Source organism: Cyprinodon tularosa, unplaced genomic scaffold (assembly GCF_016077235.1).
Source record: "Cyprinodon tularosa strain WSP-4 unplaced genomic scaffold, ASM1607723v1 ctg551, whole genome shotgun sequence".
NCBI classification, from domain to species: domain Eukaryota; kingdom Metazoa; phylum Chordata; class Actinopteri; order Cyprinodontiformes; family Cyprinodontidae; genus Cyprinodon; species Cyprinodon tularosa.
The window spans coordinates 580,343-802,348 of NW_024039287.1; the positions used below are offsets into that span (position 1 = coordinate 580,343).

The 222,006-nt window shown below is 37.9% G+C and overlaps 2 protein-coding genes across 2 annotated transcripts; one reads left to right on the forward strand and one right to left on the reverse strand.

The window, feature by feature from the left end:
• Positions 1 to 1,762: 1,762 nt before the first annotated feature.
• hdac4 (histone deacetylase 4) lies at positions 1,763 to 166,169 on the reverse strand. The gene is made up of 27 exons (XM_038305117.1): positions 166,031 to 166,169; positions 151,090 to 151,250; positions 68,834 to 69,040; positions 68,597 to 68,742; positions 68,004 to 68,154; positions 65,339 to 65,459; positions 61,663 to 61,781; positions 51,017 to 51,145; positions 49,231 to 49,337; positions 47,835 to 47,954; positions 47,299 to 47,512; positions 45,823 to 46,043; positions 41,107 to 41,382; positions 39,403 to 39,589; positions 35,684 to 35,817; positions 34,280 to 34,382; positions 31,751 to 31,797; positions 27,996 to 28,103; positions 26,634 to 26,689; positions 26,460 to 26,547; positions 24,563 to 24,682; positions 24,393 to 24,490; positions 16,398 to 16,516; positions 15,664 to 15,797; positions 5,771 to 5,855; positions 4,095 to 4,236; positions 1,763 to 3,427 (listed from the first exon to the last, which is right to left on the reverse strand). The coding sequence occupies exons 2-27, from the start codon at positions 151,109 to 151,111 to the stop codon at positions 3,388 to 3,390; spliced, it is 3,294 nt and encodes a 1,097-aa protein (XP_038161045.1). The 5' UTR covers positions 151,112 to 151,250; positions 166,031 to 166,169; the 3' UTR covers positions 1,763 to 3,387.
• Positions 166,170 to 207,455: 41,286 nt separating this feature from the next.
• Positions 207,456 to 218,239, forward strand: LOC119796544 (lactase-phlorizin hydrolase-like). Its single transcript, XM_038305146.1, has 17 exons — positions 207,456 to 208,109; positions 208,253 to 208,323; positions 208,923 to 209,000; positions 209,155 to 209,248; positions 209,918 to 210,002; positions 210,093 to 210,768; positions 210,863 to 211,511; positions 211,608 to 213,167; positions 213,270 to 213,535; positions 215,015 to 215,305; positions 215,386 to 215,584; positions 215,767 to 215,969; positions 216,046 to 216,152; positions 216,286 to 216,417; positions 216,580 to 216,803; positions 216,947 to 217,213; positions 217,429 to 218,239. Exons 1-17 carry the CDS (start codon positions 207,488 to 207,490, stop codon positions 217,593 to 217,595), a joined length of 5,691 nt encoding a protein of 1,896 aa, XP_038161074.1. The 5' UTR covers positions 207,456 to 207,487; the 3' UTR covers positions 217,596 to 218,239.
• Positions 218,240 to 222,006: the final 3,767 nt, after the last annotated feature.

Here is a 222,006-nt window from a genome sequence, read left to right on the forward strand (position 1 = left end):
CATAGACTGCAGTTACCTCTGTATACATTCGTTATGCACTATATATATATATATATATATATATATATATATATATATATATATATATAGTAAAAAGGGAATAGAAATACAAAAGTGGATGTCTACCAACTCCCTACAGCATGTTTTCACAGTTCTGCTCTTAGTTTATAACAACTATTTACATCTAAAACTGTGAATTACTTGCACTCTTTGTAATAAAATTACCCATTTAATAGGTTTAGGTAAAGTTTCTTAATCTGAGGTTAGATTAAAAAACAAAAACTTGCTTTCTTCTTTTCAGGGCATGCAACTTATTTTCCAGATTTTTTTTTATCCAGTGGAGATAAAATATTTTCAGTCCAAATGCAAACATATGTGCTGAAATTTTGTTAAGGTTAAACCAATCAGCAGGTAACTTAGATATTGAATTTTTTTTTTTTTTTTTTTTTTTTTTTTTTGACAGTTTTTTGATAGTGAGATGAAAAAATATCTGCTTTGGTATTTTGAATTGGTAAAAAAAAAAAAAAAAAACTAAAACGGGGAATAATGTCTGGAAATGTGGAAAACTTGATTTAATTGCAAAGAAAAACTGAGGAGCAGATAACTGATTACACCTTATTATTTTAAGGAACTAATGAGGATGATCTTATTAACCTTAAAAGGTCAGCCTTAGATTCTTTTAATTGGGGTTATGTAAAGAGAACATGAGCAGTTAGTATCTATCCTGCAGGTGGAACTCCCTGAATGACTTCCGTTTGGAAAAGAGGTTAAAAAAAAGGCTTAAACTGAAGAGGAATTCATTTGAATATGTTAATTTAAATAGGTGACATTTTTGCAACTGTGTATATTATAGTTATTATGGTTATTAACAAATAACTGCATCATCAATTTCTCAGTTTTAGAGTCTGCAGCAACAACTTACTGCCTATACCTGTCTAAAGAGCAATGGTTCAAAGATTGAGAAACGGGAAAATAAGGAAAGTCAGATTTCTCACTAATGGTCCACCCCCCCACCCCCCCAGGCAGATTGCTGTTCTAAAACTAAGAGAAACACAGCATCCAGCACATTGAATGGTACAGATATGTGCACAAATATGTGGGGCTTACTGTAACAGTGTTTGTGGTACAGATAAATAAGTGACAGAAAATGCTATAAACATTGATAGGACAGTCAAGGTGCCTTCCGTAACAGTATTAAAAAGGGCCGACAGCACATAAGACCGATAGAAACCATCAGTGTTGTTTTGTAAAGATCAAAGTATTCAATATGTGTATATATATATATATATATATATATATATATAATATAGTTTCTCTTATATATAAATCTACTATAAACAGACACTAAATACACAATTATCCATCATTTTACAAAGTAGAAACGTTTTCATCAACCTGACTGCCCTCCCCCCAAAAATAATCCACAAACCCAAAAATGTTGGCATATAATGTCCATTATGAAACAGTCTGAACGCTCACCTCTTCTGAAGTGGGTCGGCTTTACAAAGTAACAGAGAAAAAGTTTGAATGGTTTCCACAAAAAGTCATAAAATGTCACTAAACAGCACAGGAATTAATGATATTATGGTTTGTGGTAAGACTCCTCAGATCAGTGCTTTATGCTCACAAAACCACAATTGTGTGAATTGCAGAGAGGAAAAAGTCAGAAGGTAGTTTTCCCATACTTGAGGAAAATAATAGATAAATGGTTGAAACGTTGAAAAAAAAAAGATGTTGCATCAAGCATGTTTTTTATATTCAGTTTTTAAATTAAAATGTGGTTAAAGTATAACAATTTAAACATATCCCCGTGTCCATAATGCACAAACTAAACATAATCCTGGATTTAGAAAGATATAAGCACTAGTTGACTGTTCTATTGCCATCTAGTGGTAAACTTGCAGACTGCAATCAACTGTACAAATTAAACAGCGCTTTTTTCCGTTATGCATAAACCAGAAATGGTTTCGGCTTATATCTCAGAGTGGCATTGAGTCTGAAGCTTCTCGCTTTCAAAATAAAATCCTGAGGCCACTTAAGGCAGTTTGCCCCCTAGTGGATAATGTAGCCTTACAAACAACCCTCTGCTCTTTAAAGACACGAAAAATGGAGGACAGGAAACATAAAATCTGATCCAATAAATCTTAAATTGGTTATAAATGTACAATCATAGTTGGTGTGTGCACTGCTTCATATTGATGAAGAACAGCTTGCATTTCATTATACATGACCAGTCGGGGATGTTCGGCTACCTGCTCCACAGCACCTGACATTTGGGTAACAGATGTGTTTCTAACGAGTACTTAAAGATGCTTAACCAGCTGTGAGAGCTACAACAGCTCCAGAAAACCCCTCTGGAGAATCCCAGGTGGGACGGTTAAAACAAATTGGCCCAGATGAGGCTAATTACACTCTTTAATAATCCTAGAAATGCGGCAGAAATTCTACTGTATCAACCCATTCCTTTACCACTCTTTATGTTGATAATGGCAAAAAGTAGATAGTTTTATCCACAAAACATAATAGCCTCTTCTTTTTAGCATTCATAAACTTATCTCCTACTTTTGTCTGAGAACTACCTTCCATGATCTTACAAAAAGGAAAGAATACTTAAGGAAATGGAGGGAGAGATAGTAGACTGCTTGCAGAATAATACAGGTAAACATGCCAATGCCTTCGAGTCTATGTGCCGGAAACATGCAGGCAGCTCATGTCTTGCCAGGATAGAAACTTCTAAGTAGATGCTGAGAAGATTTCTTGATCCAAAATCCATACTTAAGGCAAAGCTCTATAAGTGGAGCTCAACAGAAAATCCATTCATTTCAAAATGAAACAAAAAAAAGGACACTCGGAAACTGTCTGAATCCTTGGAAAAAGTGTAACTTTACCTCGGAAAATATGAAGGGTATTCAACGTGTTTTTCCCTCTCAGCTGGATGCCTTAAAAAAGCTGGAATCCATCCTTTAGTGCAGAGTTAATAACAGCTCAGGTGCTTTCGATAATTCACAAAAAAAACATAAGTAGAAGACTGCTGTATGTATCAGTTTGGTTCAGACATGCAGTCAAAATGTACAAGTTTAGTGTTTAAATTTTTTTAAAAATCACCGGTGCTGGAGGGTGACTCTGTGGGATGGATAACTGGCGCTTGTGTCCAACGAATAGAATGTGAACCGTGTGCAACTAACTGGCGTGAGCTCATCTTTTACTGTCTGCTTCCACTTCAAAGGCCACTTATTTCAGCTCCTGGTGTCATCTGAGAGGTACGACCAGGTCCAACAGTAGTGACACAAAGAAACATACTAGGAATCCAGACTGACTGACGGATGAGGAGCCTTTCAATGCTGAACACAGCTCTTGGTGGTCGAAGAATAACCATGTTTGTTTCTTTTACATCGGAGCTTCTTCCTCCATTGGCTCCTCTTCAGTTCTACAAAACAAAACATTTTCCAAAACACAATACTGATATTTAAAATCTGAAGCTTATGTCAGAATAGATTTAATGTAATGTGTATATATATATATATATATATATATATATATATATACACATATACACACATATACACATTTGATAATCTTAATTAGAGATCTAACGCTAGTCATGAAGAGTTTTCCGATCCAAATATATCATGTCGGTCATGTTTTACAGCTTTAATCATTTATTAGCTCTCAGCCTGCATATAACAAAATCTGCAGCTCATGTCTCAGTAAGAATCTTAACGTTTCATTAAGATATAGTAAGACATAATAAGATACTTAATTAGGCTGAGCCTGTTTTGTTGGACTAACAGTTTCATTAGCTACTTGTCTTAAGCTGAGTTTAAATATGTTTAAAATGCAATTATATCAAGATACAAAATTAAAATTTTACTTTTGTTCATGGGAAACTAGAAGTCCTTAAGTTTGTTTAAAGCACTTAAGATTTCATCATCCACAAATGTCTTTTAGCACCACATAACAAAAATATCAATGGATTGTTTTCCATAGAGCTATATTTGTTTGAATAATAAATAGTTTTACTATAATGTATTGATTTAAATGTACCAATTACATTCTTTATTCTTAAAGAGTCATACAGAGACTATGTTACAGACCTCTTTCCGATGTGCTTGTTGGCGACAGACAATGATGCCATGGCTGAGACAGTTTCAGCTTCCTCCGCATCGTGCTGCAGCACTTCGCTCAAAGAACAGCCGAGTGTGGAAGCAGAGCGCTGCAGGGAACGCCAATATTTACCTGGAGAACAAAAATCAAAAATACATAATGCAGAGGGTGTTTCTCTGGCGTTTTTTCAGTGGTAAAACATGTTCTATTTGTCCATTAAAGCTAAGCAATGTTACTAAAGTTCAACTTCAATGCTCTGAGATGTTTAAGACATTTTTCAGGCTTTTATGAATTTCATTTCTGCCAAATATTAATATGCCTTCATGTTTTAGTGGTTTGACTCACAGGGGGGGGGACCTGTGTTTGAATCCCGGTTGGGTCAGGAAGGGCATCTAGTATAAAAACTCTTCCAGCAAATGGTAACGACTTCCTGTGACAACCCCTGAATACTCACCATTGCAATGGTGAGAAAAGATTCAAGTTAAACACAATTTGGCCAGGTTGTTTATTTTGATTATTTCAAATTTTTCTTATATTTTTGTTCTTTGTGTCTTTAAAATGCCTTTTCCTAAACCATTGACTACTATTTAAACAGTTTTTCCCCCCCCTAAATAATGGGCAGTTAAAATTTTAATATATATTATTTAATGCCCAATGTTCCTTTTTCAGTTTTTTTTTTTTTTTTTTACACATAGTACCAAATCTAATCAAATCTAATAAAACTGGCATGTGAAAAAAGAAATATTTAGGAAATATGTAAATATTTTGTATACATGATGAGGACCGAAGTTAATTATCACAACTTTCATAAACCAAAATTGGAAAAACATATCTTTGTTTAATCTGTAATAAGATTTACAAGACAATGTAAAAAGACAGCGGTGAAGTTTAAAAGCAAAACAAATAATGAATATTTTTTTGCTTTATGACACAGTTGGAATATTACATAGTATATTTATTAGGTAAGACACATTGCTAAAACTAGAAGTCATGACATGGATCAAGCAAGATTCCAATTTAAACTCTTAATTAAATAAATGAGCATTCATAAAGGTAGAGGTATGTTTTTTTTTTTGAATCAGGATTCAGTTTTTCTATACTTTCATTTTCAAATTAAAAGCATTTAAAGATAAAAACTCAGTAAACTTCCAGTTTCTTTGTAAAAAATTCCATGCACAAGGAGCTGCATAGCTAAAGGCTTTCTTCCCTAGTTCTGTCCAGGCAAAAGGAACAGTGAGCAGCAGCTGATTGTTGGATCTCAGGGCAGAAGAAGCCATGCTTTTCTGTGTAAGTAATGTACAAATGTAAGAGGGCAGCAATCCAAAAGTGGCCTTGTAAATAAAAGAGTACCAATGACGCTGCCTTCACGTAGAGAGGGAAGGCCATCCCACCTGAGAGTACAGGTCACAGCACAGTGATGTGGCATTGCTCTACATCTTCTACCATTAATTGTTATACTGCTTTGTTGTCTTATCTGTGATTTTTTAAATTAAAACTATTTACAGAGGATCTTTTTGAACAGTTGTGACTCAATAGTTTTTACCAGAAATTACAAAAGCAGCATATTTTTAAATTTTTTTAGACAAGCTGGTTTAAAAAATTGTCATACATACATATGTGTATAAGCTGCCAGCTGCAAGCGTGATTCTTTTAGTGGAATACTCACTTTGAACTTCGATTACTTTCTCCATGGAGCGCACAGCGTTGGCGTTTGGTTTCTGCTGCAGCACCTCAAAAGGAATGGGGTCCAACTGAAAGAGACAGAAAATCAGATTAGAAACATGTCTGTTTTTGTTATTTCGCTACTGGATCTACAGGACAACTCTGACATTAAAGTGTTTCTATTACAATGTCCCTTTTGCATGTTGGAGAAGATAATAAAATTCTACAGCAAATCTCAGTGTACATGCTCTGCATAAGTTTTATAAATACTCCAGTGATTTCCACAGGTGTTCAGAAAGTTCTCTCCAAAACCCTATTTGACCCGACACGTCCCCTCGAGGTTTAACAGGATCCTTTTTGAAATGCTGACCACAACCCACTGTTGAGTCAGTCCAAGAGTTTGGGAACAATCTCAAGCTGCTGACACAATAAAAACAACAATCCTGCCTGCAGATGGATGCTTCTTCCCACTCCTCAACAGCTTTGCTACTCTTTGACACAAACTACACTGTACGCTTTGTTCTGAGTCCCTCCAAGGAAGCATAAGGGTGTATGCAGATGCATTAACTTGGAAACAACCAGTTCACACATACACCTCAGCAAGTACGGTGAAATCTGTGGAACTCTCCAAGCCACAATTCAGAGCAAACAGAGCTATTCCCTAAAGCTTATTCCTAACCCGGAATGATTTAATTTCCCCTTTGGCCGACTGCTCGTTCAACACTTTTTCATCCCTTTTCGTTACACAGGCTCATTCAGCTCCACATTCCACCACAGACGACACACATCCCTCTTCTGCTTTGTCATAATCCCCGAGGAATAGCACGCCAACATGGCAACATGGAAAGTAAGACATGCCGAGTTAGAAAGAAGGGGAGGAGGGGGAAGTTTGGCTTGACATTTGGAGAGTCGGATGCCAAAGAGAGAAAGGGAAAAAAAGTCATTGATGGTTGGTGTGGACGGGCCAAGAGTGAGAGTTTTATTTTAATTAAAACAAATAGCGTATAGGAGGGGTCCTTGGGGCCGAGGGAATGAGGCACTTCAGGAAGAGATGGATACTTTAATCCTGCTGTGGCACGACAGGCTACATCATGCACTCAGGATAAGATCGAGATGTATGCATTCATCCACTTTTGAGCAACTCCTTTGAGTTATTTCTATCACAACTGACTCTTATCCAGAGAGCTGTATTACAATAATGATGTACTATGCACACACTCTGTAAGTATTAGTCATAGTATGTTCCAGAAACACAGGTTTATAAAATCAAGCATGTGGCCACACAGACTACTTTAACAAAAATTTATTTTTAAATCAGTTTCCCTAAGATGTTTAAATAATATGATTTCTATTAGAAAGCCTAAAGTCTGTCAACAGCATTTCAAGAAAAATCCCAGAGTTTGAAATCAAACGGACGTTGTCTGGCTAAACCCACCTGTAACAGAGACAGCAGATCTTATTCTTCATCAAAACATCCTAATGTTTCCACAAAGTTCACTTCTCCAAGGTTTCAGCCCATGCCGGTCCAGCTTTCCCCGGCTCTGTCAGAGCGAGGTCAGGGGTTCTCCAGGGTTTGCTGGAGTTCAGCACACAGCAGAGCTGGACAGGGGCAGCTTGTCAGTTTGATTGACAGCCAGGTCCCACACTTTTAAACTTTAATGATGCTTGTCTTGGTGCTCCAGGGGCCCAGACTCGGCAGGTATGGTAAAGAAACATGCACGTGTGAAAAAACATGCATGAAGGAATATTATAAACAAGCCTACTTTGGTCTATGACATCACCCATAGCAACATTATATTTGGCTGCTTTTATCTGTGCCTGATATGTATAGCCATCTTTAACAAGTTCAGACAGGGATGTTGGGTTTAAATGATCTCTGAGGACATCCACGTCCCAGCCAACAAAACCGAGACACCGTGCAAAGGCAATGAGCTGAGTTTGAGGAATGTGCTCCGGTAAAAACATTCCTAAGGGAGGCTCAAAGCAAAACAGTGGAAAAGCAGAGGAATTCCACTTGTTCAGCAAAATAAAAAGAGCACAAGCCATCTATTGTTTACTGTTTTGTCCATGTGTGCATGTTAACAGCTGCAAAAATCGTCTGATTATGTTATGCTAACTGAACAAGGTAATCATGTGCATTGTGCAGGGCGGGCGACCTTTCCAGATAAGGGTTGAAGGATTTTCCTTGGACTTCTTTAGAGGAAACAGTCAAGCCCAAAGGGGGACAAGTGAAGGCAAACAATTTCACTGTAACCGAAGAGCAAACACGCTTAATGACATCATGCACGGCTGGCAGCAATTAGCATATTAGCTTGTTGGTTATCAAATAATTGCAAAGGGCCATAGTTTTGACTTGGCAGACATCTGCACTCGAGCAATTTTCAATTAGTCCTGAATTCAGAGCTCACTAGCATCATTACAAATAAATCATTCATGATCTTTTTAACAAAAGAGAAAAGGTGATTAAACATGACAAAGGAAAAGGTGGTTAAAAACAGTTTTTAAGCTGGAATGTGAACTCATTGCTGTGAATATATATATATATATATATATATATATATATATATATATATATATATATATATATATATATATATTTGTGAATATATATATATATATATATATATTTTTTTTTATCAAAGCACAGATATGAAGAATCTGTCACACACATAAACCTATAAAACAGCTTTTAGGTGAAGTCGCTCAACTTGCAAAAAACATGGAAAAAAATCACTAGATTTGTCTGCTGTCCATAAAAAAAAAGTTACTAGAGTGTCTGAAAAGTCCCCAGATATAATGTTAAGGTAGATTGGTTGGCAGCACTATACTGGTGTCTCCAGTTTTCTTTTACTACCCAGAGCAACGCAGTGTTGCCAACAGCAGGCCTCATCTCCAGCCAGCTTAGCTGCAAAACATGACAGAAGCCGGTGGTCCTGCCTTCTCAGAACAAAGTAAACTTTAACACCTTTTGATATTTAAAAAGAAGTGGCAGCCTTTACTTTGCTGTAGTCAATGACATGTCAGATTTTAAATATCTTTACGATCAGGGAGATGTTTGAAATTAATTCAAAGAGGAAAAAAGCTGCCATTTACCAGGAGATTTTTCTTCTAGAAATTTCAAGACATGTCAATGTTTCATTTAGCTGTGAGAGGGCAAGAGTGAGTGACAGGATAACAGGAAGGATAAATCATTTATCACTCATCTGCTCTGTTTATCCCTTTGAACTTTCAACCTCCATCTGTCACCTCTGAGGTCGTAAATGCAAAAATACGCTATAAATGTGCAAAAAGCCACCAAAACTGACTGCTCAAAAACTTGCAATGAAAGAAAAGGAAGTTCAGCAGATATATTTGGATCAGAGTTTTTTTTTTTATTATGGTATTGTTCCACGTCGAGCAACGCAGAACCAAAGACGGTTTTATGCAACAAATAAAATCACAGCTGACCAGTCCGACCAACTGTGGATCGTTCCTGGACCCACTCATCATTACCACAAACACAAAAACAAATAGACAACAAATGAATCCTATTCTGGAGGAAAAGCTCACGTAGGGGACATGCTTAAAAACCGTTGTTCGTAAACCCAGAAAGGCATAGTCATCTTAATTACTTTAAGTTGACCTTAAAGTTGCTATTTGAAGCTAATTTACAACTTTAGACAATAAATCAAACTTAAAAATACAGGAGTGGGCGTTTATTCTTGTTTTTTCTGTTGGTACTCCACTGACACTTCCCAGCAACATTCCAAAGTCATTACAAGGAGTTTAGTGGAGTGCATAAAAATGCTTTCTTCCTGCGGTTTTGATCTGATTTAGACATTTAAGTAGTTTTCTTTCTGTCGCCCTTAGCAATCAAGGATCCCAACAACAAAAAGATCTGCTTTTGTTCAATCAGGTGACGTCATTGCTCCCAGCTGGACGAGTCAGAAAAACTTTGACTCATAAACCAGTATATTGCGCTATTTACTAATCAAAGCAAACTTAAACATCCTCCTATTCCACTGAAATTTCCTAGAAATCTTTGTCTGAGTTTATTCACAGGTTTTAATGACGGTTGGCAAAAATATTTACTCTTTTTCCCCATGATGATACTTTTATGGTAAAAGATCTATTTGCTGAGAATTCATTATCAGTTACCCTTTTTTGTTTCCCTGGAAAAAGAAAAGTTCAAATCAGTCAAAACAACAGATTCCTTACAAATAAACCTCAGTAAAATGTAATGTAAGTAATAAAAACCTGCTTTGGGTTACATCTGATTTCAAAGCTTTTCAGACTTGCACAGGTACAATGACCTATAGAGCTGCTGAATTACAATAGTTTCCTCCTCCTCTACTTCAAATAATTACTGTTTCCTTGAACTATCTGATCCCTGGAACCGGGCTGACCCTGCAGAAAGAGGTGTGAGGGTAAGCGTTTTCAGATGTGTTTGAGAGCACTGCCCTGCAGGGAAGGGGGGACGGATGCCCCCTGTTGCCTCTTGCCCATTCTCAAATTCTCAGCTCAATATGGCAACACCCAGGGAACTCCTTCAAACCCCTGTTGGCAGAAGTGCCCAGCAGGATGCTGGAACATTAGAAGCGAAACCTCTGGCACACTTCATTATGTGGTGGGTGGATGTCCATAGATACTCGCCAGGGTGGTGCAGGGAGCAAAGAATCCAGTGTCTCAACCTGGACGTCCAGGGAGCAGAGCTATGTGACAGCAAAAGGAAACCACCCCTCTGAAGTGTCCTTGAGCTTCTGAAACCTTTCCAGATGTCATCATGCAGTTATGAACTAAAGAAGTATGCAGAAGCAGTCTAAAGTACAATGAAACATATTTTATAGGCAACCCTGGTGAGTATGAGCAAAAATATCACTGAATAATCCGTCAATTAGGACACAAAGAACTTATTAACTTTGGCAACATTACCCATGGATTAAAACTTCCCTTCGCCTGTTGAATGACATATTATCTGTAACATGTTAAAAGGGTGGAGGACAGAGAAATGGAAAGCTTTGAATAACAACATTTGCAAAACGTCTCCCTATTGGTTATCTCCTGACTTCAGTTAACAAAGGCTGGTTTCTAAGACATTTTATGCACGACTTTGCACCAACACAGGTTATTCATAAATAACCATAATATCTGTTAGATGTCTTGAACCAGGAGAAATCTAAAAGATGCAAGATAGGGGTCCCTGAGGACCAATAATGGGAACCACTGCTTTAGATCAATCATAGCCTTAGGTCTGTCCTAATCCTCTCTTCTCTTCAACTCTCAAAATAGATTTTCTTTTGGTTTTAGACTGAGATGGTTGCGTCATGTTTAGTCTTTTTTGGGGGCATGTTGTAGATCATGTTTTAGTCTCCCCTGGGCCTCCTTCCAGTGGAACATGCCTGGAACACCTAACAAAGCAGACGTCCAGGAGGCATCCTAACCAGATGCCCGAGCCTCCTCAACTGGCTCCTCTCGATGTGGAGGAGCAGCGGTTCTACTCTGAGTCCTCCCTGGATGACTGATCGCCTCACCCTATCTCTAAAGGGAGAGCCCAGACAATTCCTCCTGGACGTCTCCCTGGTGAGGTGTTCCAGGCAAGTACCACAGGGAGGAGAACCAGGGGGAGACCCAGGACACACTGGAGGGACTATGTTTCTCAGTTGGCCTGGGAGCGCCTTGGGGTTCCCCTGAAGGAGCTGGCCCAGGTGGCTGGGTAGAGGGACATCAGGGCCTCCCTGCTGAAGCTGCTACCCCGGCGACCCGACCCCGGATAAGCAGAAGAAAATGGATGCATGGATGTTTTAGATCATTATCCTACTTAAAAACTTATTTTAATTAAATATCCAAGCATTTTAAAACCTTTTTGATGCCATGCACTTTAAGAAGGTTTACCATAGCCTTCATAGGAAAAAACAAACCTACAGCATCAAAAATGCTCGACCATTCTAAACAGTGGGCATAACGGATTGTTCACGGATTATCTTCAGGACTTAGTTGGTTTAGGCTTAGAAAACTGTTGAAGGAAGACAAGGCGACACATGCAGAAAAACTGCATTAGACAATGTGGAGGGAGGCACCATGATGGGCTGCAGTCGTTCTTAGATCCTATATATTGTATGCCTTATTATAAATCCTTATGTCACCATTTGGTTCCCTTTCTCTCGTTTGCTGAATAGTCTGCTTACATTTTTAGTTAAAGCAAACCAGACCAGGGTTCACTTGCAAGCAAAGGAGCATTCACACCTGCCCAAACTAAGTGACCCACCAAGAAAACTTAAACCTCTATTTCAAGTGGACAAAGCAAAGCATTCCCTTGTAAAAGCACCATTACTATACTTCTATCTAATCCAGGTAAAGTCTTCTGGGTTCTGCATACTCTACATACTCTTCATGTTCTGGATTTGTTCAAATATTCAGCACTAAAAGCATTTTTATATAATAAAACAAAAGACAACAAAGTCAAGCGTAACTTTATGATCTAAATGTTTTTTGTTTCAATGCTTTATAAAGTTTTTTCTTTTTCTTTGTTCTTGTTGCCTCAACTGCCAGATCCGCATGGGACCTTACTGATCTGATAATGCCAAAAAGTTCAAAAGATCTGCAGGAAGGGAACATGTTGTCCTAAAATGCAAATTTGATTGAAACCTATAAAAAAGATATCAATAGGTCTTGTGCAATTGACTTCTTTCATTCATATAAACACAGTCTGGTTCAGAATAATAACTGGAGAACATATCTGGGCTGTGTTTTTGTTAGACAGCCATTATAAAGGCTGAGGTTAGGCTATTTAAAAGTGTCAGAAGAGTTGTAAATGTTTATGCCTTTTTTATGAACCATAATTGACTCTGAACAAAGGAAAATGACTTTAGAAATTACAGAGGGTTCCTTTGAAATTGACAATATTTACATATTTCAGCCTTCAGCAATGTATCAGAGCAGTCATTTTCTGAACATCAATTTGATGTTGGTCTGATTATCGTCTCTTTATCTACTGCTTATGCTGCTTAACATGAGTTCATTAGGGTTGACCTGCTGGTGTACACATAATTAAATTGTCTATTTAATGTACAGTTATAGAAACTGCAGTCTTATTTGCATTTTATGCTTGTAAAATCTTCGATAGTCACAGAAAGATACATTTCTGTAGATTAAATTCCTTCAGCAAAATATAATTTGAATAAGCGAGTTTAAAGTGAGCTTAAACTGTCCTGTTCTGCGTCACAAAACACCAGTGTTTGTTGAGCACCACAGATCAGCCCACACGCTCCCTCAATTACTGTTCTCTTGTGCCTGGAAACCGTCGCCCTCTGACGTGTTTGTGAGCAGAGCGTGTGCGTTGTTGTCCTGTTTAAATGCTGGTGAAGAAAGACAAAGATGACACGAGGCGGAGAGGCAGAGACTGTTCATTCTGTAAAAAGGAGAATTCTTCTGGGTCTTCTGTTTCTTTGTATCTATGCAACATCATCACCTAAAATCCATTGTTCATCTTTCTGTTGTGTTTTAGCAAAAAAAAATCTTTATTATACAACAGGAATTACGTTTCATGTATTATGTTCTTTTGACTATGTAGTCTTTCCCAGCTGTTTTAGGAACTCCTCAACTACCCATTCAACTACCCTCTCCCTCCTCACACCTACCTCCATTTGTTATTCTATTATTTACAAGACTTTAATGTTCACCTGCACTCCTGACTGTTACTATTGTAACAACAGTTAAAGTGCATCTTGCACTACTAACCTTGACTCAAAATTGATTTGCACTGCAGACTGCTTATTCACAGTATCAGTTGTTTACATATACATTTGCAATACCGTACTTTAACTGTAATATGCAATTACCTTCCACTGCACTTTCTGTCCAAACTTTATTTATTCATTTTATAGTAAAATCCATCTGTATATATGCTATTGTACATAACTGTAAAACCCCTTTTTATAGTAATATCCACCTGTATATTATATTTGTTACATATCCAGTTGTAAATTTAGTTCATAACACTAATTATCTATATATTATATTCATCGGACAAATCTATTAGTAAAATTCTGTTTATAATGGTAATCATCTCTATATTTATTCAGTAGGAACCCATGTCCTGTATTTATGGAACCATTATTTATCCTGCACTTGCTGCTGTTGCACTTCTGGTTAGACCTAAAGTGCATTTCGTTGCCTTGTACCTCTACCTGTGTAATGTCAATAAAGTTGAATCTAATCTAATCTAATCTAATCTAATCTAATCTAATTCCCTTTGGACCACTTTAAAATGTATACATTTTATATGTTTCTATTTACAAAAAATAACATTTAACACTGATATATTATGTAACAGACTGACACAATATGTTGTAAAACTGTCCAGTAGAAGGAAACTAATTTGAGCTTATAATACTTCATTATTGGTACAAATATATCTTTCAAATCCCCTTAGTAGTAAACCTGGATCTACTTATGTTTGATTTATTTTAAGCATAAATCCAGCTGTCTGCAAAATCCTGAGAGGTTTGTTAGAGATCATTAGAGGAGAAGTATGATCATGAAGACCAAGGAACACTGCAGGCATGTCAGGAGAGGTTTCAAGCTGAGGAAGATTATAAAACAATATCTCAAGGGGTGTTAAACACATTAAATGAAAACGGCAAAATTACTTTAAGTCTTGAAATGAGAAAAGCTTGGCCATCTACTAAAACTGAGAGACTGCCCGGTGGAGAAATCAATGATTGGAGAAGAAGCCACAGACTTGGAGTAAATCTGTTCAGTTGAAAGGACAGCAGGATGAGAGAGGTAACCCGTCTTAGTTTGCAGAGGGAACTGAGATCAAATAAAACCAAAGCTTATGCTATGTGTAGCAGAAAATAACCCCAGAAAATAGGCCTGGACAAAACATTGTTTCAATGAATTAATTCGAAAAAAAGAAAGAAAAAAAAAAGAATTTTCTATAATGGCGTATTTTTGGCTCCCTGGACTTTCTGTACGTGCAGTTTTACTCTCAGGTTGCAGATTTGCAAGTGAAAGCGTCACATGGAATAGAAAATGACATCAAAACTTCAGGTGAGAAAGTTTGTTCTCGAAAAAGAAATAATATCATCTGTTGGTTGAACTACAGGGCCTTAAGTTTTCCAGCATAGTAGAATTGAGGCGGTGGGAACTATCAGCTCCTTGCATGCTTGGATACACTCTATACTTGGTACAAATTCTGGCGGGGATAACTACCTTGGCACGACACCGGTGGGGGAGGGGGGGCGGCGAGTTTTTATTTAGATGCGGTTGAATAAGAAGAAATGGAGTTGTGTATTGAAATGCATATTTCAAAATGTTCCAGATAGCTAACAAGTTAGATGTTAACAGAAGCACGGCTGCCAAATAGTGCGGCGCATTAGTGATGTGCCCCTCGTATAGCCAAAGACATGGTGATTAGTTTGTACTTATTGCTTTCCTTAATAATTAGGGGGGGAAAAAAAAACTTAACTCGCCATATCATCCAGCCCTATCAGAAACTAGAGATGTCCCGAACTGACATTAGCCAAAAAACAGAATTAAATTATATTGGCCTGCATTTAAAATCTGGTTGATAATTAAAAAGGGTGAGATGTTCTCTGTTGATCATTGTTCTCCGTTTCTAGTTACATCACATGATCAATCACTTTCAAACATTCTGCACTACAAAATTTAATAACAGTATGTATGATTCCAGCTGATACTGAATAAGGAACACCTGTGCCACTTTTACGTCTTAAAACCATGTTAAAATTGAAAATCTGTACATTTCATTCCACTTTAAAAAGATTCCCCAATCTGTGTTGGTCTGCTAACTATTGCATGACACATGAGGAATGATATATATATAAAAGAGATGATCACATGACAACATCTTCAGAGTAAATATTTCCTCAGCAAAAGCCAATCAACAATTCTTACCTCATTGCCAAGCAGAGCAGAAATGCAGGCTTCAGAGGCATCACATATAGCTGTGAGGTCATGACCCCCTTCCAGGGCGAGCACCAAGCGACCGCCGGCCAGGCCCATCAGCTGCCTGGTCAGGTAGCTGAAGCCTGGAGACAAAGGAAATCACAGCAGAGAAAAGGAGGGGAAAATGAAAATGAGTGAGACTCGCAGCTGAGCTTCCAGCTTCCTTTTGGGATTTTGATAAAAGCAAAACGCTAAAACAAAATGGATAAAGGAGGGAGTGACTGCACGAGAGAGAGGAAGAAGCAAGGAAAGAGAGAGCTCTGTGGATTACTGGAGGCCAAGAACCAACCCTAATATGAGCCAGGTTTAATTTTAATAAACACGACTTAGAGTTTAGTCGTGGTCACAGCCTTTGATGTTGTTCCTCTCAGAAGGAACGGGGATGAATGAATCCATACAACGGCACTTTATTGAGCTCAAATTCGACCCAATCTCCTCTTTCTGCAATCCCCTCAAAATCAGGCATTGCAGCCTGTCTGACAACCAGAACCCCAGCTCTTCTTTAGGATATCTGGTGCTAAAACAGAAAAGCTTTTTCTCAGTACAGTCAACATCTGCAGGAAATGTTAAGACTATACATCAGGATTGTCTCTTTGCAGAATGGAAGAATGTTATGATGATCAAAACAACTTTATTTTAGTTGATTAAGAGCTTTAGTGAAATAATTAATGAACGATAGTTACATTTGGCAGTAAGTTTGTATCCTCCCAGAGGAGGGGCATGTCCATCCACTGCATCAAAGCCAGAGGACACCAGAACCACGTCTGGGGCAAACTCATTGGCGATGGGCATTACCACCGCTCTGCAGAAAGAAAAACAAACAAAGACAAGAAAAACTGTTTGATAGAGATAGGCATTCTGTAAAGTTACTGTACATCATTTGGCTTTGCAAGACAAGAGAACTCAGACAAATGAGCAACAACTTTATCAGGTTTTTCAGAAAATCAAAAAGAAATCTTCCTGGTAAATAAAACAAAAAGTTATGCCTCCTCCAATGATTCAGTTTAAGCATTTCTTTTATTTACACGCTTCCCAGACCAAACATCCATTGAGTCTGTTTGCATGTACAGTAATGTGACACGAATAATTACCACACGTCCTATTTGAAGTGGAAAGTCTGGAAATTTGGTGGCAGGGATAAACCCCACGGTCAAGTCAAAATCAGGAACAGAGAGACAGATGTAATTATATGTTGACTAATTATGTATGATGCCTCTAACACTGCATGGGTGTGGTGATTGACGGCTGTTTTTACATAAACTTAATTTGGTAAACAACTGGTTAGCAGAGTGCCCATGTAGAGCATGCATAATACACATGAATAAGATCAACAGCGGGGCAAACGAGCAATGATTCACTGCAAACTGTGGCTGGAAAATCCAATCACGTTTCAATGGTGGTCCTGTATGGAAGAAAAGGGGATGCAGTTTGGGTGAAGTCATTTTATGCAAAAGAAGAGAAGACTCATTTCAGTTCAGTTTTTGAACACACACTTAGCAGCAGCAATGAGCTCCTGGGTTTGATCCACTGCATACAGTCTTTCTACATGTCCTCCCATGCTTGGCTTCTCTGCAGTTAATTTCTCGCGCTGTCCCAAACTATGTTTATTAGGTTAACCGATGTCTTTAAATTGCCGGTCAGTGTGTGTGCATGGTTAGATGTGGGACGACCTGTCCAGGGTGTACGCCACCCATCTCCCCTAGACCAGCTTCCTGTGATTCAGAAAAAAATCATTTTTTGGCCCTTAAACTGCTATTTAAATGGATGTTTTTCTTTAAATAAGCTGTTGCCCAGAAAAAAATGTGTAAATGACATATTCATTAATTGAAAACATTTTAAAGTGGCTCGTTTAAGAAGCCAGGAATCTAGTGTTGTGCTGGATGAACCTCCAGATTACTGTTAGAGCGCTAGATTGCAATGTAGTATTGCTGCACCAACATAAACCCAACTAATGAAACGAAGTCATGAATTGCAACAACAGCATCGCTCATTAATTTGCAGCAATGTTTACATCTATTGCCAAAAAATTTTTAAATATTAACTGTCAACCATTCTCTAGCACAGATAAGGACAATGCCACATATACTGACCAAAAACAGGTGGAATTCAAAGAAAAAAAGAGTTAAAGAGAGAGAGAGAGAGGTGGAAATGAAGCGGGTCCCAATCAGGAGTCAGTTTCCGTCGTTCCTCCAACTGCTCTCAGATCTGTTTCAGTCACAAACAACCAACCACTAATTTGAAGGTGGTTATTCAATAGAAATCTATTAAAGTTTTTCACAGTGCTTACAGTTAATGGTGTGCAGAAAGGCAGTGGAAGATGCTTAATTTAAACTGAATGGCTGGTGTATGGAACCAGCATTTGCTCAGTCGTCTCTTGAATATCCAAGGTCGGGATTATTGAGGTTTTTTCCAATATAAACCAAAAACAAATAGATCCGGAAAAAAAATCTCTATGTGTCAAAATATGCATAATACTCAAGATAAAGAAAAGTTATCAAAAGAGGAGATATACATTTATGTTTTTATTGCATTTGTATAAACTAGAAATTAAGAGATTATTAGAAGAGATTATGTAAATTCTCATTTCATGCATGCCTTCATCATTTACTGTACGAGGAAAACCTATCAAAGAGATGATTTATCTGCACTTCAACAACAGTCTGTTCTCTCTCTTTTCTGGTAAACAAACTTAATTTATGATAGAAACTAATAAAAATGTATTAACAAGAAAAAATTCTGCTCATACATGTCTTTAGCCTTACTTTAGATATTTTCTTACATTTTGATGTTGTTATTGTAAATTATGATGACCATGACTACAAGAAATAGATATTATGCATCAATTGGAAACATGGGTTTAGAGTAATTTAAGAGGTATCATTTGTCTCATAAACAGCTGGGATTTCCAGATGGCAAAACAAGTGTTTCTCCCAAATTCCTTTGGGATTGGTGCCCATTTTTCATTTTTTTAGGTTTCTGTGATATTTGGGCAAGTAGTATTTTGATGAGGTCTGTGACTGATGGAGTACCACAGGGTTCTGTTGTAGGTCCCCTGCACTTTGCTGACCTCAGGAACATGGTGCCGGTTAGCAAGCTGTGGGCAGGCAGCTCGCCTGAGCTCCATAGGCCACAGGTTTTTCCATCTCTTGCTCACCACCAAATTACAGCCCTGAGACTTTGCTTACCCCCCCACCACCTCCACAACACAACACTGTAGAGCACACACAGCTGTCTGAAGGAGAGGCGGGAGGTAGCATTACAAGATTTCTGGGGCTGCCAGACAGGAGAGATACATGCAGCATGTGCGTCACTACGCTTCAACGAGTATGTGGCAACTTTTTTAGGGTTAGACGTCATGTTTAGGGGATGAACAAGCTTCATTGAGAAAGACTATCTGGAAAGAGAACACAGAAACCGATGAGAGTTCAGAAAGTATGAGAAAAAAATCAGTCCACAAAAACCTACAGCCTTGGTCTATCAGGATTAGAGCCATAAACGACCCCACTCTTAATGAAGGCAGTGAGCCATAGACTTTGTTGAGGAAAAATCTTCTACCAAGGACTGCTAAACCATAGGCTTCCTCACCTCCTACTTGTTCAGTGTTGAGCAAAGACACAAACAGGTCTGGTTCTGAAGGAAAATAGGAATACAGCCGAAGTCATCCGTCACTTCCCCCCAAACTCTTCAAGTAATAGCATGACATTTAAAGGAATAAAAAAAGAATCAATTAAAAGACCAGGAAAGAAGGAAGACGGTGGTTTCTGAGGAGTACTAATTGGGCGTGAATCAGAGACCATGTATGCAGAGATGAAAAAAAAAAGATGGTTAATTAAGGGGAGGGGGGGTTTACGACTCAGCCGTAAGCTACAGGACATCCTGAGAAACGTGGTTAAAACATTTAGAGCTGTCGGCTCTTTTCCAATCCGACTTTACTGCAATTAGAGTCACTTGACAGTTATGCAGAGTGATCTGTTGTTTAGCATTGTTTGATTTACCTAGCAACAGGTGGACAGTACTTATTTGTGATGGGTGTGTTTTTGCACATGGATATAAAGATAATGTGTGATGAGAATTTGATATTAGAAAAAAATGTGTTTAGCAGGTTTTCTTTAGGTTATTAAAACAGTCAAACGTGAGATAAAAATACTGATCTTATTAGAAATAATCAGCCTCCTTTACTTTTTTAATTGTCTTCTACAAGAAATGTCCAATAGATGCAGCAGTTTGCATCAAACCAGCAAATACAAGGTTAAACTGCAGACATTGAAGGCTTTCCTGACTCGTTCATAAAAAAAAAATAATAAAAAAAAAAGCAGAAGAGAAAGAATGAAGAGAGTGAAAAACTCATACACGCACGCTTACACTTCAAAGCCTTGTCATCTGCTGCTGCGGAGAGCTGGTCTGAATTAAATTTAATTCTCCCTCTCTCTCTTCTCTCCAAGTTCATGGTAAAGAGGGGGACCAGGGTCGAGGAGGAGTAGGGGGAGAGAAAGAGAAAGAGAGACGGTGCTTCTGGTTTTCATTAGGGCCAATTTTCTTATCTTTTTTTTCCTCTGTGCTTTCTAGAGGCTCACACTTGATCCCCTGTAAATGCAACGTGGCGCAGGCCAGCAGAGGAATGGAAAGGTGGCTGCTGCAGGGCACGCACCCCCATCCGGGAGATATAGGGGGAAGGAAAATCAAGATACACAGATAAACAACGGATTCAAAGTATCCTGTGTTCTGTTTGAGCTTCTACAAGGCATCATTAGAGTTCAAACCTCTTTAGTGTAATTTCACGAGGGCATATAAACCTTGGCATGCTTCTATATTCAGCTCCTCCGTAGCAAAGACCTTGCAGAAACAATATTTTTTTTTAATTTTAAGGTTAAAAATAGTTTTTATCATCAATAAAAAGACTTTTTAAACCCTAAAACACCAAGGTTAGGGTCCATTGAAATAGTTTTTCCTACCCATAGTACATTGGAATACATTTTATTTAATCTCCTACAGGAGTGAAATAACTTAACAAAGACATTCCTTTTGTCGGGATAAAATAATCATGTTTTATTGGAAGTCACGCGGATAGAATGGGATAATACTGTAGTTACTCTTTCAAAGGGATACGTTTCTAAAAGGGACGTATATTCATGTTCTTAACGCCAGCGACAACTTGTGCTGTAATTCTGTACTCTTTCTCTGCTAAGCTTATATTACATGTGGTGGAGTGGGGCGGGGGGATGGACCATGGTTCAAAGTCGTTTGCCGGTTTTGCAAAAGTTACGCCTTTTTGTCATGTGGTAAAACTGAAAACATTCAGGGCTTTACAGGTGATGAATGTAAACAGAACATCTCGTGACCTTTTTTTTTCTTCCAACAATGGCTACGTTCACACCGCAGCCTGAAGTGACCAAAATCCGATTTTTTTTTGCCCACATGCTACCTCAATCTGATCTCTTCATGACAGTCTGAACAACACAGAATTGATTTTTTTCCAATGCGACCCAGGCCACTTGGCTATGTGGTCCTGAATCCGATACGAATCGGATCTTTTCAAATGCGACCTGTGTCTAAACGGCCAGGTCGTTTTCATCCGACCAGAACGTCATTAATACTCAACTAAAGTCACTATTCTGCATCTTGGTGTGCAGAAGCAGGACGAAAAACAACAACATGGCAGACGATAATGCGGAGAGCAGTCTTTATTTTCAACCCTCCTATAAAGATTGAGATTTTATGGTTGGGAACGATCACTAGATGCGCTCCAGCACTACATCCACCTTCTGTAAACACAGAGCACACTTGCATGTGACATCATGGCGTCCTCTACTGCGCATGAGGTACACTTTCGTTGTATAAATGCAGTTCACACAGGAGATCACATACAAGTCGCATATATTTGTTAAATAAAAAAATAAAAAAATCAGAATTGAGCATTAAGGCCTGCACTGTGAATGTCTTTTTTGCCACTTAATTATAAAGGCCAGATTTCTGCAGTTATAGTTATGATGTCTATATATACCTGAGGTCTAAATCTATGCAGGTCTTCTAAAGCATCTCTAGACTCTCTTACAGTAAGTGATTCCCTGATTAATGATCATTGCCATGTCTGGTGTTCATTGGTATTTCATTGAAGCTGTTTGTTTACTGATGGTCTTTAACAAACTACTGAGGCTTTCACAAAACTGCTGCATCTATACCTACATTAAATCAAACCCTGGAGGACATTAGTTATCAATTAAGTGATTTCTAAAGACAATTGCTGTCCTAGATTAAATCTATCAAAGGGCTATGAATACTCTTTGTATGTGATCATACTGCTACCAAAGATTTAAACCCAAATCTTTAGTGAAGATTTATATTTATCTAAATGTATTGAATTGCCCAGCTTTTCTATAAACATAATGTTTAGTACCTGAATAGCTTTCTGCTTTAGCTTTCCAAATATGCAAGCAGTATAAATAATATATCACTTGTCATGAGTTGATATGCAGACAACAGGGTTGAAAGGGCAGGATCAGACAGAAAGGAAAGAATAAAAAGACAAGTCGGTGACTGAGGGCAAACAGAGCTCTGATGTGCATTAGTAGGCTGAGGTGTGCTTCCTGGAGATTGCGTGCCGAGGGCTGTGATAAGACGGTCAAACCGGTCAGTTTGATGCTTCGGCTTCAGACCAGATGGACGCACAGCTGAGAGCATGGACCCATCTTCAAAGAGAGCTGGAAGGAATCCAGTCCTGCCGCTTTCAAGATGCATGAATCAAAAATGGCTAAGCGATATGCACAGTTTGCATGTGTGGATGTGTTAGGGGGAAGTAGGAGAAGTTTTATATTTAGCAGGCAGTAAGGGGTCCAAATAGAAGAAATCAGGCTTGGCATGATGACAAGCCCCCCTGCCTACTTAATGGCTCCCAGTAGATCATTTACAGGTGCTGGTCATAAAATTAGAATATCATGAAAAAGTAGATTGATTTCAGTAATTCTATTTAAAAAGTGAAACTTGTATATTATATTCATACATTACATACAAACTCATATATTTCAGATGTTTATTTTGTTTAATTTTGATGATTACAAATGACAACAAATGAAAATCTCAAATTCATCATATCAGAAAATTAGAATATTACGGAAGACCAATAAAAACAAAGGATTTATAGAAATGTTGGCCAACTGAAAAGTATGAACATGAAAAGTATGAGCATGTACAGCACTCAGTATTTAGTTGGGCCTCCTTTGGCCTGTATTACTGCAGCAATGCGGCGTGGCATGGAGTCGATCAGTCTGTGGCACTGCTCAGGTGTTATGATAGCCCAGGTTGCTCTAATAGTGGCTTTTAGCTCTTCTGAATTGTTGGGTCTGGTGTATTGCATCTTCTTCTTCACAATACCCCATAGATTTTCTATGGGGTTAAGGTCAGGAGAGTTTGCTGGCCAATTAAGAACAGGGATACCATGGTCCTTCAACCAGGTACTGGTAGCTTTGGCACTGTGTGCAGGTGCCAAGTCCTGTTGGAAAATGAAATCTGCATCTCCAAAAAGTTGGTCAGCTGCAGGAAGCATGAAGTGCTCTAAAACTTCCTGGTATGTGGCTGCGTTGACCCTGGACCTCAGAAAACACAATGGACCAACACCAGCAGATGACATGGCACCCCAAACCATCACTGACTGTGGAAACTTTACACTGGACTTCAAGCAACGTGGATGAAGTGCCTCTCTTCTTTTCCTCCAGACTCTGGGACCTTGATTTCCAAAGGAAATGCAAAATTTACTTTCATCAGAGAACATGACTTTGGACCACTCACCAGCAGTCCAGTCCTGTTTCTCTTTAGCCCAGGCAAGACGCTTCTGACGCTGTCTGTGGTTCAAGAGTGGCTTGACACAAGGAATGCGACAGCAGAAACCCATGTCTTTCATACGTCTGTGTGTGGTGGTTCTTGAAGCACTCACTCCAGCTGCAGTCCACTCTTTGTGAATCTCCCCCACATTTTTGAATGGGTTTTGTTTCACAATCCTCTCCAGGGTGCGGTTATCTCTCTTGCTTGTACACTTTTTTCGACCACATCTTTTCCTTCCCTTCGCCTCTCTATTAATGTGCTTGGACACTGAGCTCTGTGAACAGCCAGCCTCTTTAGCGATGACCTTTTGTGTCTTGCCCTCCTTGTGCAAGGTGTCGATGGTTGTCTTTTGGACAACTGTCAAGTCAGCAGTCTTCCCCATGATTGTGTAGCCTATAGAACTAGACTGAAAGACCATTTAAAGGCTTTTGCAGGTGGTTTGAGTTAATTAGCTGATTAGAGTGTGGCACCAGGGGCCATCAATTTTGAACCTTTTCACAATATTCTAATTTTCTGATATGATGAATTTGAGATTTTCATTTGTTGTCATTTGTAATCATCAAAATTAAACAAAATAAACATCTGAAATATATGAGTTTGTATGTAATGTATGAATATAATATACAAGTTTCACTTTTTAAATGGAATTACTGAAATCAATCTACTTTTTCATGATATTCTAATTTTATGACCAGCACCTGTATTTATATCTTGTGGTAGATTTTTTTATAGTCATTGCCAAAAATACCAAACTCTATGACTGATAATTCTTTCTTTTTCTCAGAAACAGATCCAGAGAAAAAAAAAAAAAAAAGACAAAAAAAAAATGTTTCGTAAAGTTCAGGGAAATATAAATGATTTACCTGAAGGCAGCTAGATATTCTGCATCTCCCATGGGAGGTTCAAGCCCTCCAGTAAATGCCATGTTCACGTTGAAGCCCAAACCCGCACCGCTGCCCACCTGTGGTGCATCAACATGTTTTAATAGGAAGTTATTGAAAAGAAAACTGGACGGCGAAGCAAAGAGACGAACCTCGTCTGGGGCTCCACTGCCTGGGAAGAAGTTCCCATCATCATAGCGGTGCAGGGATAGATAAAGCACGCTGGGGTCTGCGTAGAAGGCCTGCTGGGTGCCATTACCGTGGTGCACATCCTAGAGTGATTAGAAAGGAGTGGAGGTTAAAGCAATCTCAAGCACATTTTTTGACATTATTAGTTTTGACTCCAATGGGGCCAACAATCGTTTGAAATAACTGCTCCAATGGGATCTGCTTTGCAGACACTGTTGCATAACGTTTTTGATTTTACTAAAAAAGAAAAATTAAATCAATGAAACTTCCATCTAAAACCTTTACTTTATTCTGAAATTAGATAAACTGCAGAAATCTTTACAATCCTACACATTAACTAAAGCTCATATTTAAGCTGTAACAAAAGACCATCTTTGATTACAGTACCATTATCTCATAATGAGAATTATAAAATATCATTGGAAATAAGCCTGGATTCATTTGTCTAAATCGGACATAATGATCATAATAAAACAAAAACAAAAAATCAAAATGTGCAGAAAAGTAAGTACATAACACAATACCCAACCATATAAATATTAATAAGACATGCTCAATGCTAAGCATGGTGGAGGACATGTAATTCTGTGGGCCTGTTTAGCTTCTAACAAGCCTGGGAAACTTCTGTTTATATAAAACCACTTGCTTTACTTTTTTTTTTACATTTCTATTTCTTCATTATGGATTTACTGTAGGTTTACACCTCTGAATTATTGTGACACTTTTGACATCTTTACTGTAGATGAATGTGAGGGTTACTAAAGCAAAACATTCAACAAAATGTAAAATTAACAACATAAGCTTAAAATGATAAAATATTCTTTTATCCATACTTATTAGTAAAACCGCATTAAATCATTTTCTGACAGTTTTTAGTGAAGATTTAAAGCTTAAATGGAATGGGGGTAAACTGAAAGTTTGTCTGCAGCCTAAATTGTTTGTGTTGATTTCAAATAAAGGCCAATGAGAGTCACTCAGAGGGAAGGAAGACAATACATCAGCTTCTTGAATTATTTCTGTCAAACTAAAGGATTTTTTTGTAACGAGTAAATTATTAAATCTAAATCAGTGGTCAAGTTATTGTTACACAGACACTTGAACAAACTGAATAGCAGAGATAAACTGCGCTGTGGTTTGTTGAAATGTTTCCAGAAGCATTTGGAAAAACACAGCCTGTGTCTAAATGTCCGTAAAGTAGTGATCGTCTGTCTGAACGGTCAGTTAACTGAACCCACTATAAAGTCCGCTATATTTTCCCCGCTCTATATAGTGATTGAGGGATTTGGGGGTTAGGGCACAGCCATTTAAATAAAATAGCTTTTTTTATTGTTGTTTCCAAGATAATATTCATTAAATCATATCATTTTAACAGGAGGGAACCACAAAACCAAAAACGTCTTTCTTACTGGACAAATCCTCACATAAATCTTTGCCTTTTTAACAAACATTTAAGCTGAAGCTCTAATCTTTGGTTTCCAATGTTTTGCCAAAGGATGCCTCACTTTTCATGTCCTGTCATCAACTCAGCACCTTAGGCTGCAACTTTTATTTACATATTTCAAAAGATCTGACATAAAACTGAACGTATCCACTGTAGGCTACCAGCATGAATGCAACAGCAAAGTAAAAAGCATAAAATTCTGAAATATCACATGTTAAGTGTAAAAATGCATGACGAAAGGAGAAATATGGGGAGAAAGAAAACTAAATCCTCTCCTCCAAAGACAAGGAAGACAGAGGATGCAGTGAATCCCCAAGCAGGTGAAAGCGTGAAAATAAAAACTGAAGATGCAAAGACTGGTTTGATATTTGTAAAAAATCAAATCACTGTTTTTCACTGCTTTTATATGTTAAACTCACCCAGTCAACGATGAGGATTTTGCTGACATTAAGCCTCTGCTGCAGGAGCTTGGCTGCAATGGCGACAGAATTGAAATAACAGAAGCCCCTACAAAAAAATAAATGTTTTATCATTCTCAATATCTGGAAACAATTATTATTATTTTTTTTTATTTAAGCATAAAAACTACTTACATAGGTGTGCTCTCTTCAGCATGGTGTCCAGGTGGTCGTACTACAGCAAAACCATTCTGGAAGCAAAACAAGGTTTTCAGAAAATAACAGGTATGATCCTCATATTTAGAGAAATGACTTTGACGCTCTCTGATGGAAAAATTTAATGTATGTGCATAGAAATACTGCAACACAGGCTGATTTGGATCAGATTTAGGAGGCAGCTGTAAGATCAGCTGTCCAAGGAGTCTCACGTTGCTTTCTGTGGGCAGTAGATAGACATTTGGGCTGAGGCAGAGTGAGGCAAGTTGCACTAATGATGTTGAGTCAGCTGCTGCGTCTTAGCAGCCAGTTACTGCGGTGACACGGGCCATGGCTGGTTTCAGGACATCAACATATTACTGTTGTATGAAGGTGAGAATAAACGTGAGCATTAGGAGCAAGAGGGGTTCTTCTAAGTGCATTTCAACACCTAAAAGAGAGAATATACATGGGAAGCAAAAGACGTGTGTATTTTTGCTTTTTGAGAAGTTCTCGGTGCAGGTGGAATTCGGAGGTAGGGGATCCTCTCAGGACCATCTGCACCACTGGAAACTTAACTGGGAACATAAGTTTTCCTGTATTCCTACTCCATACCCAGATACTTGGAATGTAGTTTTTTTTCTCCCTTTTTAAAAAAAAAAACACAACTTTTGCTTTGATTTCAATGTAATATCACCAAGTGTTGAGCAGAGTAACAGATCAGACCCACAAAGCGATGCCTGAATGATCTCAGTCCCAGGGAAAGAACTATATGGTATCCGTATGGCGTGCTACTGTCTCACACTTAGGAATGTCATTAGTCTGCGGCGAGGTGGTGCTAACCTAACACTCTGTGCATTGGCTGCTCTGCAGGTGGCCTTGGTGTAATACTAATAAAGGCGGCCTGTTAGTGGGGCCCGCTGGCATTTGCAGAGCCTGTGCGGGTCCTCCTGCTGGGTTCAAAAAGGGAGCAGCCCCTCCGACAGACACATGAAGCCTGGCTGGGAGGGGGGTGCAGCCTCACAGGGTGGGGATGTCTGCCTGAAAGGTGCTAATGATGGAGCAGAGGTGTGACTGCATGCAGCAAAGATTCTTAAAAAGATGCTGCAATCATGCAAGCAAAAATATTAAGCATTTAAGCTCTCAACACAACTGAGAAAGTGATATTTTAAGGTCAAATAACAAAGAAAAAAGTTTAACTGCTACTGCTTCTGAAAAGAAAAACAAAATCAAAAACAAAGGTGTTTAACTCCTACTAAAAAACTACTAAGAATTCTTCTTATCGTAAAACCACTCTATAAAAGAATTTCTGTGATGTCCAGCACCAGCAACTAGTCAGACCAAACTTCACTCCAAACACACCTTCAGCTCCCCCGTTGCTACTTTGAAAACCAGCTCCACCACAGATCCGACGGCCAGACGAGCAGCTGTGGATGAATGGATCTCATTCCATATTGTGTCGCTGTCCACCTGCAAAACAAACACGCATACAAATATGATTCATTTAAATTTAAATTCTAAATGAAAAAAATTAAAGCAATAAAACAAGTAATAAAATAATATTTCAGTTAGAAAATTAACTTTGTTCCGAAATCCAGATTTCCCACTCTATTAGTTAGTTCAAAAGCAAAGCATGTGGATTAACTGTTCATATTTCCACAGAGACCAGACTTTACAGACCGTTACATGCAAAAACTACAATGAATCCAGACAGACAGACAGACAGACAGACAGACAGACAGACAGACAGACAGACAGACAGACAGACAGACAGACAGACAGACAGACAGATAGATAGATAGATAGATACTTGCAGCCATAAGTAAAAATAAAATCAATTCTTGGAGATCATCCTTCTAAATTTAACATTTATAAAACCTTCAAGAAGAAACTTAAAAACAAACAACTAAAATTACTCATTTATTTGTTTAGCTTTTCAGGCTTGATTTTTTTCATGTGGGGAGTTTTTATGCTGATGTTGGAAGATGCTAGACATTAGGTTCACGATTAAGAGGCCTAACCTAATTAATGCAGAGGCATGCCTAGCCCCCCCCCATATGAACGCATGTACATGCACACTTTTCAAACCAAGTAGAGCCAAATGCACTCTGTGATTGATTGTACACAGGGCTGCACAGGGGATAATATACACTTCCTCCATCAGTCATGGCAGATACTACAGGCAGATGGAGCATGTGATAAACAGAGCAAAGATGTTGGCAGAGGAAAAGAGGAAACCAGAAAGTCTTTCTCTCACACATGTGCAGAATGACTGAAGGAGGAGATCTGGGAAGACCATTCAATGTAAGATCTTCTAGTTAAAGCATGCTAGTTTTAATCTGTTCAGTCAGTCAACAGTGATGGATCCCATGGAGTGTGGATGATTGCTGCAAAATAACGTCCACAAAGAAGAAAGACAGGTCTTTCTGGCTGCTCCAAGAAAGACTGTCATGAAATGAAACTGTGAGCCTTGGACCCAGCTCTGACAAAACAAATTAGAGGAGGGAGAGAGAGCGTGGAGCTGCTGGGGAAAATCTAATCAGTGTGGAAGCCGCATCATTGCACAGGATACAGATTGTTGTTTGCCAGCATTTTGTTTAAGAAGCATCAATGTTAGTTTTGTCTCTTTGTTATTTTATGGACAAATGAAATATTTTCACTTTAGTGATTAAAGCTGAAACTTTTCCAGCCTACAGGGCAACACAGCAGCAGTATTTGATGCCTGTAGAAAAGTAGACATATATTCCTTTCTTCTAAATGACCCACACCGATAATAATTTACCATTTCCAGGCTCTTCGACTAGGAATATTTATCAAATATTTTCTATTCAGATGTTTTAATTGCTTCTGCTAAATCTGTCCAAAGCTGAAGTGATTTGTCAGCAGCACATTTCCATAATATGGTGCTGCCATTTTCATTTTGGAGAAGTTTTCCTCATCTCGAAATAGAGTGATATACTTATTAATTCTAGTTATTTTTTGAAATGTTGATATTTAACATGCTGGCTGAAGAAAACTTTAAACACAAATAGGTTCGCAACTGACTCAATAATTGTTAAGCTGCAAAACATGACAGAACCATCCTGCCTCCATCACCTGTTTTTATCTGTGATTGTTCCCAAACTCTTCTAGTTCCTTCAGGTGCCACTTTACCAGTCAAAAAGGCAATAGACATGCTCAAAATCTGTTCTGATATTGTTGTATTGAAGGTATAGTGAAGGATTTTCATGAATTTTAAAACAGACCTGTCGTCTCAACTTTATAAAAAAAAAATGCACATGCACAACCCTGTACCCGCTCCTGAGAGGGAACTTCTATTAAACGCATGCAAGAGTGTGCATAAGCCATTTCTCCTCGTGCACGCTCTGTTTAAAAGTTGCTGTTTGCAACGCTCATGCAAGCTTACTTTCCGAAAAAAGATTTGCAATTTTTCCACCATGTCAGACTTCACATCTCTAAGTGAAAATGGTGATACTAAACATATCACCAGAATGATTGACAATTAGGAGGACCACTTATTTGGATGATCAACCCAGTAAAAGAACATCCTCCACTACACCTTTAATGTTTGATCATGGGCCGATGTGCCAGGATTTTCCTTCAACTCTGCTCTGTCCAGATGAATTAACGGTTCTGATAAACGATGCATGACTGGAATTTAACTATACGTTTTGTTTCAGCATTCTCTGAATGCAGGTTTCTCCTGATTCCGTCTACCATATTACCTTAGATAAAGAGACTTTCCCCTTGAAACCCTTGCAAAGAGAGCAGCCATTTTATTTTATTTTATTTGTCCTTTCATTGACATCAACATGTGCAGACGGAGGGTATTGTTTTGCTTTGTTTATTTTTCTCTCAGCACTTTATAGTGGAGGCTAAAATAAAGGACAGTTTGAGTGAACATCCTTCCGTTCATTCATCCATCCATCCATCCATCCATCCATCCATCCATCCATCCATCCATCCATCCATCCATCCATCCATCCATCAGCAATATGTGTCAGACCAAAGGTAAACAGCAGCACCTGGCTACAACTTCCAATCTTCAAGCCTACAGAAGCAACATTTCTCTCTATGTTATTAGTCCAGACAATGACTAAGTGAGAAACCAAGTGAGTGAGAAGGGAAGGGATGTGAAAACACCAATCAGAGTAATGATGCTGTTCCGAAGACGAATGAAGCGGACAATTTATTGTTTCCCGTGTTGATGTTACATTCAGCAGGGAATTAAGACAATAACTGTGCAGGAAAAAAAAAATGAAATGGGAAGTTGTGTCAGAGCTTTAGAGGAGAGGGAATGTGCTGGTATAATGAAACGATGGGTCTCCACAGGCTGACAGGCTAATTTCAAACACCAACTCCCCCCCTTTCCTCTGTGTGTTAGTGTGTATAACTTGTATGTGAGTATATTACAGGAAGACAACAATTTGGTCCCATTGGCCATTATAGAGAGCAGAGAAGTGTGGTACTCCAGCTCCCTTTGCCCTCCTAAACGACAGAGGAAGCGAAATTTAGAAAGAGATAACCAGGAGGTTCAATCATCTTAAAATGATCAACCGTGTGAAAAAATGCCAGCAAACATACAGGTGTGATTATGTTGGGCTCTCAGAGATGTAAAAGTGCACCAAACTCACCAGGAGAGCAGACAAACATCCACAAAAACACAATCATAGGCTCCACCAGAACACACACACAAATGCTCACAGAGTTCCAAGCATCTGGTTATAATTTCAAGCACAGCGGAAAGGCAAGCAACAGCTTTTGTTTGCCTCTAGCCCTTAAGGGGCGGTGGTTTTATGTGTGTGTGCGCGCGAGACGAAGAGCAATGGGAGCATTTTTGAATCCGTGGGCAGATACAGAGAATAGCGTGGGCGAAGGCCGCTCAGTTGTTTCACTAATATCTGAAACTGTTCACTGAACTCCTGAGCGAAGAACTTCATGAATGCTAATGAGATGATCATACTTCTGTAAAGACATGACAGCTTTTCCACTAAATCAAGTGGCACGACTTGAAATTGATGCAGTTTACAAAGAAAATCCCCCGCATGGGTTAAAAACATTTTAATTAGACACTGAATGTTTTGTAAAGAGAAGACAAGGAAAGATGAGTCACTCACCCCGATGCCTCCGCATGGTAACCTCACAAACATGGGGTTCACAGAACCTGCAGGGGAGAAGACACAGATTTAAGAAAGCAGACAGGGGTAAGCAAAGAAAAGGGTCAGCAGGTGAAAAGGGAAGTTTTGGGGCCTCAAAGGTCCAAATGAGAACATGACCTACTGAGACGTCACATTTGACTTTCTGACCTTATCTAACGGCAATAATACATGGGGAAGGGGGAGTTCCTTTAATTAGAACAGGACAAGAAAAAAGTTCTCATTGACCTCCTAATCAAGGGTGTCCTCAGGGAGAAGCCCAGAGAGGGTTCTGTTCGCTCACTGAAGGTCAATAAACAAAGATTAGCTGGCTAATTTACTTGGACGTCCAATTTATGGGACAATGACAAATCTTTCAACAAGCTGGATTCAGTATGTAATTATTGCTGGGACACCAAACTCTCCACACCTGCTGGCATTCATGGTAAGGATATGCATTGAAAGAAATGCATTTTGAAATAAGCGGCATAAACTCATATTGAAAACCAAACTTTAATTGAAAAACAGCAGTAAAATGAATCCCCCAGCACGCTCAATCAGCCAGGATCATGGGTCATTATTGGCTTAGTGTTAGTGAAGCTTTTCGGGTAATAAATGTTGGATCATTATCCTACTGAAAGACCCAGTTAAAACCAATCCATGAGTATTTTAAGGTGAACATTTCAAAGCCACTTTTAGGGGCTTAGGAAGAGAAACAAGGCCCAAAGAATCACAGATCCACTACCATACTTAACAACCAGCATTTGATGCTTTTCCACCTTAACATGCTTCATGGTAAACCTGACCTGTTTGTTGTAGAAAAACGCACTCCTATTTAATTGTGAATTAAAGCGCTTCAGTCCACTGCATACTCCATATAGACTAGAGGTGGGTATTGGCATGAGTGTTGCGATTCGATACATGTTGCGATACTTGGGTCACGATACGATATTATCACGATATTGCAGTATCACTATATATTGCCATATTTTCCCCAGCTATCAAAATCAAATGAGATAAAACAGCAAGTGCTGTATATTTTAATCAGAAAATATTGATTAGGTATTATTATCCATCTTGTTTGGGGTTTTCTTCCACTGTGACTGCCTTAAATAAAGATTTGGTGCTGCACGCACAGTTAAAGGGCTCCACAGCGCTTTCTGTCAGAGTGGTGGTGAAGAGGTAGCCCATTTTCCCATCAATGTTTTATGTAACCATTTTTTTTTTTGAAAATCGATACTAAGAAGTGAAAGATCGATATTATATTGGGCAGCCGAATATCACGATATATCGCCAAAACGATTATTTCCCACACCCCTAATATAGACCGTATACGGCAAATAGAAATTAACACATCAAAACATTTTATACTAACAATAAATGATCAACGAATGATTAAAAGAGCAGAACACATCCAAAAAAAAAGGAAAAGAAAGGAAATAGCAAAAACTTGGGTCTTGTTTTGTCACAGCCCCACGTCTGCAACTTAATTGCTGCCCTGACTGTAGATTAAGATAAGTTTACAAGGGTTATTATTTTTTAATGTTTTCTTATCTTTACTCTTTTGAAGACTAGCTAAGAGAAACGGACCTCTGAGTGGTGTTTGCATTACGGATTTGCCCCAGAGAAGCAGAAAATCACGTATGAATAATTAAGCTTTATTGATACCCTTGACTTAAGAAAGTAAAGTACGGTATATATTTCAGCTACTTTTGGTGCCAGTAAGTGTTGCAAAAACATATGGGATAAAATCTTAAAGTTCCCACTGAATGAATGCACTCAAATAATAGTTTATATTTTGCAGGCTGAGATTATGCTTTTGCAACAACAAACATTCCTCAGGTTTTCTGTTTTTAAAATAACAACAGGAAGCCATTTTCACACTTGTCCTTGTTTCACTTCAAATAAAAGCATGCTGTCCCCTCATTTTTTTGTTTTAATCAAAGTTTGCATTTTACATGCACAGCTTTTACTAGTTCATATTAAGCCTTCCTTTAGTCAGTCTCAGAGTACCTGGTAATGTGGCTTTGTGAGACCATCTGAGCTCCTCTTTGGTATGAAAGCTAAGATCACCTCTGGGATCTGCTGCATCAGTGTGTGAGTTGTAAATGCATATAACACTAACTTTTCTGGCTCCATCTACTCTTTGAGCCAAGACCTAAGTGACACAGCAGCTCATGTGACTTTTTAATTTAACAGCTTCAGAGGGTTCGGACTTTATTGTTACACCTCCACTACTTTATTAGATCAGGCCTTTTGTTTCAGAGCGGTTTAAGCATTAAAACAGATTCCTTTAGCAGATGGTGTGGATAAATAAGATTTACAAGATGTGGTGGAGGTATAAGAACAATGATCAAACAAAGTTACAACTTGCATTTAATTCATTGGATTTAACTAGAGTTAAATCTTTTCTGATATATTACCCATTCAGATGGGATTTTTCTATTCCGTGCAAAAAAATGAGCAACACAAACATCTGTTTGGATGGAATAGTGAAGATGCAGTTCTTACAGTCTAGTTTCTGTCGCAGCGGGTTGGTCCCATACAGCTGGCCGTGGGCCTCAGAGTGCACCGTCTGGAGCTCCTCCTGTGAGGCCTTTCTACCACGGATATACTGAAAAAAGGAGAAACTGGATTTGAAACACATTTTTGATTTTTGACAGAAAGAAGACTATTGCTGCATTAATTTCTGTGGTTAATCTCCAAAATATGTGTGCAAATATTCATAGGAAGACAAAAATGTATAAGAATTGCAGAAGAACATGCTTCAAACCTTATTTTTAGATTGAAGCAAATGCCAGATAAAGAGAGTACTACTGCCCTCTTCTGGTTTAAACTTGCAACAGCACATAATTTAAAAAGCACAAGATAAACATAAAAGCCGCAGAAATAATTTTGAAGTTTAGCTTTGAACTCTCTGACTCTTTTGAGCGATAAACACAACTTTGAAAAAAAATATTTTAATATTACTAAATTGGACAATTCTAACCCTTTATACAGTAATATTAGAAAAGCATCCTCACTTTAATACAACCATCCTTGTTAATTTATTTTAAAGTTGAAAAAACTATCTAAATGTATAATCAAAAGATTCAATATACATTTTAAGTTATTGGAAAACTACCAAACCAAAACTTGAAAAACTTAATTGGAGACAAGTTAATAATTAGACACATGCAAGTACATTTTAAAACATCTACTGACTTTTTTCTGGTTCTTCAGAACAAAACTGGAGCATTTTTTTAAAAGTTGGATCAGTTTTAATTCACACTCTTAATTGTAATCTGGATTTAATGAAGAAATAAAAATAACAAACACATTCCCTTCCCTTTAAGTATTACTTTTGCAGTGTGCTAGTACTGAAAGAAACAATTTAATCTCTTCTTTAGACACCAGTTGCAGTTTTTCCCCCCTGATATATCATCCCTCATTCAACTGATTTGAATCAGTTACCCATAACCCACTGAGATAAGATGACACTCATGTTACTAACGCTGTTTTAATATAGGTATAGTCTTATGATGAGGGTCTCAAATCTGGTTTGTCAACAATTTTAGTGAAAAGGATATCTCTCTTTATATCAATGAGGATCTTAAATGAACTCTTAAAGACTTTCAAAGTAAGTAGTTCTATAATCTAATCCAATCCCAAGAACATTCAGACTCAAAAAGATCAATGTAATATAAAAATTTAATTCAAGATATAAGTGGCTTCAAAAAAGCCTAAACTAGGGGTTCAGATACAGAGTTTTACTTGAAAAGCATAAAGAAAATAAATATGTCAATTTACCATTCAATTAATGATTAGTTTTATCTTTTATTATCTCAAACAGATTTTGATCAAACTGGATTATTTTGAACTGAATCTGTTAATTCAATTTAATTTAATTGGTGAATGTGTTTTATATGGTCTCACCTCACACTGAGCCCTGAGGCCCGTTTCTTGCAGCCGGGACCAGATACTCTGAATTCGGCCGGCATGCTCAGGATGAATGGTGGCGTTGCCGCAGATGCACTGATGTTTCTGCATCAAGGAGTCATACACTAGACCTGGAACAGGAAAAAAGCAATCAAAGACCAACGACATTATCAAATTAATAGATGTGAGGAGTTTATGCATCAAAACACCAAGCTAATCTTTACAAAGTTCTAAAAAAATATCTAATAAGTCTTAAGTTTACAAAACAGATTAAACAGAAAAAGTATTTATCAGCCATATGTCTATTATTAATGATCTCTATTACTTTTTCAGTTCCTCCAACACCAGTGAGGAGGAACAGTTTTATTTCTTCTTTACAACACTGCTGCAGTGTTTTTGACACCCTATTCCCATCTCACCCCAGCTATCAACACAGGATTTAAAATAACTTCTACTCTCCAATGGTATACAGAGTTGATGACTGCAAGGATTGCAGGTCATGTGACTGCAAAGACCCAAATCACCACAGATTCACCACCATGCATGTTAGTTTCCCCAAACATGGGGCTGTGCATTATAGCTGCATAACTTCATTCTTTCTCTTCTATAACTTGGTCCTCCATATCAAAAAACGATGGCTCCTTCTGTGTTATGGTTTAATTCAAATGCAACTCGTCAAAACTAATTTAATCTGTCATGTTAGAGTGAAGAGCCTTTCATGTAATGAAGCAGTTTAAGCTTTTTCTAATTGTACTTGCCTGAAATAAATAAAAATATAACTGAGGCGTTTAGAGTCATAGATGGAGCTTTTGGGTTAATTTTTTTTTCCAGATATTACATTTACTGAACCTGTTGGTTATATATATATTTTTTTATCTTCAAAAAGAGGTTGTAATGCTGATAATCAATTTATTTATACATTTAAATGGACATTGTGTAATATTTCTCTGTTTCATTTCCTGAAATCAATGACTGAATTCACTTTCATTATAGAAATTGAACTTTATTGATCTCACAATGGAGAAATGAACTCTCTGCATTTAACCCATCCCCTTTGGGGAGCAGTGGGCTGCCACTGTGCAGTGCCGGGAGCAATCAAAGGTTGAGGTTCTTGCTCAGAGACCCAGAGAGGCAGTCTGTGGGAGTGGGTTTCAAACTCACAACCTCAGGATTCCAATCCCTATGCCCTAACCACTAGGCCACCACTCCCCCAAATAATTTTATATTAGTTTATACAAAAGGCTGGTCACCTGTAGCCATAACAGATAATCTCCAGAGTACAGATGACAGTGAGAAATAAATTAGTACTATAGTACTGCATTGTTATGCATTAATAGATTGTTATTTTGTGTGTTATAACGCACGAAATAACAATGCATTTCCCTTTGCATCTTCCATTAGAGATGCTCATCCAACAACTGAAAGTCTGCACTCCTGCAACACAACGCATAACCATGCATATGCAGCAGCAGCACAAGAAATAGTTTCACCGTCCCATAGAAAAGGTTAAAAAAAATAACTAAAAAGACAAAGAACCCAAAGACATTAGAATGAAAATAAAATGAGAATAAACATCAGGCAAGCCTTCTGCAGGTGGAAGGAGCTAATGAAGAAGACTTTAAAAGGGAAGCTGAGGTTACCGCATTTCTCCTTGACAAGTACAGGTGCTGGTCATAAAATTAGAATATCATGAAAAAGTAGATTGATTTCAGTAATTCCATTTAAAAAGTGAAACTTGTATATTATATTCATACATTACATACAAACTCATATATTTCAGATGTTTATTTTGTTTAATTTTGATGATTACAAATGACTACAAATGAAAATCTCAAATTCATCATATCAGAAAATTAGAATATTGTGAAAAGGTTCAAAATTGATGGCCCCTGGTGCCACACTCTAATCAGCTAATTAACTCAAACCACCTGCAAAAGCCTTTAAATGGTCTTTCAGTCTAGTTCTATAGGCTACACAATCATGGGGAAGACTGCTGACTTGACAGTTGTCCAAAAGACGACCATCGACACCTTGCACAAGGAGGGCAAGACACAAAAGGTCATCGCTAAAGAGGCTGGCTGTTCACAGAGCTCAGTGTCCAAGCACATTAATAGAGAGGCGAAGGGAAGGAAAAGATGTGGTCGAAAAAAGTGTACAAGCAAGAGAGATAACCGCACCCTGGAGAGGATTGTGAAACAAAACCCATTCAAAAATGTGGGGTAGATTCACAAAGAGTGGACTGCAGCTGGAGTGAGTGCTTCAAGAACCACCACACACAGACGTATGAAAGACATGGGTTTCTGCTGTCGCATTCCTTGTGTCAAGCCACTCTTGAACCACAGACAGCGTCAGAAGCGTCTTGCCTGGGCTAAAGAGAAACAGGACTGGACTGCTGGTGAGTGGTCCAAAGTCATGTTCTCTGATTAAAGTAAATTTCGCATTTCCTTTGGAAATCAAGGTCCCAGAGTCTGGAGGAAAAGAAGAGAGGCACTTCATCCACGTTGCTTGAAGTCCAGTGTAAAGTTTCCACAGTCAGTGATGGTTTGGGGTGCCATGTCATCTGCTGGTGTTGGTCCATTGTGTTTTCTGAGGTCCAGGGTCAACGCAGCCACATACCAGGAAGTTTTAGAGCACTTCATGCTTCCTGCAGCTGACCAACTTTTTGGAGATGCAGATTTCATTTTCCAACAGGACTTGGCACCTGCACACAGTGCCAAAGCTACCAGTACCTGGTTGAAGGACCATGGTATCCCTGTTCTTAATTGGCCAGCAAACTCTCCTGACCTTAACCCCATAGAAAATCTATGGGGTATTGTGAAGAAGAAGATGCAATACACCAGACCCAACAATTCAGAAGAGCTAAAAGCCACTATTAGAGCAACCTGGGCTATCATAACACCTGAGCAGTGCCACAGACTGATCGACTCCATGCCACGCCGCATTGCTGCAGTAATACAGGCCAAAGGAGGCCCAACTAAATACTGAGTGCTGTACATGCTCATACTTTTCATGTTCATACTTTTCAGTTGGCCAACATTTCTATAAATCCTTTGTTTTTATTGGTCTTCAGTAATATTCTAATTTTCTGATATGATGAATTTGAGATTTTCATTTGTTGTCATTTGTAATCATCAAAATTAAACAAAATAAACATCTGAAATATATGAGTTTGTATGTAATGTATGAATATAATATACAAGTTTCACTTTTTAAATGGAATTACTGAAATCAATCTACTTTTTCATGATATTCTAATTTTATGACCAGCACCTGTAAGTTAACTGTTCTGCCTAAATTAGTGGAAAGTTAATTTTTTCCATTCAGGTTAATTAGATGGTGATCTTCGTTACCATGGAAAGCACAACAGTAGATCCTGCAAACATAAACCGGTTTTGTTGGTACAGAATTGTAGGTTTACAGCCACAGTGAATACTGGCTTTTGTCTAAGGCAGCGAGATGCTAGGAAACAGTGTTTGTTTGGTGAAATACCTCCATATCACAACGACAATTCTTAGACCATACCGCTTTAATACCCAATAGGTTTGTTTTTTTACTTTCCTTTATATTTTCTGGAGTATTTTCTAAAACTTGATTAAAGGTTTTGTCTTTCTTTCTGGTGAATAAATGACTAAACTTGTATGCGTTTTCAGTTGGAGGTCAATTATTGTTACCATGTTCTTGTATGTATGTATGTGGTATAGTGTATTCATACTGACCTGTAGTAAATCGATGCTTCACTGGTGGCTCCTGGACTGCAATAGGAAAGGAAGCAGACGCCGGAGACGACTGAGTCCTGAACAGAGGACGGTGTGCAGCCATGTTGACTGGTAACCCAGCTACTTCCATGGAGGCTCGGTAGCTCCTCAGCTGCTGGATGCGTTGCTGCTCTAAGAGCATCGCTTGCTGCTCTCACACACAGACACACACTGTTATAGTCACTGCAGGGCAGAGGAATACACATCTTACACCAGAAGAGGGCACCAAACACTTTAACGCTCAAGAGATAAAGTTGCACAAACAAACAAAATGACAGAAATACTGATCTGGGAACCTTGTTTTTCCCTTTTTACTAAGAATGTGAATGTTTACCCAAGAAAAAAAGCATTAATCAAATAACTATTGATCATGCTTTCAGCATTTATCGGAGCCTATAAACAGATTTGGATGTAAGTGTCAGAAAAGTGTATTCATTGTCATCATGTGAACATTTTAGTTCGCTTTTATGCTCATATTGTGCTTAAGTGCTGGATCGCACTGATGGGTGTGTCTGCCTGCTCTACTGTACGGGCGCCATGGCGACAGTGAGAGGAGTGCCTGATTGAATTTGGCTGAGCATAAAACAGGGATGGGCCGGACAGAAGAGGACGCCCTGTTCTGATTGCCTGGGAGCGTGGTCACAAATAGACTGAGCAATACAGAGATTAAGCCTGTAGGCTGAGGGGGATCCAAGAACAAATCACACTAAGCAGGAAGCCTTGATGATTGATTGAAAAAGTGGTTTGTGTGGATGTGCAATATTTATGTTACATACTAGCTCAACTTTGAGGAGAGTTTACAGTAAATGGAGGAGGGTGTTGTAATTTACCATTCCAGTCCTATTGTATTCTGCATCGTCTTATGTACTGTCATGTTAAAAAAAAAGATTATTTAAATGGGAATAATCTGTCTATTTCTATTTTTATTAATTCATTTATTTATAACATAATCTACCTGTCCATCCATCCCATGCATTGTTTATTTTTCTCTCAGCACTTTATAATGGAAGCTAAAATAAAGGACAGTTTGAGTGAACATCCATCCATCCATCCATCCATCCATCCATCCATCCATCCATCCATCCATCCATCCATCCATCCATCCATCCAGTCTTCCTCTGTCCATCCTGCTGTTGAGGAAACAGGCTTGTCTGTTTTGATCTTTGTGTTTTTATGGTTTCTGTTAGACACCTAGAGTTATTAGCCAACTTATTGTATGACTGAGTCTGTTGTTCTTGGGTGTTTTGTAAATAAAACTTTAAGTTGTGATATAATTCTGAAATCAGTTGCTCTTAAGGTCATCATCTTATCCAGGGAATCCTGTCCAACACTGACAGCTTTGATTACAGAATGACTTCTGGCTCGTTGGAAACAGAAATTGAGCAGCAGCATTTGTTGCTTTCTGTAACTATGAACGACTAAATTCAAGTTTGAGGTCAAAAATGTGTTTGAGGACATTAAAGTAAAAATCCAAATGTATTTAAATTACCAAATAATGAATCAAACTCTTAGTGAATCTTGAGGTTAAATTCAAAGCCTGTCATCTTAAGACACTAATTAGTTTGATCTACAGTATGGTGGCTTTGCATAAAATAGGGAATTTAGATTTTATTTTTTATTGCTAGTGTGAATCTTTAAGGATAATTTCTCACATCTGATATTTACCTGTTTAAACATGAAGTCTCCCTCAGCCTGTCTCTCCCTATGGTCCTGTTGCTCCCTCTCCTCTTGCTCTTGGAGGTCTGGAGGTTCCTGCTTAATGACCAAACCCCGTATCAACCCTGTTTCTGGTCCAGATGAAGTAGACGATGAGGACGAGGACAAGGCAAGTCCCTGGTGCTCCCTGAGCTCTTCTTCTGTCTCCTCTGGGTGGCTCTGATGCTGCCTACCGGGCACAGAGGTCCCAGAAACTGCAGCCTGATCACTGGGCTTAGACATAATCTAAGGAATGAGAAAAAAAAGGGAGATTTGGTTCAGATTATTTGTTATAATTGGAGCTTAAAATAAACCTGGATCACTTAAAGAGAAAAACAATCCCACCAACTACTGAGAGAGGCTAAAAAGAAAAAGTTCCTAAATTATTTGTTGGGAAAACTTAAAGGAGTTAATCTAACCAAAAATAAATAAAAATTTATATTTACATGGGAGAGATTTTTTGCAATCAAAACGCATAAACAAAGACAATTCTCAGTCCACCAATCTTTCCACTAATCTTTCCACTCCAAAAATAGCAGAGTGATAAGGCCAGGCACAAAAACAACACACTGACCTCTAGTTTAAGTAAACACAAAACTAACATTAACCAGATAGAGACAAACCTGATCTGTACTCTGAACCCCAGACCCCGAAATATAATTCCTTTATAACCTCAGTTCCATCCACAACCTGTTTGTGTATTTCTTTGTGTACCGCACCAGTTCACTAAAGCCGTCCACTAGATGGCACACCAGAGTCTGAACATAACGAACTTCCAGAAGGTAAAGTTGGGGAAACGAGGACAGGGTGTAACATATGCAGGAGATTCAAGAATCTGAGCAGTTAAACACTCCGTCTTGTTTACATGAAATATTTGGAGACGTGCACAACACGTCTTCCAAAAAAGACACACAATATGCGACGAAAGGCTCATAAGGAGTAATTAAAAGTCAAATGTGTTACTGGAATAAGTCAGTTATTTGCTTTGAATACTAAAGGAGTCCCTCGGCCTGTTTGTGATTTCATTTCTAAGGTCACCTTGCTTGAACCCAGAGAAACTGAGCTAAGGGGCACAAGGGAGAGAAGAAGGGAGAGACTGCAGGAACTGTGGAGGGGTGACTCTAGTAATCTTGTTGTGGCAGCTGTCCCTGTCGTCAGAGAACTCAACCTTGATGTGCAGGTCATGATTGGACTGGGCCAGTTTGTGCGCAGGGATCACACATACAGATCCAGACACACACACACACACACTTGGCTGGCATGCTGCCCAGGGAACGGTCTATTGACGTCAGAGAACAGGCTCTTGCCTCATCCCAGTCCCTTTACTCCAAACAAACTCAAAACACTCAACAAAACCGGCTGCACTGATTCTTAGTCTTCTTTTCTTTCATGTTCTGTTCCCTTTTCCTCTTTCCCCCCCCCCCCCCCCCCCCCCCCCCCCCCCCCCCAGACAAAATAGTTGCTGGGATATGAAGCATAAGGGGGGCAGGCGTTAAATAAGCCTGTTAAATAAGCTGGAAGATGAGGACAGCATGCAGCGGAAAGAGGAGGTGATTTTATACACAACCACTTGACACTTGTTGGCTCGATCTATCCGTCTCTCTAACAGGCCCGTTCTTACACATCAATATCACTTAAATACTTCACAGCATTTCCCTTTCATGTAAGTAATACTTAACGTTGAAGTCGTTCTGGAAATGATTGCTGCAGTCCCCCTCAAACTTGTTTTATTGCTGCCTACATTAAAGCATGTAAGCAAGTAGAAATGCTAAAGATGATGGATCCTTTTAGAAATATTGTAACTGTGAAAGTAGAGATTTTTAAAGTTTGCAGCATAATGACTGACCAAATCCAGTAGTAAACAAAAGGTGTCCAACAAACCTTCCTAAAACTTCTAACTGTTCTGAAATCAGTTGGAATAATTTCACCTCACCTGGGAGACACACATTTCACACCAGGTGGGTAGAGCCAACAGGGACTTTATTTCCTCATTAGCGTTAAAGCGTGCTCATTTCATGAACCTCTACAGGTCAGTGATAGAAAGCCTGGTGCAACGAAGCGTAGTTTGGTTCTGTAGTCGCTACAAGGAGAATAAGAGGAACCCACACTGGGTTTTGAGGGCAGCAGAATTGAGATTTTAGATCATAGCTGCCCTCTCTGACAGACATTTACATTCACAGAAGAAAACCAGTGGCAGTGCAACAGTCTCCACTCACTAGGAAACATTCTTTCCTTTCCACCTCCGTCTGGAAAAACGGTTTAGGACTTTGAAAACCGTACACAGCAGACTGAAAAATAGTTTTATCCCAGAGCTGTCAAACCATCAGCAATACGACATGAAAACACTGCATACACGGGATATAGTAAGAATCCTACCCGGTGCCTACTGTGCTCGCTTGCTTATCAAAAGTAATTGTTTTTAATTAATCTAGGGCAAAAAGACAACTTGAGAAACTTAATAAATATATTTCTGTTTCATGACAATTGGATGCTACTCATGATTCAAATGTTTTATTGTCATAAATGAACAAAAACGTTTCTTATATGCAAACATACTTGCAGAGTGACGCTTCATAATACTGTAAAGCGTGAATTGTATTATTAGCAGGGATCAAGTTAACACGACAAATAATAATAAAAAAACAAACATCAGATATCAATCCTGTAAGTTTTATCTTACAGATAGTGATTAATATGATATAAGGCACGTATTAATATATAAGAAAAAGGTTATTTTCTTATTAAATAAAGCTAATTTATGGTTCTTAACCTGAAACTGTCTTTATCTATCTTATATCCTGATTCCTTGTACAAAAAACACATTAATATTATCTAAAACAAAAAAGAAAACAACATTTAAGCATAAGGGATGAATTCCCCTAAAATACATAAATCAGACATTTATGTTTTCCCTTCTGTGTAATATAGCTATAACTCAAAATTATCAGTATCTTGCCTATAATAATTAAATAAACAGTTTTTATACCAGATATCTAAATAGTAACGTTCTCATAATGTCTACTTATTATTTTTTACCATCACACACTCAGATTCTTGCTAAATATCAAATTAATAATGTGTGTTTACACAATAAAAGGTTTGGCTGCAATACATAAATATACATTTGTATTAACCTATTACTGAATTATTATTTTCACATTGCTGAGCTGAATTAGGATTTTTCACTGCTGTATACAATGAGAAAAAACATAAGGAATGTAAATAAACTATGCAATATTAAAGATATGAGAAAAACAGCAGGAAAGATTTCAACAGAAACTATGTTCAGGCAAATGTTGTTGTTTCTTTTTAGCCCTATTAGTATTTTGTTCATACAGTTAAACCCAAAAACTCTCTCTGTCCACAAACTCAAAGTTTCCTTTTTCTGATCACCATGAACTTTCTATGTGTGTGAATTATATCACAGCAGTAATCATCAATTAAAAGGACCAAAGCAGAAACCCGCGTAACATCTCACACAAAGACGTATGCGTACCCAAAACAGAGCGAAGGCAAACACGGCATTAGCTGCTCCGGACGGCATTATGTGCTGATATTTGAGGTCTGTATCCAAATGAATGCTTGTTGTAAAAATCTAATTAACACTCATCTGCGTCAAACCGTCACGCAGGATAAAGGAAGGGATTGCATTTCACACATGGACAGTGCAGTTTAATTTAAGCTATGATTGATTGCCCTCAGGATTAAAATCCTCAAACTTTAGATGCAAAAAGTAATCAATAGAAAAACAGTTAACTTAGAGCATTAGAAATGCATTTGTAAAATATAAGCAGACAAAAAAAAGTGAATGAGGGGAAAAGGATACATCCAGCTTACTCTGGTGCCCTTAAATAAAACATAACGAACATCAAGCATTAAGAACCTTTGGAACAGAGCAGACCAGTCAGGGAAAAAGTTATGGGGAAGTTTAAGGAAGGATTAGATCAGACAATGGAGTTTCACTTTGTTATTGCACAAGCTGCCTGGGAAACACAATGAATAAATAAATGAATAAAAATAAACTCCCTAAACTGAACTTGAGTCTCCCTTATTTAAACTAGGGAGCTACAGTACATGCAGCAAAAGAGCAAAATGCACTTTATCTCTAAAGGAACTCCAGCACACTGAAATACATAGATATATATGCAACACAAACAAGCATCTCCTACTGTTACACTGCATCTCTCTGATCATGAGTCATCTTTCCTGTTTAAAGCTTATACGGCAGCAGCTTCTTCACTCATGCCTGGTTGCCATGGTGACAAGGAGATACAGGGACACAGGCTCATAGAGAAAAAACAACAACTAAAGACTTGATTGATAGCTGATTCATGCTGCTTTTGAAGAGGAGGACAAGATTCAAGAACATTAACTGAATCATACGCAGGTGATTTTCAAAGCACTCGAACAGAAAGTTCTGTGCAGAAGTCTGCACTCAGTTTTACCTCAATGCTACTTCAAAGAAACTAGGGTTTCTTTAAAGTCAGCCTAGTTCAGGTGTTCCCCAGGCTCCATCATATCAGGAGTACTTTAGGAAAGCAAGAACTAGTGTGAATGGGATTCAAATACATAGAAATGAACTTAAGTTTCAAACATTACTTGATTAAATAACTACAACTTGCTGTTACATTGGTCTGCAGGGGTGTTGAAATGTTGAATGTAGTGCACATGGACAGGGTGAGATACCTTATTGATGATGTGCTGCTGTTGCTGCTGCTGTTGGAACAGTTGTTTGTGCTTTTCCAGGAACTGCTGGTGCTGCTGCTGGACCACCAGCTGCTGCAGAGCTTGGGCCTGTCCGCACGGCTGCTGGGGAAGAGGCGCCGACTGGGTCCTTCCCAGGGGACGGTGGCCACGCACCAGCTTGGAGACGGTGGGAGACTGGAGAGGGAGGCCACCCAGACCGACTGCAGGAACGACAAAAAGAAATTAAGAAAAATCATCCCAAGTATTCCATGCATATGGTTTCTAAACCAAAACTTCCAAATGGGAAGTTCTGTTTATTCACTTAGTTTATAAAACTAGAAATATTTGAAATTAAACAGTAAAGGTGTGAGTCAAGAACTTTAACCATTAAAAGTTAAATAATTTTTATGACTCAACACTAAAAAAAAGAACAATTAAAATATATATTTCAATGAAGAATATGAATGATGAATACGGCTTACAGCTAAGAACTTTACATTTATTTTCTAACAAACTTGAACTGAAAAAAGCTCAATAAACTAAAATAGTAAATAAAAATACTGAATAAAAATGTGTTATCTACAGTTTAGTGCTAAAGAGACAAGTTGTGCATAGAGGGCTGAATCCAAAACATACAAATGGAAAGTTAAGTAGAAGAAAAAAGTGTGGTAGGAAAAGGTACATGAGCAAACATGACAAACGCTGCTTTGAGAGAATTAAGGCAAACTATATTTGACAGTTTGGGTAAAATTCACAAGACATAAATTATGCTGCCACTTGAACTACAACAGCACTGTAAAAACACTCTAGAAATAAGTAGACATTTAAATTAAGTGTATTTACCCTTAATTTTAGAAGGTAAATAAGATAATTGGTCAATGAAATAAGAATTTCAACCCTCAAAATAAGATAATTGAAAAAGTGTAGCACTTAGCAACTCAATTCAAACAAATATTTATTTTAAGAAAAAAAGTGTCCTTTGTTAGACCACATAAAAGCTGACTTTGGCTAGGATAAAAAAAGGAACAATTTATCACTCAGTGGTCTCATAGTTTCCTTTTTAGATGATCCCAATTTTTCCTTACAAATCAAGTTCAATCAGACAAATCAGACAGTCAGCCATGGTGAGCAAATTCATGTACCAATATCCTTCTTGTATTTTATGAAGTCTGGCGTCAATGCACCCTTTTATTAGGAAAAATCAGATTGCTCCGATGTAATAACTTAAACTATCAATGTATAGTAAAAATGATACATTTGTGCCAAATGCATCTTTACAGTACAGACTGTTTTTTATTCAATTTCTGAAATAAACAAACTTTTTAATGGCTGTATAATTTACTGAAGTGCTCCTGTGTTTATCAGTTTACCCCAACTGTATCTGCATTAATACAGACAACACGGTAATGAAAAAAGGACGAATGCTTTTAACATGAGGAACAGGAAGTTTTAGTAAATGTTCCAATGACTGCTGACCCATTGATCCGTGGCTCTGCTCCATTAGCACCATGTGTTGGAGGAGGGGGCTGTGGCCAGCCGCGACCCCTCCAGGAACCTCCCTTTCCAACGCTGATGAGGCCAAGTAGGATGGCAGGTGGGAGGTGGGCAGAAAAGCCGGGGTCAGTGGAATGCCCGGCTGAAGCGCTGGCAGCGACAAATGACTCTCGCCATCTTGGTGTCCCGATACTACCTACAAAGAGACAGACAAGGAAAGAAGTAGAGGAAAAGAGGGAGGCAGACAGTCAGAGTGGGAGAACAGTCAAATGTGAAACGTGGGCAGCGAGATGGAGAAAGATGGAAAGAGTCGCTAATGCCAGAAAATTGCTCTACTGTACACCAACTTGCCAAAAATACAACTCGCTGACTGTTTCCAAAACCATTAATTTTACAACAAACTCAGTTTCCTTCTTTCCAAATAGGCTCTTAGGTGACATTTTATTTTTGCATTATTTTCCTTGGAGCAACGATCAGAACAGCATTAGTCATGAATTTCTTTTAGCTTGTTTACTCACAGAGCTTGCAGGGCCCGAGGCGGGCAGTCCTAAAGTAATGTTGGGCAGAGAAGGCGATGTGTAGAGAGACAGCTGGCTGATCGAAACCTCCCTGCAAGCCAGCCTCTGAATCAGAGAGGCCTGCAAAAAAACAAAAACAAAAACCCAAATATATCTGTTAGCACTCGGTTAATACCATTTTCTTTATGCTTCTTTCTAGACACATGAAGATAAATTCTTTACATTCAGTCCCGAAATAATTTTATTTAATAACACTTTATAAATGTCTCGATTACACTTTAAAGTACCAACCCTGTTGTAGAGACATCTGCACCACATTTAAAGGTATAGTGGAGGATTTTCGAGAATTTTTGAAAAGACCCGCCCTCTGCACTTAAAAAAAATACACATGCACAACCCTGTACCCGCTACCGAGAGGAAGCGTCTATTAAACGTGTGCAAGAGCGTGCACAAGCCCATTTCTCCTCGTGCATGCTCTATTTAAAGGTTGCTGTTTGCATCGCTTATACAAAATTACTTTTCAAAAGAAGATTTGCAATTTTTCCACTATGTCGGAACCACCACAAGTAAGAGAAAATGAGGTCGAGCACGTAGGACGGCCTTACGTAAACATATCACCAGAATGATGAAACATAATAAACATAATAAACAGAATGATGAGACAAAATAAGGGGGACCGCTTATTTTGATGATCCACTCGGAAAAAGAACATCCTCCACTATACCTTTAGGATCTAACATGAATCTACAACACGCTAACAAGAGGGTTTCAACAATATTAATATTTTTTGACATGTTCATAATAAAAAAAAAAAAAATAAAATAAAAAAAAGATATCCTCTCCTTTATCCTGGCAACAAACACCAAGTTCTTTGATGTTGTTTTAGTGTTTGATATTGTTTTACCTTAAGAAAAAATGTAAATTAGCAATAGAAATGAGTTCAGATGCATCATTGGGATAACTGCATCACTTTATTTTTTTTGCTAAATAAAAAAATAAATAAAATAAATGCTACCAAACGCTTTGATCTGAAATGACAATAAATTCTACGACTGAATATTAATCCCAAAAGTTGCTTCAAATGATACAAATAATGAATGCTTTGGTCCTTATAAGGAAAACATTTTTTTCAAAACGCCTATAAAATAAAAGATAATATAAGAATTTTCTACAACATTCATATTAATCAAAAGGTCAATATCAGTTTTTCTTCTTATACCTTAATAGTTTTAACCACTTGGTTCTAATTTCATAAAACTTTGACCTTATAATAATATTTATAATAATAATTTCCTGATACATAAACTAAACTCTAACAGCTACACACTGTAACGTGAGAAGAGTGATGCGAATGTGCGGTTGCAGTGAAGCCCATGTGTGCAACCATACTGTTTACCTCTCCTGGGCTGTTAGAGATGGGGACGCCGTTTTCACTGGGGATGTTACTGGAGCTGTTGTTGGGGGAGCTGGGGCCCGAGCCTGGTGCACTGTTGCATGCAGAGTCTGTTACACACACAGTGCAGAAAAAAAAATATGACAACAAAATTGTTTTAGATGCTAACAAGCAGCTTAGCGTTGACTAATGAATCTATCCTGAAATAATTGGACTTTTAGAAACCAAACCCAACTAAAATAAATCATTGCACGAATTGTTTAGAAGATTCAATTTTGAAATAATATGTCACCGGATGTCATACTGATAGACTGAATCTAATTAGTGAGTTTCCCTGTGGACTATCTGCTGAGATTGTTCTGCTTTAATAATGTTACAACTATATAGTGATTAATCCTGGTCACGTCATTACATTAAATCAACAAATAAAAATAACATACTTCATAATAGGTACAGTGACCTCACCCACATATAATTAAAACTGGTTGCATCACACAAAATAAGGCAGAAATGTTTGGCAGTTGGTTCCCTTCGGCTAAAGCGTGTCTTCATGATAACATCTTAGACTGTGGTTTGGGATTTTTATGGTACTGGAAAAGGATCGTAATCTAGCAATTTCTAACAGGGTGAGTTTTCCCAAATGAACCCAACTTCAGACATGTGTTCAGCAGCCTAATCACAAGACATGTGGCTGCCATTTATACAGACAATGATATAAAACCATGTTTTATGTGCTTACATAATTAATAGATCCAGCAAGATTATGTTCTAATCTGATATTTTCTGAACCAAAGGAGGAGTGATCAAAGTTGGCTTCAGTTCTTCTATTGGAAGAACTGATTATGCTTTAAATCTGGGTGTAGTGGTGAACCTTTAGAGGCACTGTGGCAAAAGTCTTCCCCTTATCACATGAGGAGCATTTCCAGGATTAAAGGACTAACTTCTCAGCAGGACCTTGGAAAATTACTTCATGCGGTCATGTTTGGTAGAATCGATAACTGCAACTGTGTCTTTAAAGGTCTGCCTACAAAGTCAATCGAATCACTACAGTTTATCCAGAATGCTGCTCCTCACCAAAAATAAACAAGTGGAGCAAATCCCCCCAGTTCTAAAATCATTACCCTGCTTCCCTGTAACACAGAGACTTTAAAATATTCCTGTTCGTCTGTAAATTAAAGCTTTTTCGCCAAAATGCAAAAGAGATTAGCTGTCATAGCATCAACCTTCATGACCTCTCAAGCTTTTTCTATTTCATGTCTGCTCGGCCCAGGTCTAGAAGACAGTAAAAGTGCTAAAACCATGAGTTGGATTAAACCAAGGTGGCCTAGTGATTAGAGCATTGCACTTGGAATCTTCAAGCCCCACTCCCACAGACTGCCAATCTTGGTCCCTGAGGAAGGCTCTTAACCCCGACACTGCTCCCCAGGCGCTGCACAATGGAAGCCCCCTGCTACCCGAAGGAGATCGGTCAAATGCAGAGAGTTAATTTAATTGCTCTGTACTTGTCACTAGAAATATATATTTTTTTAATATTTATGGAATTATCATTTTAACATATCAAATATCTTTATTGCTCCGTAAACACAAGGAAAACTTCTTTTGGGCATTTTTTTTTTCTGGGAACGGTCTGAGACGCTTATTTTTACTTCTGTCTTACGTTCCCAATATACTTCCTGTTTTCTTTTGCATGTATGGCACTTTGAACTGTCCTCCTACTGATATCTGCTATACAGATAAACTTGCCTCATTTTCTACTCTTAAGTTCATTTAACTGAGAAAGTGATCTCACCAGCGATGTCGAGGGATCTCTTCTTGGCACTAGTGATTTGTCCATCTTTCCTGCGGAGCAGAGGGCTGCTTCGGCGCTCCGTCACTTTCTGCTTTAACCACGAACGACGCTTCAGGTTGGGCTCGGATGCTGATGGATTAAAGGTAAAAAAAAAAAAAGTTTTTTAAAGTAGGTCAGAAACATAGTAGAAAAAAAAATATTTCACTCTTTAATTAAAATGAAAGAGTGAAATAATGTATCAATCCATTTATCAAACAAAGGTAAGGAAAAGTCAAAGCCCCCTGTTTCCTGGTATGATCTGTTCTGCAGGCTAACATTTAGAATCAGCTGCAGTCTGCCTGACTTCACACTTGGTTGCAGAAGTCTGACCTCCTCTTCTATGCAATGTTCAGATTTCTGAAGTTTGCTAATGTTTGTTTATGCAGAGATGACTGACAATGACTGACTTTTTCATTCATTCTGTCTATTTATGCAACTGTAGTAGATATATTGTATGTACTTGTAAATAATTTAAGCCTAGTCTCTGCTGTCAAACAAATGACTTTACATTTAACACTAGAACACTCTGGTAACCTTAGAAGCTCTAGCTTGACTTAATACCTGCATCAGTCTGGTGGCTGCAAATCAAACCCAAATCATCACCATGCTTGAGAGCAGCTTCAGGTGATACATTTAGTTTTGAGAAGTTCTTTATGTCAAAAAATAATAAAGTCGGGCTTCTCTGCTTCATCCAGTTTAAACTTAATGAACTTAAGTTGCAATATAACTTTAATGGTCAAATAAGCCAGACACACTTATTCAGTCTTGCTCTAATTGTCCTGAATGTCATTCACTTCATTATTTTAACTGATCCATTTTTTTTATCAGTTCTATACCCAGGACAAATTTAACTGGAATAAACTCTACAGACATCCTTTCTGAAGATTTGTAGATTTTATTTTCCATTTGTAAATAATTTTAATTTTTCACAATAGTGGAAACTAAATACCTTTGAAATGTTTCCCTAATAGTATATTCCGTCTCTGTGTTATCCTAAAAAAACAACTACAACAACAATAATTTCCTTGACCAGCACATTTTACAGAAAAATAAAAAATACTTAAAACTCATTTGTTTATAACGCTTCCATCTTTACAATGCTACTGCAATATAACCTGGTGTAATCACACTGCAATAACATTTACTATTAATCTGTTTAACAAACCAGAAACTGCCAGCACTTTACTTTATAATAAGATACTTTATAATAAGATACATAAGATACTGTATATATAAGTCACATTCAATCTCTCAATTTTTTACCATCTACAGTACTGTATATATCTGTATATACTTCATTCACCTTTTCCTTTGTTGTGCACTTCCTGTTTGTTTATAAGAGTCAATGTCAAAATTTAATTTGTGAGATCGATAAAGTTCTATTCAATCATTCAAAGTGCATTTCAACTTCTACTTTAATTCTACTGCCCAAACTAATATGAAACACAGAAGCACATTTTAGTCAGAAATATTTAGATATCTAGATATGTAAAACTCTAAAATAGAAGTGAGGGAATTATTTTTTACCTCGACTCTAAATGTGATATCCACAGTCATGTGAAAAATAAGATATATTAATAAACATTTAGTATTTTCTCCAGAAATACTGTAACTTTATAGATGAAATGTTCCTAAACAGAATAATAATTCTGGTTTCACTTATTGAACAGAATTTATACAAAGAAGTGTTTTATAACTTAAACAAAATTATTGCTTCCATTTCCATGTCACTAGCTTCAGATATAAGAACTTCAGAGAAGGGATCATCTTAGCCATTGATCAGTGTCTTATGTCAGGCTGAGGAAGATTTATTCCATTGTTGCAGGTCAACCCACAACATTTCAGCTTTTTTTAAGCTTTATTTAACCTAAAGGTCCCATTGTGATTTAGAAACTCTTTTACAAGAAAGATGCCAAATCACAACATCCTTAATAAACATCAAGTTACATTTCCATGATAAAAGTAGTATAAAATGTAAAAACAATGAGAATCTTAAGGAAAACAAGTGCATGTCTCCATCATATTTGCAATACCTTTCAATGAATTAATGGCATGAGGGTTTCTAAATTTAGATTATTGTAGATTATTCCATCCCCAAAGTACTGAATAAAAAATTAGTTTTTCCCCAAGTCAGTGTCACATGTAAAAGAATCCACTTTGAGGAGTGTAGTGAAAATGTACCAGAGCAAACAGAGAGGAGGTCACAGAGGTACAGCTGAAGTTCACCAAGTATACCTTTATAGATAAGAGTCAAAATGGTAAAGATCCAAGCCTAAACTCCATTCATCCACTTTCATTTCACTTGTATTTACTTGGATTTCTCTAACATTTGACTGTGGTGTAAAATATCCAGACAGTAAAAAAAGGAGTGTGAGTTTTCCCCCCATACAGTTGCACCAATATCTACATGTCACACTATAAAACGCCAGGCTGATTAATTTTTCACCTTTACACTGATTCTAAAAATATTGTATGTGTTGCAAGTAAGACTATGAGTCTCAATAAGAGCTGTAAAGACTGAAGCACCTCTAACATGGCCTGCTTCTCAACTTTATTGTACAGTAAATTGCAAGGTTACACAAGCAGGATTTTGTTTGTTAGCATCTATTGGTGCTAATGAGCTTGTCCATATAGGCCAATGAGTATGTGCCAGCCAAGAGATTCAGAAGCAGTGGTTCCCCGTCTACATGTGACAGTGGGAGGCACAGCAACAATAGAGGAAGCAGCCAACTGGCAGCATCCTTGACCCTGTGCTTAATGACGCCACCTTCATGCTTTGCTAATGAACACTGGTAGTTTTCAGACACTTCCAATTACATAGAAAACTTCTTTCTTTTACAAATAAGTAACAGGCAAGCTGAGGTCATGATTTGTTGGTCTAAACCTGCTAAAGTGCAATCTTGTTGGAGATCCCAAGCAGCAGGCACGAGAGGCACACAGAGGGCAAAAGAGGTAAGCCCGGGGCAAAGTCTGGGAGTCGTGTCATGGACAGGGCAAGGCCTTTTTGGGACAAACTCTGCTTTGGTGTCTCTCCGCCAGACAATGCCAGCCACTAGCAGTTTCATCCCCTCCTCCACGGGTTGCCCTCACTCAGTTAAAGCTGGAGGGTTGACCCGGATCTGACCCAATGCTCGTCCCATGACCTCGTACAGTATCAAGCAAACTGCTACGTTCATTAGCCTCAGAGCAGGAGGTGGGGCATTTTGGTACAACCAAGTGGAAGCAATTTATTCTTTGTATACAGTAGTGATTTATTCAGGAATACAAGATTTATTCTGGGTCATTACAATCGAAGAGAAGCACCAAAGTTTTTTCTGTGCTTCAAAGAAGTGCAAAGCTCTCATTATACCTTCTCATCCAAGGGGATGAGAAAAACTATTGTGAAGCTATCACGTCCAAATGCCTTTTCAAATACACAGTTAGTTTAGAGGGGAACAATGCAGCTCAACTTGTGAAACTCAATTACTGCTTTGAAAAAAGTTCTGCCCTGATAAGTAGAGTGCACTTCTCAGCTGTCTTTGTTAACAGGGATGAGGGCAGTTAGGGTAAAATGCTATGTATTAGTAGCAATGGGCCCAGCTGTGGGACACCATGAGAAGTTAACCGCAAGAAAAGCATCTTAGTCTGTTTAAAGCTACTGAAGAAGAAATTTAGTTGGATATTGACACAGACGTAAAATTTTACCATTGATTAGGGGAATAAATCAAGATCTCTTTTTACTTAATTCTAATTAAATACAATTTATACAATTAAAAAACAATATACATTGTAAAACAGGCACAGCATACGTCCAGCTGTTGTATAACCCAGATGTCCCCAATTATTTGATCACCTTATTTATTACAGATGTTTTCTGAAGTAAATCTCATAACTGTACTGGATATATTTTGTATGCTTTCTCTGAGGTTTTAAATATCACATAAAAAACACACATCTGCTCCTGATCAGTCCCCTTAAATTAAATTAATAAACTTTGGATAAAAAGTATCAATATGTCAGCGTTTATTTAGGCCAACATTAAAAAGAACAGTGTGATAAAAACAGTACTCAGAGTTTAAAAACCTCTTGAACCAACTTTAGGCTTGGATGCAACCATCTTCTGATACCTTTTTAAGGGCAACATAGTTGCTTAGACAAAAAGCTATAGAAATGTGGCCCATCAGTCCCCCCAATGTTAGTAATTATTCTGATAAGCAATTGGTTTTGGTTGGGGAAAGAAATAAAATCTGTCAGCGTAATGACGCTTAAGTTGGTATTAAATTTGGGATTCCCATTTGATCAATTGTAGTTCAAACAAAAGAAATGCAGAAAATCTGAGCTGAATTGTTCTACACCAGTATTGCTCATGTCTAGAACAACTATCTTTAGAATAATCCAATCTAGCAGTGGCCGAATTCCCTCATTATTCATGTTATTCAACCCTTCAGATGCCATTTATTTGACTGAGGTGTTTTGAAGAAGGAATGGATTTCAAGGTTGTTGGATAGCAGCCTTCAGTGGCGCAGTGGGTAGCACTGCTGCCTTGCAGCAAGAAGGTTCTGGGTTCAACTCCTGGCCCGGAGTTTCTGCATGGAGTTTGCATGGTCTCCCTGAGCATCCATGGGTTCTCTCTGGGTACTGTGGCTACCTCCAACAGTACAAAAACATGACTGTTAGGTTAATTGGGTTCTCTAAATTCTCCTTAGGTTGTTTGTCTCTGTGTTGCCCTGCGATGGACTGACAACCTGTCCAGGGTGTACCCTGCCTCTTACCCATTGACAGCTGGAGACCAGCACCCCTCATGACCCCACTTGTAAAGAAAATGGATCGATGGATAGCCGGCTTTAAGGTGCCCCTTTTTTAACAATTAATGAAAGGCATGATACATTTTTTTTTTGCTATTTTCTAACAAAAAACCAAGAAGCCTTATTTATATTTTTTGGTTATACAAACACCTTATAATTAAAGTAATGTAAAGCTATAAAGCACAGAAAGGTAAAAACTGGCCCACATATTCTGGATGCAGAAGAAGGGTGTTGTTCTTTTGCTGTCATGCAAGAATTGTTACTGTCCAACTTTACATTTAGAAAGCTAATCCAGGCCTGAAATGTTTATTTTTTCTAAGTGCTGTCCAATAGTTTAAGACCTGAATTATGTGACCTTGGGTGAACTCACTAAAAAGTTTATCCAGGAAAGATATGCAACAGCTAAATGCTTACCCTTTGTGAATAATCTTTATCACAGCTGAAGGAGTGGCTTCAAATAGTTTTGGAATGGCCTTATAAACATTTCCAGATTGATGGGCGGCAACAACTGCTTCACGAATACCACTGAAATCCTTATAGCTTTTTATTGACACACACTCGAATGCTACAGATCTGCAAATTGCCAAAAGGTTTGCTTTCATTTAGTTGGCTGCATTTGCAGATCAGCTATCAGCTGATCGGGAACAACCACATAGCAACATCTGGTTGTGATTGAATGTCTTTTTAAGAGAAGCCTTAGTTTTTGTTTTGTCTTAAGGGATCTTTTTTATGCATTATATAAGACTTATTCTACTTCTAATTATTATTATGGTTAGAATTAGAGTTATTTGTAGAGCAAAGCAAGCAGAAACAAACAGAATAGAGGTTGTGCATTGGAACTAGAAGGATGATAGAAGGAGAGTGAAGGAGACAGACATGGCGGTGTGTGAAGGGCAGCGGTCACCGTGGGGTGTTCACCTCAGGACAGAGTGACTTTGAAGGGTGTTAATGCCGACTGGGCAGAAGCACGACAGTTTGCACACGTGCAAACATGCTTGCTGCAGAGAGCCCAGACTGGTTTTACTGCTGATGCTGGCATTTCTCTGCAGAAAACCCCCCCTCGCCCTCTTCCCTCCACCTCTTCACCTCCTTTCATGCCCTCTTTTCTCTCACTTCCTCTAAATTCCCACTTCTCTCTTTTATTTTGGAATTAGTTCCTCTCCCCTTCATTGTTGAGCCTTTATGGGCACATTGTGAGCAACCGTTGGCGAGGGCGACCGTAGCGCTTCATTACAGCAAAGGTCACCGTCCTACTTTGCAACATTTATGACCCATAATAAGCAGAATTTTTAAACTTTATGTCCTCTTCCTCTGTGGTCCTGATGGTTGAAGGGGCACAAAAAGATAAAGTAGCCTAGAAAGCTCTCTGAGCAGAATTCAATTTACATTTTTTTTTATCAAATAATCAAAATGATGAAAACTTTCCGGATGTTATTCTTACACTTCAATAAAGCCATTAGGAGGATATGACTTTTAGATTAAATGTCCGTTTAAGAGCTTCTGAATGTTTCAACAGGGAGTTGATGATGAAACTAGTTTTGATAGAAACATATTGATCAGCTGCACATCTGTTTGACGGGAGGGAGACCCGAGCTCCTATGAGTCGTGCTGGGGAAAGTCGTGTTTCTCTGCCAATAAATGGGAGGGAGATTTACTGTATGGAAATCAATAAGCTCATTTACTCCAACTCATCAGCAGGCTTCCGAGAAACACCATACATGCAAGATACATTAGATAAGTGGATCAGAGGCACAGAGGCAGGAAGAAGAGTGGATGAGTTTATCTTATATGGACATTTTGTTCAAAGCATGAAAGAAAAAGGGTTTTAAATTAAAAAGCTTACTGTAAAAAACAAGTCCTATGAATTGATATAGGGGAAAGTAATTATCTGTAACATTAGCCGACTGATTACGGCTCGTGAGCCAACCCTCCGGAAACATCTTTACCAGTTTTGCATATTTAGACACAGAAACTTTTCGCCCGACCTTCTTTGCAGTATATCCTAAGCTGCAGTGAGCGCATCTGAGAACACATTTTTAAGTCCTGCTACAGATTTTCAATTGGATACAAATCTGCCCTTTGGCTAAATAGCTAACAGATGAAGTGGTTTTAAACTAAAGTACTCAGATGTTTCTGTGGTTGTATGTTTGTGGTCCAGTCGCAAGTTTTTTAAAGCTTCTAGCAGGTTTTCTTACAGTGTCAACTTGTATTTGGCTCCATCCATCTTTACTTCAAATATGATGGCCTGTTGTGTTGAGGGTGATGAGCTATTTTATTTTTTTTATGCCAAACTGTGTTTCACATGTAGGGTAAAAATCCACGATATGGTATTTGGCTAATTGTAAACATTTAAGTTAAAGAAATTTCCTAAGAATTTTGTCTCTTCACATTATTATTATTTTTTTTGCAATCTCAAATATATAGATTTTTTTACTTGAGATATGGATCTCTGCAGTTTCTATGGAGGCACCACATGGTTCTTAACTTCTCACTGATCATGTCTTTGTAGGTAGGTTGGCAGCTCTGCCATCTACTTTTGATTTTACAAATCTATTCTATCCCAGCCCACCAAACAGGTAGACTAATTAGACGATTACTAATGAGAACAGGGTTTTATTGTGGGGGTACCCACAATAAGGGATGTTAATACAAATGTATGCGACACTTGTCAGCTTTACAGATCAATTATTAAACACTTTTTCCCCCTCCTTCATAATTATGTGAACTGTTAAGGTGAAACCAATAGTTCAAGCAATTTGCATTGAATTAGAGGCTAACTGTATATATGACAGCTGATTTGTGTACAGTTGATACTAAGTTAAATAACTTTAAAGCATTAGTGTTTTGATAAATAGTATGTTCATTCATATCAGATGCAAACAAACCTAAAAAATGATGGTTTACTATCTTAATCACATAAAATCTGATCATAACTTTGTGTTTTTTTTCATCTGCACTGTGTAGAAAGAGGTCGTTTGGAGTCTGGCAAGTTGGATTTCACTGCATTTGTTTAAAAGCACAAAAACATACTGAGGCAGTGTAAACTGAACTGCAAACCCTGTTCTTTTTGCTCAAGCACAGCCACCCATGTTAAACTGTACACATGTGCATGGATTAGAGTTCAACAAGTTACTGCTACCTATAGGCACGGCGACAGCGCCCTATGAATCGTTTTACCTATCTGGTCATTAATGATGCAAACTGATGTGTTCACTTGTTAATGTCCTGTTTCAGAACCAGTTCGCCCAAACTTTGATTGAACAGGCGGATTCACATTTAAAAATATTATATTTTGATATATACAAGAGTGGCATGAAGGGTTAGATTAATAGCAGCCTTTCATTATTGGTATTTTGCTTGTTAAGATATTTTGCCCAATAGTAGTGTCACATAGAGAGAGAGAGAGAGAGAAGGAAAAAAAGAGAAGAATGAGGAGAATGTGGATTTATAGTAACTGATATCATAAATAGGTTATTTACCCGTCAGAATGCCATCACATTACTTTCTAACAATATGCAGAATACATGGTTCAGTTTGTTTTAGCCAAATCTCAAAGCTGAAAACTTCATCTTTGTCACCAAATTTGTTTGAGATTTTTTAAGTAATCCCTCCAAAAAAAACACTGTTCATTGTTTGTCTAACTATGCTCCCGTTAGCATTTAACCTGCTAATTGGAATCTGAGAGCTCTTGGGCTTTCTGGAACTTCTCTGACAATCCGACCTGGGAATGAAGTCTCTTGCACGTCCACCCCTGGGAAGATTGGCAGGTGTCGCAATTAAACAATAAGCTCCAAATGGCCTTATAAACCTTGCCAGTTCGATAGTCAGCCACTACTACTACAGTTCACTTTTGATTTGTTCTCCTCTTACTGTTAAGATCTGTTGCCTATGAAACGTTCAGCTTGCATAAAGATGGTTACATTTGCAGATAACTAATGACATTCCAGTTTTTAAATCATCACCTGCTAAAGATCATAGAATTTTTTTAAGTCCCCTCTTCATACATAAAACCCTCAAATTAAAAGCTTCATGAATATAAATGATGTGTAATGGTGCTCAAAGCTCCTAAATAAGCACTTTTTAAGCTTTAGAATGCCATACACAATCTCCAGCACCTCCTGAAAGTCTGGGTTAAGTTGGAGATGGTTAGTATTTTTCATGCTAGAGATACCAACGGATTAGGAGTTAACAAGCCATGGGACGAGAGGGAGTGGCGGCCTAGTGGTTAGGGCACAGAGCTTTGAATCCTAAGGTTCTGAGTTCGAGCCCCACTTCCAAAGACTGCCACTCTGGCTCCCTGAGCAAAGACCCTTAACCCCAAACCACTCACCGGGTGCTGCACAATAGCAGCCCACTGCTCCCACAGGGGATGGGTTAAATGAAGAGAGTTAATTTCTCCATTGTGAGATCAATAAAGTTAAATTTGTATTTCTATCTTTTCAAATTTGTATAAATTCTGGATTGCTAAGGTTTAAATCCAGCGCAAAGATTAAACAGTAATAGCAAAATATAAAGTAATTGCACCCACTGGTGACATAACTTGAATAACATTCAAGTCATTAATAATCTCAGTGCTCGCTTAAAAAGCGTGGTAATGTCTTTGTGTAATGTATGAGCAGCAGAAGGACAGTCAGCATGACAAGCATGCCTCTGTAAAGAAAGCCTTGCAGACTTCCTGTCACAGCATTCAAAATGGACCTCTGTGCACCAAGTCATTTATGACAAAGCCCCTCTGTAATAAACTGTATGCATCATCTCTCTGCACAATAGCAGTGCATTCTATGCACATTTACAGTTTGCACAGATAAAAGGCCAACTATGAGGGGAAGAAACGTCATGCATGACGCGAGGAGAGCAAAAGTGTGTCGAATTCTGTCACCAACTTCCTCTTCACCGTGATTCATATCTCTGTAGGCCAGCCTAATACCAACAGAGTGTTATTTACACAGTAGTCCTCAACAGCTGGCTGTAAACTGACACTAATCAGAAGCACATTTCTTACGTTTTTAGTATTTTCCATGTATCCAACTTCCTTACTTGTCCAGGAAGAATGATTCCATGTGCCTTAAGAAGATTTCTTAGAGGAAAATTACTTCAAGTCAAAGGATTTCTCCCTCAACATATGGGCCACAATTCGGAGCAGACAAGGTTTTACCTCCAGTGGTGAAACCAGACAGCTGTGGAGCTGAAGCAGCTGCTGATGCTACCAGAGTTACTGCAGCTTGGCGGGTCTCAACAAGATCAGATAATTGATGAGTCCAAAAAGCAAGAATTGTTTATTTGGGTTGTTAAAAATAATTGTGTTTAGCAGAGGAATGTGAAGAAGCATTACTCAATAAAACCTAAAATAGGTTTCAAATCTTAAAGGAAGCTGCAAGACTAACCTGGGAGGAAGAAGCTGCAGTACAACAACAACAACACTAAACATTCATCCACAGCTACAGTGATTGCTTTGAAGAAAATATGACCTTAAATGGTTTTATTACAAAAACATACACAGCTTGTAAGGCGTGTGGGTGAGATGTAGCATCTTTAAGTGTTTTTCCCAAGTGTAGTGATAGCTCCCCATCCTCCGTTTTTTTTTTTTTTTTGCATAAGTTCTTCTACAATACTACGTAAGCAATGTTGAAGTTTACCTTAACCTCCATTTACATCAAAATAATTAAAAGAGTTCATAAAAGTCATTTTTGATATCTCTGGTTAAAAATATTTGAGATGGTTCCATTAATCCTCCTGCAGCTTCCTCATGTTTAATTTAGCTTTCCTGTATGAATGCTTAGGAAAAAAAACACAAAAATGAATCAAAGCTTTTGTTTTTTTTACCTGTTTTCCTCAAAGGAAAGTCGTCCTTTGAGTCGAACGCTCCCAGCACTGGATGGGTGTACGCTGACAGTGTTGTTTGGGGGGGTGAGCTCTGATCCAAAGAGCTATGCTGAGTTTTCCTACAAAAAATAAAAAAAAAATATATTTTTTAATGATCTACGGCACATTATACAAAATATAACTATTTTTTTTAGTACTATTACACTCATGCACACACACACCTACATACAAAAGACAACTTCTATCTCCCCTTTTTTGAGGCCAGGAAGTATAAAGACATGGGAGACTGTGAGCAGCTAGGGTGGGAAGGTGAAAATAAAAAGAGACTATGAAGAAAAAAAGAGGGACTGATTCACCTTAAATGAAGCTTCAATTTCCTGACTCGGCTGTATGACAGAGGTGCAGGATGGGAGGAGAAATGAAGAGAGGATACACCAGAAAGTGAGGAGAATCCCAACAGGGTGAAAAAAACAGACAACTTCATGGAGCTAAAGAGAAATAACTGTTTATTTATATTTGACTTGAAACCTTTGACTAAATCATGTTTGACTAATATCTTCTTTTACGGGCAAAAATGACACCAGGGCCTTTTTTTCTGACTGCCCACTTCCAGCGTTCACCCCAGACAGATCCAGCTGTCAATCATCGCCAACTGGCATGCAGAAAAAGGCAAGACATTTCAGCATTTACACTGTTGTTGAAAATCAAAGATTAACGAAGACGTTGGCAATTTGATGTGCACACAAAAGCATGCTGCTGACAGGCGCCTACACATCGGGGGTTCAGAACACCACACTGGTTACTGTGTTTCTGAAGCATGAAGATAAGTGATTTTTATCTTGGTCTTCGTTATATTTTATGTTTGATAGTTCTCCTAATGTAGGTTTTTTTTCCCTTGCTCAAAAAAACAAATGATGACTCACAGACAGAACTATATTAATTGTCTGAATTTTGAGCACTTAGGGGTTTCAGGTAAATAACCTTAGCCACAAAATTGTTCTTTCTGTTCTAGTTTTTAAAGCTAAAACACTTTAGGCTGAAACAACCAGATAAAAAATATATATATATATAGTTGCGCAAGATAAAATTTGAGCAAATTTTACATTGCTTAAATAAATGTAAATACATTTCAATATAACTGAAATACCCTTTATTATTTAGTAACTCTGCAATATGAACATATAGAAAGATACAAGACTACAAAATACTAAAAAAGAAACAAACAATAATGATTCCAACCTTCATGTTATTAAGAAATAGTGCCAAACTATCTCTGTACAAAACAGAATAGTGTCAGAATAGTGGGATTTTGAAAATAAAACACCATCCACTGTAAAATATTGGTGGCACTATTATTGCATGGAGAAGATTTTCTCTACTACGGATCAGAGAGGTTTTCAGAGTTGATGAAAATATGGATGGATCAAAGGTAAAGACTGGAGACTAAGTTCAATATCCAGGTCAAATCTTAAATTCAGAATATAAAACTTGAAATCTAAATTTAAATAGACATTATCCATCCAGTTTGGCCGAGCTTCATCTATTTAAAATCAACAGTAATGGGCAAATTTTTGAGTCTTGCAAAACTCGATAGAGAAAAACCCTCGAAAGACAATTCTAGAAGAAAGGGGATCTCTTTTGCTTCTGTAAACTGTTGAACCTAAAAGTTGGGGTTGCTGCAGCACTATAAGTAATGCTGTATTCTCTTGACCAAAAGAGGATACAGCATTACGGACTCTTCCAGAATTGCATCGTCACTCATCCTCACCTTTGCTTTTTGCAAAGGATGTGGCTCGGTTTGGGTCCAAATCTGAGGTAGCTGGTTGAAAAAAGTTAGCACTCAATTGTCTGATGCTATGTTTCTTGTTTCTACTCGATCCGTCCCGGAAGCACAATCCTTACCATCAGCTCATATTGCGCTTCCAGATATACATCCAAGTCACTTTAATTTAGTAAAAAAAGACCTAAATTACATTAAATTAAATAGTAAGCGTACTAAACTATAGTGTGTTAAAGGTTAATAATATATTTCATAAGAAAACAATTTAAAATCCTTTCTGTTTTATCAATAGTCTCTGCCGATCTGCACCGGAAATAGGATTCTACGCTACTTCCGGGAGCTAACTTTGTCAGTTTTGGATTTAAACATAAATCTAGTCCTTTTGAGTTTTAGGTTTTCCTTTAGTGTTAACATTATGTTATATAGTTCATACTCTAAAGAAAGAAACAACTAATATGCAGATAAACATTGTTTAATCATATTTTGCGGGACTGCTCTGAGCATGTCCCATGATGACGTCAGAGAAGCAGTTTAACGGAGAAAATTTAAAAAGCATCAAAATTGTCTCAGAAATGTCATGAAACATTTTTTTAAGATGTGTATAAGCATTCTTTACTGACTAAAGGATATAAATAACTAATTTTAGTACCATATTTACAGTATTTATGGTCACCTGGATGTATATGTGGTTGTGCATGCACAAATGAGCTGATGGTACGGATTAGAGACTGACACAGGAGTGGATTTTCAATCCTGTCCCGTCCCACTCCCACAGAAAAAAATTGTGTCCCGTCCAGATCCCGGGCCAGAGTAGAAATCTAAATCCTGTCCCGTCCCACTCCTGGTGAAATTAGTCCCACTCCCATCCCGCTCCCATTCAGAATGACTCCCGCTCCTGCGGCACTCCCATTCTTGTTTTTTTATTTTTTGAGCGCGGCTGAAAAACTCAGAGCGGCAGCACTGTTGGTTTTTGGGTCGTGTAGTTTTTTTTGACTCGCATTATAGTGTAGGCTTCAAGGAAAAAAACTACAAAATGGCGGCGCCAGTACTAGATTTTTTTCTATTTATATTATTTAATTTTTTGGCATCGATCCTAGTTTTTTTTTAGTTACTATTGGTTTGCTCCCGCTCCCGTCTGCTCCCGTTAATGTTTAATCCTGTACCGTCCCAATCATGTGATCGTTACTAATACTGACTCCCATCCCATGGGAATCCCACGGGAATCCCCTGACCGGTGGGATTCCCAAAAAAAATGTCAGTCTCTAGTACGGATCGTGCTTCCGGGATGGATCGGGTAGTGACATTTCTTAAGCAGAAAAGATGAACTGCTCCCTCTTGAACACCAGTTGTGGTGAAGAAAGGGATAAAATATAAACTCCTAATTTACCTCTCTGCTTTGACCTCTAGTCCTGAGATATTTATCACTACCAAAAACACAATCCTTTTGAATCAAGCAAATAAGGCTTATTCTGTAAGGTGGCTGAACAGAACCTTAGCCATCAGCTAAGTCATCCGAAATCAGAGCAGAGCTATCACACCAACATATTAAAAGAATTTACTTCAGGTGTTTTCAGTATCTGATCGAGATCTCTCCAAGCATCTTCCCTTAGAGGTTCTGTGAGCGTGCTTGAGTGAAAGACCCAGAGCTTAACGCAAAGGATGAGCTGGAGAGTTTTAACAATGGAGACAGATGATCGATCATCTTCTACATTTTGGCTTTAAATGCTTTTGTTTCTAAACTGCTTTAATTCAGCGTCAAGTTACTGTAAGAGTTTTCCCACATAGCATGCATTGTTCAAAATAACACCTACTTCTTCACAGAATAAAAAACAAAAAACAAAAAAAAAACAAAGGCATCCCCTGGGGATTCCTGGAGAGGTGGCCAGTCACACTTACCCATACCAGTAGCGTGGGTCACTGGGCAGACAGTGGTTTAGGTTTCGCTGAGCCAGGGTTTTCTTCTTGTTTAGGACAAACTCCTGAAGTCGCATCTTTACCTCTGTGCTGGCCACAGCACCTGGACAGAGAGTGGAAGATAAGCAAGACATAAAAAAAAGCATCTGAGTAAATATATCTGACCATTACTGCAGAGCAGAAGTTAAATTGGGCTAAATAGCAGGAATACGATTCCGAAACCAACAAATTTAGCCAAGATTACCCAATGAGCAGGGGGAAATACTTTGGAAAAGCTACTGAATTATACCTCTGACTCAGTGTTTTATGCAAACTTTAAGGTTTTAATAGCTTTCATCCCCACTAAACACAGATCCCATCCTGTCCTCCCCTCTTTTTCCACTCTTATTTCACAGTTTTACAAACAAATCATCCAGGAAGTGAGAGACGAGGAGGAAAAGCAGATACAGGAAGAGGAAATCTCAGAGAGAAGCAGAAAAAGCTCAAAAAGGGCTGCCTTTATGGGAAAATGTCAGTGGGAGTGACAAGAGGTGATGTGTCAGGCTTGAGAGAGGAAGTGGTGAATTCAGCATGTGAAAGTGACAAGGGCTAATATATGTTCTCTAAATCACGCTGCAGCTGTAAGTGCTGACATCCCAATACGTGCGCCTCCCCACTGAAGCAAATTGGCTTTTATGAGGCTGCCTTCTATGCAATTTAGTGCAGTACTTAACAAAGCTTCTCCTGTTTACAACCCAAAGCTCTTTCCATAGACGTCAAACAGTATGTTCCCTTTGCCCAGAGCAGAGTAGAGACTTTACTGGCAAAATCTATTAACTGCAGTCTACTCAAAATATTAAATAACACATCTCTCCTACTGGAAATCACAGCAGCACCAAAGACTATTATTTAGACATCAACTTCTGATCACTTTTGCATGTAAATCCAAATACAGCATGCACACTCTGCAGCCATGTCTTGTACAAATAATAATTATTTTGGTTTTATTGATTTGGCACAATTGACTGAGCAAACCTTGAAATATTAAGAAATCCATTCCCAGGATACAGTTTGTAACATGAAAGAACTGCTGACTAAAATAACTTAAATGAAATGCAAAAATAATACAGATTTGAATTAAATTTATTAATTGATTTATTTGACAAGGAACATTAATTAGCAACGCCTTAATTGACCCAGCAAAGCCAAAACACCATTTATCATCTGCTGCCTCTGGACCGATCTTAGAATGATATAAAAAAAACAAAAATACAAAAAGAAGATTACAATGCTACAATATGAATATGAAAAGCAATAAAATAAATAAAACTCTTTGAACCCCGTTGATAAATATAGTGTACAGCTTTTCCGATATTGCAGATATCCGGTTAGAAAAATAATGAACTGAAATAAACAGATCCAAACTTAATTGAAGTGAATAAAGCTCAGTAAATCGTTATGCATTCAATCGAAATTCACTTAATTCACTAAACTGAACTCAAATGCACTAAAAAGAATCACAATCAATAAAAAAAAAACCTGAAATTGACAGTGATGAAAAATATTATTAGGTAATGTGAGATGAATAGATGCAGGTGATGAAGCAGACTGAAGATGTTTTATCATTACCATTACTCTTTCTTTCATCTTTTATCCTTTTTTTCCCCTTCAGTTGTGCTTTTCTGTTCTACTTACATTAAAGTGTCCATATAATCTGAAAAACTCCCTGCACAATTATAATAAAGCTATTTATATGCATAAATCAAGCGGGAACACTATGGCAATAGCCCTACTGCTCCACTTGTGAAAGTATCTGTTGGGCTCTTTTTGGCATCAAGACAATTATTCTTATTGCCACATCGCCAGACAGGACACTGTTTAAAAAACAAAATAAAAAATGTGAGATGAATAGTACAGGTCTATTCAACATGAAATGGAAACTACCTGAATTGAACTCAAAAGGAAAATTGTTTTAAGGGAACAATCTCTTTGACAGAGAACCTCAGCATCTGAAATGTTTTTGATCTTTTTAAATGAAGCCTGTTCTATGGAGCTGTGAAATGAAGGACAATTGTTTATTTCTTTTAGAGTGCTATCTACAGCAGAAGTGTAACGCTGACCGCACATAATTCACCGACAAAAGACGACATGGTCTTACCAAACCTAGTTTGCTTACTAAAACATATGCACCAGTAAGTGGCTGCACTAAAAGTCTAAACACAAGATGAAGTATATTTCCATTAATGCATTATAAAAATCAAAGCAACATTAGTAGGGTTTAACACTGTAGCAATTTGAGAGTTACAACATAATGATAAAAAAAAGTTTAAATGCTTTTTAAAATGCGGCCTAATTTTGAACAATAACACTGAGGACATGCTTGCCTCTTCAGTGTCTAGCTCCTGTAGGTTTTTCCCTGGCCGTGTCGTTCTGATCCTCCCTGTGGTGAATGTGTGAGGTCAGACTGCTCTGACTACTGTGCCGTAGATACAGGTGCTGTGACAGAGGGGGCTGAAGGAGCCAAGCTGTCTGACACATGTTGTGATCACATAGTATTTCAGCCCACATATTAGACGGAGGAAAGCATACATTGGATCATTCGCTTCCGCCTTTACTCAAGTCTCCAAAATCCTTTATTTTGATCACATTTTCCAGAGCTGAAACTTACTTTCTTGTCCCCTTTCCTTGTGTTTAAGCTGCTGGAGTTTGTGTTCCCGCTGCTGCTTCTCCAGCTGCTGCTCATGACGTTGCTGCTCCATCTTCCTGTGATGCTCCAACAGCTCTTGTTGATGCTTGAGGGCCAGCAGGTCCTGTTGACTCTGGAGTGGAGAGGCACAAATGGGTTACAGGAGGATAAAAGAAGATCATGGATTAACTGGCAGCAAAGTTTAAAGCCGAAACAACAGAAATGAAGCAAAGTGAAGGAGCAGTAATGAAAACAGTATATTACAAAGACTCAGAAAAACATATTGTAGTTATTTTCAGCCTAAACTGATCAGATATCTTGCCTGCACGCCTGTGTGGTCACCCTGAACCCAAAGGGAGTTTTTTTCTACTATAAATTTCACTCAGAGAGAGTTTATGGGGCCAATGTTCTTTTATACCGCCAACAGATCAAATTACATCAGAATACCCACTGAGGTCTACACATACATTTGTTTTCTTACGCAAGGTGCTGACTACAGTGTTGCCATACCATTGCTGGAGTACTCCCACCTCCCCCTCTGCCCATGCACATCCCCTCCCATTCTATCCCCTCACCTTAATATGTTCCTGCAGTTGGGCTTCATGTTGTCGGGACAGCTGCTCATGTTGCCTGTGAAACTCGGCGATCAGTAGCTGCCTCTGGAGCTCCTGCTTGTGCTTCAGAGCCACCAGTTCCTGTTGCAGGTGCTGGTCCTGACGTCCTGCAGGGGATATTAAACACCACATCATGTCCAAGAGCAACAAGAAGGGTGAGCATTCAGTAAAATCAGCAAGGAGATCCTGACGACTTACCAATAATTGGTCCGTTGCCTGGCTCAGATGATGCAGGGCAGGCAGTGGAGGGTGCTGGCGTGGAGTGGGGGTGGGGCTGGGACACCAGGCCGAAGGGAGGCTGCTGGTGGTGGTGGTGAGAGTGGTCTACAATGCGCAGGTCCATGGGAAGGATGGCTGAGGTGGCAGAGGGAACCTGCGAGGGGAGCGCTGCTGTGCCCACGTCCACTAAAAAAATAAGAGAACCAGATTTAGCAACTAACATTTGAACTAAATCCAAGAAGCGAACTAAAGAAGCAGCTTTAGCCGTAGCAATCTTTGCAGCTGAGTAATCACTTGTAAGCTTGGCCAACACTTGAGATTTAAATGTGTCAGATTTGTACACATTAGATAAGAGCATTAGATAACACCAATACATAAAATACATGAGAAGCAAATATGTTCAGCAGCTTTAACTGAAGGAATTAGCAAACATTTATGCAGGCTTAGTCTTAATAACTCAACACTGATCATGTGTGACAGAAAGAAAACTCTTTTCATGTTTGTAAATGTAAGTAAGACGCGTCTTTGAACTGTGAGTGCAACAGCTTTAATATACAGCTTTAATATACAATGATATACTGAATATCTGAATTAGATACACATAGTTCTTGATTTTTCTTACAGATTACAGCATTAAAAACAAATAACATGCATGAGCAGATTAAAATAACTCCAGACGCCTGCTGCTTAAAATATTACTACTCAGCAAAACAGAAATAACAATCTGTAGAGTAAGTAAAGCAAAAATAAAACTAGAAAAAAAAAGGAAATAAGTTGTGATTCAAATCACATTTAAAATGTGATCAGTAGAGATACTGGAAAAGCAACATTACGTTTAATATAAACAGGGAAACAAATTGTATACGAAATAAATTATCAGAAAAAACTGACAAAACAAGACTGCAGAAAACTAAATGGATAAAAACTAGAGGACTAAAACCCAGTACTGTACAGTGATATATAAAACTACTAAAAGATATGGAGAAATGTGAAAGTGAATGTTTTATTCAGTTATAAAACATGAAAAGCAAAAGTAATACAGTATTTTCACATTTGGTCATATATGCAGTGATATTAATGGAAATTGAGGAAAAAAAAGGAAGAAATACTGAAACACCAAATGAGGAGTGACCTTTAAAGAAAAACAGTTCATTTACAAAACTGAAGCACCACAATGACAACTTTGTGTTTTTTTCAGAAATATCCAAAAGGTCAAACCATTTAGGAATAGAAAATTTGTGGTTTGTCAAACATATCAGGACTTTACAAAACTCAAATGACAGAAACTGAGAAACAATAAAGAAAAACAAAGAAGAAGTCTGGCACAGAATAAAGAATTAGAATAAGTTTGTGTTCTCTCCCTTCTTAGACATTCAATCTGCCACATTTAATCTGCTTTATAGGAATAATCCATAAAAACAGCGATAGCAGGGGCAAACTACAGGAATGATGCAATCACTCCAACATGTAAAACAGCAGCTTAAAATGCTGCATAACCACACAGCATTAGAAAAAACATTTAATAAACAAAATCTTTGCAAAGTTCAAAGCCTTGACCTCCACACTACCTCCTCCCTTTCTAACTAGACACTGCTATTATTACTGTGACAAGTGGGATGTATAAATAGAAGAGCTTATGTAGATGGTTTATATACAAAGACAGCACAAACTGGAGTTAGGAGCCCAAAGTGAGAGTAATCCTTTTTCATTCCCACACGTTAAGTCTTGACCTCCTGTCAGTGTTTCTTAATCAATATTTGCACCATGAGGAACCAGCATCCAGCGTGCCAAGCCCACTGCCAGTGATCAATACCTCCAAACCAGTGCAAAGTATCCAGAGCCTATCAGGCACATCTTGCTGTCCCCAGTGGCCAATGGGGTTGCAAATTGAGGAGCAGCTAACTTGCTGAGGTAGCCAATGACATCTTTGGTACCAGGCAGGTTTTTAGTGTTTAAGGGAAACTTGACACCACCCAACGGGACAGCGGGGAGAGAAGAAAGGGTGTGGCCAGGCCAGACATGGTGGAGCTTCTCTGATGCATATCGCTCTGCAGGTTAGAACGTGTCTGAGGGCTGGACATTAGGAGGAGTTGTTCTTCAGTAAAAGAAATGTATATAAGGCATTTGTTCTCCAGACTTCACAGCTAGATCACAGACATCCAAAGATGCTGGGCTTCCTAATGTTAGTTAGGAAAAAAGAAAACAAATATCCTGAAGTTTTATTTAACTGTTTGCACCTCTGAATACCACATGAACATTTCTATTTCCCCTCTAAAAAACCCCAAAGGAAGAGAATTAAACTATTGTGATTTAAAGTGAGTTCAAATAGCCCATCATGCGTTCAGTGAATAATGCATTATTTTCAGTTCACCACGTCTCACATTCATTGTGTACACCAACTGTCCATGTGGTTATTTACTCCACAGGCCATAAAGTGTTCACTACATTAGTATTAAACGTCAAACCAAACAAATAAAACTGTTTGCTCATAGGCTGAGGGCCAATATGTGCTCTACAGTCATTGTTGTTATTGAAAAAGTTGCATATGATAATAAAACTCCAGTCAGTGGAAGCTTTGCAGATGTGCAGCTCATTGACAGAACTGCAGACGGGACCTCAGCATAAAGACTATGATGGATTTGGGATGGGGGGAATTACCCAAACCAGGAACTGCTGCTCAGACGTAAAGCAATACATGGTTTCAGACCCATGATAGCCACAGAAAAAAGTAAAAATAAAAATACAGATAAACCTTTGGCTAGTTGCTTATTTTAGATACGAAGTCCCACGTTGTCAACACAAAGATAAGCCTGATGAGAAGTCTTTATCAAATGACTCCATCTATACAGTGGGGCAACACAAGAACCACTTCCTTTTTTTAATCCAAAATAAGAATTTTGAAAGAAGATCCAGGTTGTCAGCACACTTGCATGTCTGGGGCTCAAAATTACTAAGTTACATCATCACACAGCTTTAGGTGTGGAAAGCAATTAGACATCATTTCACAGAAGAAATATTGTGAAAAAAAATATTGTGTTGTTTCAAAATTGTTTGGTCTTGACACACCCTGACTTGGTATGCACATCAGAAACTGTCTTAATAGATTAATTTTTTTCAGATTTTGACAATAGTTCTTGGTAATAATTACTGGAAAAGGTTTCCTAAACATGCAAAATGATATATAAATCTATAAATCTAAGCAAGTTATCACTTCTAGGGGGTTATGGTCAAGCTAGAGTAGTAGAAAAGGTGGACTTTAGAATAGAATAGGATGAAAATCCAAATGAAAGAATATAAGTCAAGGCAAGAATGACAACAAATACATAAAAGAATGCAAGTAAAAATATTAAAATAGACTCTACAAGGAAATAAAAAACAAAAAAACAAAATTTAGGGTTAGCTTCAGAAATTATAAGTAAACTAACCTCTTCTTGGATAACAGTCTGTATAAAGACAAGAGAAAGTTTCTCTAATTTTTGCTAAGATGTAACATGTATGTGAATGTGAGTAAATGTAGCTCTCTTCCACTTGCTCATTTTCTTTTTTTAATCATTTTTTTATTATTATTATTATTTTTATTATTTTTTTGTGCTAATTTTCACTGCCATCCCATAAGGCAAGAGTTAAAACAGAAAATATAGGCGACAACTCAAACATCAGCTTATAAAAATGTAAAACTTGACTTCCTGTCAAAAGCAGCGATATGAATTCAATTTGCATACGGCAGAAAACAACCTCGGAGATTACATGGGAGTGTTTACCTGCTGCCTGTAAATGCCAGCCTGTGCTTGGCATTCCTCTTACATGTTAGCAAATTATTGATAGCTGCAAATGAATCTGCACTGGCAGTTTACCAAACTCTACACACCAATATAGGCTGTAACTTTTAACAAGTGGCTCCACAAAACAAGGCAAACAGAGATGAACACACTCTTATGTACAGTTGTGCTTTAAAGTTTACATAGTCTACCATTATAGAAAAAAATAAATCCACTCTGCATTTAACCCACCCCGTTGGGGAGCAAAAATTAATAATAATGAATAAATTTTACTAAATGATTATGTTGCAATATAGAATATTCATTTTGAATTTTTGCTTAAAAGAAATTAAAGTGCCTTGCTTGTGTACATTGAACCAACATACCTGTCAACAGGTGCAAAAGTCTGACTGAACATTACAGAAAACGCCTCATTTCAGTTACTGCATCAAAGTGTTGCTCAACAGATTTTTTTCAATGTCATGATTTCCATTTTTTTATTATTAGTATTTATGATTATCTTTTCCAATTTAAATCTATTTTACTGGCAGCTGATTTTTTTCTGTCTTTAATGGAAGGGCATGTAAACATCTGTGTGTTGCCACAGGAATCCTTCACGACATCCCTTTTATCTTTGAGCTTCAAACTTTGTTTTAATTCGTTATTTAAATATGGCATTGATCCTGAAATACAAATATGTACAGGTCCCATGATAGAGGGACCGGACTATCTTTGCATCCAGTTAAAAATAAGTGATCATGAATAAATCATGATCATGACTAAATGACTAATCATGCCATTTATGTTTGAAAGCATGAGATCCTAACCTTAATTTTCTTTTACAAACCCAATAGGGCAAATAAAAAAAGAAAATACTATTTGCAAGCAGAACAGGGGTCTGGTTTGCAGTGCCGACATTAAGTCAGACCTGTTTCTGATGCATGCTGGTCCCTTGCAGGGCTGCCCTCTGTCAGCAATCCTGTTCATAACCTTCATGGACAGGATTTATAGACCCAGAGGGGGTCTGGTTAGGGAACAGGTGGATTTCGTCCCTCTTTTTAGATGATGTGGTTCTGGTGGCTCCTTTCTGCCAAGACCAACAGCATCTGTGGAGGTGGTTTGGAGCAGAGTGCTAAGCAGTCAGGATGAAGATCAGCTCCTTAAAGTCAAAGTCTATGGTTCTGAACTGGGACTGGAGAGTATTACTGGGTCCTGTTTGAAGAAATGAGCTGGAGATCTGCAGATGGATCGGTGCAGCTGCTGCCATATTGCAAATGCTATGCTGGTCTTTTGTGATGAAGATGAAGATTCTCAGTCATCCAGGTCATTCCAAAAAATTGAATTGAAATTCTTTGAATTGAAAAAGCTTTCTGGATGGGAAGCCAAATGTCTTAACTTGGAAACACAGTCCAGAGGATTGTTTTTTTTTTTGTTTTTTTTTCCCCCCCCCCACTTTTTGGGAATTTGTGATGAGGAGAGCTTCTCCAAAAAGCAAAGTTTTCGATTTACTGGTCAGCAACCTATGGTTGTTAAGCATGGGTTGCGACAGAAAGAACGTGATCCTGGACACAACCGGTTGAAATAAGCTTCCTTCACAGGGTGGCCAAGAACTTGCATGGAGATACGGTGAGGAGTTCAGCCACCCAGGAGGGGCTCAGAGTAGAGATGCTTTACCTCCAATTCGAGAGGAGTCTTCTGAGGTGGCCGACTCCTCTGGATGCCTGCCTTCCTCAGCAGGTGTTCACGGCACATCCCAAAAGAAGTATAATCAGCCCCGGACAAGCAGGGACCATCTCTAAACTGGCTTTGCAACACCTTGGGCTTCCCCCAGAAGGAGCAGCCTTAGAAGGGGGCAGTCTGGGAATCTGAACTGGGACCACTGCCCCCAACGAAGCAGAAGACCATGAAGGTAAATAGATTTTATATCAGTTTACCAACATGTATGTTTTATAGTTATGATGGAAAAAAAATGGGTCAAGCAAAAAGATAAGATATTTCAGTATGCGACCTGGAAAGAAATCCATCTAAATCAATCATCTAACATTTAATTTCAATACAGTTGGGGTCTTCAAGATGGCGGCTTAAGGGACAGTCGGGACGAGGGGCGCTGGTGCTTTTTTTTACTTATTTCTTCAGTTTATACCCTGCAAAAAACGACAAGGCAGTCTCTCTTCGTCGGCTAAACTTGCAATGAGTATTAGTGATTACTTCTTAAGACCGTCTGAGAACATGCCACGAAGGAAAAACGTTGTGACGGAGATGACAGGGGAATCGAGCGGAGAAGCTAATAAAGCTACTGGCAGTTTGGCTAGCGGAGAAGCTAATGAGGCTACTGGCGGTTTGGCTAGCGGAGAAGCTAATGAAGCTACTGGCGGTTTGGCTAGCAAAAAAGTTTGCGACTCTGAGAGGATGGACCCAGCTCTTCAGGAGGTGATTCGTGCGGTGACTGAAAACCTTACGAAGGTATTCGAAGACAAATTAAGGGACCAACTTGATCCGATATCGAGATTTATGCATGATTACCGGGAGCAGCTTCAGGAACACGAGAAGCGCATCACGGAGACAGAATCCCGCATCTCCACCTTGGAAGACGAAACAGCCCCTGTCGCTAGTAAGCTGAAGTCACTGGAGGGGCGGGTGAAAGAGCTCACGGATCACATTGATGACATGGAAAATAGAGGCAGGAGACGAAACTTACGCATAATTGGGCTCCCAGAGTCTGCGGAATTCGTGGAAGGGAATGATCCCGCTTTATTCTTTGAGAAGTGGCTCCCAAAAGTGCTGAATATCCAAACGGAAACCGGGAAGTTAAAAGTGGACAGAGCCCATCGCACCGGGGGTCCGGTCCCCGCCGTTGGCCAAAGACCGCGTCCAGTCCTGGTCAGGCTGCACAACTACCGCGACAAGGAGAGGATCATGCGCGCGTCTGTGGAAAAGGGCAAGAATGGGCAGCCCCTGGAGCACAACGGTGCCTCTGTGATGATCTTTCAGGACTTCTCAGCGGCTGTTGCACAGAAGCGTAAAAGCTTTGATGGCGTTAAGAAACGTCTGAAAGCCGTGGATGCCAGCTACAGGCTCATCTACCCCGCCAAACTTAAAGTCACTCACCGTGGTTCTACAAGGGTGTACCAGAACCCAGCTGAAGTTGAACGATTCCTGGAAACGCTTAAATAAGCCCCGCTGTCAGCGCCATGGGACATATAGGTACCTCATTTTACTGTTTTATACACCTATGTGAACTCATATTATTGTGATGAATAGTATTCTTATGCAGAGACATTATGCCTGTCGTTATATATTACTTTTTGTAAAATGGGTAAATATTCGTTCTTATTATCCAAGCGCCTGCCCCCCTTTTCTTTTTCTTTTTTTTTGAATTGTTGCTCTTGAATTAGCTAAACAGGTGACTGTTTGTTGTCAGAAGACCTACACACTCGCTCTTCACCGTTTGGAGGAGAAATAGTGTATCTGTTATGCCAATGTTAGGCAATGTTTGTTGGCAGTTAGTTAGTTTTTCTGTTTGTTACATGTTATTCCAGCTCTTTTTGAAGTATGGAGGGGGAGGGAGGAGAGAAAAATGTTCGACCTCATTATACCAAAGAAACTATGTTGGAGTCCTCGCGCCTTGTTTTTATAGCTAAAAGTTATTATGTCAAAACTTAATATTTGTACATGGAATGTTAATGGCATTCACACACCTCTCAAACGGAGAAAGGTCTTAACATACACTATATTGCCAAAAGTATTTGCTCACCCATCCAAATTATTGGAATCAGGTGTTCCAATCACTTCCATGGCCACAGGTGTATAAATTCAAGCACCTAGGCATGCAGACTGTTTTTACAAACATTTGTGAAAGAATGGGTCGCTCTCAGGAGCTCAGTGAATTCCAGCGTGGAACTGTGATAGGATGCCACCTGTGCAACAAATCCAGTCGTGAAATTTCCTCGCTCCTAAATATTCCACAGTCAACTGTCAGCTGTATTATAAGAAAATGGAAGTGTTTGGGAACGACAGCAACTCAGCCACGAAGTGGTAGGCCACGTAAACTGACGGAGCGGGGTCAGCGGATGCTGAAGCGCATAGTGCGAAGAGGTCGCCAACTTTCTGCAGAGTCAATCACTACAGACCTCCAAACTTCATGTGGCCTTCAGATTAGCTCAAGAACAGTGCGCAGAGAGCTTCATGGAATGGGTTTCCATGGTCGAGCAGCTGCATCCAAGCCATACATCACCAAGTGCAATGCAAAGCGTCGGATGCGGTGGTGTAAAGCACGCCGCCACTGGACTCTAGAGCAGTGGAGACGCGTTCTCTGGAGTGACGAATCGCGCTTCTCCATCTGGCAATCTGATGGACGGGTCTGTTTTGGCGGTTGCCAGGAGAACGGTACTTGTCTGACTGCATTGTGCCAAGTGTAAAGTTTGGTGGAGGGGGGATTATGGTGTGGGGTTGTTTTTCAGGAGCTGGGCTTGGCCCCTTAGTTCCAGTGAAAGGAACTCTGAATGCTTCAGCATACCAAGACATTTTGGACAATTCCATGCTCCCAACTTTGTGGGAACAGTTTGGAGCTGGCCCCTTCCTCTTCCAACATGACTGTGCACCAGTGCACAAAGCAAGGTCCATAAAGACATGGATGACAGAGTCTGGTGTGGATGAACTTGACTGGCCTGCACAGAGTCCTGACCTCAACCCGATAGAACACCTTTGGGATGAATTAGAGCGGAGACTGAGAGCCAGGCCTTCTCGTCCAAGATCAGTGTGCGACCTCACAAATGCGCTTCTGGAAGAATGGTCAAAAATTCCCATAAACACACTCCTAAACCTTGTGGACAGCCTTCCCAGAAGAGTTGAAGCTGTTCTAGCTGCAAAGGGTGGACCGACGTCATATTGAACCCTATGGATTAGGAACGGGATGTCACTTAAGCTCATATGTGAGTCAAGGCAGGTGAGCAAATACTTTTGGCAATATAGTGTATCTTGAGAGGGCACAGGTTCAAGTAGCTTTTTTACAGGAAACCCATTTGGATGCGAAAGAACATGCAAAATTGCAACAGGGTGTTTTTAATCAGGCCTTCTTTTCCTCCTTTACATCTAGAAGCAGAGGTGTTATCATTCTGATCCAGAAAAATGTCCCATTTAAACCTGTAGATTGCATAAAAGATACCGGTGGGAGATATATTATTGTGAAGGGTATTCTGTTTGGGGAAGAGATAGCCTTTATGAACGTCTATTTTCCCCCTGGTCAACCAGGCAAATTTCTAATATCTGCCTTTACAAAACTGGTGGAATTGAACATCAAGAATACAATTGTGGGTGGAGATTTTAACTGCCATCTCTCCCCCTTGGTTGATAAATCCCCAACTGGCAAATGTCGTATTTCATCTCAGGCCCAATTGGTTTTGACTTTGTGTGAGGAGTTGGCATATGTTGATGTGTGGAGAACGCAACATTTAACAGATAAAGAATTCACATTTTTTTCCAAAGTACATTCCTGTTATACAAGAATTGATTATTTTTTTGTCCCCAGGCAGTTCCTACCTTCAGTCATTTCTAGCTCAATCGGCAACATAATAATATCTGACCACGCACCTGTATACATTCAATGTAACATGGGAACTGTGGCCAGTCGATCAGGACGGTGGCACTTTGACTCCTCTATTTTATATGATGGAAAATTTAAAACTTATTTTGCAGAGGAATTCAAACATTTTCTCTCAGTTAATGCAGCATCCACCGACGATCCATCATTACTGTGGGAGACTTCCAAAGCTTATTGCAGGGGCCTCATTACTACTTTTACAAATGGTAAAAGACGCAGGCAAGCAGAACAAAGATTAATTTTGGAAGCCAAATTGAAGAAGGCTGAGCAGGGCTATCAAGTTAGACCCTCCACGGAGAAACTCAAAGAAATCCAGACTCTCCGCTCAGCGCTAAATTGCCTGCTAACAAACGAAGCAGAGAAGAAAATAAGATTTGCAAAACAAAAACTATATGAACACGGTGACAGGCCTGGGAAATATCTGTCATACCTGATCAAAAAGAAATCAGATTCTCAAAATATAGCATTCATTAACGACAGGAATGGCAAACAACTCTTAGACTCAAATGATATTAACAACACCTTCAAAGAATTTTATGAGAATCTCTACAAATCTCAGATCTCTATTGACACTACAGATCTAATGAACACCTTTTTTTCCAACCTTAACCTTCCTTGTCTGACAGAAATCCAAAAATCAACATTAGACAGTCCTATAACCATTAAGGAAGTCACAGAAGCTATTAAAGGTCTGCAGTCTGGAAAAACAGCAGGGCCCGACTTTCTTATTGTAGAATTTTACAAGGAGTTTACCACCCTACTAGTCGAACCGCTGCTGCAGATGTTTAACGACTCTTTTCGAAAAGGTCACCTGCCCATGTCATTGAGGGAAGCCAACATATCTCTTATACTTAAAAAAAATAAACCACCTGAAGATTGTGCCTCATACAGGCCAATTTCCTTATTAAATGTGGACTTAAAGATCCTTTGAAAAATATTAGCCAAACGTTTGGAGATCCTACTCCCAACACTTATTAATGAGGATCAAACTGGCTTCATTAGGGGACGTAGCTCCTTCAATAACATGCGTAGGTTGCTCAACGTGATCCAGCTCTTTAATCTAAGAGCAATGCCTGGTCTAGTTGTTTCCCTAGATGCCGAAAAGGCATTTGATCGCGTTGAGTGGCCATATTTGTTCTACACCATGAGAAAATTTGGCCTGGGGGAAAATTTTGTTAATTGGATAAGAATACTTTACAGCGAGCCTTGCTCAGCTGTTATTACCAATGGTTTAAGATCGCCAAATTTCCGGGTGCAAAGGGGAACACGCCAGGGCTGCCCTCTATCGCCCCTGCTTTTTGCTCTGGTTATGGAGCCTCTGGCGGAGGCGGTGCGGACCCATGAGGGGATATGTGGTCTGACCATTGGGGAGAGGCAGCACAAGATTACTTTATACGCTGACGACGTGCTCATATTTCTATCTCAGCCTGAGGATTCTATCCCACATCTCATAGAGACCATTAACAAGTTTGGGGATTTTTCGGGCTATAAAATCAATTTTAACAAATCAGAGGTCATGCCACTAGGCACATTAAAACATCAACCATCTATACCTGCTCCATTTCCTTTCACTTGGTCCCCAGAGGGATTTTCATACCTGGGAATAAGAATTACCCCCTCATTTGACAAAATGTATAGGGCCAATTTCACCCCCTTATTTGAACGTATTCGGCTGGACCTTGAAAGATGGAGAGTGCTGCCTCTCTCCTGGTTGGGCCGCGTGTCTCTTCTAAAAATGAATGTCTTACCCAGACTTTTATATCCCATACAAATGATTCCAGTTCTTTTTCTCCGTAAAACAATTAAGGCTCTAAGCGGATGGCTAAGTTCTTTTATATGGGCGGGAAGGAAACCACGCTTAAAAATGTCTACACTGTGCCTCCCGGCCGAGTGTGGGGGCCTTGCTCTCCCAGACATACGAAGGTATCAGATCAGCGCTCACATGCGTGCTGCTGCTGATTGGACAGGGGAGCCTACTTCTCTGTGGCTCGATATAGAAAGCTCTATGTCCAGGTTCCCTTTAAAAAATTTACTTTTTTTGGGAAAAAACTATGCCATAAAGACGTACTGCAGTAACCCCATTACTATTAACACTGTGAGGGCATGGCAAATGGTCCAAAAACTTGAGGACAGGTTCCAAGTTATATCACCTCTTACACCTATTTGTGATAACCCGATGTTTCTGCCAGGCGTTATGGACTCTGGCTTCAAAACATGGTCAATAAAAGGAATTCGTACGCTTTCTGACTTGATGGAAGGTAACACAATATTATCTTTCTCGCAACTATTGGATAAATATGATATTGGGAGGCAGGATTTCTTTCGCTATTTACAAATGAGAGATTTCATTCAGAAAAAAACCACACTCGATGTGGACCAAACAATCTCAGTGTGTGAAAAACAGCTTTTTTCCTGCAGGGTAAAAACTTCAATTAAAACCTTTTACAACTTGCTGAAAGAGCACCCCTTACCAAATATATTTCTCCTAAAAGAAGTTTGGGAAAGGGAAATGCAGTGTACAATAAATCAGGAGGGATGGGATGAGGCCTGGAAGAATGCAAAGTCTCTAAGTATTTGCAATCGGGTTAAGGCCATACAATTTAAAATTTTACACCGTGCGCACATTTCTCCTTCTCAGCGAAGTAAATTCAAAACAAGCCTCTCACCATTGTGTTTGAAATGTAGAGTGGATATTGGTAGCCTCACACATTGTTACTGGTCCTGCAGAGAAATTCAACATTTTTGGCATACAATAAAATGTGAATTAGATAAGATTTTCTCTATGGGCACACAATTCAACCCATTGTATTTACTACTTGGTTTAACCGACACCGGTATTATTGGTAAACATCAGCATCAACTCTACAGAATGCTTACTTTTTGTGCAAGAAAATGTGTGGTACTGAATTGGATTTCTGACAAGGCACCAAGTAAATCACAATGGCTAAATATAGTACTGGACTATATATCTTTGGACTATTTGACGAGCAAACTGCACGATAAAGAAAATAACTTTTATAAGGTTTGGGAACCTTTTATTTCTTATGCAGGATTTGAGACCTCGGCTCTTCTCCGGAGAGGATTTATAATTTGAGGATGTCCGAATTGTAAACATCTGAGATGTTCTGGTTCGGACCATTTGTTTTTCATTGCTGTCCCTTTTTTTTTCTTTTTTTTTTTTCTTTCTCCCATCTTTTCTCTTTGATCGGTATGTATATGTGCGTATGTGTACGCATATGCTCGTATATAGGTATTTAACTTTAAGAGCTGGATTGTTCTTTTGTTCTTGTATTGTATTTGTTTGTTAAAACGTTAAAAACCAATAAATATAATTATAAAAAAAAAAAATAAATAAATAAATTTCAATACAGTTGCTGAAACTTACAATAAAAATATAAAATATGATCATCCAACAATTTATGTATTCTTATTATTTTCCATTAAGCAAAGTCTCTAAACCCAATTTAAGTCGTTTTCTTCCAAGGAGGAAATTTTATTTTCTGAATAAATAATTTAGGACGTTGTTTTGCAAGTTCAAAACAAATCAAATAAAGCAAGACAAGATGAAAAACACAGGGAATAGGTGTGAGATGAGATATCACTGCTCAAAACAGAAGCTAAATACAGAGGCCGTGTTATAATTATGTCTATACAAAAGTCATTAGAGGCTCTATAATATTGGGAAACATTAAGGATATACAGTTACAATCCTGAAATTTAAAAATCAATAAAAAAAACTCTGATATTGCGTTTTAAAAAATATCTAAACTGTTGGTCGTATATGTACTAATCCTGGGAACATCTGTATTATTTGTTCACAATGACAAAGATGATGAAGAAGTCTCAGAGAAACAACCTCCAGCAGCACATTTACAGCAAACAGAGCTTTGATAAAGACAGTGGGTCCAGCACCTGTTTACAAGTCCTCAGTTAGAGTTTACAAACACTCCAGCTGTATGAACAGTTAGGAACTTTATAGAAGCGCTCTTTGCCGACATTTCTAACAATATTACAGTCTTTTCTCCATCTTCACCATCAAACACTGTCACCACCGCTCTTCATGACGCTACTCATTGGGTGTGGGCTTTAAACCACTTAGAGTCCATCCATCTGGACCAATATATCCGCAATATAAACAGGCTGAAGAAATGGAGCCAGAAATAAATAAAAAGAAACTTTAATCAAATATTGCATCCAAACAGGGGTTACGGTTAGGGAAATTGCACACTTTGATATTTCATCAGTCATTGCATTTAGACATATCATGCAACCTGTACACAAAATTAGTGTTTTTAAGAGAAGAAATGTCATCCTGCTGAAAAGTATATACAGTACTTGCAGTATTGTATATGCATTTTTGTATTTAGGGTTCCTTTGGACAGTATCAATGCAGCACGGCATGGAAGTGATCAGCCTGTAGTTCTGCTGAGGCTGCATGAACAGCGAGCGTCACTTTGACTAAACTGTTGGTTCTTTGTGAGGTTTAGGACAAGGAGGTCCAGTCCTACTGCTCCTATACCCAGATTAGGCACTCTTGATCTCAAAGCTTGAGAAGTTATGTCAAAATTAATGTGAGAACTATTTCCCATGTCAAGAATACCATCCGTGGTAGATTATGAAGCACTGACTTCAGCTGTGGTCTATGCCTTGTGGATCTTTGTTAAACTACAGAACAGCATTAGGTTCTTCAGTGCTGGTGCTCAGTTTTCTACCACACTTTTTTAATCTACTTAACTTTCCATAAATATGCATGCAGGCACTCTGAACAGCCAGACACATGTCTTGATGGACATTTTATATGACAAAACACATTTATTGTGTTATGCGAGACAAATAAATTTTTTGTATCAGCTTTAGCCTAAATCTCTAGATTAATAAATGCTGGAAATGTGTCTGTGTAACCGGCATTGCATTTGTGTTATAGTTTTGAATTGCATTGTTTAAGAAAATTTACTCTGATGATATATAAATCTATAGAAATTTGCCTCCAAGAATGTAAACAACATCTCCATGAGTGGAATGGCTGACAGTGTAATACATAGTGTAAGGAATAAAATCTGTTCATTGTTGGACAAGAAATTTGCTTTTTTTTTTTTTTTTTAGGTATTTCATGTTTTTCTAGTTATGGTTACAGATACGAAGAAATCTAAAGTTAGGGAAAGAAAAACTTAAACGAGAAAAATGTCAGGGCCCTCAATCTGTTCATCCATCACTTCATCTCTGACTCAGCCAATCTCACGTCCCTCTTGCGTAAGTTCATGGATCCCACAGGCTGGGTTATTTATAGACAAGGATTCCCAGGAGGAGATCCTCACCCCTCTGGGTCTCCCTGCATTCATAAAAAAAAAAAAAAATCCCTGCATGCTTACACACCGTGATTCTAAAACTGCATATGCACACTTAATCACAGCTTAAATAGTCCTGGAACAAATGTCAACATGCGTGCATAAAACCTTTCAGGTTGAGAATTAACAATAATCTCTAACATAACAACCTTGCAAAAACAAACCCCAGGTACTCAAAGAGGATGGAGGCAAACGCCATGGTGACTGGTGGGATTGTAGCCAGCGGTTGGTTGGACAGTGAGGCAGAGGAGGGGCCTGTGGAAGAGGGCTGACCAATGATGGCAGACTGCTAGTTAAACTCCACAATGAACCTGCATGTGCTACGTAAGCTCCAGCCCTGCACCTCGAAGCCTGGGACAGGGAGTTAGAGATAGTAGGTGTTATGGTGATCCGGCACTTTTTTTTTTTACTGTTCTCATCTGTTTTCACTTTTTTTTAATGATGAAAGGAAGCCAGGGCTCCCAAAGTCTGACTCAAGTGGATCAAACCCTCAAAAAGTGTCCAAGTCTGTGATATTAAATCTGAGTAAACATCTGGACTTGTGATGTGCCAAAAGTGAAAAAAATTAAATAATACAGAAGGAGCCAAAATATGGGCTTTATTCAATCCATACTCATGCATTAGATAAGGTGAACTTTTTGAACCTTTCATATGTAAGCCAGCACATTGAGGCATAAACACAAACAGCCTCATGTGCTCACAGCAGACTGTACAGAGAGAAAAGCTCAGCCATCTGTTCCATTCATCTGAAGGCTTCCGACCGGCCATACATTACTACCATTCACTAAACGCTGTCACCACTCAAAGCTGCACATCCACAAAAGCTCTTCTCAGCAGGACGTAAAAACAACATATATATAAAGCAAAAATAAAAGCATTTCACTGTAAATAGAAAGTATAGAAAAAGCAACTGTTGAGAGAAAAAACATTCTGCAAAGAAATAGAAACAGAAACTCCTCCTAAAGAAGTCAAAGTGCAGGAAAAAGCTCTCACCCATCAGTTGTGCTGATCTGTCCACTTGCTGTCTCCTCGTATTAGAGTGTAGTAAAATAATTGAAAAAAAGATTTTTTTTAAAGTGTGTTTTTTTGTTTAGAGGAAAGAAATACAAAGACCAAGGTTCCTCTCCACTGCAGACGCAGAGCAGGAACAAATTTCTGACAGAGCGTCTCGTCTCTCTGCCTTCTCTCACTGAGCCTGTTCTGCTCTGCTCTCCAGCTGCCTCTCTCTCTCTCCGTTGGTCTGGTCTCCTCCCACTCTACCTCCCTCTCTCAGTGACATCACAGGACAGTCTCAGGCATGTTAAGGATTTTACAAGCGTCACTCGTTCCTTACCTCCTAATTCACTGCTGAACAAAAAAAAAAGAGGCAGCGTCAGCTTCTGGCCACATTCTCAACCAAACAAACCCCGGGCCTTTGTACAGGGGCCTCTTCATGTTTTGACTGAGCCGTGGCACTTGCTCACATTTAATCTTCTACTTGTTGCACACACACATGCACACACATACACACACCTTCCTGGCTTTTGTCTGTTTAAAAAACACAGACAGGAACTCAGCACACAGATAGTTGCTGTAAACTTGACGAAGATGCAGCTATACCTTGCAAGCGAAACATTTTGCAACTACACTGGAAAAAAATCTAAATCTACATCAGTAATTTTTTCTTAAAATAAGTGCATTTGTTCTTGGACTGAGGAGGTAAAAGAGACATTTTGCCAACGGAACAAGACAATTTACATTTAAAATAAGAAAACACAATTTCATTGTCTTATTTCAAGTGCATTTTATCTAATAATCTTATTTCAGGTGTAAAAATGCTCATTCCATTGGTAAACTATCTCATTTACCTGCTCAAATTAAGGGTTAATATTAGTAATTTAAGAAATTTGTACTTTTTGCTAGAATGTTTTTGCAGTGTACTGATTATATTATTATACACATTTCAAAGTAACCTGACTCCGCCAGATGGATTTGCTAATTTTGGGAAGGGGCGAAAATACTGGTTAGCTGATTGGCCTATGTTGGTGATAGACGGGCCAAATAAACCAATCAGATCAACGAAGCATATGACGTACTAACAGAGCGATGACGAAAACACAACCACAAGCCAGGCTACTCTTGCCGAAACCAGTCGGGAGAAGAGCAAAAACATCTTTTCCTCTGAGAAAAGCCTCCAGAGCAGTGTTTTGCTCTTCTTTCAGTGAGGAAATACTCTGTAATTCTGATCAAACTTGCTCGATAGCCACGCTAACGCTAGTTTCATCGGCTGAAGCCGCCATGTTCTTTAGACTGAACGGTCGCGCTTCTCGTTGCGTCACACCTCAACCCGCCTAAAAGCCAACGCTGATTAGACATTCGTTTGGTGAACAGCTCCAAATTTTCTTTAAAAGAGAGTCTCCAGACTGATTTGCGAGTGAAACCTTGAAAGCTCGCGAGATCAGGATGCTCTCATGAGGCTAATTTCAAAGTACTTCTGAGTTTTTTGTGTCATAAATACAGCAAGTTGATTTAATCTTTTTTCTATGATGAACAGCAAACAGAGCGACTGAATGATTTAATAAAGCAATTCTAAGAAAACAGGCTTTGAAAAACAGGATCAATCACAAAAGAAAAAACTGTATCGGATATTAAACCTCATAAAACATTGCTAAAGTGTGAAATGTATATTCCAAAGAATAAATATATATTATACTTATTTCAGCAGGCTGAAAATCTGTATTTGAAAATGCATTTCCTCACAAAAAATATAGGAAATTAGTTAACACCTTGTGTTGACCACACTCTCACTAAAGCAAGAGCAATGCTAGAAATACTGTACAATTAAATAATCAACACATATCTGTAGGACACTCGTTTGTTTGATATTATTGAGATCGATACGTTTTTTTTTTTTTAAGGACAAATAACATATTTTGCGTCTGAAGTAAAGACATCAGTGCTTTCTCCACCTGGCCCCAAGCACAATACAATAACCACAGATGTCAGCATTGCTGGCATTCTGCACTGCTTAGACAAGCTGTCAGAAACTACGTTAGTCTCTGCCTGTACTCCAAATTGTTAGGAAAAAGCCCAATAACATTGTTATTGTACAGAGATTAGGGCATGTAAGACAGCTTTGTTTCAGGGATGATTTACATGGAACCCAGATGAATCCAAAAGCCAGTGTCGCAAAAAAGCATGCAGTCATCCTGATCCCTTGTTTACAACATCCAAGACATCTGTATTTGGAGGGAAAATTCATAATGAAGGCAGTCATGCAGTTTGTATGCCCAGAAACCCCCCCAAAAAACAATCAGATAATTTTATTTTTAAAGGATCCATTTTATATCATTTTTATCTAAAAATGACATGTAGTAGCTTTTCATTTATAATCTTTATAATCTCTTTTTTTTGCACAGTAAATATTTATAATTAAATAAATTAGATTGTTTTTTCTCAAAAGTGGAAAAAAAATGATCAAGAACAGATTGCAGCACCAACTGCAGCTTACTCAGTGAGAGTATAATTGTAAAAAAAAAAAAAAAAAAAAAAAAAAGAATCAGCGAACTTTGCTGTTAATCAGTCTGACAAGTGGTTGCTTTTGGATGGCTTTCAGCCGTGCATATTGGTGTCGACAACACAGGTTGTGAAATGTTACACGTCATATCGATAAGTCCAGAAAGCTGCAGAGCGGAAAATTGCACAATTGTGAAAGTTTATGCAAATGTACTGATTAAATTGAGGGGAGGCTGGTGATTATGGTTAATTTTAACCGCATGGGAGAAAAAAGAAATAAAGGAGGGCGATTTTCTCATCAACTTTACAAGCTGGGAAAACCAAAAAATGAACAAAAAAAAGCACATTAACTGAAGAGTTTTTGTACTTTTTGTACATTTCATTGCTTTGTACTTGTGACAGTGTAATGACAATAAAGTTGAATTCTATTTGTTTTTTGCAGATCTCATCTGAAGCAGCAGTAGCCAGTCTGCCAAATGGGCATCACAATAAGTATACGGAAGGGGTAATAGCAACATTTAAAAGCCATCCAATAGGACCTCCCCACATTCACAAATATATGACTTCCACCTGCGATTTCTATTGCTTCCTGAAAGAATCTATTCCACTACATTAACAAAAGATGTAAAGATCTAAAACTCTACTCTGTGTTTCTCTAGGTACCCAAAACCTTTTTACTTTTGGGGCAATCAAACTGGACATGGTATCATCAGACATCTCACTATTTAACCTTTGCTAAAAACCTTTCTTACAAAACATTTTCATAATGACAGCTAAACTGAATAAACATTTAAAGAACTCTACTTAACTTTGCTTTACCACTACTGCTGTTGGGGTGACCAGGTGTCCCCGTGTTGGACTTGTCCCTTGAAATGTACCTGATTTTAAGAGGCATTACAGTTTACTAATGATACTGCCACTTGTGGCCAAATGACAGAACTGCAGCACTCTTCTGCTTGTTCTCATAGCTCACGCACATACTTGATTCGTTTTTTCCCTCCACTCTTTTTTGCTTATGTGGACTTGCCATTGGTGTCTGAGTTGAGCTGGATGCCGTTTCAAAGTATCCACAAAATCTATCTTGAATATAACGCTTGGTCAGACTAATTTAACATGGACGTGCATAACATCACATCAGCCGAACCGTGCAGGAACTTCCAACCTGAAGTAAATTCAGGAAAATAGGCTACAGGCTTATAGATGCATCAGCTGTGAACTAATGATGTGTCAATCTGGACTGCAAACAATGTTTTAGTCATAAAGGGTCATACAGAGAAGCAGCAGCCTGTTAGTCCTGTGATATTATGAGTTAATCAGGAGCCGATTTTTGCCAGGATAGAGCCTCGATCAGCTGTAACTGAAAAGTAATGGTGGTGAAGGGGACGACGGACAGAGGAGGCACAGTAAACCTGCAGTAAGCTAGGCTGCTTTTAGAACATTTCAGCTGCTAGTTGGAAAAAGGAACTGAACTCCTATGATAAAATGTCTATATATATATAATTATGGTTATTGTTCAGCGGCAAAACAATGCTTTGCGCTGCAATAGAGAGGAGACCTTACCTGTCACTTTTCATTAACAGAAGACTTGTTATCTTACCACATCTAAAGTGATCTATGCCTCGTTTTTCAAATATTTGAATAACAAGCATCTGGTTGCTTTTTACAGATCATTAGGTACAAAATTAATAAACGAAATCTTTATAATTAAAAACTGAATTTTCTGTATTAGATAATTAAAATTGTATCATAATTGCTCACGTTTTTAGTCATGCTGATAACGTAGATAACAATCTGAAGAAAATAAACCTTTATCAGTCATATGTGGCTGGTAAACCGCACTTCATCTTTCCATAGCCTCCCCTCCTAACCAATGTGTCTCCCACACCTTTCAAATTCTCCAATGCCACTGGTCAACCACATGGACTCGAACGGATAAAACATGTTGAGAAATAAATTATACGTTTTGACAAACTTTATAAAAGTCCTTATTGGCTTGTGGCTCTTCTGTTTCGGTTAATAATGTTTCCTCAAAGATTAGTGGGGGGGAGTTTTCTTTTAAGCCAAAGAAATTATACTCCAACCGCTTCCTTTTCTATCTGATTCATAACTTCTCTGTTACACAGAGACCACTATAAGAAATTCTGAATTTCACACAAATGCTGCAGCATGACTTAGAGCCCTTATCCATCAGCAATCGAGATCGAGACCATTTTGATAGATTGGGTGAAACATGGTAATCTTAAAAAATAACGGGGGGAGCGGGACTTTCAGGCTGATGCATGATGGACCCCACACACATTCACTGTAGATTGCTGTAAAGCACACTATGTGACAGAAGATGGAGCAGACACAATACGAACTTGATGTGAGCCCTGGGATTTCGTACTGGATCAGAAAAGTCAGTCGTAAAGTCAAACTGGATATTGTTATTGGCCTGGAAAACCCTGATCACTGCAGTTCTAAGAAAAGCTCACATTGACCTGACAAACAGTTTCGACTGTGTTGTAATAAGTCCCAAACAAGAACGCAAAACTATTTTAGTCATAATCTTCTGTCCAAGTTTTGAATGCAGCAAATGTAACAAACAATCATAAAGAACAGATGGAAGATGGATCATTTCAACCAGATTTTCCTGTTAAGAAGCAAAACTGTTATCACAGATGGGTTTAAGTGGCGGTTAAATGAGGCTGAACAGACAATTCAGGACTTTGTAATGTAAAAAGGGTAGTTGCTGCTCAAAATTAACCATTGTACTGGAAACTGACCTGATTGATCTGATAATAAATCTACAAACTGTGAGATCACAACACCTATTTTTGTGTGTGCATTTCAGTAGGAATTCGCATGTTGGGTGGTCTGATAAGGTGTATGTTTGCAGTAGCTATTTCTGAAGTACGGCACAGAATCCAGGAAGCCAAGTTTTGTTTGATCTGACAACACACCCACACACCTGACTGCGATAAAGGTCTGTGTTATCAGCTTGTTGTACGGCATTGACGTCAAAGGCTTAACTGAGCTCCGTGCAGCCATGACACCGGCAACAGCTAATGCTGGTGATCCCAAACCACAATGGCACACACAAACACACAAAGGCAAACACATCTTTCATTTTTAGATCAGGGAGAATTACCCCCAGGGAGGGCAGTGAAGCACAGCAGAAGAAAACCCAACTGAACTTTACTAAAAAAAACACCAAAAAAAACCTGCTAAAAAACTGATACATGCATATAGGTTGATGTGTAGGTAAGATGGTCAGAGACTAGTGGTAAGGGAGGAGCATGTCACAAAAGGAAATAACATTTCTTGAAAAGGTCACCACCACTTGTTCGGCTCTGTCATTGAAAAACATTTAGTTCGTTTAACAATAACTTAAGGGTTCATTTAAAAATGTTGAGCACCGATGCATTTTACCTCTCAAATGAATTTAATTTATTAAAAAAGTTATTATAAAATCGTAAAAATGAGAAATTTTATATATATATAAAAAAATTGTAAAACAAAAAAGAAATGCGGCCCTTGAAAATGTACCAACTTCTTTGAAAAACAGTCAAATATATTGTAAAAACACTGTAAAAACAAACAATGACCAAGGAAGGAAGGAAGGAAGGAAGAAAGGAAGGAACAAAGGAAGGAAGGAAGGAATCTTTAAAACCCTTTAACATATTATTCCTCAACAGTCTTAGAATTGATTGTCAGTTATCAAATACCTTTGCGCTGAACAATTATTAGGCTAGAGCAGGGGTCTTCAACGTTTTCCAGGCCAAGATTCTCCACACTAATGGCGAGATGGAGCGGGGAACCCTTAATTACATATATTGTATGAAATTGTGTTCTATCAAACTGGTCCTATAGTCACTCTACAACAGATGGAGTCATGTAACGAAAGTAATTTCTCTCTGGCATTATTAAAGTATTTCTGATTCTGATTCCTGGTTGATGGGACAGGTGTTGTGAATGAATTGGTGCCCAGCTTAAAAGAGCTCCTGTGTGTCACTGAATGTGTGCATTGGCAACTGAAAGACATCTTCTGCCTCCATTTATCTGTTTACCCCATTGTGTTGAATTCATGTTAATGTGTATTTAAAGACATTTCAATTAGTGGAACAATGAATATAAAAACAAAAAGTGTAATCAGCCAAAACTTTTGTGACCCTCATGACGTACCTCAGTGGACCCCTAGGGGTCACGGACCCCCTGTTGAAGACCTCTGGGCTAGAGGGCAATTACTGTTTCAACTGGAGCTAAGTCACCTTTTTTTCTCTTTTTTAAACTGCATTTGGTATTCACAAGTTAATATCATCCTTGAAACACATTAAATGGGTTTATAACTTTTAATGGAATAGAAAAAAACAAAAACAAAGAGAAGATAATCTGGCAAAGCGTTAATAATTATTATAGCACTGTCCTTTATGAGATTTGTCCATTCCAATCTGTTCTGGTTCTCTTTGCTAAAACCTGCAATATATCTGAAGAAAAAAAATATCCAGTAATCTTTGTGTGTTTTCACAGGTTTTGCTCTTAAGAAACACCTTTCAAAAGAAATATGGTCATTTTACTTTCGTCTTCAGTGAGTTCAATAGTCACATGAAGCTTGTTTTATCTAAGTACTCAACATAATAAATAAGATGTCAATGCAATCTTATTCTATCAGAGATTATATCTAAAAATATTTTGGCTGACCTTGTAGAAAAGTTCTTTTTTTTTAGCAGAAACCATAGAAACTGGTCTTCATGCAGATACTAGAGTGCCTCAAAGTTTCAAAATTACATAATCTGGTGGACTTTTTATTAGATAAAATTTCTAAAAAAAATAATAATAATAACACAATGCTGATGTGGGCTTTCAGATCAGTAAATTGGTAAAAGGAATTAATTTATTTACATTTATTCCCTAAATCAGCTGAACGCAGACTTTCTAAAGCGGTTTGCAAAATGCTGAAACCTTTATTCTGCTTGGTTAAGTTCAACGAGTTTTCATTGATTTGTTTGGCTTCTTAACCAAAAGAGATACCAAACCAAAATGATCACCAATGACCTCTCATTTCCATCAGTGCTCAACACATTTTGATAACTTCTAGATCTTAAAGGCACAAGCGCACCATTTGACCAGAGGAAACAGAGACATAAATGAGTCTTGATTAGGGCTGGGTATTGTTCAAAAATTTTTGGTTCCGGTACCAATACCGATACCTTCACTTCGATACCGGTTCCTGAACGATACTTTTTTCGATAACAGTTTTATAATATCAATTCAAAGAAAAAGAAAATTACACAACATAAAAAAGTACAAATCTTGAGTTTTATTTTAAGCTCTGATTTTTCCTCTTACATAAAAAAAAAATTTCGGTGTCTAATATTCACTGTTACATTGTGAGGACCTTTTTACTTAGCAGTTTTCCTTTAGAAAAATTACCATGTCTGACAAACAAGCCCGTGGAATGGGATCCTATTGACAGCGCACCGCTGGTATGTGGGGGTCTGAGCGGCTCCGACAGAAATATTGGAAGGCAGGATGAACTGACTGCACTGATTAAGTTTTCAGGTGGATTTTCTCACTTAAAAACATAATAAAACTACTTTATTCCCACTGATCACAGCAAATATAGCTGCAAGGCAAATAAAGGATAGAGTAGCTCCGCCCAATGCGCGTCAGAGCCACTTTTCGACCGCGCAGCGAGAGCAGCAAAGCTTCTTCAGCCGCGCGTCAGAAACTGGTACAAGCAGCAAAAAAGAAGCAGCTGATGCGATTTCGCTGCTTCTGCTGCGTCCAGTTTGAAAGCAGCATGATTCACTCCGCTCTGGCTTTGCTCCGCCCACGGGCTGCTGAGAGGAGGATGGTCGCGCCGGCTGCGGTCCGCTCTTCTTACAGTCAAACACCGAGCAACTTTCTGCTCTTAAATTGTTTCCGCGAACGATGTATTGCATTGCGCACTATTGGCATCAGTCTTAATAAAGTGAAGACGCACTTTTGACCTGGGGGGCATTTTAAAGGGGTTCCACGACGCTCGCAACCAGTTCACAACAGATACACATGAACCCTGGCTGTAGGCGTGACCACCTGTGTATTTTTCCTGGATGACGCAATCACGTTAAGTGTTACAGCCAATCACCGAAACTTGGTACCGAAAGACGAGGCATGTTTCGATACTCTGTAGAACCGAAGCATTTCGGTCGGTACCATAAAAGAACCGAAGTTCGGTACCCAGCCCTAGTCTTGATAGCAAGTCTTGCATGTAAAAACAGGAGTAAAGGAGAAAAGTTAAATGATCTTAGCAATACAAAGACTTCAGAGGAAAAGCAACAGCTGCATTTGAAAAAAGTCTTTTGTAGATACTTGCAGCAGTCTGAAGGAGTGTATCCAGGATAAGTAGTTAGTGAAGCGATCTGCATTAGAGTCAGCAAGCACACGTGTGTCTTAAATAATACATGTGGCATAATGATTGCAAGGCATGCTGAAATACACATTGTGGCAAGCAGGCAGACATTGCTTATGAATAAGTAATGCAAAGCTCCCGACTCATAATATGCATACATTCCCGCACACATACCCACGAGTCAAGTGTGCACTTCATAACCACAAGTCAGTTCAGGCTGTTGTGGGGGGGGGGATGTCTAGCTTTCAGCTTTCTACTGTATGCTCTTGTCTTTGGTTTAACTGTGTGGTGGAAAGGAGGGCTGCTACTTTCATCCATCTCCTCAAAAGACCCCAGACCCAACTCTAAATATCTGTGTCATTTATTATTGATCAGGGTTATTTATAATACAGACGTTCACTACCCCCTTCTCCCAGACAAACCCAAACAGATACACATTTTGGTTTCATAAAAATATAATTCTTCAGCTCAAAACAATCATTACCTAATATGATAAAAAACAAAAATGTCCTTTCGAAATAAAAAGAAAACCCTACTCATTTGAATTTGCAGTATACAGGCAAAACAATATTAGGATTCATGATTTCTGCTCTCTTCTTTTAACTCAATCCCATAAAAAAATGCTTTACTCCAATAAATATATTTTATGACCCATTTTATAAAGTTTACTGGCATTATGGAGAAGTGTAGTTTACTCAAACCAACCCAAACATGACAAATAGCAACTTTGTGATGTTTTATTACTTTAAAACCTCAAGTTTACAAAGCCAGGCCACATCACATGGACAGAAAATATTTTACAAGTCCTTTCCAATTAAACGTATTTATGTGTGTCCATCAGAACCATGTAATTGATCTAAAATGTAAAAGGTATGATACATAAATCTAAGAAAGGACAGAAAAAAAAAAATGTAAAGCTACCACAGTCTCACTGTATCTCAGCTCTATTCGGGATATAATGCCTTCAATAAGGACAACAAAGATCTAACAGACCTGAAGAGAACCATGACATTTTAAGGCTTTCCAAACACCAGAAATGTGACAAGATCAGAATACTTGAGTCGTTTTCTGCAGCCGGGAGTTCCTTTCATTCATATTTTACATCCTCCCCTTCCATCTCAATGGTAATGCCTTTCCCGTCTACAAAGCATATTGTGGCAGACGGTAGTCCATTAACTGTGAGTGATGTGAAACTGAACTTATAAGAAATGTCAGCAAACGACATCGCTGCGTTTGCTTTTCAAATGCAAGAGGTGAAATAATCAGATCAGGTCATAAGGTTATAAAACCAACCACTTCCAAAGTCTAAGATGGTGCCGTGGAAAATGATTTGACCCCTTACAGATTTCTGCTTTTGCCATAATTATACCTTTGAGATCTATCCATCTTCTTTACCTGCTTAACTGTGCGAAGCTGCAGAGAAGGAGGAGCTGATTCCAGTCTATAGCTGCCTTTAGACAGACAGTGGGGTCAACTTCAAACTTCTAGACAGTTTTAAAATGAACCTGTTAAGTTAATTCAATAAATAAAACAATAACTATTCAAACTAACCTAAACCTTAGTGAAAATGTAATAGCTTCATTATTTATAATGATTATCCTCATTTATCAGACCGTTATTCAGTTTTACAATGGCCTAATTACTGCCAAAAAAGTAGCCTCAATAAATCTTCTATATGGAAACTTTCTTACAACAAAAAGCAGGCTAAAAGACAACGTATAATTTTACCATTGAAGGAAAAAAGTAATTTTGAAAAGGATGATGAAGCTCTTTATATTGGACTCTTGGAATCTGATATTAAAGCATGCTTAAAATCAATTACAAGTCAAAATAAATTGCGACAAGCATAGTGGGTAAAAATCTGGGGTTTAAAAATACATTTTAATGCAAAGGAGGCTGTATAAGAATATATATCATTCAGATTGGAAATAAAAATATCTAAGACAAGTGTTGCACATCATTCTTGCAAAACATTTGCTCTATGAGGAACTCATAGAGCAAACTCATGTTGATCCACTCTAAATAATAACACTCCTTGATATGAAAAGGATGGATCTAAAAACATCTAACTTGCAATCTACCTAATTCTTCTCAACTTCTTTACTTCACTTAGGAAACTCTAAGAAGCATTATAAGGTGGCAACCACTGTCTATTTCTTTCTTTAAATGAGACTGTGGTAAGAAACACTGAAAGCTATGTTAAAGCCATTAGGCTATCAGCCCGCCTGTAGTGAACTCCTTATTCCCGGACAAGAGAACGCTTGCCTCTGGTTGAGATGGTGTCAGGGACCTTTCGAGGAAAAAAACAATGAGTCTGAACTTTAAGTCATCTATAATAGATCCATATAATAGAAAATTCTTCTGGAGACATTTGACCATGGGAAGGCTTTTAAAAGCATTTACAAAGCTTACCTCTGCATAAGCAACTGAGCTTAATAGAATAGCATAACATTAATGGTATTTCATGTTGTGCTCAGATAAGATTCATACCACGGCCATTTAAAATATTTGTGTGGGATTTTCTTGAACAACACATAAGTCACATTTGTTCATTTTGTTTTACTTTAAACCTCCAAACAGTATTATAGTGAAACAGCATTTAGTTTCCCAATTGATCAATCACCTATTGTCTGTGCCCATTTATTGTTGAAAAGTTGTTGAGGGGGCTAGTGTATCTCTCTAGTTGTCATTGGGTGAAAGGCTGGGGATAACCTGGGCAGATCACCAACCAATCACAGGGCAACGCAGAGAAACGCAGATCAAATATGTGTAAGCTAAAAGTCACGGGATTCAAACCAGGGACATAATTTTTCAAGGAAAAACTAGGACTTCTTATAGGAAATATTGTGTGTATTACGGTTTTATGCTATACCTTAATTATATCAGCATTCCTATATTCCTTTTAATTGTATTAGAAAAATGTATGTTGCATGGATCAACAAAAAATATTCAATTAATTTTAGTCTAAAAAAAAGTTAAAACAATATATTTTTTTCGACTGACCATAAAATGCTTTGTGTGGGTAAGTCTGTCTTTTTCTGTGTCTCTTTGCAACTTTCTACCTCTTAAATAGTTTCTTTATTAAGCCTGTTTGTCTGATAAAAGTCAAAAAGAGACTCTTTGTCGAAGCACAGAGACTAACAATAGCCTACTATCCCAATGCAATTCTGAAAGCTGATCCGACCAGCCAAAACAGCAAAACACACCAGGCAGCATGCAATATTTATTACCTGTAACATGGTAAAAATCTCCCCTCATCCACCATATCCAGACAAAACTTCATCTCAGAATCAGCTGTATCTGTCACGATAATGGACCCTAGGCAGCCAAAGTAGGTTAAAACATTCTCAGTTATAGAAGAACACAAAAAGAGTCTGACTCCTGAGACCCTGTCTGAGACAGATGTAAAAGCAGTGTCTCATTTTAAACAATGTAACGGGACTGCCACAGTCCCCTATTGTCTATATTCCCCTAAATATAATTAGAAAATGTTGCGATGGTTATTTGTGTGAATCTAATTTACTTTTACAGCAAACTCTTGTGCATGTTTTACTTTATGAGACTGAAAATTGTGGACATCCTGACTCTGGTTCAGCAAAATTGAATTGAGAAAATGTATAAACTTTTATGCAACTTAGCTGATTAGATGATAGCTGATTTTTTTCTAATATGCTGTGTTTGGTTTCATCAAAAACATGGTCAAACAACTTATATTAGTCTTTCAACTGCAGATTAGCAGGCCTATATGGTGTGGTGACAAACATTTTTGGTTTTCTTGGCCACTTTTCCAACAAACAATTCCAAGTTCAGTTTCTTGGAATTGTGTTGCCATACATTCTGTGACCCCTAGGGTATAGTAATAATAAGCTTCTTTTTTTGTTTTTTCCCAGTTTCTGTTGTGTTGAACAGAACTTTGGTGCAAGTTTGCTGGAAAATCCACATTCCACATAACTGTGGAGCAAACTTAAAATCAAATGGAAAAGGTATGAAACGCCTCCAAGATTGGGTAGCAAAAACATCTTCTCCAAGGTAACTGCTGTCCTCTTTTTTCCTACCATTTGTTTTCATTTCAACTCATATGCATCATATCAGCAGATTTATAAAACTTTTGCTTTTATAAAAGTGGTCACTAATCCTTCATAAATCAAACAAATATAAAAGGTAGGGTCTGGCTTAATAGGCTTTATATCTTATATCTGGCTTTATATCTAAATCCTACTGATGCCAAAAGGGTTTATGTACCTTTTTCCAGTAAGTTCATGCATATAAATTTGGATCAACAGATAAGCTGCAGCTGCTCAATAACTATTGACCAAACTGGCAGTAAGTAGAGATGTCTATGCCAGGTTGTTGGTAGGCTCATGGAGCTCATCTTGCAGCCATCAAGGATTCCTGGACAGTATGAGTGCAAAACAGGTGGTCACCCATGAGGAAAAGGACTTAATTCAAGTTCAGGAACTCTAAATCTGTTGTAAGCAATTATTAATGTTGTGAAATTGAGGAAGATCATATCCCTTTTATTGATTCATTTATGCTTAATGGTTATAAGGTAACATACCTTACTCAGAAAACTATTTTTTTCTGGGAGGTGTGCCCTGATATGTGATAGTCTAATCCTGAATCCAGTAAAACTCTCAAACAGGGAGATAGTAGTCTCCCGAGTAGAGCACATTCAATTTCTAATGCAGAAACAAATAAAGTCAGGATTAAGGTCCAGCATTCTGAACATTCAGAGACCAAAATCTACATGTTTCAGCAAGAGGAGGAGGAGACAACGGGGGCTGGCTGACAGACAAGAGTCTGGTCACTGTGACCTACAGAGCAGTTGTCCTCTGGAACACACCTCGCCCTCAGTGTCTGACCTTTCAGTACTCTTGCTGTCCCCTCTTCCAGTCCATTTCCTGGCTCTTTCGTCCATGTGTCACATTTCATCTTTCAAAAAGGGGACTGGATTCTGATTATGTTTCCAATTAAAGGGTCTGATAATTAGGCTTTAGGTCTAAATGATGTCAACTATGACTAATAACCAATTAGAACATGTTTAGAAATGGAGACAATACATCTGAGAGAGTTGGATTTAGTCCCAAAAAGGCCTTCTCACTTTTTTTTGTGCCTTTTTTTTAATATAGTTTTGAGAAGGTAACTAGGCTGAGAATATTTGCATAATGCGCCTTTTCTGCTTTTTTCAGACCCTCTCCTAAAATTGCAGTTCTGTTCCTTTTAGCATCTCCACCCACCCCCCAGCCAATTTCCATTCATCACATTTACACCCACTCCTGCTCTCTCGGTCTAACCCACTCTTAGGTTTTTAAGTGCTCATAGATTATTGACAAGTAGAAATACAAGATAAAGCTTAGGAGCTGGCCAAGTGGTCTGCTCCCACCATGAATCACTCCTTATCCTTTCATTGCAAATCTTTGCAGACAGAATGTGCCTACGTGAATGAAGTCCTACACAAAAAAAAAAAAAAAAAAAAAAGAAATGTGAAAACATCGACTCTCAAGGATCCGTGATGAAGTCCTTTAGTGAACAACGAAAACCACTTGTGGTCTTCAGTAACTGTCACTTTTGCTCCTTCTCCCACTCTCCTCTGCTGTTATTCTCCTCTCTTCTTTCTCCTCCTCCAATCATTGCTTCTCTCACCTTCCCCTCCCTCCTCCTCGCTTCCTGCAGCGTCTGTGCTCTGACAGTTATGTGCAAGTGGAGCGTGGGCTGCTGCTAATTTGTGCAGAGTGGGAGAAAGCTGTTTTGGCTCATGGAGGCAAAAAAGCTCGGTTTAGCCCGCGAGTCGGGATGGATGGACGGATGGATGGATGGATAGAGACGCAGACCGACTTGCTACACAAACACTCTCCTATTTATGCATGTTTGTTTAGTACATAATTCTCACCCCCTCTCCTAATGTCACATGTATTCAGATAGCAGCAGATGCTCGATTCCTACATTCAGATCCTGAAAGGTTCCTCCTCTTACGGTACTTCCTCCTGAGCTCAATTTACTCATCCTAATTAATATGCACTCAAATCTGTTTGCATCAGTCTTCCTCATCCTCATCATCAGCCTCAATGCTTTTATCCTTCATTTTAAATCTCAAGAGCATGAATCATTCACTTTGATTCAAGCTCAGCCAACTTGTCAACTAAACTTATATTGAAGAAGAAAAAACGCACTCACTCCCTGACTGGTAGCTTTAAGGTCAACTCTGCCAATTGCAGTGGCTCCTGCCTCATTAAGGTCTGAGTCAAATGGACTTTGCATGACTAAACACACAGAGGGAGTGTCACTGCTGCTGCTGCTGGCACCCAGATAATTAATTCTAACACATATTATGAATGTGTTAGCAGAGCATTTTAGTGCCGTTGGTCCAATAAAATCCTGCTGTCCTTTTTTGGCAGGTATTTAGATACTAAGTTATTTTTAGAGCTGAGAAAGAAGCATTTTTTATTTGAAAAAGAGATTCAGAAGTAAATAAAGTGTAGACTTAATGATATAATTGGTTTTATAAGTTTAGGAAGGGGACATTTTCTCATTAAAAAAATAAGTCTATCCCGTACATAGGTATGGGGAAAGCACAATATATCATAAATAAGTCACATATTACAAGAGTTATAAGTCTTAAAGAAACTACTGTTAATATTACAAGTACCACACCACCATGTTCACTATTATCGTTGTCGGGCAGATGTGCTTCATTGACGGTATTATCATTGTGACATTACTCAACATCACTACATACCATTTTTTTCTTTTATCAAACAGCCCTGATAGTTACCAACTGCTTTAATTACTTTAACTTTTTATTGCTTTTAAGTTAATACCAGTCGGGATCGGCAGATGGCCGCTCACGCCGAGCGTGGTTCTGTTGAAGTTCTTGTTAAAAGGGAGTTTTCCTCTCCACTGTCGCTACATGCCTGCTTGGTGTGAGGGATTGCTGTTGGGTCAGTGAGTCGATGCAATCAGTTGGTTTCCCTTAGATAGAAAACTTTGAACTGATATGACAAGGCAAGGAAAGGCAAGGCAAATTTATTTGTATAGCACAATTCAGTACAAAGACAATGCAAAGTGCTTTACATGATTAAAATTCAGGAAGATAAAACAGAATCAAAGCAAGTAGGAAAAAATAAAAAATATCGTATCGTCTCTGCAAAGCGCCTTGACCTGAAGTTCTGTGATTTAGTGCTATATAAAAATGATCAAAATTTAATTGAATTGAAAATAGATCTAAAAGGGGTATTGTTACATTATGTGACATTGTTTTAACAGAAATGGCAGTAGCTAAATCTGGCTGCACACAAAGCTTTTCTGAAAGATTTCTGCATCGTGCCGTTGTTGTTAGTTATTTTTGTGTTTTACGCAATTTTTTTTAGTTTGGTATGCAAGTAAACAACACCCTCTTTGTATATTCACAATAACAACAGCTCTTGGCCCGACTTATTATGTGCATGTGTGCAGTGGGTAAACAAGTCAGTGGCGGATTAAGCCAGTTAGCCCATTTCCAGCAGTTACGCAAATATTTAAGAAAAGTTCAAGTATGAAAAAATGTAATGAAAATGTTGATTCTAAGAAGGATAAGATTTGAATACCGCTCAGAATATATAAATAAGTTCATGTTTGCACTTGATAGTAACAGGAATTTTCCTTTTCCTTGATTTTCTGATAGGAGGATCTGGGAAGGATTCAGTACAACTCAAAGGTGCCTTAGAACAGTTTATATAATAAATGTGTTGGTCATAGACCATGCCAAGCTGTCACTTTTCTGTGAGGCATTGCCAGACGGTTGGGCTCTATTAGGTCTGCATATTGCCACGATCTTGCTTTCTGGTAGTTCTTGGGTAACTGCAGGCAAATGGAGGCACATCTATTTGTCTTCTTATTGCCCCATTAAATGCAATTCTATTGAGGCTCAAAAAGGACTGATACCAGAACAAACACTTGGTGTCTATAGCCCTATGTCATCATGATCAAATAGTTTTTAGCCCTTACGGAAAGGTATATATGACTATGCCCCATTTGGGAGATCTCAATGTATTGATTTATGTCAAAGTAAAGCCTCTTTTTGTATTTCTTAGCAATAGGCATTTAAGGAGCAATTAATATTAATGACACCTGACGTTTCAAGTTGGAATACCCAAAACAGAACCCCCCACCATTTACAATGGTCAGGGGTTACCCAGTATAGATAGACAAGCAAGTTGCAAAGCCAAGTTCTTCTCTTGTTGGCTTTAACTGAGAATCTAGCGATTACAATTCATGGTGATCAAATAGCTTCTTATCAAACTTATCAGCTTAGTGCTCATCATATAAAAAGGCAGAAAACCTTTTTACAATTAGAGAAGTCTGCCTGCCTCCTATATCCATCTTTTGGACTGCCAAGTGCCACAGGACAGACAATTTACACCAGTCTCGAAGAAGAGAGTACAAGTATACACTCAGTCCACACTGGTTCCTCCTCTTCAATAGAAGAAGGCATCTTTTGGTCATTTATTGGACTAAAAACGTAACATCCAGACACACAATCCTTCCTTTTGCAGGCATACAATCATGTTTCAAAGTTTAAACTACTCCTATACCACTAACTAGACAAGTTAGTGGAAGCACTACTACTAAAAGCACTACATCAGCTTATTAGAATTGACATATTATTAGGAATAAAAAAAATGTCAACATTTTAACTGGTTCTGCCTCTGATGTGCATTTAAAAATAGAGTTAATTAGCCTGAGTATGTATGAATCATTGTCCAATATAATGAAAGATTTAGCCCAATGGTGCAGCACATATTTGACTCCATGTTTATGCCATTAGGCAGGCAGTGAAACGTGTTATTAACAGACCGGAGCTGCAGGTCTTTAGCACCCATATTCGTGACATCATTGATGCATCAGCATTTCATCTGGCCACACGGGACAAACATGCCGCTTGTGGGCTGATGACCGGCTGATGTGGCGAGATCATCCTACATTCCCGTCAACAAGAACATTAAGTTCCAACAAAACCTGTCTGTCGAACACGTAAATGCACATGCACACTGACATGCAGGGCACTAATTCTGAACCGAGTCGCTCCCTGAATCATACATCGTCAGGTGTTAAAAACAACCTGCAACGTCAGCTGGTGGACATTATTACATGCCTAGGAACAAATAATGCGTTTGCTCAGGAACAGACGTCGACAGATTCCATTATTAAGCCATACATTAGCAAGCAAAGGCTACCACAAATACCAGATTCCCATTTGAGCACTTAAGTTCTGTAATCATCGGTGGTGCATTACACAAATAGAAACACAAAGAAAGGATCGGATCAGTGATATACAACTCAGTGAATGCGTCTTCAGATACTCATGGCATGAAAGAAGTAAAATTATGAATATAGTGAACTGGGTCTTTTTTTTTTACCCTTACTGCTGCAACCGGGAACCAGAGTTCCTAATATTAAAGACACCTGTTAGCACAGAGGGGCTACAACTTACGGTAGTCTGATTATTTTGTTATGTAAAATTTTACTGTAAGTGATCATTAAACTCTACTTAGTTGTGCAAAATACAAAGGAGGGCAATTTGGGCAGAGAACCCCTTAAAACATCAGGCTTTAAAATCACATCTTAGAGGAACAAAAGACTAATGTAAATTTGCTTCTCTTTGCCTTTTCAAATATAGTCTAAACAGATTTCTAAATTTAGATCCCTGGCATCTATAACATAAGTTAACCAGTATAACACTAGGAGATAGTAGAGGGAATGTAAAGCCCTTTATTGCCCCACAATGGGGAAATTCACTCTCTGCTTGTGGGCTGCCATTGTGCGGCGCCTGGGGAGCAGTGTGGGGTTAAGGTTTTTGCTCAGGAACCCAGAGTGGAGGCTGTGGGGATCGACCAGGTACTTGCAACCTTCTCAGAGCACAAGCGCACTGCTCTAACCACCAGGCCAACACCCCAAGGTGATTCCTAATAAAACCAAAATAAATGATCAACCTCTGTGGAGGTTTACTATTCTGAAACCTTTAATTTGAAAATTAGTTCAGATATTTGTTTTTGTTTTTTGACAAAGAAAATATGAACCAAATGCCATTGCTTATCTGTACAAATGTCAGTTTCCACAGAAATTAGTAGCAACTCTATGAATATCAGAATAACATTTCTACAAAGTTGAATTTAAATCCAAATTATACTCAAGTTTTGGACATGGGGATTCCTGGGGTGATGTTGTGCATGCCTCCATGGGCGCCGCCAGGAATTAATTGAAGCATATATTATTATTAAAACCTTTTTTTTTTTTTTTTTACACATGTATATGTGTAATGGCAAAAAGATAAATTTTTTGTGTTGCTGCTTCTTGCTGCTCATGAGAATGATCAATATTTATAGATGTGTTTTAATGGTTGTAATTTAGCCTGAATGGAAAAATCTAACTAAACTTTTTTAATATTGTCACAGATTTTAATACAGACTGCTGGAGGCTACCCACTGCACAGTATACAGTGTAATCAATATATTCATGCTTTGTTTCTGATTTTCTTGCTGGATTTTAGTTTTATATTTGAAAAATTATAGCAGGACATATATTTTCTACTTCTTTTGGGGCCCTCCTCGGTCAAGAGCCGTTAGAATCTTGCTGACTCCACTCCCCCATGTTTTCACATAAAAATATTACCTAAATGTGCAATTGTACGAAAAAAAAAATTGGAGAAAAAAAACTTTTAATACTAACTAAAGGGGGTAAAACTAAAGGGGGTTCAAAGGAAAAGATGATTTCTGCCCTGATCTTCCCCTTCCGTCTAAACCTTGACTTTCGCAGAAATAATCCGTGTTTTGAGTGTTAAAACTGATCAGGTCTGCTCTGAAGAACGTAGGGACCACTCTGATCATAAATGCAAACATGGTGGATTGTCTTGCACCAATACCCTTCATTGTGTGGTGTTCCTCAAGAGAACAACAGAGCAACTACCAATCCATAACAAACTCCTAGACTATTCTCTCTTCCTATATGCAGTCCCAGAGAATCGTCATGCTCTGTTTTAATCTGCACCATAATCCTACACGGGTCTGATTTTTTTAACCAGTGTTTGCCCACACAGATTGAGCTCAGAACGGAAACCTGACCACATTTACCTGCTATTATTCGCAGTAAACCCTATGAGTAATAGAGGGTGACCCGACAAGTGATCACAATGTAAACAGACTACCTTTGAGATTCATCAATGACTTTCATCCCAAAGTTACCACCATTAAATACTGTATTAAAAACTGAGGTACAAACACATTGATGCTCACATGGCCGTGGACACTAGGTCCATAGATGACCAGCGGTAAACAAGCTAAAAGCTGTTTTTTCCCCCCCTTTCTCTAACAAACATGAATACACTCCCACACCAGCAACCATACAATACATTGATCAAAACAAGCCTCTTAGAAACAACTGTTTAAATTTTACATTTTATTAAACAAAAAAGTAGAATAGAATGCACAACTAGGAGTGTGTGACATAAGATCAAGAGCCTTTACCTCTGGGTCCAAGAACACCTGAGCTAAGATACGGTAACTTATTACAATGTCATGTTTATTACATTCATTATGGTGTTTGTTTACTGATATGTAGCATTGGCTCTTAAGTTTGCTGTGCAGAAAAAGAATACTGCCCAAAGTCACCAACTGAGTTAAAGGAATAGTACACCCAAAACATGATTAGCCTTCATTTTCTACTCACCCCCATGCTGAACAACACTCTGGAGTACTTTTTTGATATCTCAAATGCATCTGGAGATCTGGGTGGCTTCTTGCTGTCTGCTGACATTCAAATAATGGAGGTCTATTGTGCCCGAGACAGAAAGGTCCATAAAAGTCCACAAAAAACATGTCAATATTCCTCCATACTGCTCGTCCAATGTATTCCAAGTGTCCTGAGTGGGTAGCTTCCAGAATTTACTCGAAACGAAGTCATTTAGAATGTTTTTACAGCATAAACAGTAGTGTATAGGATTTCCTGAAAGCGCGCGCCGGCGCGTTCATGACGCTACGGAAACCGCGGCAGACCAAGCCAGATGAAAGTGCGCATTCAGCTCGGCAAAGAACTCCTGCTCTTCCTCAACACTGAAGTCCTCAGACATTTTTCTTTCGTTGTTTCTTTCTTTGCACAGGTAAACAGCACATTTCTTCTTCTACGCTTGCATTATCGTCAGAGCAGACGCTGAATGCGCACTTTCATCTGGTTTGGTCTGCCGGCTTCCGTAGCGTCATGAAGGCGCCGGCGCGCGCTTTCAGGAAATCCTATACACTACTGTTTATGCTCTAAAAACATTCTAAATGACTTCGTTTCGAGTAAATTCTGGATGCTACCCACTCAGGACACTTGGAATACATTGGACGAGCAGTATGGAGGAATATTGACACGTTTTTTGTGGACTTTTATGGACCTTTCTGACTCGGGCACCATAGACCTCCATTATTTGAATGTCAGCAGACAGCAAGAAGCCTCCCAGATCTCCAGATGCATTTGAGATATCAAAAAAGTACTCCAGAGTGTTGTTCAGCATGGGGGTGAGGAGAAAATGAAGGCTAATCATGTTTTGGGTGTACTATTCCTTTAAGCTGCGTTCTTTTTTAAGGACCACATACCCAGCTAATAATATTTTTCACAAAAGCATACATTCCTCCTTTGGTGTCCTCGATTCCCTATCCCTAATTTTTTTACTGTCGAATGTGGCGTTTAAGTTTTGAAAATCATCCAACAATTTTAAAATCCTGCCACATTAAACAGCTTTAGGACATGAAAACTTGTTATTATTCCTAAATCGAAGGAGACATAAGAGCAAAAGAAAACGTGACAGGGAGGAAGAACAATGTGAATGACAGAGTGTGTGTGCTGTGTCACACTGGAATGGGCTGAAGTGCATACCCACACCTACTATAGATTCTGTTTTTCTGGGTTGCTAGGCTCTATTTTCAGCCAAAGCAGACTGCTCCATGACTAATACATGACAGAGGGGCGGGGTACAATTAAAAATTCATGACATACACACACATAAGAAAAAAAAAAACACCAAATGTATTTTTCAAATTTTCTTGGAGAGGAGAGGAGAGGAGAGGAGAGGAGAGGAGAGGAGAGGAGAGGAGAGGAGAGGAGAGGAGAGGAGAGGAGAGGAGAGGAGAGGAGAGGAGAGGAGAGGAGAGGAGAGGAGAGGAGAGGAGAGGAGAGGAGAGGAGAGGAGAGGAGAGGAGAGGAGAGGAGAGGAGAGGAGAGGAGAGGAGAGGAGAGGAGAGGAGAGGAGTTTAGATTTTACTGAGTATCATCAATGATACAGCTTGTGTTGGTAGGGTGGCAGCAGCAGATGGCAGAAAGATGACACCAAGACTTAACGGGCCAGAGACAGGCCAAGGAATCACACACAGTCAAACACACAAAGGAAGAGCTGTAACTGTAAGTTCTGCCTTTACCCTCTGTCACCCTCATTCCCTATTTTTCCACTCTTGCTTAAGCAGTTTGCAAAATATATTTTTTACTGAAGTACAAAACAATAAAAACTTAACATATTGATTTTGAATCTACATGAATTAAAAAAAAATATTCAATGGAACCTATCCAGCTTTATGACTGATGTATATTTTCTGTGTAGCAGAGGTACACTGAGCAGCTCAGTGCTTAAACACATGGTGATGTGAAAAAATCTCCATGGAGACCACAACAAACACATATCTCAGGAGTGGGAGAAGCACATTCTTCCACAATTGAGGAATAATGGTCTTTTCAACGTCATTTCACTAAAATTAGCACTGCAGCCTGAATAAATACAATAAAAAGATGATGTGGTCACAGCAGTGGATAATGGTAACACATTTTACTATTTGCAGGAAAGATGACAGAGTTCACCGTGTAACACTTGGATTTTCATCACTTTCATGTATTTTAAGCACAGAGTGGAACTTTTAAGAGAAGCTAAGGTTCCCAGCTTTTAAGAAAAGTTTCACCGACGCAACATTAATTGGTAACTCTTATGCAATAAATGTCATCAAAGGTTGTTTTCATTATCTTTAGCTTTTTAGTTTAATGAGAATATCTGGCACCTTTTCATTATGTCCCCCATTTCTCTGGGTATAAATAGCAGCTGACATTTCTCAAGCCACTCTTCCATATAGGATAAATAAGCAGAAATACAATATTATTAAGGTGGATATAGGTTGGATGTGGAGATAAAAGAGATTAGATGATAAAAACCACAATAAAAGCTTAACAACTTATTTACTGGCATTTTGATTCCAACAGAACTCAAGCAAAAACACGGCAGTGAACAAATAGTAAATTTAGTATTTGGATTCTCTCCTCTAGTGCTGCTTTTGTATCTTTCTAAATGATAGCGCTTAAAGGGAAGAAAAAATATCCTCTATAATATTTTTTCTGGTTATTTGTCTCAAAGTAAATGAAAAACAATAATTTTCTTTCTCAAGAAAATTGGAGTGATGCATATGACTAATAATGACTAACAAAGAAACAGAGGTGATGGCTTTTGGTGACACATCTGGTATCTCCACCATAGATCTTCACTCTCTGGTTCGATGCGTTAGGCCGGTTATCCCAAATGTGGGATTTAAGATCGATGCAGATTTACTATAACTCTCTATTTTGGGGCTAGTGGTGAATCCATCAGGCATCATCCAGCATGACTTTTAACAAGAAAAAAAAAACGACTCCTTTACGCCTGTTCTTATCTCTCTTCATTATCTCCGCTTTAAACTTCTTTTATTTACTTTTAAATCTTTTAGAGTTTGACCACCCTCGTACAATTTTTTTCAACCAAAGATTTTCATCCATTTAACTTTCCATTTATATTCCAGCATGCAGTATTCAGATAATGCAATATCATTACTTTTCTTTTAAAATCTAATTTCTCACTGTAACAGAAACCTTTTATGTAAAATATTTTATTAGTAATTTCTTTCTGCAGGTCTATTTTGTTATAGGAAAGTATTTCAATATTCAAACCTGCAATTTAGCCAAAGATGTAAATCAGAGCTGGACCACCAGACATATTTTGTCTTTACAGAATTAAACTGTTAAAAATGCATACAAGGGCACAATGCAACCTTTTAGTGTACTGTAATCTATAAAAAAGAATGTCTGCCTGGTTTGCTGTACTGACAGTGGAGATGGAGACGGCCCATTCAGAAAAGCAGAGCTGCTGCATCGAACTTTAACCTGGAACTGCAGAAAAAAAAGAACAAAAGCAAACATTTTATTAATGCATGTCACCATGAGAAAAGCCTGCTCTGTTTGTGTCTTAGTGTATTTTGTAAGTACCTACCCGGTATATACATTTTCTTCAATCTTTCCTCTTCGTTTTTTCTTGTCAGTTTCTCTTTTCTTTTTTTCCTCATTGTCTCATCTTTTCTGTGTTGAGTGAAGGTCAATGTCTTATTTATTTCAGTCTCTTGCCTTTCTTTTCCCCCCAAACTAAATCCAAGATTATGATCCAAAAACTTATTTTCCTACATGGTGATTTAACTGTTTAAAAACAAATTTCCAACTTTTAAGCATTTTTGCTATTTTTGTTCTCTTTTGTTCACAGCAGCAGTTTTCTGTTAGCCATGTCTTTAAAAATGTTAATAACCTCACTGTGAATGATTGGCACATCCTTCTCGATTGCCAACAAAAGGTCTGACAACCGATCCTCCTTGCATAAGCTGCGCAGTTTTGTTTTCACCAGCTTCATACATTATATCTATCATATATCTATCATGGTAGTTCTGGATGAGTTCTCCTTTAAGATACATTTACCTAACGCTAGAATAAATGAAATGTACATCATGCAGCAAAGGAAATTAGAAAATCAGACATATATCCATTATGGAGATGACAGGTTTTTGACGGGCGATGTGCCCCTATTGCATAAGTAATACTGAAGAATGTCCTACTATCATTAACGACACAGGGAAGCTTTTTAGTTATCTTGCTTTGCTAGCAAAGTCATTAGCTAGCAGCTAGCTCATAGCACAAGAACAACAGCCTAATGTCTGTATGATAAAAATACTGAATCGATAGATAAGAACAGCTTTTCCTCACCTGGCTGTCTCCTCCCGCTCAGTAGTTCTTCAGAGAAAGGCGCGCCGCGTCCTATACTTTCCTCCGTTTAAACCGCTACTCTTTGCTAAAGTAGAGAAATTATACAACGTTCAAAGTTTTCCGTTGTCTGACAAGTAGCAAGCCTACTCCAGTATTTTCACCAAAAATTATGTTTTTTAATTCACAAAAAAACAGTTCTGTAATCATTACAGAACAGTTTTTTGTGAATTAAAAAACATAATTTTCAATGTAAAAGACTAAAAGCACAGAGTAAACAGTGTTTTAGATCAAACAATACTGCATCATCCATGGGGCTCATTTGGTTTCACTTACATGTCTATTCAGGTTGACATTGGAGAGGCGGTGCAGACTGAAGACATAGCCATCCGTCTGATCATGGTTGATCTTGCTTAGGGCCAAATGAGCAGCGGCCACAGTGTAATGTGGAATGTTCGCTACCTTTAGCTCCGCAGTTAGCCGCCTTATCTGACTGTGCGAGAGGCAAGTGCGTCGTCACCGGCAAAAGGTCAAAGGTAAAAATGTGACCGGAGGGCATATTGTATTGTTTTTCTTGCCAAAAAAAGATAATAATAATAATAATTTCAGTACATGTGTCAAAAAAAAAAAAAAAAACAAAAAAAAAAAGGGGACCAAAAGGGCACATTGGGATCATGGAGCAAAAGGGGCAGGTGCTCAAGCCCCCTTAGCCCCCCCCTCTGCACGTGCCTGCTGCACTGTATTTTTCTGTTATGTAGAGACAAGAACCAGTCAGTGACAGTATGTGATGGATACTTTAATGCTTTGACCTATGTGACCTGTACCATATGGGAGCGTCTCAGCATGTATTCCCAAGCGTAATGCAGTATCACTCACATGGCCTCTAAATATATATAGAACTTTTAAACATTATTCATTCTTCTGACATAAACCAGCATGTCCATGTGTCATATCTCATTTGTAAAGGCCGAGATGCGTCGACAGACTTCCTTGTGGATAGACATACGTGATCGCCACATGGAAAAAGGAAGAGGGGGGAATGCCAAGATACCGATGGCTGGCAAGACGACAAGTTGGCTCAGAGAGTTGGAGGAAGCAGTGCCTGGTTCAGTGGATGTAAACTCTGTCCTACAATATGAGGAGAATCCCTTCAAAATAAAAGAAAAGTTTTCATGCTGCGGGTGGGTGTGGAGATGCCTCCTTAGGAATAACAGTAAAACACAATCACATACAAACACCTTTAAGTCCGACTGGGCCTCCTCTGCTTCAACATGGCCAACAGTTCACAACACAGCGGGCCACGCCAACCTGTCTGGTCCATTACAACCCAGTCTGGTGTATTCCCAGCTCTCAGTATCGGCTTCAGAGCTTTGCCACCCTCAACTCTGCCAACTATGCCATCCTGTCTGCTGAGGCTCCACCAAAATTGTCCTTCTGCTACAACCAAAGTCGGAGCCAGCCTCAAGAGAGTGCCAACAACACCAACCTGTCACTGCAACTCTAAACCACAAGATAATCTGTCAGGGAAGCCAGCATATGAGAAGATTCACTCCAAAATTAGATATCCATGTTACTGACTGCAGAAACAACTGACACTTCTACTACATTACTTTAAAAAAAAAAAAAAGATCAAACTGCTAGAATTCATTGTTTTAATGGAGAACACCTGTTTTCAATGTTTGGTTTTGAACCATGAGTATTAAACATACATTAAACCAGTAAAAATGAAATATAATTTACTCTCATCCATCCATCCTGGACATGCCTTCTGCCATCAGACCCAGTCCTGATTCATCTGGTATGAAGAATATGTTTTTTGTGTAGCTGGAAGTTAAATTCCTAATAATCTCATTCTGGATATTTCAATTTTCAGCAAAAAATAATAAATAAATAAATAAATAAATAAATAAATAAATAAATAAATAAATAAAAATAACAACAAAAGATGCATGATTGATTAGATAATGAAATATTTAACAGTAATCTAATAAGATCGTTATCAGTGCATTTTTTAACTATATTCATTGGTGTTTATAAATAGATTTACAAATTGCTTTGTTTTAAAGTTATGTTTGTGTTTATAATATATCGACATTGAAAGAAAAAAGAACAAAGAAACCAGAATATATCTTTAACGTTTAACTTTACATTAAAGGTCAATGTTCTTCCAATGCAGAGTCAGCCTGAAGTATTTCAGAAACATTGGGAGTTTGTAAATTGGCCCTTAAGAGACTTCAGTCAGACATTAAAGTTTTTATGTCTTATATCCAAAATAGGTTATAAGCGAACTGTATTTAGGATCTTTATAAGTTATTTCATTCTAAAACAATACACATAATACTGATCATTTTGAATGCCATTGAATTCTTGACTGATCAAGACCATCCACCCATTCTCTGTCACGGTTATTCGAAGTGGGGTCGCGAGGGGTGCTGGTGCCTATGACAGGTCAGTCCATCTCAGGGCAACACAGAGACAAACAGGACAAACAACCACTCATGCACACACTCACACCTAAGGACAATTTAGAGAAGTCATGTTTTTGGACTGTGGGAGGAAGCCGAAGTACCTGGAGAGAACCCACGCATGCACAGGGAGGACATGCAAACTCCATGCAGAAAGACGGGAATTGAAGTCGGCACCTTCTTGCTGCAAGGCAGCTGTGCTACCCACTGCGACACTGTGCAGCCCCAAGACCTTATTTTTTTCCCCCTGTTTTTTAAAGACCATTTTAAGTCTATTAATGAAGTCCCTGCTCAATTTCTTTAAACCTTTTGCCTTTGTTCTTGAAGGAGATGCAAAACTTTGAGGCTCTGTGACACTAAAATTTCAGAAAAGATTCAAGCATTCCATTAATAAAGAAAAACTGCATATTTTTAAGTTGTGTGGTTTAAAACCATTAGTTTCTAGTCCCTCAGAAATGTGATGTTTTTACCCCAACACAAAAAAATGGGTTGTTTCTAATATAATCTTTGTGTCTGCATGTCTGTTGTCAGCGAATCTGATGAGTAAAACAGAGTTTTAGCATTTTCACAAATACAACCAAATTTCACTGATTAATTTACAAAAACAGTTTATTCCCCCCCACACAATCAAAGAAAAAAAAATCCAAACTTGTATATTATTTCTTCTTAAAACTACATATCTGCATTCAATTAGGGATTTAACCCAAAACGTAATTTGTTTATCTGTAATTAGCATAAATCCACAAATTAATTTTCCTTAACTCGAGTCAGTTGCATTTCCTGTAGATTTTGGGTGCTAAACACAAGGTAAATGAAAAAAACAAACAAACCACAGAAACACTTTAAAATTTCATGGAGGTTTTTAACTGTCTGCTTTTGGTTCCCGACTGTGTGCTCTACTATATCATTCAGAGTAAGTTCCCACCACAGCTCTGCTACAAACCACTTGTTGATGTTGTGGCTGTGCTTACCAGCTACTCTGCTCCTTTTTAAGCCTTAAAACAAGCTACGCCGTTTAACCTCACATTTACTATCAAACCTTCCCTGGTTGCAGGGCAGCAGGTTCCTGGTTTGGCTTGAACTGTACAGCATTTCTCAGCATATTTGTTGCTGTCATTAGGGCATTCCTTCAAGAGGTAATTTAGCCTTAAAATGGTATTTCTACAAAGCATTTCCTTATGAAAATATATTAAAAAACTTTTAAAGCTCTCACATTTGTACATTTCCATTCATAGTGACTCATATTGTTGCTGTTAGCAACCAACATTACCATCTAATTGACAGGTTTGGGAGCTTAAGGATAAATATGTGAAGCATGGAGGAATGGTATATTTTAAATTAATGCAGGCTTCAGCTAAAATAATAACTTTCCAAACGCTACAGCTGCAAACCACATTTAGAATGAATGCATTGATAATTAATGAAAGATATAAAACACAATCTGAAACTAGTAGTGGATTACATCATACAGTACTTATTTAAAAAAAAAAAAGAGTAATGTGTCATTAAAATTCGTCAACATTTTAACAAGTGTAGAAAACATCTACAAACCTTTTTATTATTTGCCTTCGTTTCCACATCTCATTTTTCTAACTATTCTCCAGATTAACACTAAATGTTTGATTCAGTGTTGCACCGGCTTATAAATCTCATTGTAAACAGTACAATTGTGAGCAAAAATAACAACATTATGTGTTTATTTTCAAACAACTCATCCAGAGTAATTAGATTACTATTTACATAGCTATTCTTAATATGTTAGGATATGTTTTGTTGTTTTCTTTATCCACATTTTTTCATTTAAGCAACATTCTGTTCAATTTATAAATTATTTTTGAACAATATTGAAATAATCAAAGTTTTATTAAAATCTGTGCACTAGAAAATGCAACATTAAATCTATTAATGCCAAGCCGTCTTTTTAACGTAACTTAATTACAACTAAACTAAATTCATCATGTTTTTTTTTTATCTTGTTATTTGAATTGTAGAAAACGTATGGTGTCCAGGGTGCTAACGTGTCGAAATTTAGAAATATATGTTTTTGAGGAAAGAGTTTGTCTGATTCTTTAAAGTAATGTCCATTCAGAGTGCTTTAGTTTTGCTAATGTAGTGCAGTTATTCCCCTGTTTCTCCTCTTTGCTTCATGACACTCATTTAAAGGAAGGCTTGCAGAATGACACTGAGAAAACATATTTGGTTCATATAAGGACAACTTTAAATAAGTATTTTCAATTTATTGAAGAACAGCAGAGCTGTTTTGAGACTCTCCACAGGACTGAATGAAGTAGCCACAAGGATTATATCTAGGCCTACATCCGTAGTTAAAGGTCAGCACTTTGATTGAAGTCAGATAACGTGGTCTTACAATTTATCACTCTCCCTGTGCCTCCCACACATGGTCACGGTCACTGATCACAATAACAGAGGCCATGTGGTCTGGCAGCAGGCAGGCTGTGTAAGTGAGTCCACAGGGAGATGGGAGATCCCACTGACATACAAGACGGGAACAGTATGAAAATGTAATAAAAGAAACTGAGACATCTGAATGAGACAGAAAGGACCAGTAGTCAGAGAGAAACGGTCTTTCTGTTGGTTAGAGTATAAAATGCAAACATCATCTGAAAGAGCACAGTTAAAGGTCACATATTGTATTATAAGAACCTCAATTTATACAGCTGTAAGAGAGAGTAACCCAGGATACGTCAAGTTCCTTTTTCACTCTCAGCATCCACAATAACAAACACTTCAGAGCACTAAACTGTCAGGTTAAGAAGGTCCACAATAAAGCAGAAGGGGGAAATATAACACTTGTGAACACTGATTATGTCCACAAGTTATACAAAGAGGAAAAAATAGATGGTGAAGATAGTGAGTTTCTAATGGTGCGCTCACACAGCAGGCCGTGAATGTGGGGACGTCTGTGAGCCCCGCAGGTAGTTCACCGCTCTGCATTTCAGATGCAGTGTTTACACCTTGAATCGCATCATCAAATAGGAGGAGCTTCAGCTGAAAAACCACCGACGTGAAAAATAAACGGCAAATAGATTGAATGGTTATTGCTTCTTTAGAGCTTTAGAGTTTGTGTATTTTAAAAAGGTCATTTGTAAAACTGAAAAAATAAATAAGTAACTAAAAAAAAAAAAAAAAACACCCTGCTGTTGTTTCAGAGATGTTAGAGATTTTTTTTAGGTCACCCAGACGTCAACTATCCCACCATTAAGCTCTGAATTGAATCTAAATTATCTTTGAGAACATTTGGTTTTCAAGATAAAATCATGTTAAACTAAGGCCGATGACGTCACCATCCCAACAGACGTTACTGCTGCACTTGTTTCCTCATATAAAGTTATTGAACAGCTTCACAATACCTGCCTGTTTCTCCTCTTAAAAGGGCTCAGATTTCAGTAGCCATGTTTCTATTCAACTGAAATACAAATTTTAAGTTAATTTCTAAAAGTAAAAAAGAAAAAAGAAAAAATGGAAATACAAATTTTCTGTGTTTCTATTTGGTATGAAGCGAATAAAACAAGCCATGAAACCTTAATGTCGCCAATGTCCACATTATGTCACAAATTGATCCAGCACCAGCCACAGCTCAGTAATGGAGGAAAGTTGCAATGAATGTGTTGCTAGCGGCCGAGTTCTTATATTAATATGTCAGTTAGTTATGGTGACGTTACCTCCTGCTATGTTTACAAGCAAAACTGGAAAATCTGGGAAGATGCCAGCGCAGAAACAGCTGATTTGGATAAAGTACCTCCCATTTTGCGCATTAACCCTTTTTCACAAAACAATTTAAGAAAACATCTTTTTGTGACTTAAGGAGAGATTTTTAAAATTTTGCAGTTTCCATTAAGCTTTTCTACCCCGCCTCTCGCCCATTGACTGCTGGAGATAGGCACCAGCACCCCTCGCGACCCCACTCAGGACAAGCGTGTAAGAAAATGGATGGATGGATTAAGCTTTTCTGATGCAATATTTCGAAAATGAGAATTAGAAAAAGCTGATGGAAATGCAAGAAATTACAGTCCAGATCTAGGTTTTAGAATAAAGGACCGTAAAAAGAAAAAAAAAATATATCTGTATATATATATATATATATATATACATATACATACACACACACACACACACACGCACACGGGTTGACGTTAAGGATTTTTACCACTTGCCCTTTTGGCAAGTGACTTTCACATTTCATTTGCCCAGAAACAATTTTTACTTGCCCAGTATAAGGTTTGATAAATATAGTTCCTAATATTCATTTTTGTATACATATATTTGTTTTCTTTTTGTAATTCAGTATTTTTTAAGTATACAGGTTCCTGGTGTGTATATGCATGGGTCAGATAATGAACTCAAGCCTACATTACCGTGTTAACATGCTTTTCATCCTTCCTGCACATTCTTTTCAAACTAAACTTTGCTCTAAACTGTTGTGTGCTTGGAAAAATATAAATTGTAATGTTAAAAATCTAAAAAAAAAAAACTTGACAGGTAAAAAACTTAAGATAAATCACAAGTCAATGTCACAAATGAATAACTTTTATTTTAGAGTCACGGTAGGTTTATACAAGATGATACTATTAATATATTGTGACTTTTCTAGAGAATCATTATACATAGTTATTTTATACAGGGTTTCCAAAGTCTTACATAATTTCAGAATTCCCTGACCTTTAACTGACTCAGGATTAGTTTTCCCTGACAAAATAAATGCAGCAACAAGACAATAATAACATAACAGGTCACCAATTTATCATGTTTAGCTCTATAACATTTAAATGCACCTCTCCAGTGTCTAAGAGAAAAAAAATTAATGAACATTTTTTAATGTAAGACCTGCATCACTGTACAGAAGACTGCCATATGATAGCCATATTTACACTGTGCGCATGGCATACAATTATGCCAGTTTTCCTAATCCCTGACCGATAATTTTTAATATAGGTTTATCTGGGAGGGGGGTGTGTTACTGTACATACATTTTTTTGCCTTGTGGTTGTTTTTTAGCCTGCTAAGTCAAAAAAAATGTGTCTGATTCACGGCAATTCCCGGACAAAAAGCACGCCATCTAGCGGAAAATCAAGCAGCTTTTCCAAATCACGCGAGAATGTGTACAAAACAACAAAAATGGCGCCGGCAACGCTTCTGGGTCGTTTTCATCGAATGTCTGTGATTTTAAAGTAATTTTGAGTGATAAATAATTTTTGTTTTTGCTATCATTGCACTTGCCATTGTCATTGTCTCTCCCGACAATAAAAACTACTTGCCCCGGGCGATCGGGCGATGGTAAACATCGAGCCCTGATATGTATGTATATATATATATATATATATATATATATATATATATATATATATATATATATATTTTTTTTTTTTTTTTTTTTTTTTTTTGCATTATAATATTATTTTACATTAATCATTGAAGTTTGTTAGACATCTTTTCCATGGGATCAACCAATTGTGAAAGATACTGTACAACTTGGTTCTCCTCCAATCAGTTGACTGCAATCAGCCACACCATGAATCAAATTGAGCCATAAATCAAATGCTCAAATTGAGGACATGTTGAGACTTAGAGGTGGAAAGAAAAACAAAATCTCTATGAAACTAGAAGGAGAGATAGAGGATTCTTAAATACTGTATTTTACAGTTAAAAGAGAGAAGAGCACTTTCACCAAACCTATATTCTGCTAAAAAGAAACAATAAAAACACAAAAGGTTCATATGCAGACTCTGTCAAACTAAAAATAGAATATTTCAAAACAGAACAATCAAGGAGGAAGTGTTCCTCTTTCAGGCGGAAGAGAAACAACTGTTTTTCTCTGCTACAACAAACTAAAAGACCAAAGAGTGAGCAGTCAAAGCTTCCACAGAACTAAGGATGGACAAAGCTAATGAAAACATTACTTTTAACTTGGAAATGGTTAAAGTACTTAATATCTGTTGTTCTTTTCTATTCTGAGCCACATTAATCCAGTCACAGTCAGTAAGACTCTCACAACCTTAAAAATAGCTGCAGGTAACTTGTGGTCAATCAAACTACAATGACAACTGTGCCTATGCCTGAGCCACCATAGCAAAGGATTTTATTATGTGGGGGGTTGTTAAAAACGACGGCCAATTCATTCGTTTCTGAAAAAACATCTAGGAAATCTCAGCCCATGAACTGGAGTTTTTTTTTGTGTGTGTGTGTGTGTGTGTGTGTGTGTGTGTGTGTGTGTGTGTGTGTGTGTGTGTGTGTGTGTGTGTGTCTGGGTGTTTTTGTCTGGTTTTAAAACAGCCCTGACGATGTTACTCATGTGTGACAAAAAAGATAAAAAGCTGTAGAAATCCATAATGTGTTAAACCCTTTAATTTTCCAGTGTGTCATCATTAACTGTAAAAGAAAGTCCTGTTGCCAAATGTGCCTTCATGTAATTGAGAGTTACCGTAACCTGGATGACTGAGAATCTAAGCTGGCAGAACACAAGACCTGTACTTATTGTATGTTGATCCCAGGAGAATGGGTGTGATTCCAAGCATGTCCAGTCCTGTTGAATCATGTCAGTGTTTGTGTACAAGTTCTTCAGCTCTGCGATTTGTTTTTTCTTATTCCATTGACTATGTTTATGCATGGAGGAGAGAAAGAAAGTATTTTAAGTCAGAACTGCAACAAAGGAATGTGCCCTACATTATAAGGGAAATCCTTAGAGAAATTATTGGTAAACCAGGCATTTTTCCCACTTTTCTAACTTGATGAAAACATCAAAACCAAATGACAATACAGCAGTCCAGTAACTTCATTTTTATTATTTAAGCTGCTGTATTTGTAATAATTTATGATTATCTGGTGAACTAAAGAGAGTCTGAATGTCATAGTTAGGGATCAAAAATTTAAATACAAAATATAAGTTTCTCTTTCTCTTTTTAAAGCTATAAACTTAAAAACTATAAGCTAAAAAATATATGCAACCATCTCTTGTTAACCTACACTACTGCTAATGTTTGGAAAATGTGGTACTGAAGTCAATCTTGTAAATTGTAATTTTTTTTTTTTAAGTTATTCAGGTAAATATATAACCTAGAATATAAACCTAATAAAAATATAAAAGTACCCTATTTGGTTGCAGATTTATCTGAATACAATTTACAGTATTTTCTCTTTTTTTAGGTGGAAAATTTGTCCTAACTGTATGAAATCATAATTTTATCTTGAGTGAAAAAGTCTGCTTCCATTGGCCTGTCAACTTGACAATAAAATTTGTCTATATCTACTTTGCATCTGGTACAACATCACTTTCCCATTAAGCATAAATAAAGGTTATTTTTAGTCTTCCATTCACTTCTCAAATTTTAATTGCAGGGAAAAAGAAGATATTTTATCAAGGGTTTAAATACTTTTTAAACCAGTGTAAAATAGCAAAACAGCATTTAAACCATCAATAAATTTGCCAGACAGCTTGAATTACATTTTATATACTTAGTTTTAAAGTAGAGTTAGAGACACATCGATGATGAAAGACAAAAATACTCTCTGTCCCTTTAATTTTCTACTATTAAATCCACAGCAGTGGGTCTATTCGTCAGCTGATGCTGTTCTATACAGTAGTGTTGGTCTTTCTAAAGGAATAAGGCAAGGCTGACATCCTGTAACCTGTTCTGTCATGGTGCACATCAAAATGAGTCTGATGCACGGTTAAAGTGTCGAATGCTGCTCCAAACTGACCAGACACAGAGCTCCCCTTGCATTCCTCTTTAGCATCACCAATAGATACCAGACTGTCTTAAATGAAATGCCCCTAATGTTATATTTTTTAGGCTCTTTATTAGAAACGGAAGAGAATCATCTGTCTGCTATACAGTGATCAGCGGAAACATAACAGAGTCAAAGCGATTCAGATATACAGAGATTGATTCTGGAAATGTTGAGGTCAAGGTTTTTTTTGGGCTACATATTAATGTAACAAATGTCAGAGACGGATGGAGCTTCCTAATTTATTTCAATAGTTTAAATAAATTCAAGTATAACATCTAGAAATATCTCAACTCTTTCATTGACAATAACCCTACAACACTAAATGTTAAATATTTAGAGTCTTTACATGTAACAAAAAACACAAAAGTGTGATTAGTTCTAAATAATTCATGTAGAGTAGTTTTTCAAACAAATGAGAAGCCGCCAAAGGCAGCTGGCACTATATAAAGCTATTTGTCCTGGAGGATTAATTACCGACTGAAATGTGGGGAAGGATTGCAGTTTAGATTGACATGAGAGCTCATTTCCTGCCATAAGGCCACCAATCCAATCATTTATCACCTGAATCAAACGCTGCATTCTCAAGCAACAGTGATGCATATTGAGGGGCTGGGGGTATTATTTGAGAGCTACGTTCAGAACTCTCCTCCTTCCAAGACATTCCTAGAAAGCGAAATAAAATGTGAAGATCAAACTTACTTTTAGTTGGCAAAAATCAGTTAAAAACTCAAAAGCTTTAAAGTAGCAAGGACAGAAATGCACTGCTGAAGTGGGCTGAGGGTCCTTTTAACATTTCTACCTCGAATGGGGAGTGTAAAAGGAAGGAAGGATGCAGAGGAAGCATAAGAACTAAGGGTAGAGAAGAAAAAAGAAGGTAAGTTGAAGGGGTGGAAGGATAAGGGAGAAAACAGGAAAAGCAAAAATAAAGAGGATTTAAAATCCTAGTGTTGGTTAATCTGTGAAAACACAGACAACTGATGCAACACAAAGGTAGGAGCATAAAAGCAGGGAAAACATTAAAAGATGATTATGACAGGGATTTCTTTAAACGATAAAGCCAGGGCATTCCGGTAATTAGGAAGGAATTTCTTACATGTGGCTTTCTCTGACGTCAATCTTGTACCTTCCCAGAGTTTGCTTTCTCTGCTCTGGCTCCAAGAGTGTTTAGAGTTAGGCTGCTCTTGGCACACCTCCTGGATCTGTGTGCTACTAGAGCTTTAGGTAGGAGGTAGGGGCTTCTTTGATTATTGAGGAAAAAACCCTAAAAGCATGAACTGAACTATTTCAGTTCATCTAATGGACACTATTTACAGGTATGATGTTCATTGCCTGATCAGAAAAATCAGGATATTTATGATTTTTTAATATTAAAACACAGAGCAGATATTAAATCAATCACAGCATTAGTGGCAACAACAAATCTTTTTTTTCTAAGAGCTTAAAATTAAGAGATGCACCAATCAGACATTTTTCGGGTGGATAAAAACTTTTGGTCTTATTTAAGGCCTGCCCTACAAAACTCTTATTTTGAATGCGAGACAGTTTTCAAACAGAAAGAGTAGAATGAAATATTGCAGTTTATTGAACAAGGTTTATGACCATTGGTTGGTTAACAGGAGAACTTGACTGTGTGCTGAGGAATCAAGGCAGCCATCTTAAAGGTGCAGGACATTGAGGACCCCTGATCTATATTGGCTCTAAATTTAGGCATGAATAAATGTATCTTTAGTTTGCAGTAGACAACAAAGAACAGCATATTTTGAATTGAGAAAGCTTCCTGGATTGGAAGTGAAACGTCTTCAAACTTGGAAAACAACGTTAAGTGCTTTATTTCTTAACTTTTTTTTTTACTTTGTTGGAATGACTATGACGTGGATGACTGACAAACTTCAAAGAGCTGCATAGATTACTGTCCCGGAGCATCCAGCTCACCGTTTGTAATAAAACGAAAAACTCAAGTTTTCCCACTTCATTTTTCATAGATCAAGTCGTTTTTAAATTCTTTAAATTATTGCTCTATCTGTGGTAATACATCGAGTTTTGGCAACACATCTTTTACTATTTTCTATCCAATAAAGATCAATACTCATCTGACTAACTTGAATGGCATGCCATGTTAATTCCCCAGGGAAAGGCAAGGGTGTGGATTATCAAATAGAAATACTGATCCATGTATTTATATAAAACATTTTATTACATCCATATCCATTTGGCACACGTGCATACTGGAAAAACAAAGCATGGTGTTAATCCTGAACACAAGCATCTGCACAACTTTAACAACAGTTACAATAAAGTGGGAAATTGGAATCAAACTATAACTTTAAGTTAGCATTTGTTTAACAGCAGTGAGATGCACGGTTAGCTCTACAGTAAAATTAAGACCCCATCTGAAAAAACTTTCATAAAACACAAAAGTCACAACGATATGAAGCAAAATGAGATCCATTGCAAATCCCATTGCCTGAAGCATTTCACCATCAAATACCGAGGGAGTCCCTATAGCAGCAGACATGTGATAACACATCGGTTGTATGTAAGTAAGAGTCTGTCTGTCTGTCAATGTTTCCCCATCTGGTGTGCTTCTAGGGTTTATTGAAGTACAGCTTATACACTGGATTGTTATTGTTTCCATTAAATAAAATTCAATTTACTTTTTTTTTTATGATTAAATCTTTACATTCTAATGAATAAATTCCCAAGCAACAATAATCACCATTCACCACAGATGTTATTAATAAAGATTTAATCAGTTGAGTTATTTAAAATGAATGCACATTTAGATGTTTACCAGCTGCTGTTTATAAGACTGGATAAATGTTAGGATGCTAAAACATATTGTTAAAATCTCATAATTATTGGAAGTTTAAAATATGTCAAGATGTCTGTAACTATGGCTAGACACACATGGATAAATCATTTCACCCAGTAATGAAAGAGAGGAAACAAAAGAGCTGCCTTAAGTTCAGGAAGTTTGGAGAGACTCACACAGAGAAAAGCTGCAATTAGAAAATATTCAATTTATTTATACAAGTAACACAATTATATCAAAATAAGTAAAGTAAACCAGCTAATTGCATCGGCTGATTGATTCAAAGGCAATCCATCACACCAAGTATGCTTGTAGTGACAGTGGAGAGGAAAACTCCCTTTAACAGAAAGAAACCTCCAGCAGAACCAGGCTCAGTGTGAGCAGCCATCTGCCGAGGCCGACTGGGGTTCAAGACTTTCATGCTGTGAATCAATGTACAGTAGCAGTCATTCAAAATCGCCCTTCACAGTCAAACGTCAGCCGAATGGCAGCCTACTCCCCTGAGACTCCCAGCCCAATCCCCTACAACTTCCAGCCACTGGCCTTCTCCTGGGTGTGCATTTTTTTTTTTAACTCTGACTCCACCCTTTCACTGAATTAAAGGGGTCTGTCCAGGAGATGACGCTTCAACAACTGACATCTTAATGTCCACAAATCATGACAGAAATAATATTTTAGTACAAAGATTGATGTTTAAAAAGGAACTGTAGGGGACCAGGCAAGGCCCGGCTAAGGGCCCATAAGGGAAAATGGGGAAATTTTGAATGGCTACTACTGTATGCTTGAATGAGAAAAGGATTTGGGTGGTCTTCGCCCGAACACAGGTGGTGGAATAAGCCAGAGGATGAGTGGGACTGAGGATAGTCTGAGAATGAGGGAGGAGAGATTGGACGCAGGTGGGTGAAAGTTTGCTTGTGTGTGGGAGAGAGAAGCTGGGCCAGTAGCTACACGAAGGGTCTTTTGCAAGATGATTGGCTTCGGAGAAGGTGTGGCCCCCTGGGTTGATTGCCTGGAGCTGAATGAGGGACATTAAAGATAGTTCAGGCGAAGCTGATAAGAGTCTTCCAGACTGAATTGACGATTAAGCTTCATTTCCTTTAGGATTACCATACATTTTTTTTAAAACATATTTTCAACATATAAGGCAATTAATTGGAAGGGTTCTATTTGCTGTGAAGAGTTTGATACTTTTCTCAAGATCACAATATTTTCTATATTAGTTATGTACCATCATTATTTTCCAAAAATCTCAGTCTTTAATGAAATCACTGCAGTTAAAGAGATATATTTTTAGTTAATTAACATGTTAAAGCAAAACTTGGGCAACCAATTACAGCGATCCGGAAACTCTGTGAGATGTGACCCTTATTATGCCAACAATGCCATAAAAAGCAGTTAGATGTGACTGTGCAAGTCAAAAGCACAGTTCCCATGAGTCCTATTTGGTGGCAGGGGACACAATCTCGCATCTTAATGACAAAGTAGTGTTTTTGAGTAAGTATTTTTTAAGAAAATATCATATTTCCACGCAAACACAGCCGAAGAGAAACACCACTAAAGCAGATCCAGAACTAAACCAGGTCTTGTGTAACAACTGGTTGATGGATTCAATAGAAAGAAAAAACGTAATAAGATTTACACGCCAGAGTCGGATAGCCAACTCGGTGCCACATCACTAAGATTTCGGATAATTGTTACTTGATACATCCTCTCTTATCTTCCACCTCTGTGTAGAGCATCTTAGTGCAGGCAGAAGGTTTGTACATGTGTGTTAATTTTCTATATAAATTACAATCGAGGTTGCAGCTTTGAGTTGTGTTAGAATATGATTAACTCATTGATTATTTTCTTATTAGTTAATTAGGTTAAAAAGATAAAGTTTTAGTAAATTACTCAGTAAAAAAAAATGTTTTGAACTACTACTAAAAAAAAAAGGTAACCATTATTTCTCTAATGCATGAGTGAAATCTTCACTCAGCAAAGTATTTAGTGACAGAGGTTTCGAAGGTTATGTTATAGCATTAAATCCTGGAAAAAACACTAAATCGCCAGTGGAAGCCATGAATTATTAGTTTAGAAATCTTAATGATGAATGGAAAATAATCATTTCTGGATGATGATCACAACTTAGATTAGATGTCCATCTTGTGCTCATGAGCAAAACTGCAACCCAGGTAAAAATGAAATAAACTAAACTTTTGTAAAAGTTGCAAAATATTAAAGTTAAAGAGGTATGGTGCTGAATGATTTGTAAATAATTAGAACTTTAAAAAACCTCTAATAGAGCAGTTTTTAGGTGTTGAATAACACCTAAAAACCAAGAAACCTAAATGGCGAGGCTTTGTTGAGTTTTAGAACATATAAAGAACATCTCTAAACTATTTAGATAATAGGAAATTATTTTAAAAAATGTGTTTGTCAAAGGCTAAAACTAGGAGGGGCTTACTTTATTGCTTCCTGCTCATTAGTGATAAGCTAAAATAGGGAATAACATTGCAAAAAAGGTAAATGTTCTGACAATAAATGGGGGCTGCCATCAGCTTTTTGCTGTGATCTGTAGTATCAAAAAATTGAGATAAGTGATGCTGTATTAGTCTGCAAATACTGGATACGGAAGCATGCGTGAGAGTTTGTTTTTGGGGGGGGTTTGTGCCAGGCATTTACCAGCACATCCCACAAAACACACAGAGGGATTATTTATAATAATAGCGACTCACGTTGGGTTTAGCAAGAGTTTACAGTAGGATTACAAAGCAATCTAATGCTGAGTGGATTGTGTTTTAGTGCTGAATATCAATATTCATACCGAGGCTTAAGCATAGTTTTATTTCTGGAACGACTCCTTCCATCTGCACAGCCTCTGATATCCAGTTCTTGTACTTAAGGCAATAGTAGCGGTGCTCCTTTGTATTCATGCATGGAGTCATTGTATGAATAATATTAATGCTATTACCAGTGTCTAGACAAATACCAGGGAAACGTCTTACATTGCAGAGGTCTCAAATTCACTGTAAAGGCTCCCCTGGTTGTAAAAGAACAGATTTCACCCAACCACCTTTTTGTTTTATAAAAGGACAACATGAAAAATGTGAAAATTGTAGAAATATATACCGAAATTCAATCTGAATGTTCAAGAAGATTGAATTTTTAGAATTTTTAGAAATTGAGTCACTTAAATAAAATGATTGCAGTTGTTTCTAAGTTTTTAAGGGAACTTTTTAACATCATCCGTTGGTAATGTGATCAAATTTTAGTTCAATCCATGTTCCTAAGAATAAACAAAGTATTTAAACACCAAGAAAGAGTCAGTGTTATGAATACATTTTAAATTAAATGAAATTATATTCTTAGAATGGCTCTTCAGGCATTGTGTTACAAATAGGAAGTACAAAAATGGAAATGTTTTCTATTCATCCAGTTTTTAAATCAGTGCCAGTGTTTCTACGTCAGAATTTCTTTCTAGTTTCATCTTCGTATCAACTCTTCGCAGGACCAGAGAAACTGAAGGTGGTCAAACAAAAGTTAAGCAAAGGGTTGTGAACATAAAGTTAAAAACTTAGACATGGTTTCTCTTTAAAGTTTAAATAGGACGCACACAATAAAAAAAAAAGCCGAGTTCAACACTCGGTTAGCAAGTTTGCCAATGTCCTGCTGTTTAAAAACCCTTTTTCCACATACATACATACATGCATGCATAGGTAGGCAGACAGATACCCAGTCTACTTTTAAGGGCAGTTTTAAAAAAGTCATTTTTGATAAAGCCGTTAGAGTGGCTCAGGTTATCCTGAACTATCTCTATAGTTATGCTGCTATAGGCTTAGACTGCTGGAGGACATAGGGAACCCTTTTTCATCATTCTGCTTCATTCTATCGCTATTCTCCCACTATGCAGAATTTGTTATTTCAATCTCTAATCCTATGATCTCTCTCCTTTTTTTAAATAGTAGCTTCATCTGGCCTGTTCCTGTTTGTTGTGACACAATCCCGGGGAGAAATATCAGCTGTGCTGATGCTATCAACACCTCTGTTTATTGATCTTCGAGCTCCACCTCTTTTTCAGTATACAGTGTAGTCCTGTTTCTCTTACTATGAATGGCTGGATGTACTCTCTTCATCCTCTGACATTCTAGCTGGCTCTTAGCTCATCTGCCTGGCTGTGTGCTTCCTGGACGGGCTGCCTGTGGAGCTTGTTTACAGTTGCCTTTTGTACCTCTTCTTCTATCCGTACATCTGCTACTGTCTCCTTGAACCCCAGTTGGCATTGGCAGACGGCCACTCACACTGAGTCCTGCTGGAAGTTTCTTCCTGTTAAAATTGAGTTTTTCCTCTCCACTGTCGCTAAAAGCATGCTCACACACATATACATATGTATATGTAAAACATGTAACAAAAAAAAAGTTTTGCACAAACCTCCTTTTTTCAGCTGAATCTATAAACACAGTTTGCAGTGGAGTTAATATACCGTTTATGTTGTCAAAACGTTGTGTTAACATTCCTTTTAGAAACAATATACAAAATTCCTCACTTAATTTAAATTATAAGACATTAAACTAGTGACATTAAGACAATGTAGAGAGCTAAAAACTAACAAAGCAAATCAAAAATGGATTCCAAATTGCATCAATGCAGCTGTAAAAAAAAAATGAAGAAAAAAGGAAAAAAAAGGGTATATGACAAATCTCAGGTAGTAAATCAGTTTCAAAAACTTGACTGGTCCTTGTCAAGGTTTACAGATGTTGTAGTAGACCCAAATGCAGAGTAGAATAGGCAGATATGATTACTTGCTAAATTTAATAAAGAAATCAAAATAAAAAATTCATAGTGCAGACTCAATCTTAAAGAAAACCCAAGAACCAAACAACTAGGAGACAGTAGGCAGGAATAAACCTTAAGAATGACGAGGATCCAGGAATGAGGAAGTGCACAGGAGGTGTATATATGCGAGACAGAACAAAGAGTGGGCTGATAGGGAGCAGGTTTAGACAGAAGTGATTAGAAGGGAGCTAGGGGAAAAGAGACTGGGACAATGGTGCAACAGAGAAGAAATTAAAAAATAAAACAATGTTTAAATATAACTTGGACAAGAATTACACAAAATGAAAAAGAAACCAATTACCTAGAAAACACAGAATGACATACATCAAAGGGTAACTGAAAACTCAAAAAGAAACTTAAACAGAACCAAAAAGTGCACAAAGGGCAGAATCATGAGAGTCCTACCACTGGACTATAAGGGACAAGTTATAAAGCAATGAGGAACTGCATTTGGATGATAAATGGCTTAAAAGGCAAAATGAACTGGTTACACAAATTGTTAGATTTTCCCTAAAACCCAACTAAACAGAATTTTGGGTTCCTGCCTGGATATAGCATACTAAAATCTCCTTAGTATTCCACCAACTTTTTATTCTGTTTCCATTAACAGGCTTTGGTTCAAGACTTTCACTGATGAGCAGACTCTTCTATTATTCATCCTCTTTTGTGACCATATACTGTATCCATGGGACCAAGCCAACTGTGGGGAAACTTACTTTAGGCTTAGTTTATTTGTTTTTGCTCTCTATCCCTCTCCCTGCCCAGTACAGTTTTCCAGAGATTTATCAGAGGTTGTGTAGATTCATGGTTTCCATGCCATCTGAAGTCAACAAACTGCTTTAGCAACACTAATCCACATCTAAAACTCCCATAAACCTTTAAGCAGAGCAGCAAACAGACACTGACCAGTTTTACACAAGTAGGCTACTGTTTCAATAACTTTATAAAATCTATTATTAATCTCTGTGCTGGGCATTGAACAACATTTATTTCTACTTAAAACAGACTAAATCTAAATTTATCTCTAAAGATGAAAATCCAAATAAGCTGAATTTATGACAGAGTCATCTGAAAATGTAAATTTGGAAACAGACATGGGTTCATCGGCAGCTACGGCACCAACTCCCACATCTCTGCAGTCAAAAAGACAACTTACCTAAACAAAACCCCTCAAGGTCAATCTCTTCACTCCTTCCTGGTGGTAAGTAATCCATTAAGAGCTCGTCTTTCTCTTAACTGCTGGCATATTTGGGGTGGCAGTACAGGGGAGGGCTGTACTAAGATGTCAAAACTGTCAACATGGGCCTGTGATGAAGCCAAAACACTGCCATTACCATCATGTGAGCGGATGGGTTAATTATAAGATTTGGTTTCTAACATGGAGCCTTTCAGAGGAAGAGCGGAGTGCATAACCACTAATTAGACGTAAATCGTTCAACTTAAGTAAAACTGTAGGGATCTGGGATGAATAAACAGCTTACATAATTACATTTTGTGTGGTTTATCTTCAACCTTCATACCGACATTCAGAGATGAATCTTTAGTTGATTTAGTTTTTATTTTTTGCCTCATTTTGGATGGTTTACACAGAAATCTCTAAAAAAAAAAAAAAAAAGGAAACTGTATATTACAAAGGTTACACCAGAGTCAAGAGGCCCAAAGGATTTTTTTACATACACCCAAAAATTAAGTATTGCAATCTCAACTGGGATCTTCCAAGTCGATCTTCCATGCTATCCTGCCAGTAGGTGCTAATTTATAGCCTGACGTAGTCCGACTCAATTCTAGTCAGAATATGAGTCTGATACTGCTCCATAGAGCTGTGATTATGGGGCGTGTTTCGAACGAACCAGGAAAAAAAATGCCTCTGCACTCAATTGGATAGACCTACAACTAATAAGAGCAACGGAGTGCGTGACGTATGTTAAGCGAGGCATAGTTGTTGTCCACAAAAATCAAAGCGTGCAGTTGCACGCCTATAATAAGAAGATGAGACTTGATCGCGTTTCTCTGTTCCTCTTTTAAAATTAATTTGCTGTCGATATCTTCTAGAACAGACCTAATAGCAGAATCTACTCACCTAAACTCTCCAGCGGCAGCCATTATTGTTGTCACCCAAGCACGCATTGGTCACGTGGTTGATTTGTTACTGTTGGTCATCTGTCCATCATCGTATAAAGCCCGCCCTGACAATTTGATTGGATCGCCTGACAGTGGGCGATAATACTCGCGCTACTATGGAGCAGAGCCAGACCGAACTTCCCGACCTCAAACTTTGTGGGCGGGACTAAGTTCGGTATGGCACCCAGGCTAGCTAATTTAGGCCATCCAGTTATTTTTGGGACATGCAAGAAAAACAAAAGCCTTATTCTACCATCACAAACATAAATATGAGGAGTCTGCAACAGGAACTGTAATTTAATTATGATCTGCATATTGATGAAGGCATGGTTTGCACACACTGTCTGCTGAACTGTAAAGCCAAATCTTTGCACCTACTTTGAAGATCTGCTCGGGACTTGGAAACATGTTGCGCCTGTTTTAAGCTGCACACTTCCTCTAAAAAATCAGAACCCAAACATTATTTATACATACATACATAACAGTATTATTAAATGATGTGCTGTAGATGCATCTAGAGGTGGCATTGACAAATCAATATCTAATGTGAAGTGACCATAACTATCAGTTATCAGCTGTCTTCACAGACACAGATCCAACGAAACACTGATAAAAGTCCTGCTAAAATCTTCACTGAAGTGCTAAGTTTGCTTTGAATGTAGCTGCTGTAACAGCAAGTCGTTGCCCAGTCGATGAGTTAGAATGAGTCATGCTTCACAAGCAGGGACTGAATAAAGAAAGAACCAATCCCTCAGGAACACTCTCACATTCACTAATGTATTAAACCTATGACTAAGCATGCAACACTCACAGCCTTTGACTAAGAGTCTGAAGTACCATTTCATGAAGTGTGGGCCATGATAGCTTCATTATTCATATAAAAGGTTAACACAGGCTTGTGACTATACTTGCCCTGGAAAAGCACACAGGAACAACTGATCCTTACTTTCAAATAGACACACTCTGGAACACAACATATAGTAAACTATTGCCTACAGTTGGCTCAGCCTCGACATCAGTATTCGCTCTGTCTGATTACAATTAAAATAGTCACGCTTGTTTTCATGCAGTCTAAGCACAGCGACCCCAAGGCTGAGAATGGCTCGCTTGTTTGTTGTGGTCACAATGACAAAAGGGCTTTCAATAGCAAGCGCCCGTGTCAGCAGAGATGGAGAGTTGTTTCTTCTCCAGCCAAAATATTAGCAGATTAGTTTAGCGTGCAATGCGGGAGCTAAGAGGTTGTGGGTTCAAATGCACCATGCAACACGCGTCACAAAAGGACAAAAGGTCAGGGGCTTTGGGTAAATTATGAGCTCATAAGCCTGGAAGATTGGTTTGTTCTGGTTAAAATGATTCAATAATTCATGTTAACAAGAACGTAACAACCACTACAGTTTGAATTAATCTCAACGAGGTGAAAACTAAAACCAACTCTTTCATGTCATCCTGTGTTTCTTTTGTACCAAACATAATTCCAATAAACACCTAAATCGTTAATCAGAAATTCCAAATAGTTTTACACGTTCAGAAAGGACCAATATATGACTGTGTCCTTTTATAAATCTGTTCAGTACAAAATAACAAAAACAACCAAGAGATTTGCAATTAAATAAATCCATTAATATCACCTAAGAGATCACATACGCCAAATAGCACTTTTTGCTCAAAACTGCTTGATTTCAATGAAACACTAACCAATTTTAATGACAGTATTATCCAATCCATCACCATCACCAGGGTTAAATGGAGACTGATGACTCGTTGTGGTGAATCCTAAAAGAGAGAAGCCTCCAGAAGAAGACAATCACTAACAGTTAACTGCAAACCTATCAAGACATGGCTATCTGTCTAAACTACAGGCAGGTCTATGAAGACATTGTTAAAAAGCATCATGGAGACACAGAAGCCGCAAGATCTAAAAAGTACATGAACATCAGGGGTAATTAAGCCGGTGGAGTGGATGGGAAGACTGATAGAGCTAAATATAGAGCAATTCTGTAAGCAAATCTAATATTTTGCATCAGAGCTAAGCTTGGGTGGTTTAGATCAAAGCATACTCATGTGTTAGAATGATCCAGTCAAAGTCCAAACCAAAATTTGATTGACAATCTTCAGTGAGACATTAATGATTATGTAACCAGACGCCCCGACGGTTCGATTTAAAACATACAGTGAGAAAAGTCAGAGTTTGAGCCATTCTAGACAACATCTTTAATAGCTCTGAGTACAATTACATCGCAAGGTGGTTCTTCTGAGTACTGTGAACATTTCAGATTTTATTTCTAGGGAATTTGAAAACAACAGGACATTTTCACTTCAGTTTGTGGTACTTTGGATCCTCAGAAACGACCAACAAAACAAGAAAATGCAAATAAGTTAAAGAAATGTCCAGGTTTTTGCAAGTCACAATGAAATTTAACATTAACTGAATGAAATCATAAAACACTAACATGAGTAAACTAATAGATGACCCTGCTTTGGGTGCAGACAAAAAGACGAATGGGGGCCCATCAGATGCCTGAAACAAAATCTCCTCTGTTCTCCGAATAATATAAACTTGTGAGAAAGAAAAACGGTAGAGAAAGAACTTGCATCTATTAATAGTGTCTATAAATAGAATGAACACATGAATATTTCCCAGCAATTAGTCAGGAAATCTGGCCGTGGTGAGAGGGGACATGAAGGCTGGCGTGACAGAGGAGGATGCAGAGGGATGGGAAGGGAGGAGCAGCCCGTTGACCCCATCACATCCTGCTCATTTAACAAATTTGTATACCTTCTCAAAGTATGTAACCCTAATGAGTTATGGTAGACTGTACAATTGACTTACTATTTAGTCATTCCATGCAATAGAGTCGTGATTACAGGCTGATTTTCTAATATAAAATATCTCTAATACAAAGTTTTGCTTCTAATTAGGTTTAAAGGTAATCAATTTTAAATGCATTAAAGAAAAGATATGCGATTAAGTGGCAATATCAAGAACAAATAAAGTGTATTTTTTCTTTAAATACTCAACTGAGGGTGCAGGTGTCCCAGGTGTTGCATCTCCTTTCTGCACCTAATCTGTTTGAGTCAAACCAACCTCCTGAGAAAACGTCTTTGCTTGGTCAAATAAACATTCCCATGGACAGATCGTCCTGTGCGTGTAATGAAAGGAGTGTCAACAACCTCCATTTCCATGAGACCGAAATGCCCGCTGAGCAGCTCGTCTTCATTGCACCGATGCTCACGAGAGCATTTAGCTCATCGTGTGCGAGGGGCCGGTGGAGTCCAATTGGTCATCAGGGATAATATCTAAGTGTTGCCAGTGGGAAAAGCGAGGAATTTACCCTTTGTTGAATCTCAAAGCTCAATAACAAATTCTCATCTGAATTGGTTGGATGAATGGTTGAGGATAGCCATGTATGGCAGAGAATTTACAAATCCTAATTATCACGGAGGACAAGCTTTCTAGATTTACAGCTCACAATGAGCTATAGCTATTCTAGTCCAGTAACTTGCTTTATTCCACCTCATTTTTCTTCCCAGGATTAAGTCTGCTGTTTAATCCATCAGAGAAGCCACTGCCTCTGAAAGCTGGAGAAATGAGCTCACTACGTTTCGCTAATGGATGAAAGAGAAGTCAGGCGAATTACAAAGTGGGAGGACAACAAACCTAATTTTCCTGCCATTTGACTGATGACAAGTGCAGCTGAACTCAGTGATCTTATATAGATTTTTACAGTAATTTAGAGCTCTGTACAGGAAACTTTCACCTGAACAGCAAAAAAGACAGACAATTAACCTTCACCAAAATCTGGGCTTTAAAGGTCATGGTGGCTAAGCAAGGCTTCTAACAACACAAAAGTCTACAAAAATAAAAAGTGATTGAATTAAGTGACTCATTTAAATTGCAAAAGCAAAAGCATTAAATGCAAGAATAAATATGTCAAACGGAAATACATTATTATTTATTCTTACTCTGTATATTTGGGCATGAGTGCGTTTTAGTTCATGGCATGAAAAAACAGGTTCCCTCCCAAAGTCAGAGTAAACATTTTATGTCGTTTCAGCGGTAAAGTAATCTTTTCTGTAAAAGTTTGAAGATTCCCTGAGAAATTGTGTCATTTGCAAATTATTTTTAGATTGACCGGCCCTGATTGGTGGCGGTGTTCCGGCAATACGCATGCACAACAAGTCAGATTGGCATTTATCTCTTTAGTTTTGTACGAAAAATAGACTTTAAACTACCTCAACAGGAGTGTATGCCTGTGTAAAAAAAAAACAATTTAAGGTGAGACCACCATACGCTTAAAAAAACCCGCCAAAAAGTAAGTAATTAAATCCTTTTTTTTTTGTACATGACAAAAGGAATACATGCCCTTTTAGGTAGTTTACATTTATTTTTCATACAAAACTACAGGGATAAACTAAAGAGATAAACATCAGGGATAAAGAGTTAAATGGAAATAAACTAAAGGAATAAACTGAAGGGATAAATGGGTATTGACTATGGGTATGTTAGTCTGACCAGGTATGCTGATCTGACAGAACAGCGGCCTGTTGGAAACTGAAGATCATGATCATTGCTCCTTCAGTTGAAGGAAGGCAGATGAGAGTTTAGAGGCAAAAATAACAGTCACGTTGTTTGACGTGGAAACTTTCAGGGCAGAGAGCAGACGACATGTTGGGTATCGCCAAAGTGCCTTAGGTGTTTAAAACATGGTCAAAAGGAACAAAACCTGAAATAAGTGATTAAAACAGAACATTAGTTTCTACTGATCCCCATGGCTGTTAATTCAGGGTGTTTCTTTTTAACAGGGATTGAGGCTTAAGCAGATGAAAGGAGGGCTGAATGGAGTGCAGCAAATTTGCCCTGTTTTAGTCTGCCATGGAAAGGGACGGGTTTAGAAATGTCAGCAGATCTTTGGAAATCTCAGACTAAATTTGATTTTTAGTTTTCGCTACATGACAAAGTAACTGTCAATACTTTAAGGTGAATAGGGCTATGGACACTAAGTTGCTAACAGCCTATATAAGATCCTGAATTAAAGTTAAGAGGAACATTCAATCACAGTATGCACTGTAAAATATTATTTTGAGCAAAAAGAGGTAAGAGCATGTTTTAAAGCTATATTTCTCACATATATAGTATGATTCTCTCAATGAATTTCTGTTGAGACGAACAGAACGTGTATAAATAGAGCACAGACAAAATGAAAACACTTTAGAGCAGATTGAAATAGGAGTTATATCTACAATCTGTTAAAAAAATAAAATAAAATCAGAAAAAAACAAATCAATCAATACTTCATAATTAATCTGCATCATTTCATTTAATCTACCAAAGTCTATGTTGGTTCACATAACCGGGGGGTCGGCAACCCGCAGCTCTTTAGCATCCCCCTTGCGGCCCCCTTGCGGCTGGAGCTTTTTCAAAAATTAATGAAAATCGATTTTTTTGTTTGTTTTAATATCGTGTGCAGGAGATTAAACAAAAATGAATTATGTTTTCCAATTCTGTAAAAAATTGTATCATAAGTAAATTTAAAAAATAATTTGCGTCAAAGCCATAGAGATCAGTGGTCATAACTTGCAACCAGCGTGGCGCGGTGCCAGGCAAACAAAGCTGCAGGTGTGTCTCAGGCAATGGATTCCAGAGGGGAAAAAAGGAAGATAGCTGATGAGAAAAGATGATTTAAAAAGACCGGGTAATTTTCTTTCATTAGTAATTGAACGATTGCCTGCATTTGCGCTTTGTAATGAGAGGTTGTCAAAAAAAAAAAAAAAAATTGGAAAGGTATTTCCAGTGAAGGCAGGCTAAATATGCAGCCAATCACAAAGTTAGGAGTGAGAGAAAAAGTGAGATTGCAGAACTTCTGGATAAATTAAGAGGGGCGCAAAGATAGATTTATGAAGTGGATTGCATCTTCAAACTCCACTACTGATGCTAGTTTTGTTGCAAGGATGGAAAAACAGCCACATGTCAATTACGTAGCGCTCTGATGCAGGGATGTGAACTTTCTCCCATTTTCCCCCCAAATCCTAAAAAATATAAATCACACCAAGGGGTGACAGAGGATGTGGGATTTCAGGGTTAGAGAGCACAGCTCTGATGGATATCAGTTACTGCTTGGTTCCTCATGATTCAATCAACTCCTCCCAACAGAAACATGTCCACCATAGAAAGATTCCTTTATCGTGTTTCTATAATTCTATCAATGCAACAAAACTTAAACCACACATTGAAGGGCGTTGAAGAGGCACGTGGTGAGAGCGTTCACTGCTCCACCCGCACCTCATGCTGTGACATTTGCTCCAGGATAAACATTTATTTATGAATGCTTATTATATATTTAAACCCACATAGTCCTTTTCTATAGTGGGATAATACACTTGGAGCCCGTGTTGCCATACAAGGCATATATAAGTCTTTTACATTTTTGCGACTCCAGACAGATTTATTTTTTATTTTTTTTGTTTTTTTGGTCCAATATGGCTCAGTTTGGGTTGCCGACCCTGACATAACCTAAACCAGTCATGGGATACCTTGCTATTTTCTCTGCAGATTTTTATGTTAAGTGACGTCAACAGCAGCTCACAGGTTTGACTATTTATATGTTAACATGGAGCATGTGTTGACAAAGGAAAAAACTGTTGCCAACATGGAACAGGTATTAACAAGGGAAAAAAAACGAACTCATGTGTGGGTGTGTGTTGAACCTCCAAGCTAGCGGCAATTCTTCCAATTCTCTGTGCCCAAAATCTGACAAAGATGTTCAGATTTTGATTGGCGATAATTGAAACAATTGTTTAAGAACTTATTAACTAACATGTCCCTGCAACTTGCTCCAGCTACTGACATACCCATGGCTTAGAATAAAAAAGAGCTTCTGGAATGCCACTTATAACACAGCAAGTTAACACCGTTTACTAGTTAACTACCAATTTGGCACCGTTCACTAAGCCTTGTGGAAACTATGTGTTGACAAAAGCTCTTGGATAAGTGTTAAATTATTCAGAACAAATAAGCAAAGGTCCACAAAGGACAAAAAGGGTTGGTATCCTGGAAGATACTATAAAATCACAGTATATGGATCTGCAAGGTATATGGAAAATATCTGATCTCTTATAGATCCTTTGATATACACATATATTATCTCTCTGGATCTGAGTGATTTTTTTTTATTTTTATTATTCTTTATAAAAGCCAGAAAATGTTTTCTGTAAACATAAGTTCAGTGATTAGACAATAAGACAATTAAGAAATCCAATTTAAGCCTGTTTGCGGTTACCATAACAAAGATAACCAATAATTTGAAAAGGCTTATTTTGACAACTAACCAAGAAAATGTGGAAAGGAAAGATACTTTAAAAACAGTCTAGCCTGTTCAAATAAAGATTTCTTTTCATGCCAGGAAAACGGTTGGAGAGACAAGACCAACGTGTGATCATACAAGTCATTTGCCAATTAGTGCTTGATATTAATCAGCAGACATTTGCAAACTTAATTCTGAAAAATATCTAATAATCATTTTGAACTAGGATGTGCTGCCATCTAGTTTACTTTTTAATAGGTAAACTGATATGAGCAGAGATGAACTTTTCCTCATTTAGGTAAATTATTGTATCTGCATTTTCATGCACCATCAAACTGTGCAAGCTATGATTCCAAAAACATATCAGTATTTTATTTTATTTTTTTATCGTTTTCTGGCCTTGTCAAAATTGGCATAGTTCGCAAACCTGCAGTGGAATCCACTTTTTCTGATCATCAACCAGACATTACTTCTGGGCAAAAATATGTAGATGGCAAGAATTAGTGAGGGGATGATGCGCGCACACACACACACACACACACACACACACACACACACACACACACACACACACACACACACACACACAATTCTAAATACATTTCCTTTTAATAGAAACACCTCAATTGTGAAATGGAGTTCCGACATCACCAAAAGATTTACAAGGTTTGGGGCACACATAGAGGAAAAGGATCCAAAAACTTCTGCAATATTCTCGGAAATTGTCCAGTTGTATTAAGGTGTACTTTAAGGGTGAACATTCAAACATACTGAAAAATGACAGCTATGTTTAATTCTAGGCAGCGCTTTTGTGTCATCCAACCAGCAGAGAAGCAGAGACAGCTCATCAAAACAAACATTTCTGGTTAAAGAAAATATTGGCTTTGGTTAATTTCAAACCCAAATGTTAATCTTTAAAAAAACTCATAAAGCTTTATTGCATGTCCCTTTCCTTTGGTTTCCACATTGTCCTTTTCTGACTAGAGTCCTTCTCTAATTAAAGGAAAAGTCCAGTCAGTAAGGAGTAATAATTGGATCGTTATTTATATCTAAAACTAATACGTTTGCGATGATTTAATGAATTCAGCGTTAATCAGTAAAAAGATAAAAACAATAATTTTTGTTACAATTACAGAGTCTGTGAATGGTCATTTTTGCCCAAATATAGTAACACCTCACTCCTGACATCTTCCGGCAGTGACTTAACGATGCGGTAAGCCTAGCGCCATTCCTCCCGCTTTACAAGCAAAATCAGTGGGAACTACTAGATAAATCTGCAATCAACAACTATCATTTAAGATTTTGAGAGGACTGCACCATTGAAATTCATGAGAGCTATACTTAAAGTGACAATGGCCTCGTTCATGGCAGTATCGTTCATCTTTTCAATTCATGATCCACCACGGATTCGTCGTTTGATTGCCAACTTGGGATCAAACTTCTGGCCAGAGAAAAAAAACGTCATTAATCCGTTACTCTCTGCTTCGCATAGTGCACTTGTCGTCACCATCATGGAGAATAGCGCGTTGTGACAAACACTAGATACAGCATTGGGACTTGCCCGACAGCCGATAGCAAACAGTTACGTCACAAACCAGTAGGTGGCAGTAGCGTTCTTTGATAAACATGGATGTCTCCGGTAACGCACATTCAAATGAAATTACACTTAATTAAAAACACTTTTTTATTGAAAAGTATGGAATAATTTCATACTTTAAGTACTTTCAGAAGTTTGTATTCTGCGCTTACCAAATAAAATGAGGATTTAGGAATTCAGGAATTTCTGGTTCAGTCTCGCAATCTCTCAGAGGATGTCATTACACAATCTGTTGGTTTGTTGACATAACCCAGTCGCTAAACTGTTGATATCTTCATACCACAAGATGATCATTTACAAAAAAAACAAAACTAAATGCAATGAAATATTTTTGTTAACAGGCAATGATTCCATCCTGAGCTGACATGAATAAATCAACTGCAAGAAAACTGGGTAGTTAAATATTAGTATCACCAAATAGAGCATAACAAGTAGATATGTTTCCAACGTTAAATCTTTGAGGTTTCCTCCTCCTGTTTTTACTTCATTTTAATCTTTATAGCAGGTATCTTAAAAACTGACAGTCCATGTAAACTTCTCTCTGTTTATGCTTCTATCTTCGCTTTATTTTTAAAAGTTCAAAGGTCTTACACAGTACAGACTAAATATACCTGAAACATAAACTTGGCATTTAGAGAGAGAGAAAAAAACTTGCTTATCAGTCAATAACCAAAATAGCACACGTTTATCCAAAACAAAGTGATAAGGTCTCTGTCCTGCTCTGGGTTACACATGTCAATACATTTCTAAACTGGTTTTCTTTTTTAGTTTTCCTATTTATTTTTTTAAGACATTTTGTGTTTTAGACTAAACTTAGAGTTTAGAATCACACAAAGCAAATAGAGGTTTATTAGTTCTATAGATTGCAAGATAATAATAATCAACGTAAATATTGAGGATCCCTAGTACTTTGTTTTACGTGTACTAAAGAAGATATAAAAAGAATTAAACTACGCAACCCAAAACGTATTTTTCCCTGGAGCTTAATCATTTGTAAACTTTTATTTTACTCTGGCCATCAGCTGTGTGTTTCCACTGAGGGGTCCAAAACAAGCCTGTTTACATAAGTGATGTCTGCTGACGCCGAGAGGCAGCAGTTTTGCCTGTCCAGGTTTAATGAACAACAGATACAGAACTGAAATAAAACAACTGAAAACAAATCAACACAGGATTAATGTCAGACTGTTTCAGTTATGACTTAAAAGTAAAAGAATGTCACTCCAAGCTATATGGAATTACCCAAACAAGGCAGGTTTTAAATGAAATAGGTCTGAGTTTGTAGGGTTGAGATGGAAAGGTGTTGAAATTCTCATAATATGCAGCTATAGATGAACCTGCAACATTGATGATTATGTTGAGCTAATGAAAACACTGCATAACTCAAAAAAGGCACTTCGAGATTTCCTTGTCAGGACACTGAAATTTATAACATTCCTCAAAATGCAAATCTTCTCACAGGCTGAGATTTTGTCCTCTCCTGCTCTAAATTTAAAGAAATAAAAGCTTTTTCCTTTTTTTCCATTTGAACCTTAAGGGCTGGTTATACTCCCACAGCAGTGTTGAATGTCGCAGGTATGACGCAGATATTTTTGATTTATACTCAATATTGAAGCGTGGTCTACGCTATGTTTATTCCATGCCACAACGCAAAAGGGGAAAAATCACGAACTAGTTGTGAGTCTATATATGGTCGAGGCGGTGAGGAAATGGGGCATAATTGTCCTACAACGGAGGGACATGAGGGCAGAAAAGAGCGGGGATTTAGGTGGAAAAAGGGTCCCAGCGTCCTCACGCACCTCGCTCTTCCAGCTGGTCCAACGTCAAGAGTCGTTTTCCACACTCTCGCTCATACAAACAAAACAAGCCGGTAAAGTACAAAACAGGAAATACGCATGAGTAGAGTGGATGTAGATTTGACCAATCAGAGGCCTCCTGTCTGCGGCACTGCCTGCGGTCACCTAAAATTTGGGAGAGGTGCAGCAGAGTGCCTGCGGAGGGGGCGGGGACATCTCTGCGTTCATGGGGACACCTACACAGCCTTAAAGGCTGATTTAGACTTCAAAAATATGTCGTCTACATATGGGTGGATGTGTAAATGTGGGACTGGTTTTAAAAATATTAATTTCAACCTTGTTTCTTAAGATATGAAAAAAAGTCTTCTTAAAGCAGCAGTCTGTAACATTGAGAAGAGAGCAGACTTCGACTGAAAATTTGAAGAAAAACAGGTTTCACGCCACTCCCCCACCCTCTCTGCTTCACTCATGGCCCACCTCCAAGCCCCACCCCTCTCACAGCACCTGCGCGGCTACCGCATGCGACCAGAAATGTCCAAGCAGCGTACGCGGCATGGAGTGTGAACCGGTAAGAGCGATAACACTCACCTCCAAGCAGCTAGATATAAGATGCTGGTTATACCGAAGTTTGCCGTGTAAGCAGTTGTCGGCAGGGGCAGTAAGGCAGTTTCTCTTTCGCTGGTGGCTGTCGCTCCGCCATGACTTCCACGTGCGTCCTCCTGACTGCGGCAGCCGGGCGCTGCGGCAGGTTAAGGGGGGGGGGGGGGGGGGGGGGGGGGGGGCTGTGATTGACACTCCATCAGACGCTCCTCTGGCTGTGATTGGTTGTTTTGACTCGTCCCGAATTTTTCTTTCCAGATTGAAATACAGGCAGTATGCGGGACCAATTGAAGCAGTTTTTTTCACAGGTTACATATCACATGTACTGCTGTCTGGGCATAGGGACAGTTTTAGCCAATATGACAAAAAAGTGATTTTTAAAAACTTACAGACTTTTAGAATTGCTACTAATGGAGGTTTATATACATTTATATACATTTGCTGCTTTTTTTTTTTAGGATTGATGGACCTTTTGAAAGGAGTCCCAGTCAAACCACTGCATGACTATTTTAACTAAAGTCTGTTACAGTCTTTAAAACAACCCAGAATGATAATATTGCACACAGACACCACATTGCCAATGAACAATAAGAAAAATTAAAATAATAACCCAACAATGCGTTTCAATTTCAAGTCCCAAGTCATTTAGCATGAAGCAGGAGTGTTAAATAAATTACATTTTAATCTTACAATTTTATAAATCTTACATTTTAGGAAACCTACAAAGTTAACCTCTTAACCCCGTTGGGCTTAACGGGGTTAAAATAATGAAAGTTTAAAAAGAGACTAACATTAACATATTTTACTGCACTTTGACAGATCTTTGCCTACATTACAGCTGAATCTGGGGGAACCCCAGTCTTCCCACTCTTTGAATAATATCTCAGCAGTGGGAGTAATTCAAAGAAATGTATCAACGTCCAGCTGTAAAAGTATGACTATAAACCATTATGTTCAGACCTACAAGCAAGTTCTTGAATGTACAGGTCTGCACAATCAGAAACTACAGCAGCTTAACTTTCATGGGAGGGGTGTAATAAGGAAAGCTTTGCTGTGCAGGAAGAACATCAATGCCAGGCGCATTTACTTCTGCGAACAAGACAAAGTTTGGAAGGTTAAGAGCAGGGGTATCAAACTCCCATTCTGTCATGTGGCTTTTAGATACATCCCTGCCTCATTGCAGCAGACTAATGATTGAATTACCTCTTCATCATGCCATCAAATTTGGCAGAGACTTGGTAATAAACCATTCAGTTAATTAATATGGGTTGGATGTGGATCTAAAAGCTCCAGGGCAGTAGATCCCAATATGCTGGAGTTGGAGGTCTCTGGTCCTCAGAGATGTTCTTCAGGCAGATGAATCTAAACTTTTTTCATTTAGACAACAAAACAAGAAAATGATACATTCCATGAAAATATCCTAATTTTAGCTGTTACTTTAGAGCTAAAAGTGTCCTGGTTAGGGGTGCTTACCCTACGAAGGACCTGGCCACCTCAATTCTGATTAATAAGTAAAATGAGATTTTTTTTCTTGTTAAAGAGCATGTAAAGCACTTTCTGTATCGAAGATTAAATATATGAATAAATATCAATATGCGACCCTATCTTAACCAAAATATTAAATAGATTGTCCTATTATGTTAATGCAAGTTTATATCAGGTATACTCGAAAGACAACAAAAATTCATTCAGCTGACCAAATATACATTGGCAATGCTTTTTTTGGTGGCTATTCATACCACTGAGTAAACCCAACTGTCACCAGGCTTCTTAGATGTTCATGATTCCAAGGAGACCCACAAGGCAGGTAATATTGGATGTGGCTGTTTCTTCGTAAAAGCTTTGTTAAGAGGAAATTAGATTGAGGATACTGTTCTTAAAATGTTAAGAAATGAGGGCCAACAATTATATGTCTGCATAAACACAATATGAAAGTAGGTAAGAAAAAATGAAAAATAACAATTTAGGGTCATAAGCAGAGCAGTGACTGTAGAAATGTTTGTGTGGGCATGTATTTGGAAGCAGGATAATTATGTAAAAATTTATTAAATACAACAAGACCGCTCAGATTGCTGAGACTTTGAAAATTATCAAATTTTTTGGAGAGTGGAAAATATGTGGAAAAAGTTTTGATTGAATTGATTTGAATCCAGCAAGGGATACCAGTGAATCCATTGCCCCAAAGGGCATTCAACGATGCTAGCATAGTGTGACAAACAGGGGAGTTTAAAGACCTCTGTCTGTCTGAAGCCTTGAACTCAGATTAACTCCAGCAAAAGTTCATTCTGTCCTGAGAGATTCCTGTTGTAATGAGTCTTTCCCAACAGAGATTGTGTAACTGCTGTGAACTTTTGATTGTATTTGGTTTATGGAAGCAGAAGGATTACACCCTCAGACCCCCACCTGACCAGCTTCTCCCTCTTTGCTGTCCGATAATCAATCCAAACAGCTGAATGAAAACTCCAAACCAGATAGGAAACACAGGGATTGTATTCATCTGTTTTATATTTACAAAAAGCCTTAATATAAAAAAGAAAAAACATTTTATATACAATTCATAAAGGAAGTGAATAGATATAAATTCTAAACTTTATCGCCATTCTACAACAGAGTCTAACTTTACTAAAATTAAACCATCTAAATATGGCTTTAGACTTTTTTTTTACACATTTAAACCACAAACCCAATTAGATATTTTTTACTAAGATCACAAATAAAACCAACACAAAGTAGTCTGTCATATTTAAGTGGAAACAATAAGAAACATATCTGTTTTTAACAAATAAAATGCTTAAAACCTTAAGCAGACCCATTTATTCTAATACCAATACACCTAGATAAATCAACTGCAACAAACATACCTCAAACTATCATTTAAACTTCAAAAATAAAAGAAATATCTTGTATTGTATTGTAATGTGCTAAACATGTAAAAGAAATTATTTCAGTAGTTAGGAACACCTCCTGAGTTCTGATTAAAGCTTATATACAGATAAATGTTTTTCATCTTAAGTACAATTTTTATGCATTTCTGTTCAGTTTTGGCTTAACTAATGCTCTGACCTGGTTGTTCCTTGTCTATATACTCCATTTTATAAAACGATACCACATGCTCTGAAAAATATCACAGAACACAATCTAGTTACTATTCCTAATGTTCAAACAGTATAAAAAATAAAAAAAAATGGTCCACAAAAACTAATGACTAAAGATGAGAAGGATTAATCAGAGAATTGGTCAATAATAATACAGGTGGAGAAATCTGTCAGCAGATTGTTTATTAGTTATTTCAATTTAAATGTTGCCATAAGCCATAGAAGGGACTCAGAAGGAAAAAAGACGGTACTACATGCCTAACCCTGATCAAACTACCCAAACCATTAATGATGATAGCAGCATCATGCTCTGGGAATGCTTTTTTTCGGCAGGGAGAAGAAATCAGTCCACATCATCACCAGGATATTCCAAAAGAAAATTGTTTAGCTTAAAGCATAAGCATGTGTTATTCTGACTCCAGTCCAGACCTAAATAGAAATTAAGATCTTTAGCAGCACTTGAAAAATAATGAGTTTCCACTCGTCATCCAATCAGAGTGATGTTTTGATACGTTTCTAACGAAAAAGTAGGAATAATCTTTCATTTCAATATTTATAGAACAAAGCTAGATACAAACATATCCCAAAAGACCTTCAGCTGCAATCTGCATAAAAAAGTTCTATAAATTATCACAGTGAATGCAAATAAAGGCCACACTTTTCTGAACCGTATTTGCAGAGAATTATAAAAATCATTCAGCATGTTTCTTCCTGTCATAATTATGAAATGCTTTGTCTGAGATTATCAAAGGCAATCCCAATACAATAAAGGGAACAAAGCGTGCTGAATGTTTTTTAGCATCTGCATGCCATTGATTCTACTGCTACAGACTAAGGTCAAGAAAGATGGATTATCCGACGAATTAAATAAAATGCAGAAACAAAGGGCATATAATTATAAAATCTCCAACTAGAGCATATTTTACTATCGCCATGGTTGAGCAAATGTTTTTTTAAGCAGAAAATATTTCAGTTTTGAGTTTTTCTTCCATCAACAGCTTTGATTTCTTCATAAATTCCTCCAGAGAGCCTGCTGCACAATTTCATCTGACAGTGCAATTACTTAATCTTTTGGAAAACTGTGGATAGGAAAACAATGATGAAGCAGTAATCTAATCTAACCACTGCAGCTTCCATTGTTCCCTCAGAAAGGCCTTTTTTTGGTTCAAATCAACTTGTTCTAATCCATCACTCCACTGAGAAAAACTGCAGCACCGAGAACGAATAAAAAAGATAATATTTCTGCCATTTTCCAACACAGATATGAAAAATCTTTTTTACACCTAGAGCTGTTTTGGGGGAGTGCCGACGTAGAGTAGAAGAAAATCACACCAACAGTGTCACATTTTTATCCCAAATCCTTAATAACTTCCTTCCTACTGTGCTCCTCTCTGCCTCATTTTACCTTCCACCTCCGTCATCTTCAATCATCCTTACCTCCAGCTTTTAAAGCATTCAGACTAAAACCTCTAAATGAACATGCTGCATTTTCCATTTAGGAGTGGCCTCTGTGAATGAGAAGCCATCACTCAGGGCCAGCAGGTGTTAAACTTCCTTTTGAAGATTATACTATACTTTACAGACCTTAACAGCTCTCCTTTAATCTCCCACCGCAGGCTTTTGATAGCTCCCACCATGAATTATTATAGCTAATGATTGAAACTTGGAGCTGAGGGTGACAGAGGACTGGGTGAGAAAACTCTAAAACTACAGCCATCTAGAAAAAAAGAAAAAAGCTTCAGGTTTTACACAGTATGAATGCATAAAACTGAATTTTTAAAAAGTGACAGTGAGGTTGGATGTAGGAGTTTGCCCTGAAATCGAAGGATTGATGGTTCAAGCCCCGGGTCCCACATTCAGTGTCGTTGTGTCCTTGGGCAAGACACTTCACCTGCATTGTCTACTGATGGTGCTCAGAGGGCCCGGTGGCACCAGTGTACGGCAGCCCCGCTTCTGTCAGTGAGCCCCAGGGCAGCTGTGCCTACAATGTAGCTTGGCACCATCAGTGTGTGATAGGGGTGGAACGGTTCACAAAATCCACGGTTCTGTTCGGTTCACGGTTTCGTGGTCACGGTTTTCGGTTCGGTTTGGTATGGTATATGTTGATTGTTTGCCCGACATGTTGGTCATGTTGCCGTTAGCATAAACAAAACGTGTTGCACAATGCTTGCACACTGTTGCACTTTTATTCACAACTTTCTTTCCGCCTTAATCGTAGGTCACTCTAAATGCAAAGTGGTCCCATACAGCAGACCTCTAAAGTGCTGCTGGCACGTCTTCCAACTCCTGTTCTTTCCCACTCGCCATTAGGGCTGGGTACCGAACATCGGTTCTTTTATGGTACCGACTGAAATGCTTCGGTTCTACAGAGTATCGAAACATGACTCGTCTTTCGGTACCAAGTTTCGGTGATTGGCTGTAACACTTAACGTGATTGCGTCATCCAGGAAAAATACACAGGTGGTCACGCCTACAGCCAGGGTTCATGTGTATCTGTTGTGAACTGGTTGCGAGCGTCGTGGAACCCCTTTAAAATGCCCCCCAGGTCAAAAGTGCGGCTTCACTTTATTAAGACTGATGCCAATAGTGCGCAATGCAATACATCGTGCACGGAAACAATTTAAGAGCAGAAAGTTGCTCGGTGTTTGACTGCAAGAAGAGCGGACCTTAGAAAGCAGACATGTTAATTTCTCTAAAGGAAAACTGCTAACTAAAAATGTCCTCACAATGTAACAGTGAATATTAGACACTGATTTTTTTTTTTTTATGTAAGAGGAAAAATGTAAATGGAAAAATCAGAGCTTAAAATAAAACTCAAGATTTGTACCTTTTTATGTTGTGTAATTTTCTTTTTCTTCGAATCGATTTTATAAAGCTGGTGTCGAAAAAAGTATCGTTTAGGAACCGGTATCGAAGTGAAGGTATCGGTATTGGTACCGGCACCGAAAATTTTTGAACAATACCCAGCCTTACTTGCCATACCCACACAATTCTCCACAACAACTGATTTTTTTCTGCTACAGCCAGCTACGCTGCTTCGCTTCTTCGCTTCTTCTTCTTGTTTACTACTAGTGGTTGGCTTTGGTCGCAGTACCGCCACCTTCTGCTCTGGAGTTAACACGCTTAACCTATGAGAAAAAGGAGCAGCGCATGAACCGAACGCAACACACACGAACCGAACCGAGACAGTCGAACTGAACGGTTCGGACGGTTTTCATAAACCGTTCCATCCCTAGTGTGTGAGTGTGTGCGTGAATGGGTGAATGACTGAATATAGTGTAAAGCGCTTTGGTCAAGTCTCCTGACTTGAAAAAGCACTACATTAGTACAGGCCATTTACCATTTAAGTCAAATGCAATCATTTGGTGAGAAATGTGTTAAACTCACAAAAGTCAGGATGACTGTTAAGTTTCTAATTCTAAGTTTAGTAAAACCCATCATTATCTCTCATGCTCTAAGTCTTCCCTCTGCGACAATATACTTGAGGGTAGAAAAACAATAGATATTTTATCCAGGAAACATTTTTTAATGCTAAATAGGGCTGCAACTAATGATTATTTAGCAAATTGATTAATCTGTCAACTATTATTTTGATTAATTGATAAATAATCAAATAGCCAAAGGTTCCTTCAGTAAGATTTCTTAAGAAATTAAACCAGTGGAAACTCAAACGTTTCCACTTGAGGAGTTCTGCATAGAGCATAGTGACAGATGAATTTTTTTTTTTTTTATCTTAAATGCAAAATGTTTAGGTTTTTTTTTTTTTTTACAATTTTGATATAATTACTTTTTAAAGTGGGTTGTTCTGTGACCTTAAGGCATGTTATAGAGTCTCTATACTCCATTTAACGATTGATCGCTTACTAAATTAGTTGATGATTATTTCAATAATTGATTAATCAGGACTCATCTGATTGTAAAAATCCTGCCCTAATTATAAATAATAAACCTATGAGTAAAGGATAGGCAGGTGTCTTATAAGGAGGAGATATGTTTTGCATTTTTGTTTTATTGCTGCCTCCAGTGCTGTAAACACTTCTCCAAAATACCAAGAGGCACGACCACATGGTTATGAGAGCACAACCCAAGTTTTAACAAGACCAAAGGGCTTTTCAGCATTGAGTCATGGAGGTTTTGTCAAAGAAAATTATGATCTGTCAAATGTGAAGAGAGGCATATTGATAGTTTTCGGACCAGGAGGCGACAAGGAGGAAAACGAGCCACACACGAAGCCACACACAGTTAAGCCAAAAAAAAAAAACATTTATAAGGCAGGGGCCATGTTTCTGGATGTAATAGTAGACGTATCTATTTATTTATTTATTTATTTATTTTGCCGAAACTAGTCCCTGTTTTCTATGATACACGTTGAAAATTAAAATCTACACCAAAGTTATGCCAGCTTGTGAAAATTGTGCAAACGGAAAGCATAGAAGTGATCGCTTCAGGGAGGGAAATGAAAAATGGAAAATATTACCCACATCTTCATTTCGCTTACGTAACATGAAGTATTCAAGAAATAAATTAGAGGAACATAATAACAGGAATGTCAGATGTTTTTGCCCTATGCCAGGGCACTGAAACATCCCCTCTGACGCAAACGCTTTAAACTCTGACAGCTAACCTCTGAGAACATTCAAGGGAAAAACAGGGACACAGGCAACATTTACTGCAGGGACTCTTAGAGGAGCATCAAATAAAAACAGCTAAGGCATGTGGAGAACATTGAGGGAGACATGAGGGAGAATGGGTCAAATGTTATTTTCATTTTGGTATGAGTAGAAGAAACTCGAATGCAAATTGGAAAAAAAAACTGAAAAGCTCTTATTGCTTAGCTCAAGGATTTCTGCTAAAAGTGGAAGCTAAGGTAAAGTTTAAATTGTCATCAAACATGTTGTATACTATATACCCAGAGTTGAATGAATGACTAACAGAAAATTGGGCATAAAAATAAATCCAGTTTATGCTCAGCTGGATCTAAAAACACACAAAGAGGAAACTGATAAGAGCTCAAAATATCCATTCCTTACTTATAAGCTATTTTGAAGTCAAAGAGTTTAGGAACCATAAACACTACTTAAATGCTGTAATAATATATAATTTTTATAAATGCCATTTGTGATGTGTTGCGTTCTTTGAAACAAATTATAAAAGTGTAAATAGAGTATGAATCTGTTGGAATCTGCTGGGGGTTTTTTTTATAAAAGAGGAGATGAGCAGCTTAAGTGTTTGTCATGTCTCTGGAAATGTTGTGGTAAAAGCATTTTCAAAAACTTGCAAACAACTTGCAATAATTACCATGATAGCATTAGCAAATTGCTGGTGAATATTCTCAGTCATCCAGGTCATAGTCGTTCCAAAAAAGTAAAAAAAAAAAAAAACAATAACACCCCGCCCCCCAACCCCCTTTCAGAGGCATAGACCAGTATTGAGTATTGCAGGATAACAAAGAACCCCAAAAAACTCCCCATTCCTCAGGAATAGACCCCTTCTTCTGGTTCAATTTGGATGTTTTCTAAGCCAAAACAAGTTTTTGGGCTACTTTATAAAGCACCAAACTCCAAGTTAATTCTGACATTTTTAATTGAAAAAGCTTCCTGGATGGGAAACCAAAAGTCTTAAAACTTGGAAACAAAGTCCAGTGGATCCTTTTTAACTTTTTTGGAATTGCATTAGCAAACTGTGGGGAGGAATCCAGCTTCAATCACTATTTTTTGCCCCCATTATTCAAGAATTTCTTTAACGTTGTACAGTTTGAAGATATCCCCTCAACTTTTCTAATATCTATAACCATGTCCTCCAAAATATATAGCAAACCCAAAAACAACATTACAATTAGTCCTCTTAGCTCAATGGGCATTGATGAAGCCCCCTGATTATTGAAAGTTCTTTTACAGTGGCCACATTTTGGGTGTTTGGTATCGATCAAACAGTTATGGAATAACACAAAGTACTGTTAAAAAGAAAAAAACATAAAACATATTGCCGTACAGAGGTGAGAAAATGGTGCTCAAAGTTGTGACTAAATTACACAGACTGGTTCATCATCTTTTAAATAAGCGTGATTGTATATTTATTTACTTTAGTTCAAAAAAAAAAAAACATGGATCAAATAAACTTTAGCTAAAAAAATTATTTACTAAAAAGAAAGTCACTCTCTGCAGTTTGAAATGTATGAAATCCTAATTCTATTTAATAAAACAAAGGCATTTTGACTGACTTGTTTCTGAAAGTAAAGTAGGCATTAGGGCCAACCACATCACAATACAAAAATTGCAGGTTCAGATAAATTAGTTGTTACTCAAGGTACCCAGTGGGGATGTCCCAGTACAAATTTTTTCATTTCCGATTCGATACCAATATTACAGCTTTTAAAATTGGTCAATATCAATATCGATAGTTACTCGAATTTATATTAGCACGTATCACACCAGACTTTATTACTTATTTTGTACTGTAGAATGTTAGTAAAGGATTTATCGCGTAATATTATTAAAACAGGGAACAAAAAATTCAAAAAATAAGGCATGAAAACAACTGAACCAAATCAACTTTAACAGAAAGTTGATATGGTTTAACAGAACTAAAGAGTTTCTATCAGCATGAACACGACTGAGATTTTAGATGCCGGTCAATTAAATCCGATATTTGTTTTTATGGTAATATCGGACCAATATCCAAAATCATCATCAGATTGGGACAGCCCTAGTACCAAGAGCCAGAATCCCATTTTTTCAGATCAGATGACTGGATAAGATTGTGCTCAGTGTTGTGTGTTAAGAACAAGCTGAAAGTGCTGTTACACAATGGCTAGAGAATAAATGTCATTCTGTTCTTGCAGCCAGAAAGAACATATTTCTTGGGTCTTATAAAGTTTCTAAGTCATTACTTTTAAGCTGCTTCCTTTTAGCATTACAATACTAGAGAGAAGACACTGAGCTGCTCAGGAACACATGGAGTCAATTTTCATTATCTGGAAAACTGTACATTGAATTAGAAAACTGCTATAAAATGACTGAACCCATGTATACTGAATTAAACAATGTAAACATTATCTAACAATGTGAAACAGATACAACAGAGAAGACATATTTGTTCTAGACCTTTCAAAGGCAAACAGCCAAAGCAAAGCTATTTGAATTATAATTACATTATTGTTACCATCTAAATCACTCGTGTCAAATTTATAGGTCCTTGAAGAGTGAATGCACTTCTAATCAGCTGGGTGGTCACAGAGAATAATTACTCTGAAAAAAAAAACATCTTCACATCTTACTTTGTCGTCTGTGAGAGTTCATCGTTCTGCACCCTTTACTTGACAGCGAAGCCGAGGAGAGAAGTGGGGGTGTCAGTTAATTTCTTTGGAAGAGGCAATGATCGTCATGTTCCACCCAATCTGGAGGAGACGTCGAAGGAGTCTTCCAGCTAACTGCCAGACTGTAAAAGGAAATACAGGAAAGCTTTTGTTGACAGCTGTTTAGTTCAGTGAGGACATTTTTTCCATAAATATGTTTGAGGGGGAAAAAAACTCTTCATGTATCTTTTTTACATAGAATTTTAGATAGAAAATAAAGCTAGAAGTAGTCTACATTGAAAGTTTTTTTTTTTTTTTTTTACTTTTCAAATGTGGTTTCATCTTAAACACCTAAGTGTAGGATCTTGAGATGTCAATATATGTACCTACAGGATTCTGGCACTGTTACAGGTTTAGTATTTGTACCTCACCCAATTAAAAGACGTTAATGTTTTAATTTTAATTAAACAATAATCATATATGTGTTTACATTTCTGTTGTTGTACTGTATATTTTACTTATTAATATCAGAGTAAGATTTTAAGAGATTAATATTTTATGGATTCTGCTTCAACTGCATAACAAACTTCAGCTTCAGAGGTCAGCCTAGGACTTCAGTGCAGAAGATTATGGCTTCTATGTGAGATGGATAACTTAACTAAATCTTTAAACAGGCCTGCAAAAGTCTTAGATATCTTTTATTAGAGAATCCAAGGACAAAGAGATTAAACATTTTATTTACATAACCAACATAACCACCTGTGTCTAGCATTTATAGGTTTATGTACTTCAAAACTTAAATACACAGAGTTAATATTTTATTGTTATTTAAAGCTACAGTGTGTAACTTTTAGCGACATCTAGCGGTCAGACTGCAGACCGCAGCAATATGAACATCTCCCCCCCACCGCGTCTCCCCCCCAACAGTACGGCGAGCGTTACGGGACAAAATGTCTTCCACGACGTCCGCATCACCTACCTTCTCAAGTGATGAGGTTTGTTTACATAGATAATTTTACAGATAGTATTTCATTAATCTGTGTAGGGTATAGATTTCATGTAGCTTTAAGATAATAAATATACCCGTTATTTTTTCTACATCGTTGTGACGTTTTGGCGATCTCGCAATCGCTAGTTTGTTGGCTCTGCGCTGCCGTAGCGCAAAGATGTCTGCCTCCATGGCTGCGAGACCCGCTCCTATGTAATTATAAATAACGAATTCTAAGGCAACGCAAATATTAAGGTTAAGAGGCTGAGCTCGTAGATGATGATAAATAACATAGTTATGTATAATATATTACATTTCTGACTGTATATCCCTGTAATTATTACACACTGTAGCTTTAATCAATCTTAGTTTTTTTTCTCAGCCTCTTATCAGGCTAAAAAAAGACTAAGACTTTAAAAGGACATTTCTCTTAAATCCCTGTTATCTTTCCTTTCTTCAGATATTTATTTTAATAAGTTTGCTTTTTTTATCTAAAGGCTTAGTATTTCTCCAGTTTTTCTTTAGAAATTATTTTATTTGGATGCATTGGTTTTATAAGTATTGTGGTTCATGAAGTTTTTCCCAGATAAATGTGTTTATTCAAGTTAACTTGTTTTTCTTTTCGATAGAAAGTTGTATTCCTAAGAAAGTCTGGGTTCTGTTGTGTGTCTTTTTAAGTATAATATTTATTCTGTTTCCTTTCCTTTTTTCCCCCTTCCCATACGGACAGTTCAGTTCTTATCTTTTGTTTCACTCTTGTTGCAAAATATAGCAGCTGTTTATCCATGGACTACAGCATGAAAAGTTCATATTTGGGTATTTTTATTTTAGTTTCTAGATGTAGCTCTTTGGAAGCAAGCATAGAATATGGTGTGTGAAAATATCAGTGTGTATCTGTGGTGCAACAGAGAAAACCCAGACTTGGTCAGAGAAGTGCAGTCTATCATATTTCAAAATGATTTCTAACAGAGTCAATAAATCAGAGGATTATATTTATTTTGAGAGTTAAAGTTAATTAATGATAATCAGTGTTTGATTTCAGACTTGGGGTTTGATTAATTACTGGCTGTGGGCATAAAAGATTTAACAGTCTAACCACCAGATCATGAACAGCATATTAAGAGAGTCTAACAATGTGCAGCTGTGGCTCTACAATGGCCAACAGCACACCAAGGTCAGGGTTTTTTTTAACCGATCTTATTCTTCATAGTGATCAGTAACTATTAAAGGAGAAGTTCGGTTTTTAACACTTTTAGCCCATTTTCTGTAGTGTCCAGGATGAAATCGAATGATCGACACCAAAATTTTGACAATTGGTCCTGTCTCTGCTTTTTGGCTCATTTAGAATCCACATTTAGAATGGCTTCCATAGAGCATGTCCGATAATGTCCTTAAAACAACCTTAAACGTTCTTTTTTTAAAATATGCTACTCACCGGGTCGTCAGCGCTGTTCAATGACGTTCCAAAAAAAGTTTCGTGAAGAAAAAACGTTCCTGTAGTGTTTTATTTAGCATTTTGTAAATCCCATTGAGTTCTGTAGGAATAGTCAATATTCCGCTGCCACCGGAAACGGAAATGGAGCCTGTTTACACAGTTGTAGTCTTTTCGCTTCACTCTGTGTACTCCGACGTCGAGGTGCTAACGTCTCTGTTAAACACTTTAAAAAACTCTGAAAATGGAATACGAAAGGTGGATTCTTGATTCTCGACGTCGGAGTACACAGAGTGAAGCGAAAAGACTACAACTGTGTAAACAGGCTCCATTTCCGTTTCCGGTGGCAGCGGAATATTGACTATTCCTACAGAACTCAATGGGATTTACAAAATGCTAAATAAAACACTACAGGAACGTTTTTTCTTTACGAAACTTTTTTTGGAACGTCATTGAACAGCGCTGACGACCCGGTGAGTAGCATATTTTAAAAAAAAGAACGTTTAAGGTTGTTTTAAGGACATTATCGGACATGCTCTATGGAAGCCATTCTAAAGCAGCCAGGGGTGGATTCTAAATGAGCCAAAAAGCAGAGACAGGACCAATTGTCAAAATTTTGGTGTCGATCATTCGATTTCATCCTGGACACTACAGAAAATGGGCTAAAAGTGTTAAAAACCGAACTTCTCCTTTAAGAAATAGTTCTCCCTCAAGGCATGTCATTATAAATTTAGAAAACAAACTAAACCTAAGTATAAATGAAGTGAATCTGGTGCAACCGAGCCGTAAATCTAAGTGTGTTGAAACCAGTTGGTTTTCTTATGCGAAGGTAACTGTGGGCCAGATTGAGGAAGCACATCTTTAATACAAGATCCTGTGGCGAGCGCTACATTATAGTAGGGCTGCAACTAACGATTATTTTACAAATCAGTTAATTAGTTGGGTATTTTTTTTTTATTAATAATCAGATTTTTTACGAAATTATACCAGATGACACTCAAATTTTTCCACTTAAGGAGATCTGGATAGAGCATATTTACAGACAAAACATTTTTTTTTTTTATCTTAAATGCAAAATGTTTATATATTTTTCTACAATCCTGGTATAAGTATTGCTCTACGTGTGTTAAAGGCATGTTTTACAGTCTCTATACTCAAGTTAACGATTAATCGATTACTAAATTAGTTGGCAATTATATCAATAATCGATTTATCATGAGTAATCTGATCAGTTGTTTTAGCCCTATATCAGAGCACTACGTAGAGATGGGCTCTGCTGCACATGTTTGAGATTGTGTGTGAAAAATTCCGCTTGTGCACTTCTGTACTAGTACAGGATTAAAACCTGAATAACGAATGTTGTATCAGACGACCTCAGCCAACCACTCATATATGACTCTTAATAATATTAATTGTACTTTAATTAAGATAAGATATTAAACAACATGTGCGTTTATGTAAGTAACAAAGCTGTAGGTTTAATGTGTCTTTTTAGTGTCTCAATAATCCAGAGTTGTGACACTGGCACTTACCAACTTTAGTTTAGCATTTTTTGCAATGAAAATATTAATAAACAGTAGTCTTATGTATGGTTAATTCCAACAGCCAGATTATGACTATTGATAGGTTTAGCTTGTAAACACATGGTTTCAGGAATCAAACAAGTCTGACAACAATTGTTGCACCGAAAAACACAAATCCAGGTTTTGATCAATTGGTGCCTGGTAACGCTGTACTTTTCTCCTGTGAAAAAGTATATAAAAGTAAAAGTATGTATAAAAGTAAATAATTCCTTTCTACTGTTCCCAAATGCTTGCTAAGGTTCATGGACCCACACAAAATAAACCACTCTTAAAGGTATAGAGGAGGATTTTCTCAATTTTTTTAAAAGAACTGCCCTCTCGACTTTAAAAAAAAATGCACATGCACAACACTGTACCTGCTCCCCAGAGGGAACTCCTATTAAACGTGTATGAGAGTTTGCACAAGCCTTTTTCTTCATGTTTTACTACGGATTTCTCCAAATAGAATGCCAAACTTAACCTGTCAAGTAGAAACTTTGCAACAGAAGCATCGGTGGGAAGCCCAAACTGTGCTTTCAGTGTACGCCATTGAATAAAAGAATCTCCCAAAAACACTCCGGTCTTGTTTCTCTCTTCTGAGGACTTTCTCTTCTTCTCAAACACTTTGTGGACACTTTTTCTCTTACAACCCTCAACCATTTTCAAAGAACCGCGGTGAGAAAGGTAAGCTTCAATGAGTTGCTGAAACCGTGGCTCGCCACACATATACACCTGAAGGTGCGCATGTACGGAAACATATACTTGTGTATATATTATCGTATAGTAGCAATATCAGTATCCGTCAGTACATACCTGTACTGCAGCAATGTTAATTTAGGACAACTTAAGTTGAACTAAATAATGGTGAAATGTTCTCCTAGACAGACATTTTTAATGAAAGATCCTGACAGCATCTAAGGGATTTTATTTTTTCAAACAAAAACAGATACTTTTATTACCCGAAAGGCTTTGATTTACAACACTATAAAACTCTCCATCTAGAAATACTAGCTACCTGAAAGAGCATCCTCAAATTGTAAAGAACTATGTCAGTAATGTTTAGTCCTTTCATCATTTCCATTTGCTATCTAAAATGTGCAACTCAGAGAGAAGGCTGGGAAGAGTCTATTGACATGAGCAGCCTGAAGTTAGTTTGTTATTGAAGATAAAAGCTCACAGATCTGACCAAACACTCATTTTCTCAGATTGGACCTGTTAAATAATAATCCCGACAACAGGATGGTTCTGGGTTTAACTCCCAGTCTGGGCTCTTTCTGCATTAAGATGTACATTCTCTACATCCAGAAGCAGAAAACCAGGTGAGTTGGTCGCTGTGTTTGCTTGCATTGTGTCAGTTGTTTTGCCGGGAATGGTTGGTATCAAGCCTCTTGAAAAATGACTGCTAGAGATGGGCAGCAGCCCTGCTTCAGCTTTTAGTGAGTCTGAACAATGGATATTGAGGTTTCCCATTCACGTCTTTGTTGAGCAATGGAGGTACTTTCTCCTGCGCCACTAAAATACAACTAAATAGATCCTTGGCATTACTTCAGACTCTCCATTTTCACAAGCCTAAACTACATGGATTAATTTTGTTTCTCTGAAGTAAAGTTTCATGATGCCTGATAGAAAAACAGCTCCTAGGATCTTTTAAAGGACTGTGTTTCCCAAGCACTCTAAGCACTGTCGGGAGTAATCTCCACGGCATAAAAATAACATGCAGTCGGATAGCAAGCAGTAAACAACAATTAAGCACACCCCTTGCAAAGCTTGTGAAATGAATCATTGAAACGTGTGTGTGCCAAGAAGACTGCTTCAGCCTCTCAGACTTGATTAAGTATCAATTATTCAGCTGGTTTGAGGGGGACTGGTTGTGCCACGCTTGTGTGCCAAGAACTGAATAGTCGTTGATTTTTTATTTTTTTTTGTGTTTGCTGCAAGCAAAAATAAAAGAATTAAACTAGAATGGAAAAAAAAGCATTCCTCAAAGCAACTATTGAGTGTATGCCTAAAATCAAAGTAAAAAGAGAACTGAGACTGTTTGGTACAAACTACCTTAGAGCATTAAATAACCATCCGAGATGAAGGCAAGAATAATTTGCTGATAAAAACAGTAAACACCCTGGAATGGATGACCAAAACCTATATGACAATTAGGGTTGCAACTAATGATTATTTTACAAATCAATTAATCTGTGAAATATTTTTTTGATTAATAATCGGACAGCAATAGGTTCCATAAGGAAGATTTTTTACGAAATTAAATCGGGTAAAACTAAAACTTTTCCACTACAGGAGTTCTGGATAGGGCATATCAATAGATGAAAACGTCTTTTGTCTTAAATGCAAAATGTTTACATATATATCTATCTATATTTTTTTTTTTTTTTTTTTTACAATTTTGAATTAATTACTGCTCTAAGTGGCTCACTCTGTCAGCCAAAGTCAAATTTTACAGTCTCATACTCCAGTTAACGATTACCGGTAATTGATTACTAAATTAGGGGATGGTTATTTCAATAATCGGTTAATCACAAATAATCTGATGAATTGTTTCTTCCCTAATGACAATATACTCCATTCTTTTAATATACAATTTGAATATCAATATAAACAAAATACAGACTCCAAAAAGAGCTAAGAATATTGACAAAAGCGTTATATAAAATCTTATCACAATGATTTTACTGAATTTATAAAGCTTCTCCAAGAGAACATTTTTAAAATATTTGCTATGAAAATCCAAACACATAAACCCCAGAATGCCAGTGACAAATGCTGAAATTATAGACTAAAATGTAGAGTAGAACAGTTGAAATGTAAAATCACCATGATTGGAAACAATCATATTGCAATAAAGTCTAATCTACTGTAGGCAGGCAAATGAAAATGAATTTAGCTCCAACACAAATGAAAAAAAAACTGAAATATGAATATTAATCCTGATAAAAAAACATTTAAAAGTTGAGGAACTAGAACTGCTTTTTTATCATCTCTTGAACAGAGACAGAGGAGCTTGTATAAACTACATGAAAAACAGTAATAGGCCGGTAAGATGTTCTTTACCAAAAGCAAAATGTAAGATATCTGTATTTAAACAAATATCTTAAAATTACTTAAAAAAAAAAACGCATGACATCATGTACTTCTTATTTAGAGCGGAGCAGATTTGCTTGATCTAAATATCACACTGAAATGTCCCGTGTTTATGTACTGTGGTTTACACAAAAGTTGTGGATGATCAGTACTGCCATTCAAATGTGCTTTATCTCTTAGAAACAGATGAGTGGAAAAAAAAATATAAATAAAGCAAAATGTTGGGTAAATCCTTGACAGTTTTGATGGCAATAAAGAGAGTAATAAAGTAAAAAACGCTCTGTACCTCCACATTATACACTGAGCAACAAGTGCTGACACCTTGCCAACCGCCAACCGCACGCTGACAGATCTTAGAGCAAAGGGATGGGTTCAAAGTCAGGACAAGGTCCTGGCAAAGCACAAAGAAGCTAAAATGGTTTTATTACTGATGATGTGAGGACCAACAGGATGGAAGAAGCTGGACGTGGGAGAATGGTTTGCAGCCACAAACTTATTGGATGACTATGAGGATCAGCACAAGGATTCACCAGGCCTCAAATCAGATCAGTTGAGGCTGAGAGCTTCTGTATAGTTACTCACTGAAAGGTCTGTGACCGCTTTACTGCTTGGATTTTCCTCCTGTCTAATTTTACTGCGATTCTGGCCGATATCCAGCTTCCTTTTCTTCACTAACTTCGATAGAAGCCAAGTTCAATAATCAAAGTACCCTAAAATAAACTTTTTTAAAGGAAGGATTGCATGTAGTTGATAGATTTCCCCAAAAGTCCCTCAAACAGCATTCTAAAACACTGCGTGTAATGGAGGTACAGACAAACAGATGATCGGAGAGAAAACAAAGACATGGTAATATCCTGGATGGCGAGCTGAATGGGACAGTCTGCGAAAATGTTTACAAATTCCTGCTGGGTGACAGAGTCCCGTCACCTTTTTTGTCCCAGAGCACAACACTGGCACTAAAAGACCCCATTAGAATTCATTAGCGTGATAACATCAACAAACTGTCCACAAACAAGTAAACCTCCTCAGTGCCAGCTTGGACCAGACAAAAGACACAGTGGAACTGAGCTAAATTATCTTATTAATGGAATTGGAACACACAGGCTGAACTAAACCAACAACTAAGGCTGCATTTAATTTTAATAAGCAAGACATCCAGTGTTTTAAACAATAGCTTTTGTGTCTTTCGAAGAAATGAGGATGGTTCTAAAGATATACATGGGAGTACAGGATTGAAATGACTCATTTAAAAAAAACTCCACAGAATAAAAGTTGTTTTTGTTTTGTGGGCATCATAGTTTATGAAAGGCATTTATTTTGTAGAACAGGCTTGCAGGGAATGTGCCAGTCCAATCTGAACCATAGATGCATTAGTAAATGATCGGTATTGGACCCTCTCAGTAAAGCTCAACCCCTCAACTGGTTCTCAGTCATGAAAGTATGACATGTGTACTTTGGTTTAAGTTTTTTTATTTTTTTATTTACAATTATATTTTCAATTAAACAAAGCATTCTTTTCAATCTTTCATGTGAGCTATACAGAATAATCTCTACAGATACCCATAGCCAATGTTGTTCCAGTTCCTAATTAAAAAGAACGAGCTCAAAGTTCAGTTCACACTGAAGAAAATTTATTAGCTCATGTTCATAGTCCACTTTGTCAAAAAATGAACTATGTTCAGAAAACTATAAATGAATGAGTTCAAGTTTGTTTGGTAAACTAAGCCACAATCCTACACAATAGAACCTCATATTTCAATTACACAGAACTTCAGAAACATATATGTACATTAAGGTTCTGCTGAAAAGATCTTTATCAAAAAATGATTTCTTACGTTCCTCATTCAGCAGCAGATATTTCCCAAAATAGCTTGGATGCGTTAGCTCAATGTGTTGCTTTAAATTTGAAGTGGGCATGGCTGACAAACGGACATCGTTTGTTAATTCCGGTGGGAACAGTTTGGACAAAGACAAGAGTTTTTTTCTGTCCGAGTCTTCCTATGTTATTTCTAAAACTCTACCAAGTGCTCTGCAAAAGTGGCATCAGAATTACCAGTAGATGAGTATGAATCATGCAGACTAATACTAGCAGTAGGCATGCTGCTCTGTCATGCTGTTTGCCCTAAATGCTGTCGTTATCCAATGAAAAGTGTTATTATCAATTGGACATGAGCTGTGTGTGTCGCTTATTACTGTCGGAGTGAACGTCGCTCTCATTCATGTACATTACTTTAAAACTGGTCCATTCAACTCACTGTTCACTAAAAATATTAACATCTTTAGTGAACGCGGTTAATTGAACGCATTCATGCACAACGCTGCCCACAGACAGCATGATGAAGCTGAAACATTGGTTGCTGTGATTTTACAATGTTGATTTAAGGCAGAGTAACCACTTCTAAAAGATTTATTCACTGATTTAAATGGTCACACATCAAAATATGTTGCATTTTGTTTCATTTAAGTTTATTTTCATTATGGCCTGTTAGTATTTAAAAAAAAAAAAAAAACTAAAAAGCATTCAAGTCATTTGTTTCATCCAGACAGTTTCTTTGTGATTGAACTCAGTGCTGCACCAACTTGTTGTTGCAACGACAGAAAGGTTTGGTCTCCTTGTGTCAGGAACCCAGTCCATCACAAACCAACAGAGGTTCTGACCTCAGACGTCTTCCATGGAGTTTGCTTATGTAACAATTTAGCGAGATAAGAAGGGGCCTGACCTTAGAAACACTTAAAAATAAAATCAATCATGAAACGTGCAGGCAGTCAGTCGAGTGCAGAGAATAGGAGAGTTATGTGCTAACATTGCTTGTTACCTGTTAGCCGACAGGAAGCAATGTTTTGAACAAGCTGCAGACAAAGTGAAAGTTTTTTTAAATCTAAAACGAAGAAAATACTGAGATAGTATGGACCATACCTCAATGGGGGTGTATGAGATTGGGTGTACATGTATCAGTCCTGTAAAAATCACTCAATTATCACCCAAAGACACGTTAAGACTCTACATTACAGGTGCTGGTCATAAAATTAGAATATCATGAAAAAGTAGATTGATTTCAGTAATTCCATTTAAAAAGTGAAACTTGTATATTATATTCATACATTACATACAAACTCATATATTTCAGATGTTTATTTTGTTTAATTTTGATGATTACAAATGACAACAAATGAAAATCTCAAATTCATCATATCAGAAAATTAGAATATTGTGAAAAGGTTCAAAATTGATGGCCCCTGGTGCCACACTCTAATCAGCTAATTAACTCAAACCACCTGCAAAAGCCTTTAAATGGTCTTTCAGTCTAGTTCTATAGGCTACACAATCATGGGGAAGACTGCTGACTTGACAGTTGTCCAAAAGACGACCATCGACACCTTGCACAAGGAGGGCAAGACACAAAAGGTCATCGCTAAAGAGGCTGGCTGTTCACAGAGCTCAGTGTCCAAGCACATTAATAGAGAGGCGAAGGGAAGGAAAAGATGTGGTCGAAAAAAGTGTACAAGCAAGAGAGATAACCGCACCCTGGAGAGGATTGTGAAACAAAACCCATTCAAAAATGTGGGGGAGATTCACAAAGAGTGGACTGCAGCTGGAGTGAGTGCTTCAAGAACCACCACACACAGACGTATGAAAGACATGGGTTTCTGCTGTCGCATTCCTTGTGTCAAGCCACTCTTGAACCACAGACAGCGTCAGAAGCGTCTTGCCTGGGCTAAAGAGAAACAGGACTGGACTGCTGGTGAGTGGTCCAAAGTCATGTTCTCTGATGTAAATTTTGCATTTCCTTTGGAAATCAAGGTCCCAGAGTCTGGAGGAAAAGAAGAGAGGCACTTCATCCACGTTGCTTGAAGTCCAGTGTAAAGTTTCCACAGTCAGTGATGGTTTGGGGTGCCATGTCATCTGCTGGTGTTGGTCCATTGTGTTTTCTGAGGTCCAGGGTCAACGCAGCCACATACCAGGAAGTTTTAGAGCACTTCATGCTTCCTGCAGCTGACCAACTTTTTGGAGATGCAGATTTCATTTTCCAACAGGACTTGGCACCTGCACACAGTGCCAAAGCTACCAGTACCTGGTTGAAGGACCATGGTATCCCTGTTCTTAATTGGCCAGCAAACTCTCCTGACCTTAACCCCATAGAAAATCTATGGGGTATTGTGAAGAAGAAGATGCAATACACCAGACCCAACAATTCAGAAGAGCTAAAAGCCACTATTAGAGCAACCTGGGCTATCATAACACCTGAGCAGTGCCACAGACTGATCGACTCCATGCCACGCCGCATTGCTGCAGTAATACAGGCCAAAGGAGGCCCAACTAAATACTGAGTGCTGTACATGCTCATACTTTTCATGTTCATACTTTTCAGTTGGCCAACATTTCTATAAATCCTTTGTTTTTATTGGTCTTCAGTAATATTCTAATTTTCTGATATGATGAATTTGAGATTTTCATTTGTTGTCATTTGTAATCATCAAAATTAAACAAAATAAACATCTGAAATATATGAGTTTGTATGTAATGTATGAATATAATATACAAGTTTCACTTTTTAAATGGAATTACTGAAATCAATCTACTTTTTCATGATATTCTAATTTTATGACCAGCACCTGTATAGGTCACACCACAGCTCCAAGACATACTGCACATTCCACAAATAACAAGATCCACAGACAAGAATAAGGAAGTGATTTACATTCTTGTCACCAAAAAGTTCTTGAATGCAAATTACAAACCACAGGATTGCGTTAAGATATTGTGACAGAAAAAACATGTTGGTCCATTTTTGTTGTTGTTAAATCTTAAAAAAAAAAACAAAAAAAAAACAACACACTAAAGTTAAACCAGTCTGACATTAACCAGCTGGTAAGAGTCACTAATTGAAAACTTGGCATACAGCAAATAGTAAACGGAATGAATGGAATTTTGAGTTCTACTTTCCTTGGATTCAGGCTGATATGGCCACTATAACCTACATTGTCTTGGTCAGGTACAAAAACCACGATTAAAAGAGATAAAGTCTCAACCAACCATATACGTAATGATGTAATGTAACTGTAAATTGTGGCTATTCTCCTGCAAGTATAGCCATCAGACATGAAATAATTAGGTCATACCTTCTTCAACTGTGAATAGTGGAATATAGATTTCTTCCTTGATTCTTTATACTTTCATATGATCAGATAGCAGGATGTTTCAGCTAATTCTAGCTTTATTTTTCTTGTAAGCACATCAAACTGTCATCCTATTAAAACAAGGCCTTTGTATGTCATCAATGCGACACCTCTTATAAAAACAACTGTGTTAATGTCAACAAAAACAATATTTACACTTACGTTTATAGTTCGTATCTGTAGCCTCTTTATTGCTTTATATCCATTCAATTACTCCAAGTCTCAGTGATAAGCGTAAAAGCAGGATATAATCCAGTTAGGTTTCATTCAACTTTTTATTTTATTTTTGTTTTTAAATGTGAAAATCAATCATTTCTGAAGAACTACTAACAGCCTGCAGGACAACTTTCAGACCATCTCTATGATTATATTAAATATGGGGCAAAACAATTAAGTAAAAAAGCAGATTATTGTTGATTATTTTCAAATAAAGTGAGGTATGCAAGAATATTTTAATGAAACAAACAGGAAATTTGGAGGAGCTCCGTTTTTCAAGTAAACAATTGTGTGATTTTGCCATGATTTGAAGTACCGGTAAAAGGCATGTTGGAGGAGTTTGAGATGTGTGGTACAGGTTCATACATAATTAGAATTAAAGCAAAAAAGAAGGACTGGTAAAAACAACTACTTTTTATTAAAGCTAAAAATAAATCAGATGAGATTTTAACTAAACAGTGATATCCTATACATAAGAGTGTCCAGCTGCTTGTAGGCCAACATTTGTACCACTCTTCCATCAGATGGCTTTAAAGTCGTAGGGAAACGGCTGTTCCAACTGTTGCATTGCCGAATTCTCCTGATTGGTGCCCGGCTTTACACAAGTAAATAAAGTGAAAGTTTGCAAGAAAGTTTGATCGTGGCTGGTTACTTGGAAGCATTGTTGCTAACCAATTAGCAACTTAGTGCTAGTAGGTTCCCAAAGGGAAATTACAATGTGATGAAGTAGCACTTAATTGGTGACTTAGAAATGACACTGTCAAAGGAGCTATGGACAGCAGAAACATGCAAGAGGAGAGTTTTGTGTCAGAGGTCATGGATGAGTCTCCTCAATCATAAATGTTGTGTTTAGAGGAGGAAAGTGGGGACGAAGATGTTGTGGAAGAGGATGCCAGGGCGGCAGGAGCTTGGTTTGGTGTAGAAGGCTTACAGCCGTACATGTTTGAGCCCTTGCCTCGTAAACGCTGCCATTTCTGTTAGCTCTACGCCTGCTGAAGACACAGGTGTCCATCCCCGTGAACACTGGGACGGAACTCAATGGTAAAGTAAATTATTCATATTTCTTATTTCAACCATTGCGTATATTAGCTGTGACATATAAAGACCGTTGATATATGATTGGCCAAATTTAGGTGTACAAGCTGACGTATAATTAACTGGCCTGCATAAAATAACGAGAGAGAAAAACAACACAGATTTTAAGACAGGATTTTTTATATTTTTTTATAGAAATTTTCTAAATTTGGTGAAAATATAGTCTGGTAAAGAGTACATTTATATACATGTTTAAGCCAAAATGATTTGACATTTAAATATTATTTCCCTACAACTTTAAAGAGCCCCCAAATTCTAACTTAAAAACATCTTTGTAGCAGATAGCTAAACATTTATGCTTTATAATATATTTCAGTCTTATTAAGTTTAAGATCCCAATCTCAAAGCGAAACCCCACCTTTTTTTATTGTTTTGATTATAAGCAATGAAAATGTAAGTGTATGAAACAGATCAATATAAATTTAGAGGCATGAATTAAGTTAAAAAAAATAAAACTAAAATTTATGAAATTTTATTCATACCTTTCATTCATTCTACCTGCACGTTATGTAGTCATCAAAATAAAATCAGGTAAAATCAAATCTGGCCACTCAGAGCTCAAAGAAAAACAAGAAATTGGTACTAACCCAGGAAAGTTATTTTAATAAATTAGATCTAAATATTCCAGATGATAGATGTCTGGTTATCTTGTGTTATTAAAGAAATGTCAAGCCTGTTTGCATTCAGCCACCCTTTGGTTGGATCTACAAAACAAGGCCTGTTTCTGTAAACATCTGCAGGCAGCAGTGAAACAGACATATTGGTCTGCTGTGATTTTGTTCCTGTGGGGTCTGGAGTTTATAAGCAGGAGTCTGTGAGCAGTTTTTTCCACTGTAAAGGGTTAAAGAGAAAAGTTAACAGAGCAGAGCCGCAGCCCTGTGTTTACACTGCATGAAGACACAAGTTTACACCCAAAGCTTCCCAACACAAACACAGCTTCCTACCTCACACACAGACACGGCACGGAAAAGACATGCGTGGAATGAATCCTAAACAGTCTGTCAGAATCCCCCCTAAAAACAAAGGAACAATACGAGAATAAACAACGACTTTAAATGGCTCCAGAATTTAGAATCTGTTAATAACAAGTTTCACTAAGGCTGATACTTAAACTGGAAGTCCTGCGGGTGCAGCGCTGCACATTTTCACCGATTTCTGTCTGTGTTTTAAATGCAAACTGGTAACAGCGGCTGTATTGCGCAACATCTTTGCCTTTTTCTCTGTTGACTTTAAAGAGCGACGCAAACTTCGAGGCGCAGTTAAAGCTGAGAGGAAGAAAGTCTGAGCAGCAGCCACCTGAACAGAGACAGCAGAGCAGGGAAGCTGCTTCACACAGGAAGGAGAAGGAAGAAGGCAAACCTGGAGGCGAAGCGCGCGGCTTTTCTGTTCATGAAGCATCCGCGCTGCAGCGGCTTGGAACCGGACGCCTAAAACCAGAAAGTCATTCAGAAAGCGGCGGACAGCTCCTCCATACTGAACTAATCACGTGTCTGACAGACTCCCGTTTCCGTAGTGGGTGGGGTCTGCGGACAACTGTGGAAAAAAATAAAACATACCGTACCTATGAATGAACCCTAAGGAAGGTTAGAGCCACTGAAAGTATAAAAAAAAGTTAACTGATTTTTACATTTTATTTCAGTTTAATATGGAGAAAAAATCGGTCTTTAATCTCAGAATTCTGACTTTTTTCTCAGAAATCTGACTTTAATTTAAAAATTCTGAAATTTTTCTCAGAATTCTGGCTTTAATCTCAGAATTCTGACTTTTTTCTCAGTATTCTGACTTTAATCTGAGAATTCTGATTTCAATCTTAAAATTCTGACATTTCGCTCAGAATTCTGGCTTTAATCTAAGGATTCGGGCTTTTCTTCTCCGAATTTTAAATTTAATCTCAGAATGCTGACTTTGATCTCAGGATTCTGCCATTTTTCTCAGAATTCTGACTTTAATCTCAGAATTCTGACTTTAATCTCAGAATTCTGACTTTTTTCTCAGGATTCTGACATTTTTCTAAGAATTCAGACTTTTTTCTCAGAACTCTGACTTTAATCTCAGAATTCTGGCTTTAATCTCAGAATTCTGACTTTTTTCTCAGTATTCTGACTTTAATCTGAGAATTCTGATTTCAATCTTAAAATTCTGACATTTCGCTCAGAATTCTGGCTTTAATCTAAGGATTCGGGCTTTTCTTCTCCGAATTTTAAATTTAATCTCAGAATGCCGACTTTAATCTCAGGATTCTGCCATTTTTCTCAGAATTCTGACTTTAATCTCAGAATTCTGACTTTAATCTCAGAATTCTGAATTTAATCTCAGAATTCTGACATTTTTCTAAGAATTCAGACTTTTTTCTCAGAATTCTGACTTTAATCTCAGAATGCTGACTTTAATCTCAGGATTCTGACATTTTTCTCAGAATTCTGACTTTAATCTTAGCAATACGACTTTTTTTCTCAGAATTCTGACTTTAAGCTAAGAATTCTTACTTTTTTCTCAGAATTCTGAATATAATCTTAGAATTCTATTTTAGATTTAATCTCAGAATTTTATTATGATGGTAATCATGAAGGAAGAGATGTAGGAGCAGTGCACTCAGCTTCACTGAAAAAGGTGTGAGTTGTTTGGTAAGGCTAGTAACTCATTGGGGGGAAATTACGAAGTTAGATGACTTTTTACGTGCCCAAGGGAAGGTGATTAAAACAAGAGAGCTAGTTTAGTTTCTAAAACAGAAATGGCTACGGCTTGATGCTAACATGTTTGTTAGCTGTCAGAATTCAGTCAGAATTCTGATGTTTTTCCCATATTAAACTGAAATAATATTTAAAAATCTGTTTTTTTATTTTTTCCCTTGGCCCTAATTCTCTTCCATAGAAGCCCGTGAATCTGAGTTCTCTTTTATTTCCCATTCTGTTTGTTTTAAATGTTGCCACCCTGCTTCAGTGTTTAAAAAAAGTCAGAATTTAATTAATCAGAAAATGTGAGAACACTGTCAGAATTGAGGTAATAAAAATGGTGGTACATTTTACATAGGCTATATCTTTGTACAGTTGGCACTACTACTGCAGAGAGTATCCACGTTTATAAGTTGGACTATTAAATTCAATTTCAAAATAACAAATACCCAGCTATATAAATTAAAGTTTTACAGCCTGAGCGTAGGGCCCCATAGTTTTGCCCTTTGAAGCCACAGGTCTGTGAAATGCAGCAGCAAAAGCTTTAAGGGGCTATTAATTATATCCACACTGATTTATAATTACCTAAAGTGGGGAAAAAATGAACAATGATTTAATGTAAAATGTAAAAAATAAAGAATAAAAACTTAAAGGTTAACTTAAGTACCTCTTCAATCTGTTAAGCACTGGGTCTCCTGCAATGTAAGGAGCCTGCATTTTTTTCCCTCCATCAAACCAGCCATTTCTACTAATTCTGGAACTAATTATTTTAGGATTAACTGTACTTCTTTGCATTCTTTTTGATTCTAAAGTTAATAAATCATACTTACATACAAGATCTGGATAATAAAGCTCTAAAATATATTTTGTTAGAAATAGACTAAAAATGTCCCTGGTTTGGACAGAATCTCATGGTGAGGTCATGGTGTCTGATTCCGGAACACCAGGGTCTCCTTTTTGCTTTGACCTGATGTTGTGGTTTTCTTGTTTTTTCTGAACTGGAAGATTGTGAACTGCTTCCTCCAGGTGGGGAGTCAGACCCCACATGAAGCAAAGCGTACGAATCTCTCTGCCTTGGGGACAAGTGATGGTGGAATGAAGTAGAAGACAGATAGACTGATTTGTGCCTCTCTGAAAATGTTAAGGGTAAAGATCTGGTCTGTTATTTTCAGGAAAGAGTTGAGGTAAAAACCTAAGAGCTCCATTTACTGATCCTTCGATGCTCTGATTCTCACATACCCAATATGTATGTAGGATAATGACTGAAAGAACAAGATCCTGGATACAAGTGCTTAAAAGCTATTTTTGAAGGATGACTGAAATTAGAATATAGACAGGTTAACCACCTGACTAGCTCACCATCAGGTATGAAAAAAAGAGTTGATTTTAGCACCACTGTAGCAGCAGTAAAAACACAGATTACATAAATACCAGCGCTCATCTAAACAGAAAATTGGACAATTCAGCCTGGAATAAACGTTCTTTGGAAGAAAAAAAACATGCAATGACAGTTTAATAAGTATCCACTCAGCTGAGCTTGCTTGCATTCGCAGTAGAAGAAAGCCAAAGTGGGAAAGCTCAACCCGGCAAAACCTTCCTCTGACAACATAATTAGTATTGTTCCAAATTTGTCTACAGCTCTGTAAAACAGGCCAGTTAAAGAGGGTAATTTTGTCTCTCATTTAACACTCCTGCAAACAAATGTATAACAACTATATATGCTACAAGCTTAAACTGTTGTAATATGCACAGCTAAACAGTTTCTCAACATACACTATATTGCCAAAAGTATTTGCTCACCTGCCTTGACTCACATATGAGCTTAAGTGACATCCCGTTCCTAATCCATAGGGTTCAATATGACGTCGGTCCACCCTTTGCAGCTAGAACAGCTTCAACTCTTCTGGGAAGGCTGTCCACAAGGTTTAGGAGTGTGTTTATGGGAATTTTTGACCATTCTTCCAGAAGCGCATTTGTGAGGTCGCACACTGATGTTGGACGAGAAGGCCTGGCTCTCAGTCTCCGCTCTAATTCATCCCAAAGGTGTTCTATCGGGTTGAGGTCAGGACTCTGTGCAGGCCAGTCAAGTTCATCCACACCAGACTCTGTCATCCATGTCTTTATGGACCTTGCTTTGTGCACTGGTGCACAGTCATGTTGGAAGAGGAAGGGGCCAGCTCCAAACTGTTCCCACAAAGTTGGGAGCATGGAATTGTCCAAAATGTCTTGGTATGCTGAAGCATTCAGAGTTCCTTTCACTGGAACTAAGGGGCCAAGCCCAGCTCCTGAAAAACAACCCCACACCATAATCCCCCCTCCACCAAACTTTACACTTGGCACAATGCAGTCAGACAAGTACCGTTCTCCTGGCAACCGCCAAACCCAGACCCGTCCATCAGATTGCCAGATGGAGAAGCGCGATTCGTCACTCCAGAGAACGCGTCTCCACTGCTCTAGAGTCCAGTGGCGGCGTGCTTTACACCACCGCATCCGACGCTTTGCATTGCACTTGGTGATGTATGGCTTGGATGCAGCTGCTCGCCCATGGAAACCCATTCCATGAAGCTCTCTGCACACTGTTCTTGAGCTACATGAAGTTTGGAGGTCTGTAGTGATTGACTCTGCAGAAAGTTGGCGACCTCTTCGCACTATGCGCGTCAGCATCCGCTGACCCCGCTCCATCAGTTTACGTGGCCTACCACTTCGTGGCTGAGTTGCTGTCGTTCCCAAACACTTCCATTTTCTTATAATACAGCTGACAGTTGACTGTGGAATATTTAGGAGTGAGGAAATTTCACGACTGGATTTGTTGCACAGGTGGCATCCTATCACAGTTCCACGCTGGAATTCACTGAGCTCCTGAGAGCGACCCATTCTTTCACAAATGTTTGTAAAAACAGTCTGCATGCCTAGGTGCTTGAATTTATACACCTGTGGCCATGGAAGTGATTGGAACACCTGATTCCAATAATTTGGATGGGTGAGCAAATACTTTTGGCAATATAGTGTATATATGGAACTATCTGGTAGATGACAAGGTTTCTTAGTCAGATCATCTCATTTTGATTTATTGGTTTTCAAAGGTAATGTTCCCACTTTTCCAGAGACATTGAAGAAGAATTACTTATCACTACTTTTAAGATTGTAACTTTTAGATCATCTTATTTTCTATACTTTTTTCTTTGCTATTTGGTTTATCTGTCGTAGTCTTCTTCTAAACCTTCTGTTGAGTACCAAGGAGTTTTAATTTAAAAAAATCCTCCTTCTCACATGTAAAGCCTTACATCGCCAAGCCTCATTTTATATCAGAGATCTGATTGGTCCTTATGTTCCTAAAAGAGCACTTCATTCTAAATCAGCAGGTTTACTAGTGGTTCATAGAATATCTAAAAGTAGAATGGGGGGCAGATCTTTTAGTTATCAGACTCCTCTCCTGTGGAACCAACTACCAGTTTTAGTCCATGAGGCAGACACCCGTTCTACTTTTAAGGGTAGGCTTAAAACTTTCCTTTTTTTGATAAAGCCTATAGTTAGAGGGGATTGGGTTATCCAGAGCTATTTCTATAGTTATGCTTCTATAGGCTTAGACTGCTGGAGGACAAAGGTACCACTTTTTTCATCATTCTGCTTTATTCTATCTCCATTCTCCCATTCTGCAGAATATGTTATTTCAATCTTTATCTGCTTTTTCTCATAGTAGCTTCATCTGCTCTGTTCCTGTTTGTCTGTGACACCATCCTGGAGAGAAATATCAACTGTGATGTTGCCATCAACACCTTTGTTTATAGATGTTGGAGCTAGACCTGTTTTTCAGTGCATGCCTGGTTCTCTGACTGTGATTAACTGTATGTGCTCTCTTTCATCCTCTGACAAGGGAGCTGGTTTTGAGCTTGTCTGCCTGGCTGCAAGTTTCCTGGATGGGGCTGCCTGTGGAGCTGGTTGACAGTTGCCTTTTGTATCTCTGCTTCTTTTTCTAAATCTACTTCTGTCTCCTTGAACCGCAGTCGGCCTCGGCAGATGGCAGCTCGTACTGAGCCTGGTTCTGCTGGAGGTTACTTCCTGTTAAAAGAGAGTTTTCCGCTCCACTGTCGCTACAGGCATGCTTGGTGTGGAGGATTGCCTTTGAGTCAATGAGTCTATGCAATCAGCTGGTATTGCTTAGATAGAAAAGATTGAATCAATTTGACTGTGTGATCTGGTTGAATTGTATCTGTAAAGTCCCTTGAGATAACATGTGTTGTGAATTGGCTCTATATAAATAAACTGAATTGACCTGGATGTTCCCATTAATACAGATTCACAGGAACCAGAATAAATAGAGACTGTTTAAAAATACTTTAATTGTTTTTGTCTCCAGACATTTCCCTGCAAATGGTTTTTTACCTCAAGCTTATTAATGTCTTGCCCCAACATGTCTTGGAAAGTTTAACTGGAAAGATTTCTGTTCTCTGGAACCATGTGACTTGTTGCTTTAAGAAATTTTTTTTCTTTATAAAGAAGCCGGCCTATTTGGGAGGGACATGCTCCAGCTACCCCTAAGATCGCTACAGCTGGGCTACATGCAAGAAAAGACCAGGTTGGTGCTCGAGCTTCGGGAGTCCACAGATGAGCTGGTTAGGAATGCTAACGCCAGGGTTCTGACTGGCCGCAAGTGGAACGCCCAGACCGAGGTCGACCAAGCTGTAAGCCGACTGCAGCACAAGGAGATTGTAGGCAGGGTGCAGGTAGGAAGAGCAGGCCTAGGATGGGGAGAAGCACCACGCTTCTGGTCCAAGGCCCACCACAAGGAAAGAAAGGAAATGGTGGTGGCGGAGGTGACGAGGATGGAGGAACACCGCTATAAGATCAAGGCTGTGTCTCAGGGACGGCAAGGAAGCTGGACAACGCAAGCCTCCAGCACATCTTGTCAGACTGCAAAGTGGCCCTCTCACAGGGCCACTATAGATGGCGCCACGACCAGGTCTTGAGAAAGCTTGCCGAAGTGCTGGAGGAGCGCAGACAGGGTAGTAGAACACCATCACCAGCAGAGGACCCCACCATCTTTTTTGCAGAAGGAGGAATCAGAAGCTTCAAGCAAAGAGAAACCGCAAGGCCCTTCACTACTGGCCAGGAGTGGAGTATGAAGGTTGACCTGGACAGGAAGCTTCAGTTTCCCACAGAAATCACCACCACATCTCTCCGACCAGACATTGTGGCGTGGTCCATAAAGGCAAGAGCGGTAGCCCTCATTGAGCTCACTGTGCCAATGGAGGAAGGGATCGAAGCTGCCTTTGAGCGATAAAAAGTATTCAGAGCTGGCTGCGGAGTGCCGGGAGGCGGGGTGGAAGACTACCATCTACCCAGCAGAGGTCGGAGGAAGGCTGAGGAAGGCAAACAAAGGCAAACAAAGGAACTGGCTGAGGAGGCGGAGAAAGGGAGCTTTTTGGCTCTGGCTGCGGAGGAAGGACAAAACCTGGGGGAATAACACCTAACCCCCAGATAACAGTTGCAGGGAACAGCATCTTTCAGCTGCAAGGGGTGACAGGGAGACACCTCCTGTATTATCCTGAGGCATTCTAAGAACATTACATTTACAAAAACAAGAAAATAAATATATTTATCAAAGGCTTAGTTAAATAAAATATTTAGTTAAGCTAAAAAAGAGCAGCAGCCAGAGTTTAACCAAGCAGTTTACAATGCAAAGCAGAAGGGGGAAATAAAAGGCTTTCATAATGAAATAATGTTTCAAAAAACAATTTGCCGAGATCTGAATCAGTAGCATTTTGGATCACTGATTCTGAGCTTTGTGTAAACTAGCTATTACAGTAAGTGATTGAATAGAGCGATGGACTACAAAGACAGAGGGAAAATGGACATTAAATCACAAGTTAGCAGGCAGAACAGGAGTTATAATCACAGATAAAACAGAGCAGAGTTATAGTGGACCATAGATGAGTGGTTTAAACCATCGTCCATCATTCGAACCATTCAATGAGATAGTTTGTTGCTGCTTTAAAGCACAATCCAATACCAATTTCGCAGCATCAGCTCCAGTGGTCTGTGAATTGTTCTGATTCAAAGAAAGGCACATCATGTTTAAGTGGTTTGATGAACAGAGAAGATGTGAGGGTCCCTCTTTGTCTGTACCTGCAGAGGCAATCATGTTTGGATTCACAACACTTCAGACATGAGAGCAACAGTTTCAAACGTCCCATTCAAGGAAGTGGGAGACAAATCACTTTACAATTAAAGATAACTTTTCTCTTCTTGAATAATGTCTGCCTCAGTTTCTTTTTGGACAACTCTCTTTTTCAGATATCCATTTCTATAAAAATGTCCATAGCTGTATATGGGTTATTTATTCTCCAGGTGCACAGTTTTTATATTGTTAAAACACTTTACAGTACAGTATTTTATTGTTTATCTTTTAACTCGTCACTATTATGTTATTCTTATACACTTTTCTAAGGTCCGTATTTGTGTGACTATTTTTTCTATAATCTTTTTGATGCTGTAAACACCAGAATTTCCAGATTTTGGGACAATGAAGGGATTTTATATTCTATTCTTCTGTTATTTTATTATCAGATATCCTAATTTTGACCAGGATAAGGTCCACCAGATAAACAAACATGCGATCACACTTAACTTTGCATCGGTTTTTTTTGAAGATTCTGTCTTTTACTCACCAGGAACAACAAGGCCCATTCGTGTGGGTTGTCTCGATAGAGTCCATGGAGAATTGTGGGCAAAGACAAATATTTGCTGCTGAAGGCACAATTTTGTAGCTTTATGATAGCACAAAGTTTCATCCTACGACTCTTCTGTTGTGGGAGCTGTCTTTAGAAACAGGTTAATACTTTGCATTATGGGTTTCAGAATTCTCAGAATTTTTAACAGACTTTTTCGTGTTGTCTTTGTGTAGTTTAGCCCAAAAGATCTTATTTGGGTCTGTGTTCAAAACAAGCTCCTTGTATATAACCTGATTGGGTTGACTAAGTTGAGACCATATTGAAAAAAAAAAACAATCAGATCTGATTTGTAAATTGTTAGCTACTGATGTCCATTTTCAAACCTATGTGAGCATTCAGGGGATGTTATATCTCTTGAAGACAGTCTTATCTGGACCCTATTTTCACCTAGTTTTTACCCATATTGCTCCATCTTGAAAAGACATGAAAACAATATTAAAAAATAGCATGGTTGTTAATGAATGCATTGATAATTCTCATAAAAGCTATATTTATTAACTAATTTATTAAGAAATTAGTCATTTAAAGGTACTTCTTTCTCTTTTGAGTGCCTGAGTTACCCAAGTTAATCAGTAAACACCCACTCTGTTTCCCATTGTAAAACTGATTTGACAGCATGGATTTCCTGCACATTATAACGGGAAGATCCATCCTTTCAGAGAAGTGATAGCAGAGCATACTCCAGAGAGCACACCATTATCTTTTAGGAGATAAGCCAGCATTGGCACATTTGCAAAAACTGTAAGTTAATGCAATGAAAATGGGAAGGAAAGGCTTAGGGTTAGATTCTACTGTTATGCAAATGGAGCATACATGATGATAAACCGTAGAAAACGACCACAAATGGGAGTGAGAACAACAGGGTTGTATTTGTGTCCTTTAGGACTAATCAAATAATCTTCCTATTTCCCATTATCTTATTTAATTCTAAGATTTTAACCACCCACAGAAGGGGGGAAAGAGGCTTTAATTGAGAGTGTTTGTGCATTGAGATAACCCAATTAGCGCCCAGGGTTTTAGTCATTTTTGTCCATTGATTGATTGAATTAAGTTGTACAATAGAGAGATCATTTTCTATCCAACTGAACAATTCCACCAAGATGCTGAAATGTGGGATTTTTGGTTCAATTTGGAACCCAAATTATCTGAAGGTAATATAGTGTTGATATCTTATTGTACTTCGTAATGGAAATGTTTGTTGATGCACTTTTATAGGTCACTTTTATGTTTTCTTCATATGAAATTAGAGTGAACAATTCAATTCAGTTTATTTATATAGCGCCAAATTCACAACACATGTCATCTCAAGGCACTTTACAGTTCAACCAGATCATACAATCAAATTGATACAAAGTTTTCTATCTAAGGAAAACCAGTTGATTGCATTGACTCATTGACTCAAATACAATCCCTCACACTAAGCATGCTTGTAGCGACAGTGGAGAGGAAAAACTCCCTTTTAACAGAAAGAAACTTCCAGCAGAACCAGGCTCAGTGTGAGCGGCCATCTGCCGAGGCCGACTGGGGTTCAAGGAGACAGAAGCAGAGACACAAAAAGCAGCTGTAAAAGGCGGCCCCGTCCAGGAAACACACAGCCAGGCAGACAAGCTCCGAGCCAGATCCCGCGCCAGAGGACGAAGAGAGCACATCCAGCCAGTCACGGTCAGAGAAACAGGACCACACTGGAAAACAGCCCGATCTCCAGCATCTATAAACAAGGGTGTTGATGGAAGCAGCACTGTGTGAAAGCTTCTTATGTACCATGGGAAAGCTTCTAAACATCAGAAAAACAACCAGAATGTTGTTGGTGTCTGTAGGGTCTTATAGAGCTATTCTAGTGTTGCCTCTCTTTTTTAGCAAGTATATAGTGAAATCCTGGTGGTTAATTGTCATGGTGGCAGGCAGCTTATCTAGATTCTGGATCTTCCATGGAGGAGTTTGGTAAAATCAGTGGCAGTTTATCTCTTTAGGACCATAGAATTGTCTAGGAGACCCTTAAGACAATATGCATTCCTTGTTTAGTTTGAAGGGTAGCTTAGTCTGGCTATACTTTGACAAACAAAAGAGTCTCAAGAAGGTTGTTTCTAGCATTTTTGAAAAACATTGCTATTGCTATTATTAATAAAGTCTTGCGGGGTTTGTGCATGCACAAAGCTCCAACACAGCTCCAACTGCCATGTGCCAGGTTTTTCATAACTGTGGCACTAGTTTCATGTTAATGAGGCCTGATCTTCTGGCTCAACCTGCACCCTGAAGCTACCTGAGAGAGTTATGCCAGGTCGAGGTCCAAGGTGTGTTGCCACCAGAGATGTGAGATCTTGGTGAGAATGTGCTGCTAGGAGCATAACTAACCACATGATTAAATACTCTTCAATGAATATTTCTGATTTTTACAGTTCAACTGTGTTGGAAACTACCTTGTATCGTGTTGTTAAATTTGCAGAAGTCCTTCATACCAAGTATCCATGTTGCAACAGTGGAGAGAAAATATATCCCCTTTAACAGACAGAAACCATCTGCAGAAACAGCTTCAGCGTGAACATCCATCTCCCACAACCAACTTGAAGATTGAGACAAGAAAGCAGAAACACAAAATGGAACAGAGAAGTAATGATAAAAGATTATTTCCTGGTGCCAGAGGGGACTTTGTCGAGAAATTAAACAAAGTGAAACATATGAACTCTGATACACTTTTCAGGTAAAAAAATATCAGACTGCATATACAGTTAATCACAGCAAAAGCTCTTCCAACAGCTATTTTAAGGAGAGAAACAGTACTAAACACTGAATGACTGTATCACCTATGGAAAGAGAACATAAAGATGTTAATGGCAGTAGTTCAGAATTTTTAGTAATAACAGTAAGTCTGCTGTCTGGGACCATATGGATCAATGAGATCTGATATATTGGATGATGTTTATAGCTTGCAATATGTAAGAGGGATAATTCTAAACTCTGATAAGGACTTTATAGGGAGCCAATGAATAGGACCTAACATAGGAGAAATATGAGCACTTTTTTTTCATCAAAAACCTTTCAGTATCATATTTTCTCTAAGACTACCACCTTTTTTTTTTTTTTTTTTTTGCTTTTTGGTGAACTCTGTTAAACTCTGTTTTGAGTGTTAGAGACCCAAATAAAAAAAACGCAAGGTAGAAAGGCCACTATTTTCTTAAAAAATGTATATATCCTGAGCAGAGGCAGCAGGTCATTCTAGTAACCCTGAAGGGATACCTTTACATTCACCACAGAAAGTTAATGATACGAGAGGATAAGCTTGCCTCCAGAATGCACCGCCACTGAAAGACATTTCTGGATGCATTGCGATTCAAATGAATGCAGACAAACCTTACAATAACAGCTATTCAAAATGGCCCTTTCCAGTCAAACGCCAGCCGTATGGCAACCCACTTCCCTGCAACTCCCAGCAGAATCCCCTCCAGCTTTCAGCTACTGGAGTGACCCCCTTCTTCTCTTGGGCGAACACATTTTTTTTTAGTCTGACTCCACCCTTTCACTGAATTACAGGGAGATGGCGCCTCTCTTTAGATCTTAATTTCCACAAATTATGACAGCTGGTCATTGCTTGCAGCATGTCCAATCATGACAGAAATAATATTTTAGTACAAAGATTGATGTTTTAAACTGAATAGTAGGGTACCAGCCAACGACCAGCCAATGACCCATCAAGGAAAGTGAGGATTTTTTTTTATTTCTACTACTGTAGGTTCTGTGCCTTGTGCTGTTGGAGTTTTACCATGGCAGATCGATTGCTTTATATCTATTCCTTTTACTTCTCAACAATTTTAAATGAGGCGTAACTGACAGTAGACAGTAACAGCTTGCAATATTAATTATCCCACCACCGCCGTTTCAGGTGCATAGAGTGAATAAGGAGGATTAAGAGTATCTAAGGAACAGCAGGCAATGGCAGGCCGTCCTGTTAAACATGGCTGCATGAGCTCAAATGTGTCCAGCTTCAGGGATTCCTGAAGAGTCCCTAGACAGCATGGTTTGGTATGAACGCTCTAGCCTACACATTTCTTTCTTTATTTGCTCCAATGTTTCAAGAGAGTGAGTGGCTTTAGGTAGGAAAGATCTACGTGATTCTGAAGTAATCTGAAGTCATTGAGCAAACCCAGCTTTTAATCACACATCTTAGACTGTAGAATATGTACTTAACAGTTTTACATTTAGTTGACAGAATTGTTTCTGGTAGTAAACTTTCTTGTAAATTTTGTTTTACAAAATTTTTCATGGAACCTGAAGCAATAATTGACACAATTTAGACATGCACAAAAATACTCTTTTAAAATCCTGAAAAGTAAATGAGATGTGTAGTCCTGCAATTGTCTGCTAAACAAAATGCAGCTTTGAAACTCAAACACAATAAATGTGATCTCAGGGAATGATGGCCAATTAACGTGTGAAAAGGCAATTTCAATGCTATACATAAGCAGCATGACTGTGGTCACACTGGATTATCTCGTGTTACAAAACTCTGGATGAATAAAGAGTCACATTGTGCTGGTTTTACACTTAGCCTATAGAAATCAGAGAGAATGATCTAGCTCGCTGATGCATGATTTCAGTAATAAATTAAGATAGGAAGACACTAAAAACACTGGGAGCCAGTGTAAGGACTTCAGAACCAGGCTGATGTGTTCTACTTTCTTAGTTATTCCGTAAAAGTAAAAAAAAATATCCACTGGACTTGGTTTCCAAGATTTGAAGACGTTTCGCCACCTCGTCTTCAAATCTTGGAAACCAAGTCCAGTGGATGTTTTTTTTAACTTTAACGGAATGACTATGAACTGGATGACTGAGAATCTTCATCAGCATACTTTCTTAGTTCTAGTGAGAACACAAACAGCAGCGTTTTGGATCAGCTGCAGCTGTCTGATGGACTTTTTTGGCAAACCTCAGAAGACACTGCTGCAGTGATCAATTCCACTAAAGATAAATTTATAAGTGAGTTTTTCTAGATCCTGCTTGGATATTAGTCCTTCTATTCATTGAGATGTTCTTCAGGTGATAAAAGGCTGACTTAGTAACTGCCTTTATATGCCTCTGAAGGTTCAGGTCAGAGTCCATCATGACACCAAGATTTCGGCCAAAATTAGATGTTTCTAGCCATAGTAGCTGAAGCTGGGAGCTAATTCTGAATCCCTCCTCCTTTGGTCCAAAGATTATTACCTCAGTTTTGATTTAGTTGGAGAAATGTATGGTATTTCCATGTACTGATACGTTCAATGCATCTAACCAACGCTCTGATGGGTTTATAGTCACCTGGTGACATTGTGAGGTAAAGCTGTGTGTCATCTGCATAGTTATGGTGGCTGATCTTGTTGTTTTCTATAGTCTCAGCTAAATGGAGCATGTGGACATATTTAATAGGAGGGGCCCCAGAATGGAGCCTTGAGGAACCCCGCATGTGATTTTACCTGTTTTAAAGTTACCTACCAACACATAAAAGGCTCTATCCTTCAGATAGGAGTTAAATCAGTCCAGAGCGGTACCAGAAAGGCAGACGCTCTATTGTTCTGCACTATCTAACGCTGCACTGAGGTCAAATAATGTAATACCGCCACTATGTCCACAGTCTGAATTTATACTGACGTCATTGAACACCTTAATCTGGGCAGTGTCTGTACTGTGGATGGAGCAAAAACCTGAGTGAAAAACATCAAAGCAGTTGGTCATTCTTAGAAAGACATTTTATGGTTTAAACATAACTTTTTCAATATTCTTACGGATGAAGGGGATGTTTGAGTTAATACAGATAATTTAAGGTTTTTCATTGTTCTACTCTGTCATTTCCAGAGATACAGTATACTATGATCTTCATTTTCTTCTGCTGTATCTATGCTACATACCTCCACATGCAACATTGTCACAGTTTGGAAAGATGATCATTGGAATTAGAGTGGATTCTCAAAGGTATTGCAGCAGCATAGCTATTTATTTTAATATATCCACACATCAACACCTAAGTGAAACTTAAAGACACCAATATAACATCCATATTTATGTACCATGGAATAAACTTGTATCGGTAAAAAAATCTTTATTCATACTAAAGAAATTCCAGATTCAGAGCTATTTTTATGACTTGTAAGCACTTAACATTTTAAAGGCTTTTGTTCACACTGTGAAAGTTGTTGCAGCAAATTAGAACTGTTTGGTTTGATATTTGACCTATAAAGTTGAGAGCTGCTTGATTAAATTTTATCCGGAGTCTCCCTGCAGCGTCCACCTTTGTGGTTGATTAAATAATTGTTTCACTTCACAAAACAAGGACCTTTTAACCTTAAATTCTACCTGGACTTCTTCTGGAATTGACATCATCTCCATAAATATATTCTGAATGTTATTTTTAAAACACTGATACATTGGTTTGGATAAGATCCGTAAGTTAATATAACACAATATTGTGCCGTATCTGAAGCCCCTACAGTACCATCTATTGTAATAAATTTCTCTGTGCTATCATACAGGCTCAATTTTTGTCATCAGCAGTTATTTATTTATTTTGATTTTTTTGTAAAAAAAAATTGCCTGCTTTTAAGTTATGCATGTACTTTTTACTTAAACTGCATATTTGTTTCATCTATTTATTGACAGATACATGACTCAACAGGCTTAGTGAAGATAGAAACGAAGAGTCTGTCACTATTATGGTATAAATGGGAAAGATTTATAGGTGCAAAAATACTACTAATAATAATACTACTAATAAAATCTTTTTTCTGTGTCTATGCTGTAGGAATGAATTGGATTTGCACCTGGTCAGCCTGAAAGTCCCTGTTTGTTGGTTTGTTTTGCAACGTGAGGAGCCAGGAGCACATGTTTTACTCAGCAGGATGAGTGGGCCTGGTGAGAGAATGGAGGTCTACATCCTATCATGTTGGAGCTGCTGTAAATTGTTTCCTGGAGACCAGCAGCACACCAAACAGCTAGACCTAATTAGAAGAGTCTAACAAGTTGACCTTCCAGACAAAGTTGTTGAAACCTTTTCTATGTGTGTGTGTGTCGGTACACACCTGATTTCCAAGGATTATTTTTAAACTTAGATAAGATTTTCTAACTATTTAATTACTCCTCAAATATTATTGATTAAAATACTACCTTGTCTGATCCTGTTTCCTTCTTTTTCTTGAATTGTGGCTGCTCCCGTTTGCTTAAAAACTGAAACAAAAACAGATTGCGCTATTTCATCTTTCCACTTCAGAAAAATGAAGTGTTATAATCATCAGAAGCTCTAAACCATTTGTGGCCTATAGTAAACATTTGTGAGCTCTCCGTAATTCAGATGGAAACATCAAGCTGCCCGCCAGCTGCTCTGTGCATCCTAATTCATGTCCTTTGAAGTGCTGCACCCAACCAGCCTGCATAGAAGCAGCCAAGATGGACCAAAGATGCCAAATTACACACCATGTCAGCGCCATAGCTATAAAATGTAATGGAGCTTCGAAACTGCAACAATACAGCAGAACGTTTCTGACCAGAATTTTCCCCTCAGGGGCTGTTAGGGTTATTAGATGGGGCACAAACTCATACATCTGGCAAATCCACCATGCTGGCATGTTCAGAGGAAATAGCAGTAGGCACAGCAGTCTCCAAAACACAACAGGAACCCTCTTTTCAATTTCCTGCTCTACTTTCCATTCCTGCTTCATTCTGTGCTGGGGCCTGCAAAGTGGGATTCTCAGAGGAAGAGTCAAACATATAACATATACGACACTGCAGCGCTCGAAACAAGGAAATTGATTCTGTTAGGGGAAATATTTACGACAGCGATCTCAGTAGAATCATAGGGGGATTTTAGACATAGACAGTGGAACTCCCTCTGGAGGTGACCCTCTTAACACAGAAGTGGCCTCACACCGAAGCCTGTTAACGGAGCTGTCATTATAACACACTCGAACAAAAGGGTGCAGAAGCAAACAGTGACGCCCGTAAAGATTTTGCATTGTGACAATTTTATGTAGGAAAAAAGGATTTATATTCCATATCGTGAAGTTGGTGCTTCTGCACCAAACTATCCTTTACGTTTCTCAGAAACGTAAAGGATAGTTTGGAAATATAAGTAGAAATGCAATATGTTAGCTTTTATCAGCAACAGTGGCGTTGGCTGAAAGAGTTTGCCCTGCAACCACAGGGTTACCGGTCGAAGTCCTGGCTCTGGCTTTTAGTGTAGTTGTATGATGGTGGTCGGAGGGACAGGTGGCACAAATGTACTGCAGCCTCGCTTCTGTCAGTTTGCCCCAAGGCAGCTGTGGCTACATTGTAGCTTGCCACCCTCAGTGTGTGGGTGGCATGAATGTGTGAATTACTCAATGAAGTGTAAAGCTCTTTGGTCAAGTCTCCTGACTTGAAAAAATGCTATATAAGTACAGGCCATTTGCCATTCTTATATCAGATGACATTATCTAATAATTTTATTGTGGGTTGATAAATAACTTCAAAATAATTCTGTTAATAAAAGCAGAACAAAAATGGGCTTAACTGTATCTGTAACTTATGGAATCCCAAATAATTACTAAGCTAAACTAAAGTACATTTCTGGTTAAAAATAAAAGCATAAATAAATATTTAATTATTGATTTAAAAACTAACTTATGAAATTAAATTAAGTTTATTTATATAGCGCCAATTCACAACACATGTCAGCTCAAGGCACTTTACAATTCATCCAGATCATACAGTCAAATTGACTCAAAGTTTTCAATCTAAGGAAAGCCAGTTGATGGCATCGACTCATTTACTCCAAGGCAATCCCTCACACAAAGCATTTTTGTAGCGACAATGGAGAGGAAAAACTTCCTTTTAACAGTAAAGAACCTCCAGCAGAGCCAGGCTCAGTGGCCATGTTCCGTGGCCGACTGGGGTTCAAGGAGATATAAGCAGGCATAGAAAAAGAAGCAGATACAAAAAAGGCAATTGTCTAACACCTCCACAGTTGGCACCATCCAGGAAACACACAGCCAGGCAGGAGAGCTCAGAGCCAGCTCCCTTGTCAGATGATGAAGAGAGCACATCCAGCCAGTCACAGTCAGAGAATCAGGACCACACTGAAAAACAGACTGAGCTCAAACATCTATAAACAAAGGTGTTGATGGCAGCAGCACAGCTAATATTTCTCTGCATGGTGGTGCCACAGCCAAACAGGAACAGACGAGGCAAAGCTACTATGAGAAAAAGTACAGAGAGAACATAATGTTAGAAATTCTGCAGAATGGGAGAATGGAGGTAGAATGATGCAGAATTATGAAAAAGTGGGTCCCTATGTCCTCCAGCAGTCTAAGCCTAGAGCAGCATAACTATAGAGATAGCTCTGGATAATATGAGTCACTCTGAATATAAGCTTTATCATAAAGAAAAGTTTTAAGTCTACCCTTAAAAGTAGACAGGATGTCTGGTAGTTGGTTCCACAGGAGAGGAGCCTGGTAACTAAAAGATCTGCCTCCCATTCTATTTTTGGGAATTTCTCTGAACCACTAGTAAATCTGCAGATTTAGAGCGAAGTGCTCTGTTAGGAACATAAGGAACAATCATATCTCTGATGTAAGATAGAGATTGGCCATTTAAGGCTTTATTTAGTCTTTGTATGATAAAGGATTCACTTTCTAAGATAAGGGACAAATAAGATTATAAGTTTTTCATAACTTCTAATATTTTGAAATGTGTATGTGTCATTACCACATGCTTACTTTCTTCTGCAATACGAATAATGCAACGTTAAGGTATAAATTAATATCCTTAAAAACCACCTCAAGATTTACAGAACATTGTCATGACACTTGCAGCTGAATTATTTAAATTAATTCATTTAGCAAAAAAATCTTCTAATTGTGTAAAATTATTATTGGCCTAAGGTCATGGGAGCCAAGAAACAACAATTGCAGATATTATTTGGGAAAATAAAAAATCTGGAAAAATTGCTGACTGTCAACATGTTAGAAATGGGGTTTAAATGTTTTCTTTTGCATAAAAGAAAACTCATGTGTAACAATTTAAATCTATTTTGGACAGCTCCACAATACAGTTCTGCAGACACACAACATTTCGCAAATCATAGACCCTAAACCTCACTGACATTGCAAGAAATTCCAGAGAATAACATCTGCCAACCTATTGGGTAAACAACAAGGAAAAAATGCTGTTAAGAGGCATTTTGCCTGAAAAGCATATGTACAAAAAGACCTAAATTCACTAAGAAATTATGTTAGATATTCTAATGAGACGAATAAACTGCTGGACTTTTAGAAATTTAAAAAGGATGGTAATGTAGCTGTATATGCAACAGCAAATTAAAAAAAGTTATACTTTATTTCCCCCAATTTTGGAGACTTCCTGTGTATTAGAAGGGAACCAACTGGCAGAAAGGTGAGCACAGATACACACTACAGTAGGAAGATGTCAATGTGCACTTGTGCAGGGCATTTCAACTGAAGCCAATCAATCTGTTCATCGCTGTGTGTATATTTGTACACTTATCATTTTTGCACTTAAACAGATTGGTACGGTTGTGGCTAAGTGTCTCAACCGCAAGCAATGAGGTCTTTCTCCTGCCACATGTCAGTGTGGAACCTGGAATCATGCACACATTGTTAAGATTACAGGACAACTATACCCACAAGCCTCTGTTATGTAATTATTATACTGTATGTTATGCAAGAGAAGTTAACTGCCCAACTGAACCCAAGCTGCAGAATCTAATGAAGGATATTGACAACTATTATAGATTTTATACTTTACAGGGAGGCAACGGCTTTTAATTATTTTAATGGTGCTTAACACCTTCTGCTTATTAGTTTTACCATTAGAAAATTAAATAAACTAAAAATAAAATAAACAACTTAAAAAAAAAAATAATAAATTGGATGCAGTCTCATTCCTGGCAGCTTCTGGGCCTGGCTGGGCCTCTTGGCCTTTTGCGTTTCCCACTGGAGCGTGGTGCACCCCCAGGCCTCAGAGCCCTGGGTTCTCATCCACGTCCACCCTGACTGTGTACTGCCGACTGTGGAGACCATGGGCTCACTGCTGCGGCCCTATGGGACCTCTAGGGCAGGCCCCTCGGGACTGGGCTCTTTTGGAGTCGGGCTTTGGTTGCTGTCCTCTGTCCCTCTCTCTCTCTCTGGTGGGTGCACCCTTCTGTATGTTTGCACTTCTGTTATCTGGGGTACCTTTGAATATATGTGGTCGCCTCTTTATCGATTCTGGGTCCTGTAGGGTGAGTCTTAGGCTGCCCACGCCTCCTATTGAGCATATTTTCCTTCTGAAGAAGCCTTGTTACCTCTTCATACACATGCATGCTCATGTATAAACACACCACAAGAGTTTGGTTCAAGGTGCTCACTGATGCACACTAATACTTAGTACCAACCTGATGCTACATACATATACCACAGTGAATAATATTGTCCAATCACCATAGTTTTTTTTTATTTCAACACACTTATAGTGACGGGGAACCAGAGGGAGGTACTTTGCTCTTGAAGCTATTTTGATGTTTACTTTGGTTGTCTTTTGTTTCCTTTTTGCTCTTTTATTCTTTTCCCTTTCCTTCTTGTCTCATGCGGGTGTGGGAGCAGAATCCTAGGAACTTTTGTACACCTGCATTGTTTATTTTTGCTCATTTATTTTGTGGTTTTGCTTTCTCTCTTTTCTATCCACTGTTTTGTCTCTATCTCTTTCTCTCTCCCTTTAACTCTTACCCCCTCTTCCTTCCTCACCTCCCTTACTGTCTTGATGTAAATTATTCCCTAAATCATTTTCATTAAAGTTCCATATACAAGTACCAAGAGGAACCTTATGGCAACAGTCATATTGGTGTACTTATGAAAGCAAATCTTTTGGGTTATCATCTACGGTAGCAGCATTTTAAAATGGCCCTTCCCAGTCAAACGCCACCCACTTCCCTCCAACTCTCAGAAAAATACCTTCCAACTTCCAACCATTGGACTGAGCCCGTCCTGCTCCTGGGCATGCATATTTTTTTACTCCAACTTTTCACTGAATTGCAGGGTCTGACCAGGAGACGACACTTCTCTTTAGATCCGAATGTCCACAAATTATGACAGAAAGAATATTTTAGCATAAAGATTGTTGCTTAAAAAGGAATTGTAGAGGACCAGCCAAGGCCCCATCAAGGGAAGTGGGGACATTTTGAATGGCTACTACTGTAGCTCTGGGAATCAATTTCCATTATTTTAGCAAGAACAGGACATACACAAAAAGAAAATCAAATAGAAATAAAACATACTCGTACCGTGTCTGGTTGCATTTTTCTGCTCTTAAATAGAAAGCCTGTCATAGTATCAAAAATGGTTGATTATTATTTTCAGTATTAAGCCTGCAATTTTTGCATTGAGTACAACCCTTGATAGTAGTATTTAAAATGTTATACGTAAAGCATAAAGTAGAGTTTAAACTGCTCAGCTGGAAATATTTTTAAAGTATTCCATTTCTATTTTTGTAATGAAAATAATCCTTCTTACTTTGCTCGGATCTTATTCCAGAGTCCAATCCACTTTAGATCCAACCATTATTATGTTAAGCTGGCTCAAAATGTGAGAAATGTGACTGTTCTGACCTCTGACAAAACCAAGAAATCAACAGCAGACACTGGCTGAGAAAAAAAAAAAAAAAACCCTCCTTACACGAGTAAGTGCTCCATCATGACTTTTCTCAGCAGAGGTTACAGCGAGAAATGATGGCATGCTGTGGTTTGCAATCACAATCATTCTCCCTTCATGGCTCAAAAGGGAGACTCTCACCCAGCACGGATTTAATTAAAGCCACAGTAGAGCATCAAGTCACTTTTTTTTGTAACAGTGCAGAATGGAGTTCCACAGAGCAGCGAATGTGCTTCTATTTTATTCATTTATACATATGAGGCCAATATAGTATAATTAGGAAATTTGTGCCATCTGTTGAGATATACAATAAAAAATAGCAAATGAGGCATTTATTGATGTTATATTGCCAAGTGAATGGCTCTTGTAATAAAGTCAGCATGCAAAAATGTTTCACTTTATTATCGAATTAAAATTTCAAATCAATGTACTTGTTGCATAATCCTGAAAAAAACAGAGACAGTGCAGTCATTTTGACCCTTAGGGACATATTGTAAGGTTGGTTGGTATTGGGGAGAATCGACTTATCATCCACTTTAATAAGTAAACTTGTTCAGTTGCTTGTTAAAATCCTTAAACCTTCTGTCACTTGTCCATCGGGGTCAGAGGGAGATGGTCAAAAGGCAGGGTGCACCCCGGACAGCTTGCAGAGCAACACAGAGATATACTGCCATATGTATACACTGTCAAACCTTAATGTAATTTACAGACATCAGTTAAAACAACAGTTAGGTTTTAATTACCAACAATCAGTTCAATTTATGTATTTAGATGCTGTTACGATTAATTGTTGATTTTAAACAAAGGAACGTAATGTAGAAAAAGGAGGGTAAGATTTAATTGGATTTGATTGAAATGACAATGTTTTTCTGAATTGAGATCTATCTATCTATCTATCTATCTATCTATCTATCTATCTATCTATCTATCTATCTATCTATCTATCTATCTATCTATCTATCTATCTATCTATCTATCTATCTATCTATCTATCTATCTATCTATCTATCTATCTATCTATCTATCTATCTATCTATAAAAAGTGTAACAGATTAAAACTTTAAATGCTGCAGAGTTTTAGGTTTTCAGAATATGGTCCAGAAAGAGAAAAAAAATCACCAAAAAGCAGTTGTGTTGACAGAAACAACTAAATATCATAGGAGAAGACCTGTTCAGAGCTCTATCTTCTAAATTCCAAGTCATATATATACAGTCTATATATATTGCAGTTTTCTTTCAATCCACTAAAGTAGCATTAACCAAACTAACTATGATAATACATGGCAGACAGAAAAACAACAACAAAAAAACTGTAGTGTTGTTGGTTTTGGAGCACTCAAACGGAAGTTACTGTGTGCAGCTGAGAAAGTAATTAAGTTTTTATATAAGTTGTATCACCTGTCCAGGTGATGTAACTCCTGCCTAAGAAGGTTCTGCTCAATGTGCAACTCATCAAACTTTTATACAAGTTATTCAATTTGACCTTAAAACCTTTCTTAAATTTGGAACAAATGAGCCTCCCCTGAGCACGAGTCACACCCCACCCTGACAGCCTCTGGAGTTCCAGATATATTGAACAGACCCCTTGTTGATCGCTGACACAGAGGACGTAGGAGGGGGAGGCCAGGCAGAACAGACTCCTGCAGGGAGCTAATGCTGAGTCCTGTAGGGGAGTCAGGTCAACCTGCAGACCATGAAGTGGGTATCCCAGCAGGTGGGAGCTGAGGAGGAGTGTGTTAGCGCTGTCAGCTTTCATTTATGTCAATGCTGTTGCTGAGTTTGTGTCTCTGAGCTGTGATAGTTTCAGGTAGGAACCTAAAGCCTTAAAGACAAAGTGCATGGAAATATAGAAGGTATTTAATATTTGGAAAGATTATGTGGGAAAATAAAAACTCTTTACTTATGAAGCATTGTTCCACTTATCACTGTATTGACAGTAAAGGTAGTGATTGCTGGTGTTTGCTCTATAATATATTGGCGCCCTCCAACGGCCATTTAAGGAAATTACATTACTGATGAAGAGACACTTTTTGAATGTGACTTTTCAAGCTTGACATGTTATTTTAGAGTATTACTTTAATAAAGATTGCACTCAGTTTAAATAATTTACAGTGCTGGGAGAGATAATTTAGGATATTATTTACTATGATCACAGCCTTAAAATCTTCGCAGACCTTCGCAGAGATCTTTGATGTATGAAGTCATTTGCTTCTCTAGCTTTTATTTTGAATCTGCTTGTTTCACTAATGCACTAAATCACAATGCCCATTTCACTAAATAGTCACACATATTTGTTCAGTTACGTATTTTACCCTTATTTCTTTCATTCTTACCTGTTCTGCAGTGAAAATATTTATTTGAGAACTGAAATAGTTTTTGCATCTTTTTGGGGAGTTTAATTTTTTTTTGTATTTATTCATTCTTTTTCAGACTAAATGAATAACAGCAACATATACACCCACAAATGTTTGTATACATATAAATACACAGGCATGTTCCTGATGTAAATAATAATAATATAGAAAATAATAATAAACACATGCGTGCATAGTTTTGTCCCCCCGAAAAAGGAGATAGGCCAAAGTAAAAATACTTATCTTGGCCTTGCATCTCCTTGCATTTATTTCATCCCAAAAAATAGATTTATTGAAGAAAATTAAACTTGTTCCTGTTTATTTTTTTTTTCACAATGTGAACACATAAAAAGCAGGCTAAGCTCTGCTTAGGCTTCCTTTGTGTATTTCTTTTACTTCCATCCACAATCATCTACACTCATTCCCCCTTAAAGGGTTGTAGGAGCTCTGCTAAACACATAAATTCCAGAAATATATTTATAGATGTGAAAACATTTTCCACATTGTACAACCAAAATGTCTGAGAATGTCCTCATGGTGCATCTGTAGAAGACATTTATTTGTATTAGAATGGCATTAGTGAATTATTACAGAAGTATATTTTAGTTTTTGCATAGGCTACATGACTTATAATTTCATTTGGTAAGGCTTTTTTTATAGATACAGAGTAAAAATCTGTGTAAAACCCTGCTGTGACTGCATCTTACGAATACAAATTTTCAATTGATCACTAATTTAACAATACAATCAGTTACTGCAGGTACAGGAAGAGAATTGTGTTTTGCACAAAAAGGCTGTTACCCATATCAAGATACCATTGAGGGAAAGACAGAGTACCCCCTGACCTGGTCACCAGTTCATCACAGAGTAATACCGGGGCAATGGTAATGTTACAGGCACTCACTATTGCTCTATTGCTATTTTTTAGCAAACAGACTTAGAAAAACTTTATTGTCATTTTGTATACACAGAGTTTGACATGACATTTACATTTCTTAAAGTGCAGCAGTGATCAAATGTAAACATTAGGAGAAAAAAAAAACATGGTGTAAAACAATGCAGTGATATGGTCAGTTTGATGTAGAGTCTGTGACATGATTTAGAGTTTTTTCAAAACTCTTTTTTCCAGCTTTTTCTTTTTTTCAGTTATTTGAAAGATTTGATGTACTTGTATTTGATTTAAAGATTTCCTATCAGGTGTTCTTAAAACAACAATAAAAACAAACTTTACAAACGCATTATAAATATGAAACATTATTTATAACAAGAAGTATTGAAAAATAGACTGGAAAAAATAGACTACGTTATGTTTTTGAAGTGCGCAGAGATATCTCATGCATACATAGAGGACAAGACTGCTCCCTCCAGAAAGACCCTAGGACAGGATTAAAAGTCTGGACTATCTTGCTACAATAGTGCAACCAACTTTGCTGCTCACCGCTTAACTTTTACCATTTCAATGAAAAGAAAAATGCAGTCATACTGCTGGAAATCAAAGGCTCTACTAAGAACTCCAGGAATTCCTGCCTTTCCTTTTCCCATTATGAGGAAACTTGTATCAAAAAGCTAAGAAATTCCAAGGGGATGCTTTTTTAAAACTTGAAACTCTAGTGAATACAGAAATGAAATCTAGTGTCTAATCAATCAAGGAATTTGAAACAAATTAAGTTATGAAGGAGAATCCTGAGACATCTGGACTGGATTACTGTTGGTTTACTCTTAAGTTTAACTTAGGCTGCTGAAACCAGCTGGTTTTGGCTCCAACTGGCACAAAGAGGTACAGCGCTGTGCAAAGCCAAATGTTTTTAGAACTCTGACCCAGCTCCATTGGATACCAGTTTATTTTAGGATGTGACATAACCTTTTATGTGTCTTAGCTCCTCAGTTCCTTAACTGTCTGAGCTGTTACGCTTTTACATGTCCTCTTATTGCCTTCAAGGCCATTTTTAAGAAAGTAGAATTGTTCACTGGCGTTTAATGAGGGAACAGTTTATTTTATGACTGGTTTGTTGTGTTTTTTATGGCTTTATTATTGTACCTTTGTTCTTCTAAGCTCTGGTGTTTTCATGTGAAGGAGTGAGTACAACAGTATGTCTAACTAGGATAAGTAAGTCCTAAAATAAAACCCTTTGCATTGCATAAATCTAAAAGCCCTAAAGAAAGGGAATATGTGATGAGCTCTCCAAAGTTCTACTGATTTTTTTGCACAAGGTGCACCACCATGTTGGTGCTATGATTCCCATTTTGTGTTTTCTTTTCCTATGCAGTCAGAGAGATTTTAAAGTTGATAAAGCAGAATAAGATTTTGAAAATCCTTACAGAAAATGGTTTGTAGAACACCAAAAATTCTTAAGAGGACCATAGTTTTCTTGAATATTTCTGAATAGGAGAAAGATGGAAACATGTTGCAAAAACATCTGAATGATATGATTATAACCTATTTCTATGTGTGAGAAGTGTGTGACGAGAGACATTCTAAAATATTAGACGAAGACAAATAGTATTTGCCCCTCCAAAATAAGTTTCTGCTTTTAATCACTGTATTGCATTTAAGCAATAAAAAATGTAAATATTGGATAAAAATATCAGTAAAAAGAAAACAAAGCTACTTGATTATAATTTTATTCATTAAGGGAAAGAAGTGATATAAATTGACCTGATCCAAAGGGAAACACACATTGACACCTGGAAAATAATTACATATACCACTCTCAGCAGTGACAGCTGTTATCAACAGTTTGCAGTAAGTGTTAGTAAGTCTTTATCATCATCACTGGGGAATTCTGTCCCACTCTCCTATGCAGAAATAGCATGTCAGAGTGTTTCAGATCATTAACTAGATGCTGAAGGTCATACTGCAGCATCTAAGCTGAAAGGGAAACATTTTTGATTTCTAGAATCTTACTGACTGCTATGCTGTGGATAGTTTTTATTTATGTATAATCAATTTGGGATTGACAAAATTTTTTTTAAAACATTTTTTTCACTATATATAGTTGACAATGAGGAGGGGAGGAGAAAAGGGAGGGGATTTGTTAATGTATCGTGATGTATCTTTAAGAAATATCCAACCAACGACTAGTTTACTTTTTGGCTTTTCAATCTTTGTACAAAATGATGGTTGACAGTGTCTTATGTATGTCTCTGATCAAACTAACATAACTGTATTTACTTTTATTTTTCTTGGGATGATATAAAAAAATCACAGTTAACACTTGATATAGCAGGAGGACATTTTTATTTTTACTTAGGACCTGGTTGCTTTAAATATATATTGTTAGTAATGAATAAAATAATGAAACATTCATTACTGTTGCTTGTGTTATGAAAATTGAAAATGATACACCTTGTAGTCTGCTTTCAGGGAAAATATTAATTGAAAGGCCAAGTCTGAGGATATTTGACTATAGTGTTGTATCTCTTCTTTGTAGACACATATTGGTTCAGTGATTTTGTTGATGCATAATGCCTTTGAGACCTCCCTGAACACCTTACCAGACTTAAACTTTTGCCCATCATCATTTTAGCAAGAGGGGCTGCAACAAACTAAATGGCTGAATATGATATTTGAGTCTCCTAATTTCATCCTCACAAGAAAAAGTAATGATAATCTAATATTTATGATTATGCAAAATGCATAGGCTACTGAATGGGGCCTGCACTTTTTAAATGATTAGGGCTTGTAAGTTTTAGAAGATAAAAGTTATTATTGCATCCTGATACATGGAGCCTAGGAGGAAGTTAATCTGAACAAACTCATTGTCACCTATATCCATCCACCTGTGAAACAGCCAATCAGCTTTGAACCACACCTCCACAAAAGCCAATCAGCATCCAAAGTTCATCTCAAAAGGCTTTCGGTACGCACCTGTCTGCTCCTGTGCGCAGGCAGCGGATGCACTGTGACTTCATTCAGATGACACTGTCATAATTGGTTTAAGGGATCTGACCCACATGCAGAGAACCACTCAGAAACCAAGGGAAAAAAGTTTAACAGGTTTCTTGAATGTTGATGAAAACACAGAAGTAGGAGCTGGAACTCAGTGGACTGGTGAACCGGAACCGGAAAGTCTGAAGGAGAGGTCACGGTGATCAGTTCAGGGACCGTAGCAAAATTGACTGAGGCTTGAATATAGCTGGAGAGAAGCTCACGCTTGAGGGGGCTCTTGTTAATGCTTGAATCCAGTTTGTGGGGAATTGATGCAGAGGAGAGGGAATTCATTGGAGAGCGGACAGGTAGACATACATTGGACCCAGAGGACTAAAGGAGCGGACTGTCACTTGGTTTTCCGATGAGGACTTGAACGGATCATGTGGAGGTTTACCCCTGCTCAGTGTGTACTCAGTAATCCTTCCAGGGGGAGAAGGACCAGGTTATCCAGTTACACAGGAAAGGCTTCCTTCCGAAGAGCAAAGACAAAAAACAAGATTAGACTCAGAGAAACAAAGCTTCGGTTAGACTCTGCTAATCTCAGCTTGGCTAGAGTACCCAAAACTGGCAAACACTCTGGCGTCGAGGTAGTGACAGCCCACTGCTCGAATACTCCTCCGGTAATGATCCAACAAGCCACAGGTGTGCAGGGAGGCCCAACGAGGAACAGGGCACCACTTGGTGGTGTAGAGAGAAAAACACAAAAACAACCCACACAATCTGGATTCCTAACAGACAATGTTTCAACCCACCTCCAGCCCCTCCTCCACCATCGTAGCTAAAGCTTCATCAGAGTGTCATTCCTCCCAGACTCTTACTGCGTTCCCTGTCTCATCTTAACTGCTTCGGCAGAAGACCGCCATGTTGAGCCTGGTTCTGCCAGAGGTTTCTTCCCAACGGGGAGTTTTTCCTCTCCACTGCCGCTACATTCTTGCTCATCATGGGCAGGTTCTCTCAACCTGTGTTATCCAACTGGACTTCCATCATCCAGGTCCCTGAGTGAAGCTCTAGTATCAGCTCACACAGTCCACTGGATCTCTCCATAAAGCTCAGCAGACCGTCTCTCTAACCAGCAGTCTACAGACTGACCAACTTCATCTATCTCCTCTCCACCACCAGTTTCAGGCCTGGGGGGGAGAGAGCCCTATTCTTTGCTCCTTTTCATGCATATCTATCAAAATTAAGTGCAATGTTTCCTCCCGAGGTCTGAGCGCCAAAGACCATGTAATTGTATCAATACATTTCTCGTAATTGTCTTTTCTCTTCGTGTGAGTTTTTCAGATTGAATTTTTTTTATTTTGAGCCACAATAGTTCATAAAATCCTGACAATAATGTTGGAGTAGTTTTGGCTCTTAGAGCTGTAAAAGTTCAAGGGTTCTTATATGTGATCTATAAGCCCACTGCCAGTTACATTGGAAAAAATAGACATCTATAGTACAGGGATTATCAGTTTACTGAATGAGAGCCCTTCTCATTTACAGGTAAATCTAGTAAAAAAGGACTGGTGTAAAGAGCTGGTGAAAAATATAAAGCCAACAACTTTCAGTGCTTCCTCCTGATTGTTCATTTTTTAAGATGATAACAATCAGAACAAACAGAAATCCCAGTAGTGTCAGGATCCAAATAATCAGAAATATTTTACACTTAACCTAAGCAAGCTTATATTTGAACAGAATTTCAAAATTTAATTCAGGAATGTTTATGTTCTTTTCCCATAGCAGTCAAAATGATCTCCATCTGTGTGACATTGAAGTATCGAAAAATGTTTTAATTGTATGAAAATTCAAATAGCGAAATCTCTTAATGCAACGTGGAACGTTAATATTACCTCTGGTTGTAGATAATCTCATAAATACCTCTGCACACCACTGTAAAATGAGTTATCTTCAAACAGATAACAACCTTCATCCCCTTTTAAAGTGTAATGTAGTGTTTACTGTGGTAAACAAACTGCACCATTGCATATAATGACCAGACAATTTTTTAACAGATACGTGACTCAGCACACTTGTTGGAACAATTAAATCCTTTATTGATGTGGCAATCAGCAACATGTTAATTTATGACGCAGTTTCCAGAGTATCTGTGCAGTTTTTTTTTCAACTAGATAAAGATGAAGATTAAATAAACCATTAACTGATGATTACATTATTAAAGGATATAAATAGTGTACTTGGCTGCGTCAAAATGCCTGTTTATTGTCATGTACTGTACCATGTTTCAAACTTGAACCAGCTTTTATCTGGAAATGATCCTTTGAAGTTTAAAAAAACAGATGAAATCATAATCTGCCGACGGAAAGTGTAAACAGATTAATAAGATGTTCATTTCTTTTATGACGATTTACCTGAAACGTAATAGTTTTTTTTCTTTTCTACATACGAATGATGAAATAAATACCGGTTGCGCCCAGTCCTCTTTGGATGAACTCACAGATTTATGGTCAGTTTTAGATCAAAACCTCAGTCAGTCCATTCTTAACTCCTAATCTATTACTCTTCTCTGGATGTTCCCCTTTTGTCAATTCAGATGTATTTTTTCTGTTCTAGGATAAAATACAATCTTGCTTAGCATTACCTAAAATACCTGAGGATTTAGGCGTAAAATGTTAAGAATTATCCCTCCTTCACGCCACCCCACCCCCCAAAACCCCCATGCCACTTCTCGAGCTTTGTGGGCCTAATAATCAAGTGAAAGCAATATGCTAAATTCAACAAGCTAAACAATTTTATTAACACATTCCACATTTTTTGTGGAAAAAAAAATTACAGACTAAAATATTAAAATATTTTTCTGTTCAACTGAAACAAGATGTTCTGTTTTTTTTTTGTCGTTTGTTTTTTTTGTGAGGTGATGCTTAAGAAAATTAAAAAGTTTATTTAAAAGAACAAATATAAGGGATTGGAAAATATTTTTTCCAAACTCATTTTATTCAGTTGTTGTTCTAAAATCTAAATCAATTAACAGGCAATCAAATAAAGCCACAAATACATGAATAAATACATAAAGAGTTTATTTAAATTGGGCCTTTGATTCATGTACGTATATCATACAGTCTTGGTCCCAAGCAAGAGCAGCCATGGTGGGCAATTGCTGTTTGTTCTACAAATATCCTTGATCACTACTCTAGTTAATGTTAAATAAACACATGAAAACACAAATGTGGCATGATAGGAACATACCATGCACAACACATATGCAGTTTTTGTGCTTTCTTTCTTATCTATTTCATTTATAAAAATTCATTTAGGAAGTATGATGGTAGTTCCTAGAAAAGAAACCCTTTGACTATTTATTTGAACAATGTAGCTCTTAGAGGAGACCTGTGCTATGATTTTGTAGCTTTTAGGTTCCTAGAAACACAGATAACTCGCTATGATTGGAGCAGACAAGATCAAAGGGCTCTCTCAATAAGGCCACGGGTAGGGGATTGACTCGCTTTTAATATCTGTTCTATTATAATGATTCCTAGTTCCTTTATTTCTCTGTTACCAGCTGTGCTTCAACTGCATGTCTTTTGTAGGCACAATTTATTTTTCCTTAGTTTTGTTACGACTTATACATCATGGTGTCACTTTTACCTATAAAAGTAAGAGAAGAGTTACTTCATCTAAAAAGAGTTCAGATACAAATTTGTGTTAGGTTTTTTTAGGGTTTATAATTTTACCCAATTTCAAAAAAATATAGAATTTTTACCCCCATGAAAATATATATATTTACTTTCATTAGACCATCTTTGTAAAAATATTTGATAATTGATCATATTAAGATGACATAAAGTTATTTTCACTTGTATAATGCAATTAGCCATTGCTGTAAATCCCGGCAGCCCATTCAGCATTCCTGGCAGACCTGTTTGCTTTTATTCATTTCATCTGTTTCAGAGCAACATGCAGGTTTTGATGTCCGATTTTATCAGCTCATTGATTACTTTCATCGCTGTTTCACAGTAAACCAAGTTTAGAAGGCATTCAGATGTTTTTCACCATTCCCTGACTTTACCCCATATACATACATACATATATATATATATAATATAACTTTTGCTTCAGCTGAAGTATGGAAATAAACAAGTGTCATCCAAATCCTACCAATTAATTTAAACTTTATTTCTGCTTAATCAAGGTTACAACATTTGTGTGAATTTAAAATTGAATAAACGCTAATTCAGCAACTTTTTGGGTAAGCACATTTATACAAGCAGCTAACAGCAGCTTTTTACTCCTCTTACATTTTTGTTGTAACATATTTGTTTTCATTTAAACTCAGCTTGATGACAGTTGTGGAAAAAGTCTTCAATTGTCAGGTTTCTGTTTTAAATCATACATAACCAATCTATGTTGGAATGAGTGTACACAGTTGGGTTCAAAGGTACATCCATATCTGTTCTTAACTTGATCTTTCATATTATCTTTAATCCAATTATGATTAGAATAAACGAATTGCTGCCACACCCACGTTGTGGATGGGAGCAATTCTCCTTCAGTTTTAAGGTAATCTTAAATCCTTTGAAACATCTTTGCCATGTTTTACTCTCTCTTTAGACTCTTGATTCTAGAATTGCTGTGAAGAAATGCTATAAACATTTGTGCAACATGGTAACACTGAAAAAGGTAAATTATTTGATCCTCAGAGTCTGATAAAAAAAAAAGCACAAGATAAGAAAGAAAATTGTTTGATTCCAAAGATCAAAGTCTTTATGGCCATAACTCGAGTTTTACAGATTTTTACAGTCGGGAAACATTGACCAGATCTATAAATCTCTTCAATGAAACAGCTTTAATGTCTGAATAGACTCAAAAGCTTACCATTTAGACTACATACTCTTACATCCATCTTGAGGCACTGTGCTGATCAGCTGTCTCCAGTTTTCACACTCATTTTTAACACCTCACTGGCAACATGTCACGTGCCAACCTGCTTCAAATGACCACAGGAATTAACGACATTAGACCCCTTGCTCTGACCTCTGTGGCTATGAAGTCCTTTGAGCGCCTTGTGTTTTTCACACCTGAAAGAGATCACTGATCCCCTCCTGGACCCCCTATACTACATCCTCCAGCACCTGGATTCTGCAGGCACCTATGCAATGATCCTATTTGTGGATTTCAGCTCTGCCTTCAATACAGTCATCCCAGCTCTGCTCGTTATCATAGCTTATATGCATATACTGGAGAGTCTCTCCCAGCTGAGTGTGCCTGATTCCACCTGCAGGTGGATTACAGACTTCCTGTCTGACAGGAAGCAATATGTGAAGGTGGGAAAACATGTCTCAGACTCATGGTCACATCAGCACTGGTTCCCCTCCAGGGCTGTGTTGTTTCTCCTCTGCTTTTCTCCCTATACACCAATAGCTACACCTCCAGATATCAGTGTGTCAAGCTTCCAAATTTTGCGGATACACCACTCTCATCGGACTTATCTCTGTTGGTGACGAGTCTGCCTACATTCAATACAATCTGGTGACCTGGTGCATGGAGAACAATGTGGAGCTCAACACTCTAAAAACAGTGGAGATGATATTGGACTTCAGGAAGAACTCTGCCCTAGCCACCCACAACACCCTCTGTGACTCCCGCTTCATGGGAACAGGACCTAAAGTGGGAGCTGAACATCATCTTCCTCACCAAGAAAGCCCACCAGAGGATGTACTTCCTGCAGCAGCTGAACAATTTAAACATGCCAAGGACAATGATGGTGCACTTCTACTCCTCCATCATTGAGTCCATCCACACCTCCTCCACTAACATCCTGTACGCTGGTCAAGGGCTGACTGCAGCACGTCAACCAGTCTGCAGAGAAGGTGATTGGCTGCAATCTTCCAACACTCAAGGATACATATGCCTCCAGGACTCTGAGACATGCAGAGAAGATTGTTGCTGATTCCCTCACACCTCAGCCACAATCTATTCCCTTCACTTCCCTCTGGCAGGAAGCGACAGTCCATCAGGACCAAAACCTCATGCCACAACAACAGTCTCTTCCCATCCGATACCAGCCTTATCAACAAGGCCAAGAGACACTCTCTCCTTCCCATTAGTGACCTAAAAACTACACCAATGTAACATCTTCAGACCTCCTGCATAGTATTAATGCACAGCCTACTGTGTATATAGTATATGGCTATATTCTATATTTATTGTATATAGTACATTGTATGTTTTACGTTGCATTTAGCTATAGATTCTGTGTTCTGCATATACACTATATTGCCAAAAGTATTTGCTCACCTGCCTTGACTCACATATGAGCTTAAGTGACATCCCGTTCCTAATCCATAGGGTTCAATATGACGTCGGTCCACCCTTTGCAGCTAGAACAGCTTCAACTCTTCTGGGAAGGCTGTCCACAAGGTTTAGGAGTGTGTTTATGGGAATTTTTGACCATTCTTCCAGAAGCGCATTTGTGAGGTCGCACACTGATGTTGGACGAGAAGGCCTGGCTCTCAGTCTCCGCTCTAATTCATCCCAAAGGTGTTCTATCGGGTTGAGGTCAGGACTCTGTGCAGGCCAGTCAAGTTCATCCACACCAGACTCTGTCATCCATGTCTTTATGGACCTTGCTTTGTGCACTGGTGCACAGTCATGTTGGAAGAGGAAGGGGCCAGCTCTAAACTGTTCCCACAAAGTTGGGAGCATGGAATTGTCCAAAATGTCTTGGTATGCTGAAGCATTCAGAGTTCCTTTCACTGGAACTAAGGGGCCAAGCCCAGCTCCTGAAAAACAACCCCACACCATAATCCCCCCTCCACCAAACTTTACACTTGGCACAATGCAGTCAGACAAGTACCGTTCTCCTGGCAACCGCCAAACCCAGACCCGTCCATCAGATTGCCAGATGGAGAAGCGCGATTCGTCACTCCAGAGAACGCGTCTCCACTGCTCTAGAGTCCAGTGGCGGCGTGCTTTACACCACCGCATCCGACGCTTTGCATTGCACTTGGTGATGTATGGCTTGGATGCAGCTGCTCGCCCATGGAAACCCATTCCATGAAGCTCTCTGCGCACTGTTCTTGAGCTAATCTGAAGGCCACATGAAGTTTGGAGGTCTGTAGTGATTGACTCTGCAGAAAGTTGGCGACCTCTTCGCACTATGCGCGTCAGCATCCGCTGACCCCGCTCCGTCAGTTTACGTGGCCTACCACTTCGTGGCTGAGTTGCTGTCGTTCCCAAACACTTCCATTTTCTTATAATACAGCTGACAGTTGACTGTGGAATATTTAGGAGCGAGGAAATTTCACGACTGGATTTGTTGCACAGGTGGCATCCTATCACAGTTCCACGCTGGAATTCACTGAGCTCCTGAGAGCGACCCATTCTTTCACAAATGTTTGTAAAAACAGTCTGCATGCCTAGGTGCTTGAATTTATACACCTGTGGCCATGGAAGTGATTGGAACACCTGATTCCAATAATTTGGATGGGTGAGCAAATACTTTTGGCAATATAGTGTATATCTAATTTGTCTGCACCATCAACACCAAGTCAAATTCCTTGTAAGCAAACCTACTTGACAATGAACCTGATTCTGATTCTGATTAAAGATTAATTTCGTTATCATAGCTTATATGCATATACATGATTCACACAAGCACAGCACGATTCAAACAAACACAAAAAATCCACACACACAAAGGACAAGATTTACAGATGCACAGAACGATTGACGCAAGCGAGTAAGATCCACACATGCAAAGAACAAGATTCACCAAAGTATTTCTGGTCCGTAAACAATTATAAATTAAAATACCAAGGACCAGTGGTCTTTAAACTTCACTACATTTGTGTGTGGATTTTTGAGACTCCCTTGACGTGCCTTGATATACGAATGCATTTTTTAAAACAGGGGATGGGTTGCCACCAATTGCAAAACTCCCTCAAGAAAGTACTCCAGGTTGGATGACACACCCAGATCCCATATCCTCCATTTCCAAGGATGTGGGATCACCTGCGCAAAGCAAAGCCTACATCCTCCAGGGTTCCTCCCGTACAGCTCCGCTTGGAGCTCGAGGAGAGCATGCATTGTATTATTATTTAATTAATGGGAGAAAAACATACGGTAATGAACGCTTCATTTGATATGACTTAATTAAATCTCACAGTCAGCATCAATCAAACACGTTGTTCTCTACCTCCAAAGTCAGCATCTCTTCATCCATGCCTGTGATTAGTTTATCCATTGGAAAGTGGAAGAATGAAACAGCACTACTTTTTTGAACCCTCCTAAACCTGAAATCCTCCATGTACTTGTAATCCTACACCCTTTTTTGGGGTGGTGGTTATTCACAACATTTGGTGCATTAATGTCACATCAAATTGTAACTGAATTTTCCTATGTTGAATTCATTATTTGCGATATCCCCATGGCACCAGATACATCACATATGGTGAAAGAAAACCCAAAATACATGTGTTTTCATACAAATACATAAGCTGATACATATCAGCTTAGTACAATGTCTTTTTTTGCAATTTACATCAAACATACATTGTTTTCAAATTATGTTAGATAAAATTTGTTTAGACTTTTCAGACTCCTATTTTGAAGAAACCAGACAGCAGCTACACAAACCCATTGCTCAGCACAGGGGACAGTAGCTTTAGGCACGACTGGACAGAGAGGACAGATGGTTTGAAAGAGGCGTGAAGGAAGCCATCTTTGTTGAAAGGGAACAGCCATCACTAAACAGAGGGGAAGGAATGCGGTTTCAGCTTCAAAGAATTTCTTGTTTGGTCATGGAACCCATTCCAAAGAAATTACACAGTAAACTCATCATTAGCTAAATAGCCTTACACATTGTCCATACACAATCAAAGAAAGACTCCTGCAGTCCAAGTGGAGAAAAGGTTGATTGTTCATTTTCATCTGATTTGGAATTTCCTTAGGAGGATGGACAGCAGTGTTGTCAGGTTCACTGAGAAACCCCACTGCAGCAACATGAAGACATTTTCAAAGAAAAATATCCTGCTTAAACCAATACTTAGGTTCTTATTTTCTTTAGGCTTCGCTTTTACTTTTGTGACCTTCACTTCGTAGCTGGCCGGAGCAGGAAATATTGATATCTTCCGATTCTTTATCTTTTAGCAATTTTAATTCTGTTCAGGTAAATTAGTTATCCTTCTAGAAAAAAAAAACAGGAAAGTGCAATTACTTTATCTCCCTTATGACCTTTAGATCTTGTGTGGTTGTAATGAAAACATAGCACACAGTTAATAAACAGCTGATAAAGACTGAGAGATTAAAACATTCTCTATTAAAACTTCAGTACAAACCAATACATTAAAAATTGTTAGCTTTTATTTTACCTAAAATATGTCAATAGTAAAATTAACAAACCCTTGAGCAGACATGTTTAAGACGCTCAAAGTCACATTTGCTGCCAATGTTGTATGTTTTTATGAAATGATAATTAATACTCTACTAGAAAAATGCTCGTAGTTGTCACACTACCAATTCCACATTGCACCACAACAACTATTGGGGCCTAAAAAATAGTCAGATACACAGAATTTTCAGAATGACAATCAATGGAAAAACTAAGCAATGTTAAGCAACTCTTCTTGGTGATCATGTAGAATGATAAGACAATGCACAGAAGTCGTTTCACCAATGAACTAATTTAAAGTATCATCAAAATAATTGCTACATATAGGAAATGGTGTAGTATCACCTGCAGACAAAATTACTTAAAAGTAGGGAAAAACTAAATGTACCTAAATGTGTCTGTTTTACAACAATCTTTTCCCTGTAATAACTTTTGTTATTTTTTATTTCTTAGCCTTTGTTTGTTTTATTGTCATATTTATTGAAAATTAAGGTACTATCAGATATTTCCATCTAGTATGTCCTTGTCAAAGGTCACACCTTTAGGCAGACTTGTGAAGGCACTGTTGCAGTAATCAGTTCTACTAAAAATGAATTTAGTTATAATTTATAAATATTACCGTAATATTTTGTTTTCATTTTCTTGCCAAGACATTAGTCGTTTAATCCTGGAGATGTTCTTTAGGTGATAGAGGACTGACTTTGTTGATGTCCTAATGGGTTTTTGAAGGTTCAGGTCCATCACTACATCAAGATATACAGTACAGTTGGTTTCTAGCTGTGTGAATTGAAGCTGTGTGTTAACTTTGGATAACTCTTCTTTTGGTCCAAACCATCTTACTTCCGCATTGTTTCACTTGAAGAAAATTCATCAATGCTTGGGTTTCTTTTATGCACTTACTCAGAGCTTGAATGGGTTCATAGTCACCTGCTAACAATGTAATGTAAAGCTGTGTGTCGTCTGCATAGTTACGGTAACTTATGTTGCTGTTTATTAGGATCTGAGATAAGGGGGGCAGGGAGATATTAAATAAGAGAGATCCTTAGTTGGTGGACCCTTAGGGGACATCACCTTTAATTATTGTGTTCTCTGTTGTAAAGTTACCTATTGACAAAGAAATCCTCAATCTTTCAAGTAGGATTTAAACCAGTCTACTGCCGTACCAGAAAGGGTGACCTGGTTGTCAAATTAAAATAGATGAAACTAAATTATATGTGATTGTCTCTGTATGACTGTGAGAGGGAAGAAACAACCTGTTGGAGACCTTGTTTTGGTGCATGTCAACCATGCAATTTCAATAAAAGCATTTGATTAAAATAATTCAATTCAGCTCAATTAAATTACTTTGAAATTTAGTAATAGCTTTGTAATATTAGCCCTTGATGAAGGTTAGAGAATATAAGATTTTCAACAAAGTGAATATCTGATCCATTCTTGGTACATTTACATTTGTGCTAAAAAAATATTAGAGGTTTAGCTCTGATTTTCCTCTATTTATTAATTAATTAAGGCATTAGCAATAAAAATGTAGTCGAGATTACAAAAAGTCTTAAAATGTAAAACTGGTGAAAAACTATAATTACTTGGATTGGAAGTAATTATAGTTTATTGCAGTTATTGCCATTGGAAAGCCTTTAATTTGTACAGAAATCCAATACTTTGCATAAGGTTTTCATAGAGGTATTTCAAATTTAACTTAATTAATTATTCCAATCTGATGTAACAGACAATTTAAAGTAACCTTTGTCCTGTTCTACGTTTATCTCAGTTACCATGAACTTTGGTTCTGTGGTAAAGTGTTATGAAAACTATTATCTTATAAAATATTTCCTTTATTACTATACAGCTAATAAACACAGACATCATGAAAAACGATTCTTACCTAAACAAGGCTACAAAACAATAACTAACACCTGACCTAACCACACTGATTGCAGACAAGTAGTGCAATAAAACTTTACTGCAATTCCCTCTTTTGAAGAGTCAAAAGTAAGTAAGTATCTGGATTTAACTTGAGGTAAAACAAAAAACTACAGGAAAAAAATAAATAAAAATAAAATTAGGACCTAAAGACCCTCTGTTATGCAAACCTCTTTTTATTACACATTCTTTTACAAGGTTTATGTTTTAATACTTTAACTGGTAAATTTTAATGGAACTGAACAATAAAGCTGTGATACAAAACTTGTCAGTATAAAATGCTAGATCTTTTCCAAATGCTTTCCATGGCATGTGAGTCTTTGATTAGGGCAACCAAAGGGAATAAATGAGAGCCGTGATTTACCAACCTTAGTTATATATGGAGAACTTGAAATATGTTAATTTTTTCTTTGTTTTCTTTTTTTGCAAGAGATAGCCTGAATAATGTAATAATGACTGAAAAACAGATACTGTACTCACCACCTACTCGGCAAGATTACTGTATGATGACAGAACTAATGCCTTTAAACAAGAAATGTAAATATATAATTGTTTGCAAGAGCTCAACAGAAAAAAAATAATTGAACGACTTTTAACACTGCAGTGTCCTAAGTATTATACAATTGTTCTCTTTTCATTTCATTACTGAAAAACCCTCCTTGGTATAACTATTGGCGTATAAATTTCACAAAAGGCAAATGTTACATAACAGTCCTCAAAAGCCTTTCCTCTGAAGAGTTATTTGTATATTTGTTCCTCTTTTCTTTCTTGCTTTCCTATCTGATCTGTATGGCTAATTCAAGAATCTAAAACTAGTATAAACGATTGGAAATTTGGTTTCTGCTGTTATTTTTGTCCCCAGCATTTAGACTAATGCTGCATGCCATAAGTTCTCAGAAGTTTGGGTTTTCTTTCCCAAGTTGGGATATTTCAAATGAAAAGCCCCAAAAGTTGCAATTATTAGTTGGAAAACTCAACCCACCTCACTTCTGAATACATGATCCATGCTGTTTGCATCAGTAGTAGTTATATGGTCTTTCTTCAACTGTTTTTAGCCCCTCTGTGACATTTGTATAACAGTATATTTATATAAAAGTATACCACTTTTCTGTGGGAAGCAGTGTTGTTCTAATTGAGTAGTGGCTGAAGAGGCAGTATGCAAACAATGTAGAATATAGGAATCCACAAATCTCATTTTAAGGAAACTGAAAGGATGGCTGACATTTAACCTAGGTATTTTCTTAGGTTGCTATACCCAGCTGAACTGTTAAAAAAAAAAAACAACCAAACCCTAAATCATGTCAGACTGCATCACACTGACAACACCGAAACCAAAAATACTGCAAATTTGCACAATACACAATAATGCTCTGAACTTCCATATCAATGCATATTTTTGCACCATGTTTTTTCTCCCACACTGTTTTCATTTGATCACTGCTGTAATTTATGGAATGGAAATGTTTATTTACTGTCTGAAAAGCTGTACTAAACAAAATTTCAACAATAAAAGTTGTCAAACTCTTAAGTCTCAGCCCCACAAGGTGAGCTGCAGCCCAGTCAGCAATCCACCCTTAACTCCTTTGGTCGAAGGACTTTAAAGGGACTATAAAGGTTTTGTCTAAGAGCCAAAAATGACCAGTATCTATGCATAATGTATTTTTAGGCATGGAATGGGACTGCATTTTTCTTAACCAAAATGATGGTTTTATTTCGATTCCCTCTGCACAAACCTCAAGCATACACAAGTTGTCATTATTTCCATTGCTTTGAATGCCTTTTTTTGCCCTAATTTTGTTTTGAAATCTATTGTTTTACCTTTTGGGACTTTAAGGTTGCTTCTAGCTGCATCTCTCTCTTACCTTTTGTGTACCAGAAAACCAACTTTAAGGATATTACTTCTACATAATGGCCCGAAGTAATAAATGTTGTTGTCTTACTTTACTACGGTAATAAATGCAACAATACAAAAAACTAAGTGCCTCTGTGGTTTGAAAATTACCTTTTTGAAAATTTTTATTGTGTTGCAATTGCAATTTATTGACCAGCTCTTGCATAAAATGTGCATACCCTTATTTGCAAACTGCCCTATTTTCTATGTCGCTGCCTGAGGGGGTCTGAGTATTTTACATCTCATTCTAAAATATCCTTTTCTGTCTTCAAAAGTTAATCAATCTAATGCAACTTCTATCCAGAAGAAAATCAGTGAAGTCCTAAACCTTTCCAGAATTAATTTGCATATAATAAAACAACTCAGCACTTAAGGAATGAAAATTAAAATCCCAAACATTCCTCAGAGGAATGTATTTGTTAGGTTATGCTATTAAGCTACAAAGACCAAACCTGGTGGATGTCCTCTGCAAACATCCACTTATCCTTGTAGGGTTTTGTTGGGCTGGCCTCAAAGTTTTTCAAAGGCTATATTCATACATTACAATGAGTATGATACAAGTGGCTAATTTTTGTATTGGTTTTACAGCCATAAAAAGCCTGGTTTATGCATACAAAAGACAATGATCATTGGCACAAACACAAAGCTACCATCAAAGGGCCAATCAAAGTCCAGAAACCCATAATCAAGGTAATAAAAAGAATAAGCTATTTCTTAAAAGAACATATACAATGAATGCAAGCAAGACAGAGAGAGCCGCTGAGACGCCACACCAGAGTGATGAAATAAGCAGATAATATAATAATAATAATAATAATAATAATAATAATAATATTTGGAAAACCAATATCCTGGAAGGTCTTGTTGTTAAATAGGGTGTGAAATGTTTTTAAATACATTTGTTTTATTTTTCTCTTGCTCTCTGTGTAAAATATGCTATCCACAGTTACTCATCGAATACAGTGTATCAAATACAGAGCTAGACAAAAATAACTATATATATATATATATACACACATGTATATGTATAGTTATTTTTTTTGTTTTTCCTTTTCCACCAATGTTTTTTATGACTTCCAGAATGCTCTTTGTACATATACTTATCATCTTCTCCTTGGAGGACCTTCAACAAATGATTACATGACTAGGAGGTGTGTTTACACGTCTCAGTTCAGAGTATTCCTGAGGATATCTCACATGTTCTATAAAACACTAACCTGCGATAATTTGGATTTTGTAACCGTTGTATTATTGGCTCCATAAAGGAATCAGTGCCAAAAAGGAGGAGGTAATTTGCTTTAAATACCTTTACAATCTGAGGAAATCCTCAGTTGATCCTTTTCAAGCCACAATGGAGAAGCTGTTGTGGCTTGGGTGTTTATATTTTTTGTGCATCTATGGAAGTCAAGGTAGGGAGGTGGAAATAGAGAATGACTTTGTGCTTCTTGCAGGCCCCCTGGTAAAGCAGGAGCTTAAAGCATCCAGCAGCGAAGAACATGTTGCCTTTGACTGCAGTTTTCCCCTACCGACGGGCTCCAAAGATTATTTTCAGTACCTCCAGACCAAAGGTGTGACCCACTTTAAAGTCCCGTTGTCATGGACTCAGCTCCTTCCTACAGGGCTCACCAGCAAACCCCAAAAGGATGTAGTTAGATGTTACCACACCCTTCTAGAGCAGCTGTTGGAATTGGGCCTGCAACCGCTTATTGTCCTTCATGGAGCAGAAGTTCCAGACACACTTAAGTCCAGATATGGGAGCTGGGAGAGTCATTCACTGTTAGAGATGTTTCAACAGTATGCTGAGTTTGCCATGAAAGAGTTTGGCCCCTGGGCACAGTCATGGGTGATATTTAGTGACCTGGATGAAGTTTTGCATGACGGCCAGACAGCAGATGGTCACAGTCTCCTGCAAAACATCCTCCAGCTCAACAAGAAGATTTACAAGTTTTACCATCAACACTTCCCTGGCAATGGTGAGTTATTTGCTAAACTTGATTAATCTTTTTAGCTATATTGTTTTAATAAGCACCTACAGCAATGGATTATTAAGAAAATCAATTTGGAAATTTTAGTGGGAAAAGTATTAAATGTCTTAATTTCTTTTGCACTTTTATAGGGAGACGTTTGTCAGTTGGACTAAAAGCAAGAGATGAAGCTACACTTTCCCTAGTTAAAAGTTTAACAACTGTAAGTCAACAACTATCCTTTTTATTCATGATATAACTAAAGGCGCAGTTTTATATAAAATATATAACCAAACAATATAATAAGATTCCTTTTTGCATACCGGGATAATCTAGCAAAGCTTTTTTAAAATTCATTGAAAAAGGCGTGCTGGGTTTTTAGTTCTCAGCTTTACTAAAATATGAAGTACCGTACAAAAAAAAAAGAAAATGCTTATGAAAAACTATGCTGTGATTTACTTTAAATGTGATCTGAATTTATTGCAAACCTTTTCGGCTTTAATTTCTAAGAATCCTTTTTAATGAAATAAGTAGTTGTACAGTTTAAAGTATGTATTATCTTTGTATAGTTGTGCATTTGTATGGAAGACTTTGGCCAAATACCTTCCAAGAGAAAAGCAATATCACTTTAGTTTATTTATGTATTCGACCAGAAAAACAGGAGTCATATATTTTATTTACACCCTCCAATATACAAAACAATTACCGGTAACAGTGACTGGTGCTGATTCTAACAGCTAATTTGCTTTGCCTTTGGGATGAATAAAATGTTTTCAGCTTGTTTTTGTCTGGATGTTGATTCAACTCCTTTTAATTTTACAGGTTGATTTCTTATCAGTGGAACTTGATTACAGCTGTGCTCTATCTGAAAAGTTTGCTCTTGAGCTAAAGAACTTACAGGTAAGCTTTTTATATATATATATATATATATATATATATATATATATATATATATATATATATATATATATATATATGTGTGTGTATGTATTACGTGTATATATATTACATATATACCAAATTGCAGTCTGAGGTATATCATGTTCTGCTGTAGACTTTGAGTGGACACCTTCCCATCCTGATATACAAACTGCTTGTTCATGACTGTTCACATGATGAACAAAAACCTCTTGGAGATTTACTTTATGGTAAGTTGTTACAATCTTGCCAAACTATATAATACATGTTGACAGCTGTAAATACTAAGTAACTTTAAATGTGTATATATTAATGTTTTTTCATGTTAGTCAAAAATGGTTTAAAGATTTATTTAATTACAATTCAGAATCCGTCTAAAGAGTATCTTTGGAATAATAACATTTAAAAAGAAGCAACACATTATTAGTAAAAGACAGACAAGAATTGACAACAGTACCATAATCAGAAATGAAGTTTAACATTTTTGTTTTAAAACTGAGATTTTGTAAAAATGTCAGCAATTATAAGATTTTTGTTTTGGATTGTCAAAACACAAATCAAGAAATATACCAAGTAATAGTATATGGAGAAGTCTTGTATGGTCTTTGTTCAGTTTAAAAAGTGACAAAGACTCCAACCAGGCTTAGAAGGGAAATCTGTTCTAGATATAATATTATAACTAACATTATAGAGGAGGAGTTAAATCCTTTATGTTGCAATTTTAATCACATTTTGTCACCTGCACTGTAGCCTTATTAGTAAATTGAACCGGTGTGTTAAGGAAAACAAAAATAAAGGAGGAAAAAAAACAACTCACAATTCAAGAAATGTGCAAGTCTGGATTTATCTTGATTTACTGATATGATTAAATTAAGTGTTGATTATTCTCTCTTCAACAGTCTTAAGCGGTGATGGTTTAAATATCATTGGATGTGACATGAAGGATGTGCTAATCAATCTTGAAATGGAAAATGTCCCTGTCAGGTAAGACGTTTAGTTTATGTAAAATAAATTTAGATTCAACAAATATTTTTTGATTCTTATTCATATTTCATATCGCTATTCTTCTCAAAGATATGCAGCACCTTTCAAGACCATTAAGAAGTTAGATCACAGTTATGAGAAGACCATGCAGAAGCCAGAACCACAAACACCTCAAGAGAGAGAGACTTTGCTTACTAAAGCATTCCCTACAAGCTTCCAATGGGCCACATCATCAGAATCTTTCAAGGTTGAAGGCGCATGGGCTGCAGACGGGAAGGGAGAGACAATCTGGGATCGTTTTGGTCATGAAAACCAGGCCTTTAATAATCATACTGTTGACACTGCATGTGACAGTTACAGAAAGGTTGATGTAGATGTCTACCTCCTGCGAGGTCTTGGAGTCAACACCTACCAATTTTCCATCTCCTGGGCCCGTGTTTTCCCTTCCGGTTATAGAGCCAGCATGTCAAATGAAGGGGTTCTCTACTATAACAATTTGATCAATGCTCTTGTGGAGTCTGGCATTCGGCCTGTTGCCACTCTCTACCATTGGGATCTACCTCAAGCTATGCAAGACGAGGGTGGATGGACCAAAGATTCCATTGTTGAAGCTTTTAAGGACTATGCTGACTTCTGCTTCAGCCAATTTGGAGACAGGGTCAAGGACTGGAACACATTCAGCAGCCCCTGGGTGGTCAGCCATGCAGGGTATGGCACTGGTGAGCATGCTCCTGGAGTTAAAGACTACGTTACTGCCTCTTATCAGGTAAATCTAGCTGTAACAATATAATACAACATTTTAAAACTCTGAATAAAATGTGTATTAGCTAATACTGCTCCATTTTGTCTTACTGTTCCAGGTTACTCATAATATACTGAAATCCCATGCAGAGGCCTGGCATGTCTACAATGATAAATACAGAGGAACACAGGGAGGGAAAGTGGGCATTGCATTAAACTCAGACTGGGCTCAACCAGGTGACCCCATGAAACCTGAAGATGTTACAGCTGCAGAGCGCTACCTTGAGTTTATGCTAGGCTGGTTTGCCCATCCCATATTCATAGATGGGGATTATTCTCAAGTTCTTAAAACTCAGATTGAAAAGAAAAGAAGTGATTGTGCTGGATCTGTGCCAGCAGTACTTCCAACTTTTACTGCTGAAGAGAAGGCGAGGATAAAGGGAACCTCTGACTTTTTCGGTTTAAACCACTACACTTCACGTTTGGTTAGCAGCAGCGTAGGTGGATGCGTCCCTGGTCCTCAGGGAGTTGGAGACTTCCGGGCATACGTAGACCCCTCATGGCCCACTACAGCATCAGACTGGATCGTCTCATTGCCATCAGGATTACGATCACTTTTAGCATACATTAAAAATAAATATCTGACAACTCATAATGTGCCCATTTACATAACTGGGAATGGCATGCCAACAGAATACAGTGGAGACCCACTCAATGACACGAGTAGAATAGATTACTTGAGGGGTTACATCAATGAAGCCCTAAAAGGTTAGTGTCATTGTTTTTGTGGCAATGTGTGGCATCTTTTCAGCAGATTTAAAAGATATATAAATGTGCTATGTGTGTTCTGCTGATATTTTACAGCAATTACAGAAGATGGAGTGGATGTACAGCGATTCACAGTGCAATCGCTCATGGATGGATTTGAGGGAAAACAAGGGTACAGTGAAAGATTTGGACTTCTCCATGTTAACTTTGAAGATAGTTACAGGCCGAGATCACCAAAACAATCAGCATACTTCTATGCTCAGATCATTGAACAAAATGGTTTTGTTTCACGTAAAAGAGTTAATGAAGGCTTTGAGGGCTTGAAAATATCACAAGCCCCCCGTCTCCCCCCGCTGCCGCCTTCAGAGGTTCCCTCAGCATCGAAGATTGTCTGGGAAAAATTTACACCACAGAAAAAATTTGATAGACAAATGTATCACTATGGAAATTTCTCAGAAGACTTCTTGTGGGGCGTTTCGTCTTCTGCATACCAAATTGAGGGTGGATGGAATGTTGATGGTAAAGGCCCTAGTGTGTGGGATACATTTACTCAAAGGCCAGGTAGTGGTATTCCTGAAGATGGTGTTGGAAATATTGCGTGTGACAGCTACAACAGACTTGATGAAGACCTATACATGCTGCGAGCTATGAATGTAAAATCATACAGATTTTCTTTGTCATGGTCCAGAATCTTTCCCAATGGTAGGCGTGCATCCCTGAACCAGAAGGGTGTTGACTATTATAACAGACTTATTGATGGCCTCTTGGCTCTTAAAATCACCCCAATGGTCACAATTTATCACTGGGACCTCCCACAAGCTTTACAAGATGAGGGTGGATGGGAGAAAGCGGAGATGATTGATATCTTTAATGATTATTGTGACTTTTGCTTCGCCACCTTTGGTGATAGAGTGAAATTCTGGATGACAATGAATGATCCTCAAGGGATTGCATGGCTAGGATATGGGACTGGAAAAATCCCCCCAAACATTAGGAAGCCAGGAACAGCCCCATACCAAGTAGCACACAACCTAATAAAAGCTCATGCCACAGCATACCACACATACGATGACAAATACCGTTCTTCACAAAAGGGAGTAGTATCAATTGCCCTCAATGCAGAATGGGTTGAACCTAAAGATATCACTGTCCCTCGTGAAATTACTGCTGCTGACCGCGCAATGCAGTTCCAGGTGGGCTGGTTTGCCCACCCAATTTTCAAAAATGGTGACTATCCAGAAGCCATGAAAGCTCAAGTTTTAGTGAAAAGCGAACTCCAAGGTCTGTCAGAGTCAAGACTTCCTTCTTTCACAGAGGAGGAGAAGAACTTAATTAAAGGAACTGCAGACATGTTTTGTGTTAATCACTACACCACCAGAATAGTTACCCATATTACAGGTGATATTACTACAGCGTCCTATCAAAATGACTGGGACTATTCAGAGGAGGAGATAACTGATCAACCAACTACACCAATTGGATTCACAAGAGCAGTATCATTTGGCATAAGGAGGCTTCTAAACTGGATTAAGGAAGAATATGGAGATCCAGATATTTATGTCACTGAAAATTCAGTCTCCACACCAAGGGAATGGGCTTGGGATGAGATTGACCGAGTCTTTTTTCACAAAACCTACATTGATGAGGCTCTTAAAGGTACACTAATATAAACAACGTATCAGACAAAAATGTATTTTCTGTTTTGCAGTAACTTGATAATTTATAACTAATATGTATTTTATATATTTATCTCAACAGCCTATGAACTTGATGGAGTCAAGGTAAAAGGCTATGCAACCTATCTCATGGATTCATTTCAGTTTTTTTATGGCTACATCTTTGGGTTTGGGCTGCACCATGTAGACTTTAATAATCCAAACCGACCTAGATCACCGAAATTTTCAGCACATGCTTACTACAACATTATGAAGAATAATGGTTTTCCACGAACTGAAGATGAAACAATGCTATATGGACAGTTCAAGGAGGGTATGTTTTGGAGTAGTGCAACAGCATCATACCAGGTAAATATAAATGTCTATTGTTTATTGTCAAATAACAGTCAAAAATTTACTTCGGCAGGTAAAATTCCCAGGTTTAGACATTTGTATTCAGATGGTTTCAACAAGTTGTTTGATCATAGCTTCTCTCTTTGTTTTGAGTGTTGCCTAGATTTCCATTACCAGTGTCTAGGCAATGATTTGTAAGCTTTGACCAGCTAGTACTATTTTTATTCATCTCTAGGTAATTGATGGCATTCCAAGTGCTATTTTCTAGACTTTCCTCTTTTGGCTAGGATTGAATTTGACAGTAAATGTTAGAAACAGACAAGTTCATCAACATTGATGTTAAAAAGAGTGTATTATTATATTGAGCCATATTCAGAAAGTTGACAAAGTTATTATTTAAATGTGATCCACAGGATCCTGTTTGAGTTAAATGTGAGGTCAAAACTGGTTACTGTCAGGTTGGGTGGAGATTTGAGAGAAGGACCCAAATGCAGAGACTGAAACTGAAGGTGGTTTCTTGCAGATTTATTTATCCAAAAAAGGCAACAGAGGCTAAAATCCAAAAACATAAATCCTCAGGATCCACAAAAATACAGAAAACCAGAAAGCTCAAATGAAGGGGAAGAAATTATGACAAACCAGAAAACACTGACTGAGCAGGAGCTGCATATATCGGAGAGAGAAACAAAGACCAGGCTAATGAGCCGATTGGTAACAGTTGTGAACAGAGGAGTCTAGAAGGGAGCTAGGGAAAAAGTAGACTAGCAAGAGGGCAAAAAGAAATACCTAGGACCTCAAATACAATCAAAAATAGCTGGAATAACACAAAATGGAAATAAAGCAAATGAAATTCAAAGATAAACAGAACCAAAACCATGACAGTTACTGTTCACATCAGTCTTGTTTTTTATTACCTGAAGTATGTGCTCCAGATACCAAAAACCTTTCCTTTCCTTAAGAATATTTTTTTTGTAAGTTAAACCAGAGGGATAAAATTAAAAATTTTACTTACATTGAGTCCCAGAGCACCATTTCCTTCACAAAATGTTGTTTTGATTTGGCATTTTCAATATTCAATAAAAATGCAAAGAAAACAAATGTTCCAAAAGAACTTCCTGGGGGTCTTTTGGAATAAAAATATGTGGAGAAAAAAAAGGAAGATTTTTTACATTTTCCTTTGGTTAATTGCACTTTTTAGGATTTTATTTAGTTAAAATAGACTCATTCCACCTAAATAATCAAAATATGGAATGTTAGGGTTTTAATGATGTCTTATATATTAAAATGCTTCAAAAAATTGCTCTACATTCAGTGTAAAAATGTAATATACCCTGGTCAATTTGTTCTATGGTAAGTACTAAAGGTTTAAACAGATATAAATTACAAGTTAGGTTTTTTATGTCTTAATCTTTGTTTATAACCACCAACTCAAGAAAAGCCCATATAATCACAATTATTAAAAAAATAAACATAACCTAATTTTTCTATTTCCAGATTGAAGGGGCATGGAGAGAAGATGGAAAAGGTCTCAGCATTTGGGACAAATTTACACACACTCCTGGAAAAATATCACAGCATGACACTGGAGACTTTGCATGTAACAGTTACAATAAGCTGGATGATGACATTGCAGCACTGAAGAAACTCCAGGTGTCTCACTATCGATTCTCTATATCCTGGCCGAGGGTGCTGCCTGATGGTACTACCAAATATATCAATCAGGCTGGCCTTGATTACTATAATAAAGTGGTGGATGCCCTCATTGCTGCAAATATTCAGCCTCAAGTATGTTTTTTTTCTGGGAAAGAAATTGGTGAAGGAAAAGTGCTTTGGACTTTTTTACTGACTGTTTTCTTTTGGATCAGGTCACTTTGTACCACTGGGATCTCCCACAAGCTCTACAGGATGTTGGAGGCTGGGAAAATGAGACTATCATTGAGAGATTCAAAGAATACGCAGATGTCATGTTTAAGAATCTTGGTCCAAAAGTGAAACTTTGGATCACTTTCAATGAGCCGTTCATAATAACAGTTTTAGGCCATGTCCAAGGAGCACATGCCCCAGGTATGCAAGATGTTCTTAACTGGAAAAAAAGTTTCTGCTGAGTGTTTGAACTGAGTGTGTCCAGGCCTTTTCTCAGGGAATATCTTCTAAGGATGAAAATATCTGCACTTATCAACAGAAGCTTTGGATCCCTTTTTTGCAAGAAAATCATCATCCAAAATTAAATTTTTTTATATTTCCAGGTTTTAGTGACCGACCAGATACTCTGCCATACATTGTAAGTCATAATATCATTAAGTCGCATGCGGAGGCATGGCATGTGTACAATGACAAATATCGAGCCTCACAAAATGGAAAGGTCGCCATCACTGTAAACTCAGACTGGGCAGAGCCCAGGAATCCCTACAAGCAAGAGGACTATGAGGCTGCACGAAGTGTGGTTGAGGTAAGTATTCTTATAATTAACACAAAAACCTTATGTGACGTTGTCACTTAATAATACTATGTGTTATTCTGTACAGTTTTATCTTGGCTGGTATGTCCATCCCATCTTTAATGGTGACTACAGCCCGCATGTGAAGAGATCTGTCCTAGAACAAAGTCTTGCAGGAGGTTTGACAAAATCCAGGTAAAATACTTGGGTTAATTTAGATTATGCTCTCCTGTTTATTGAATAATCTCCATGCAGGTTATTTTTTCCTCTGAATACACCCACTGAAGTTTTCTGTCTCACAGAGTCTGCTTGAATTTTTCTCTTTAAGGCTGCCTGAGTTTACTCCTGAGGAAATTAAAAGAATTAATGGCACTTATGATTACTTTGGATTAAACCATTACTGCAGTGTGTTGGCATTCCCTGTCGACTTTGGAACAACTCAGCACTATGAGGCAGACAGGTGAGGTCCTTGGCTTTACTGTAAAACTGTTTCAAAATCTACCTTCATGTTGAAATAATGTATATACTGTATATATATATTTTTTTTTTTCCAAATATTTCTAAAACTGTCCATGTTTTTTTTTTTTTTTGGTTTAAGCTCATAACTGTTTATCTGTCACAGGGGTGTGGTTGTTATTAGTGATCGTACCTGGATAGAATCCGGTTCCAGTTGGCTCAAGATGACACCATTTGGCCTCCGCAGATTGCTTAGATTTATTAAGGAGGAGTACAGAAATCCTCCCATAGTCATTACAGAGAATGGCGTCTCAGAAAATGGGCCAGTTGATCTAAATGACGTTCACAGGAAATACTATTATGAACAGTATATCAACCAGGTGCTAAAAGGTATGACATCAACTTAATTAAATATACAATATTTAAGATCACAGAAACACTATACCTAAGATCAAATTGATTATATTATTGTTGAGATGCTTGAACCCAGTAATTCAGTTTGTAGGCTTGATTGAGTTTTCTTTCTCATGCAGCTTATTTGCTTGATGGTGTGAATATCATTGGCTACACTGCTTGGTCACTGCTGGATAACCTGGAATGGGCGGTTGGCTATACAGAGAGATTTGGACTTTTCTACGTCAATCGTTCAGACCCTGATTTTACTCGAACTCCCAAAGCTTCTGTGTCCTATTACTCTTCGATCATCAGATGCAATGGATTTCCTAACCCAGCAGATGGACCGCATGAGTGTTGGAACCCTAATGCTGAGCCAACAACTGGGCCAACGACTGAGCCACCAGGTAAGTAATCGGTACTGTTGAAAGTAAATAGGTTCAGTTTTCAGAAAATAACATACAAAGTCTATTATTCATTTAGATTAGCCTTATTAATTAGGATAAACCAAACGACAGAAGTGAGCCCTTTCATTTGCATGTATTGTTTCAAAAATGTACGTTTAGATTTTGTTAACAGCCTAAAAGTTGGTAGTAAAACATTGTGTATCTTTTTTCCACAGTAACAAAAGAGCCCATCGATAATTTGAACTTCCTGGGGTTGAAGCTTTCTGCCAAAGAAGCTGAGACTGGTTTTAATGTGACATTTGCTTTGCTCATCGTGGCAGTGACTGCTGTCATTTGTTTGTCCATTGGCATCTTCTTAGCTTTAAGAAAGTCCAGAAAATAGGATTTCTAATTATACCTTCAACATCTTAAATGCAGATATTTGAGCATCTGAATATTTCTCAACTCAAGATTTACATTTAAGAATCTAAATCCTGCATTGAATACCACCTCCACAAACAAGTTAAAAGCTAACTAATATGTTATAGTAATATACCTGAAAGAATAAATTGTGTTTATGTAACCAGAAATGTTTTTATTTAGTGGGTGGTTTCTTGGTATGAGGTTCTCCCTTTGAGAGGCTGAAAGAGGAACCTATTTTTTTTTTTTTTTGCGCTACTGCTTGTAATGTTTGAATATTGTTTGTGCTTCTCTGTTGTACCATATGTTCATAAAAAAAAAACAACCAAAAAACCAAAACATGTTGACAATTACAGTTAAAATCCTGACATATTTTCTTAAAGATCAAATTGAATCTTTAAAAAAAAACTGGTTTTACTAATAATGATTACAAAGTGTCATCTGTGGAATGAGATATCTAATGGAACAACACTGTATATGTTTAATTTCCTAAAATTACTTATTTTTAATTCTGTAATTTTTAAGAACCCTTGTTGAAAGTCCTTGATTGACATAAAGAGTCAACTGATAACTGGTCTGTATTATTGTCCTTGGAGAGTTGTATTCAATAAAGGTTATTATAAGTGACATTACTTGTGAGTTTTTACTTAAAGCTTTGGTACTGTATTTGCTATAGTTAGATTTGCCCTTTGAGAAGAAGTTGCAATATTTTCTCAATGTTCTTTATCAATTTAGATTCCTTTTTATTATTTTTCCCCCGAATTTTACTCCAACTCCTCATAGTCTATCATTAGGCCATGTTTCTAAATCTTTTTGGTCAAATATACTTTTTAAGAAAGCAAAGAATAGATTTACACACTGAACAATGACAAGAAAATTATAATCAAAAAGTATGGCAGATATTAAATTTTTTGAAGAAGAAGCAGTTAGAGATATTGATGTACAGCACATTATCACTGGAACGCAGATTCATAGAAAAAACAACTATCTGATTTTATTTATACCTTACTGATACCACAATACACTGGTTTTAATCCTATTCAATATCCACATGCTATCCTTAGCTCAGATTATAGTGCTGCAGGCCAAAATGTTATAAACCTGTTAATATAGGGAGTTTACTTAGGTCTGGTTGCTTTGTTTGCAAATACAGGTACTAAACAGCTTGATTCTGTTAATCGGGAAGTGGTTTCCAGGAAAAAAACAAATGTTCCCAATGTCTCGTCAGATTATTTCTAACTGGATAAAATTATTCCAGCACTCATATATGTGCGGAAGAGAAACAGTGGCAAAAGTCTTGTTAGACTCTGTCTCCAGCTACAGGAATGGGGCGTTGGGGCGTTGGAACAGTGAGATGTTTAGGAAAGAACCTCATTGGCTGAGAGCATTCATATTTTTTTTGAGTAATTGTATAAATTGCTGTCATTCTGTGATAGGTTGAAGATTCTTGAAGATCTGACTATGGCAGCTGTTTATTAAAAGGAATTTTACCATTTGGCACATACTGTAAGAGATGACTGGTATTGAATATGTGTCTCCCATAATAGCAAACAACAGGATCAGTTATGCAAACGATACTCAGCTTTACATTACAATGTCACAAGGTGACTATAAACCCATCAAAAAGTTGGCTAGATGCATTCTGGACTAATGTCCAGGGAGGAGCTGGAAAAACAAATTCATGCATTTGTCTTTAGTAGAATTGATTGCTGCAAAAGTGTCTTTATAGGTTTGCTCAAAACGTCCATCAGACAGCTGCAGCTGATTCAAATCACTGCTACCCATGTTCTCACTAAAACTAAGAAAGTAGAACACATCAGCCCAGTTCTGAAGTCCTTAAACTTGCTCCCTGTAGCTCAGAAAATAGACTTTAAGGCTGTTTTCAGACATGCTTAATGTGCACCTTAATGTGACTCCGAGTGCTAGAATTAAACACTGTTTAATTTTTCAGGTAGTGGAGTTTTTGTCACTCTGGATCAAACAACGCATGAAAAACTGTAGAAATTCTGAGCCACTGTTCAAAAAGTAGGAAAAAAAATGTATCAACTTTCATGATGGAAACTCAGGTGCACTGATTATTGGCAAAAGATAGTTTTTGGAAATGAAGAAGGGCTGTGGCGACAGATCTCAGACTTCAGTCAGTGCAGGTTGGACAGGACACTTCTAATGTCATCACCTTAAAGCTCCCCTCAGGCCTGTAGTCCTTAGTGCAGCCTTGATAAAGGTAAGCAGTAGTGATAATGTAAACATATGACTTTGTAGTTACAGTTCCAACATTCAGGTTTTTTTTTTTTTATATTCCCATTTTATATAACATTCAGCAGTCTAATGGCAGTGGGGAAGAAACTGTTCCGGAATCTGCTGGACCTGCATCAGATGCTTCGAAGTCTCTTTCCAGAGGGCAGGAGGGAGAACAGTCCATGTTGGGGGTGTGAGGGGTCATTTATAATGTTCACGCACTGCTGGAATGAAATGTCTTTAATGGAGGGAAGAGGAGCCCCGATGATCCTCTCTGCTGTTCTACCACTCTTCTCACTTTCTTACAGTCTGAGACACTGCAGCCTCCACACCACACAGTGAGACAGCTGGTCAGAACGCTCTCTATGGTGCTTCTGTAGAAGGTGATGAAATGGGTGGGGGCAGGTGGGCTCTCCTCATCCTCGGCAGGACATACAAGTACATGCACTTTTTTGCCCTTTTGATCAGTGAGGTGGTGTTTACAGTCCAGTTGAGGGTGTCTGTAATGTGCACCCCCAGGAATTTGGTGCTGCTGACCACCTCTGCAGCTGAGCTGTTGTTGAGCAGTGGAGCGTGGTTAGGGCAGTTCTTCCTAAAGTCAACAATGATCTCCTTCATCTTCTCCATGTTCAGGATCAGGCTGTTATATCTGCACCAGCCCACCGGCTGCTCTGCTTCCTCTCTGTAGTTCTGTTCGTTGTCGTCTCTGATGAGGCCAACCCCCATGGTGTCGTCTGCAAACTTCACGATGTGATTGGTGATGAACCTGGGGACACAGTCATATGTCATCAGGGTGAACAGAAGGGGACTCAGGACACAGCTCTGAGGGGAGCCTGTGCTTAGGATGATGACATCAGAGGCGTTCTGTCCAACCTGGACTGACTGAGGTCTGTTGGTGAGGAACTCTAGCAGCCAATTGCAGAGGGGCCCACCTGCCCCCACCCATTCTCATGATCTTCTACAGAAGCACCATAGAGCGCTACATGTCCCAAGCCTTTAACATTATAAATGACTCCTCACACTCCAACCATGGACTGTTCTCCCTGCTGACTTCTGGGAGGAAGCTTTACAGCATTTGATGCAGGTCAAGCAGGTTCTCTAAGGTTCTGCCCATCCTCTTTGTATGTGGTAGGTCTTTTCTTGGGTGGCTGATTTTTAAAAAAATAAAATGCAAAGCATCTTTTTCTTTTTAGTGAACTTCCTAATTGTTTGTGAGGCAAACCTGAAAGCTTTAAGAATTTAGATATTTGTGTTGGTTAATTAGTGCTAAATTCCAACGGTAGATTATTCAACTAGACTGAGCAATAATTATTTAATCTGTGACCAAAACATGGACTAAAATTGAAACTAAATCAGGGGGCCAAACTAGAGTAAAGAAGGAGTAAAGCTTAGTAAAAAAAAAAAAAGCACTGGATGTAGAGAAAAGGAACCATTTGATGTCAGTTTGATGTGATTTACAAAGTGAATTATCATAGTCCAGATAAGATACAGATAAGATAAAAGTTTAAACGACATACCTTGTAATAACTGCTCAGAAATCCTGGTATTTTTAAATACCTGGCGCAGGCCCCTCAGCTGTGTTGCTGTCAGCACAGTGAATAGGTGGGCTGTGGCAAAAATACAGACTTGGCATGAACCTGGCATGTCCTTGTGTGTTAGGACTAAGGTTGTGTTGAAAATGCGGACTCGATAAAACCCAGAAAAAATTTAATTGTACTCCACTGCTCTGGTGGCCCAAACCTACACGAACAAAGACCAAAGTTAGACTTCCCCATAACCTGCAACATGCCAGCATCAGCTCTCTGTGGAAGCCAGAACCTGGACTCAATACCGACCACTGATTATTGATTAGGTTTTATACCAAACTGTTACTATTTTAAGAGTTCAAAAATGCAATGAAGTAAAATAAAATAAAGTATATACAAATAAACTTGCTTTGCATTGCCTTATTATTTCAAAAGAACAATAAACTAGTGCCCCACATATCCATCTAGATCACATGCCTAAGGGTTGCTCATATCTAGATACGACTTTCAACCTCCTCTTTGAAGGTTACTGTCAGTCAAACACTTGCTATTTTATCTTAGATAGGAAAAACACTTTGCCTTTCTCATCAGATTTAAGTCCCAAGGTCAGTTTACCCTGACTAGAGCCAG

Coding starts and splice junctions, on each gene's coding strand:
- hdac4 (XM_038305117.1), bottom strand. CDS start 151,111: ATGAACTCTCACAGACGACAAA. Junction 35,818..39,402: donor GAAGCATCGATTTACTACAG/GTCAGTATGAAT, acceptor TTCCTGTTCCAG/GTCTAGTGTATGACTCCTTG. Junction 4,237..5,770: donor GAAAGTAATCGAAGTTCAAA/GTGAGTATTCCA, acceptor TTTGTTCTCCAG/GTAAATATTGGCGTTCCCTG.
- LOC119796544 (XM_038305146.1), top strand. CDS start 207,488: ATGGAGAAGCTGTTGTGGCTTGGGTGTTTATATTTTTTGTGCATCTAT. Junction 208,324..208,922: donor TAGTTAAAAGTTTAACAACT/GTAAGTCAACAA, acceptor TTAATTTTACAG/GTTGATTTCTTATCAGTGGA. Junction 216,804..216,946: donor TATCAACCAGGTGCTAAAAG/GTATGACATCAA, acceptor TTTCTCATGCAG/CTTATTTGCTTGATGGTGTG.